This window comes from Opisthocomus hoazin, chromosome Z, assembly GCF_030867145.1.
Source record: "Opisthocomus hoazin isolate bOpiHoa1 chromosome Z, bOpiHoa1.hap1, whole genome shotgun sequence".
Lineage (NCBI taxonomy): Eukaryota > Metazoa > Chordata > Aves > Opisthocomiformes > Opisthocomidae > Opisthocomus > Opisthocomus hoazin.
The window spans coordinates 9547199-9835556 of NC_134454.1; the positions used below are offsets into that span (position 1 = coordinate 9547199).

Below are 288358 nucleotides of genomic sequence, written 5' to 3' on the forward strand. Positions count from 1 at the left end.
CATTGTGTAATAAATGTTAATTGTGTATCATATGGCTGAACTCAGGGAGACTTCATTAAATGTTTTGGAATTGATTCTTCTTTGATAAGCTGGATGTGAGGGCTACCAGTATTTTTTTTTAAGTGAAAGCTTAGGGCATGTCTCCAGGCAGAAGGCATTGCAAAGTAATATAGCAGTAACTATTCTGCATGAGCTTCTTTGCATTGACACATTTATTCTGTGTTATGAGAGCTTTTTTTCTGCTTAGCTTAATCCACATCACTCTTAGCCTGAAATAAGAGGGTTTAGACAGAAAGCTATTACGGAATATCAGTTGTTTCCTCTGTGCATACAAACCTTCTATGCACAGAGGTACAGAGAGACACTGTAAGCAGTCTGCATGGAAACTTGGAAGCCTGGATCTTGGCAATGGATTGAATGATTGATTCCCATTACTAAATACCAATTCTACAGGTAGCAGTGGCTGAATTCTCTGATAAGACAGTAGCTCCTTAGAATTCTCTCTGAAAAAAAAAAAAAAAAAATCCAATATTACCAGTGTGGTAAAACTAAAGACTGGGGAAATTTTTCTAAACAGTAAAGTAGCCGAAACTGTCTAATAGTTCTGAAATTAGGGCAAATTTGAAAATTAATTTTGAGAAGAGAATAATTACTTGAAACTAGTTTCAAAACCACTAGTAGCGAGAAGTTGTACTTCCCAAAGGTACAGCTTGGAGGCTATGGCATTTGAGGGGTGGGACAACTTTCTAGTAGTGCAGATCTCTTTTCTGGCTGCTTGTCGGCAGGGATTTACATCAGTCTCCTATTTCTCTTTTCAGTGCACTGAGCCTACTAGAGGGGCGGGAAGGATATTCTGTTATGAATCTCCTGTTTGTGCTGCCTACGTGTCTGTTAAGTATTAGCTGTCAATTATTTTACAGATTGCTGACTAGAAAACAGTTCCTAATCCAAGTTCCCATTAATATCTGTTTATAACATAAAGGAAAACAACAGGAGAGATTAAAAGACCTAGCGCCAAGTACACTCTAATGTCATGGTAAGGACATTTTCCAGAAAAAGGACAAGAGTTCATCACCACAGGAGGAAGCAAGAATTGGAGCTGGCCTTGTGCATTCAGAGCTGGTGACTGGATTTTGAATGACTTGGAACTGCTGCGGAGAGAGAAGTGAATTAAAGATACAGATTAGTGTTTGGTGGGGTTTTTTTTTTAATTTTTCTTTTCATTACACATAGTTGCGATACCAGTGGATTCTGGCTAGTGCATGACATCTGAAGCTTGGACGACAGAAATCAAAGAACAGGCTCAGCATTCGTGCAAGGCTCCTGTCTTCAGTGAACTTTTGTCTTCATAACTTATATAGGTGAAGTGTTTCAAATTTATTTCTGTTGCATTCTGCTGATTGAGTGGGATGAATCAGGACATCTTGAGTTTTGAATGGCAGCTTTCATGCCTCTGCCTGGTACTTTGTTTAACATTGATTCTGAATTCCTTTCTACATGAGAAAATTCTTGCTTGAGGGAATCAGGTAGAAGAAAACAAAGAAGCAAAGGACATGGAAAGAAACAATTCTCTCATTTTTTCTATAATGTTCTTTGCTTTCAGTCTGAATTTTTTTTTTTGACTCAGTTAAATTATTTTCTCCTTTACTGCTTCCTTACAGAATTTAGAGGGTTAGAGATAGGTAAGAAGCACTTAAAAGGTAATGGTCAAGAAGAGACGGTATTCAGCAAGATGAGATATCTGCTTTGGTTTCTATATATGCTGAGTAGTTCCCAGTGGCAAAGGATCCTGTATGGAGCCCAAGGAGGAACCTATCTTGGAGGATGATCGGCTAAAGCATTTAGATGTCCCCACTAATTGTAAAGGCTCCCTTTCATACTATGATTTGTAGGCCTTTCTCTCCTTTCCACTGCAGAAAGATCTTACCTGGATTTCATTTTGGTCACACTCATGGAAAGGAAACGTATGTTTTTCTTAGTTATAGGTCCATGGCCTGCTTCTCTTCCTGCTTTTCTCTGTTCTGTGTCTCAACCTTCCTTTCTGATCTCTTCCCTTGTTTCCTGTATTTAATCTTATTTTTGTCTAGTGCCCTTGGTTTCCTGATAAAATTAGACAATCTTAATCCTTGTGTCATAATTTCTGAATAGTAACTTCTGAAGCTCTAATCAGTTTTAAGGAAACTTGACAGTGGGCCAGAAGTCTCAAAGATAATGAAGTGTCTACAACCTTCCTGCTAAGGCAGCAGTTACAGGAATGAGGCCCAAATTAGCACTTTATTGATTTGTTGGACCTCAACATTCATCTGCTCCATCTGTGCAGCATCAGTATAGAGAGCTCACCAGCCCGTATGGTGGTGGTGTCTCCAAATTCAGGATGTTTTTTACCTGCTGTGCAAAATCCAATCCACCCACCAAGTCAGGATATTTAATTCATTTCTGCTCAGAGATGGGGGTTAGGTGGTAACTCTACAAATCTAGCACATCTGGTTACAATCACATCACATATTTATACAGTTAAAAAATTAGTTCCCCCTATCAACCATACCCTCCTAACTATGACTGGTTAGTTCTCTTCTTGCTTCGATTTAAAGATACAGTGCTTCTTAAATGTACTACACATGCTCAGTGTCTTCATTTCGGGAGGGGGGCTTTTCAGCGCTGGAGCTGTGATTTTCACATTAGAATTAGAGTTCCCTTTAGGGGCACCAATGTGAGGAATTTCACTGATGCCCAAGGATGTCTTCCCCCTCATCTTGGCTGCTGCTCCCTGGTTGTGGATTTGCCAGGATGCGCATCCTCTTATCTTCATGGCGGTTCCCCTGTTCAGGGTTGCTCTGATCTGCCTTATCTCAGTATCCTGTGACAAATTCTCAAACAGGTGGTCATCAGTGTGAGACATGAACATCGGTTTCAGTGGCCTGGGTCCACATCCTTGGTCTGTTTGAGGGGAAACGAGTGAAGATTCACCCTGCCTGCAAAGTCTTATATAAACCTTGTGCCCGTCCTGTCTGAGTAACTGGTGGCACACCTTTACACACCAACCTTACTGACTCCATCTTGCAGACATTTCAGTGCGATAAGCTCTCAAGAGGTGTGCAGCTTTAGTAGCCTGCCTTCCAAACAGCTCTGTGGTAGCTACGGCAATTGCTTCAATAGAAGAGCTGAAGAAACATGTCCCATTTCTTGCCTTTTTTAATGAACTGTTTTTGTTTGCTCTATTGGTTTTGGCGTCTTGTGTGCCATGCTGCATACTTCTCTGCTGTTTACCAGTTTCCAGTGTGCATGATGTGGTGGAAGAGAAAGGTCCATGGAATGTGCAAAGAGGGACAGGCCCCTTGGGAAGAGTACAGGAATGTTGTCAGAGCATGCAGCGATGCAACAAGGAAGGCCAAGGCCCACCTGGAATTGAATCTGTCAAGGGATGTCAAAAACAACAAGAAGGGCTTCTTCAACTACATCAGCAGCAAATGGAAGACTAGGGACAACGTGGGACCACTGCTGAATGAGGTGGGTGTCCTGGTGATGGAGGATGCGGAGAAGGCAGAGCTACTGAATGCCTTCTTTGCTTCAGTCTTCAGTGCCAAGGCAGGCCCTCAGGAATCCCTGGCCCTGGAGATAAGAGAAGAAGCCCACAGAGAGGATGACCTTCCTTTGGTTGAGGAAGACTGCGTGAGGGATTGATGCCGTGAAAAGCTGGAGTTGAAGACTCAGTAGTCAGAGGGCTATTAAGCAGTTATTCTTTATTGTGGTGCCAGGCACACGGAGGATCTCTCCTCCAAACGTGTACACCAAATACCCTGTCATTTCAGGTTAAATACAATCACAGTATACATATTCATTATATTTCCAAGAAATGCTTAGCATATTAATTATTTTTTCCAGTAACTAATTAGCATATGTTAATGTCTTTCATGCATGTCTGTTAGCGTCCTCGGGTGGTCTTTGGGGGTCTCAAGATGAAGGCTTATACTCCTCATCACAGTGTTCGCTGGTTGACCTTTGTTTCTGCTGAAACTCAGTTCTAAGATCAGTATACCGTGTCCTTCCAAGCTGTTTGGCTCTGGTCTTGTTTCCCTCTTGGTGCCTCTTTATCTCTGTAGCTTGGTGCATCTGCCTTCCCAAGGCTGAGCTGTCTGGGGTAGAATTATTTAGGAGCCTCTCTATCTTAGAGCTTTCTTGTCTTCTCAAAACAGCAAGTTAAGTTTGTCTAAGAAGCATTCTTTAGGAGCCTCTTTATCTTGGAGCTTTCCTGTCTTCTCAAAACAGCAAGGATCTACTTTAATTTAATTACAATCCCTCTAGTAAGTGGAAATTTTACATTTATCGGTATCAGGATCTTTTAAGCAATCTGGACTCCCGCAAATCCATGGGCCCCAATGGAGTGCACCCACAAGTGCTGAGGGAGCTGGCAGATGTCATTGCTGAGCCACTCTCCAGCATCTTCGAAAGGTCCTGGAGGACAGGAGAGGTGCCCGAGGACTGGAGATGAGTCAATGTCTCTCCAATCTTCAAAAAGGGCAAGAAGGAGGATCCAGGGAACTACACGCCCATCAGCCTCACCTCCATCCCAGGAAAGATAATGGAGCAGTGTCCTGGGTTCGGCCAGGACAGGGTTAATTTTCACCAGAATCCAGGAAGGGACACAGCCAGGAGGGCTGACCCCACCTGGCCAAACAGAGCCGGGTATTCCATACCATGTGCCGTCATGCTGGGTTCCGGCGGGGGGGAGCTGGGCGGCAGGAACTCATTTGCGGCTCGGGAGCGCGCGGTGGTGGCAGGCGGTGAGAGTTGCTCTCTGCATTCTGTTTTGTTTTATGTATTCTCCTTATCTTTATTGTTGTCGTTACTGTTCCCTTTGTTTGCTGTTCTGTTAAACTTCCCTTATCCCGACCCACCAGTTTCTGCCTGTTTCTTTCCATTCTCCTTCGCACCCCAGCAGGGGGAGGGGCGGCCACGTGGTGCTTTTGTTGCCGGCTGCAGCCAACCCGTAACAAGCAGCTCATTCTAGAGGTCATCATCAAGCAAGTGGAGGAAAAGAAGGTTATCAGGAGCAGTCAACATGGATTCACTAAGGGGAAATCATGCCTGACCAATCTGATAGCTTTCTACGATGGTGTGACTGGCTGGGCAGATGAGAGGAGAGCAGTGGATGTTGTGTACCTTGATTTCAGCAAGGCTTTCGACACTGTCTCCCATAACATCCTCCTAGGGAAGCTCAGGAAGTGTGAACTGGATGAGTGGTTGGTGAGGTGGATTGAGAACTGGCTGAATGGCAGAACTCAGGGTTGTCATCAGCGGCACTGAGTCTAGTTGGAAGGCCTGTAACTAGTGGTGTTCCCCAGGGGTCAGTACTGGGCCCAGTCTTGTTCAACTTTTTTATCAACGACCTGGATGAAGAGTTAGAGTGTACCCTCAGCAAGTTTGCTGATGACACAAAACTGGGAGGAGTGGTGGATACACCAGAAGGCTGTGCTGCCATTCAGTGAGACCTGGACAGGCTGGAGAGTTGGGCAGAGAGGAATCTGATGAAATTCAACAAGGGCAAGTGCAGGGTCCTGCACCTGGGGAGGAACAACCCCATGCATCAGTACAGGCTTGGGGCTGACCTGCTGGAGAGCAGCTGTGTGGAGAGGGACCTGGGTGTCCTGGTGGACGACAGGTTGACCATGAGGCAGCAGTGTGCCCTGGCTGCCAAGAAGGGCAGTGGGATCGTGGGGTGCATCAAGAGGATTGTGGCCAGCAGGTCAAGGGAGGTTCTCCTTCCCCTCTACACTGCCCTAGTGAGGCCTCATCTGGAGTACTGTGTCCAGTTCTGGGCTCCCCAGTTCAAGAGAGATGAGGAGTTACTGGAGAGAGTCCAGTGAAGGGCTACAAGGATGATTTGGGGACTGGAGCATCTCTCCTATGAGGAAAGGCTGAGGGAGCTGGGCTTGTTCAGCCTGAAGAAGAGAAGGCTGCGAGGGGACCTTATAAATGCTTATAAATATCTCAAGGTTGGGTGTCAGGAGGATGGGGCCAAGCTCTTTTCAGTGGTGCCCAGTGACAGGACAAGGGGCAATGGGCACAACCTGAAGCAGAGGAAGTTCTGTCTGAACATGAGGAAGAACTTCTTCCCTCTGAGGGTGATGGAGCACTGGAACGGGCTGCCCAGGGAGACTGTGGAGTCTCCTTCTCTGGAGATATTCAAGACCTGCCTGGACGCGGTACTGTGCAGCCTGCTGTAGGTGACCCTGCTTCGGAAGGGGTTTTGGACTGGGTGACCCACAGAGGTCCCTTCCAACCCCTACCATTCTGTGATTTATCAAGTACCCCCTTTCACTGTCCCTATTGTGCAGATATGTAGATATTGTAAGTTCACTGACTGTCTTGCTTGTTGCCCATGGTGGTGCTTTTTGCTGTTTTGCTGGAGACTGTGCAGTACTGATTTTGTCTCCTGCTTGAAGAGTAGTGGCTCATAGTAATCGAAAGAAAGTAAGCTCGGGACACTTCTTAGCAGCTGAGACTGGATAGCTGTCTGTTGGTGTTGGGGAGGTGAGACCAAGCACCGCGCAGCAAATTACCTGGGGCACACGGTTGGGAATCACTGCTGTTCCCTGACCTCAGTGCCTCTGAACAGGTGTTATGGCTGCGCTGTGCGGCACACGTAGTGAGTGCGGTACTGCAGCAGAAGCAGCAGAAAGTGAAGCTAGTTTTCATATAGTCAAGTGAGATGCTTACAAACACAGTGACTAAAAGTAAGACCGTGAAAAGACAAGGAATTAGAGGTTTTCATTTTCATATTTTAGACCAGTCTTAAGCAGCATGTGTTCTTATTTTGCCCATTAACATATGTATAATATATAAAAAGCAGCTATATCTAAAAATACGCATGTAATGCATACTTATTTTATATATACATATGTATATATGCATCTAAATTTCTAATTTTTACCCGATGTATTTTGAGGCTAAGATACACGAGGTATTCAAAGCGGCGTCTTTTCAGTCAGTCGTGTGTGTGTCTGTGTCCCTCCCCCCGCGTTGTTGGTCCTATGGCCTCCTTATACGTGCAATGGAGAGCTTGTGAGATCTGCTTAGCACCGGGCCAGACCCCGCAGCCGTACAGCAGACGGCAGCGCAGGTACCGCGCTCCCGGCTCTGCTCTCTCAGCCCGGCTTCCCCTCGGCGAGCGCGGCCTCCCCGCTCGCTGCCGGGCCCGGGGAGCCGCTTCGCCCCTCGCCTGTCGCGGCGGCCGGCGGTTCCTCTCGGCCCTCGGCGGGTGGCTGAGGCGGAGCGCCCCGCGTCCCGCCGCCCGGGACTGAGGGCCCCGCGTTTCTTCCTCCCCAGGCTCCTGGCGGTGTGGCACGCACCGGGGAAGAAAGGCTAACGGCGGCGCGGGCGGGCCCGAGGCGGCCCGGCGCTAGGACCCAGGAGGAGGCGAGGCGGCTCTTCGGGCCGGGTTACAGATTCGCCGTGACTCAGTCTGCTCGGCGCGGAGCACAGCGGGCAGCGGGAGCAGGTCGGTGTCGTCCGTCTGTCCGTCCGGCGGCTGGCGGGGTGCGCGCTGCGGGGGCGACAGCCGGAGCGGGCCGGCCGCCGCGGTTGCCCCCTCCCTCCTTCCCTCCGGCCTTCCTTCCTCTCCGCCCTCCCGCCTCCCCGGCCTGGGCCCCGCCGCGCCGCTAAACCGCGGCCGCCTGTTGTCTGGTGTTTTCCAGCAAGCCAAGATGGAGTACGAGTGGAAGCCCGACGAGCAGGGCCTCCAGCAGATCCTGCAGCTGCTCAAGGAGTCCCAGTCCCCGGACACCACCACGCAGAGAGCCGTGCAACAAGTATCCTTGGCCGCGGCCTGCGCCGCGCGGGCGGGCGGGCCTGCCGGGCGGGCGCCGGGGAGGCCGGGGGCGGCGGGCGGGGGGAGCGCGGCCTGCGCGGCGGCGGGCCGGCGCTGCGGCGGGCGGCGGCCGGGCCTGCTCGGGGAGCCGCCGCGGCGCGGTGGGCCGAGCCTCTGCCGGAGCCGGCGGCCGTGGCGCGGCGTTTGAACCGCCGGGGCGGCCTGTGGGCCGCGGGGCCGCGGTCCGTCGGGGGGGCTCGGGCACCTGTTGCGAGCCCGGAGCCGAGGGCCGGGTTTGGGTTTAGGGGGTTTTCTTTTTGGGTTTTTGTTTTTGTGGGGGTTTTTTTGTTTGTTTTTTGCGGGTTTTTTCTTCTTAAAGGCCAGGCTGTGGCGCGGCTCCGCCGGTATCTGCAGCTTTCCCGGGTTCCCCGCGACTGGGCCGCGGTGGGGCGGGAGCTCGGCCCTCGCCCTGGCGCATCCCGCCGAGGGGCCCGGGGCAGCCCCGCGGCCCGAGCTGGCGGGGTTCCCTTCGCCCTGCGGCCAAGCCGGGGCCCTTCCTGAGGTAATCTGGCCATGAGGTGGGAGGCGACAGCGGTAGCTGGTGCCGGGAGTGCCTCTGGCCAAGCCGCCGCCTGCACACCCTCGCCGGCCTGCTGGCTCTGACGCTGCGCTTTTTGCGACGTTGTCAGGGTGTTTCTGCTTGCCTGGAAGCCTGAGCTTGCAATACCGCTCGTTTACACGCCTTAAAACTCACGGGAAGGGGGAAATCGCATGTATGGGGCTTCTTGTGCTGCTTTGACGTGCACTGGGTGTTGGTGTTGTGGATTGTTGGGCTTTTCACCCCCCTAAATCTCTCTCAGTTGTAGAAGTGATGAAATAGCAAGGTTTTAAAGAACAAAGATTGACATCACAGTAAAATTCTAAGTTAAGACTAACAGAAGCATAGGTCTTGAAAAATAAAGTACTCGTCTACTGTGTCCTGCTCCTTGAGCTAGCCATGTAAGTGCTTTAAAGTGTCTAAAAGTCCTGAAATTCTATGAAGGGTAGGAGTTTATCATCTTGATCCCTTTTTATAGAAGGCATTTGATTGAAGGTCTTCACAGAAAGCAACAGAATTTATTTAAGTAGGTAGAACATACTTGTGTATGTGTGTGTATATATATATTTATGTTATTTTAAGAGTTTAGCCTGAAGCCACATTTGGTCCAGTTCTAGAGTTTCATAACAGATGCAGTCAAGCTTAGGGAGGCTTCTGCTCTTGTCTGCAAGGTGAAGATATTTTTCTTCTCTATGATCTTGTACTTGCAGCTATGTTGTTGGATTTTTAAAATGCTATTGCTTCCTTTGAAGAATCGTAAACAGAAGTGTCTGACTAAGTGAAATGTTCTGATAATGTCCCACACTTAAGTAGGCACTCTTTAGTAATCAAAAAATGAAAGTGTTTGTAGCGACAGTGTTTATAGTGTAGCTTTAATGTAAAATTACATTTTAAAGCTCTGCTTCAAATAATAGCATCTGGTTTGTTTATTGAAAAATAGCAGCAGGTGATGCTGTCTGTCTTGAAGATGAGTAGAAATTGACTGAACAAAAGTGCTGTTACCTGATGTTTGTAATACCTTTTAAATAGTAGTGGTAACTCCCCGCTGTGCTGAGATACCTGTGCTTTCAGGAGGTCCTCATATGTTAGCCTGTAAAGTTTAGAGAATTGGCAGATTTTTACCATTGCATTAGACATCAGTTTTGGAAAATGTTCTGGTATAACTTGATGGTCATAGAATCATAGAGTCATTAAGGTTGGAAAAGACCTCTGAGATCATCAAGTCCAACAGTCAAATGTCCATAATTTAAAAAATCTAAAATTTATAGTCCACATCCTATAATTAAAAAAAAAAAAAGTCTTTAGACTGTTTCCACAAAAATCTGTGGTGGCTGTTGTATTGTAGGATGCTACTTAGTAGCATGTCCAAGCAGGGTGGTGATGAATCGTTTCAAAATTGAAGTACTCTGTCCATGGTTTGTTGTAAGATTATCAGTGTGTTGATTCTGTTATTCTCTTCCTTTTTGACACTGTATTGGCACATTTGGGTGCTTAGAACTCAAATATAAAGTGGGGAGTATAGGTTAACCAAAACCCTTTGTTAACAAAGTTATGACTTGGTAAGGCTTGAGATATTTTTCAAATGAAGATATTGGATGTTTACTGGAGTAAAAAAGAAGTAAAGTGGGTGAGGAAGTTAAGAAAATATGGCCTATAAGCTATTCTTTGTTTCCTAGACCAATTAAGTGTTCATTATTAGGTTGCTATTAAATACTGCTCTTTCAGTTCTTGCTGCTCACTTCTGCTTCCTGCTTGATCCATTGGAATTCACAGTTGTTAGTAATGTTCAACTGGCTGTGTTGGTGATTATGTTTCTGAAGCTTGGAGAATAAGAAAAAGATTTTGAAACATGCTGCTGTACTACTTGTCTGTTCATGAAAGCTCTTTGGCTTACCACCTTTGACAACAGTCTTTGGATGTGTGGTTTTTCATTTCTAGGGGCCATGTAGAGTGTTCTATATTTTTTTCACTTGCCCTGACTATCCTCCTGTTTACATTTCATCTCCTCTGTGTTTCACAGTAAAGAAGCTTGTGGCTGTGATAAGTACACTCTACTGTCTTAAGTGGAAAGAGGGCAGGCTTCTCTAGCAAAGTCACTACGTGATGCAAACAGCCCAAATATCTAGAAATTAAGTTTCTTAAATTTGTGATTGAGACACTGGCTGTTGGTCATTGGAAGGAAACGAATCTTTTAGAACTGGAAGAGATTTAGTGGGCCATCAAGCCTTAACATAACATGTGTTTGGCTAAGGTTTAGCTGCCTTGAATGCTTAGAGATTTAGCTGAGCAGCAAGTAATGTGAAGGCCTATGGAGCAAATAATCTTACTTCTTCTAAAAATATTTTTTTTGTTACATGTCTTGATTGTTTGCCATACTGATGATATGTAGTAGGCTTAGTAACTTGGAGGTGACACTGCACTGACTTAAAAATCATATTGTTGAGTGGCATACCAGTTAATACCAGGACTGAGAACAGGATACAGGGAGAATGCCAGATCACAGCTCTAACCAAGACGTGGCAGAATGCTAGGAAATTTGAGGCAGAAGTAATGACAAATTTTAGGCAAGATGAGTACATACCTTCATGGCCGTTCATAAACATGATCATTATTCCTGCGGTTTTGTCATTTGGGGTTTTTTGTTTTGTTTTTTTTCAATGTGACTGTGGATAAGCATGAACTTTGTGGTACAACTATCTGTGCATTTACAATTAAACCGGTTCTCACTGATAAAAGCTCAGGCTGTGGCTAGTTAGCATCACAAAGAAATATATGTCAATTATTAAAATAAGTAGCTTATCAAAATCATAGGTGTTGTATTTTGCTGAAATGCTTTTGTTTATTGGGGAGGAGGAAAAAAAGCTTTATTATGGGATTGTGTCTCAGAGGATTCCTTAGGTTTGGCGGGCTTCGAAGTTTAAATATTGAAATCTGAAACTGTACAGAGGAAGGGTTTTTTAAGTGGCTTTATAAATATTTTTAAGGATCTAATAATTTCTGTGTCTGTCCCTGAATTTTTTTCCAGATGTCCCCATAACTGAAAGCTATTGCTTCAGCAAGAACATGGCAGAAACTGTGTTTAGATTGCTCGTACTCTGTGTTGTGAGTTTATGGTCACAGCTGATTGAAGTGACGCAGCAGTACATAACTCATTTAATTATCTTTGTATCCAGAAGGCTATAAATGCTCTGTGTGACGATTCAGCGTTCCTTAACGGTTTCTCTCTTCAGAAACTAGAACAACTCAACCAGTATCCAGATTTCAACAACTACCTGATTTTTGTTCTTACGAAGTTGAAGTCTGAAGGTAAGTTCTTGAGATACTGACTGTTTTATTATACTTTTTTGCCTTTTTAAAAAATTTATTTTACATAGCTTGAAAGAAGTAGGGAGCTGATACCTATACTCAGGTTGCTGGTTGGTTGATCTCCATAGTCATTTAGAACTCATTTATGCTGGAAAAAATCTAATAATGTATTGGTGCTTGTAGTTTCAACCTTGGTATAGATTCTATTCTGAATGTCCTGCAAAATTTTCCCAGAAACATTGGAGTATCATACCTTTGTCAGATTACAGTGAAATTGTGGAATAATTCTGATGAATCATGACCATACACATTATTAAACATGCTGCTAAATTCAGTTGTGATAATGATCTACCTAGTAATGAGACTGCTAAATATTTTGAAGATCACATACCAGAGTTGTCCAAAAATGGTATCTGTCACAATCTTAATTCTGAAGTCTTATTTCTAGTAAAATGCAGTTAGAAATCAACAGGCTGCTTACTGTTGTCTTATTCTTATAGATGTTAGTCCAAACTGGATATGGCATACTGACTAGCATCCACAGTTGGTAAATTCAGGCAGTTCCTTAGTAATGGTCAGGGTGTGTGAAAGATTGTCATTCCAGTGTACTACAGCTACTGATTTGTGAGGTCTTTGGCAGTGAAAGAAATTTGTTTAAAGGTGTGTTTTAGCACATCTAGCTTTTTTACGTTTGTTTGTAATTAATGTCTGTGTTTGGGTTGTTTTCTTTTTGGTGGTTTTTTTGTTTGTTTGTTTGGTTTTTTTTTCCCCCTTGGTATCCTGCTACCAGTGTTTTTTCTGCCTTCTCTTGTTTCAGAGAGGAGGAAAAAAGTATATTTTCAAATCTGAAGGCTGGAGTATATCCCAGTATTCTTGTGTGTTCTGTGTAGGAAGTCTCCTGATCACTTGTAAGGCCTTGGGTGAATACCTCAACTTCGAGAGAGAGAGAGAACTTTCAAGACCTGCATCATAGAATCATAGAATCATAGAAAGTTTTGGGTTGGAAGGGACCCCTAGAGGTCATCTAGTCCAACCCCTCCGGCAGCGAGCAGGGACACCACTAACTAGATCAGGTTGCTCAGAGCCCTGTCCAACCTGATCTTGAATGTTTCCAGGGATGGGGCCTCCACTACCTCTCTGGGCAACCCGTTCCAGTGTTTCACCACCCTCATTGTAAAGAATTTCTTCCTTATATCTAGCCTAAACCTACCCTGTTTCAGTTTAAGACCATTACCCCTCATCCTGTCACTGTTGTCTCTACTAAAAAGATTGTCCCCACCTTTCCTATAGGCTCCCTTTAAGTACTGGAAGGCTGCAATCAGGTCTCCCCGCAGCCTTCTCTTCTCCAGGCTGAACAAGCCCAACTCTCTCAGCCTGTCCTCATAGGAGAGGTGCTCCAGCCCTCGGATCATTTTTGTAGCCCTCCTTTGGACCCGCTCCAACAGTTCCATGTCCTTCTTGTGCTGAGGGCTCCAGAGCTGAACGCAGGACTCCAGGTGAGGTCTCACCAGAGCAGAGTAGAGGGGCAGAATCACCTCTCTCGACCTGCTGGCCACGCTTCTCCTGATGCAGCCCAGGACACAGTTGGCCCTCTGGGCTGCCAGCACACATTGCCGGCTCATGTCCAGCCTTTCGTCTATCAGTACCCCCAAGTCCCTCTCAGCAGGGCTGCTCTCGATCCTTTCATCCCCCAACCTGTATTGGTACCGGGGATTACCCCGACCCAGGTGTAGGACCTTGCACTTGGCCTTGTTGAACCTCATGAGGTTCACACAGGCCCACCTCTCCAGCTTGTCCAGGTCCCTCTGGATGGCATCCCGTCCTTCTGCTGTCTTGACCATACCACTCAGCTTGGTGTCATCTGCAAACTTGCTGAGGGTACACTCGATGTCGCTGTCTGTGTCATTGATAAATATATTGAACAGCACCGGACCCAGTACGGACCCCTGAGGGACTCCACTCGTCACTGGTCTCCATCTGGACATTGAGCCGTTGACCACTACCCTTTGGCTGCGACCATCCAACCAATTCCTTATCCACCGAACGGTCCACCCATCAAATCCATGGCTCTCCAATTTAGAGAGAAGGATGTTGTGGGGGACCGTGTCAAAGGCTTTACCAAAATCCAGATAGATGACGTCCATAGGTTTTCCCTTGTCCACCCTTGTTGTTACACCATCACAGAAAGCCACTAGGTTGGTGAGGCAGGACTTGCCCTTGGTGAAACCATGCTGGCTGTCTCGAATCACCTCCCTGGCCTCCATGTGCCTTAGCATATCTTCTAGGAGGAGAATCAGCCAGGGTATTAAATTTTTGAGCAAGGGACCAGTGTAGATACACCATGTGCTTTATACCATTCACAGAAAAATGAAAAGCAGAGCAAGTCCAGTAGTGGGATCTGGAGTCTGTACAAAGGATGTGACAAGAAGGGTGTTCCACTTCCCTACCCCCCCCACCCCCAAAAATTGTTTTCTAACATTGTCTTACTTGCTCATTTCTCCTTCATTCTGTGCACCACTTGTGCTTGAGGTTCTAGATACTGATGTGTGTTTAGCGACATGTCAGAATCTCTCCTCCCAACAGATCTTTTTATTATCCAGTAGTCTTCTTTTGCCCTGCTTCATGCTTAGACACATCAATCTGTCTGGAATTTGATGAAGTGTAGGAGATACTAACTATTGCAAAATGGTTGTATAAAGCTGTTTTATCTGAGGGAAAACAAAGTAGGATCTGGCAGGTTGTGGGGGCAAGCAGTCTGGGGAGAAGTGGCGTGAGTCTTAAACCTCTGCAGGCAAATAACTTTGCAAGCGAACTTTTATTTACAAGCAAATAACTTTGCTTGCAAAGCTGGCTGTTTCACTGAGGCCTGCCTCTGAGATACTTACATAAACCTTATGTGTAGGGAATTTGTATTGAAGGTATTACTTTTCAGTAGCAAAAACTGTAGCTTCTTTTTCCCTCCACTGTTAGCTTCATCAGGCTTCTGTGAATGCTTGTGACTTGCTGGGGTTAGGTCTATTGTGGTACTCCTACATGTATGTGGTGGCTTTTTTGGTTTTGTTTTTAAATTGTGGGCCTTGTTAAGCTGTCAAAGCTTGTTAAGCTTGGGTCATCGTGGAAAGAGGTGTTGCCCTGCTACAATTTCATTAGTGAAAATGCATGGCCTAGCTTGCAGCTATGGCGGCATATACATGCTGTAGCTTTAAGTACTTCCTTTCTTTTTCTTTTTTTTCTTTTAACTAGTGTGCATTTCTAAAGATAGCATTGTGAATCTGGGTGAACTCCAATATTACATATATAATAGAATATAAAAAATGTCAAGGAAACAACATTGAGTCCTGGAATTCAGATGGTAGGCAGGCTGATGAAGGAATACAATATGATCCCAAGCTGTTAAATTTTGAGGTACAGGTCTCTAGAATGTGCTTCCTAGGAGGCATGGTGCTCAGAGATCTGCTTTGGTTGGGTGAGACGGAGTCCAGATTATCTGAAAAATACCTGGATGGAAGAAGCTTGGTTCTACTAATTTATCTGTAAGTGAAAATATTACTCAGATGCTCTGTTAGCTGTTTCTTCTAGGTTTGGCAGGTATAAAACCTCGCAGATAATGCAGTGGTACTGCCCTGCCTTAGTGTTGGTTTTGTGTTTTGGCTTTTTTCTGGTCTCCCCTGAGCTGAGCTTAGAATTCTATTGGCTTCTGTATTCTGTTAAGGAGTTGTTTTCTGGAGTGTGTGCATGTTACTGCTGCTTCTCAGATGACTTTCAGTATTTTGTGTGGTTGACTGAAATAGTTCAGTGTTGCAAGGAAGTATCAGCTTTGCCTGTTGTTGTTGCTTTTTTTGCTTCCCTGCAGCTTCGCTTCTTTGTTCCAAGTAGTGCATCTAAATCCCGCTTTGTCTGCATTTTTGCTTCGATAGTCCAAGTCTGTTTTCTTGAAGGAAAAAATGAAAAAAGTATTGTCCTAATTTCAGCCTCCTTACTTTCTTGCTGAGGCCAGTTCTGGGCTCTAGTTAAGGTACATTGAGGCAGTTGTCCAAGACATCTGAAGCATGAGGCAGGTCAGAGGAAGGACATCGAGGTATTGTAATATGGACAATTCATACTGTAAGCAGAACTTCTGAGTTTGTTTTGGACCTTGTTGACCATAGTGATTAAATTCCCAAAGTTGTCTGTATTTGTTCATACTTGCTGTAAATGAATGTTTCTAAGATCCCCTTTTTTGTCCCCATCTAAAACAGACTGACAAAAATAGCATCCTTCTCAATTCATTTGTCTTGTCCTTTTGTAGGACAGCTTTGTCAATTCCCTGGTGTTTTCTTGTTACTGTTTTTAACTTGAGGTTACACCATGCTTTATCTAAAACAGGATCATGATTTTTTGAATGAGAGGTGGATCTGGCTTTTGCTAAATTATTGAAAGATGATGTCTGTTGTCATTCACCAAGAATACTCTCTAATCTTCATAAATTCAATTTGTCAGTTAGGGAGAACTGCATATGATGACTCTCATAATCCTGCCATACTATTTTGTGGATGCAAGGTTGTATCAGCATGCAGTGAGATGACACTGCCTACTTGCATCAGTAAAAGACTACTGTGCTGCTTTGTGGTAATGTTTCTCCGTTCAGCTCCAAGGGGAAACTAAATTGAGACTTTGTAATCTCTGCAGGCTATTCCTGCCATGTTTCTGCATGTGTGAAGGTCATGGTCAATAAATGGATACCTCTGAGGGGAAAAAAGGGAGGCTGTCTTTATATGGAGTCAGAATTAACGTGGCGTTCTACTTGGCTAATGTGGCTTTCTTGTTGGTGGATGTTTTATAAAAAAATTGCCAGAGCAGAATTGGTGTCAAAACTTACTGTTTAAGTAAGATTTGACATACCTAATGCCTCTTTTATGTAGTGAAAAAAGAACAACTACTAATACCTGTTCTGGTTAAGATCCAGGCTGTCCATCCTTACTCCCAAAACATACATGTTCTTTTTCAGATCTGCCTTTTATCCCTCTTAGACAAGAGACAGAGGCCATGGTTAGTTTGTGCACAGTTTGTGTGAAGTTTTGTGTTTGTCTCCCTCTCCGCTGTGTGCTGGGCTCTTGGCAGGGCCTAAGCTAATGGGAAAATATTGAGACAAATGGCTGATGGTCCTGATAGCTTTCTGCTGGCCCGTGTAGACATTGTTATCTATCCCGTTGCAGCTATACAAAGCCGCTGTGATTCTGATCTTGGATGGTGTTTTGATGAATGACTCTTCATCCCCATCCTAACATGGGAACTCTAGTCCTTGGTCTCAACAGAGTGTTATCTCAGTGGACTGATCATGGCCTGGTGTAATGCTATCACAGTCAGGGATAAGAATCCTTGAGGTGAACTTTTAGTGTGAAGGGGAATGAGCTGGGACTGAAAACACTGCTTTATAGTACTGCCTTTGTCATAGGCATTAGGGGTGGTCTTTTATTTCCAAAATGTTTTGGGTTTTTGTAACCAGTTGAAGATAGAGCAGTGTCTCTGCAACTCTTGATCTTGTTCATGGAATGACTTAGTCACTCAGAATACCTTGCTTTGACGTGGAACATCACCTTGGAGGAAGGTCCTGTCCCCATTCTGCCTCCACCAAGTTTTTGTTTCAATGGAAGTCCACATAGATGGTAATTTATTTTCTGGTAATCATGACACTAATAACTCACTGCAAGTGGAATTTGAAATGGCTTTTTATAAATTATTACTGGGATCCAAAGTGGTCTTGTGGGCTTGATATGAGTGTCTTCTGATGACTGTTGGAATTTAAACTTAATCTGTACAGAAGTTTTCATGAGTCCATTATGACTTTTCTTGACATGGTGAATGAAGAGTACAAGAATGTTGTCAGAGCACGCAGGGATGCAACAAGGAAGGCCAAGGCCCACCTGGAATTGAAGCTGGCAAGGGATGTCAAAAACAAGAAGGGCTTCTTCAAGTGTGTCAGCAGCAAATGGAAGACTAGGGACAATGTGGGGCCGCTGCTGAATGAGGTGGGTGTCCTGGTGATGGAGGATGCAGAGAAGGCAGAGCTACTGAATGCCTTCTTTGCTTCAGTCTTCAGTGCCAAGGCAGGCCCTCAGGAATCCCTGGACCTGGAGGTAAGAGAGGAAGCCTACAAAGAGGATGACTTTCCCTTGGCTGAGGAGGACTGTGTGAGGGATCACTCAAGCAATCTGCACGCCCACAAATCCATGGGCCCAGATGGAATGCACCCACGAGTGCTGAGGGAGCTGGCGGATGTCATTGCTGAGCCACTCTCCGTCATCTTTGAGAGGTCCTGGAGGACAGGAGAGGTGCCCGAGGACTGGAGAAAGGCCAGTGTCACTCCACTCTTCAAAAAGGGCAAGAAGGAGGACCCAGGGAACTACACGCCCATCAGCCTCACCTCCATCCCTGGAAAGATGATGGAGCAGCTTATCCTGGAGGCCATCATCAAGCAAGTGGAGGAAATAGAAGGTTATCAGGAGTAGTCAGCATGGATTCACTAAGGGGAAATCATGCCTGACCAATCTGATAGCTTTCTACGATGGCATGACCGGCTGGGTAGATGAGGGGAGAGCCGTGGATGTTGTCTACCTCGACTTCAGCAAGGCTTTCCACACTGTCTCCCATAACATCCTCCTAGGGAAGCTCAGGAAGTGTGGACTGGATGAGTGGTCGGTGGGGTGGATTGAGAAGTGGCTGAATGGCAGAACTCAGAGGGTTGTCGTCAGCGGTGCTGAGTCTAATTGGAGGCTGGTAACTAGTGGTGTCCCCCAGGGGTCAGTACTGGGCCCAGTCTTGTTCAATTTGTTCATCAGTGACCTGGATGAAGAGTTAGAGTGTACCCTCAGCAAGTTTGCTGATGACACAAAACTGGGAGGAGTGGTGGATACACCAGAAGGCTGTGCTGCCATTCAGTGAGACCTGGACAGGCTGGAGAGTTGGGCAGAGAGGAATCTGATGAAATTCAACAAGGGCAAGTGCAGGGTCCTGCACCTGGGGAGGAACAACCCCATGTACCAGTACAGGCTTGGGGCTGACCTGCTGTAGAGCAGCTGTGTGGAGAGGGACCTGGGTGTCCTGGTGGACGACAGGTTGACCATGAGGCAGCAGTGTGCCCTGGCTGCCAAGAAGGGCAGTGGGATCGTGGGGTGCATCAAGAGGATTGTGGCCAGCAGGTCAAGGGAGGTTCTCCTTCCCCTCTACACTGCCCTAGTGAGGCCCCATCTGGAGTACTGTGTCCAGTTCTGGGCTCCCCAGTTCAAGAGAGATGAGGAGTTACTGGAGAGAGTCCAGTGAAGGGCTACAAAGATGGTGAGGGGACTGGAGCATCTCTCCTATGAGGAAAGGCTGACGGAGCTGGGTTTGTTCAGTCTGAAGAAGAGAAGGCTGCGAGGGGACCTTATAAATGCTTATAAATATTTTAAGGAGGGGTGTCAGGAGGATGGGGCCAAACTCTTTTCAGTGGTGCCCAGCGACAGGACAAGGGGCAATGGGCACAACCTGAAGCAGAGGAAGTTCCATCTGAACATGAGGAAGAACTTCTTCCCTCTGAGGGTGACAGAGCACTGGACCAGGCTGCCCAGGGAGGTTGTGGATTCTCCTTCTGTGGTGATATTCAAGACCTGCCTGGACCCACGTGGTCCTGTGCAGCCTGCTGTAGGTGACCCTGCTTTGGAAGGGGTTTTGGACTGGGTGACCCACAGAGGTCCCTTCCAACCCCAACGATTCTGTGATATATTGATGTTTGAAAGTTCTGTGATGCTGAGTAAGAAAAAGACTTCTGTATGATGTCAGGTGTTAATTTGCCTTCTACAAGTTTCAAGAAGGCATCTTTGAGCAGGTTTAATCTAGAAGACTGGTTCAGCAGCTGTAACTGTTTAAATAAAACAAGTGTCCTCCTACCACTCCCCCTCCAATACCATTGCCTCGCATGATTAGATATACTAAAATAACTGTCAAGGAGGGAATATGATTGCATTACAATTCAGAAGTCAGGTCAGATTAATGTACCCTTATAGTTTAAAATGCTACGTAACATATGTAGTGTCCTGCTTGCACAACAGCAAAACATTTTTTCCCCTCAGATACATGAAGAATTACAAAAAGAAATTAAACCTGACCAAGTTTTAATAATCAATGCATAAAGTAATTGAGGTGCATAAATATCTTAAGGGAAACCAAGTTATGAAATAATGAATTTTGTCAGATCACTAAGAATTCTTTCTTTTTCCCCCCATACGCTGGCTAATTCTTCATTTCTATGTCTCTGTAGTGATATAATAGTGCAGATTTAAGGAAAAGGCTTCTCCTAAGTGGTTGTATGGCATACATATCGCATGTGAGAAGTGACAGATTATCTATCTATCTATCTATCTATCTATTTAAAGTCTTGGAAGAAACATTGAAGTTATTGAGAGTATGGCATCTCCATTATTATCTCTTTCCCTATCCCTGGAGTCCGTACAAGGAAATAATTGAAAAAGAACAAGTAAAGTAGCAAGTTTCTTGGTCACAGAGAAAATTCCCAAAGAGCTACCAGGCATGAATCTTCCCCAAACGCACACAGTGCTTTTGGAGTAGTTACCTTAGAAGACTCTGGGGCTGCTGCCTCGGAATTCACTTTTCTCCAGGGGAGGCTAGCACACTGAAGGTGCCTGGGAGAATTCCCAGGACCTACGGGGCATGGACCTACAACCAACATTGACAAAACTCTTTGGGTAGTTACCTTGGAGCAGTCTAGGGCTGCTATCTGAGAATTCACCTGTCTCCAGAGGAGACCAGAATGCTCCTGAAAATACTTGTTTCCAGGTTCATGCAAGGAAGCCACCTGAGGAGTCTTGTGTGTGTTGGAGGCAGGTCCGTGCTCTGTAACTTGCTGGGAGTTTTCCCAGGCAGCTTTGGAGTGTTTTGGCCTGTTGACTAGCCTAGTGCCTTCATATACTTAATTGCATTGGTGTAGGTTCTTCAAAAGTGCTGTTCGCTGTAAGCATTTTGGCGATGAGTCTTGGAATACGTTTTCTGTCAAGCAGCTTGTGGAGAGAAAGGATATACATTTTCGGGCTTTTCCTTGATTCTTAAGGTTACCAAATTTCCGGTTTTGTTTGCTATGCCTTTTTCTGAAGTTCGGGTAGTCTTGTTTAAGGTCTATTCTGGCCTCACAATAAAAGTGACTTTTTGAGAGGTTAGCTGGAGTTATATAGCAAGCTGTTTGAAGCCTTTCTTTCATGTGTCTTGTGAGCTGAGTCTGCTGCAAGGGATATTTCTTTGTATGCTTTTTTTAAATCAGACCCTCCTACTCAGTGATGTTTGGTTGTTTCTCGTGTCAAATCTAAGTGTGCTTAGAACGCCAGTGTCAAGCATCCCCATGTGATGTTTTCCTGGAGAAAAGGAAAGTGTTGCTGCCATGATTGCTTAGTGGACAAAAGTACCTTCAGCAGTACTTGATTCAGTGCGGTTCTGCAGTGCCTCCTGTCTCAAGAAATGCTGCCTTCTACTCATGATTCTGTGTGCCGGTGTCCCATTTAGGCTGTGATGGCTTGTAGGAAGCAACATCACCACCTCTTTTCTAGACTTTTAGAAAGCAGGCTTGCTGTAAGCTGGTAGGATGATATAACAGTTTCAGTGTGTGTGTTGTCTTGCAGTGCTGAGGCAAGTGCAGTTGGTTAGCTGACCACTTTCATGAAGCCAGATCTAGCCTTACAAAGGAATGCCCATTACCACTTCTTACGTGCAAGTGAAAATGCCTTTCCTTTAATGCCAAAAGGGAGTGGAACCAAGAAAAAATCCAAATAGTTTTCAATACCACCAGTAATAGTACCCACAGTATTTTTGGCCAGCTCTAGAATTGAGTATCTTTATTGAAAGCAATCTGAGGAGCCATATAAAATCACATCTTGATCCCACAGTTTGTTGCTGATATAAATAACTGGCTAAACATTACTACTACTTTTGCAAAGCATTTTAAACTCCTTTCTTCTCCTTCTATAAGTACATAATTCTCACTTTGTAGAACCATGAGAAGATTTTACTCATCTGTGCCTTCTGCTTTCAAAAGGTGTTCAGGAGCAAGAGTGCCATGACAGATTCCTAAGTATTGGTAATGACTGCCGTCTGCATTCAGCTCGGTTTAGTCAGCTTATAACAGCTTAGCCTTGCAGCACTGGACTGGGCAACACCATTCCTTCCTAGTGAGGTCATCTGCTTCATCTGAAGTGGCACACAGTGGCTGTTCAAGCAGGTATAGATTCAATAGTACAAATTTTTATTTTGCTGTCTCCAAGCAAAAAGTGTTTACATAACTTCAAGTGATGGATGTTCTTCTCCAAACCAGGAGATATACTGCTGATCAAAGGTAATTCTGACTGGCAAGCTTTAAGTTTCAGGAACTTTAAGCATTCCAGAATGGCAAGCACTCACAGTTTCCTCTCATTTTCCTCCCTCCCCAAAGAAAGGAGGCTGGTGAAGTCATAGGTAGAGGCTGAAGATTTCAAATGACTTAGAGGAAGAACAGAATGGTCACACATTGAAGCTTCTCAGATACAGTTTCATTTTCACTGGTAATCTAGGTAGCAGAGGATCAGTCACTTTATTCCTGGTAAGAACTCTTGCGTAGCCAAATACTAGAAAAAATTTTAAGTTTCTAAAATAAGAATAAGAAAAGATGCCGTTGTATAAAGGCCTATTGAATTAAAAGCAGGTCCATGTGCTCTATTCTACTGTTGTAGCTAGACGCACAGCTGCTTGGGAAGAACACCACCACTAGTGCCAAAACTCTATTCTGGCATTCGCCAGGGTGCAACCTAATACTGCTAATTGAAAATCTGACTATAGTGTCCAGAAAAGTCAGCCAAAACGAAAAAAAAATAAAAGGAAACACACTGAGTACAGGTGTAGGAAATAAAAATGAGAAGGTTTTGTCTTGAATTAATTGGGTGTTATAGGGGAAGAAACCTTACTGCCAAGGAAGCGTATATGTTAGAAAGACAAAGTAGTTCAGCTTTAAAATGAGACCTGTACATACATGCCACCACAGAACTTTCTGTTAAGCTATACCTATAGGATATAGACAGAAGGAGAAGTAGCAAAAGCTTCCAGTGCACAGCACCCTATACAGCACCAGTGCTGGTGAGTGACCCATGTTTTGTGTTTCCCAGTACTCAGTTTTAACAATATTCTGAATTACTCAATTTGATAACACAGCCTCATTTTACCTGTCCAATTAATCCTTGTGTCCCAACAGCTATTCATATGACAGATTGTCACATTTTAATATCTAACCTTCACCTTTGATATATTCAAAGAGTGACAAAACTTCTGTTCATCTGACCAAGTCATTTCTTCAGATAGGTTAGTGACTCTAAATCCTAACTAATTCGCTGCCAAATGCCATCTATGCAACTTCCATTGGGAAGCTCATAATTTCCTTTCCCTGTGCACTTGACTTAGTGCGAAGGTAGTTGTCATTTTCACCTCCACCCCCAGCAAATAAACACCAAAGAGAGATGACATTACTTTTTAGATGTTCTCAAACTGGAACAATAGCCTCCATTCGTTACATAGTTTGGGATCCTGTGGTGAATCATACTCTCATCACACTGAATCTCTGTTTCTGATTAAGGATTCTTCAGCTCTTCATAGAATTCTAGCACTAATCTAACTGCAGGATCAGGAGGTGATACATAAACTGTCAGTAGAGAGGAAAAACGCTGAGTCGACCAGCTTGTGGAGATATAAAAGACAAGCTGGAAGTAGGAGGGAAATCAAAGGATTAGTTCTGTAAACTTTTTGTGGATTTTCAAGCCTGCAGAAATATATGAATTCTGGCATTCTGATGGACCTATAGTAATTATGAGTTAGAATGCAGAAACTTCCATAACTAACCAACAAGCTGATTATTGGTCAGCAGTTCAACACGCTTCCCATATTGTCCACACCTCAGTTTTGTTTACAACACTGTCTTCAGAAGCAAAGTTGTTGCTACTTATTACTCAATGAATATGCAACGCTCAGCATCAGCAGAAGATGTACCCCTCTACTCTGCCCTAGTGAGGCCCCATCTGGAGTACTCTGTCCAGTTCTGGGCTCCCCAGTTCAAGAAAGATGAAGAGCTGCTGGAGAGTGTCCAGCGGAGGGCTACAAGGATGGTGAGGGGACTGGAGCATCTCTCCTATGAGGAAAGGCTGAGGGAGCTGGGCTTGTTCAGCCTGGAGAAGAGAAGGCTGCGAGGGGACCTTATAAATGCCTACAAATATCTGAAGGGTGGGTGTCAGGAGGATGGGGCCAAACTCTTTTCAGTGGTGCCCAGCGACAGGACAAGGGGCAATGGGCACAAACTGAAGCACAGGAAGTTCCGTCTGAACATGAGGAAGAACCTCTTCCCTCTGAGGGTGACGGAGCACTGGCACAGGCTGCCCAGGGAGGTAGTGGAGTCTCCTTCTCTGGAGCTATTCAAGACCCGCCTGGACAAGGTCCTGTGCAGCCTGCTGTAGGTGACCCTGCTTTGGCAGGGGGGTTGGATTAGATGACCCACAGAGGTGCCTTCCAACCCCGAACATTCTGGGATTCTGTGTGATTCTGTGAAGATCTCCAGCTTTGTTTTGGTGTCTTACAGATGTTCCTAAACTCAGGTAGTTGTGTTAAATTATTTTCCATGACTCACATGAGTCAACTGAGCACTGATGAATTTCAGACTAGCCATTTCAAGATCATTTATGTATTCAGATACACAGTGTTTTCAAATATTGTCAGTCCTGCTTCTGACATGATAGTAGAACATACTAGTTTAAGCCGAAAGTGTTAAGGTTACTTATGAGTCCAGGATAAAAAAAAAAAAAAAGTAGGATCTGATTCTGCTAGGAAGCTAATAAAGGTGTCTCTGTACAGTATTCTTATACATTATGACAGAAGAAATTATTTGTCTTCTGCTTCACATATGATACTGCTTTGGTAGGATCCTTACTTTTGGTTTTAGCTCTTAAAAGAGACAGCAAATCTCTCATTAATGGATTAGAAGTGTACATGTGGAACAGTGACACTAGTCATGATTTTTATCACATTTTGTATTTGTACATATTAAATCAGTATAAAAACACACATAATGACAGCTTATTTTGAAAAATGCTGGACAGCTTGAAGACTGCAGTTGACAGAGCAGTTCTGCTTTGGAAGAAGTCTCATCCTAACATTTAAAGTTGCTGATACCACAAGAGTAATAGGGCAAAATGTAGCCATGCTCATAATGATTACATCGGTCTGTGAATGGATAAACACTACCCTCATCCCAGTCACTCAGCTTTTTTAGCAACCTAGGAAGTTATGTTCTAAGGAAGAGAGGATGAAAAGGCATGGTGGAACAAATGCTTACTTAGACTTGCAGGTGAGCTACAAAAACCTCGTTGCTTTCACATGCACCCTACATCATACAGACCCTCATTAGAGGAAATATGGCTGTTTGAGGACACACTCTAGTTTTTAAAAGCACTGCAGTAGCCTTAAAATAATTGATATCTGTGTAATGTTGGTATGCGTCTATTTGCTGTCTGTAAACTATTAAAGTCTGGATCTAGTTTTAGAGTCTTGCAACAGAATTGAAAATTTACTGAGAACCAAATAATGATTATGTGATAGGATTTTATTACAAAGTGAGGCAATGTGAGTGAGGAGTCTTCTGCTGATGAACTGATTTGGCACCAAATATAGTACCAAGTGCCAGAGGTCTGCTTCGCTTGCCTTCTTTTTCTTGTACTATATGTTCTTGTCAATTCTCTATACTTCCAAGTTTACTGAGATAGGAGGAGGCAAGACTGTGATCTTTTTTGATGGCTGAAGCATATGGCTGACAGAACTTATCACAGAATCTATGAAGACTAAGGAGTGTCTTACTCAGCTCTTAGGCCATCTGCCTGTAATCTTGGTGTTAGTGTTACAGCAAGAACTCCATCCAGATCTACATTACTGTCTTCTGACAGTGTAGCTGTTAAGTTGTTCAACACCCTGGATTCCATAAATAACCCTATGCAGTCATATCAGAATTTATTTTTTTCCAATTAAGATTTTGACTATGGTTTGGTTTTGTTGTTTTTTTAAGTGCCTGAGTATCAGATTCTGTACTGCTTTAAGTGCCTGAGTATCAGATTCTGTACTGCTTCTCTAGCTCAAGTGGTTGGTGTTTGTTCAGCACTAAGTCCATCTTTGTGATATCTGCTTGTCACCTCTCAGTATGGTGATAATTGGGTTTGCTTTTTATTTTTAATCTTTCTTCTTTTTCTCACTTCATGAATTCTTTTTTGTTTGTCAGAGATGCACCTTTCACTATGAATCCCTTGGAATCTTTGTTGCAGGTCTCTGGGATAAACACTTATTATGAGGAATAGTCTTTCTGTTATCTTAGCTAAAGGAATGGATTTAAGATGTTTCATGCTGCTGCACACCGTGGGATAGTTCATGAAGAAAAAAATGGTGCTGAAGTTTCAGATTAATGTGACCTTGATTTTTATCTAAGCCAGCTGACTGATCTGCCTATTTCTAACACAAGGAACTTAATAGTATGTGTATCTCTGCTTGGTTAAATTGCATTGTCGCTTTTGTAGTTGTAGCCAGGCATTCGAAAGGATTAAAGTTTTTCCTTAATGCAGTGTTTAATATTTTCATGCTAGAGTTTATACTAATAGTGGCTAATGTACTATATTCTAATCAGACTTTGGATTGTACTCTGACTTCTTTCACCCCAAGAAGATACTGCTGGCTGATACAGAATGAGTAACTATCGTATTGTGTCTAACTTTGGCTGCTGACGATGATGGTTTATTGTGGCTTGCAAGGGTTTTAGATCCTGTGGAAGTTAAAGGAAGACTCCTTTGGCTTCCTTCCTCACCAGGCACAACTGTAAATCTTAATAATCATATATGGAGGACTGGATTTCTTGAAAATGTGTGTACCTATCAATGGACTACCGTTAGGTAAAGCAATCTGAGTTTGATATGTTGTATTGGTATAAGAGTTGATGCGGAGATTTTACTTTTAATTCAGATAATATTTCAGGCTGATCAAGAGTACAAATGAGAACTTCTTTCTTTAGGTCATTCTCCACCTGATCTTTATGAATGACGTCTTCAAAAATTAAAACAAAATTACATAATTACTTGATTTGCCAAGTAGTAATGGTAGTAACACTTGTCACATCTCACAACCAAGCTCTGTACTTGAGAAAAGTTTGTCCACTCATCCAGTCTTCAATATTTTTATTTAAAATAATAAACCCTTTATTCCTTCCTCCTCCATTCTTCCAGAAAAGTTGTTGGCTCTTGAAATGCAGTGCTGTGCAAGTGAAATTACTTTTATTTTCATATTGTTTAGGAATTGGTGGCTATTTAAAACCTATAGTGTAGTAAAGTTATAGAATTGTTTCAAATACGTATGCGTAGGGTGGCTTCCTTATTTATAAAGTTACTGAATTCTACATAAAGGCTGTGTTTGTTTGTAAATCAATACACTTATGGAGCCCAAGAAATAATGCTTCCTTAGGAAGAACTGAAATATGAACATAAAAACAAGATGAAAAAGTGTATGATGCCAGTCTGGTTTTAGCACTCAAAATCACTTGATTAACATAAATTTTAATTTCTGATCAGCCAAACAAAAATGCCTCTTAAAAAGAAACACTGTTTATGTCCTAACAGAATCACAATAGAAAGTAAATGTCTGTCAGTCAGACATCGTGGGTGTACTGAGAGTCTTGGTGTTGTGATGCAATAGCTTTAGTTTGAGAATACCTTATATTTGAAAGTTATATCTCTTATTTTGCTTATCCTTATTTTTTTATTGGGATGTTAATAGTTTTGAAAGCCTGGAGTAGATCAGTGTGTAAACTAGTTCTTGGTGCAAATGAATTTCGAACATAGCTCTTTCTTGCCCAAATCAGGGCTTCATACAAAAAAAATTCAAACAAGTGGCTAAAATTCTGATTATAATTAGCTGCCTGTGCTGACTAGGGTTGCTGTAAACTGTAAATTTAAATTTTCCTGTACTATAAACTAATCTTTTCTGTATAGAACATCCAGATCTCACCTTCAGCATATTTTAGAAGTAATACTAAGTGACTTATGCCCTTGTCTGAAGAACCAAACAGGAGTCTGCTCCAATACAAATGAAAAATCTAAGGTGTTCTTTTTCCATTCCTCCTCTTGTCTCAATAATTTAGAGAAATTTGCACGCAAAAAGAGCTCACTGGGTGTAGCTGGAAGGAGAGATAGGACAATGAAGATTAATGTCTCTCTCTGTAAGCTTTGCTCTTGCTGCATTGTTGTAGAATTCTGCCTTACTCCTATGAGCTGACTGAAGGTTGAATGTAACTGTTTTCTGTTGTAGATGAACCGACACGTTCCTTGAGTGGTCTCATCTTGAAGAATAATGTAAAAGCACATTTTCATAACTTTCCCAATGGGGTAACTGACTTCATTAAAAGTGAATGTCTGAACAACATTGGTGATTCCTCCCCCTTAATTAGAGCTACTGTAGGTAAGTGTGCTCTTACTGTCCTATGCATGCTGAAAATGTTACTGATACAGCTGAGAGCTGCACTAGGGACGTAAGGAGTTATTAAACTCCTAAAACTGTGTGCTTCTGATAATTGTCACAACTTTACCATGTTTTAACGCTGATATTTACCTTCGGTGTGCATATATGAAAGTCACACTTACTTTTGCATCCTATTCTCTTAGAAATTGTTTAGCAATTCAGTTCATATCTCTTGAAATGTAGCTAAACTGAAGTTTATTTGAATCTACTAAAACTTAGCTTGCTGCCAGTTTCTATACCTAAAACCAGGAACAAGGTAAAGGTCTGACTTCAGAACTATTTCAGTACTCCGCCTGCATCAATGAAACACTTCTGTTAGCTGATTTCCTGCACCCCGCCTCCCATATGCACACACATGCCCATCCCTTCAGGGAGCTGTCATACCATGCATAATACATTTACATAATGAGTTTCTGTTTTTTAAGACCTTCTGTCAGAAAACAGTAGATAAAGTGTGGTGCACAGAACATCTTAGAATGGTTGGCATTGTAAGGAACGTTAAAGATCATCTAGTTCCATTGAGCAGTTTTTTTTGTTACATGGATTTCCGATTTTGTAGATTGTTTTAGTACACCTCTTCCATAAAATATGCATATCTGCACTATTTTTACTTAATTCTAGGTAAAGTTGCTTTTCTCTATGGTCTTTGAGAATAGGATTTCCTCCAATTCATACAATTATTATAGTAATTTTCCTTGTCCGCTCAAAAAAAATAGAAAAAAGTAAAATGAATATATGTTTGAGTACAACGGAGAAAATGGGGGTGGGTGTCAGTTCAAAAAGAAATTCAGCATGTATCAGCTGACTGCTCTTAGAAAATGATCATAGAATCCCAGAATCCCAGAATGTTCGGGGTTGGAAGGGACCTCTGTGGGTCATCCAGTCCAACCCCCCTGCTGAAGCAGGGTCACGTACAGCAGGCTGCACAGGATATTGTCCAGGTGGGTCTTGAACATCTCCAGAGAAGGAGACTCCACGACCTCCCTGGGCAGCCTGTTCCAGGGCTCTGTCACCTCAGAGTGAAGAAGTTCTTCCTCACGTTCAGACGGAACTTCCTCTGCTTCAGGTTGTGCCCATTGCCCCTTGTCCTTTCGCTGGGCACCACTGAAAAGAGCTTGGCCCCATCCTCCTGACACCCACCCTTCAGATATTTATAAGCATTTATAAGGTCCCCTCGCAGCCTTCTCTTCTTCAGGCTGAGCAAGCCCAGCTCCCTCAGCCTTTCCTCATAGGAGAGATGCTCCAGTCCCCAAATCATCCTCGTAGCCCTTCACTGGACTCTCTCCAGTAGCTCCTCGTCTTTCTTGAAGTGGGGAGCCCAGAACTGGACAGAGTACTCCAGATGGGGCCTCACTAGGGCAGTGTAGAGGGGAAGGAGAACCTCCCTTGACCTGCTGGTCACACTCCTCTTGATGCACCCCAGGATCCCACTGCCCTTCTTGGCAGCCAGGGGACACTGCTGCCTCATGGTTAACCTGTCGTCCACCAGCACACCCAGGTCCCTCTCCGCACAGCTGCTCTCCAGCAGGTCAGCCCCAAGCCTGTACTGGTGCATGAGGTTGTTCCTCCCCAGGTGCAGGACCCTGCTCTTGCCCTTGTTGAATTTCATCAGGTTCCTCTCTGCCCAACTTTCCAGCCTATCCAGGTCACGCTGAATGGCAGCACAGCCTTCTGGTGTATCCACCACTCCTCCCAGTTTTGTGTCATCAGCAAACTTGCTGAGGGTGCACTCTAACTCTTCATCTGGGTCGTTGATGAAGAAGTTAAAAAAGATTGGGCCCAGTACTGATCCCTGGGGTTACAGGCCTCCAACTAGACTCAGCACTGCTGACGACAGCCCTCTGAGTTCTGCCATTCAGCCACTTCTCAATCCACCTCACTGACCACTCATCCATCCGACGCCTCCTGAGCTTCTCTAGGAGGATGTTATGAGAGACTGTGTCGAAAGCCTTGCTGAAGTCGAGGTAGACAACATCCACGGCTCTCCCCTCATCTACCCAGCCGGTCATGCCATCGTAGAAAGCTATCAGATTGGTCAGGCATGGTCTCTCATTGGTGAATCCATGTTGACTACTCCTGATAACCTTTTCCTCCACTTGCTTGATGATGACCTCTAGAATGAGCTGCTCCATCATCTTTCCCGGGATGGAGGTGAGGCTGACGGGCTTGTAGTTCCCTGGGTCCTCCTTCTTGCCCTTTTTGAAGATTGGAGTAATCTACCCGTTACTGCTCCTTTAGGATCCTTTGTTTTTTCTGTAGAACTCCTTCTCCAGGCATCTGGATTATGGACTATTGGCTAGAGAGAAGTGGTCATCTCTTAGCTTTTTCCTGGTGTCTCATCACTTGTGAAGCTGCTTTACTATGAATTTTATTAATGTCCCATTTTCTTAATGACAGTAGAAACAAGTCTTTGAGTGCAGGTGATTTGAGGTTGTGGAAGAGTCACGCGTGCTTGTTTGTTCGTAGGAGTTGTCAGTGGAGTACAATGGAGCTGACTAAAGAATTTATACCAGCTCCATTTGGGTTGCTGTCTGACTGTTGTTTGGTGGGGGTGATTGGAGGGATGGGTTTTTTGGGACATGGAGGATTTGTTCGTTTTCAAGCAGTTATTCTTTGATTTTTCCTAGTACAAAAGTTTGTGGATTAGTAGCTCAATTACAGTTCAGCTTTAACTGATACTTGCAGATATTATTCAAGCACGTGTGAACTCTGAAGATGAGTATCAACCCATGAACTGTGTGCTTATGTAAGAGTTCCTATTTAGCACATGCTTTGCACCCTCCCATTTGAAGTAATTAAATGTTTGCTCTTTTTAGCTTTCTGTCTTAATAGTGAGGTTGGTCCAGTACGCACTGGTCTCTAGTTACTAGCTAGGTGTAAATATATTGCTACCTACCTAGGCTGCCTTGTTAGCATATGAGTTGGCAGGTGCTAGTTACAGCTGCTTTTTAAGATGCATAGGGGTTTTGGCAGTTGAAGTGCTACGAATTTAATGAGCCAACTGCAAATAACAGCTCTGTGATTCTGAAAGGAAGGTGAGCAAGTACTTCAAGATAGATAGCATCAGAGAAGATCTAATGCAGCATTCACTCTCATTTGTGGTCTCTTGCACCTAGTGCTAATCAGACAATAGCTGATACGTTTTGGCTGGGATGGAGGCAAGCTGATTAATCCCATCCTTCAGAAGTCACCTCGCTGAGGAGAATGAGCATGGCAATAGAGTCGATTTTAGAACTGTGACTTGAGACCAAATGGTATCTACACAGTGCTGTGTCCTTATTTAGCTTTTCCCCATTTTAATCCCCAGATGAGGAACAGTGTGGAACTTCTCTGTGCTGTGTGGTACAGGTTTTAAAAACCCGTGTGGCAATGTTGAAATACAGGTTCAAGTTCAAAAAAGGTTGCTGCATGTGTTCAGGACCCACAAACTTACCGGGAAATAAATTCTATTTAGAAAGTTTCTGTGACTGTTTTTAAAACTTTCTGGGGATTCTAGTCTGGGCAGGACCTTAGTGTAACTGCTGCTTAAAAGCACGCAGGAGAAATATTTTGAGTGTTAGAGAGCAGTGGCAGGACTGGACAGCTTCACTGCTGAAGGAAAGTGAAAGCTAAGAATTGCTCTGTGAGGCGGAATTTTGCTATGAAGTTCAGCTTTTTAGAATTAGGGAGTTCAGAAATCAACTTTAAGAGCTACAAAGGCAAAATGCCACCCGAAAAACCCCAGCCTTCCCGCTGTCCTGTTATTGGCATGAAAGTACTGAAGCATAGCTGCTTTCTCATTGTTCCAATTTTTTTTAAGTGGAATTGGTGCTGTAAACTGGGGTTACGTGTAATTGAAACAGTAACATAAAAGATGGTGTCATTGCAATTATGCTTATGTTTTTAACAATTTCTGACCTCCCTCTGGACTTCGTTCTCTTGTATATTTACTGCTCAATTAGCCCCACTGCTATATTGGTTAGATTTCACATTTGTCAAGTGAAATATCAATAGATTATGTAAAACTGTTGTGAAGTTCATTACAAATTGACAACCATCTTTATGAAGACGTTCAGTTTCAGATTTCTAACCTTGCAGCTTAGTGTGTTGGTCAGGAGGAGAGGCCTGTTTTAACTGTCAGCTCTAGCCCAAACCTGTCAAAAAGCTGCAAACTACTAAACTGGTTATTTCTTTACCTCAGTTATTCTTCTCATGTCCATGTTTTTGTGTCTCAAGTGTTGCAGAGAAAGCCACAAAGGCTAATCTCTAGTGTCTTCTGTTCCCTGATGGCCAAATAAAGCAGCAGGTGTGTGGGAAAAATTTCACGTTTGAAAGGAGATGAAGCTCATTAGAAGTCCAGGAAGATTCCTTTTAACGTGAACATCAGTGCCTAAAACTTAATTTTATGTGGCTGCTTCCTCATTGTTCTTAAAACCTTTTACAAAGCTTCAAATGCTGTAGCTGTTGCCTTTCTAAGGTCTTGATAGTCTGACAGTATTCTTTTTTTTTCTCCCCATCAAACTGTATTTTTATCATTTCAAAAACACTAGCACAGCATTAAATGGGTTTTCCATAGATCTGTACAAGAAGTTCGTAATGCATGTAAGGTCTGATCTTTGCAAGGGGCAGTGGCCTGAAGTCACTTCTTGCCTGTGCAGCTGGAAGTATTTCCTCCTAGGTTATCCTGTCGCTATCTGCAATAAGCCTTTCCATGGAACACTTGAAGTAGTTTTCATATAGTCTTTCCTTCTGCTGTGAAAGCTTGCACATATTACAAGTATAGCCAGACCATTTGTCATCCTCTGAAACCACTTCTAGGACCTTGAAAAGATCTTCAACCAACTCTTTTCTGAAACCACCTACCCCTTTTAGAATTATGATAGAACTTCTGTCACATGATAGTCCAGAGGAGTTCCAGGAATTTCATTCTTATGTTTGTGTCTGAGCCTGTGTTAAGTCTACAAACCTGTGCCAGATCTAAGTTAGGAAGGCAAATTTACAGCTTAAGTCCTTTGTCTAGGAGACAAGAAATTGAATTTATTTTGTTCTTTTTGTGAGGCTAAATTTAATCTAAAAAAAAGAAAGGATCATTGAGATACAGCAACAGTAAAATAAGTATTTTCTATTAATGCATCTGATATTCTTTGCAGGACCATAATATTCAGGAGAAATGCGGTCTTTAAGACTCCATAGATCTCCATAGGCTTTTGGGAATCTTTTCTATTCAGTTGCAGTTATGAAGAGAACTGGATACAAACTACTTCTGGAGCTGTAAAATTGTGGTTTAGCTCTGTCTTCATTTTTACCCTTTGTCTCCGTGGGTTCTCCAGCTTTATTGCATCAAAGGAAATATGATGCAAAATATCTTTAGTTACTGTGTGTCTTGTCCAGAATGTCCTTTGCTCTGTATTGTGGTCCTGTGTTCTTGTGTATTTAATAAGAATTATTCCAAAGAAAAATGATATATTGTGATTAGCTCAATGAAAAAGCTTAGGAAAGCTTTTTTCATCACTTGTCGCTTGGGAGATTACTAGTTGTAGCAGTATCAAGTTCTTCTGTGTTCATATTCATTAGAAGTAACTGTCAGTATCACAGTGGATTCTGGTACCTGTTTCATTTTGTCTTGAGGCAAAATAGATTCATAAAGTCAGTCCTAGTTCATAAGCAGCCTTCCCTGTTCCTGTCACCTAATTAGTTTTTCTTGGGATTTCTGTATGTGTGGAAACAGAATTAGTGACCCTTTGGGCTGACGTATCTGTTTGCTGGATCTCAATCAGCCAACCCCTACAGCTGATCACTGGATGACCTGCCATAGTGTGCAAGCTCTTAGTAGGTATCTCGGTCTTAGAATGTGTCCTTTACATTTTGTGTAAACACAGTAAAGTTGTGAACACATAACTTACCAGTTGTAAGTTTATTCAATGACAGCTTCCCACATTTATGCTTTAGTGTCATAATAAAGAAGAGTTGACTTGAGCTGGATACTGTATATTTACTGAGGTCAAGATTTGTGCAGTGTTTAGTAAATTTAGAGCCAAAGCTGCCCTGTAGTGTTTGGGCATGATTATTTCCTTAACTGAAATTACTTTGTGCTTGATTTCTCATGTCTGAGCCCTTCACGGTAGCAGGAAGGAAGAACTCACCTTTGCATTTCAAAGCCCTTGAAATACCGTTCCTCTTTTTATGCTCGCCAGTTCTTCACAAAACAAGACATTTCTTAACTCCTTAGATCTTTGAAAGGAGAAAATGAGAAAAGTTAGTATGAAACATGATGATCTCATGTGAGAGACCAATTTCAATGTGAGAATTTTCTCAAATGAGATCAATCTGAATGTGAGATCTCATTTCCTTCATCCCTCTGATTTCTTTAGGCATTCTGATAACAACCATTGCCTCAAAAGGAGAATTACAGAATTGGCCTGAACTCTTACCCAAGCTTTGCAGCCTGTTGGATTCTGAAGATTACAATACCTGTGAGGTAAGGAAACTTACAGAAAATAGAAGATTATGGTCTGAATTTGATTATTTTTGTCTCTCTTCACAGACAGTAGGTATATGTACAGTAGTGTATGTGTGTGTATACATGCACATATATTCTCCTCAAAGAACAGCAGCTCAAATTTAATACTTTTTCTGCATTCCATGTCCTTACTATTCATTCAAACAATTTTGTTTTCATTGCATAAAAGCAGAAGAAGACTGTAGGTGGGTAGTCATAGCATTTCAGCTGAGAAGTCTCCTGAAGTTACCACTGTGTGATGCCTAATCTTTCAGCCATCATCAGCATCATCAAGCTGACCCTGAATTTTCTCTTACGTAAAAGTGGTGTTCATTCTTCTTGTGATTTAAAAACAATCCATCATTGTTATATCAGGGTGAAATGAACTGGTTTTTTCGGTATGTATGAATTAAAATAAATAAATACCTACTTAACTGCTTTAAACTATGAAGAGGAAACAAGCCTTTTCTGACTTTTTTTTTTTATCACGCAATTTCATTGACTTGATACTGTGTCCATGAAAGTGTGTGAAGCATATTGTATAAATAATCCTCAGACATAGAATAATGGTTCAAGATGCTATGCTGTTTAGGTAGTGTTTTAGTGCTGCTTTCTGAAGAAAAACAAAAAAACATTTGAAAATGAAACTCAAATTGACTGTCATATCCAGAGTTCTGTTTTGCTGCATAACAAACCATGAAAGGTAATATCATTACGTATAAATTTAATGGGGTACTTCTGCACCTGGGCATTTATTTCTCAAATAAGAACCAGCTTTTAAGCGCTTTTTAAAATATGATTGAATACATGAGCATTGAATGCTATAATTAAAATTACCACTTGTCCAGTGACTCACCCAGCTTGAGAACTTACAGGTGCTGGTATAAACTGCTTAAATAAAAAGACTTCAAGTATGTTTCAGTTTAACTCCACATTCAGTTAGCCATGTTTATTGTATTAACTGTCTGCGTTTACTGTGTTGTTCTGAAATTACCTGTTCTGTACAAAACCTGAAATTTTGCTGTATTCGGAATGTGAATGAAGAGTTTTTTGTTGTTTTTTTTAAACAGGGTGCATTTGGCGCACTTCAGAAGATATGTGAAGATTCTGCTGAAATTTTAGATAGTGATGTATTGGACCGACCACTCAATATCATGATACCTAAATTCTTGCAGTTCTTCAAGCACAGCAGTCCAAAAATAAGGTAGGTTAAGGTGTTGTAGTACAATTACCTGTTAAATTTTTATTTACGTGAGCAGCAGGGTTGCTACTTTGTAGATCTATTTAAAACATGTTTAGTCTTTTTAAATGATCCTGCAGAGATCTGGAAGATGTTTCGACAATGTAATTTGCTTCCTAATGTTTTTGATGCCTATGTACAGTTTAGAAAATTATTTTAACTCATTAAAAATGTGTATTTTAACTGTTCCATTTGCAGGTCTCATGCTGTTGCATGTGTCAATCAATTTATCATCAGCAGAACTCAAGCTCTTATGTTGCACATAGATTCTTTTATTGAGGTGGGTGTGCTTTCTTGGTTGGGAGGTTAAGCCGAGTTATATATCTGATTTATCAAGAGTTTTGAATTATGTTTTACAACTACTTCTACCCCCAAAGTCCCCAGTTCCTGTTGCCTGTTCTTTGGTTCTGTCCCCATGGATTGCAGTTCATTCTGTATGCTTGTGTTCAGAGTCAATTAGTCTAAGCACTCTCCAAGCCTAAAAAAAGGTATTTTGAAAGATGTTTCTTCTTCGTAACCAGAGGAGATTCTTGTTGCATAAAGCTGTAAAAGTAATGACAGCAGTCTGTCACTTACCTATGACAGAAAGTGGAGTACAGGGATCATCATGTCACTAAGTCCACCTAGGTATCTCTGAATACTGCTACTGAACATGGATTAGAAAGGTGGTATTTTGGGTTGTCTAGAGTATTTGATTTGCTGCTGTTATGTACTGATGGATTTTTCTGTCTTCAGAACTTCATTTAGGTTTAGGAGAAAAAAAACCAAACAAACAGGGTATACTGTTCTTGTGCCAGTGCTAATATTATGCTGTGTTTTAGTTCTGTATACAATACACACTGAGAGTCTGAAGAGTTAATTTGCTGAACCATATGTCTTTAAGAAATAAAATGGTATTCTGAGATGTGAGGTGAGACAGTACAGCAGTACATATTTGCATACTTTAGTTTGCCAATACTGTCAATTTAAATACAAGTTGAACTAGATGAACTGAGTTTTTTCAACTGGCATTACTTTCCAACAGAATCTTTTTGCACTGGCTGGTGATGAGGAGCCTGAAGTACGCAAAAATGTTTGCCGTGCTCTGGTAATGTTGCTGGAAGTTCGAATGGATCGCCTGCTTCCTCATATGATTAGTATAGTTGAGGTGAGTCTCATTTCCTAAATTGTGTGCTGAAACCTGTTTGGGGTTGCAGAAAATGGTTGTTGGTACTTGGTGGTGGGGTTTTGTTGGTTGGCTGGTTTAGAGATTTTTTGGTATTTGAGAGAGAATAAAAATTCTCTGGCTCTTCAGCCTCCTAAGATTAGTAATTCGTATTCTCATTGTATCTGGTATTTTGCTCTTGGGTAAACTGTTGCTAGGCTTCCTCTCTACAAAAGACAGTAGTAGTGATGTTCTCTTCTGTAACACAAAGTTAGACTTTTTTTTTTTTCAGTTTTGGGACTACTGTGTACTGTTACTAGATTCCCCAGTTCTGTATACATCCTGGTATGTGCAAATGTAATATCCCAGAACTGACTATTGTACAGCATTCAGATTAGTCAAATTTTGCACCTTTGAGACTTTAATGTCTCCAAGCTGAATGCTGCTGCTGATGGCTGCTCTAAGTGAAGAAAGTCCTAAAAAAGAGAAACTTGTATCTACATGATATTCTTTATGTTTATGGAGAATCACTTTTAAAATAAAGAATATTAATGATCCAGTAGTGATTCTAAGAAGGTCTTGGCAGGCATCATGCTTTTGAAGCAGACAGGTTTAGTATTAACTTTCTTGCCAAATATTTGGAGCATATGGGAATGGCTGAGTTTGGATTTCACTGAAGTTTTTGAGCATGCACTTCCAGGTGAGCAAAAGCACATATTTTTCCTTTTTTTGTCTGAAAAGTTGATAACAGGATATGTCAGAAGCAGACCAACCTGACATTTCCATTATTAGATTGCACTACTTTGCTCACAGAGCGTATTTATCCAAACTCACAGCTCCTAAGGTCTATGTCAGTAGAAATCCAGACTTCTGCATCATGTTACTTTCTTCAGATAAAGACATGCCGGTTATGCTCAAAGGATCTGTTCTTAATGGTTTGTGTATCCCACTATTATTTTCTTCTTGGTGTGACTTAACAAGACTAACACAACACTATTTACGTTAAAGAGTACATAAAACTCTACTGAGTAATCTTCCTATGCTATTTTGTAATTTATTGTGATGAAGCAACTACTTGCATTGCCTAAAGTCAGTAGAACTTTGTATCATTGAAAGTACTGATTAAAATTTGGCATGATAATATTAAAAAAGCTTTCGAGTACCCTTCCCACGTTTTGCTTTGTTGCTAGGATCACTGTTCTTGCTATGATTTCCAAGCTGTGTATATGGCTATCTTACACCACTGAGTGTAAGCAGCCATTTCAATCTACTGCTATCTAACTTCATAGACCATATAGTACAATACTTTACAATAGATACTTAAAGCCGAAAAAACAGTGTGAGGGGCATCTTCAAACAGATTACTTTTTGTCATTCTGGTTTTGTCTTCCTGACAAGTAACAAGTCCGCAAGAAAATAGTGGATTTTCAAGCTCTTTGGGGAAAAATGCCAAATCCTCTAATTTAAGGTGCATTAAGGAAGCCTTGCTTGCAATGAGTAGGAGGTTTTTCAGCTTTTCCAAGCTGCAATCTATTGATAACTCAGAATAGTGCAATATTTCTGTTATGTGAGTTCTTAATCATGAATGAATTGGTTTGGCTTGGAAGGGACCTTTATAGATCGTCTAGTTCCAACCCTCCTTCCATGGGCAGGGACACCTTCCACTAGACCAGGCTGCGCAAAGCCCCATCCAACCTGGCCTTGAACACTTCCAGGGAGGGGGCAGCCACAGCTTCTCTGGGCAACCTGTTCCAGTGCCTCACCACCCTCAGAGTAAAGAATTTCATCCTTATATCTGATCTAAATCTACCCTCTTTCATCTTGAAGTCATTACCCCATGTCCTATCACCACATGCCCTTGTAAAAAGCCCCTCTCCAGCTTTCTTGCAGGCCCCTTTGGGTACTGAAAGGCTGCAATAAGGTCTCCCCAGAGCCTTCACTTCTCCAAGCTGAACAGCCTCAAATCCCTCAGCCTTTCCTCTGACCGTATTTGTGGCCCTCCTCTGGACCCATTCCAACAGGTCCATGTCTTTCTTATGCTGGGGACTCCAGGTGAGGTCTTACTGGAGTGGAATAGAAGGGCAGAATCACCTCCCTTGACCTGCTGGCCACACTGCTTTTTAAGCAGCCCAGAATATGGGTGGCCTTCTGGGCTGTGAGCGCACATTGCCAGGTCATGTTGTGCTTCTCATCAACCAGCACCCCGAAGTCCTGCTCCTCAGGGCTGCTCTCAAGCCATTCTCTGCCCAGTTTGTATTTGTGCCTGGGATTGCCCCAGCCCACATGCAGGACCTTGCTCTTGGCCTTGTTGAACTTCATGAGGTTCACACAGGCCCACCTTTCAAGCCTGTCCACGTCCCTCTGGATGACATTCCTTTCCTCTAGCGTGTCGACCACGCCACAGAGCTTGGTGTCACTGGCAAACTTGCCGAGGGTGCACTCAGTCCCACTGTCCATATCACTGACAAAGATGTTAAACAGCACCAATTTGACTGTACTGACCCCTGAGGATTGCCGCTTGTCACTGGTCTCCGCTTGGACATCTAGGTGTTGACTGCAACTCTTTGAGTGCTACTATCTGGCCAATTCCTTATCCGCTGAGTGGTCCATCCATCAAATCCATGTCTCTCCATTTTAGAGAAAAGGGTATGGTGTGGGACAGTGTGAAATGCTTTGCACAAGTCCAGATGGATGACCTCAGTTGCTCTTCCCTTATCCACCAACGCTGTAGCCCCATCGTAGAAGGCCACTAGATTTGTCAGGCACGATTTGCCCGTAGTGAAGCCATGTTGGCTGTCACCAATTGCCTCCTGGTTTTCCATGTGCCTTAGCACAGTTTCCTGGAGGATCTGCTTCATGATCTTGCCAGGCGCCAAGGGGAGACTGTCTGGCTTATAGTTCCCTGCGTCTTCTTTTTTACCCATTTTAAAAATGGGGGTTATGTTTCCCCTTTTCTGATCAGTGGGAACTTCACTAGTGTGAAACAACTTCTCAAATGTGATGCATAGTGGCTTAGCAACTTCATCCACCAATTTCCTCAGGGCACGCTCAGCCTCAGGGCTTCTGTAGGAAGGAGTGTGTTCATGGCAAGTCTTGCATCCCTGAAACGCATAGGGATAATAAAGGTCCCCCCCATTCTCTTTAATGGTAAAGCAATTGAAGAGGTATTTCTTTTGCTCTAAATCCATGTGTGAGGAAAGGTAGCTGCATGGACTGCCATGAGGTTTTCTAAAATGAATGGAAGAACCAACTATTCCTGAAATAAGGGCTAACGTGGAAGAATGCAGAAATAACTATTTTGGAAGTTGCAAGAGTCTTCCCTAAATTGTTTTGGCAGTTGTGTGTAAGAAGCTGATGTAGCAGTAGTCTACTTAGGCTTTTTGTTTATGCAGGTATTTGATTATTTTCAGATGAAGGAGGATTAAATGTTAGTAGCAAGCTTAAAGATTTGGTACTTAATCTCTGAATTACCATTCATGCTAGAAAAATGTAAGCCTTTTTTTTTTCTCTCTGCTATGGGTTCTACTTACATCTTGTTAGGTAATCTAGATTTGGAAAGGAAGCTTTTTTGTGGTATTGGAAATAAGTATTTCCATCTTATTAAGGGTTGTACCTTTTTATTGAAAAGTGTGAAGGAGGAGTAAAAAAATAATGTAAAAAATCTATTCGGAGGCAACTGCTGCTGTCTTGGATCTCTGCAGTTTCTTGGTCATAATGTTCTCACTTAAACAATGACGAAATTTAGAGTCTGAATCATCCAGCATTAAGAAGGAATTCTCTTAGCTTATTCTCACTGTAGCCTTAAGTAGCCTCTTATGTCTGTTTCATCCCCTTGCACCAAAGAAACAAAATTGCTATGGTAGCATAGTCTGCTTCTGCAAACACGTTTTACGTTGGTAGCTTCTTCTGGACGCTTAAAACCTCTATCTTATAAAAGTGATTTATTTTTACATTGTGTAGTACATGCTTCAGAGGACCCAGGACCAAGATGAAAATGTGGCTTTGGAGGCTTGTGAGTTTTGGCTGACCTTGGCTGAACAGCCAATTTGTAAAGATGTATTATGTCGGCATCTTACTAAGTAAGTATTAAGAATTAAAACTGCTATTTATTTTTAAATAGTCATCTTTAAACTTCAGTTGACTTGTTCCTGGTTACTCCTATAAAAACTGTATCTGGCTTGCAGTATGCTTAGAAGAATTTTCCTGTAGCTAGTTCTTGTGCATGGTAAAAATGGCTGTAGCACAGAGTTCATTGAGAAGGCTTCTGAGGATATCAGACCCAAGGAGTTCTAGCAGCAACCTAAACTGTATTATTGTGGTCCTTTACCTCAAGCTTAACATGCACTTAAGCTTCAGATGTGTGCAAAGATGTACTAACGTGCACTTTAGCTCAAACAAACATCTCCAGATGACATTACCTGTAATATCTTGTGTTTGCTACCACAAACATGTTGTCTTGACTACTGCTAGTGTAGGCATCTTTGTGCAATGCTTCTGTGTGCATAGTCATGCAAAGTGTTCACCATCTTATAAAGAACATAATAAAATGGCATGACATCACTTGGATTTAGGAATCAATTTTATATCAATTGTTATTGCAGTTTTAACATGAAGAAAGCAGGTAAAATGTGTTCCCTCATACTTCTGCAGCCTGATAGTTTAAGTTTCAAAAACTATTTTTTGTAAATTTCAAGAAGCTATCCCATGCCTCAGAATGTGGATCTTTGATTGAATGGGAATGAATATCCATGTTTGAGACTTAAACATCTGCATGTCTGCAACAGCACTTGTAACTTTTTTCCAGACTAATCTGAAGCCTTCTGCAATAGGAAATGAATTCTTCAGTGTTCCCAGTAAACGGACACTTTGTTTTTATATATGCATGGAACGTTTTTGAAATTACTAGGGCAGTTCTTTCAAGACCTTGGCTGGAAAAACAGAATCATAGCCAGAAGAGGTGCATTCTTCTCAGCAAAAATAAGCATTATAGATTTGAAGCCACTGAAGAAAAATCAGCAAAATTTCAGTTTTCATAAGCAATTAGAAAAGTAGAGAATTGAGATTAAAACACCTACTGTAGCAGTGGAGGAGGAGGAGTTGAAAACAGAAGAACCAATGTTATGAGAAATAATTTTTAAGTTTTAAAATGGTTTTACTTAATTCCTACTCTTCTAGCTCAACAAAAAAAAAAAGAGAAATTCTTGAGTCTACTCACCCAATTCCCAACACACATCATGTTTGTACTGAGAATAACAGTAGTTATTAACTACTAGTTAAGAACAACTACTATTAGACCTGTTTTTGGCCTACATGAACATGGACACTGCAACAGCAGCATGCTCAATTTTTAATATTTTTTTTTAAAGTTTATAAATTTTTAGAAAAGCAAAGATGACTAAGTACATTTCTCTCATGATCCTTCAGTTTTATGTTTGTTGAAAGCAACTTACTTGATGAGTCCTGTTAGACTAGGGAGCTGTAGAAGTTTGTAAATACTTGATAATAATCTTAAATTTTTTTATATTAAATTAAAAGTAGAACAAGAAAACGTTTTCATACAATACCTAGCATCTTGTTCTATTTTGCTCCTGTGGGCTTTCTTATATAATACATAGCTCCTGCATACTTCATGAAGTGTGCTGCAGAAATGGCAGTGAATTAGTGTTAATGTGAATACTTACTACTCCTCCATTCAAAGTGTAGAAGGTAATGTGCCATTGCAGTGTGTAAATATTATTGTTGGCCTGGTACCATCAAAAACAATACTACTCAGCTGCAGAGTATAGAGAGGTTGAGTCTGTCACTGTTGCAGGGTCAGTCAATGGTGATTTCGTTATTATCTTGATTTGACATGTAATACATATTTTTATGGATTTTTTTTTTGAGAATGTGTTTTTATGCTATACATCTGTACAGTCAGAGTCCCATAGCCATAACCAGTTTGAATAATTAAGTGAAATCCTAATATAGATTAGTCAAGATCTCTAGGCTGTTGGGGACTTCTCTTTTTGAAGTAATTGCAAAAGGACAGGGGGGCTTAATGTAGTTAGTCTTCCATCTTCAAGAGTAGTGATGGGAGTAGTGATGGAGTAGTGTTAAGCCAGTAGTAAATAAAGTGACAAGTACTGTTGGTGATAGCCAATTTAGTATTGTTTATCATGCGTATTATGGGAGTTTGAATTCTTACTGAAAACCTTTAGACTTAATTTCTGAAAGGTGCTTCAGAATAAATTTGTCATATGGAAGAATATCTGCTTTCTAAAGTTTAAAACTGAGTTGTGCCATCTTGCTTCCTCCAGTCAAAAGTTTGTAATTTGAAATTAACACTTTTTCAGATTACAAAGTATTGATGAATCTTATAAAATGGATCTTGATTAGCTACTAGCTTTTGTTATCAGACTAAGGTGTTTTGTTTTGCTTTATTTTTAATTTTGGGCTGAGAGGGTGAGGGTTACAACCAAAATTATGGCCTGTGTAGCTGAAAGCTTGCTTGCTTTTTTAAGTGTTATTTTGACACGTATTAATATTTCTTTGTAGGCTGATACCTGTGCTGGTAAATGGTATGAAATATTCAGAGATTGATATTATTCTGTTGAAGGTGAGCATCAATTTCTTCTACTCTGTAAGAATACCTGGTTAGCTTTTGACCTGTAAATCGGAATTATTCAGATCAGCATAGGCATATCTGGTCTACCACTTGTTCGATGAAGAATTAGCTCTCTGGAGAAGGTGTGCTGTTCCAATTACTAAATGCGACTGCTGCCATGCTTGTTAGAAAATAATCTGCAGGCTTTCCTTCTTTGCTCCTGTCCCTACCCACCCAACTTAGGCAGAGCTGGGATACTATTACACATGAACTACTGTAACAGTGCAGTGTAAAAAAAATGTTCAGAATTATCTCTAATGCCTTCTAAATTGAATACACGGCTTTTTCCATTGCCACATTTTAGAATGTGTCTGTGTACCAGAATTTCTGTATCACTTCTTCTTTCTATTTCATTCCCACCAACAGTGATTTGTTAACAAGAAAGATAATTTGTGCAGGAGCTTACCTCTCTTTGTTTCTGTCTTCCTGTCATTTTTCTGGTAAATGTGGCAGCAGAATGCAGGAACAATGGCATTTTTCGTTAGCTGGGCAGCACAAGTGGGGTGTGAATCCTTTATGTGCTTATAAAATATTGAACTAAAACTACAGTCTTAATTTCCTTGAGCAATATAGTTGGACTAGTTTATCTGATAAAACATTTTGATGACAGGGGGATGTTGAAGAAGATGAAGCTATTCCAGATAGTGAACAGGACATAAGACCTCGTTTTCATCGTTCACGGACGGTGGCTCAGCAACATGAAGAAGATGGTATTGAGGATGATGATGATGATGACGATGAACTTGATGATGATGATACTATTTCTGACTGGAATTTAAGTATGTCAAAGTAACATGTAAAACATTTTAAAACAGAGCTACTTACATAGTACAAGAACCACAGTAAAAAGAGGACTTTGTGTATAGGGATACTGAGGCTTTGCTTTTGAATACAGAAAGAACTATCTGCTGACAGAGTGAGTGCATGGGGTGGAGGGGATGTCTTTCAGATGACACTGTGTTTCAGATGACTGTGTAATTATATTGGCGAAAGCTAGCCATGTCTAAGCTTACTTCTTTTCTTGAATATGGCAGATTAAGCTACAAACATTTACTGGATGCTATTCAACCAAACTTTTGGACTTGGAATTTTAATTCTACAAAATAATGAAAATCATGTATCCTGTGCTTAACTTCACTTGAAAAAAAAAAAAAAGCTCTTACATATTGATAGCAGGAGGAAGCTTAATAATGCTTTCTTTTACTTCAGTCTTCACTCTAAAATTGGTTTGTGTGTTTCATTTTGGTTTTTCTTTTCCTGTGTGAACATACTACTGCGGACAGCCATTCCTGGTAGTTCTTATCTATGTGGGGAATTTGCTTCTGACCAGAATATAGTACCTTAGTTACGAAGAGAGGAGATAGCTGTGAGGAAACCACAGTTCTGATGGTCATAGGATCTTTAGGCTAATGGGCCATGTGGTAAAGAAACAAAATGCCACAAACTTATTTTTAAGCTTAGTGATAGAAAACAGTTAGTGAAATTGTGGCACATCTGATTTAAATATACTTTGCAAGCAGCCTCATTGTGGAATAGTGTTTTGAGATTCAAATATATCCGCATAAATTTTTTTTTTCTTCCAAGGCCCCAAGTTTTCACGACAGGTGAATGTACCTTGCAGCTTATGGTCAAACAATTTTTAGACATATCTGAATTTTTTAAATCATTATTTTAGAAGAAAATACTAGTGCAAATATGCTTGTTTCCATAAAGCCTCTTTTTTTTTAAAAAAAAAAAAAGGTAATTTTAGATTTGTACTGCTGTTCTTGTCATTGCTGTGTGTAGAGATTGCAGAATTATATACATATTTTCTGAAAAAGATAGCTGAAATGACAGATGATGCTGTGTGGTCCACAGTTTAGACTAAGATGGTGAGGAAGCTAAAGTTGTCCAGGAATGGTGGCCTGAAAGAGAAAGAGCAGAACAACTAAGAAATCTGTGTTGATGTATGTCATCTGGACTTGAGAGAATTTGGATTATCTGAAAATCAGAATTATGTGCCCTATGTCTTACCCAGTGTGCTGTATTTGACTTCCAGTTTGAACAGAGAGGAAGCATCAGTGCAGCCTGACAATTAGCAACATTGCTTACTAATGAGACCAGCTGGATCCTTTATAACAGATTAAGAAGAAACTGAGATCATAATAAGCAAAAAGTGCAGTATAAATTCTGTAATACGAGCATTCTTTATAAAACCACCTTAGCATTATTTTTCTAGACATGACAACACCACAGCAGAAAAACAGAGTAAGGATTTCTGAATCGTTCTGCAGTTGTTCCCGATTTTTCTTTCATGAGCTTTTGTTTGCTAAAAATATGAGATTAAAACTTCCAAACAAATTTTGAGGTGTTCCTCTTTATATTGGTGCATGACAGAATAGGAGTTATGTGTAAAACAGAGGCTAGCAAATTCCTTTCAGTTTCTAGAGTTGGATGATTTAGCCTTTTTTTGCTTTGAGATGTGGGTAATGTTTGAGCATTTTCTTTGAATCAAATCCCAGTATTTTTAGGCCATTTCCCTTTCTCCTTGGTTTCTCCAATATGTTACATTTGTGTCACAGACCTTCCCTCTTCATTAGTGTTACACCATCCTGAGATCATGTAGTGTATATAATGTTGCGATATAATGGTGTGGTTCCTGTCAGTGAGTGTTTTAATATCCCAGATATAGAAGTCCTTTTAGTGGCTGTTTAAGTGCTGCAAAACTGGCTTTCTAAGAGCTGTGGCTTTACACCAGAGCACAGCGGATCACTGTGTTTTAATGAAACGGAAGTATCTTTCCTCCTAATGCCCTGAGACTCCACTGGCAGCTCAAACTTAAAGTGAGGATTATATTGCCTAACTACAGCTACTTGTATAATAATCAGAGATTAACACTGTTAATTCCCTTCAGGGAAATGTTCTGCTGCTGCTCTGGATGTCCTAGCCAATGTATTTCGTGATGAACTTTTGCCACACATCTTGCCCCTTTTGAAGGAATTGCTCTTCCATCCAGAATGGGTAGTTAAAGAATCTGGTATCCTTGTTCTTGGAGCAATTGCTGAAGGTAAGGCAACAGTTCAGATAAGAATTTTATATTGGTTCTAAAGCAGCTCTGTGATTCCTTCCAGGTGAATTTAATTATGCAAACAACTACATGTCCTTAGCTGATTTGGCTTTGGTCATTAAGCTCTACATCTGCTAATTGGTGACTGCAGTTACTTAATTTTTCGTTTTCAAATCTATGCATGTTTGGGAGGCTAAATTTCTTTTATTTCTCCCTTTCTTAACTGCAGTGTATATTTGTTTGTCTTTCATGACATACTACAATCATTTCATAGAAGAGGGATGTTTAATAAATTTGAGCCTTACATTTCGTTTTCAGAAACGGAGAAGACCACTTGTGTGACTTCAGTGCCCTGAGCTGCTTTTTGTGGATAGTTGTCCAACTTAAATATGATAACTTCCATTCCTTTGTACTTACTCACAGGCTTGCGTTTTTGCCTTCATTTCTGGCATCTCTGTCACTTTTGCAAGCTGAAGGAACACATTTTGGTCCATGCCTGGATTATCCTTTTTCTCCAACAGTGCATAGTGAACATACTTTTTTCTTTGTTACTAGAAAATTTTTTTGTTGGTTTTGATTTCAAGTCAAGCAAGGGAATAGTTAGTGCTTCTGGCAAATCTCAGTGTATTACTGCCCTTAGTGGCTTGAAACGTGTAGCTTTTATTGCTGGTCAGTATTTCTATGATATTAGGAGAAAACAAGAAGAAATCTAAATTTCTGAAGGAATCCTTTTTAATGATGTGATGATGTGTTGTCAAGACTGAGTCTACACTTGTTGTCTTGATTACTCTGAGTAGACTGACGTAGGACCTCTAAACTTTGTAAACTCATTTCATTTGCATGTACTTGCCATACTCCATTTAATAAAGCAGAGTTTCTGGAGATTGGGGAAGCACTGAAATAGAAATGTAGTTCAAACGAATGTAAGTGTAATCACGGTTTTTAATTATTAATGTAAAGTTTCTTTCTAGGACTTAATATAAATTAGGTAGGCTTGCTTTGTGTATTGTTAAGATTTATTCCTATGTGATAGAGAATGAAAATATGTCCCTTCTAGGAAACAGGAAACAAAAGAACTTTTTGTTAATTCTGGTACTGCAATAGCTATACTTTTCCTCCTAGGCTGCATGCAGGGTATGATTCCATATCTTCCTGAGCTGATCCCTCACCTTATTCAGTGCCTCTCTGACAAAAAGGCTCTTGTGCGCTCCATTACATGCTGGACTCTTAGTCGCTATGCACACTGGGTAGTTAGTCAACCCCCAGACACATACTTGAAGCCATTAATGACTGAGTTGCTAAAGCGTATCCTGGATAGCAACAAGAGAGTACAAGAAGCTGCCTGCAGGTAAGCCAAAGCTTAAGCAAAAACCACTATCCGCGACACTGCTTTTTCATGGGAAACTGTTTTAGTGCCTTTATCAATGAACGTGTCACTCACGTTTCTAGCTCTTAATGTGTTTCTTTCTCTTTTGGAGTAGATGCAGCTTCTTCCAGTCACAAATTACTCCAAATTCTAATTGTATGAAAGAAGTTAATTTGTATTTCTCTTCTCCGGTTTGTTTTCAGGGTATATGAAGCACCAAACTAAGTAACTTATCGTAGTAAAAGAAACTGTGACACTTGTTTATTTTTAATACATATGTTGTTTCATTGACCAGAAATCTTGCGCTTTTTAATGTGCCTGATTGCAGTGGAAAATTATCCTATAGTTGGATTACTGATGGTGTTTATATTTAGCTCAGGATTGCCAAAACATTTGGGTTATGATTATTTCAAGGGAGATTCTCTCTCTTGAAGGGAGATCCTGGGAGATAAGATTACCTTCTCCCCCTTGTCTGCTGATACTAAACAAAAAAAAAAAATTTAATGGTTGCATTAATGGACACAGCATTAATGGAATAGGAATGGGTGCACCTCTTTTACAGAAAGTTCATCAAATAAAGCTTTTATGTGTCAGTTTGTGTGGGGCAGGATTGCACACAGTGGACTGCCAAGAAGGTTTGTTCAGAAAGTAGACTTAGAGCTGCATCTGATTGTATGCTTGATACTGGAAACACAAAAATGTAATATTATTATTATTACACCGCATCCTTGAATACCAGTAGTGCCAAAAGACAAGGCTGGAGTCAAAGTTCTTGTGCTAAGCTTTTCACGAAAGGGGTACATATATCCTTGCCTGAGAACAGATACAATGAATTTAATGAAACTTAGTAAGATTTGAGTATTAAGCACTGTTTCCTTTTTGTGCCTAAACCTTTTGAAACGTTCAGCCAGCAAGTTTGTTGGGCTTTGACATCTGCTCCATTCTGTCTTTTCATAGTGGCAGTCTTCTGGTGATAGGAGACTGCTTGCTTCATGTATTTTCAGAGCCAAGGAATCAGATTATGTACAGATTCTATTTAAAAACAAAATACAATTTTAAAAAAGAATGACAGACAAAACCCCCACAATTCTGTTCATACTTTCCTTGTCCAAAACATGGCTGAAGTGTTCATGTAGTTGAACACAACTGTGTTGCAGTTGTTAAATACCCTCATTTAGTGCTTATGAAGGAAGTACAATGGGCAGTGGAAACTCTTAAATATGAAAGAGATAAAATGGGAATATTAAAAATAGCAATATACCTGGGATTTTTTGTTTCATTTGAAGTTCAATATCAGATTTGTAGCATGTTTGGAAATGCTTTCTGTAGAGCAGAGATTCATTAAAATTACTGTTGCGGCTAAAAAATAAACTGTCTGGTAAACTCCACTTTAAGGAAAATGTGGAGCTATTACAAGTCAAAAACACTTACTGGCTTTCTAAATTGCAAGGACATACAATGATCCTTCTTAGAGAGGAGCAAAAAGCTGCATCCTTACAGTGCGTTAATGTCTACCAAATTGAAAATTGTTCATAGGATACTGTATGTTTTCATCACTGACTTCTCTGTCATCGCGGATGTGTAACTTTTCTGTACTATTGAGAAGCTACTTCTTTAGTTGGTGACACCCAAAAAGGTATTTTACTGAAATGTCTTTTTCTGCTCACATCTTAGGTCTTTCTGAAAGAATACTTGATAACAATAATAAAATAAAATAATAAACAAAAGACTGCTATCCACTTGGTGTTCACAGTTGCATTGTGTTAAGAAAAAGGCATTTCTGTATTTGGTAGCATGCTAGTAGGGTATTGTTCACCTCATGCAGCGACAAATCATTTTTAGTGCAGGGACAGGCTAATAGTAATCTTGTTGACACAAGCTAGGCCAGTAAATATTCAATAGCTCGTAATTCTTTCCTTTCCTTCCTTTACTTAATGTTTCTTTGAAGTAGCATGTCCAGGGAGGGGGGGAGAGGAGTGGCGGCTTTTTGGATGGGTTTTTTCAGTGCTGCTGTTCAAACACTTGACAGACAACACGAAGAGCTTCCATGATGCCATGATATGTGCTTTTACCAAGGCTGGCTAAAATTGTTCATCCCCTGTCTTTGCTTTTAATTTTCCATGCCTTTCTGTACCTGTTCTTCTGTGTGGTGAACTGCTGAGAGTACAGGCTCATGCTGGCATTGTACTGGCATAACAGCACTAGGGCTTCTAAATGCAGCTACAGCATACATTAAAGATAGTGAGCTGGTTTTAACTTAAGTAAACAGCTTTTGTTATGGTTCCTACTATCTCAGTTAGTGTGTTGTAACTTGTGTAAAATAATGCTTTTCTCAGTGGGGGCTTCCTGCACATATGTAATGGGTTTTACGGCAATATTTTTTTAATTTTGTTCATCACAATGTAAGAATGAATCCTTATGTGTTCAATCAAAATAGACTGAGGTTAACTCAGTAATACCATTTTGAAAACATATCTTGGATGAATTCGAGGACTATATACAGTTTTATGTTTAAACAGACATGTTTAGTGTGAGGCATTTCTTTTGGGGTTGTCTTGTGGTGTTTTTCCCAAGATACTAACTGACCTGTTTTTTTGTCCCTCAGTGCCTTTGCTACTCTGGAAGAGGAGGCTTGTACAGAGCTTGTTCCTTATCTTGCATATATACTTGACACTTTGGTCTTTGCATTTAGTAAATACCAGCATAAAAACCTGCTCATTCTTTATGATGCTATAGGAACTCTGGCAGATTCTGTGGGACATCATCTAAATAAACCAGTGAGTATATCTTATGTTCTATAGAAGCACTCATCATAATTGAAAAACTGGTTCAGTGTTTTTTGTAGTGTGCTTTACCAGGAATGCTGATATTTCTGTGTAGGTTTTGATAATACTAATTATTTACAGGTAAAATACATAGACAGCGTGTAATTTGCCCACTGCACAAATATTTGCCATTTTGAATAAATGTTTGTGTATGTGTTGGCTTCTGAAATGTGCTTCTCATCTCGTGTTCAGAATTTTTCAGCTTAGAGGAGATACATATATCAATAGAGATATGAAATGGGACTTCAGAGACATTGGTGGAAGGTGTGTTTTAATTTCTAATGACCACACTTTTTTCGTAACCACTTTCAGTATAGCTAAGGTGCTCTCTGTGTCTCTTTCCAATGTATTGGAGCATTTCACTAGAAATTGTTTTATCAGGGAGTGAAACATCCATTCTTTTTGTATATAAAACTACAGAATCCTTTGGACAAAGCAGAGATAACACACAGGCAAATGTAGTTGGGGTTTTTTTGGTGTATGTATATTAATTAATAGAATATGCATCCATGTCATGTACATCTTATGATGGTTATTGAAATTTGTCTTATTTCTCTATAGTGCTTCCCGTGACATAGACACACTAGAATAAAACAATTTGAGTTGTGTCCATGGCATTTTGCTTGCCATCGGAGACCCCATACCATCAAAGGACATCTTTCTCAGTTTCTCTCTGGCCCTGGCTGCCTCAACATTTGACAGCACTGGGAGGAAACTAAATAGGAGCTCCTGGTGATAGTGGGGCTTTCTTCAGTCACTTAAAATTTTGTGTCTTTGGACGTAGCATTAGCTGGCAGCATGTGTTGGCTCTTTAGATACCTTTTGGGAGAAACAGCACTGTAGGGGTTTCTTGCTCAGTGTCCTTATGACGTGGTTGTGCAGTGGCAGGGAAAATGCAACAGCTTTATACAGAATGGGTAAATGTGTCCCTCTGGAGGGACAGAAAATTACTTTCTTAGTGGATGATTAGTTGCTTGAGAAAGAAGTTTCAGGAACTTGTGGGGAATGGGGTTGCAGCATTAGGGCAATGGAAAATGGTTGAGAAGAGCACGTGGCAGGTGCACAGCCAGATTGTATTGCTAGTAAAAACATTTTCCATAGGCCCTGAGGCAGTCATATAGATCTCTAACAACCCAGGCAGCTATTGAAAGTTGCTAGACTGAAACCAAACCTGGAGCAAAAGATTCACTCTGCAAAGGTACTTACATGCTTCAGCAAAAAATCTTAAGACACAAATTGTAAATTCTAAAATTAAACTACTTCTAAATATTGCAACAATGATTGAATTATGGTACGTCAGGGGACATTTTGCTGAAAAATTAGAATATATATCAATACGTCCACTTTCTAGCTTTGAAATAAAATAGCATGTGGTGAAGTGTTTCAGCAGCTGATGCATTTTCATCCTAAACAGGAATATATTCAGATGCTAATGCCTCCATTAATCCAGAAGTGGAATATGTTGAAGGATGAAGATAAAGATCTCTTCCCTTTATTAGAGGTAAATGTTAAAATTAGAAAATTTTTAATCAACTTATTTTAGCAATTGTACTTTCTACTAAAGATGCTCCTGCTAGGAAATGCGGCTATAAAAACTGACAGTGTTAGGTATTTCCCATTGTGGAGAAAAAGTTATGACGGTAGTAAGAAAACTTTGAGAAAATGTCAGTATGTTTTGCAGAGGGTCGTGGTTTGTTTTTTTTTGGCCATTCTGGAGTGTTTTCTTTGATGGGATTCTTGTAGAAAAAAAAAAGAAATGTTCCATCCCCCTTTTATTCTTGTGTTCTCTCTCTTTGCTGTCCCTTTATCCCTCCATTAAAACTATTGTCACACAAGCTGAAGGTATGAACCAGACCATGTAGTCTATTCTCTTTACTTTCCGAGTATGAAGCAGGAAAACCACCTACAGAAAAATTAGTTTCATAACTCTTAGGTAATGTTAGGGCTTGTACATGGTCAAGATACTGAAGCTTAGTGTAAGTTCTGGCTGAATTATTATAACTGGGTTTGTATGCATTTTTTTGGCTACCTCTAAGAAGATGCTGCTGCTGAGAAATTTTCTCAACTGGCATACGTAGGAGAGAGTAAAAACTTGCTCATAGTTGCCTTGGCTCAGCTAATCAGTACTGCCTTTCTAGGTTATGTTTACTTAATAAGTTTCATGCAGGTGTACTTAAAATGCTAATATCTTTTAATTTACCTCTCCAAAGTAAAAGGCACTTCAGAATGTGAAGAAAGGTAGTGACTGTTTTCTCTTTTTTTTTTTTTTAATTCCAGTGCCTGTCGTCAGTTGCTACTGCTTTGCAATCTGGCTTTCTTCCATACTGTGAACCTGTGTACCAGCGCTGTGTAAATCTGGTGCAGAAGACCCTTGCACAAGCCATGGTATTTTTCTATTGCTATTCCAATGTTTTCAGAATGTCTTCTTAAAGCAAGATATTAACTATGTAAAGCTATGGGTTTGCAGGATTTGTAATATAATCATTGAATATCTAAATAAAGCTGCAGTTCTGAAACTTTTTTTAACGCATACCCCTGAGAAAATACTTGTTTTGAAAATGTGTACTTGTTTGTTGCAGTTGCATAATGCTCAGCCAGACCAATATGAGGCTCCAGATAAAGATTTCATGATTGTGGCGCTTGATTTACTCAGTGGTTTAGCTGAAGGACTTGGAGGCAACATTGAACAGCTAGTGGCTCGCAGCAATATCCTGACACTAATGTACCAATGCATGCAGGTGAGATGAGTAACCTGTTTGATCCAAGTATTTTCTTTCTTAAGAGAATCAGAAGCACTTCTAGAATTGTCTTTTTTTTCTTCCTTTCTTTAGGATAAAATGCCTGAGGTACGGCAGAGTTCTTTTGCATTGTTAGGTGATCTGACAAAGGCGTGTTTTCAGCATGTTAAGCCTTGCATCGGTATGTTTCTTTTACATATTAAACAATTGTTTTACAAACTGATAAGAGGCTGGTTTAACCACTGTTAAGCTCCCTATTCTGTGGGTTGCCATTTCGTGGCATTGTAAATTTTCATTTTGCTTTATCAGCAAGGGTCTGTAGTCTTTTTTCCTTGGAATTGTGTCTTTAAAAGACGTGTTCTTATTTTTGTAGACAGTGAAAAAGTTCATTTTTGTCCTTGATTTTTATAATGTAACAAGCTACCTGTTGTGCTGGAATACAGCAAAACAGGTGTACTTAGATATTGATTAGAATAGATGCTTGTTTTGATAAATTCTTGAATTGATAGCTTATGTTCTACTAGAATCTATTGTTATGTAGAATTATAAATATACACAAACATATATATATATATATATATAAAAATCAGAAAACTTGGCTAGAGGGTAGGTTTTAGTTTGTTTTTTTGCTTTGTTTTCACTTTTGGTAGGGAAGTAGCATCAGTTATACACTTCCATGATATTTGCTGTCTTTTCATTCATATACCCTTGAGATACATTTAACTTGCCAAATGAATGCTTGGATAGGATTGGAATTTAAAATTTATTTGGCAGATGTTAAAGTCTATCTTTGACTAATTTTTTCTTAAAATTTAATCAAGGGCATGATTGCCTTCTAGGCTTCATTGTTTTTTCAAGCATAGCTGAACACATAGCTATCTAGGTGATTTAAGGGTTGTTCGTCTGTGTTATAAAAGTGAAAGTACTTGTAGCTGGGTTTTTTATTTCTTCCTGCTTCCCCTCTCTCCCTCAGCCCCAGCAAGGGGAGGGGAGAAAAAAGGTTTCTAGAGTTACATAAAGATAAAGGCTATTAGAAACGTTTTAAAATCATAATTTTTGAAAGATTTGCGTTGATCTGCTTAGGTTCTAAAATCCAGGTTAAGCTGATATGTAGCAGAAATATAGCTCTTGTTAATTCACGTGTAACACTTTCCAAGCATTTAGATAGGTTTACATGATTTCTTTTTAAAACTTCCCCCTCCTCCTTCCCCCTGATCCCATTACCGTAATGGGACAAGATGTATGTATTGTGTGATGAGATTTTAAAATGTTGTTCTTTCTAGCGGATTTCATGCCCATTTTGGGAACCAACCTAAACCCTGAATTCATTTCTGTCTGTAACAATGCCACATGGGCAATTGGAGAAATCTCCATCCAGATGGGTAAGATTTTTTTTTTCTTTGAATTTCTGCACATTTAGCATGGTTTGGATGTTTTTGGGGGGGGTTTCTAGTGATACTTTCATCTTAAAATTTAAATTAAATTTGAGTTGCTTGTCCTTATCAGTAAGTTCAATGTACCAGATCTATTTAGATTATGTATTTAATGGTCATTTTCTTCTGAATCTTTATTTTTTGGCCATTTCAGGTATAGAGATGCAGCCTTATATTCCAATGGTGTTGCACCAGCTTGTAGAAATAATTAACAGACCCAACACACCAAAGACGTTGTTAGAGAACACAGGTACCCAAAAACTGAACCATACATGGTGAAGGGAATTAAGATTTTATTATCATGATTTAAAAATTTGCATAGGGGAACGACACCAGAACTGATTTTATTGCTGTGTATTTGGCTTTTATAAGCAAAAGCAACTCTGTTTTGCAGAAGCTCTTACAAGTCTCAGTCTTTTAGCAAACCATCTATCATATATCTAGATTCTTGAAGTTATTGCTTTCTCACTTTTATAACGTATTATATTTATTTATCACCTGTTTAATTAAGTATTCTTCCAGTTTTGTGTTGAATATGACAAATGTATGCAGTAACACTTGAAGACTTAGTTCACACTGATTTTAATGTATGCATGTCCTTACATTACACGTGTGTACTGTATATATATGTCTAGTGTTTGAAACAAATGTAATTGGCATATATAAAACAAATAATGACCTCTGAATTTACAAAAAATGCACTTTTTCTTTTTTTTTTTTTAAGATAAACTTGTAATATCATGCACAAAAATCTAGATCTGTGATGACAGTTTTACCACAACATAACTGAAATAATGTATAACTTCTGTTACTTGGTCAGTCAATAACAAATTTCTGAAAATAATTCTAATAATGGCATGCGTGTTTTATGTTCTGGCTCACAGCTTTGCCTTCCAAATTGGGAGCACCCTCAAATGCCTTACTGAATCAGAATTTCTGAGGCTTGTTTCTTTTGCATTTATAGAGGGCACGTTCTGGTATGAAGAGCACCTTCCATACTTCAGCAAAACTTTATGAATGTTTTGACACATTTCTGGTTTACTGTTTTACAAATTAAGAATTTTTTTTTTCTCTTTCAAAACCGTCTTGTAAGAAAATTATGGTTTAGTCATTATACCTGACATGATTGAAAAATATGCAAATTCAGTGCTACAGTTACATTTTTTGAGCTAAGCAAGAAATAAATTGGAGAGAGATTTTTCAATGCATGTTTTTCCTCCAGTGTTCTCTAAACTTAAAATCAGCACTTTCTCTGCCCCCATCCCTCTGTTTAGTATGGAAGGTGAACTTGAAGGAGGAATTACTTAGTTGTCTGGCATACATAGGTGCTACTTCTTTAAAAGATAATTTTGGAGCAAATACCTACTTGTTGTGAAATATACCATGGAATAGTATAGCAATATAAATTTTCTTTCCCCTCGCCCCTGCCCTGACCCCTTGCTCTGCGCTGATGAATGTGTAATACCTGTAACTGAGAGGCATCCAGTACATAAATGTTTGCTTCCATCATTGTTAGAGAATTTTTGGAAGCATCCAAACACTGACTGGTTTTTTTTAAATTCTCCTGATAGTTACTTAAATGTGGATGCTTAACTGCAAATAAATGTTGAGTGTGGTGTACTTATAAGTTTGTTGTGGGATATTGTGCTGCATGCCACTAGTATGTGCAAGAATATTACTGTTTTCTGCTTTAACTTGCTATGTAATGAGTTATGAAACCAATTCTCCTATGGAAACATGAGACCACCTTAAGTAAATGTAATTGCACAGAAAATAACTAGTACGTGCCAAAAAGTTGAGCTTTGGCAGAGATTACTATTCCTTGTACAGACTGTAGCTGTGAGAATTTACAGATAAAAGTGTACTTTCATTTGAAAGTAGGACTTCAAATGCAGTTTTATAAGTTAGATCTGCCGAAAATTATAGACACTGTGTATTGAAATGGAGTTACATCAGGGCAAAACAGTACATTACCAGTGAGCTGCAGCTTTTATGGAATGAGTACATTTCAAACTCTTAGTATATCCTACACCAAACTTCTATTGGAGAAAGCATCATCTGCTTTATTGCATGTTTCATGAAACTGTTCACAAATGCCTGTTAATTAGAGTGTTGCATAGTATGTCCCTTGAACATAGGTTTCCTTTCTCTGCTTCATATGAATCTGCTGGATTTTAGTATTATTCATGTATTTTGCTTCAAGTAATCCTGATACATTTTTCCCCACCCTCTCCTTTTTCTAAAGATTAATCTTTTGTGAGTTGAGCAAACACCATTAAAACACATTTGTGTGATGATATTTTCTTCAGTCTGTCCCTTGGAACAAAGGAGCAAACTACCTAATCATCTAATTCAGCTATTTTGCTTTTCATGTGTCCTTATGCCTTGCTATCAGAAGTCACATTCTTATATGACTTCTATGAGGAAGCCTTTTGTGAACAGGAGAAATATTGGGATTAAAGAATTAATCTGCAGTCACTTTAAATTAAAATCTCTATGGGATTATGAAGAAAACAAATATGTGGTGCTCTTTGAGAAGTTTCATCTATTTAGCATTTTTAAAGAGACCACAATATTTTCTATGTAAAAGTATTTATAAATATTTTTTTGCTGATAGAGTAGGTCTATAAAAATCTTTAATTCTAAATATTGAAAAAAATAAAATGTTTATAATACTTTGTACTAAAACTGAAAATGATTAATTCCTTTTTATCAAGACTATCCATAACAATACATTGGAATAAAAACTTCAAAATGTATGGTAGGTAAATTTGCTGTAAGACATTACTCTGAAGAAGGCAGAAAGACTGCTTACATCAGAAAGCCTTTGGATTTTAAATTGTGTTTTTGGTGTTCTCTCATTTACTTCTTTAATTTTTCTTTTACCCTGGATAGTATGCCATGTACGTTGCTGCCTCTTATTTAGGGGGTGGTAATAAACAGCACTGGTGAAATCTTATGTTTATTATCATACACAGATTCTGTTGGTTTCTGTTTCTGAGTTATTTGTTGTTTTTTCTTTATTTTTTCTCCTCCCCCTTCATTTGCTCATGTCTTGGTTGGCGTTTGGTGGTGTATAACCGTGATTGCGTTACCTTAGCAATAACAATTGGTCGTCTTGGTTACGTTTGTCCTCAAGAGGTGGCCCCCATGCTACAGCAGTTTATAAGACCCTGGTGTGTATTATTCAATCTTTTTTTTTTAATTCATTTTTCTTCACTCTCTTTCTTTCTTTCTTCTCTCTATCTCACTTTTAGATATATTTTCAGTTGGTTACAAAATCTCAATCCTTAATCATTGCCAACCATGTGACTAATCTTGTCCTATCAGGTTTGTGAGTTTTTAGTAGCACCGTCATGTATTCTTTATGTTGTGGCTAACGACTAATTTATGCATGGGATAAGATTGTCACATGCTTGCTGTGTTAAAGCTTGACTATGAAAGAGCATTTTAAAATCCACCAGAATGATAATACAATGCATGCAAATACTGTATAATTTAAACCGTGCATTACTTTACTTAAAATTCAGTCTAAGGCTTGAATTGCTGTAAGGAATATGTTTATAGATTTGTTATGTATAAAATAGCTTGCTTGCTGCTGTAAAAGTTAAATAACTGTTCTGTAAGTGGTATCTGACATAATTCATACTGTGATAGTATTACATGTTCCGCTTCTAATAATGATAGTTTCTATAAATATTTCAGATACATGTTTCTTTTTGTATTTAATGGAATACAAGTCACACTTTCTAACTGTATATAGTGCAGCAAGAAAACAAGATTCTGGAGATGATGCCTAATGGGAATATGCTAGTAAAGACTGTGTGCAAAAAGTGTTTTTCAAAGTGTTGAAAATAGTGTTTTGGATCATCTTAGCAGTGTGACTTATTCCATCAAATACTGCCATCTAGTTCTGATTTGATTGAGGAAAAAGTAATAGAGTTAGCTAAGTTCTGCTCTCCAACTTGCTAGGTGCACCTCTCTGCGAAACATAAGAGACAATGAGGAGAAGGATTCAGCATTCCGTGGGATATGTACCATGATCTCAGTCAACCCCAGTGGAGTAGTCCAAGTAAGATGCGTGAACAGATCTTAACTTCTTTTCTTTAACTTCTTTTCTTTTCTTTCTCATGTGAAATTACAAAAACATTAACCATCCCTTCGTTCTTAAACTTGGATGGGGAAGATTCTGTTTCAACTTTGCATATATTGCTTAAATAGTCAATGTGACATGGAACATGCATCTCTTTAAAATAAAAGAAACATCTGAAGAATAGAATGACTTGCTCTTTAGTCTCCACACCTTCAAAGTAAAGCGGTACCAACATAATATTTCCTAAGAGGAAAATGAAGGTGATTTTCTTTCTCTTCTGGCTGGAACTCTTCTTACTGAAACACAAGAATTGAGCCTCTACCTTGTTTTGAGATTTTCCGTTCATTTCACTTATGCCTTATTCTGTACTTAGCATTTCCCTCTTCTGCTTTCTATTTGCTCTTTCACATAGCTTAAGCAGAGGGAATAATCACTGATTTCATTATCCCATCTCCCCTTCTCTGTAGTTGTTATCCTCAGTTCCTACCCTAAAACATGTGCATTATCAACTTAATGACTAAATACTGGTGTTTTAATGGTGTAGTAGGAGGTAATGCATGACAGCAGATGAACGAAGTGTAGGGGTTTTGGGGTGGCTTCAGTTCTGAACCTGTATGATAAACATTCTGTGTGTCCCAGAAAAAACTTCTAACTCTGCTTAAAGAAATACAACAGCTTGTTTCCCATGCATGAGGGGAAAATGGAAATGCATGAGAGAGAGTGTGTTGTGACTGTGGTCTCGAGTTTATTGCTTGTTATTTAAGCGATTGGTTCTTGAACTTAGTATGTGTACTGAAAGATTTAACGTTAGATAAGTGTGGTGTGGGAGGGGAGAGGGTGCTTTTTTAAAATTTTAATTTTATTTAATTAAAAAACTAGTTAAAGTTATTCCTGCACTCAGCTATTTCTATTTCTGAACACTTAGGCATACAATAACTTACTGTTATTGTATGAATTAACTGGAAAATAAATACATAAAAACAAAAGCAGTTGTGAATTAGGATCAAAGACCCTGCATAGTTCATAGAATGAACATCAATCGTTGTTTTCAGACCTATGAATTGAGGTTTCTAACTTATGTGATGTTTAATCTTGTAGGACTTTATTTTTTTTTGTGATGCTGTTGCGTCGTGGATTAGCCCAAAAGATGATCTCCGAGACATGTTCTGTAAGGTAATGTTTCTAATATATTCTAACAGTGCTTGTTTTGGATCCTCTGTTCTTTTCTTACTTTCTATTTCCACTGTTGGCACTTACTGTGTTTGTGGTCATGTAGGCTTCTTTGCAAGGTCATAAATTTTCATACAAAACAACATAAAATTCCCGACTTTTTTTTTTTAACCTGTGTTTTCTTGTATGCATTTTCGTTATTCCAAACCTTTTTCAATGGTATTGAAAAGTCCACTTGAGATATTATTCAAAAGGATAATCATCCTCAAAGAGCTTTTCATAATGTACAACCTACTATGTTTTGCCTGCATTTGGAAGAACAGGGGTTTTATACCACATTTAAGACTTTTTTTCTAGAAAATGAGATTTGTATGGTTCAAGACTTTTTTGCCGTGAAGATGCCTACTTTATTTTGGAGAAATAGCTAGAAAATTGCAAATGAAAAATATTGCATGGTATACTGATCTGTTTCACTTGCTCCTGCCATAAATAAATTTTCGGGATTGCTTATTTGTCCTCAGAATCCCTCTTGGATGAGAAAGTTTCAAGAAACTAACGTACGGTTATACCCAAGAACACATCCCTAGACAAAGCATCAATGGAATTTAAGTGAAAGGACTGTTTGCCTTGTGTAAAATCAGAAAAAAAACCTCACCCAGAATGTGATATAATGTGTTTTGGCACTAGTGTCTTAAGTTTAAAAAAAAAAAAACAAAAAATAAAACAAAACAAAAAAAAAAAACGAAACTTACTTCAGTTTCCTGAACAGATGCTGTTACCTTTCAGTACTGTGGTTCCCTTCATAAGCTGTAAAGTGAAATCTTTGGTTTTAGGAAGAACGTACGTCCGAAGTTCATGATAATCCCCTTAAAGCAAAAATGGAGCATATTCCTAAGTACTTACTAGGATCATGGGTCAGTATTAGTAGTTCTTTGAGTAATGCCATGTGTGAGCAGCAGAACAGAAGCTAGAACTGTTGTGTCCCGTCTTCAAGAGCAAAGCCAGAAACCTCACTGCCCTAGTTAGCCTCTCAGATAACTGGTCCGCTTCGAAGGAACATAGGTCCAGGAAGTGCGCAGCTGTGAGTATTCTAGCACGAGCAGAAGAGAACAGCAAATACTTACAAGCTTAAAAGGAGGTGCAGGATGCTGTCTTTGATGACTGTCCAAACTGCTCTCAGCGTTTTTCTGCACTGCTCCTTCAGCAACGAATAGTTCCCTCAGTAAGTTAGGCTCCTCTTTTTCGGATTCTTTCCAAGTTATCCATGTGGGATCTAATGCATTCAAACTAGATACAATGGTTCTTGGTCACTTGGCATAAGGATATCCTTGCTTTTTAAAGTGTCTTCTTTTGTGCTTTTTGCCACGCTAGAAAGGAGACCAAGCTTTCTTCAAGTGACAGTGTGCATATTTTTTCAATTACTTCCTCATGAATACATGATTGCTGTAGTCCAGTTAGATATTTTTTCCAACAATAATTATGCCTTTCAGGAACAATGGAAAAAACTGGATTTTCTCCAATGTTTCTTTTTTTCTTTTGGTTTGGTTTTTAGCATTAGAGCTCAGAGGTTAGATGAGCTGCCAGTGTTGAAATCTGACACATGTCCTCAGAATTTTATCACTTTTTATAAAAGCAAGGTATCTGAAAACTGTAGCTGAAGCTCACTTGCTAAAACTCTACTGGAAGATGATTTGAAAAGTGTTCTTTTTGTCATACCTGAACAGTCTTAGATTTTCAGTAGCTTCTTGGCAGCAGGCTAATCTGACTCTTCGGGTTAGGAAGGAGAGGTGGCCCTTCTTGTGGAAGGTCTGTTTCAGGGAGAAAAGCAGTTAGTGAACTGGTGACACTGTAATGTCATTACTGCTACATTCTGTTTAAGAACAGGTCTGCTTGAGAATGTTGTGTTGAGGGTAAACTCGGTACCATGAGCTTTAACTTTAACGTTGCCTTTTCTGTGAGGGTGTGTTCATGACAGGCTATTCCACAATTCAGTACCCTTGAGTTTAAAAAAGAAAACTAAAACTTTAGGCTCTGTTAGCATTATGTTCTATGATGAGGAGCCATTTTGTCTGCTTTTGTTCTTTCTAATATTTCTGTTTTAACGTGCTGGTTTCAGAACTAACATACTAAGACCTTTTTGATAGTGTCGTTTAATTTTCATAGTTTTCAGTTATTACATTGGAAGGTCCAGACTGAAACCTGTACGGTTTTTTTTCCCCTCTTTTGCTGACTTTTGACTGCGGCTGGCTCTGGATCTCTGTTCTTTCAAAATACAAAAGATTTTAACAGCTTCCTTTATAGTGACAGATGTCTTACAGGTTCCATGGAAAAAACAGAGCTCTCACAGGATGCTTTTGCATTTGTGCTAGAAATTGGCAGGCATTCATTCTGTCAAATGCTGGCTGCAGTTTTGGCTCAGCCATCTTCCCACAACATCCTAGACATCTAGAAAGGGAATACGAATACATTAATCTTAACACTATATAAACTGTGTCAATTGATCAAATGTTTAGCATTCTGAAATGGCCTAACTCAAGGTTGTAAGTCACCTTACTCATTAAAAACACATATAGATACGTATGCACACACTAATTTGTATGAGTAGCTGTATTCTTTATGTCACTCTTCAAAGAAAAAGCATTTTAGTAAAGAAAGACGTTACTAGACTTCCTTTCTTTCTTAGTAGTATTTCAGTGTTGGAGAATTTAAATGGACAGAGGTACAATTAAGCAGTTTGTGGCTTACTGCATATCTTGCTAGTAATAATGGTCATGTATGTAGTGATTATCTTGACTTCCCCCTCTTGTTTGTAGATTCTTCATGGATTTAAAAATCAAGTTGGGGATGAGAATTGGAGGCGTTTCTCTGACCAGTTTCCTCTTCCCTTAAAAGAGCGCCTTGCAGCTTACTATGGAGTCTAACCTCATGCACTGTAGCTGCAGTCCCATAATTAGAGGTAAGCACACAAATCTTCCTTGCTAAACAGAGCTGTATGACAGACTTCCTCCCTGTTTGCATTATATGAAACAACTAATTCATCAGACTAGAATTTTTCAGATACACTGGATTGAGATATCTTTCCTTCCTATAAGAAGGAAAAAAAAAAAAGGGATGATTGTGGACCTGAATGATGGTAGCTGTAGCAAAAGGAGTTGCATGACTCTGCTGTTCTTATTTTTACAGAGAGAGACAGAAAGACAGAAAAAGTGAGTGTATGATATGCATGGTAATGTATCAAGATAAGGCTGGAAGTTTAGGTGGTGTAAAAAAGTGCCAGTTCAGGTTTAATAAGCACAGTGATGGATGTTATCCTCATCATACTAAAGACACAAGCTCTCTTATGTCTTAGGAATTAGTAGATGGCACGTGTGGTCTAAGCAGGAGTATCCTCCAGGATCGGAAAGCAAGTTTGTTAACATATTTTAGCTGTGAGAATTCCAATATACTCCTAACTACATACTAGATGATCTGCACTCAGTAAAGGATGCTATGCTAATCTGTAACTCTGCTGTCACTGCAGAGCTTGATGTTTTGGGGAGGCTGATGTGTTTGTTATTGCCATGTTCCATTTTGTGCACCAGTTACAGTTCTGTGTGGAGAATGATTCAACTTCAGCAAAGAACAGTGATAGTGCATTCTAGAATATTTATATTGTTATACCATCTTACTTTGTATGCTGTCTGTTCACACTGTATAAAACAAATTTCCCATTCACTGAAATTATGGCAGTAAATCGTGCAATTCTGTTTTATTGTTGGACAACTATTTAAAAGTCAGCCTAACTTTTTTTCTAAGTCAGTGAAATAAGAAATCCTGTTTGAATTACATGCTTGATCTGAACAACGGATTAAAAATAAACCAATTTCAAAGATTTACATATTTATCAATGAGGTCACATTAGTTCTGACCTAAGGGTGTGATTTCCTCCTAATCAAGAGGAATCCAAACGATAAAATTCACCGTTATCCTTAGTTTGAACTGAGGAGACACTATGGCTATATTATTTAATCCACCTAAAAGTGAAGTTGTTAGGTCAGTAGCAGATATGCTTAATATTCTTCTACCTTGTAATTTTCTAAAAATGGAAAAGCTTGTTAGAATATATAGGTCTGCTTTTTATCTTATATCAGAGTTTAGCCACGATAGTGGAACTGTCAGTGTAGTTTTGAAGTGTACATTGTTGTGTCATGAATAATAGTTTACCTGAAATGAATTGGCTTGTCTCTTAAACCGACTTAAAAAGGAAAATCTAAGCATAAATTCATTTTTAAGTTAAAGGTTGGCACCTACTGCTTAAAAAAGGCAAAAAAGCTATTTGTTTATGCACAGATCTGTCAGTTAAGGTTCAAGGTGAGATTTAACTATACCTTTACCTTTTCCTTTTACAGGTCCTTCAGTCTGGGAGACTATGAGGGAGCCTCTGCACCCAGGGAAAATGTTACCCTTTACTGGGGGGAAGGGTAAACCAGTAGGGAATACAGTACAATCCCAACCCTACTGGGAGGGGCGGGAGGGAGGTGTTGCCGTCACTGTATTAAGTCGATGTTGGGAAATGTTTTAACATCTGGAGCCTTTGTGGGTGGAAATCTGTCTCCTATTACAACTCTGCACTGGATGTGAAGAAGAAAAAAAAAGAAGAATCTAGTCACAAAACAGCACATTTTGGAATATTGTGGGGAATTGTACCAAAATAAGAACCATATAATTGAACTATAGGGATACGTAAAGAGGAAAACTATTTTGCGCACAATAAAGGAAACCTAAGAATGGGGGTCACAAACAGTAAAAGGCTTTCTTTTTTCTTTGATTTTTTTTTTTTAAGTAAGGGTTTTCTATGTTGTTTCATCCTGCTTGATGGGATTCCTAGGTATTTGCATGTTAATGAAGAACTACACAAATGAATTTAGTACAGTTAAAATGCAGCTTGTGTCTGTATTATGAGCAGGCACTTGCAGTGTACTATATAGAAACCCCATCATAAATTAGTAAAGGTTAACTTGGATGAAATGAAGCAACCTGCAAGCTGCCAAATGAGTCACTCCTTTCATTTTTGGGGTAAGGGGAGGGATAGTTCAAAGGAAAGACTGACAATTTTTACATTAAAAAAGGAATTAAAGTAGGGGATATGATTTGATTATTGTACTTCATTAGATTTAATTTCTAGAGTAAGGCATTATTCTTAATGTGCAGTTTAAGGTTCAGGCATGCGTTCTGGCTCATAGTGATCAGAAGTAATTTAAATTAGTGGGAAAGTAGCATGCTTGCATCACATAGAGTGAAATTGGTATACATTTACCTATGTTGCGCCAGTTTTGTGTTGCAGTTTACCAATTCAATATAGCCCTGCATTTAAAATTCCTTTTTTTAAGATTCTGTGGATTTTATTTTTATTAAGAATATAGCTATAAAGTACTGTAGTTAACAATTAGGCCTTGAAATACCTTTTTAGGATCTTTTAAGAATAAGATTGATATTGTATTGTGTGTAACCTGCACAATGTGGAAAGCTGATATAGCTGTGCAAAATATTTGCCTCTGTGCTGTCAGTGTGATGTGCTTTCTGCATGGTTATATACTAGTGATTTTATCAGAATCTCTAAAAATGAGTTACATGGTAAGACCTGTTAAAGGCTGCATAAATGTTAGTTGGCACGTAAAGACAATTGTAGAAGTTGATGACATGATTGCTATATTTGTGTTTATTCCCACTCAACATATTACCTTCTATGCTTTCTTTTTGTTCAAAGCATGATCTTAAGGAGATGTTTAAGTTAATGGATGTAATGCAGGGTATCTACACTGTATCGGCGCATGTTGGTGGCCCTTTGTGATGTAGTTAAATGCACAAGGGTGCAAGTTTAAAGCTACAGAGTGAAAGTTGGTTTGGATCCTCTTCATTTCATTTGTTTAGCTTTTCTGTTGTGTTTTTTTTCTCTACTTATGTGTATTCCTGTGAATAAATCCTTGTTAAGTTAACCCTTTACTTTTCCTTCCATGTGTATTTTCTTATGTACTGTGAATGTGAAATCCTAACTGGTACACTTGATCTTGTGTCCATCTGAAAGTGGCAAGTCTTTAATAATTTAGATTGCCTAAAGAGTATCCCATGATGATAAAGGAAAATGGAGAGATTATTAACTCTGCTGGTCAGAGGTGAAGCCACACCTTTCCATTTTTCAAGTGCTGCATACTTAATCTGCAAAACAAAATTAAGCCATAACAGCCTTTTTATAGATTTAGTTTCTCACCTTTGCATTGCAGAATGGATACTGGATAACAGTTCTGAGGGTTTTTTTTGTTTGTTTGGGGTTTTTTTTAAGAAATTGCTCTTCTTTGCATGGTTCTATTCTTTGACTGTTGAATGATTTAGCCATTGCACTGAAGTGAGTGTGTGAGTGTGAACTTATAAATGCTGTTTAAAGGGTTTTGATTTTTATGCATGACAGCGTGCATGTTTTACATGCCCCACCCTGCCCTCTCCCTCCACCCCCCCCTTTTTTTTTGGCTTTGCAAATTTTAATGGAATATGCCTGAAGAATAGTTTGGATGTGTACTGTATGAAGTACATTCAGTAATGCTAGTACATAGTATTTATTAAATATGGTCAAAATTGCATGTGATAACTTGCTTTCAAACTACATGGCTTTGGTAGCAAATGCAAAATTCCTTCTCAACTAACAACTCTGAAGTAAATTAGTAGTCACTAAAACACTTTAAAACTAAATTCTGGAAGGAAAAAAAACCCTTTAAAATTTAGCAAGGTGGGACATTATTTTAGACTCAAACTTGCTTTAATTTTGAGTGTGTTTGAACATTAGGGAAGAGTTGCAGAGAAATGACATCAAAATGTAGGATATAAAACCTACCCAAATAATATTGTAGCATAGAGCTGGAATCTGAGTATAACTAAACTTCTTAAATTTCACAAAGTCCCTTTAACCAAATAAAACCACTCCACCTGACCTCAGATTAGTTTAGGGTGCCACTTGAGTACATACATATTTTAATAGATATTTGTACAGATGTGAACTGATCTGGTATAACAGCAAGGAAAATAATGAAAGGCAGAAATAAACAGTACTGACAAAATAGTCTTTTGTATCAGTAAGTTCTCTCACGGTATATTTTAAAGCAAATAAACCATATTCCTAACACATAATGTAACGCAGAGATTTGCAGAAGCCATTTAGGGTAAAATGTGAGGTAAGAAATGTTCTGAATCAGCATTAACAGTTATAATTCAATTATTGCATCATGGGATATATAAAAATCATCTTAATTCTTGTGGTGTAGTCTTGACAGTTCTTGAATGTTGACTGAATGTTTGTACTGGTAGAATTGTGAGTTTGTCTTTGTTACATTCCAGTGTTTCTGCCTCTTGGCATGCTAAAAGCACGGCTTACTTCATCTGCTCCTTACACACTGAATAAAGTGCTGTTAGTGTGCTAAACTACAGAAATAGCCGCTGCTAAGTAATGGTGTAGATTTTCTACTTGAATATTTTTGTTGTAGGAACCTCAGGAGGTCAGTGTTTACTGTTTTTATATATGCCTTTTTCCTGTTTTGAGTTTCCCTTTTTGAAGGATTCTGACAGTGAACAAAAGCTGCTGATCAACCTAAGTTGGTAACAGAAAGTGTATTTAAGATCCTTGTAAATGCATCTTTTTGGCAGTTCTAAATTGCTGTTAAATTAGTCTTAAGAGAAGTTCAATACTAAATTTTTTTCGTTACACGTTCAGGAAACAGCTCTCTTCATTTATTGAAAAAGATTAGCATAGTTCATTATTTTAGCCAGTGCAAGCAAAAATAATCAATTTTGTAAAGTTTTTCCAAAGCTTGGTTATTTTCTAAATCAGTGAATATGTATATATTTAAATTGTAATAAGCGAATTCTTACGCTTTAGTTTATTGCTCCGTAAAGCTTGTACTCAAAAGGTCACTTTTAGATGAATGGGTTTAAAATTTATAACCATTATAATTTTTAAAAGTTATGAAGTAGCATAAATTTTGTAACTAACAATATTGATACACACTGTGATTTATTTTTTTGTTAGGAATTTTATGTTAGCATCAATCTTAATTACTTAAACTGCATATATTGTATAATAGTAAAATGTATATTTTAAAACTTCAGGTGGCTTTCCTCAAGTGAAACTCATTGCTACTTAGAAATATTCAAATACTAGCTTTATCTCAGGTGAATACTCTTGTACCCTTTTTGTTCAGAACACATGCTAATAAAAATGTGTCTTAATTATATCAGTTTATGTATTTCATTTAGGCAGCTCCTCTGTCTTAAACTTACTCTAAATTAACCTTCTACTGTGGGACAATAATGACTTTTGCTTCACCTATTTTATTCATATTGAATGTATTAACACAAGGTGCAAAAACATTCTTCCCTTGAGGAGAATGCATCCATATTCAAATAACTGAAATATTTCTTGAAGAATGCTTTAAATGCAATATCATATTGGAAATTGCTGGTTTCAGATTTTGTCAAGAAGTTGCAACTTAACACTAATTGTTTCAATACTATCTCTTTTATGAGGATGATAGATGCATGAAGCTCTTCTATATAGGGTCTAAAGAGTAAGTTTTTATCTTAGATAAAGGTTGAGCTCTACAGTGAAATGACTGCTGTAAATGGCAAAACATCCTGCAGTTATGTCAGATAGACGCTGATGTGGTTTGCATACACAGTTGTTATATATTACGTAAGTATTTCCAGTAACCTCATCTTGCATAAATAAAGCTTGATCAGTAGCTGTGTATTTCACTCACCTATGCATTCTCCAGAATGACTTACATCCATCAGTCTTCTAGGTTTTCTTCTCCAGTAGAAACTGGTTTTTGTCTACCACTGATGCTTGCTGTTTGCACTTAATGGTTGGAGCAAGCCAGTTTTAGGTTATTATTTTACATGGGGAACTGAGGCGAGTACTCTTGTTGCTTGCCTTGTGTAGAGTATGTTCTGCTAAAATAAGGATACCTATTCACTTGAATGTACTTTTATGAGGGAAGTTTAAAATGGCTCTATAAGATGAATACCTGTGTGGTGTTACAGTATACTTTAAGTAAGCCAAATTCACATCTTGAAGATTTCAGTGCTTATAGTATAGTGTCATTTTTCTACAAGCTGGTTCTGTTGTGCTACTTTCGCCTTAGGTATATATTTCCTTACTTCGGGTGAGCAATAAAATTGAGAAGGCCTGGGTGGTTTTTGTGAGGACAGCAATTAGAAAAAAAGATTGGTATAAGCAGGTTCATTTGGCTGTTGAAATCTCAAGTGTAATATTGGTTTTTCTCATGGGAAGAGATAGGTAGTTATGCTGTACATTGTCTGACTTACTAATACTAGACACTTGTAAAACTTTAAATTGGATGCAGTACACAAAATATATTTTAGAAAAATAAAAATATTTAAAATGAAAGATTACTGGATCTTTCTGCTGACAACTTAGGTTGTATGAGTTTTGCTTGAAAGCTTTAAATCTGATGTTTCTGTATCTGCCACAATGTTGGAATGTTTCCTTCAAACATATCCTCCTGCAACCTCTCAAACTGTACTAAATTGAGTGATATTTCTTGAAGTCTGCCTATGTGCTAACAGAACTTCATTTTAAATAGAATATGGTTTTAATTTTTGATAAGCTGCTGAATTTTAAAGAGTTTTTGGGGCCACCAAATATTTTGGATCATGCAGAGAATATATATTGTACTGTAGTAATTTTGTATTTACATTTGTATGATGTGACATAATAGATGTGAATGTTAATCACTGCTTGACTATGTTAATAAAGTTGTTTAAATATAGATGTTGTATTCCAATTTTTAATGAAAGATGAAAATTTAATGTTAAATTTATGTTTTGCCTGACTCAGTAGTGCACTCTTCTGGTTCACACGTGTAAGTTCTGTACTGTCTTGAATAAGGATTTTCGTTTTATCTGAAAGAAAATGATCTTTGGATAAGTTAAGGTCAATTTAGTTTAGATGCTTCACGCTGCTTGAGGGCAGATCGGTATAGAAATAAGAGGTTTATGTGAACTAAAATTAATGCCTGTTGGGTGATACGGGTAACTGCTTTACTACTGCCAGCTGGTACACTGACTGTATTTTTGTTTGAAACAGCTGATGCTTGCTAAGTCTGACCAAATGGGAAAGAGGAAGAAAAAAAGTCATTCTCATTGCTTGTGCTATGAATAATGTGAATAATAAAGTAGTAAACTAAAAATAAATGAAAACTATTCAAGACCTCTAACCAAAACTTGCAGTGGTCTTAGTCTAATTTTATCAAGTTTTTATGGGACCGTGATAATACAAACTAACTGACGATCTGTCCTTCTGTTTATGTAATTTCCTGATATGAAGTGAAAAATATGAAAAGTACTCATACTAAAGTGAAGGTATGAAACTAACAGTAGTAGTTCTCAGGACAAAATCCACCCTTGTTTGAAGGTCTTATGTTCACTTTCAAAATTTAACAGTTGGTCAATAGCATGTAGACAATTTAGACAATTACTTACGTCTAGCACAGATATCTCCTATAGTGTAGTAATTAAATTCAATAAAGTGCATTGTCATGATGTAACTACTTACTGCAATAAAATTGATAGTAGAAATTAATTGCTGCTTACTCAGCTGGAAGTCTGCTTAATGAAGGACTTAGATTTCTGCCTCCAGAAAGCAATGGCGGCCATGGAATCGCTGTAAACAGCAGTGCAGGTGCATAGAGACCAAGCTGATTAGCAGAGAGATCAGTTCCTGTTGGCTGAGCAGACCAGTGGCTGCGTTGGAGGGGACAGGGAAAAGGTTTCTTTTTGTTTTCTTTCAAACAGCCCTCCCCGCTCCCCTTATGTTGTGGGGTACCTATGATAGAACATCGTGCTGTCAGTCAGATGTTTTGTTCAAGTCACCTGCTGTCAACTTAGAGCCTGATCTTAAGCTATGGCCTCTGATTTTAAGCCTGAGGTTAATTACTACCTATATATAGAAACAAGAGAGCAGTAGACTAAGTATTGGCATCTTGAAAAGTGAAATGAATGTTATGATTAAGTTTGCGGTCAGATTTGCAACAGCATGAAAGATTTACTTTCAACACAGGCCTTGCTATTTCTTTAAAAAAAAAATTACTTTTACATCTAATTTAAAGATGTACTTGAGTGACAAAGCATTTCAGTAGGAATATTGTGTGCATAAAATAATTTGTGTATGTTAAGTGCTCACGGAGCAGATTTTGGTAGCTTTTGTTATCCCAGAATGACTTGCAATGAAACATGCTGCTGATATAAAGTATTAATATGTAAAGCACATTTCTTTGAGGCATTTACTCGTTTTGCATAAAATGAGCAGTATATACCATCAAAACCCCCCAAAAGACAGCCAAATGTTAATCTGAATAATGGCAGACTTAAAATGAGGTTGTTTTCAACAATCGGTCCACTTTTTAAGAAAAACATGCAATTATGCTGCACATGTATTAATGCATGTATGTGTAAGTGATGGCATATAAGGAATTTTTTTTGAATTGTATGGTTTCTCAGGGGTTTTTTTGTGACACCAGTTCTTTTTTGTCAGACTTCAATTTGGATCATAGAAGTGAAAATTGAGGTATTTATTTTGTAGCTTCAGGTATAAATAATTTTTGTCAATTCTTAATTTGTATTTAAAATATGGAAGTAAAACATGTTGAACTGTTACACTGACAGTTCTACCCATTTTTCCGTATTGCCCCTTAGCAAAAGGGATAGTCATAAATTTCCCCTATTAAACATACAGGGGAACTTAAAGTCTTCCCCTGTGTTTACAGCTTACATCTGTAATCTGGATCCATAACTACTGCAGTATTACTATAACTGATACCAATATTTTTTAGTTTTCCATCACTTCTCTCAGTACCCCCAGTGCTTAATACAAATGCCAAGCAGAATTTTGTTTCTCTGATAAAGTACTGTATCACAGTAAGAAGCTGTGTTAATTTGCCAGTTCATTTACAATCAAATGATAGTCAAGGAATGCTCTTACATGTAGGATGTATTTAATTTGCAGTTTTCTCAAGCTATCTTTCAGCTTTACATTCATGGTGACTTGTTGAGGGGATTCTGTGGCTTGCACGTACAGAAACTGAAGGGTTCCGTAGTTTGAAAGCTCAAATATAGTGAATAAGACTATGATAAAAAGGAGGGATTTGCTTTCAAACTAACAACAATTTAAAAAAAAAAAAAAAGGCAAACTGTTTTACAACTAAATTCTGAGGTGATGTTTTTCTTGTCAGAACCGTGTCTTGACACAAAACATCTTTCGGTGTCTTCCTTTAACTTAATCATTACCTCAAAATTTTGAGTCTTCTTACATGGTGGGATTTTTTCTGCTTAGCACATTGATGGCCATTGTCTTGCATATACATTTTTCATTATGAAATGTATATGCCCAAATAAACGTTTTGGAACCGTGTCCAAAATAACCCTAGGTGTATCAATACACGCACCTTTTCCTTCTAGCTTTGGGAAATACTTTGGAAGAACAGATGAATCACATGACAAAGTGAGAATTCAAGTATTCATTTTCTTTAATTCTTTACGGACCTTAGCATAAGGGAGTAAGATATTTGCATCACTTTCTCCAGTGTTCTGCCACAGGAAGATGTAGCTAATTTTAGTTTTTCTTACCCCCATCCTCCTTATTGAAGGCCTTATACACCAGAACTGTTGTCTTCTTTGGCCCAAAACCAGATGGAAGCTAGCAGGCACCTTGGACCACTGCTCTCGTTTGTTGCAAGCATTCACTCATCTGTGTAACTGTTTCTCAGTTCGTAAAATGGCAGTGTTTAACAGGGTGGTTGGGCCAATAATTTCCCAATGTAACAACTCAGAGTTTAGTTTATCTAATTAAGAACCATAGGCATCCTGGTTACTTCCATTTCTTAAAAAAACTTAAAAAAAACCAAAAAAACGCAAACCCACTGACCATTTGCTGCCCATACTGCCGTTCTGATTTTTAACATTCAGTGCTAACTGAGTACCTGTATAATCAAATCATTTTATCCCTTTCATGATATTTCAAATAGCTGCTTCTCACCTAGACACCTAAAAAAATCTCTCCAGACTAATATCTTTCATTATTTCATTTACTGTCTTTCACAAACTCATTCCCAAGCCTTTGCACTTTGTTAGCACAATAATAATTACAAGCTGCATTTGGTTTAATGAAAAACACAAGCACCATTTATTCCCCTATGCTGTGCTAAGAATACTTTCCTGAGATACCTTTTCTGTTTCTGTTGTACGTTATAACCAGAGCGGAGAAGATCTTTGTGATCTGGACACCCCATCTTGCTTGTGTGGTATGTACTATGGAGCACTTTGGTACTAACTGAATTTATACAATCAGAGCTTGCTCTTCTAAACACTTCAGGTTTGTCTGCTTTTCATGGCATTCAAAGGCTTTGAATACTTCAGTCTTTTTTCATTTAGGTTGTTTTTACTAGTTGACTGCAAACAAGCTGCTTCAAGTTCATTGATTGACATATTTGCAGGTAAGTACCTAAAACATGTATGCAATGCCAAATACATTGATACATCAGCAGTATAAATTCAGCTAACCCTTGAATGTGTTTGTGACAGTATTACAATGTAATAATTTATCATGTTAATTCCCCATTTTAAATAGAACTTAGATGAAAAAACTTAGTATGGTGTTTCTGTATTAATGCCCCTCCTGAACATATTAGAATCTCCCAGAATTTTTCATGCAGGGCTGAAGTGTAACTAGAAAAAGTCAAAAGGGAATCTGCAACCATTAGACTATTGCAGTTTGTCATTACTAAGATTCACTAACGCTTTCTAATCCCTCCATTTGACTGAAGGTTGATTTGATGAAACATACTTTTGGCAGCAACAGAGCCGAAGAGTAATAAAGGTGGAGTATTGGCACAAAGTGACTCACTGTGAAACAATGCTGTTGGGTTCATAATTTATATAATTGAAGTAATGAATGGGATGTGATCAGGCTTGGTGACTAGATCAATAGAGGTATGCATTTAAGTATACAGTGAGTCAGATGATACAGCCTAATGGAATAAATCATTCCAGGGAAGTTGAAAACAGTGCCATGAAAACATACTGTAAATCTTCAACAGAACACAGAAATCATCGCTAGGTTTGACAGAACTTCGATGAGGTACTGCACCAAGTTGGAAAATATTCAGCTGATCTCTTACTGTAATAAATGTGGCTATCTATAACATTGTTGTGCACAAGCATTTTTGTTTATCTTAAGCTCAGGAAAGATGTTAGAAACATCCATCCTACCCAGAAGTGTAACGTAGGCCATAATCTCACCAGCGATCTCTCATCAGACCACAGTCTGAGTTTGTGCATGTATTTCAGGAAAGGGCCCAGCCCATCTTAATATTGCGTTGGAGAATTCCCATGCCCTTTGAATAAATTATTTCAAGTTAACTGTATTTGCTATTAACTTTATAAACCTCTTTCTACTGGCCAGATTTTTTTCCTAAGCTTTTCCACCTTGAACGTCTGTCTATGGGGTTTCATTACACTTTTTGTACAAAAAGGCTGCAATAATAAAAAATACTTTGTCATGAAGGTAATGTGTAGGTCATAAGCAAGTGAATTATTAAACTTCTAGGTGACGTCTGCAGGTATTCATGTACAGTTAGAACATACTCCTGGTGTTTTTTAAATCCTACAAGGTAACCTGACGGTACTTTATCAAAGTTAAATGACTGTTGAAAAGGCCTTAGCTAACAATTCACTCTGTCTTCCTTTTCCCTGTCTTTTGTTCTCCACCACAGTGGTAAACAACTCTGGCTTCTTATATCTCCTCCTGGTGCTCATAATCTTCAGAACATACCTCAATTGTCTGTATAAACTCCTGTTTTTACCTATCAAGATTCTTCATGTAGTCATTTTAACAAGAACAGTAAAGAAAAAAAATGCACTTTTCAAGGCATATCCTCAGTCTGGTGTATGAAATGTATATCTGGTATATAAAATGGCTCCACCTCCAACTGCTTCTTCAGGTTCTGTTTAAAAATGAAGTGCAATGTTAGATTATGTATTTTACCTGAATCAGTTTCTTACTAATTTTTAATTTATACAGGTCTTTAAATATCAGCTGGCTCTTTGGCAGTTCATGATGACATTAAGTAATGTAATAATCTGAATTATTTTGAGCAATTTAGATTCTTTATTCCTTTTTTATCTTAAAATATTAACACATTCAGTTGTAGGTTCATGTATTAAGGGCTTTACCAATAAGTGAATGCAGTTATTTTACCTAGACTTCGTAATCCATTTTCAAATGGCTTAGACATAAGGCAAATTAACTTATTTACTAAAGGTAAAAATACAACATACAGTCTTTATTTTTCAATCATATTATTGTCTGTAGTCTAGATGCACTGCATCTTTAGTATCATACTTGACAAGTTCTTCCAAGTAACAATTTAGTGTATATAATGCCACATCTCAGACGAATTACACCTTTTACAAGAACTGATTACTGAAAACAAGTTAATACTAACACAAAACCAGAAGCTAGAAATATGGGAAGATGTGTAAAATGAGATGCAGAGAGCAAACTGCAGACTCAGGAATGCTTTTCTGAGAGGGGAACTCTGAGCTGAATACCTCCTTTCACATGTATGCAACCCACATTAATGTCTAATGGCATAATTTTTCAAAAAAATAGGATTACATTCATGAAACAGAACTGTTAAAAAGTATAACCAAGAATTCTCTGTAGTTCTTCATACCCTTCCTGTGAGGTTTGTTGTTGTGGTTCTTTAACCTTCCACTCATGTAGAGGGCAAAAATGGGAGAGGAAGTGTTTTTTTTTAACTCTCTACTAAAAAATCAGTAACCCAGAAAACTACTTGGATCTTCCATGAAAGCTGCTGAAAATATGCAATGGGAATGTTTGTTTTATAATGCAGGACTCACTGTGTAGTTATGGCTATCAAAATAGCGTTCCCTTCTGTCCCACTCCCATTACACCGGGAGAACAAAAGAACAATTGTACTGGGACAAAGGGTCTACCTAACCCGGCGTCCTGTCCTTGGCAAACAATACCTAGGGAAGAGGATGAGATTAAAGTGTTCTCACAGATAGTGCAAAGTATTCTCACAGGCTTCACTAACTTGCAGATCAGGGACTTAATGGAATAAGTGATATGGTCTTTCTATCTAGTAATCCGTTATCTTATCTAGAGAAATCCAGAAACTTTTTTCAGTTTCCCACTCCTGCTAGCTTGACTGAATTCTCTGTGCTTTCCTTAAGAGGCATTTTTAATTTTTAACTCGTTTCCGCTATTCTTACTCATGAGTTCTCTGTGTCTTTCTCAGTCATCTCTTCCAGTCTGAAGAATACTAGTTTACCTGGTAGATGTTAGTTCCCGTATCTTGGATTCTGTTTTGTCACTTTTATCTCAGTCTTCTGGGGGATTTTTGGTTTGTAGTGTTGGGGTTTTCATTGGGGGTGGGGTGGGTGGGTTTTTTTAGGATAAGGGGTACCAGTACTGGGCACAGCATTCATGGTGCAGATGCCCACACACATGTTAACAAACCAGATGAGGTTCTCTGTTCCTTTCCTAGTATGTCTAACAATTGTTTTTGAATACAACTGAGCATCAATCTCTGCCTTTTAGTACTGTGTTTAGTTGGTCTCATAACCTCAAGATCTCGTGTGCCTGTCAGCTCAGAGTCTGTCACCTTCTAGAATGACTTTAATAACTGGCTGGATATTGACCCAGCACATAAAGTCACCTCCCCATCCCACCTCCATACGCTTCTTTACACTCAATTTTAAATTCACATGCAAGATACTGAGCACTGATATCTGCTAATACCTCCTGCTGGCTATTATGCAAGAAGTGTGACTAAAAAACTGTAGAAACACCAGCTGGATATCACCATGGTGCTAGCATAGCACATGGACTGATTCTTCAGCCGTGCTCACTATATACCATCCAGCAGCACACAAAGCAAAGTAAAAAGTAATCTATGATTTTTCTTATCCAGGCCAGTCTCCAAAGAAGAAGCATGCATAACAGGACTGTCCTTAGTAAGATTTTGCAGTATGTGCTGCTTTAAAGAGGGGATAAGCGAAAAGATTGACATGCAGCATGTAGGATGGTAAAGTTTAAGAACCTCCCTCTGTGGAGGGTAGAGCTCATTTTATGACAGTATATGGAGTTCAAGAGAAAGCTGACTCCTAAGAACTTAATAGTATTGTGGAGAATTCCAGTGTGCCTTAAGAACATAACTATTGATCCTGATCATCATCCCCATCAAAGCAGTTCTCTATACAGTGGGTTTTTTTCTATACAGGTGGTTTTCTATGCTGCAGGATACCTGAAAGTTCAGGTCTAAGATTTTGCCTTTCACTTGAATTTTGTGGAAGGCTGTTGGAAAAACCTGAGAAGGGGTTTGATACTTGTGTGACGGTAGACTACTGCAGCAGTTGCTTCACATCTTGATGTAGCAGTAGGTAAGGGATTACTATATAGCTTTGAAAATGTGGAAAATGGGAATTTTTCTATGAAAATTAGAAGTGAACCTGACTCTCCTTCCATCATAGCATCGTATCCGTTCCTGTGAAAGGTACTTTTCTGTCTTCCATGCAATATGATGATGCAGCTTCTGTCCCGCTGTTTTCCCTGGTGTACATCCTGGCTGCCTGGCTGCAGCTCGTAGTGCAGACCGTCTACTTACATCAAGTAAAGGGATGCACAAAGTAGTTTTTCTGAAGCGCAGTCCTATACTATGCCAGGGTCTGGACACTGAACTGTCCTTGCAGACGACGGAGGTTTGAAGTAAAGAGTTTCTCCGGACGCTCTGGCTTCACACGAAGCGCGTCGCTTTTCGGAGCGTGGCAGCGGAACGGCACGGCCCTGTGAGAGGCGGCAGGCGGCGGGGGTAAGCCCAGCTTCACCAGCACAGGGCCGGCAGGACCGGCCACCGCCCGCCCTGAAGGATCCCACCCCGCCCGCCTGGAACGGAGTCCCTGGGGCGCCGCCCCGCGCTCTAGGTGTTCCCCAGCGGTTCCCCAATGGCGTTTTCACCGGGTTTTACTCAAGACGTCCAGGCCTGCCCCCTGCCACCGAGCCGGCGCTTCCCGCTGCAGGCCCCGCACCGCGATCCCGCCCCGCCAGCCCGGAGAGCCGGCCCTGCCCTCCGCGCATGCGTGCGCCGGCCGAGCGGGGGTGGGGACGGACACGCGCCTGCGCGGGAGGCTCGGCGGGCGGGCGGCCAGGCACATGCGCGGGGCGGGGAAGGGGGCGGGGCGGTGTGGCAGGAGGCGGTCGCGCCGTCACGGGAAGGGCGGTGCGCGGCGGCGGCGCCCGTTTCCTCCGTCGCGTCTCGGCGGCTGAGGCGGCCGGGGCCGGGTTCGGCGGCGGCCGGCGCGGCGGCGGGGTGATGATGGCGTACTTCGTGGAGAGCTTCTGGGTAGGGAGGAAGAGCCGCGGGCCGGTTCCGCCACGCCGCGGGTGGGACGGGCGGGGCGCGGCGCGGCGCGGTGCAGCCGGGCTCTCCTCCGCGGGAGCAGCTTCGCCTCTTACGCCACCCCCGGGACTGGGCCGGGGCCTTGCCGGGCTGGGCCGCGGCCGGGGGAGCGGGAGAGCCGGGGGCCCGGCCGCGGCCGGCGCGGGGAGGCGGGCCGGGTTGGGCTGGGGGGCGGCTCCGGCCGTGGCCGGTCAGCGGTTGTGTCGGGCGAGCGCGGCGCTTGGGCGCCGGTGGCCGGTGCCCGCCCGGAGGAGCGGCCGGCCGGGGCACAGCGGGCTTCCCGGCGCCTGGTGGAAAGGCGGTTTGCCGGGAAATACAAACGGTTATCCGCTGGGGCTGCAGCGGGAGGGAGGGGAGGTGCCTTTCAGACGTCTGCCTGTTTTCTGCGTGAGCAACAGTTGTGCCTGGTGTTCAGGGAAAGCTGGTTTCACAAATGGACTGCGCTGATCTTGAACGTGAAGCGTAGCTCAGGCCAGGTTTTGTGTTTGCTTTGCAGCACTGTGTTTAATTTTGATCCTCTAAGTTTTGCTTTCAGCAGAATATTACAATTTAATGAAACAAGATACTAGATTTGCTCTCTTGGCATATAAATCTGCTTAATTTGAAGCCTTAGTATGGGAGATCAGTATGAGCCTAGTATGTGGACATTTTTTATCTTCCATACAAACAACATTTAAATTAATATAGAAAGTGACATTTCCATTGGAAAAGTTGCTGTCTCCTCCGCAGATTAAAGTAAAATATTCAGCTGTCCTAGCTGAAATCAAACACTTTTCTATTCAGCTGTGTTAGGTACTATGGTATGCTCCTGTAGCTGTTTGTCTGACCAGTTGCATTTCGTTTTGTTAGTACGTCAGTAGTTTTGCTAAATCAGTGAAGGCAGCGGGCCATTCCCGTACGTTCTGTTTCCCTGTCTGTGTCTTCACAAATGCTACCAGCAAGTAGGAGGTGGTAGACATCTACCCCACCTTCCCATTCTTCTCTTTCTGCTCTACGAAGTCTCTGCCTTATAGCTCTGTTAGCAAAACTCCCTGGTGTGGGTCATCAGTGAGTGCCAGGACAAGGAGGTTTTCTCCTGTTAAGAATACACTTCTTGTCCTCTTGTTTGCCTTGTGGAGACAACAGAGACGTTAGAGTCTTAAACTTGCAAAACTTGACTAAGAAACCTTTGTAATACCATGGACAGGGTTTTATTTTGTGTAGAAGTAAAATAACAAGGAACGGGAACTGCTCCTTCTTTGCTGTTGTGGGTAAATATCTTTCATGATTAATTGTAGTGTTTAAATGTGATGGATTTTTAAAGTCAGAATGTATTGAGTTTCTGCGTATCCTCAGAACCAAGCTTAAACTGTCGGTTTGTGCGTTTTGAATCATTAGGCTTCTCCATTTCTACTAACTTTTCAGAATAGGTTATTGTTCAGAATTGTTTCTGCAATGCTTAGGAAGACTTGGGTTACAACCTATATGTGCTTTGAAATGTGGTGAGAAAGTTAAGATGGAAATTAGAAGGTTGCTGTTAAAGTGCACTGGATGCATACTGACTAAAATTAATGAAGAGAAATTCATAAGTAGAAGGAAAGGTGGTATTATGTAGAGCTTAGAGGAATTGTTTCTGTTTCTTGCTTTTGCCTTGCCCTGCTGGATAACACCAGGCGACATGTTTTTGTCACCTATGGAATGGCGTAACTATACTTTCTAAAACACAGATGTGAAAATGAATCCAAAACATATTTAATATTTAGTTATGCGATGTACATACTGTCATAAATTTGAAGCTGAATTTTTGCATTGGAAATGGAAGTCTGGGTCTTGAGCTGTAGGATGCTATCTCCTGAATTGGTCATTTGCTGTAACTGGTAGGAAGAGACATCAGAAACTTGAGGAACTTAACTGATTTCTTTAGAAAAGGGGGGTGACCATATATGTGAACGTGTATCAATTTCTTACACACTATTTAGACTGCTGTCTTTTAAGTATTTCCTTAAAGTGCTTATGTAAACAAAAGAATTCTTCGCTTCTTTGTCTTAATAGTCTTGAAGCTTAGTGTGAGAATTTCAACTTGTAGTGCTCTATAAAGTGTTTGAATAGTTGCCGGTTTTTTTGTTTGTTTGGTTGGTTGGTTTTTTTGGGTTTTTTTTAGAGAATGTAGGAAAAGTAGATGTTTTATGGGCCTGGGAGACAAATAAGACTATTTTCAGAATGTGTAAAGCTGAAGCACAGAGACCTGTACTGTCACTTGAAAAATTTTACTGTCTCTTGAAAAATGCAGGGGTTCACTAATAAAGCACACCACTCCAGAGCAGCAGTTTTCAGAGTCAGTAGGATGCAGTTACTTTTTTGTAGTATCAAAGCTTATGAACTAGTAGTACAGGCTATAAATAGCTTTGATTCTTATGACCAAGTTTCAGGCATTTGAGTCACGTGTCCAAACATTCCCAACTCCCAATTAGGATGTTGTCATAAAACATTGGGTGCTTGCTGCTGTGTGTGTGCTACATCAAAACAGTGATGCAATTTAAAGAGAACACTTTCGTAAGTTATTTCCATGATACATAGCCACGTTTTGTCACTTAGAGCGCACTCGTGCTGGTGCAGTAGGAAGGCGGCATTCGTTACCAGTGGCTGACTGTTTTCTTAGCACTGCTTAGGAAGTGTTGCATAAGCTTTGGCATTGTCTGTAAACTGACTGGTGCAGGTGATACTTTCATTAGTTGTAAGTCTATTGAACTCTGTCAAGTCAACAAAAATAAGCCGCTTCCAAGCCAGTCAGTGTTTGTTTATTAATTGTTTTAAATTAATTTGATTAAACTGTTGGACATTCTGTTTACAACTGAAACTGGTCTCTGTATGATGCTGTGCTTGGTAACTCTGGGAGTTCTGGGATGTAAAAATGTGTGTTTAAATTGGCTTTGACTAATTCCTTTTCTGTTACCTTTTTAATCACTTGTATTACGTGTAGCTTTAGAGAATGGCTGTGAGGAGTATTCCTTTCTTTTCAAGAGCTTTTGTAACATGTAAGGGCTGGTGGTACTCTGGGTTAATAATCTTAGCTTTGCGGAGAGGCGCGCTCTGGTAAGCGTAAGACCTGCTGTCCTACACACCTGCACGACTGGAGTGGCACGGAGACTTGCCATGCTTCCGTTGGGAGTTCCATTCATGTGTTTGTGCAGTGCTGCTCTGCTGCTTGGCATACAGTTCGATGCTCGGTTTCAGGAGAGCTGTTGTGCAATGTTTGCTTAGTCTCCTCCCTCTGCGTGTGTACATCTGGCATGAGTTGGCAACTTTCCACCTTTTTGTTCGAAAAACGTATTTAATCCTCTAGATACAGGGGAATATCTCTGTTCTTTCTCATACGTGTAGAGCTTCTCTGGAGCTGATCTTTATTTAATTTATTGAATCTGGAAGAAGGAAATTGAAATTGCCAGGTTGCTTTTGTGTTCAGACTTCTCAAAACTGAAGAAGATACATTGCCTGTGTAAACATCAGGTGTCTGCTTTTTTCCATGTTTCAATGCTCTCAATTTTCTGTAGCTCTTTCAGACGCTCAGAAATTGAAATTTACTGATAGCTAGCTTTCAAAAATGCAGTACCATAATATCAGTCACGGGGGTTTTTTCATGTATACAGGGCCCCTTAAATAATTGCCTAGGTGGAAAGGATGAAATACATGTTACTTATTTGAAACTTCAATGAGGAGTAAAAGTTTAAAGAAAATGACAACAATGTTTGTCTAGAATGAGTTTACATACCCTGGAGTTAGGAGAGTTTCTATTGCTTTGTTTCTTTAAAGTGTTTCTCCTTTATGAGTGAATGAAAAGAAGTCAACAGTACAAATGGACAAACCATAATAAATAGTGTATATCTTTCTAAGTTTGTGGGTAAAGATTGGTTTTGGTTAATATTTGGAACTTGCACTTTAGAATTGCAGGAATGAACACCCAGTCTCTGTTGTTCTGTGGGACTACAATTTGTACATGAATTGTTAAAATATGGTATCTTTTAAGCTGCATAAATCAAATCTTGTAGTTGCTAAACAGTTGTACCTAGTTTCAGCAAATACTCAATTTCACCTATATGAGGGAGTTGTGCTCCTCCACCCCCCATTAATGTATCGTCCACAGTTACTACTTGGCATATCGGTGCAACTTTGGCATTTGCCTGATACAGATTTTTTTTACCAAAAAGACTTTGATGCCATTATGACTTTTCTGTGTTGGGATTCTGTTGACCAGGGGTGTGGTTTTTCCGTACTTGTACCTGACAGAGGAGCATGAGAGGCAATTTAAGTGTAAAACTAGCTGTATAACAGCTTCTCTGGACCTGACCAAAACAAGAGGCAAAGGATGCAAATTTTCCTATCCTCACCCCAAAAACTGAAGCAATTCTATTTCCCATGTTCATTCTTTTCTAGCCTTTTCCTATTTGGCATTTGTCTAACAAGATGGGGGGAAGTTGGTAGTATTTCATTGGTGTGTCGTATTTGCCAAAGGCAGTTGTAAGGTTTAACTAGGATTTGGAAACTTAATTTGGAGATTAGCCAGTTTTTGTTTATGGCAATTTGAAGTAAATTAGGGACCTGAACTTTTTTATGGTTAAAAAGAAATGCTGTAATTAAGATGGAGTACTGCTTCCAAATGTTGCAGTTTGAAGATTTGTCTGCCTGTTTCCTGGAGAATAGGTTGTGTGTTTGGTAGCCTATTTTAAAAAGAGGCTTAGGCAGGTTATGACTTAAATAATTTCTAATCAAAAGTACAATTTTCTCAGTCTGTTCCCTTTCGTCTTTGTAATGTGGTGATGTGGTTGTGTTTAAATGGCTGAACGAATGATCGCGCATGCTTAACCACTGCTTAATGCACGTTCTAAAAGCACAGTTTGAAGTAACAGTAATTTGCTTATTGTCAAATGTTTCTTTACTTGCTGGATGTAGTTAGGAAACGTGAAACTTTGCCTGAACTTCTCTAACCAAGCTTCTAAAGTCTGACCAATATCAAGATGTGCTTAAGAACTGCATGTGCCTTTTGTTGTCTCGTGTGCTTAGTTTTGGTGTGAAAACAGTATTTGTAGCCATCATTTTCCTGCTTCTCACACTAGCTGAACAAATAGTGCGTATCTGACCAGTCATGGAAACTTTACAATCACTTTAATAACTGAGAAACAGTTGTTTATATTCAGTAAAAAGATAGTGCTGTAATCATAGAACACCCGATCGGAAGGGACCTCAAGGATAATCTGGTCCGACCTTTCTTGGCAAAAGCACAGTCGAGACAAAATAGCCCTGCACCCTTGTCCATCTGACTCTTAAGTGTCCAATGTTGGGCAATCCACCACTTCTCTGGGGACATTATTCCAATGGCTGATTGTTCTGATAGTGAAAAATTTTTCTCATGTGTCCAATTGGAATCTCCCCAGGAGTAACTTGTATCCATTATCCCCATCTTTCCCATGTGACTTCTTGTAAAAAGGGAGTCTCCATCTTCTTTGTAGCCACCCTTTAAATACTGGAACATGGCGATAAGGTCTTCCCTAAGCCTTCTTTCTCAAGTCTGAACAAACCCAGTTCTCTCAGCCTTTCCTCATACGGCAGGCTTCCCAGTCCTTTGATCAACTTTGTGGCTCTTCTCTGGATCCTCTCCAGCCTGTCCGCACTTTTTTTGTATAGCAGGGACCAAAACTGAACACGTTATTCCAGGTGTGACCTGACAAGCGCTGAGTAGAGTGGGATAATGACGTGTTTATCTCTGCTGGTGATGCCCTTGTTGATGTGGCCCAGCATCCTGTTGGTTTACTTTGCCGCAGCAGCACGCTGTTCACTCGTATTAAGCTTGTTGTCCACGAGGACCCCCAGATACCTTTCCACAGAGCTTTTCCCCAGCCAGGTAGAACCCAGCCTGTGGTGCACTCCTGGATTATGTTTTCCCAAGTGCAAGACCTTACGTTTGTCTGTATTTGACTTCATATGGTTTTTATTAGCCTACTCTTCCAGACTATCCAGGTCTTCCTGAAGGGTGGCTCTCCCTTCCAAAGTGCTCACTTTCCCACTCAGTTTGGTATCATTGGCAAACTTCATCAGGGTACACCTGATCGCATCATCCAGATCACATATTAAATTGTATTAAACAGTGTTGGGCCCAGTATTGGTCCCTGGGGGATCCTACTTATGATAGGTTGCCAAATGGAGAAGGAGCTATTTACCACCACCCTCTGGGTGTGGCCTGTCAGCCAGTTCCCCACCCACTGCAATGACCACTTGTCTAGACCGTAATGCATCAGTTTCTCTAGGAGAAGGCTGTGGGAAACTGTATCAAAAGCCTTGGAGAAATCCAGGTAGATGATGTCTACCACATCATCTGAGCAGGTTGCTTTGTCGTAGAAGGTTATCAGTTTGTCAAGCATGATTTGCCCTTGGTGAATCTGTGTTGGCTTTTCCCAGTCACATGCTGCGTTTGACATGTGACAGCCCCCAGGAGAGTTTGTTCCAATGCTTTCCCAGGGACTGAAGTAAGACTGATGGGCCTGTAAATTCCTGGATCCTCCTCTAAGCCCTTCTTGCAGATGAGGGTGACACTAGCCTTCTTCGAGTCTTCTGGGATGTCCCCTGATCTCCACAACTTCTCAAAGATTATGGAGAGTGGCCTTGCAATGATGTCAGCCAGCTCTCTTAACACCCTTGGGTGGATATTGTCAGGGCCCATGGATTTGTAGGGGTCAAGCTCCTGTAATAGTTCACATACCAACACTTCCTGCACGGGTGGTGGGTCTGTGTTTGCATCGACCTGAATTTTCATTTCAAAGGCCTGGAACCCAACAGTGCAGGTGAAGACAGAGGTGAAGGAAGTGTTGAGAACCTCTGCCTTTTCAGTGTTGTTGGTGACTAATTCACCTCTCCTGTTTAACAGCAGGCCAATATTTTCATTCTGTTTCTGATTGTTGTTTATGTACCTGAAGAACCCTTTCTTGCAGTTTTTGTAACTATCTCTGACCAATTTCAATTTGAGTAGAGTGATAGAGAGTATTAATGTTTTACACTAATAGACGTTAACATTGGACAGTTTGAGTCCAAAGCAGACAGAGCTTGAGCTCATACAATTTGATCAGAAATGTAGGAATTAAATACTGCTGCAGATAGCCCATAAATTTCTGTCTACTTTACTATATATAGGGTTTAAATTCAGAATCATCTTCATATGCAACAAACTAACTTATTCTTAAAAATTTTAGAAGTCTGTTAAGTAGCTCAGTAAAACAGAGTTCCTGTAATCTGTTTCCTGTTATGCACAAGTCATGGAAATGCTGAATTCTGACTTTGCTGACTGGGTTAATTTCGTTTCCATGAGAAAATGATTGCAGTTAGTTCTTGATGAAGGGAAATGGAAGGACCATCTGCCCTTGCTTTCCATGACTTAGTGTATTCTGTATGCAAAGTTGGTCAGTAATGCCTCATTGTGGGCTTATTTAAGTGAACTGCTTACTTGTATTGTTTCCTCTTATGGCTTGCTGTCAGGACATACCTGTACTATCTACACAGTAGAGCTCTCTTGTGGCAGTGTAAAATGGGAAACCTCAACAAGAACACAAGCTTCTGAAGACAGAGTTTTGCTAGCTCTAGGGAAGGAGGAGAACACTGTTAATGAACTTTAAAGTAATTAGATGGAGCCTATATGGAGAGGGGACCACTGACATTTTTTATTCTCATACACAGTTTTACAGCTGTTTTCTGTTGAGTAATGACAGGATCATCCTCAACAGATGGTGTTTTACCTGCAAAATGACATTCAGAATTGTGTTTCAAACTGATCTGGAAGTCTGTTGCATAGAACCTGATGTTAAACGTGACAACAGAGGTTCCTCTTTCTCCAAGATGCAATTTCTAGAAGAATCTGCATTGGTCTTCACTGTCTTTCTGTCACAGCAGTGGATGGTAGTTGCTTCTGAAAGGAAGTGGAAGGCCCTATCAGTTTCCTGTGCAATGTGCTGCATTTATTCATTTTGAAGTTGGCCAGTACTGGGCTTTTAGTGATCCCAGCTATTAATGTTGCCATGAGAAAGGAACAGGTAAAAACACTTAAATGAAGAAAAAATTGTTAGACATACAATTTCCATGTGCAGGATTCTATACAATGTGTGTGAGAAGGAGCAGTGTTGAGGAAAAACAAGCAAACCAAAAATAAACAGTGTTGATGGCTTATGTGCAGGTATGAGGATATACACCTTGGAAATCGAATTGCTTTTTTCTGAGCCACAGCATACATTTCTGTCTTTGTCCTAAATACAGAGCCTTAACACTGATGCTTGTTCTATGAATTATTTGAGCTACTCTTCACAAAAATAACTATGAATGAAGGAGTTGTGGATAGGCTGTGTAGCTTTTCCTAAGCAGAAGATATCTGCTCTCTGCGCTGAGATACCATACTTAATTTGACGTGGGTATACATGCGTCTCCAAACGTGCGTAGAATATAACATAATTTATAGAATTGTCATCAGGTTAATCCTCAGAACTCTAGATCATGTAAATTATTGAACATTTCTAAAGTCTAGATGTTTGTGCTTATAGGTAGAGCCTGGTATTGATAAGATAGGCTACACTCGGCATTTTATTCACAAGTGAAAATAAGTCTTTTAGTTGTGCCAGGCTTCAGTCACACAGGCCCTCAAACCTGGGATTCTGCTTTGGACTTGCTGCTTTCTTTAAACCGTAATGTATTTTTCACATAGCCTCTTAGCCTCTGGTAACTATTGATAATGTATAAAAGATGTGGCATTCAGGAGACCTTTTTTATTTGAGGTAAGTATCTGTTCTGTTTCTCTGATGTGCTTTCTGCTATTCAACGTGAAGTCAGAAACAAGAGTAGGAGTGATTAGAAAACTCCATTTAAGTAGCAAAATGAGTTCTTTTGCAGTAACCTTCAGCTACAGTTAGGGAACAAGATGATAATGGGAATATATTGCTCTGACTCATTCCATTCTCTAAAGGTTTGCAAAGTTACATTTCTGATAGATTATCAGTCATCAGGAAGGCTGCAGCCAGAGGCCGGGTCATGGCTATGCTACCCGTCCTGTAAAGTGGCAGGAAATTTATGGAGCTCCAGTATGGATAAGTCCCAATTAAAGCTCCCGTTATGAAAAGTTGCTTTTCAGAAGCAGTCTGTGTTCAGCACATCAGATCAATGTGTTAGTTTAACTAGAAGAAACACCTTAAGGCAAAGGGAAAGAACATTCCGTAAAGGAGAATTTTATTAGTTTTTCTGGAAGAAGTGCCTAACACACATTTGTTAAAGGCTTATCTCCAAATTTGGGTACAGTAAGGACTTTGGAGTAGTTAAATAAGAATTTTATTTTGTATTCTAATTGAAAATATCAGTGAGGTCTGAATTATAGAGTTATTCTGGCGTTTATGTAGTGCAGTGGCATTCAGGGTTTATATTAAGTAAATACACAAAGTTAATAAGCTACCTATTAGTGTGCTGATAGTCAAAATTATTGTGGGCTTCAAACTACGGGGAAGAATGGTTACATACGTGTGAAAGGGGAGTGAAACTGTTTAGACTGGTACTTGAAAGAGTAAGGAAAAAATTTAAATAAAGTACATTTCCTACTAATTGGTGTTCTTATCCTTCTTTAATTTTTCAGCTTATAAAAGCATTACTCTGTAGATAGTCCTTTTAGAGTTTGGTGCATTTTCATGTGTCCAATTTAGTTCTGCTTGTACTTTTTACCGAGCTTTCTGTAATTGCACTTATGCTAAACTGATCTGCATTTTTATGAACTTTTTCAGGTGACAATTTAGTGCAACTTTAGGAACTGTGATTTTATAGTTCTGTTTTTTTTTGTTTTCATTTGTTTGATTTTGTTTTCCCCAGTGCTTGGAGTAAGTAAAGCAAATGATCCTGACTAGTGATCTGAATCAAATAGCTTTCAATCATCTGTTGTTTGGAAATCTATGTGTCTGCACTTGGTGTCCTTTAAAGCAACTTGCTATATTAATGACAAGACTGATATATTACCTAGTGCAGTTAACACTTCACAGAAGTGCGCTTACTACCGTGGCTGCTGCAAAGTTCTTGCATCCACCTGTGTCCGCTTCTGCTTACTTAAGCTGGCAGATCCCTGCCTGCCTTCTCCTTGCTCCCACCTCTTCTGCTGAGCAATGCAGCTATTTGTGTCCTCATAGTGATCTGGATCACTGATCTTTGTTTCTATTTGCCAGCCTTTTGTTTTAGCTGTATGATTTCTCCGATCAGGTACGCCTTACGGCTCTACAAACAGACTTTTCCAGATCAAAAAGGACTGAAATGTTTGGGGGGTGTATGACCATCTTCTCTCACTGGAGATGCAGAGGTGCCGTTGTGAAAAGCCCAGTATTCTGCTTCCCATCCCTTTTTCCCTTCCACTCTGAACATGCATGCAGTTTTCCTGATGGCGAGCTTCCGTGTCTTTTGTAGCAGCAGCGTTATGGATCTGAAGCTTTTGGAAGGGAGGAGGGGAATGGATAGTTTGACAGGAAAACTTTTGTAGTAGCAGTGCTGTTATGCTGTGCCTTGCCTCGCCTTCCTTTCATTTCTATTGTTGCTTTCTCCTGTCCGGGGGAAGTTCACCATAGTGCCAGAGGTGATAAGCTGGCTGAGTTTATTAATCACTGTTTAGGGCAGTGTCTCAGTTTTACTAGTGTACGCCTTACTCGCTGGAAAATGTTTTAAGTTTGAAAACTAAACTGTAAAGTATTTGAAGTTTTAAAACTAAACTTAAGAACAGACAAAGGGAAGTTACTTGGGAGAAGGAAAAGATTAGCTTTTTTTTTTTTACCAATTTATTTTATTTTTTTTACCAGTTTTACAAAAAACAGAGGAACATAAATGAAGTGCAAGGAAGTGAGGAGGCAGGATATCCAGTGATCCCTAAGTGAGAATTTTAGTTCATGGAAAATAATGACAGATATGAGAGAATGAAGAGTACAATATTAATTATATGTTTAGTAAGATGGTAGGTGAAAGAATACAAGACCTGTAGAGATCTAGAGAAGAAATGGCTTTGAATATAGCCTAGGAATATGTAGTAGAAGAGTTGTCATTAGAAGGGTAGTAGTAGCTGCTGAGGTGATTCTAGTTTGTTTTACGTATACGGGATTGAAGGGAAGTAACAGCAATTGGTCAGTGCAGAAGGATTAGAGATCATTTACTTTATGGAACTTCATCAATTATTAAAATGCATAGGTTCTATACTTTGCTTTGCAATTGCTTTAGCGTGTTGTGTTTCATGGTTCTGCTTTCTTTTTATTAATCTTTAGGGAGAAAGGAACAATGGCTTTGATGTTCTTTATCACAACATGAAACATGGACATTTGTCAACAAAAGACTTAGCAGACTTTATAAGAGAAAGGTAAGTATTCATCCTTGATAATCCTGACTCTTTAATATATTGTTTATGTTTTTTATTTAAGTTTATTATTATGTTTAACAGTAACATACAAAATATGTGAATATCAATGAACATTTTAAAGTATGTCTTATATCCTACAAGAATATCTAGGTTTATTCCATTCACTTAGGACTGAATAGTGACTCTTAAGCATCAGTTAATAACAGGTTTCTAGTTTTTCAGGTATGAGTAAAAAACAAGAGTAAAAAGCTAGAATTGTCACATTAGGTGTCCAGCAGTTTATTTAAATTAATCCTAGTTTTTCATCATGTTTGGAAGAAAAGCGATAATTTAAAGGAGCAGAAATTATCAGTCTTACAAAGGTTTTGACTGTAGATGTACAATTAAGTTATTAGCAACTGCTGATATGATATTAAAAAATTATGCTTTCAGATTAATATGTTGAGAAGCTGTTTGTTAAAGAAAAGGAAGTGATATGTAGGGACAAGAAAATAATATGCAGAAAATAATACAGGTTCTTCTTGTGGAATGAAAGAGACAGAACTTAAAATCTGCAGATGTGACCGTTTCCAAAACAGATGACCTAGTGCTATTTTTAGTTCTTCTTTGCAAAAGAAGACTGCTGCTGCTACATTGAACATAAGAATTTCCATTTTGGACAAAATTAATTATATGCCTGCTTCAGAATTGTGTCTTAATTCAGTTACTGACACTAGGTGATAGATGGAAAAAACTTGCAAGAGACTGATTGAGGACATGTTTCAGTGAAGGTTTCTTGCAGTAAAAGCTGTCCAAATAATCAGCCTTTTTGCCTGGAATTTTTCATCAAAATTTCAGTTTTGTCTTGAAATAGATCTCAACAAAGATTTTTTTTTTTTTTTTTTTTTTTTTTTTAAATTTCCACAAAATGTTACCACCACAAATCCAGCAGGTACTTAGTTGCACTAACTTTTGTGTAGTTTCAAAGTGAATTGGAGAAGATGACAAAAATCTTCCCACTGAGTAGAAATGGGTAAGTTCTGGAATACATGTATGATGGTCAGACTCCTGTTGGAAGGACTACACAAACCAAGGAATCTTGCGTTTCGAGAATCCTTGATTCCAGAGAACACATTGTGAAACCAGACAGCGTTTCAGTGAAATCTTCCTTTGGACTGAGCGGAGGGATATCACACTGCTCATGTTTAGTATGAAATGCTTAGGGCTTCACAAGCTTGCGCTTTTAATATTGACCATTAGAAGTGTTTGCCTTGTATTATCTTTGTGAGTGCATGGATCTTTCCTTTGAAGCCTGCTTTAATTCTTGGAATCAGTCAATTTTTATAGCAGTAAATCATAGACCTAAGCTGTACAGCACCTGGACACATTTAATTTTATTACTTTTACATCCGTTGCATTTTGATTTACTTCCATATTTAGATCAGAAGCTCTTGAACTCACTCTGCTTCTTATCTGCTTTATGTTGTATTCTTTGGTCATGGTCCATTTTATTTATACTGATCCTAAGGTGAAAGGTCTTATACAAATGGGTAAAGTAATGTGATGCTTGTATCTGGCTTGGATTCTTTGCTTTATTACAGTGACACAAATAAAACTTGACAGTTCATTCTGCACAAAATTCCTAGTAAAAAGAATGTGATGTTCTAGGTTTTTTCACTCTATCAGCTCCTTCAAATTAAATTTTAAAGGAGATGTGCCTTTGCAATCAATGAATAAATAAAATATCTGGACCTTTCTCCACATATTAAAAATGTTTGAGTTGAAGTTTCTGCTGATTAATTCTAGTGATTTGTCAAGAAGGAGACAATTATTTTTGTCCTAGTGAAACAAGTTTAAACAACATTTAAGACTCAGGACTGATGACTGTGCGGTAATACATGCGAATCTACATGGGCACTTCATCCTTGATGAGAAATCAAGCAATGTATTTTCTGTTCTTATAGAATCATAGAATGGTTTGGATTGGAAGGGACCTTTAAAGGTCATCTAGTCCAGCCCCCCTGCAATGAGCAGGGACATCTTCAAGTAGATCAGGTTGCTGAGAGCCCTGTCCAGCCTGACCTTGAATGTTGCCAGGGATGGGGCATCTGCCACCTCTCTGGGCAACCTGCTCCAGTGTTTCACCACTCTCATTGTAAAAAAATTCTTCCTTGTATCTACTGTGAATCTACCCTCTTTTAGTTTAAAACCATTACCTCTTGTCCTATCGCTGAAGGCCCTGCTAAAATGTTTGTCCCCATCTCTCTTATAAGCCCCCTTCAGATACTGGAAGGCTGCTATAAGGTCTCCCCAGAGCCTTCTTTTCTTCAGGCTAAACAACCTCAACTCTCTCAGCCTTTTTTGTAGGAGAAGTGTTCCAGCCCTCAGATCTTTTTTTGCAGCCGGTTTTTGCATAGGTCAGAATATGCCAGAGACATGCAGCCATCTGGCAGCATTTTTGGTAAAATATTTGAAAAATTTCCATTCCCATTAACACACCAAGATTCACTAGAGTCTTAGTGCTACATTTTAATTTATTTAACAAGGCTTCAGCATAGTTCCTCAGGAGCAACTTGCCCTGGGACTGGAAAACATCTTTCAGTGATACTGACTAGCAGCACTAAGTTCACTCCTTTCCAGTGAACTTCTTCCATCAGGATATGAAGCCTGGTATCCTATCTGTTCCATTGTGTTTTCTTCAGCTCTGCTTTACTGATGCGTCTCAGTGTGCCAGGCTACCATTTAAAAAAGCAGCTGAATGCCAAATAAGTACTACTTTTCAACTGAGGGGTGAATTGCTGATCAATCTCAGTCTAGGCTGACAGTAGTTTGTGGCATACAGTTTGTAGTGTCAAAGAAATAGATGGACCTTAAATATTTTGTGTACTCTAGTGAAAACGTTTACAAGCGTCCATATCTAGGTAGGGCAGTCCTTCACTACCGCTGTGAAGTTACCTGTGAGATGTTAGTTGACTTCCCAGAAAATAAATATGGTTCAGTAGCACACTTTTATTCATATAGGTCAAATTCTTGATCTCAGAAGCAATTAGATTGGGCAGTACTTCAGCACTATTTTACAACAGTCCAGTTGTCTTGACCAGATTCTGTTTTGTGTCTTTGTTTATTGCAAAGATTAAGAGAGATTGCACACAATTATCTGTTCCCTTCCTTCCTTCGCAGAGTATAGCCTGAATATTGTTTTGCAGTACTTTTTTCTGCTACAAATGTGTAAGCAGATGAACAGTATTTATTAGAATCCTCCTAGATCTAGTGTTTTTATGCCCTCACATTTATGTAACTGGTTTTCTGAACTGTTCCCTGTGAAAACTAAATTCACATCCGTTTTAACTTTCTTCACATCTGTCCTTCCATTCCTTTTGAATGTATTGGCCACTTTTTTCAGAAGTGAAGCCGTAGGAAAGTGAAAACTGAAAACTGCTGGATGGGTAGAGGAGACAGATATGAGCTAGTGATAGTACTTTTCAGGAGTTAGAGGACTTAACCTTTGTATGTGCTGTTTAACAGTAGTAACCTGGTCAGTCAGGATTGCTGGAGTCTCTAGACTAGCCAGAGAATTCGCTTTTTGTGGAGTGACCTAGAAGAGAAAGCAAAGATGGCTGCGTGTATTTGGATGTACATACTCCTTAGGGCTCAAAGGACACATGTCTGTATGAAGCCACTGTCTGCTATTTGCACTGCTCAGAATAGTGTTCTGGTTGTGTGCAGCCTAAATGGGGAAGAGTCTATTGTTCTCCAGCCTTAGAAATAGTAATGAAAAAAGAAAAGTTTTATAGGGTGGGGGATTATTTTATTGTTATTGTCAGTTTAAGGATTTTTTTTTTAAAGACTTATCTTTCAATAGTTCTCTAAGAACCTTCTGAAATTGCGAAGTTGTTTCCTCTCAAAAAAACCCAAAATGTTTGATATACATTCATTTGTAATAACTTAATATTTCTGTACTGTATCTGCTGTTCCAGCTGAATATCCATAGAAGGAGCAGAAGGTTTCCTCCTTGGTTGTGTTTAGCTAGTCAATACCAGTTTAATATTCAACAGTGTTGTTTCACTTTTTTGTTTTTGAGTGTTTGTCAAGTACTAGAAGAACTGAGACAGGTTGGATCTGTGGTTAAGAAAGAAGTCAGGTTATCTAGTTGTCTGTTGAAAGATATCTTTGTTCAGTTCTTGATAAAGCATGTAGAAATTTTGTTTTTTAAGAAATGAAAATAGAGGAAGGTTGGGCTGCCCCCGCGGGTTTTTTTTCTTTAAATACTGGGAAGATTTTGTGGGTGAACTGTCTTATGTTTGTGTAGATTTAACACCTAAAGTGTTTACGTGTAAGAAGGCACTGTGCTCAGCTAGGAACTAAATAAGTATTGTGCTGGCTCTTCTCCAGAAGTCTTTCAAATGTTTTTCTGCGCCACTTGCCTGTAAGTATCATAAAAATAATCTCCTTCATCACAAGAAACTGTCAATGCATATATTCCCATTTAACTTGTAGATGTTCAACAGATCCCAAGCAAAGACGGATTTTTAAACGGGTGAAAATTAATTTACTGAGGCATTCAGAGTGTATTACTAGTACATCAGACTGCTCTGGGAAGTCAGTTGATAGGACAAGTGTAGGTACGCATGCCCAACTGGTCATTAACAGCATCTGTCAGTTATTAGCACTTGTAACTGTTGTATGTTGATAATGTGTGGTAGATTGCAGAACTCCAGTTTTGTAGAGATTGCTCAGCTCAGTATGCTGTAAATTGTTGCAAAGAAGAGAAGTATGGAATTTGGTCAGAAATCTTGTGTTTAAAGAAAATAAAAAAGGCACAACTATCAAATCTAGAAAACTTTGATAGAAACTATTGATAATTAATCAAAAAATATTGTTTATCGTGGTAATTCATGAAACGTCAATGTCTTTTCTGGGTGTCTCTGTGTATCTGCTTGTTGCTGTGCAGTGAGCAAGAATTCCAAACCTTGGAAACATAAACTTTTTCATATCATCAAAAATACTGACATATGTGAAAGGAGGATAAAGTTATTTGACTTCTTTTGTGGTGAATAACTTCACAGTTGTTTGTAGGTGAAATTTAAAATGTAATTGAGTTACTGCATTTTACAGTTTAATCTCCTTCTTCCAATCAATTTTCCAGCTGACTGGATAGTTACTTCAGTACATTTAAATACATGCCCCTCTGTTTCAGGTGACTATTGCAACTTTGTACTGGATTTTCGTAAGAAAATTCTTTTTGCTTGGAAAGTGTTACTGTAAAGGAGAAATAAAATCCTCTGCCTCAGCAAGAAGTGGTTGTAGTCATGACTTGAGTGGTTACAGTCATAACTTGAGAGAGGGCTAAATTCTTCATCTCCCTTTTTTTATCTCTTTTTGCCCCTGAATAAAGCTGTTACACAGCAGGAAAGAAACTGCTTCAAGCTTTTGCATTTTTCAAGAAAAGGCAATTATAATATTTACTCAAATCCAGGAAGCTTCTAAATCTAAGTTGACACTACACATTGAACATTGATTTAGGGTGGAATATTAAAACAGCATGTATCTTTACCTTAGTAGTATGAGGGTGAGGAAGATTGATGGGGGAGGGACTTGTAGGGAGTCACTGCTGTGGTACCTTGTGTGTGACTGCTATTCCATGACAATTGCCCCAGCAGAGGCTCTAAGGAGGAAATCTGTGCTGACCCGTGGGTTTTGAATCTCCAGAGGACAAGTAAAATTGTGGGTTTGAGTGCAGGAAAATATAATTAAACTTTATGTGGGAAAGAGGTTATTCAAAATAAATCAGAATGTATTGAGACAACCCTCTTAAAAAAATGAGTATAAACAGTAGAACACAATACTTTTCTTTGCATGTTATTTTACTTTTTTCCAAACTCAAATATCACTATGCAAAGAACTTAAGCAAACAAACAAAAAACTAATCCCCCCTACAAAAAGACTAGAAAAGACCCCATTTTATTTAAAGTGATTGCTCAGAAAGCATTCCGTTTGTTTACTGTAATGTTTTCAGTACAAATATATTTGACTTCATTGCTCTGTAAATCTCTGGTGTTTAGACAGTGCTAGGCAGGTAATTGTTATGTGACTTTGTTCTGACTATTACTAAAGAATGTTAAAGGTAGAGGGGAACAGCAGAGTGCAGGAAGGAAGGAATCATCTTTTTTCAAGTCTTGAGTCCCTAGGTTTTACTGGTTTCTGTCACAGGGTATTTTTTTTTAAATATACTTTGTGATTTTCGTATGGTTTTTGAGGAGTCATTAAAATGGAGTTGCTTTCAGCTAAAGTAAAAAACCTCTCTTTTGCAGCTTTAGAATGCATATTCATCTGTCTTCAGATATCTTCAAATTTTGATTATGGCTTTGATGGCTTTCTTTGACAGGGCTACAATAGAGGAGACATATTCGAGGTCAATGACAAAACTAGCCAAATCAGCGAGCAATTACACACAACTTGGGTAAGTAAGTGTACGTAAGTGAGATCAATAACTGCATACATGTTAAGAATCGTTTGGTTCTGCATATTTTATTGATGATGTTGAAAGTAGCATAACTTTGGCACCTTTAAAAATGATTGTGAGTTCTTCAGTAACTATGCAAAATGTCATGTAGCACAAAACCAAAGACACTACAGTTCTTTATTCACAATCTGAAAAAAAAAATCAAAGCCCAAACACGGAGGAACTGTCTGTTCCTCTATATTTAAGGTTGATATCTTTTCAGACATAATAAAGAATGTGACGTTCTATTTTGTGCTTCTAAGCTTGTGGTAATTATGCTGAACAGAGAAGATATGGTCCACAAATGTGGCAGTAAATTTATTTAGTTCTGTTATTTCTGCTTTCTGGAGTGTTATCTCTGTCCTCAGATGTGTTAAGAATGATAGTTTTCAGTAGATTTATTCCACAATTTAACAACAGTTTTGTACACGAGGTATGTTTTTAAAAACTGGAATGACTAATGGATCTTTTTTCATTGGAAGGATTACGCCAATGAGAACTCGGACATCTTCGATGAGTCTAGATTTTTTTATTTGTAGTAACCACAGCTAGAAATATGGGGAGCTTTTGTCAGTGGGTGATTTGATACCAGTTGTTACTGCTCTTCAAAGATTCTGTATCTGCATGTTAGTTTGAACATCAGTGCTGTAAAGGCTATGCATAGTATTGGTTTTTCGGTAGCATTAACCAGTAAACTGACATAGGAGTGTTTCTTTAGAATAGCTGAAGTCCATTCAGTATAGAAGTCTGAACCAGACCTGTTCCCCACCTGTCTTTGCCATACAGTTAATCTCTGTTAATCAGTAAATCCCTTTTAGTGGCAGACCACCTTTGCCAGTATTTTTTTGCTGCGTCTTGTGGCTGCAATGATGTAAGACAACCAGAAACTTAACTAACAAGTAATTTCTGATTTGTTTTCACTGTTCAAGTATGCGCATAAAAATGTCTACATGTTAAATTATTTTGAACTGCTGTTGCATCGTCTGTAGGAATACTAGGTAAAACATGAATTGTGGAAATATTAGTAGGTGGGATTCCAAGTATATCTGAAGCATATATACTTCATATATATATGTTTCAGATATACTTGAAACATATAATATTTTAATAAGATTTTATAGCAGTTGTTGGGGTTTTTTTAGGAACAGAAGTGAACTTCTGTAAACTTACCGATCATGCTTTAGCACTATTAAAAAAAACCATAGCCAACTAAAATGAAAAAATCCAGATGAATGTTAAATATTATTTAGTTAAATATTATTTAGTTATTATTTATTATAATAGTGCTTTAGGACTATTAAAAAAAAACATAGCCAACTAAAATGAAAAAATCCAGATGAATGTTAAATATTATTTAGTTAAATATTATTTAGTTATTATTTATTATAATAGTGCTTTAGTACTATTAAAAAAAAACATAGCCAACTAAAAGGAAAAAATCCAGATGAATGTTAAATATTATTTTCCTCAATCTAGGACATTTGCACCAGTCTGGGATGTTTTCAAAACCTCAACAGAAAAACTAGCAAGCTGTCACTTGGATCTTGTGAGGAGATTACAAGAGCTAATAAAAGAAGTTCACAAGTATGGAGATGAACAAATCAAATCTTATAAAAAGGTTATTATTTTTTTAAACGCATATCCAATGACTTATTAATGTTAAAATTAAAATGGTTTGGTTTTGACAACTGTCTGACATTTGGCAGACTAAAGAAGACGTTTCAGGAACATTGGAAGCAGTACAAAATATTCAAAGTATCACTCAGGCCTTACAGAAATCAAAGGAAAACTATAACGCAAAATGTGTCGAACAAGAACGTTTGAAAAAGGAAGGAGCAACACAGAGAGACATTGATAAGGTAGTTCTGTGACACCTTACTTTTAATTCATTGTGTTGTCAATCAGTAACACATTCACTTTGTATTAGTAAGTGATATGCTTAGAAAGGGCTAAAAGTAATTAGGAGTATAGTTGTGGCTACTTCATAATGTACATGATAATTTGAATACCTAGTTATCTTTTGTTTACACTTACTTCCTTATCTGTTCTAACTGCACAGCAGTTCTAATTCTTTATTTTGTAAATATCTGCATTTTATGATAATTTTGTTTAGTGACTTTTATAGAAATTGGTGTAATTGTTTCAGCATCTATTGTGTTTTGGATAGATTTCCTTGGGTAAATACGCGAACGCTCAATGCCCTTGTTATTGAATTAAGAAGTAGGAGGTTTTGTGTTGTCCCTTCAGTGAGACAACGTAGCTAATTACATGAGTGTTTAAAATCTGTGCTGCTGAGGAAAAAAAAAGTTAACATTACTTTTAGTGCTAATTTAAAAGTTTCCAATTTCATGGTCAGAAACCCAAGGGATGAGTATCTTGATGTTTGATTTAGTACTGTCCTTGGGTTATGGGGGAGTTTGATCCATTCACAGAATCACAAAATGGCTGAGGTTGGAAGGGACCTCTGGAGATCACTCTGTCCAATCCCCCAGCTCAAGCAGGGCCACCTAGAGCCAGTTGCACAGGACCGCGTCCAAATGGCCTTCGAATATCTCTGAGGATGGAGACTCCACAACCTCCCTGGGCAACCTGTGCCAGTGCTTAATCACCCTCACAGGAAAAAAGTGTTTCCTGATGTTCAGAGGGAACCTCCTGTGTTTCTGTTTGTGCCCTTTGCTGCTGGTCATGTCACTGGGTACCACTGGGAGGAGCCTGGCTCTGTCTGCTATGTACCCTCCCTTCAGGTATATCTGTTGAGATCCTCCCTGAGCCTTCTCTTCTCCATGCTGAACAATCCCAGCTCTCTCGACCTTTCCTCATGGTAGAGATGCTCCAGATCCTGCATCATCTTAGTGGCCTTTTACTGGACTCTCTCCAGTATGTCCATGTCTCTCTTGCAATGCACAACCCAGAACTAGACCCAGTCTTCCAAGTGTGGCCTCACCAGTGCTGAGTAGAGGGGAAGGATCACCTCCTTCAACCTGCTGGCATCACTGTAACTTTTTCCTGTTTTTGGAAAACTAACTAGTAAAGGAAAGAGGTCATGTTTCCCTGTCTCTATCTATGCCTTCTCTTTTAAAATCTTTATACCTCTGCCTATTTCCATTTCAGTTACCTGATCTGTGTAGGACTCTGTTCTTCTTAGAATGATCTTAGAGCTTTTTATACTGCTATCTTGATGGAGCAGATGGTTATTGTCTTTTCACTGATGACAAAGGTGATCCTGTTGACTGTGTTCTGATTGTTTTATCTTTGATACAAATCTTTTTTTTTCCCCTAGCTTCCATCTCAATTGATAGTTAGTCAGTGTTAGATTCTAGACATGAATCAGAAATATGGGGATTGATAGATGTTTTCCTGCCAGCCTATTCCAAGGATTATTTTTCTAAATTCTTGTAAATAGTGAAACTTCAGTGGGAAAAGTTGACTTGATGGAAGGCCTGTATTTAAGATGTAATATTATTCTTGTTCAGTTGGAAAAAAGAAATGTTCAGTTTGACTGATGTCTACATGAGAAGGGAGAAAGAAGAAGCACTATAAGATGAAGGCCATTTTTTACTGTTTTGTGTGTCTTCCATATATACTTCCATTTGAACAATTAGGCCATAGTTAAACGCTCTGCAAGTACTTAAAAAAATGTTTCCAGGGGGAGCAGGTAACCATGACCGTCACATCTCTTCAGTTATGTCTCTATTCAAATTTACACTTGTAATTTCAGAAACATGGTGACAAAGATTTTATTCATTTATTTTTCCTTTGGCAGAAAATAGGCTTATTACTTTTAGCACAACATGAAAAATGTTTTCTGTCAAAATTGCAGAATAATCTGCTTTATCAGAAAGCAGCAGATCTGCACCAATATGCTAAGAGGTTATCACAAAGCCAAACACTTAAATACTTTATTGAAATATCTGAGGAGGTGTCCAAGACGTTGCAATTTTTATTGCACGTGACATTTGGTGTTAACTTGTGTCATAATTTCCTGTTGTTGTCTGAATGTGAACTTCTGTATTTATAGTGATTTGACAAAAAATTCTTGACTGATCCTTATTCTTTCACTTACTGTAAGTCTGCTAAATAGAGTTCTAGCAATTGCTGCACCTGATAAGACACATCCTGTTGTCAGAAGAGATAACTAGTTAATCATACAATGTTCAAGTGTTTTATCATTTTGTCTGTCCTGCTGAGTAGTTGGTTTTTGTAGATACCCTTCAGCGCATAACACTCAGATTCTGCTCATCATTAAACATGATTACAAGAGACAGAGCATGTTTTGGTTTTGACAAAATCCCATGCTGTGTGGTTTTGCCTGAATTTGCAACAAAGAACCAGGCAGTTACTCTCTCATGCCTTCCCCCTCCCCGGTGGGATGGGGAGGAGAATCAGAAGGAAAAAGGCAAAAAACTCATGGCTTGGGATGAGAACAGTTTAACAGCATGGCAAAGGGAGAAGAAAACAGCAATCAATAATACTGACCCAAAGCACCTGCAACGTGCAGTGTTCTCACCACCCCACGCTCAGCTTGCTCCTGAGCAGCAAAAGCCCCTCCTTCAGCCAGCTCCCCACTGAAATACTGAGCATGACCTCACCTGGCATAGAATATCCCATTTGATTGGCGGTTTGGGTCAGCCCAGCCAGCTCCTGAGAATCAACTCTGTCCCAGCTGAATCCAGGACACGTGCATGTTGGGTTCAATTACATAATGCTTTATGAAAAAACTTATTTTTGATGTCTTTTAACTTCCTTTTCAATGGTTAATTTGGAATCATCTTACTGCAAAGCAGTCATAATTATTTTTAAAAGCAAGTGTTCGTAGAGCACCTTGTACTTTCAGTGTAGTAAATAGCATTTGGGAAATAAGGTAGGACTGTTTTCTTGGTAATTTCCCTGTGTGAATGTGCCAGAGTAAGAATTGTGAAGTAAAATTCAGGACAAGTGTCTGGTGGGTTTCATAAAACCTGTCATGCTCTCCTTTTAATGCCTGAAGTATCCAGATTCTTCATACAGTGTAATATTTTCAGGCTCTGTTATGCTGGGTTTAGAAGTCTACGTGACTATCTAGAAAAATGGAACTGTAGCTTTGGTTCCTCTTCCTTTGAAGTCCTGGTTGGTGTTTCCCAAGGTGAACAAGTGCTAATTCTATACTGTTACCATGATTTTCAGTTATTGTTGTCTCGGAAAACGCAGAATGTAACTTGCTCTTTCCAGAGAGCATTTTTGTATTAATTCATTTGAAAGTTATGGACAGTGGTCAGCTTTGCAAGTCATTGCAAGTGAGAAATAGTTTCTGTTTATACTGTGGGACAGGTGAAATTAGTTTGAAAGAGGGGTTTTTCAGAACTAGAACAAATAGTAAATACACAGCTTTCTCTACTGATGTCATTAACAATTCAGGAATACTTTTGAATTGCAAGTGATGGGAAATTTCAATGAGATGTATTAGGCATGTTGAACAAAGGTGTTCAAGACAGGTTTTATTTTCATTCATTTTTGACTTGGAAATAGCAAGAATGTCAAAGGTTTGAAAAACTCCATCTCATGTGTCTCATGCTGTAAACTTTGAAAATAACTTTACCACAAACATTCGCTTCTTTCAGTTTTGTTCTCCATGTAATATTGGGATTCTCCTGTATTTTGTTTTGGTTTTTAACAGTATTAAACTGCCAGAAAGATGATTTTGATTTATTAGCAACAAATAATGAAAAAAAAAGTATACAGCCAAAAAGCACTATTATAAACAACACTGAGCTGCATAAATCTGGCCATCAGTATGTTCTGCATTAACTTCACCTTCAGATGTCTCTTAATCTGAAAATTTCCATTGATGTAATACCTGTACTTTTTAATTTCTTCCTTCATTTCTAACAGAGAACTGCACCTTCTTGGTTGTTTTTTTTACCATTGAGTCAGAATTGTACAGATAACTGTTTGCTGTGTATTCTAACCCTGCTTTCTTCATGTTCGTCTGCTGCAGATCTAAATATTTGACAAGAGCTAGTTAGTTAATGTAAGCAATACGAATTTGATTTCAAAATAAGTATGTTATAAATTTGTTATTGCTGATAAGGGGAAGGGATTTAAATGAGGTATTTGCTTTGTTACCTTACTGTTTGATTTATGTATAGCTTTAAACAGAAATCTCTAATGGCTTGAATCTGAATATTTGGCGGTGAAATTTTGCTATGACACTTCACCGTTTTGATATACCCCTGAAAATTTTGTCATAGATCATCCTAGGCTTTCTTTTAATGTGACTTTAAAAACATTGGATCAGACTGTGTGACATTTGACACTTCTTTGTACTGATTTACAGGCAGCACTTAAATCAAAGAAAGCTACAGATACCTATAAACTATACGTGGAGAAATATGCTGCATTTAAATCTGATTTTGAACAGAAGATGACAGAAACTGCGCAGGTAAGTGTTAAACAGGTTGCATTTAGAATAGATTAGTATATGCTGTTTCACCTCTGAATACATCTGAAATTAAAGCTTTTGAAAAATTGGTTCAAGACAGAATGATCTCCTCTGGAAATTGCTATGAACAATAATGTCAGAAGTAGTGTGTTTGAAGGGCAGATACTGGCCATGTATGTTGTGATGGCACTGTCCTTGAATGACACAGTTGAGCACTGGCACTCTAGAAAGACTTTTTGAAGAAATTTTTAGGAAGAAAACAAAATTAACTTCTGAAAGTATTGGAGATGCGGTATGATCATGTGGGAAATCCTGTGGACTGCTGGACACGCGGAACTCATTCACAGAGTTTTAATATTGGGATCCATCATGGTTTTCTCATCATCATTCCAGCAAAACACTTTAGTTCAGCTTGTTGAACTGTCTTCCCAGGGTTTACCTGAGGTTGTGAAAAGGCCTTAAATCTGTTCAAGTTTCTGAGTTTTCTTTGAAGACTTTTAATCTGTATTCCAGAGGATATCACGTTCTCATCACTGCATATGCTGCTTCTTGTTATGGTTTAAAGTTTCGTTTTCAAATCTATTGACAGCATACTTTTTTCACTGCCTCAGATTTCAAAAAGCAAACTTCATCACTTCTGCTTTTAGTAGTAATAGTTATTTGAGGACTAGTTAGCATAGTTATTTGTGTATGTTTCTTGGTTTAGTAAAGCTTTTACAAGATGGGAATTTTCTTTTTGGTTGAGAATTCTTTGCTCTTTTCATTAGTTTCAGAAATTAATTTTTAGGCATAGGTGGAATTATTAGGGAGATTCAGTCATATTTGTATTTTTAACATGTAAATGGGAAGGTGTTAGGGTTTTCCTTAACTCCTTGGAAATTAAGATTTGACAGCATGGAGGTTGTGTAGGCTGACATGTAAAGAGCTGCATGTCCTAAACTGTAAATTACTTTCCTACTTGGAGAACTTCATTAGAATTTGATCTAGTTCATCTCTGAATAGATACTCAACACAGCTGTTGGAGAAAGCATGCAATACGTATCTTCCCTCCCACCGGCCAGTCCAGGCATTTGCAACAAAGAAGTGCTCAGACATGCTACTGCACAATTCTGCTTTAACTGTTACATTAGGAGTCTTGACAACTTTTCCTTAAAGAGTTTGCAGAAGACATTGTTTTGTGCAGTATCCTGACTCAGTTCTGATTGAAGGAGGTGTACTCCCTATGCTCTTCTTTTCAGTTTAATTTGGTTATGTAATTATTTTCTCTCCTTTTAAACAAATCTCTGATTTTAAATGCTTTTTTGGTTGTTGTTGTTGTTGTGGAGTGTAAAACAGTGATGACTGGAGTTACTTGGTGGTGTAAAAAGTCTTTATTAAAAATAAAAGTTCGACAAGAAAATTCATGGGTACCATGGTGGTCTAGGCCGTGAGGCCTTTTGTATTTCTCTCTCATCTCTGATGTGTGAAGCTGTTTCGATACATGTTTCAAGTTAGTGTTGCTGTCAGAAGTAGCACTTGTCCTATTTCCTTGCTTCTTTCTTTGTCAAGTATTTGTGCAAGGAACTACCTCGTAGAAATAACCCAGCTAAAACTCATGTATGAAGGAGGGGTGGCTTTAACCCAGCAGAGACCTGTGGTCTGGTTTATTAAGAGATCACACAAGCATTTGTGCTGGCACAAAGGCAGAGGCAATGTGGTACCAAGGGCAGAGAATTGCACCTTTAAGCTGGTTTAACGTGTGACACTGGCCTGGACACACTTGCATATGTGTCTGCCTTAGATGTTGACATCTGTTGCCTTAGCATTGTGTATCTCTCACTGTAACTTCAAATATTTGCATATCAGTTATCCCTAGGCAATTTAACTGGGATTAGGATTAGAACTGGCATGTGTGATTACAATCATTTGAGAGTTTTGGGACTAGGCAACCTTTTTAAATTTAACTAGTATGTATCTTAAAACAGTTCTTGGAAACAAGTAGAACAGAACAGTAACAAAGGAATCACGAAGTGTAACTTTCCTCCTGGAGAGTTTCCAGAGGCAAGAGTAGGTGGAATCAAACTGACATATGAACACATAATGCTGCTACCCAAAATTGTAACTTTTTTGTAGTGTTCACGTTACTGAGCAAATACAATAGTTAATTAAGCATTCCAGTAACTCCATTTTTGTGCAGTTTGTATAAATTGTAGTGTGGTCTGACTTCTTCTGTAGTCCCCACCTTTTGCTACAAAGAAATCGAGTAATACCAGAAAAAAATACTGAACTGTTCCATTTATTTGTCTCAAGTCATATACACTTGGCTCTTCTGGATCAAGAAGTCGCTGCCTTGTTTGTCATTTAGCTTGCTCTGGAAGTTACTGGACTCCCACTGAAACAGATACTGTGAATACTTCTGGTCCACTGCAGAGCAAGTTCAGTCAGATTGCTTTAACTCTTTATTTAGTCTCACCAAAGCTGTGTGCTATCTATTCCTTACCTTACAAGAAACAATATTGCTTTATGGAACAATAACAAAAAGTTAACACATATGGCTTCAGTAAGATGGCCTTGGTAAATTGTGCTGTAGACTTGTCTGCAGTGAGCAAGAAAGCTGTGAGTAATGAAAAGGAGTTCTTGTTTAGAACTGACAGAAGATAAGCATGAACAGTGCTTGAAATGGATTTTATTGTCAGTGAATTAGTGAAGGAAAAGGTAGAGACTTTCAGCAGCAAACTAGCTGGGCTTTTCATTATGTACTAAAAGAAAAATCATGCATTTGAACACTTCATTACAACAAATATATCCCCCGTAACACCCTCCTAGGGAAGCTGAGGAAGTGTGGGCTGGATGAGTGGTCAGTGAGGTGGATCGAGAACTGGCTGAATGGCAGAACTCGGAGGGTTGTCATCAGCGGCGCTGAGTCTAGTTGGAGGCTGGTAACTAGTGGTGTCCCCCAGGGGTCAGTACTGGGCCCAGTCTTGTTTAACTTCTTCATCAACGACCTGGATGAAGAGTTAGAATGTACCCTCAGCAAGTTTGCTGATGACACCAAACTGGGAGGAGTGGTGGATACACCAGAAGGCTGTGCTGCCATTCAGCGTGACCTGGACAGGCTGGAGAGTTGGGCAGAGAGGAACCTGATGAGGTTCAACAAGGGCAAATGCAGAGTCCTGCACCTGGGGAGGAACAACCCCATGCACCAGTACAGGCTTGGGGCAGATCTGCTGGAGAGCAGCTGTGCGGAGAGGGACCTGGGAGTGCTGGTGGATGACAGGTTGACCATGAGCCAGCAGTGTGCCCTGGCTGCCAGGAAGGGCAGTGGGATCCTGGAGTGCATCAAGAGGAGTGTGGCCAGCAGGTCAAGGGAGGTTCTCCTTGCCCTCTACACTGCCCTAGTGAGGCCCCACCTGGAGTACTGTGTCAAGTTCTGGGCTCCCCAGTTCAAGAATGATGAGGAGCTACTGGAGAAAGCCCAGCAGAGGGCTACGAGGATGATGAGGGGACTGGAGTATCTCTCCTATGAGGAGACACTGAGGGACCTGGGCTTGTTTAGCCTAAAGAAGAGAAGGCTGAGAGGGGACCTAATAAATGCTTATAAATATCTGAAGGGTGGGTGTCAGGAGGATGGGGCCAAGCTCTTTTCAGTGGTGCCCAGCGACAGGACAAGGGGCAATGGGCACAAACTGAAGCACAGGAAGTTCTGTCTGAACATGAGGAAGAACTTCTTCCCTCTGAGGGTGACGGAGCAGTGGAACAGGCTGCCCAGGGAGGTTGTGGAGTCTCCTTCTCTGGAGATATTCAAGACCCGCCTGGACAAGGTCCTGTGCAGCCTGCTGTAGGTGACCCTGCTTCGGCAGGAGGGTTGGATTAGATGACCCACAGAGGTCCCTTCCAACCCCTGCCATTCTGTGATTCTGTGAAAAGAATGAGAAAAGTAACAGTTTATTTTGTATCTAGAGACAGAATATGAAGGTTCTCTTTATTCAGCTTTATTTGCCTTATTAGATAGGTATTACATATTTAAACAAGGCTAAGATACAGAGAGAATACATCAGATGTTACAGCTGGGAAAATCTAACCATGCTTTTGGGCTGCTTTGGTGTTTGTTTGGGGTTTTTTGTGGTGGGGAGAGGGAGAGAAGCAGTTATGATCTTTTTGGTTTGGGGTGGGTTTTTTCCCCTGATACAAAAATATTACAAAGTTACCTCTCACTACAAACCACACTTGTCTAAATGTCCTTAGTGCCTTACTTGCAACAACCCTTTCACTTAAAGTTTAAATTTTCATTTAATGTGATAATGGACACCTGGAAAGTTTCCACACCTGTCCACATTGGAAATGAAAATTGCTGTTCTGCCAGTACAATTCATATCTGTGGAATCTGTTTTAGGTATAGTGGTGTAGCTGCATCTACATGCAGGAGGGTTATTCGAAAGCTGATGCAGTAGGAGAACATCCATGAAGAAGTGGAACCCCTCTTCTATATGAGGCACTCCCTGGATTATCTTAATTTAGAGTACGTTTCACTTGAAATATACTAGTTCTGAAAACAAAATGAGGAGTGTGAGCATTCTCAGCTGTGTCAGTGCAAAATCAGTTGGCTTAACTTAAATGTCTTACACTGTTCACATACTATTTTGCTGAGGACGAATGTCTTGAATTACTGTGGCATTATTCTACGTAATCATGTAGTAATATCCTTGCTTAACTGTCATCTTTTCTTAGTGAAACTACACCACTCTTGCATAAGTTTTGCATATTTTTTCTGTTTTGTCTGTTACTGTCTTACCTGCAGTTATTGAAGTCAAATGACTCATGATATGTGATTTTGAGAGGCTGAATTTTTAAACATATGAGCTGTCTAATATTGAATTGCAAATTATGGTTTTTGCTGCGATGAAGATGGAAGGTTTTACTGTGATTAAAGAAGTAGGGAAATATAGTTCACTGTTGTTTAGAAATTGGATTTGACAGTAATTCCTCATGTTGAAAGATTTTTCTGAGTAAAGCTCTAGTTGTATTGTGCAATTGCTATGCGGTTGCTAGGAAAACATGGTGTTTTGTTTGCCAAATTTTCCACCTTGCTAGAAGCCTTTTTTAAAATCACATAGCACACACAATTATTGGAAAGGTTCGTATAGCTGAAAGTTCTAAATTATTCTTTAAATTTCTTCTTTCATATTTAGAAGTGAATAGAATTGAGTTTGGATGATTTTGCTGTTGATCAGTCTGCATATACAGTTCAAGAATGTGTAATAATTTGTTTTTAAAAAACATTGTAAAACTTACAGGAAAACATACATGTTTATACAAAGGAGTGATGCTTACTAAAGCTGTGTATACTGAGTTGGACAGCTAAAGATCCTGTCAATGATTTTTCATTCATACTGTAGCTTAAAACATTAAAAAGGGGCTTGCATTTTTTGTCTGATTAACATTACAGATTCATTTAAGTACATGTTTTAAAAATGGACTGATCTTTCAAACGTGACAGTGAACAATTTCGTTAATGATTATATCGTTGATGTGAATGACATGGTTGTATTATAGTACTTAGCTTCATTCTTTGATCAGAACCTCTTTGTGTTATGTACCGTATAAGGCTAAGATGGCTTTAATCTAAAGACTCTAAATCTTAAGTATATAACAATAAACAAGAAATAATGAAACAATTGAGGGAGGCGGATGCTTTCCACTGACATAAGAGATAAAAAAATCTCTTAATGGCTGACTGTTTTGATATGCATTATAGAGAATAGTTTAAAGGAGACTGGTACCTCTGTTTTGCAGAATTTTGTGGGGATCTCAAACCGAACGTGAAGGAAGCGTCATTGGCGTAATCTCAAAAGCTGACTCTCTGTTTAGGTTAAAATCAGGTAGTGGAATAAGGCACACATAATGAAGCACACATTGTTTATGTGTGTTGGCACCCCAGTAGTGAATGAGAGCAGGTATTTTAGAGATGGACCATGGATAGTTTTGAAAGCATAATAATATAATTTATAAAAGGCAATCAGTAAAAGAAGTAACATCATAGAGTAGGCTGCTGAGAGTGACTATGTCCTCTGTAACTAAGAGGAAAGCTGCTGGAGAAAAAAAATAATTTCAGTCTGCTTGATTGATGGCTACAGAGATATCTAAGTATGGCAAAAGAAAGTCTGAGACTTTAGAAGTTAGATATTTGCCTTGTCTGTATGGAGTTATGTTTGTGAATCAGAGTAGCAGGAGATGTGAAATGTGGACAGATGATCTGCAGAGAACCCTGTTCAAATTGGAGAAAGGATTAACTGGTGCTCCAAAGTTTGGACACACTTGAAAGGGCAGTTACACAAATAGGAAGAGAACTAGGAAAGAGCAGGAGTAAACAAAGATTTCAAGACAATCATGGTTGACTGTTGGGGAGGATGAGGACATTTTTAATTCTGATCTTTGGCTAGGAAGGGATCGTTGAAAACACTGGAAGTGATTTTAAAATGGCTGTCAGCTAGAAGTCTGGGTAAAATGGAACAAGCTGCAAAGATTATGTACGATGAGTTTAAAGATCGAACAAATGAATCATATTTGAAGCAGCAAAGGATATAGATTTAAACAGAAAAAGAGAAAGCATGTATATATTGTGAACAGGAGGAAAGGGTGCTAAGCATAAAGTGCAAAACATACCGGCAAATAAGATTTCTGGGTTTAGATGAAAAAATGAGACTCTACAGCAGTGGAGAACATAGACTTTTTTTAAACAGCCTCTAACTCTATTTTATTTTGGTAGAAATAGGTCAGATTTTTTGAAAAATCAAGATAGGTGGAAGTTTAAAGACTAAGAAAAAAGTGGATAATGGTTCTGAAAGGATGTATTATATTTTAAAGTACCTTATTTCATAACTTCCTGAATTCTGCACCTTCCCTTCACTGCCATGATCAAGATCTGAAAAAAAAGGGACTTTGTGGGGTTTTTTTTTCGTTTTGTGTATTTCGTGATTACAGTTTAAGGTTTAGTATTTCAAGAAATATTTTCATTACGATTAATTGCTTGTATTGGTTTACAGAAATTTCAAGACATTGAAGAAACGCACCTTCTTCGTATGAAAGAGATTATAGAATCGTTGTCAAATACCATAAAAGAAATTCATTTACAAATAGGAGAGGTAATTTTTTATATTATCGTTTGTTTGGATTATGCTACATATTTTTCTTTACTATTAAAGAGAACATGTCTTACTGTGTTTGCGATAATTACAAGATCACATCTTTCAAATGCTGGTAAATTTAACATGAGCTCAAATTTTTATGGCTTCCTGTTGCAGTTATAAGTTCAGTATCACAAAATTTACAGAATAAGTCTGAATAAATTTTGTCTTAACATGAAACAAAATATTTTGACAATTTTAAGAATTTTCAGTGTTTCAAAGTTCTGTTCTCTAGATATTAAATTGACACTCATGTCATACATAATCAGGATACTTGTGCTTTTCTTTGACTAAAACTTGAAACTGTATCACTCTGAAAAGTTTCCAAATTTTTTATGCACTTTGGTTTTATGAGCAAAGGTTCTTCAGTAATGGAAGTTTTATAGTATCTTTTGTTTAGATTTAAATTAGTTTAATTAACGATCCTCCTAAGTAGTCCTTAATTTTTACATGTTTTGAGGTGTAGTTTTGTTTGCATATACTTAGTCACCATTTTCCTCAGTTTTGAGGTTTTCTGATAAGAATGATGGTCACAAGGGTCATGCTATTTATTTCTCAAGCATATACGTATGATCTTGTTGGAAAAACTTCTTATTAACATCTGGTGGTTCCTTTGTCAGACCAAAAACATTACAACAGTAATGCTTTTACTCAAGCAGGTGGGAGCTGTGATAATACAGTAGTAACAGTTCACACCCTTAACTGGTGCTGGCTGAAGAGGCTGCTTGTCTTCCTGACGTTGTAGTGGGACATGTTGCTGACCAAATTCAGAAAATAGGTCATTTAGATGGAAGAAATGGAAATAAATCCTAGGTGCATCATCAAACCCTGTGTTTTGATTCCTAATTTGTATCTGTATTGTACACACTTGCTAATATTAAAGCAAAGAAGGGATTTCCTTGGTAAACTGCCTGTTGATTTCTGGAAGTCTTGTAATGTATTTTAGAGGGAGGTATTTTGAACCGTAACTTTAGAGAAAATCACTTTTTAAAGATAGATTCTTTCAGTTACTGTTTTTTAAATTCTTTTGTATCTGATGTGGGTCTTTTTGAAGGTGCACGAAGAGTTTATTAATAACATGACAAATACGACAGTTGAGAGTTTAATACAGAAATTTGCTGAGTCAAAAGGAACTGGCAAGGAAAGACCTGGTAAGAGATTATAAATAACAAAGTAGGAAATGTTGAATTTAAAACTGTAGCTTTCCACTCCTAATAAAAGGCCAAACACTTATTTATTAATGTGTTACATTTTTATTGTACTTACAATTTCAAATTCTCAGAATTCGTTAGCTTTGATACTAAATGATTAGTAGAAATTGATAACACACAACTTATTATGCACCTGTAGTACGTGTTCATAAAGCATGGCAGTTTGTAGCTCAGATTCCCTCTATGTAGACCTTCAAGGAAGCTTCTAAACTATACTGTTCTTGATACATCAGTGAAATTTGTCAAGAAGCTGAAGTTCTGTGCACAAACTATGTGTCGTCTGCTATGTGTTTCTGCATAAATTATTTTTCAAAACTTTAATATAAATTTATGTACATATTCAAAACAGATGTCTAAAGCTGCTTATTGAACTGTTGGAACAGTTGCATCAATTTATTTGGTTAGCTTACAAAATTATGCATTTTAATAGATTGTGTGTAGATTGTTTCTTTACTAAGCAGCAAACTGAGTAGTGCTTCCTGCAAGTACTGCTGGCTGGGTGTGGTGTGTCAGACGTTCCTGGACTGGATTAACAATACAATTTCACAGTATTGTGTGTCTGGCATTATAGGGAAAATAGAGTTCACTTCAGTATTTTGGCGTGAATATGCAGTCACAAGGTGTGTGTATACAGGAATTCAGTAGTACTGTTTTCTATTTTCTTCAGCACTGGGAGTCCTGACTAGCATCTCTGTCGTCTAATACAGAAGCACAAAGATATTTTTCAGAGCAGGGATGTACATAATAGAGTAGATCTTGAGAATTTATATTAAATTGTTAAATATGATTGCTAGGTATCTTACAGTGCCTCTGTGAGGTACTTTTAACATGATATTTTTTCATATTCTTTCTGTGATCCACTAATGCTGAGGTACGAGTGAGCTGAGGTAAGATTATATATGGAACAATTCTTGAATGTTTCCTGTGTATTTTGCAATTTTTCAGTAAAGATTAAGAAACAAAAAGTATGAACTTCGGGAGTTCAAGTTCAGTTGGTCTGAAAAGACACGTGACAAGTCAGTGTTCAGATCTCTTTGACTTGCTGTTGCTGAAATGTTGTGGTTAGAGATATCCACCTTGTATTTAGGATTCTGACTCCCTGGGTTACCAAGACTCTTGCTACTGTATCTTAGAGTGCTGTGCACTTCAAGTCTTCAATGTTATTAGTGTGGGTTTTTTGCTAGACAACAGAGTAACCATAAGAAAAGTAACACTTCAATTTTTAATTTAGTGGGTGAAGTTATACACACTCTGTACTTACTTGCTACTTTACAGAGTTCTACCAATCCCATTTGTATCTCTGGGGCTAAATAAACGCTTTTGCTACAGCAAATTTCACTTCTTCAGCTCTTTTAGTAGCAAAGTATTCTAAGAAAAGATAGTGTGTTTAGTGTGGAAATGTATGCAACTTGAATTTTCTTTTACAGTGTTAAGTTGTTGTATTGAGATCCACTTTGTAAAGCAGTCATGGTGCAGAAGGAGAGCACAGGCAAATTCAGCAGTAACAGAATATAAATTCACAAAAGGTCGTGAAGTGTCAAAAACTAGAGACACAGACCACTAGTGATGTTAATTAAGGTTACTGCTTCTATCATACTCATTCTGTTAACTTAGAATCGTACAGTTTTGACAATTACAAAGATTTTGAAGGCGAAGTGAGGTATCAGCCTTCCAAGAATTAAACTGAAACATCCAGTGTGGTAAGGACTGCTTTTTCTTGATTAAAAAAGTACTTTTCTACATTTGAGCACAGTTCTTAACAAAAGGTGTTTCAACTCATGGCGCAAATGTTGGAAGTCTTTCTGTATGTGATGTGTTTATTAACTAGGCTGGAGAAAGAGATGATTGCTCAGATAAATCTAAATATTAAATGTAAAAATGATACTGGCTTGGCGTACACAACAAAAAAATATTATGGTTGTCACTGTAGCTTAAGATTCCAGTCCTAAATATGTTTGAAGAAGGTACTTTAAAATTCCCCAGGACTATGTAGGCCTTCTCCCTTCCATATAATTTGTGGACTAGTACACTAAGTAAGATTGTGGGCTGCTTTCTGAAATACTGAATTTTGAGAACAAAAGAAACTAAACAAGTAATGCATAACAAGGTATTTCAGTTTATTTCAGTGTAATCTAGCTATAGTTCTTCATAGGAGAGCTCACTTGCTTTTATTTGTATCTGTAAAAATAAGAATTAATCTGAAATTAAGTAATGAGGAGATGTTTTAGTGCATGGACTAAAAACAATTTACAGTAAAGTTTTCTAGATATAGGCAATTATTTTCTTAAACTCTCATCTGTATAGCTGAAATATCTCTTTCTACAGTGATGTTCTTTGTAACAGATTATGTGGGCTCCCTCTGGTGGCGAGCTTCAGTCACCTGAAGTTATAATATACAAGGGCTGCTGGAGTTTAACTGTTTTTCTACTATAGGTAACATTTCTTTAAGCAGTAATGCCTTATGGTTTTTAAACTTCATTTATGGACTTCTTCACAATGGCCCCTTTTAAACTGCTACCTAAATAACTCATATAGTCAGCTTTATCACCTGCTTCTTATTGAATTTACTTCAAATATTTTTTAAAATTTTAAGTTTACACTTTTTAGTAATACAGTATTTAAAGAAGTTGTATTCACTATTTGATTTCTCATTTTCATTCAGTGAAAAAAAGATAGCCATATATATCCAGTTGCAAATCTTTTAATTTGAACTTAAAAAAATATCACTGTAAAACACTGAAAAACAGAAAGACCTGGCAGGACCTGCAGTAATCAGTAAGGCCAGTTCAGAACTTCATGTGTTCCCTGAAAGATTTCTGACATTCAGAGGGACCTGGACGTGCTCGAGCAGTGGGCCGGTGTGAACCTCCTGAGGTTCAACAAGGCCAAGTGCAGGGTCCTGCACATGGGTTGGGGCAACCTCTAGTATCAATACCGGCTAGGGGATCAAGGGATTGGGAGCAGCCAGGAGGAGGAGGACTTGGGGATACTGGCAGCTGAAAAACTGGGCATAATCCAGCAATGTGCATTCACAGCCCAGAAAGCCAACCATATCCTGGGATGCACTCGTCACTGTTTTCTACTTGGACATCAAGCCGTTGACTGCAACTCTGAGTGCAACCATCTGGCCAATTCCCTGTTCACTAAGTAGTCTGTCCGTCAAATCCATGTCTCTCCAGTTTGGAGACAAGAATGTTGTGCGGGACAGTGTCAAATGCTTTGCGCAAGTCCAGGTGTATGATGTCAGTTGCTGTTCCCTTATCCGCCAACGCTGTAACCCCATCACAGAAGGCTACCACATTTGTCAGACACGATGTGCCCTTAGTGAAGCCGTGTTGGCTGTCACCAGTCATCTCCTTATTTTCCATGTGCCTTAGCATAGTTTCCTGGAAGATCTGGTCCATGATCTTGCCGGGCGCCAAGGTGGGACTGACTGACTTGTAGTTCCCCAGGTCTTCCTTTCTTCCCATTTTAAAAATGGGGTTATGTTTCCCCTTTTCCAATCAGTGGGAACTTCACGAGCCTGCCACGACCTCTCAAATATGATGGACAGTGGCTTAGCAACTTCATCTGCCAGTTCCCTCAGGACCTTTGGATGTACCTCATCAGGTCCCATGGACTTGTGCATCTTCATGTTCCTTAAATGGTCTCAAACCTGATCTTCTCCTACAGTGGACGGTTCTTCATTCTCCACTCCCTGCCTTTGCCTTTTGCGACTTACGCAGTGTGGCTGGAGCACTTGCTGGTGAAGATTGAGGCAAAGAAGTCATTGAGTACCTCAGCTTTCTCCATATGCTGGGTAACCAGGTGTCCCGTTAACTTCCAGAGAGGGCCCACATTTTCCCTAGTCTTCCTTTTATCAGTGATGACATACCTATAGAAGCTTTCTTCTTGTCTTTGACATCCCTGGCCAGATTTAATTCTATCAGGGCTTTAGCTTTCCTAACCTGAACCGTGGCTGTTTGGGCAATTTCTCTGTATTCTTCCCAAGCTACCTGTCTGTCCTTGCTACCACCCTCTGTAGGTGTCCTTTTTGTGCTTGACTTTGTTCAAGAGGTCCTTGTCCATCCATGCAGGCCTCCTGGTGTTTTTGCCTGACTTCCTGTTTGTTGGGATGCATCGATCCTGAGCTTGGAAAAGGTGATCCTCAAATATTAACCAGTTTCCTTGGGTCCCTCTTCCCTCCAGGGTCTTATCCCATGGTACTCTACCAAGCAGCACTCTCAAGAGGCCAAAGTCTGCTCTCCTGAAGTCCAGGATAGTGATCTTGCTGCGTGCCCTCCTCGCCGCCCTAAGGATCTTGAACTCCTCCATTTCATGGTCACTGAAGCCAAGGCTGCCCTTGAGCTTCACATTCCCCACCAGCCCCTCCTTGTTGGTGAGAAAAAGGTCCAGTATCGCGCCTCTCCTCGTTGGCTCCTCTGTCACTTGGAGGAGGAAGTTATCATCAACGCATTCAAGAACCTCCTGGATTGCTTATACCCTGCTGTGTTGTCCCGCCAACAGGTGTCTGGGTGGTTGAAAATTCCCAGGAGGTCCAGGGCTTGTGAACATGAGGCTCCTCCTATCTGCTTATAGAGGGCCTCATCCTCGTCGGGTGGCCTGTAGCAGACCCCCACTATAATGTCACCTGTTCCTGCCCTGCCTTTAGTCCTGACACATAAGCTCTCGGTGGGCTCCTCATCCATCCCCAGGTGGAGCTCCATGCGCTCCAGCTGGTCACTGGCATAGAGGGCAGCACCCCTTCTTTGTCTCCCTTGCCTGTCCTTCCTAAAGAGCCTGTATCCTTCCATTCCAACACTCCAGTCATAGGAGCCAACCCACCACATCTTCATGATGCCAATAAGATCATAGCTCTGCAAGCGTGTGCGCATCTCTGACTCCTCTTGTTTGTTCCCCATGCTGTGTATATTTGCATAGAGGCATTTAAGTTGGGCCCAGATCCACTGATAGAGCTGACTTAATGGCTGGAGTGACTGGAATTGCTTTGTGCTGCTCTTCATGTGCTCTCCTGCTGACCTGCGATCTTTCTCCATACTCTGGGCATCTACTGCTGGCACTGGTATCATACTGGTAGGAGTGGGATGGATTGAGGTTTCTCTCCCCCAGCAACTTTAGTTTAACGCCTGCTTCACCAGCTTGACAAGCCTGTGGTGAACGGAGTTAAATCCAGTTGGCAGCCGGTCACAAGTGGTGTTCCCCAGGGCTCAGTGCTGGGTCCAGTCTTGTTTAACATCTTTATCAATGATCTGGATGAGGGGATTGAGTGCCCCCTCAGTAAGTTTGCAGATGACACCAAGCTGGGCAGCAGTGTCGATCTGCTCGAGGGTAGGAAGGCTCTGCAGAGGGATCTGGACAGGCTGGATCAATGGGCCGAGGCCAACTGTATGTGGTTCAACCAGGCCAAGTGCTGGGTCCTGCACTTTGGTCGTAACAACACCACACAACGCTACAGGCTTGGGGGGGAGTGACTGGAAAGCTGCCCAGCAGAAAAAGATCTTGGTGTGCTGGCTGACAGCTGGCTGAACATGAGCCAGCAGTGTGCCCAGGTGGCCAAGAAGGCCAACAGCATCCTGGCTTGGATCAGGAATGGTGTGGCCAGCAGGAGCAGGGAGGTGATCGTGCCCCTGTACTTGGCACTGGTGAGGCTGCACCTGGAGTACTGTGTTCAGTTTTGGGCCCCTCACTACAAGAAGGACATTGAGGGGCTGGAGCGTGTCCAGAGAAGGGCAACGAGGCTGGTGAGGGGTCTAGAGAACAAGTCTCACAAGGAACAGCTGAGGGAGCTGGGGCTGTTTAGTCTGGAGAAGAGGAGGCTGAGGGGAGACCTTATTGCTCTCTACAACCACCTGAAAGGAGGTTGTAGTGAGACAGGTGTTGGTCTCTTCTCCCAAGTAACTAGTGATAGGACGAGAGGCAAGGGCCTCAAGTTGTGTCAGGGGAGGTTTAGATTAGGTATTAGGAAAAATGTCTTTAGTGAAAGAGTGTTCAAGCATTGGAACAGGCTGCCTAGAGAGGTGGTGGAGTCACCGTCTCTGGAGGTGTTCAAAAAATGTGTAGATGTGGCACTTCAGGACATGGTTTAATAGGCATGGTGGTGTTGGGTTGATGGTGTTGATGATCTTAGAGGTCTTTTCCAACGTTCATGATTCTATGATTCTAAGCATATGACCGAAGATGCTCTCCCGTTTCTCTGTCAGATGGACCCCATCAGCCCCTAGCAGACCACATTTCTCAAAGCGAGTCCCATGGTTTAAGTAACCAAACCCCTGGCTGTGGCACCAGTCCTGTAACCATTTGTTGATTTGAGAGATTTGAGTGGCCCTTTCAAACCCCTTCCCTTTGTCCAGGATTGATGAAAAAACTAGCTGCACTCCAGAGTCCCTCACTGCCGCTCCCAGGGCCCTGTAATCCTACTTGATGCTCCTGAGACTGCTCCTGGCCGTATCACTGGTGCCCACATGAAACAACAGCAGCAGATAATAGTCAGTGGTCTGTACGAGGCTTGGTAGTCTCTCTGTGACATCCCTGATATGAGCCCCCAGTGAGCAGCACACCTCTTTAGAGAGCGCATCAGGTTGGCAAATGGGTGTCTCTGTACCTCTCAGGAGAGAGTCCCCTACTACTGTCACCCGCCAGCTTTTCTTAGCCACAGTGGTTTTTATACAGAGAGCAGATCAGGCTGCCTTACTCGGCTCCAATATCTCTCCTCATGTGATGCATCTTTCCTCTTCAGTCTGCAGAGCAGTGAAGCGGGTCTGAAAGGGCACCTCAGGCTTTGGAGAAAGTCCCCTCCTCCTGTTGGTCGTCACTGTTGCGATCTTCCATCCTTCTCTGTTATTGGCCCCCCTCCTTTCTGTGTGTGCTGGTGTGGGAGTTGTGTTTGGAGTTTACCAGCAAAAACATCTAGAATTTGGGCTGTGGAAAGCACAAGCCCATAAAAATACTTTTTGTCTCCATTCATTATCCATCCAACAATTTTAACTTTATGGAGCAGCTAGAAGTTGTTTGCATTTTGAAAATATTGTAAAATTAGTGCCTGCAATCCATCACCTCTTTGGATTAAATGATAAGAAATGTACTTTACCATGTTTGTTATCCATGATTGCTGTTGATCAGCCATCACAGCCATTGCAAATATAGCAAAGTGTTTGACTTTCATCCCCATTGTCCTTTTAGTTATTAGGAATAATAGTGTAAGTACTTTTAATCAAATGGTGCTTCCACAAATAGCAAAATTCAGAAAAGGACAGAAGTAAAATGCCTACCTTATTTCCTCCCTCCACCAAATGCAGAAGTTGGCAATTTGGTCAGTAATTGATCAGTAATGCTTAAAGGTTAAAAAAAAAGTTTGGTCTGTTGCTTTTTGGAGCTGCTGAAACCTATTTTGCTTTATTTGCCCATGCAGAAAAAAGTTGTCTCAAGGCTCCTGGTAACTGCAGTCATGGGAGAGTTTAAGGTCATGGATGTTGAATGGAGACATTAATTCAGGATTCTTTTTTTTTAATATAGTTTTGAATTTCTTTCTGGTAAGGCTATCAAGTAGTCTAGAGTTGAGAAATTTTTCAGTGACTTAGGACAGGTATAAAGTCGAGATCTTCACTGCATCGCAAGGTAGCACCTATCAGAAAAAAGTATCCTGGCATCCTTGTCAATGTGCTGGTGATCCTTGTCTGTTCTGAGGGAACACATTTGGGAGCTCTGTTTCTGGAAAGCTAACACATTTTGTATTTTGAAGTATTAAAAAATAATGGTGTGTTTAGGTATGGCATTCCTGCTGAAAGCAATGTGGACTTTTCACAGGCTGCAAAACTGTTGATTAACCATAATGTTTACTATTTGGATGGCAAGCAAGGTAATTCAATCTGAATTCCTTACAAGTTCATTCATACCGCCTGCAGTGCTGGTTACCAGAATCATAAAGCATTAAAGCTTCAGTTTAGTAAATGTCTAAAAAACAAATTTTACCTAGGCTTTAATTCAGCTGATTTTTGATTCAGTGAACTCAGCCGCATTGTTTATATTTGTTTAGAATACTGTTTTATGTGGCTGTCTGTTGGCGGTGGTGGTGAGTTAGTGCAAAGTTTGGTGTGAATTTACGATCTGATATCAGGTCTTTTCTATTTGCTTATGTGTTTTTTCCAAAGTGAATGCAAGAGCATTAAAGTGAGCTGCACCACAACTGGGAAGCTAGTGCAAGTACTGTAAATGCACAGTTGTGCTCGCTTCATGTTAATACTCCTATTCAGTTAGCGTGTTGTGTTAAACTACATATTTTCTGTCTAATGAAGAAATGTACAAGATTAACAGGGTAGCACAGCAAAAAAGGATTAAGAAAGACTGTATTACTCCTAAGAAATTTTAGAAACAAGTTAGTCCTTTTCCAGACATTGAGAGGCAAAACAAGGGCCATGGACTATTGAAGCTTGCTTTGATTAAAGCTGCTAGATTTTTATGTGTTTGAATGGTGGACTCTGCTTTGAGAGAAAGACTTGAAACCGTGCTGGGTGTGGCACTTATTTTTTCCATGGGTTTGTTTTGATAACGTAATAGTGTATAGCATTTATAAAAATGCTTTTATAGGACACTGAACAACAACAAAGTACATGGATAAAAACACTGAAAATGGTTAACACGGATTTTTGAACAGTTTTAAAAGACCTTTTTGAGCTTCTTTTCCGCCAGGAAGTGTAACAAAGCAAGTATTTATTTTATGTTCTGGTCGATTATATTTTCTGTAAATATTATGAACATTTTAATGCTGCCAACACTTGTGATTAGGTGCATAAATAGCCTGAAGTGTCACAGTTTCTCGAAGCCTGTGTCCACTCATAAATTCTGCATCGAAGGCTGAGTTTCATTTATAAATACTTATTTATAAATTCAGTAATATGCAGGATAGGTACTACTATAATAACAAAAAAATTATTGTAGAGCTTTTAAACACCAGAGAATAGAAATAACATACTGATATGTGTTTTATGCTAATAAAGTAGAGCAGACCTGTACTTTAGTTAAACAAAGTAGCATAAACTTATACAGAATTAATACTGAGTGAAAGGTTTGGGGGTTTTCATTTATTTATTGGAGGCTTATTTTTCTTATAAGGGAGGAAATGTTCTCTGGACAGAATTAACTAGGCCAGTAACTAAATGGCCTTTTCAAACATGGTATTTTCACAGGAAGCATACTTAGCAGGACTAGAAGGAAGAAGTGCATTCTCTTCTCTGTTTTTTTCTGTCAGAAGATAAAGCTTACAAAAAATGAAACTTTCTGAAATCTTGGAAGAATTTGAAACCTATTTATAAACTTCTGTACATGTAGTTCATTCTTAGTAGACTGCAATGTTAAAAACAAACTCAAAATAACCTATCTTGTCTAATAGTCTTCTAATAAATTTTAAATAAATCCTAAACTGTGCATATAATAGTCTATCTATTATTAGTGGTCACTAAGTTGTGTTGCACAGGGTCCCACTTCTAATTAACTCAGAATTTCATTGACAATAATACTGCAATGTGGTAGTACATTATACCAGGACAAACTACCGTTGGACAACTGCTGCATTGAATTGACTGTCTGGTCAACTAGGTCTGTATGTCATACTCTTTCCTGAACACAAATATTTATTCTGGCATTTAAAAATTAATTCTCACTTGATTTGTGTTTGACCTTGTCTGTCCATGGTGGTTCTCAGGAAAGTGCAGGATCTTTTCTGCTTGGTCTTCATTATTTTTTCATCGTTGTCTTAATTGTTGTAGATCACCTGGGTAGCCTTCTGTGTCAGTAATTCCATTTTAAATGATGAATATTGATTTGTCAGCATTTTGGCAATGTGAGGTACAGTGGGGTACCCCTTGACCTGTTGGCTGCGTAGTATGAGGTTAGGAAAAAGGAAAATGTCTGAGCAGTAGCTAATCGAGCTAGCTGCAGACCTAAGCTCAGGCTGAACCACAACAATAAAATCTCAAATTCCTGTCTTCTATTAATAGTGTTTATAGTTTAAATTCCTTATTTAATGTTGAAATTAATTTGTTTTGAAGACTCTTCTCTATTGGTTGCTCCTTTCAGGGGAAAGGGAATATCTAGAAAAACGGTATAAGAAATGCTGTTGATATCATTAAACTTTTTCCTAGGCCTTGGGAATTTGGATTCAGAGAGTGCCTCTCTGTTCTACTGTCATAGCTGATACAATCCTTCAAAGGATTTTGTAGTTCTGTATGATTTTTGATAGCCTGGTTCAAGAAGAACAGACAAGATTGGAGAATCAAGGTCTTGCCACATGCATTTGTCCTCTTTGCAACCACTGACTTGGATACTATTATGGGTAATATTGGATAATAGTATGCATATTTTGCTTAAATGCTGAGACATGTTTCAAGGTCAAACCTATACTGTCTTGGGCTCCAAGTAGGTCTTTGGGCATAAATGTGGGGAAGGGAGATATTTTGGTAATCCATAATAACATGTCTTTCAATGTTATTCCTGTGGTTTCAACTTTCTCCTCCCACAAAGAAGTGTCTTGTACTCGCCATAAGCTGCAGAAAAAGCACACCAGGAAGAATTTCACATTGACTTTATTTGCGTATTGTTGGCGCATGTGTGGAAACTGTCATACAATACTTCTCATTTTACAGTGGGGATGGAGAGGTGGTTAAGCATGTATACTTTTCTTCCTTTCCCCACCAAATGAATCTTCTGTACAAGTGAATAGGAAAACACTTTGAAAGCACTACAAAGCAGGAAAATGTACCCATGGAGAGGATTTTGTCTAACTGAGAAAACATTTTTCTGTCTGGAGATTCTGGAAACTGTAAAATGTATTATCGTCTTTTTTTCTCTTTAGGAAATGGGTTCCATTAGGCGTCTTGAACTCTGACAATTTCATGAGTTTAAGTTCAGAACTTCAGTAAGAAACCATACCCCTCTTGCTTTATAGGGACTGTGTGTGACTGTTACAAAGATGTGATTCTTTGACACAGGCTTTAAAGAGGAGGGCTATAATTTAACATATTTACAAGGTCTAGTGTTCCAAAATCTTAGCTGACTCTTCTTTAAGAAGAAAACTACTTGAATGTGTCTGCATTTCTTAAATCACTGCCTACGTGCGTGGTCTGCCTTCAGCAGGTGAGTCATGCACCATGCAGTCAGGCAGAGCCATTTGTCACACTTGTATTTGTAGACTAGGCTTATGCAGTTCTGCTGCTGCTTAGTATTTTTCCCCATACGCCCACATAGCTTTCACAAGACTTTGCTACTTCCAACGCAATTTGAGGAAAAAGTAGACATTTCAAAGACTATAAAAATGAGGAGTTGGGTAGAGAAGAAGGACACACAGTAGTCATGCCGTGAAAGGGACAGGCAGTTGTAATGATGAGAGTTACTCATTGGGAGAGTCAGCAGACAGCTGAGAGTGTGTTTGTATGTATGTATGTATGCTGGCCATCCACTTAGCCTATGGATAGTTCAAAACCAGCCGCATCTCACATCCTTTTGTTTATGCAGACAGGAAAGAAATATGGGGTGACGTTGACGTATAAAGCAGAATAGTAGAAAAGGGGCTGGGAGTGGTGTGGAGGACATTACTTGGGGAGCGTAGCATTCTGCAGATTGGTGTCATAGCAGGCATCAATTTTACCGCTCACAAACCTCATGTATTCATAAATTGTGGCTGAATCTTCTAGCATTTGTTGTCATATTTAGATGTTGCAGGCTAGTTGGATCTCTAACCTGAAATGCTGACTTGGTATGTTTTTAACATCTCTTGCTGAAAATTTTTGTGTTACCTGAGCAACAAAAATTATTTTCTCTGTAACTGAAGATGTCTGTCACCATTTTAGTTTAGAGAAAAAAAATCTTCTCACTCCTTGCTGCTAAACATCGTAATTGATAATAATTAATTTAAAGCTACTCAGATTATGATTCTTTTCTACGTTGTTTTTGCTCTGTAAGCCACATGGAAATACTGGCTTGAGAGTGCTTGCTGTATTTATGGAGCTTGTACCCTTGGTACCAGAAGAGCCTGCGATGAATAATGTTTCTTTTGATCTGGTGAACTGAGTGCAGGACTAGAAGCCTAGTAGCAGAATCGGGGTTAGAATTGCATGCTTGTTTAGTAAATGCTCTTTTTGTATGTTAATTTCTTCATCTAAAAAATACTTTCGTTGGAAGTGCCAGATGTGTTCTTACTGCTAACTGTAGTTATTTATGTTGCCGTTATCACCTCTGTCTTTTCTTTTTCAAAAGGTGTACTATCACTGTGCTATAGTTCTCTTTTGTCAACATGAATTTATAAAAAGGGAGGATTTGGCCAAGTCATAAGCATCTCTATATGCTGATGTATCAGCTAGGCTGATATAATCCTGAGAATGTAACAAAGAGTAGTCAAAAATTCAGTTACTATTGTGGTAGAACTGTGCATTTATAGAATTGGATTAAAGAATGCAGTTTCACCAGTTTTATTTCAATATTTTCCCTCAGATTGACCTGTTAACAGACCAGTTGTATTTTCTGTCATTTATGCTCTTTTTGGCAAAGTAGAGCTGATGGAATCCACAAACTAACGTTTGGCTGCGGCAGTCTGATGTTAGCATGATAAATGTATCATGAATATGTTATTTACCTCAAAGATGGTATCAGCCATTCATCTTTAGTCTGTATTCCTACGAATAAGCTATGCTTGAATTTGGTTTTCTTTCTTTCTTTTTTTAAATCTAGAATACGAAGTCCTTTTCCAGGGAAAAATAAAATTCTCCTTATCTTTCTATACAATCACTTCTCTTTTTTTGGACAGACAATAAAAATGGGAAGTTAGTCTTAGGAACTGTAACGTTGAGAAAATAAGTTTTGGTTTCCTAGCTTTTAAATTTGAAAGCTTGACATTTTTTGATAAGCATGTCAAAGGATCAGATGATAGCAAGAAAAAGATTGCTTATATGTTTGTGTACATACAAAATTGACCTTTGTGATGCAGCTTAACATCTAAACACTAAAAGCAGTCATTTGTTTTGACAGCAGAATTAATTGAGGCTAAAACAGTCGAAATTCCACTTGTATCAAGCTGTTCATTAGGAATTGCTGTCTGGCTTTAGTGCTGTCAGAAAAATAACCTGTTCTGCTATGATTAAATAGCAGAATGATGGTCGGTCCACTGAATTTGAGAGAGAGGTTGAATAAACTTTCTACTGCGGAAACAATTCAGAAGTGACACGCTGCAAGGGGGGTCAGAATGTGCATTGATATCCAGCTGAGCTGTCAACTGGCACCGAGCCAGGCACGCAAAGCTTTGCCATTTGAAACAGCATGTGAAGCATATGCAGTTTAGAAAAAAATTGTCCTCCTTTCATGCATGATTTACACTCAAAGAGACAAACTTTTGTTTTTATCAAAAACAAGAATATAGTTTGTTATGGTATTTGTAACTACAAGTACAGATTTACGGAGGTTTTTTTTAAAGCTTTTGCTTGAAAGAGATATGTTAATATGTGTGCATGCGTGTCTGTAAACTGATTCCTCAGGATGGGGGAAGGGCAGATTTTTTTTTCCAGTGTCTGAGTGTTTCCTGTTACTGAAAATTAAATGTAGTTAATAAAAATACATGCTTGGGTGGGATAACATTGCTTACTGTCATGCCTACCCCACTTGAACTAGAAGGGAGACGGTTTCCAAAAGCAGATGCAAATGCAAAGCAGTTTTTCGTTGATTTGTTGACTTCTTGATTTGTTTACCTTTTTAGCTCCACAGGATTTTCCAGTTCATTGCTATACTTACTGGGGGCTCTTTTTCAGGATATGACATAATGTTTTCCTTCCTAATAATTGTAGTTGGCTTTTGTATTTGGCTTGTTTGTTTAAGAATCCAAACAGTAAAACTTTTTTTCCTCCCCTCTATTGAAGAAAGTGCAAATTATTTTATTGTTTTGACGTTAGCAAGATACTCTCCCAGTGTCTGTCTCACAGACATTTTGTGTAAGAGGTATACGGTTAGGTTAGAAAACCTGTCTCTAGGGGTGTGTGGGGATAGGTTTTGTAACTTTTCAAGGCAGTTGACAACAAACTTGACTGTCTTCAAGGTAGTGTCACTTTGTGGATGAATGAAGTAGCAGGTGTATGGTTGCTATTTCTAAACTCTCTTCTGTTGTTGCCACGTGTATACTCTGAAAATACTGTTCCCATAGATGTGGGCTAAATAGTAGATACTGTAGTATAATTTACAGTGCAATTACTTTTTTTTATTCATCTTTGAATAAGGTAAATATCACCTTATTGCTAGCCATCCACTTTGCCTCTTAGCGTCATGAGACGTACTCACACTCACTCCTGTAACAAGGAAAATGGCACAAGTGTTTTCTGAACAGTCTAGGCGATGCATCCTGAGCTGCAGACTCACTGGTGCTTAATTTATGCTAGTGTCACTTATTGTAAGTTGTTAGATTTATTAAAATTAAAATTTCCATTTATTTGAATTACCTTTTACCTTTTCTGTTCTAGTAAACCAAAGCTTCCTCATTTTCAAAAGCCAAAGAACTGACCCACTCCTGATTTATTTGCTTCAGTCTCTTGTCAAATAGCAGCTGTCTGCTTCCATGTGTCTGTAAAACCATCATCCATTTGCTTTTTCTTCGTGTCCACATCTGTCTCAGCTGGTAGAATGCTGTGAGCTGTAGCAGCTTGCCTTGAAAAATGCTTTAGGATGATGCTTGGTGGGAATGTTTACATACAGTTAGAGCAGCTTACTGATTTTTGACACCTGCTCCCTTTGTAGAATACTAAATTCTCATTAGTGTCATGATAGCTAGGTATATATCCTTAAGTGACTGAAAGCCCACTAGATACTCATATTTCTTTCTGTTATAAAGGCTAGCCATCATTTATGCACTGTATTGTTTTTTTCTGTTCTGTGTGTGTACAGTAACAAATACTTTCAAGTCTATGCACAGGTATTTGAGATGCTTAAGCCATAGTTACCATTCTATGAATCAATGTAACAACAGGCAGACCAGACTGTGAAAAAGTTATCTTGAGCCCAAAACTATTTGTGCTTTACCCAAAGGAACATTAATTCAGAGGCTTTTTCAAGGGTTGGACTAGATCTCAGCTATAACTTTTTACTTACTCCAACAAGTGTCTTAGAATGTATTTTTGATATTTACAGTGCTGCTTAATTTCTAGTATTTGCTTTTATTTTATGTTGGTATGAATGCTTGAGAATAGGCTTCCTTCTCAGTTCACGTTGTTGTCTCGTCTTGTTACAAGAAAAAGGACAAAGGAGATCTCAGTGCTTTCTGTAGTACTGCAGAATATCATTACTGTCATTATTGCAGTATTGCAGCATCTAGATGGTTCATTTTGGTGCTTTGGGCAGGGACTCTAGAGACTGCGTCAGGGAATAACTTCAGTCCCCAACATCAGCAATACTTCTTAAACATGAAGCAACGGCTTTTCTTCCTTTGACAACAGACAGTGAATCTGCATACTTGCTTCAGAAGTTTTTGCCATTATAATCTTCCAAATTTTGAGCTGAAATCCTTGTTGGTGTTATGCCTTTGTCTGGACTTCCATCACTGGGCACAAGTCTGTTAAGAAAACTCTTCTGCCTCATAGAGAAGAGGTAGTACCTCCACCTTAAAATCTTTGTGTAGCTGTTACGAAAGTTATTGTGATACCAGCACATGAGTTTGCATGCTTTGGCTTGCATCTATATGTTACACCTGTCTGGCAATCTCCATTAACACCAACCCAATGGGAGTTTTAGACTATACCAGCTAATGATGAAGGAATCGGAAAGATAGGTGTTGTGGTGGTTCAGAGAAGAAAACTTTCTGAGCTTTTTTGCAATAGTAGTGCAGATGCTTTTGTTTCCATATACACAAGTACAGCAGACAATGCAGGGGAGCTTTTCAAGAAAGTATCCGAATGCCTTGTTGGTGCTGTGTTCCCATAGCAATATGTGTGCCTAAGGCCTTTTGGCTAGCTAGGAGGCTGCAGCTGGTCTTAGCAGGAGATGTTGCGGTCACAGTACACACTTCTGGTAGGGCTACAGTATTATTACCTCTTTGGGCACAAAGACATCTGCCCACAGGGACTCCAGCTGTCATGTGGGCTACCAAAAGGTCATCACAGCTATCTGTTTTCTAAACTGGCTTACCATAGAGCACCACAGAAGATGTCTATTTCTGTATTTTGGTGTAAAAATACTGCTCCCCAGGCAAAACATAATACTTTTTACAGCAGGCATATAGGAAGCAGAACTGTTGGGAGGTCTGAAGTTACAGAACAAAACTCTAAGACAATTTAAAACTGCTACAGATTTCACTCTGCTTAAAAGGACGAAATGTATACAAACTTTACAAAACCAGCAAACATCTTTGGGCATTGGAGGAAAATGCTGAACTTAATTTTTTTTAATCTTTGTAAATTCATTAGGGACAGCCACTGGCATCTGGAACTGGATGAAGGGCCCTACAAAAATTTTGAGTTAAGTAGGGAAAGTAAGTTAGGATCAAAGGATGCTTTCAAATTCTAACCGATTCACACAATTTGTTGTAAGAAAATGCTGTTTTCATGATTGTTATTTATCTTTCCTGCAGTAAAGCAGATGGTAGATGCAGGGGAAGGAAAGAGAGCACGTATGGGGAGAAGGGACTCCTGCGATTAATCATGCCCATTTTAGTGAAGTATTAAATAAACTAATAGCTATCATTAAGAAGACTGTGTTTAAAATTTCCAAGTTAGCTTCATAGACGTTAGTGAAAAATGGGATCGGCTTACTGAAATTTTTTGCACAGCTTCCATCTCATTACTATCTCAGGCAATTTTTCAGTAACTGAGATTTTCTCAGATTGCAACTTATAGTCTTCCCTATGAGAAAAGAATGCATTGTTGTAAGAATGAAGTGAATTTGGGGGGGGGGGAGTAAAGCAGCTTTTGTTATTTTGAATTGAAAGTACCAATTTAATCTTCATGTCTGTGCATTTCTGTACTAATTGTGAATGTTTGCCTTTTCAATAAAAAGTTTGTCAAGCTGTAAAAAAAAGCCACCTTCAAAGACCAGTGTTAGGCAAGTGTAACAATCAAAATAGAGGAACTTGGATGTGTTGTTAAAGAAAGTATTTGCTTTCTGCTTGTGTTAGAAGTGAAAGTTACAGATACTGATCTGAAATAAGGATGAATTTTACTTGAGCCTTAAATGTTAATTTTAATCATTAGGGTAAAAGTCTTAAAAGTCTGGGTATCAGTCTTTGTAGCTGGAAAGAGTAAAGAAAAAATGGTGTTCTGAAAAAGCTTGACTATTGTTTTTCTCTAAAAATAAGTTTAAGTCTCTGTTGTTTACAATTTTTTTCTTCTGTTTTTGTTTTGGGGAGGAGTGTTTGTGGTTGGTTTGGCTTTTGGGCTTTTTTTCCTGGCCAAATGGGAATATGTGTAGAAGCAAGAAAAAAGTAGTTGAACCCTTAGGAAAGTGATGAAAAATGTATTGTCTGAAGTGTAGTGCTGAAGATGTAATGGATTTGTTCTTCAGCTTCTATGTTTTATGGTATTTTTTTTGAAATTTTTGATCAATATGTTTTGGACAACAGAGTTTTCATTCCAAAAATAAAATTTTGATTAAATCAGTGTGGGGATGTAGACATCTACAGTTCTCTAAATCTGTTTTTCTGCATTTTTTTTGTGGGTTTTTGTTTTGTGAGATACCCAGATTTGCTGATTTGTGGAGCATGCTGACCTTGGCTTCTGTGAATTTAGTGGAGAGTGAAGGAGAAGGGATTGGAAGACCAGCTTAAAATGCCCATGTATTTACAATGTTTCGTAGAATGAGAGAATGTTAAGAATTTGTATTTTGTCTTGTTATATTAAATAAGTAGACTTACATTTGAAATTATTTAATAATTGAAATTTAAAGTGCGGTTAAGACTGCCGTTTGAGACTGATCTTTTGATATTCTGCTCTCAAGAGCTTCATTTGGAGGCCAAACAATTACATTATGATAGATCGGATACTGATGGGTTCTAGTCCCAGATTCTCATCCTGCTGCTAGTTTTACAAGCACTCAGGTCTTTTTTTTACTGGCAGGGAAAATTTTGTAGACTCAGTCTTCATTACAATAAATATAAGTCATTACTTTGAGCATACCTGTGTTTTTTTAATGAAAAAACCACATTAGAAGTTTGAAAAATTTCAAAGAAAACATCTGGTAGATTTTATCTAATATGTTTAAAATAATTTGATTTGCTTAACATTAGTGAGTACTGAGTTAGATCTTCAGCTTCTCAATTGTCTTTCTATTTGTTTGACATAAGCATAAATATTTTCTTTTGCAGTTTTGAGACATACTGTCAAAATGTAGCCTTTATACTGAGTTGAACACAGTTTTGCACTGCAAGAGTTAAATATACATACTGGGGTTACATTACAAATAGAACCATTTGAGGTACTTATGCATGAACCAAATACAAATTAATCCCAGTTGTGTAATTTACAATGCTAATTCACAGCTGAATTATTTTTTACTTTCATTGTGGCATCTCTATTTGCAGCACAATAATTTGCTATGGTGTACTATTTAACATCAAACCGAAGCTTGTAGTCTCCATGTTTCTTTTATTTGAGATCTGTTTATACAGCTATTTATTTTGAGACTAGTGACATACTCATTTTGAAAAGAGTACAAGTGAAAATCCTGGAAAATGGTTTCAAGTACACCTTTTATTTTATGTGAAAACACCCTGAAAATTGCACAGCTCTTGGTTTTACAGTGGATGCTCATGAATAATCATAACTTAATAAAAAACATAAATACCTCTATTTATTAGAGCACTTACTAGCACTTACTAGTAGGTGTGTTTTGGGGCGGGAATGAAAGTAGTGTCTGTGTTTATTTCTGCTTTACTTCCAGTTACTTTTAAGTCAAATTTTCAAGATTTTAAAGTCTCACTTGGAAGTAGTTGGCTATGGAGAGGTAACAGAAAAACTAACACCACAGAGTTTTCAAAAATGTGAATCTCAAAATTAAGGCAATAGCTGTGCTTTTTTCTTTTTTGATTTTTCCCTTATATACCTCTTGTTCATTAAAAGAAGATAAAGTGAAAATTTTACACCGATACTATATTATAGATGCAATTTTGAATGAGGACACAAATTAGAGGTTTCATGTGGTTGTAATGACACAGGCAGTTGAATTGTATTTAGACAGTGTGCACTACTATTTTAATTCTTCAGTATGGAAGAGTGAAAATAATGATTTGCTGTACGTGTATGATTTTGCATTCTTTTGGACCATTGGCAGGGTAATTGTGCTTTTCAGTTACCACCTAAATTTATAGTTAGATTATCTAGTATTTTGGGGAAATATTACTAGTTGTATTAAATTTGACCTTATCTTAAATGATCTTTGTTGTCGTTTCTTTAAGGCCCTATTGAATTTGAAGAATGCAACACATCCAGTGCAGTTGAAGGTGAGTTGTTGTCACTTAGTTATTTATGTAAGAATGCTGTGTGTAAGAACCTGAAACTTCGGAGTGAAGAGTATTCGATGTGTGAATCTGTATAACTTTAAAGTAGTCCGGTAAACTAAAAAGCCATTTTCCTTTTGAGAAACAAACTTCAACAAAAATAAGAGCTATGATACTTTCGAAGTCTAATGCATAAAGATCAGAGTATTTTAATGTTTCTTATAAATATACTTTGGCAAAGACCCTGTGTTTGCAGAGGTTTGGATTTGATTCACTTATGACTGTGTTGTAACTTAATTTACAAGTGTCAAAACATGGCCCAGGCTCTTTCCATTGTTACCATGTTCCTCATACCAAGTCTAATGCAGTGTTATGGTCATAAAGCCTTTCTTTGCTGGCATAGTCTATTTTGCTTAGGGAATTGTTTTAAGTGGTTAAGAACTGCTTTATTTGCATAAGCTATGTATTTACTTCTGGGACAGAGGAGTTGAGAGCATAGCTATAGCAGCCGACAACTTTTAAGTTGCCAAGATTGCAGCTGAGACTTAAAATCTTCTTTGACTGAAGCAAAGAGGATCCATGTTCAGAAACTACTCTCATACTCCATTTGTCGTTGTTTTGGGCTGCATAAGGCACAGAAAGAAAATCAAGCCCAGACTAGCATTTAAAAACAATTTTGGAGCAAATTCTGTCTCTATTAAGATATAAAATATGGTTGAGTTTACAGCTACCTGATTTGAGAAGTTTTGAGTTATCTAGCCCTAAATTTTCTAAGAGCGGAGAGATTTCCTGTCTGCTGTGTAATGTATTTCTGCAAAGGGGATTATAATTCAAGAACATCATTTAAAAAAAATCATTATTAGGTTTTAAATTTTGGAAACCAAATTATTTCCACCAATGTATTGGCATTAGTATGCACCCATTTGACGTTGCTAAATAAATACTTATCTCCTTGATCTCTGATCATTAAATGAAAAGTGTTTGTTCCATAGGGGTAAAACCACGGAAGAGGAAGCCTTTTGGTTTATCAGGAATAATGAAAAAAGAAAAAGACACTGAATCTGTGTAAGTATATTTCCATCTTGAAGCCTTGTCTTGTATGAAAAATAGTATAAGTGTGAGGATAAACATTAGCTGATGTTTAACAAAAAAAATGGTTTATGACACAAGTTTAGATGAATGCTATGAATATGAAAACATCACAGCTATTTAATATTTTTGTAACTAAGGATTTTAAGGAAATAATGTAAATGTATTTGTAGTACTCTACTCATGTTTCATTCTTTCCTGTGCATAGGTAAGTAGTTCTCCCTTGTTCTACATTTGAACATAGTAGACAAAGTGACTCTCACATGTACTTCTAAAGAAATGATAGCTGTATACATGGAAAAAGTGCCAGATGCCTATGCTTGCAGAGCTGAAACTTGAATTATTCCACTTTTTATTAGAAAATTTTTTGTGTACAGTATCAAAAGACAGAAAATCTTTGAATGCTTTTTCAGTACATCACATGCACACTCATTTCTGAAAGACCATCGTTCTAACTCATGACTGATGTCCCAGCTGTACCCTTTGCCATGATAATTGCATGTGCTCTGTCTCCCAGGAGTTAAAACTCTCCAGAAAGTCAGTTTGAAGAAAAGTTCTTAGATGGGTTGGTTGCAGTCTACATATTAGTAGCTATAGACATTATATTCCAATGTATTTTTTTCATAATTTCTAGATGTGTTTTCTCAATAGAAGTATTTAATTTAACAGAGAAAAGCTTACAATAGAAGCAATATAAAAATATTCTCAGAGGCAACAACTGCATAGATACTTTCTAAAATTACTTCTAAAAAATACTTTACCAGCCTTAGTTTATAATATAATGCTGAAAAATTAATGACCTAAGAACTGCAGGTGCTAATTATTTGCACATACAAACTGCCTTATAGCTGCTTTTCTTTTGGTGTTTAATTATAATAATGATGTACTTCTAAACCGTGCTTTTTCATGATGCCTTTAGAGCTCCAAAGTGTTGTTTTTTTAAGTCATTTCTATATTTCTGTTCTGTCTGTGGCTTAGTCTTTCCCCCACCCTCTCTTCTGTACTTTATTAAGCTGGAGTAAATGAGAGAAGTGTTACATGTAGTGTGATTTTGATCAGCAGTAACCCCAGAATACTGTTTTGTTACAAAGAATTATTTTTTCTGATGGTTTGGTTTAAAGTAATTAAATTTAAATGCTTATAAATATTTGATAATACTCATGTTTTAAACAGATTTAGTGTCCTTTTTAAAAAATAATCCATTCTCTCTGGAAAGTTATTTGCTACTTTTTTTTTCCTGTCATGCAAAACTGTTGCAGTATCAAATAGCAGCGAAAAACTATGTTCCATCATTTGCCTTTTGTGTCTTGCATTTACTTAATTGCAAAATAGTGATTGTGATAATATTGAGTAGTGTTGTACAATTGAATTATGTAGCTATCAGCTTTTCTTGTACAACAAAATAATTTTTTTGCCACCATGTGGGTTATTACTCAGGCTAATCTCATGTCATATATGTTATAAGACTCCTTGCAAACCAGGAATCTCCTTCCATCTGTTCTTTGGCAGATGATGAAATGTAATCTGGCCCCAGCAAAGATTTAGGGCTCTTAATTGTAGTTTTCTGGAGCCAGCAAAAGTCTGGAAGTTCCAGATCAACTCTTCCCACGTGTATGACTCAATGTATCTTTAGTCAGAGGTCATGTTTTTCTTTGACCTGTAACAGCAAGAAAATTTTCTTAGGCATTGAAGGCTGAAAACTGGCTTCTACGCTATGTGAAACATGTTCTACTTTTGTATGCTTATCCATTGTAGTATCTGAATACTTTTCTGAAAGCTGCTTTTTTCCTGAAGACATTTTGTTTAATGCTGAAAGATAATAGCAGCTGATCTTTCTAGAAAAAAATGTTGGTTTTGGCACAATGATGTCATCAGAAAACATAAATCATCTTATCTGCTCTGAAATTGGAAAAGAATTTGCCTTGTTTTCAACAAGTTGGACTGACATTTGATTTGTATTATTTTATTTGTTTCTGTATTTACACACAATACAAAAATGAATATATTCTGAGGTCAGAAAGGAAGAAGTATGACGGCATGATATTGACCTCCTATTAACACATTGTAGGCTTTTGCAGAGATTCTTGCATTAATCCATAACTTCTATATCAACTAGAACATAGCAAATAAATAACAGAGGATTCATTATGTGCTTAAGTAAAATATTCTAATAGTTATTTATCATCTCTTTAAAAAAATTTAATTGCTAGTCTAAATTTTGTCCAATTTCATCTTCAGCTGATGATCCTGCTATAGGCTGTACAGGATAAAACTCTATCATCGGAAACTTCTCTGCACATAGAGTTCAAGTCCTTTCTTAATCTCATGTTGAATTAGGCTGTAGGCTTGTTCGGTTTCTGTCAGGCAGGCTTTCCACATCTAGAAAAACCCCTGGTTTGTAGGCTTTTCAGTTTCTCAATACAGTTTTTAAAGCGTTGATGCCTAAACTGGATGTTGTGCCTGGTAATGGTTTTACACACTTAAATACCATACACAGTGTGTTCTGTTACATGTTTCTATACAGGTTAGTCAGGGATTTCACTGTTTTTTTTAACCACTGCTTTGCATGGTTTGGTTGTTTTAGTTTTTATCTATAATCCTTAAATTCCCTTACAGAATCCCTGTTTGCTGAAATGTTACCTTATACTAGAAGTATGACGTAGTTCTTTAATCTTAAAAGAAAGATCATGCATCTAGTGATGCGAAAGCACATCTGTCTAAAACCTGATGTCCTCATTTTCAACTTTGCCATCATTTGCAAACGATTGGATTTTCCTCTGTATCTTGACAACAGATCCTGGGAGCTGCTGTTGGTGCTCCTCAGAATGATGCTAGATCTGCTGTTAACTTTTTGAGATCTATTAGCATGCTAATTTTGAAAATCTTAATCATGTGCTGAATTACTTTCATTGTCATTTGCCTCACATCTTTCTTATTTCTTAATTTTTATGGACTTTAGGCTGTCTTGTTTGAGTACAGACACTTTTTAAACCCATGTGTCAGAAAACCTGTTTATTATATGTTTTCACAGAAGTCTCTCTGAGCTGTAAAAGAGCTTTTAAAATAGCTCTTCCTATTGCTATGAATTCAGTTTAGCCAGCAGAGGGAGATAAGATGCAAGTCGATTAGAAGCTTGGTCACATCTGTTTTCTTTTGTGTGAGGCTCTTCAGAGGAGACAAGATCCTTCATCTCACTGTCAATTCCTTAACGGGCTGTACTGAATTTCATATTAATGCTTCCATGTTAGCAAGTTTTCACACCTGTTTTTAAAGCCACTGTAGTTTTTACATTTAACCGTTTAGCCTTTCAGAGAAGATGTAGATTGCAATAAATATTTTTTCCTCTTTTTTTTAGAAGTACGTGTCTAGGATGTTCAGTTTGATATGAAAACAGTGTTGTTCAGTTACACTGGCAATTACGGCTTTATTTGTCAGGATGCAAATCAGAGAGGACTTATATGCTGCTGAGGTTTCCCACATTCTATAAATGTAATTGCTTCTGCTTTTTGCAGACATCAGAGAGAATCAGTGTCATTCATTTTTTTAAATACTACTCCTTAAATAGAAGTTGTAGTAGAAGAATATAACACTTGTGAATAATGCACCTAAAATCACTGCCTTTCTGCTGATGACTTTTTTTTTTAAGCGCTTGTTAGGAGGATCCTCAATATTTTTTTTTTTTAAAGCAACTTCTAGTGCTTGACTGCAACTAGGCTTGACAAAGACGAACTAAAAATGAAATTGCAAAAGAGGGAAGCTCTGAATTCCTCTAAGAATAGCCTTAATTTCTTTGGGAACTGGTCCAAAATGTTTTGAAATTTGGTGACTTCTACTTACTGTGTACATCAACTACAGAGACCTGACTCTTGAAGTATATTCATCTAGAAGACAGCATGGTACTCCTGGCTTCTCTTGATTTTTTTATTTTATTTTATTTTATTTTATTTTTATTATTATTAGGTGAGTTTGCTTTTTCAGCATTTCCTTTGAATTTTTCTTCTGCGGTGTTTTGAGCATAAACTTTCATCTTTTATTTAAATCTCATTCAGTTGAATATGGAATATTTATAGTGAAAATTGTAAGAGAGTTTGCGAGGCAAAAGGGTCAAATGTGATGTTTCAAATTAATTGAAAATATTAAAGGATGTACCAGAACTTTATGAATAAAATAATTTGTGCATTTTCTAATTGTATATTTTCTTTTTTTTTTTTAACAGGGAGTGTCCAGATGCAGACTCAGTTGTAAGTAGGCTTATTTCCAAAACAAATGTGTATGTTAAGATTGTCAAGCACTACAATCTGATGAAACTTAACTTATATACAGTCCCTGCAATGCATTTAATACAGGATTTAGTATTTTGATAACATAGCTGAAGAGTTAATTTTGCTTGGTATATGATCTTTCGCAGTATATACAAATATGTGTCAGTAGTACATTTATATTTCTGAACAATTTTAGGTTTTAAACAAGATGGTTGTACTACAAGTATTTGCTACTTTATTTTTCAAATTATTAGCTTAAATTGCTTGGATAATAGGTTGTAAGTAAGAAAAAGATTCCGTTTATTGTGGACCAAACTTTGCATCATCATATTCCTCTGCTTACTACTGTTTCCTTTCAGAAACCCTTCTAATAGCAATGGAATTCTGCTTTACATTGGCAATAGAGTGTAGGAATAAATGTTTTAAAATATGGCTTTAAATGCAGTATCTCTAGATGCGCTTTATTAATGGCCTTTTTCTTCACTGCTGTCAGTTTCATCTGTGATACATCTTACAATTTTAGGTATTAAATTCAAATAAGTGATATTGCAAATTAAATCGGTATGTTAATGCTTTTTTATTTCCTTAACTGAGCCTTTTCATTTAAACATGTATGTTGTCTTGAATTACACGTAATAGGGGTTGCAGCTCCCTATAGCTATAGTAGGGAATAATTTATGGAATAATTTACAGAATATTTTAAGCAATTTTCTGTACAATTATTTGTTTTTCAGTTAATTTATTTAGATGCCAGTTACATTAAACAATTTAAGTTTCCAAGTTCACTTATTTTGTGGATTTTCTTCTTTGCATTTAATAACAGGGAGTTTTAGTACCTAATATTAAATTTTCTTTTGAGAAGCTTAGTTTAAAAAATCTGGTGGAACCATCCTTCTAAATAAGGAAGAGTAAGTTTTGTCTCATAATAGAACTAGATGTGTAAGAAAAGCCTTGTAAGCATCATCGAGACAGATATCCTGTGCATCTTGATTTAGAGCAAAGTTATTTTCTTGGGTACATTTAAAGTAAAGCAACTTCAGAATTATCCCTATAATTATCAGGCTTTTAATGGAAATAATATCTTTTGACAGTTCAGATTGAGTCACTGGAGTGAACCACAACTAGGTTTGACTTGCAATGTTTATTTTTTTCTTTGCTTATTTTGGTCTCTACATTTTTAAAAAATAATTAGTTCAAAAAATTCAACTGTAAATAGGTCTGATGTTCTTTCTGCCTGCACGAGGCACACCATAGGATCATCTAAGTTAATTGTTCTGTATAGATGTAATTTATATTTGGTTTAAAAAAACCCTAACTTTCACAGAGTCTGACAACAAACTGATACTTTCATTGCATTCTGGTTTTTTTTTCCGTGCCCAACATTTTATGACTGCATTTGGAATTTAAAATTTGCTTTTTTACAAGGAACAGTATTATTCTGAATGGCAGAATGCTTTAATAGCAGAAATCATTATTGTCATTCTTGTGAAAAATAATGCAGCATACCATAGATTAGATTCATTTCACCCCTTACAAACAACCAGCCCATAGTGCTTTTACATTTTAAGGTTTGTGTCCGCTTCTGGAACATCCCATTTCACATGTGTTTAATTTTTCTTGTCTTTTACTTTAAGATTTCCTTTCTGTTTAATTTTTCAAACTTGATCTAAATAGTTATAGCCGTCTATGAGAATTTGTTTTGTGTGGATCTTTGCAATAAATTACACGTTTGAAGAAATTGAACTTAGATAAGTATTATTGAAAAAAAATTGCAAGCAACTATCAGTTGTGTTTGCTAGAAAATACTGAGGACCAGCCCTCAGAAAATTCAACTTATATAATGTATCCCAGTTATGATTTTGGTCAGCTTTGGTCACTCACAGAAAATCTCTGTCGGGTTTTTATGTTATTAACATGATCTTTTTTAAAAGGTGGCTTTTTTTTTTGTCAAGAATTCTAATTGTGTGAGAGGAATGTAAGAGATAACCACTCTATTATTATTTATAACTAGAGGCACTGAGGTAAATATATTGAAATTTTAGAAGCGAAGGATCCCGTAAGAACTGACTTCAATACTCGATCTACTGGTTCTATGTGATATTGTGGATCTTTCAACATACAGTGTGTAGTGAATACCATTAGGGCCTTGTCACTAGTCCAAAACATATAATGCAGTGTGTTTGAGCTTGTATTCTCTGTTTCCAGAAAACAAAATAGTGAGATGGTCCTAAAAAATGTATTTTTTACCAAAATGGGAGTTCTCAAATTTATCTGTGGCAAGGTCTCCACTTATGCTCATCCTTTGTGTAGCTGCCAGATTTATATACATTGGAAAATGTGATGCATTTGAATAAGTTGTTAATTCCTACCAATATTTTTTTTGTAACTGCTATAAGAGGTTTTTATGTGCTCATGAATAGGAGGGCAGCTGTGAACTGAGAACTGGTATTTGCTAAAAAGGTTGACCACTTCAATAAGCAGTCTCTGCTTAAATATAGATCACAGTATATAATGAGATATAAAATTCCTATGTTATTATATATCAATCTACACATGTAATTTCCATTAAGCTAAGCCTTGATAATTAAGAAAAGTAGAAAGTTAAGTGTGTGTACAATAGAAAGAGATAGCAACTGAAGTCTGGCTCTGCATGTGCAGTGTTACCTAGTTTTTCTAAAGGCAGAACTGTCTTGTTTCCCATGGGTTTGCCATGTCTCTAGGGACAGTCTATAGGAAGATATGATCTCTGGTAGAAACTTTTCTTTTGGGGAAGCATTTACAAGGTTCCACTTGTGTCCAGTAAAGTCTGGATTTGGGTTGCAGCCCTTCCCTTGGCTGGGATACTTGCAGATCTCCTTCTTCTACTTGACTGCCTATTTTCATGAAGACTGTAGTAACATAATTATCTTTGAGTCCTCTGTTCTGTCTGTCAAATCCATTTGAAATTGTCCAGTAAGTTCAAAAAGTAATTAAGAAGGGAGCCATGGATGCACAGAACATAATGCTGAAACTTTTTTTCATGGGAAACAGGAATGCAACCAAATATACAGAGGCATCCAAAACTTTTCATTACCCTCTTCACATAAGACTGTACCATAATTACGGTTGTATAGAATTATGCACCATTTTTATTGCTGGGGACTGATTGAATTTGGAACCATCAAACTCTAATTAATGGAACACAAGTATAACCTTATATTTAGTGAAATTCAAATGTTTTTCTTTATTTGCATTTTGTAATGTTTAGTTCTAGCATATTTTGAATAGCTGCCATTGATACATGGTACGAGGCTTTGTAGTCACAGTGCAAGTCAGTGGCACTTTGAATACCTGTTTTTCTTTCTTTCTGCTTCTCTGGCAATGGAAGAAACTGACTGACTACTCTCTTCTTCCATGTCTTTTGGGTTAATAGGCACCTTAAGAAGAGCAGGCTGATAATATGCAGTACCTCTGTCTTAACCTAAGGATATATCTGAGTCATATTTACATCTCAAATATGTCAAAAGTGGAGCACTTTTTTTCTCTTGTTCCAGGCTATGAGCTCCAACTGCTTACTTTAAGTTCGCTTCAGTCCGCATCTGGATTACAGGAAGTCAGTCCAGTTCAGTAAAATGGTAGAAAATTGATCTGGCAGGAAAAAAAAACAGTGAGCTGTTCAGCTGTGCTGTATCTTGAAGCATACCCTGAGGAAAACTTGATGAGAAGCTCTCATAACCACTGTAGATATCCCAGGAGAAGAGAAAACAGACAGAAATCAAGCTGAAGCATAGTGATGGTTCTTTGCTTCTTGACCGATGACCAACCTTTAAGCAGTGCTAACGTTGCTGAGGAAGGGCCAAATGAAGTAACTAGACTTCAGTAGGCTCCACGTGTTCCTCCCTTGCCCTTTGTTAGGTAACCCAGTGGAACTAATGACATGGTCATGGTGCGGCTTCTTCCGTTGCATTTGGATGACAGATGGGACAGAGCAAGGAAACTGAGACAAAGTGTTCACCAAAACTCAGAAAATAAGTTTTGGCAATGGAATGCGTAGTCCTTATGGTTTTTGTAGAGCCAGTTTTACTTTTCTATTTATTTGTTATGTCCTTATGTTTTATTTCTTGAAAAAATTATTCACCCCAGAAAGTTCGTAAAACATACTAATGCAAAGACACAAGTTATAAGCCCTGAATTTCTCACGTATTTTTAAAACTGTAGAAGACCTTAATTAGTAATGTGCTGTATTACATCTGCAAACACAGGGAAGACTCTGTAGCTTTTATAGCTACATGTATAATTGCTTAATGGAACCTCTGAGAATGTGAAACCTTCTTCCAAGGAAGTCCACCTTTCCAGTTACTTCCACAGAGCTCAGTTCACATCCCCATATTGAGCTGCTTTTTCACTGCAGAGACAACAAATAACATGTTTGGGTAGGGGTCTAGACCAGACCTTCGTATCAATAACTATATGTTGATAACTATTGTATTAATAACTCCTTCTTACAGAAACCCAAAGTTTGCAAAGATCTTCTTCCTCTGTGTTGAAGTTCAAAAATTACAGATATATGCACGATGGTTATGGGTTTTCATCTCTGATCAGCATGGTAGGCAGATCAGGTCTTGTCTGTTGTGCGCCTGTACTTAAAAGACACATTGTTATCCACAACATTACATATAGTTCTGTAACGGTAGGAGTGTGGAGAAGGGAGTAAGAATTAGTCAAGTAAATGTAAATGCCTTCATTACCATCAGACTCATGAATATATATCTGTCTCAAAATGCTGTGTCCTCCACTGCTGTTACAAAATGTGGATTAGTAAATAAAAACCTGCTGTTTCAGAAAACAGAACCATTCACCTGTTCAACTATTCAAAATATTTGAAACAGTATTTTGAAATTACTACTTAACTTGTAAGTAAGATTATGAGGTGTCCTTTTTTTGTATGTGACACAATTTGTCTTTGTCGATACAAAGGTACACTAAGTATCACTTCCACCGTTTTCTTGTATTGGTTTACACACAAATATAAATTCAGTATCTCATTTATGAAAGCAGAAGGGGTTTTAAAAATGATCATAAATTGGTACAAGATCTGAATCATTGACAAAGCTGGAGGTACAAAACAGATGATTTCTGAGTCTGTATATGCTGTGTGGAGTCAGGAGTTTTATATTACATATATTGAAGTTTTAGAAACAGGAAAAAAAGACTGCAAATTAAGCTTTCTGCACAGTGTTAGAAAAAAGTGGTAATGTAGGTCTGCTGGAAAAAAAAAAGAATTTTTCAGTTCCTGTGTTCAGAACTTAAGTTGGAATGTGTCCAACTCTGTTACGTAAGTGTTGACTTAGTCAAAACTTTTTGTCTGAAGTTGCAAATACAGGCTACATGGTAAAGTACCGTTGCGGAGGAATAGATGATTCAAGCATCTTTGCAAGAACAGAAATAATTAACATTAAAATATTAAGAAAGAGGTTTAATACTTTTAAGAACTTTAGGATTTTAGTGCTTTCTAAGGATTTTATTTATCCTAGAGATTATTCTGTAAATTAAAAATTACACTATGAAAATAACTTCTGCAAACTAAGTTCTTTTACAATTTTATATCAAAACACTCAGATTTGCTGGCTATATTGTGTATGCTGTGTGTGCCCAGTAATAATATCCTTTACATACGTGGCCCAGCTGGAAGAAAAACTAAATGTTGTATATTTAAAGATTTTTGTTGGTTTTCAGTTCATCTTAACCATGAGTTATCCTGATCTATTGAAAATTGCCTAGTATGACAACTAAATTAATTTCAGAATTCAGAAGTTGTAGTATTGTAGGAAAATGTACCTACCCTCTAGCTACATGTTTTTGTTCTGTTTACGTTGATGTCAAGTTTCATTAGTGTTTTTTGGTATATAAACAAGGTCGGCCTGAGGTCAAGCGTAGCTAAGAACCCTGATTTGAGCAAGTAGAGCTAAGGTACTGGACCGTGTGATCCTACTCTTATTACTTTTTTTTTTGTTCCATTCTTTTTCTTCTATTTTTTTTTAAACAAATAGCAGTGAAGTCCAGATCTTACAAGTATTTCAAGAAATTGCATCTATATGTTCCATATTTTAAAGTTTGAGCTTAAAGAGTATTTTTTGGCTTTAGTTTAATGCACTATTTAATTGGGTACAGTATTACATCTCCTGTACAGGATTGTATTTCTTACTCTTTTTAGCGGAAAGTTTGAGCTTTGCTTAAATTTGTTCCATTTAATTTAGAAGTGCTGGATTTAGAGAGCTGTACAGAGGAGAATCTCTTAGTAAAATATCAGACATCCAATTTGTGATGTCTGTAATAGAAATAGAGGGAGAACTACATTTTTGTTTATCTTCCTCTGTAACTGAAAAGCTATTCAAAGTGAATATCTCTTTAAATTTGGCTTCAAATTTTAGGTGAAGTCGAGTGGTTCCTTGCTAGTCCGCTTGAAGTCTCCAGTGTAAGTCATTTTGATATATCTCATGACTTACAACAGCAAGGTATATTTTGGCCATGCTGTATGTATCTCTGTTAGTCAAACTGCCTTCCAGTACCAACTTTCTGGTAAAAATAAACTGATTGCTACACTAGAATAAATCACTTTTTATATCAATCTTGTTGTTTTTGTAAGAAATTTATAACTGGTGGTGTAATTACTACATTTTGGAGGTACTTGAGTTGTGGTTTTTTGTAATAGATTTACTGAGGCATCTGAGCAGTTCGCATAGACTAAACATACAAAATCATGAGTGGGCTTTTCTGTTGTGAATGGGGAATTACCTGTGTATCAAAGTTTATCCCTTTATATCTAATATACGTGAGTGTGGGGTTTTGCACATTTTAAAAACATAGTTTATTATATTAGAGACTTGTTTCTCTCTGCCCCAAAACTTTTTTGTGAAACTGAGAACTTAGCTAAGTGTTCTAAATGATTTTAACATATTTCTCGTCAATTTATATACAATTACCTGCAAGAACTGAAAAACAGAACTAATCTGAAGTTCCTAGATCTTTATCAGCTTTGAAAATCCACAGTGATGCTGGAGTTGTGTAAAGGAAAACTTCGGAAGCCGATTTTCAGCACTTAAATACGTATTTAAGTTTCATCCATGCCTTGTAATTAATGTGGATATTGTTTGCTAAAGCAACAGTACAGGCTTGCTGCCTTTTCAAGAGGGGAGAGGAAGCTGCAACCTGTGTAACCTGGAATGCTGTTACTCACACATTAAGCTGTTGGCTAGTACTTAGGAAAGGTTTTGCTCCTGCACCATCAGAGCCTTCAGTGACTTAGCTGAGAGAACTAGAAGTAGAAATTGGGAAAATGTTTGGGGCCGAGAACTGTGGACTTATTTAACACTGAATAGTAAAGCTAAAATGCTTCTGTTGCTTTCTGACATTTTTGATACAGTGCCAGTAAAAGCAGATGCATTCGAACTTCCCAGTTTTCATAAGAAACTTGGAGGTTGTTTTGTTGTATTCTGTTCCTGAGGTATCTTGTCACGCTGCTTCTGAACTGAAGATTGTAAGTTGAGAGAACTATATTAATTAATGATGAACAACAGTTACTTTCATGAGCTGTCATAATCAAATTTTAATTTGACAATGATATAAAATTCAGTCTGATCTAAGAACAACATGGTTTTTTAGTTGTCAATATCATAATTTTTGTTGTTTTTAGAACATTCCTGATGTAGATGATGAAGGATACAGCATTAAACCAGAAGCAACACACGATATCCTTTTTACTACTATTGTGCCAAGTTAGTTGTTGTTATTACAATTCTTTAGAGAGATGAAGTACTGATTAAAGTGTTAAGGAAGATGAATGACATTCATGCTTATGTTGCAACCTTGTATTCTTATGTTCATAGCTTTTGCAAAATGTGCAAAATTTTGTCTATTAGATTTTGTGTATGTGCAAATGGTAAAGATTAGATCAGATGTCCTGGGAACTTTAAGAAGAAAAGAATTAAAAAAAAAAAAAAAAAAGCCAAACAAAAGCTTTAAGGTGACCATGGAGATCTTTCTCCTTGAAAAGCTCTCAGAGAGCTTGTAAAGTAAATTTTGTAAACTTTTTAAGCATACAGAGTTGTTATTTGTTCTATATCTGCACCCTCCTGCTTTTTTATAACACTGTTAAAAAGATTGGGAGCTCCAGCAGTCTAGAAATAGAATTTCTGTTACTTAATGAAGTCATTACACCACATGCTGTTTCTAATTGGTGCTACTAGCTTTTATTGTCTTTTTAATATTAGCTTTGATATGCATAATAGATTTGTAAGATGTATTTTATGGAGGCTTGTGATCTTTCTCTGTTCTTCCTTTCAAGGAAAACACTCATGTCCTCTTTTTTCCTCCCATCAGAAAGAGAGGGAAGCTCTGCTTAAGAGCTGGAACTAATTGCAGTAGATCTAAGCAAGCCTAATATGTTAGCAAGATAGCTCATATTTGGAAGTGTATTCACTGAATTCTCTGCGTACTGCAAGTAAAAGGTGAACTTCCACTTTGCAATTACCTTAATTTGTGAAAACTTTTAAGCAGTTAACAGCACATTAATGTGGGCCAGTCCATCATCATAGCTGCTCTGTTTTCACCAGCTTTGCAGAATATACCTCGGTTGCCCCCAGTGAAGATTTCTGTACCAATAAAAGCAGTTTGTGTTATCCCCTATTTACAAGTGAAAGACTTTTATCCAGTTCTGAGAGGGGCATTATTTCATGCTTTGCATATATTTATGGAAGGGAGAGAGGAGTGAGCAACATTCATGCGTTGTAAATTACTCATCTGGGCATTCTTTCTACGTTATCCTTTTTGTTGTGAAACAACAGAAAAGGTGATACGTTCAGTGAAAAAGCTCAAGGATTTGCAGTCCCAGTCAGCCAGGTAGCACTTCAGCTTCTGAAAATCTTGAGAAAGTTCAGGAAGACATTGGTTCCCTTCCTCTTTTCCTCACTTAGCCTACAAAATTGGATACCTACTCTGTTGATGGGAACTCTTGAGATGATTTGTAGGAGGACATTATTTACCATAACGGCAGTCAGTAAGTCCAGCCGCAAGTGTTGGAAAAGCACTTTACAAGAGCTGCCTGATTTGTAGGAAATCAAGCTTGAAGCTCACTGATAACTTTCAAGATGAGATCTTCTGATGAAATGAAAAATGGCTTGTCTTGGAAACTTTCTTTTCTAGATATGATCCATTTTAAGGGACAGATAGACTGTAAGATGAAGATGTTTGACTTTTTCCTCACCATGGCTCAGGGATTCTTTTAGTTGAAAAGGATTTGGAATGTCGTTAGGGTTCAGGTTTTAATCTTTGTCAGGGAATAGTTTGAAGAGATTTAATTCAAATGGCTGGCATATTTCCAGAGATTTAATTCAAATGGCTGGCATATTTCCAAGTGACAATAACAGAAGTGAGGTATAGAATACATGTGCTCATCATAGGTGGTATGAAACTCTTATGTTCAAATAGAGAAAAATCTTCAAATACTTTCTTGTCAAAACAAATGTGTATTTGAAGACTTAGCATAGGCCTTTCGGAGTTTTTGTCCAGTGTGGCTCCTGTGCGTGTAAAGAACCAAGGCTAAATTCATCTGTATATTTTGCTAATTTTGAGGGCTGAGTTGTCATTGTGATTCCTTTTTTGCCAAGGATGACGGTGCTTTAAGCAGCTGACGTTGTTTACTGTGCAGCCTTCTGTGTAACTGCTGTCATTTCTTGCAAAATTTTCAGTGCCACTCTGCGAAAGGGGCAAGTAATGGTGGCTGCTACTGCTGTTGCTTTCTCTGCTGTTAATGCTTGATACAGGTACCATGGCCATTTCACTGCGAATTAGAAAGTCTGGGACTTTCCTTCATTTGGTTTAAAAGCATTTCTTCATTTTTCATACATTTGTGGAGTGCCTGCTTTGGTCTTACAAATCATAAATTTAACATGTGGAAGTGTTGCTACTGTAGAATCTTTAATTTACCCTGATATCTTCAAATAAGCAGTTGTTCAGTTATATGACATAGTGCCTTTCAGGACAGAATACCATTATGAAGACAAATGGAATACAAAAACTAATTTTAACTCTGAGTTGTGAATTTTGGACAGTGGATAAATTAGAAGTGTCTATAAGCACGCAAAAAGGTTAGGCAGCATTGTTTATCTGTGGTGTTCACTTAATATGAGCATTTTGTAAAACAGAATTGTGAAATGGATCAAGCTGATGGATTTGAAGTATTTCCACCTTAACTGAGAAAAACATACCAAAGAGAATGATTTCTATTCAACCAGTGATTCTGACTCTGAAGATGATGAACCCAGGAGGTTCCATGTAGAAATAAAACCTGTCCAGCCAAATAATAGCTCTCAATATACCATGCCTTCCTTGGATGAATTAAAAGTATCTATAGGGAACATCACTCTTTCTCCAGCAATATCTGTAAGTTGGTTTTTTCTTTGTATTTTTAACGCATAGATGAGAAAAGTGGTAAAAAATCTGTGGTGCAAACGTACATTTTACTGTTTAGAATTTATTCTAGGTTGAAGTTCTATGATTCTTTTTTTCTTGTGCACTAGGTCATCTTTGGTACACTTCATTACAGTGTAACATTAAGTACTTCTCCCTTTTCATATTTTACTTTTTCTTAGAGTCTTGTGAGTGCTTAGTCCTTATCTTTCTGCTGTTGCCAACATAAGATGTTTGAACACATTGTAGAGTTAGCTGAGCATGGCTTTTAACATAGTTTAATTAGTATTTGATAATGTACAAACTGTTAAAACAGTGGATACAGACTATAGTGTGGATACCTGTAACATTTACAGTGCAGCTTTACTGATGTATTCTGCCAATCCACAGAATGATCCTTTATACCATGAGATGATATTACAAATAAGTAGTATTAAAGTTTGCTAGTACAATGTTCAGATGAGAATAAGAACGGCTATGATTTTAAGGAAAACATTGTGCATAGCATATTAAAATAATAATGATGATTTTTCTCTTTTTTTCCCCACATTTTGAAAGCAGAGGCATAGTCCTGTAAGTACAAATGGCTTTTTATTCACATTTTTAGATTAAAAAGGAGTAAGTGTATTGTGTGAGGGGAGTTATTGAGAAAACCTTAGAAATGTTTCTTTTCATATATATTATGTGATATATAAGCTGTTTTAATTTTACTGCCCCAGCCTGTAAAGGGATTTAGTAATAGTGCTCCCTTTGTCAGCTTTACAGTGTTCATTCCTGTCCTTTCTTACTGGTAGGCGAGTGTGCACTAGTTGCTCTGTCCTGCCTCGTGTTCTGGTCTTCTGCAAGCTCAGAATGTTTTGCCTGGCATTGAAAGCAAAGTATCTCATAGCACGTTGAGTGGAAATAAGAACCCTGAGACTATTAAGTGTTTTATTTGACAGTGGGTAAAAGAATTTATTCCTCTTTTTTTTCTTTTCTGTTTCAGGCACAAATAAATCGAAATTTATCCAGTAAGTGTGAATTTTTAACTTTTAGTCTATTTATGTTAGCTTTTTAACACAGCATCAAAACAGATCTTTTTTTAAAAATTGTTGAATAAATAAACTTCTTAAGTATCTGTTTTAAGTACAGAAAAAATATTTCTCTTGTCAGTTCTAGATACCTCTTCTTTTTCTATATACTCACTTGTTCCCTATTCTGGGAAACAGGTGAGACTGTGACAGTGATGAGGAACACATCCAAGAGCTAAAGGGGGGATCCTATGGAAAAGGCTCCTGTGCAAGTTCTTAAAAACTATTCCACCTACTCAAGTTTAGTATGATACACAAACGAGCAAAGCACACTTTCTCTGGTTTGTAGTCAAACACTTAAAACATGGCCACGGAGAAAGAGGACAGAGCATAAGTCTCTATCCTGTAGGGTTTTTTTCAGTGGGAAACCAAGCCAGATTTGCTGAAGAATAATGTTGATGTAAACAGTATAATTCAAGGAAGAAATTTCAAGTGAACAACACTTCCTCTCGAAATGCATTGCTCTGTGTAGTCCTCTCCTATTAGAAGGTATTTCAGGGGTATCTCACTTTATATTATCAGAAATAATGCGTTTTCTCTTTTGCATTTTAAGAACTCATAATTAGTTTTGACATGTAACCGTTAATGTTTACTATCTTTTTATAAAGAAGCTGAAATTTTTATTTTAAGAGTGTCACAGTTTTGGTGATAATACTGTGTCTTTTGCTTAGATGAAGAGTTAGCAAAATCAAAGCTTTCTGCTCCAGCTAATGAGTAAGTTCAAATTTTAAACTATCAAATGCAGTTCTGTGGGAAATAGGTCTTATTTTGATCTACTACTCAGAAAATAATTGGAAATATCAGCTGACTGCTGGTTTAATTTGGGCATCTATTGCACCGTAAGAGTTAAGGAGTAATTACATAACAAATATTTCTATTCATTTGTTTTCCCCTTCTAATGCATTTGCTTCATTGTGATCTGTCTCTATTGGTATTTATAATTACATGATTACAAAATGTTAGTTTTTATCAGTTTTAAATAGGACAAGTTTAGTTTCTATACTGTTCCGTGGTAAAGTGTTTACAAGCCCCAAATTTGGACAGGCCTGTATACATTGCTTATGTATGTATATACTGAAATAAATGGATTTGAAGATGTATGTGTCCCTGAAAATGACAGTCATTTAACTGACATTATAAAGTATGTCCACACACAAACTTTCACCAAGTTGTCAGTTCAGATAGTCTTCTTACGTGTAAATCAGTTCCTTGACCTGCAATTTGTAGGTACTTTTTGTTTTTAGAAGCAAAGACTGACTAGTAAAGAAGAATTTCTCAAATTTATTCATTATATTAGCAAACTACTACTAAAGTTGTAGTTTGATTTTTATGAGTGTATTAATCTTTCATTTATATTCCAATTGTAACTCTTAATGTAGAAAAGGGAACAGTGATCTCCTGGCATGGGATCCACTCTTCAGTAGTTCTCTTGAATCTTCCTCTTCAGCTTCCCTGGCATCCTCATCCTCCTCAGGTAAAGTACTTGATAGTATAAAATGTTTTCTCTATGTATTTTGGGATGTTCTGCTGTTGCTGTTTTAGTTATTGCAAGGGGATGTGTTTTCACTATTGAAAGAATTTTGTAAAACAGTATAAGTAATACACAACTGAGGGTGCAGTATTATCAGGCTTTCAAGCTAGGGATCCAGAGTGAAGAGGGAACACTAGAAATCTTAGAAAAATTCTCTCTGGCTTCTGCCTTTTTGTGTCCTCTTCTCTTACTTTCCAAAAAATGATCACCATCTAGAATATAATCCTGTTTTTTCAGATGGTAGGACTGGGAGATTAAATGGAGGTTGTCGCAGCAACTGTGACGCAAGCTGAGCTTGCACTGTGAATAGGGGTGGACTTCTTTACAGGGAAGTCTGTTGAGCTATGTAGTACAAAGGCACCACAGAGCTTTGCTGTGAGGAACCTATTTCCTGTAGGAAGCCATGATTTTGTTAAGAGATGTGTGGGCTTAATCCAAGGGGAGCCAGGTAAAAATGGCAGGACTAAGACTAGAATTAATAAGGAGTTCCTGGCACCACCTGAGAGCAGGGGCCTTGGGAGGGAAAAGGGTGGGCTGAGGAGTGTGAGAAAGGGGAGAGGGAGGGCAGGTGTTGTGTGGGAACACTGGGGTGCAGTGTGGGCAGGACACTGGCAGGCTTCCCAGAAACCCGGTCTATGCGAAAAAAAGTAAAAAAAGAATCACAATAGTCGTCAATTATTACATTTGAAAGGCAGTGAAGGAGAGGGAGGGAAAATAGTTTATGAGCGGCTGTGTGTGGTGACGGGGCTGAGAGCAGAAGATGTTGAGAAACTAATTCAGAAAAAGGAAGGAGAGACTGAAAGAAAAACAGATATTATGGCTGTGTTAGGACCTGCTTACTAAAATTATTTGTTGAAGTTATTTATTGTTTATGTTGACTATCTTGGGGGATTTAAAGCAGAATCTACTATTTACTAACAGCAGCAGATACGCTGTTTCCATAGTTATTTTTGGTCTACCTACTGCGTATCTATTTTCCAACCCGTGCTGTCTTAATGTAGAGACTCTTCTCCTCCCCCATGCCTGAGAAAGGAAGTGTTCACTGTTTCTTTTAGCTAGGTATTCATATTCCAAAAACTCACTTTAATAGACCTCACTTTTTGGTTCACAATTACGGCTTTCTAGCTGTTTTCCTCTGTGCTAGATCATATAGGTTGAAGAACAGTAAGGAGGAGTACATGCATCAGTAGGGGTATTCTGCACAACTAGTGTTAATTCCTCTTGGCCTTAGACACGTCCTTTTAGCAGCAACCAGCATTGCTATGTAACCCTTTGGGTTTTCGATGGTACTTAATCTTTCACTACAAATTCATGTTCCTTGGAAGTTAGGGTTTTTACAAATCTAGCTTATGGAAATCATTAGATTGTCTCTTCCTCACTTTGGTAACCAGTCAAGATTATTGGCTAGTGGATGCAAATTTGTGACATATGTAAGGATAAATTATATACAGATATGTACTACTGGAATATGCTGAAAAGAAGTGGTGCTTTCTCAAAATAATGTTTTGCTAGCTTTGGTCTGGTGCTGGGAGTCTGCAGGGGGGAAGCAGAGGATACTTAATTTGTTGTGCTGGTGTTTATTACTGTATCCAGCTGTTTATTGCTGCACCTGGATGAGAAGTCAAAGCAGGTTAGGAAGTGTTCACACAGTCCCTCCTGGCAGCAGAGCTGTGGAGAGAGTAGTCTAGGGCTGATGAGTACTGACAGTTAATTGGGATCCGTAACATCCTCTGTAGCCGTATCTGGGGGAAGCCATCTACCCAAGCCCTCATACGCAAACGAAGCTTATGCACAGAGACCTACATTTCACTGAAATTGCTGGAATATAGTGTCCTGTGGGCATAAATCAATTTTAAATAAAAGACCTGTGTGCCTTGGCAAACTTTATCTGCTAAATAATTTTTTAAAGGATTGTTGTTCTTAGAGTTAACTGAGATATTTACACTTATGAAATCATCCATGGAATTAAGTAGAAAGTGAGTGTTCTAAAGAACAACAAATTACTAATGCATTTGGGGGGAAAAAAGTTCTGGATCAATGTAGGTCATATTGTTGTTTAAATCAAGTTCTGATGCTCATTAACCTGCGGTTTAGTTCTAAACACTTTTAAAAATACAAAACTTTGGTCTGATTATATTTTCCTTGAAATCAGTGGTTTATCTTCAACTTAAAGGTTAATATAGGTAAGCTGATGCTTAAAGCTTTTGAAAATCTCAAACCAAAACTTAAATTACATAAATTAGTTGTTTTGTATACAGCATATCTTCATATCATGGTGTAGCATGTCCCACAGATTGCTTTTTTCTTTTTCCTGTTAAAACCTTTCTTTAGATATTGTTTCGTAACTCTGTGTTAATCATCGAACACTTGAACTACCATGGTATGTGAGCAGACAGTGGTTTATGCAGCACAGAAGTAGACTTTGGTCATCCAGGAATAATCTTGGTTTATTAGAAGTTTAAGCTAACTTTGTTATCTTAAACAAACACAACAGATGTTTTTTAGCCAGCTATTGATATTGTAAAAATCCTTCTTTTTATTTATTTTCTTCATTTTCATCCATATATATTTTGAACATTTCCACTTTGCTTTTTGGATAGGATTTATAGTCGTATTTTAAACCCTTTGAATAATATCTTAAATATCTCTTAGAACAGGAAAGCTGTGTGAAAACTCTGTTTATGTGGGCTTAGGGAATGTATTTGTTCATGGCAAAAGGACCACTTTAGAGAGGACACCTATATGGACACATATACTTTTGATCTGAACTTTTAAACACGTTGCTCTCTTTTTTGATTCTGTATGTCACTCTGCTGTTGCTCCTAACTTTGCCAATCTGCAGTATGCTGAGTATTGACTAACCTTGCATTTTGTACTTCTGTTGTCGTCTACTGCAACAGACAACAGCCAAGTGCAGGGAATACTTGTGGAAAACTCCTGTTTTCCAGCAGCCTGAATACTATAGGATGAGAAAGGAAATACAGCTACTCACTAGATACAGGTTGATAGAGACAGAATAATATCAAAAACGATCTCATGCCTGCATAGTCATCATTCATTCACCGGGCAGCCATTTATATTGGGCTTTCCCATTACAACTGTTGCAGGTAAGAGGATAAAAATTTTTGTAAGGAACAGGATAGGCTAGGTTTGATTAAATAACTTTGAAAGAAATGAAAAGCAGAAAGCTGTGGAGAGGAAACAAAAATGGAATAGGACACAAGAAGGAAGAGACAAAGATGAGCGGAAGTTAAACCACAACAGGGAGAAAGTTAGAGAAACAAGAGAAGTCATGACAAGCAGGGCCGTAAGTGGAGAGAAACACAATAAATTACTTTTTGGCTTACTTAAAAAATGGAAAGTGACATGATTGGCAGTATGAATTAAGTACATGTGATATGTGGCTGGGTTTTTTCTCTTTTATTTCTAAGTGGTGGGATTTTTAGCCTAGAGAGCAGTTATTTTTCATGCTGGTTAGTAATCCTCATGCAGTGGGTATTGAATACTTTTTTGAATATTGAATTGTTTATCTTCTCAGTGTTGGTCCTAGTTTCAATTCTTCCCTTTTCCTTCAGCTACACTAAAAGAGCACAATAGGAGCTCCTCCTCATCTACCACTGATTTGCCTGGGTGTAGAGTATCTGAGTCTTTGCTTGGACACCAGACAGATTCTGGGTCTACAAGCCCATCCTCACCAGCCTTTACCATTAGCACTCTGTGCAAATCTGGTGTTACAGCAGCGCCGTCAGGGAGTACCAGTACTTTATCCTGTGTTTCACGGTCTCAGAGTCAGTGGATTTCCTTTGCTGATGAACTTCTTGCAATTAAACACACAAACGCAGACAAGAAGGAGCCCCAAAGATTGCATTTTAAAACTGAAAATGCCTGCCTTGCCTCTTCTGCTTTGCTTGGGAATTCTTCCAACAGCTGTACTTCTGAGGATCAAAGTGACCTTTTCAATAATACTGTATTCCATGAACAATTATTCATTGAAGAAACTGGCACTGCTGCCGAAATTTCTTCCACGTCATCTTCAGCACTACTGGACTATAGTTTAGTGTCTTCTTGTGCTCGTACAAATAAGGGTATGGCAAGCATGCATTGTGCACTGTTCTTTGCTAATAACTGACTCCAGAAAGCAAGCTTTGGACTCATTTTTCTTTTTGTTATTATCACTCACCTGATGTTAAAATTAACTGATCTTCTTACTTAGTATGTACTAAACTTCTTGTTAGCACCAAATTCCTTGAAAGTTAGAACAATGAAGTAAATATTCAGCTTGAAATAGGAAGAAAAATTCAAATTATTCCATTAAAGGCATTGCTTTCTCTTAACTGTGCAGAGCTTTGCTTTTCTCTAAATAGGAATATATTTTTGTGGGATATCAGACAGCAGGGAGATCTCAAAGATTAAGTGATTGAATTTGCAAAAACAATTTGATTCCTAAGTGGCTTTGTATAGATTTTTTTTCAGATTAAATAACGTTAAATAAATTGGATTTAAAACTGTTCCTTTTAAACACCCAGTATTTTGAAGTGTGGATGATATCACAGTGATGCTACGTACTAAGAGGACAAAGCAAAAGTGCATTTGGACAAGTGTGCCATGACTCACTGAATACCTGTGGTACTGCAGCAGACTACTCGGTGTTTAGCATGCACTATCATCTTGGGCATATAATAAGAGTTTTAAAGGAATAACTGATATTTTAGAAGTTAATTTATCTGGGGACATTTGAGTTTGCAACTCTTAAGGTGGATGTGGTGAGTGTTAGCCTAATTTCTTTCTTCCCAAGGTAGTGATGAAAGTCACGTACTTAAACAACAGCAGAGTTATGCTGAATGCCCAAGAAAACTGCATACTTCAAAGCTGCATTTTAAATAACAGTAAATAATTTAATTAAAGAAGAACCATACAGAATAATATGAGGGAGATATTAGGATGTGCTGCAACAACATGGTCATATATTGGGATTTCAGTCTATTTTGAAGTAAATTTTAGATCTGGCATACTCATGGATGGCATCTAACATTTATTTTGAAACCTGACTCTGTTCTATTCAGAAAAGTGACTTTGTAAAAGTGGCATCTTTATACTGCTGCCACCATCTGTTAGTTGTTTCTGTTAGATTTAGACGGACTTGGGGCAGTATTTTTTTTAACTGTTTTTTGCTTCTGAGAGCTCAGTTAAGAGATAATAAAGAGTTAGTGTGTTCTTACAATCAACAGAGTGATTGATGTGTTACACTGGTGTGTACTTAGTGAAGTAAATGGGATTTCAGTGGACAAAATTTGATGTAAGCAGAGTTATACCATTGTCATCCAGGACCAAATATGAATTTCCACTGAATTTTCCATTTGTGGTGAGACAGGAAAGACTGCTATATTCTGAATCCATATAGATTATACGCACAAGGAAGCTTTGGTAAAACCATTTTTTTACATACAAACCTCCAAGAATAGTTGGTATAAAATCATCTGAGAGCAATGAGAAAGTCTATGATGCCATTTTTAGAGTCACTTTTCAGGGTGTCACATGGCGCTATTTTAAAAGCATTTATGGTTAGTGGTAAATCTTACAAAATGGAGCTTGTACAATAGGAAATTTTGGTAGGAACATAACTTCCAGTTATTCTATTCAAGTGAGTATGTATTTATGTTCAGTGTGACCTTTTTAATATTTATTTCCTTAAATTTGCTTTCTTTCAGCAAGGCCCACAACTCCTCTTTCTGTAGGCACCATTGTACCCCCTCCAAGGCCTGCTTCAAGACCAAAGCTGTCTACTGGGAAGCTTAGTGGGATTAATGAAATAGTATGTATTGAATGTTTTTTTTAATTCTCCATTGTAACTTGACTTCAGATGCATCGTCCTGTTACGGTGGAGTTACTTTCCACCCAATGGTCAAGGAATCACATAAGCAGATATTCACCATTGCCAGATAGGCATGGAAGTTGTTCATGATAACTATATTACTATAACAATATATTTCTTAATAGAACTACAGAGGTTCAAAACATAATTTTTGCATTGGCTGAATGTTTTTAATTGAACAAATCAATAATTTGATAATGAAAGGATAGCATGTGTACGAGATTAAAGTTTTCAAAATGTGAAATACTATCAAAGTTATTAACAAAGCTTCATTGGTTTAGGGATATCACCAAAGCTTTGGGGAATAAGTGATATTAAGTAGATCTTTATGTCATGTGTTGACACAAGTAGCCCTGCTGTGACTTCTCCCTGCCCTTGGTGCTGGTTGGTGGAGAAGGGAGGTGGCCATTTGCAGCAGCTGCCCATCAGGATCGTGAGAGGTTGTACGCTGCCTGCATCACTGCTCGCTGCCTGCAGTGCAGGTCCACCTGCCGATAAGGAATGTGGCAAAGAATGCAAATACCCAGACAGCGTATCAGACCAAGCCAAGCTTAATCTCCACTGTGAGTATTAGGATTCTTTGGGGTTCATTTGACTTACTGACTTGGAAGAATTTTACCATGGTAAGATTCTTTCACTGTCTTTCAAAGTAGCAAGATATTTTCACCATATTCTTGTTATGGACAAAATTCTAGTCTTACGCTTTAACAAAACTGAAACATTTTTAAACTGTTTCGCATTTCTATAAGGTCAGAATAGGGTTGATTTTGAGATTCTTTTCTCATTCCGATATAAAGTTGTAGTAATTGCTCTAGACCAAGAAATCCGTTCTTCAGGTCGTTGTAATTAAAGAGAAGAATTTAGCTGTTACTGTTCTGCTACAAAGTATGATTTTGCACAAAGCGATATTCATTTTATACTGTTGTTTTAGAAATTCACTATTATCTGTATACAAGTGGAAGATTGTCAGTTGTCTTCATTATATACCAACTCCTTTTACAATTCCCATAGTCTATATAAAAGCCACATACCAAGCAACAAGCGTAGTGGTATAGAAATATAAAAAAAAAAAAAGTTACCCAGCCAAAATAGATGCTTCAGGAGTTCCAGTACCTTTCAGATAGGATAATCCCAAAACAATCATTGGTTAGTTTAATACCTTAACAGTTAAGTGAATCATAAAACCATACAGAGATTTAGGATGGAAGGGACTTTTGAAGACCTCTAGGCCCACCTCCTGCTCAATGAAGGGCCAACTTCAAAACTGCATCAGGTTGCGCAGGGTCATGCTGAGTTTTGAAAATCTCCAGAGAGGGTGATCTTACAGTCTCTTTGGGCGGCTTGTCCCAGGGTTTAACCACAAGGTTACAAGAAGGAATTTTTTCTCTAAGTTCAGCTGAAATTTCCTTTGTTGTAGCTCATGTGTCTCTGAAAAGAACCTGACTCCGCCTTCTTCGTACCCACTTTTAGATAGAAAAAGACTGCTAGTAGATCCCTCCCTAGGCTTCTGTTCTCCAGGCTTTACAAACCCAGGTCCTTCACCCTGTCCCCCTCTCTCATGTACTGCAGTCTCAACTATTTTAGTTGTCCTCTGCTTGGACTCCCATCCAGTTCGTTAGTAGCTTTCCTTTAGCTCTGTAAATCCACAGTTGCTGGAATTTATTCCAAAGGAAAAATGTGGGTTCTCTGTGTTATGCTAAAAACTAGGGTAGATAAAGCATTAAAAGAACTATGGTGATAAACACTATGAAATTGATTGGGGCATGAAATTAAGAATTCTTCTATTTGCAGTCTTTTTTTCATCTCTTTAAAGCCACTTTGTTTAATACTCTTGTAATGTCTCTTGTTCAGCCTAGGCCATTCAGCCCTCCATTGACCTCTAACTCAAGTCCACCTCCTGCAGCTCCCTTGGCACGTGCAGAGAGCATTTCCTCAATATCCTCTTCTGCTTCCCTCAGTGCAGCAAACACACCTACCGTTGGTAAGTTAAATTAACCATTTTAACTTATTTTAGAAGTAGCATAATTTTGACACTAGGTTCCACCTGTTAGGAAAACCATTCGTTGGAGTTAGTTGTTCTATACGTGAGTCCAGTCTAGGTACTTCAAGCATCCTTTGCAATACCTGCTTCTAAATGACACTGAGAGACAGGATGATGGATTTAATTGGATTAGACCATAGATCTGATTATGACATCTTCTTCAGGGAAATATTTTTTTCAAAATTAATATTTCATGAATTCTTGTTTGGTATGGTTGTACATCCATTCATCAGGCACAATGTGTTATGTATTTGTTCAGAAGGTGTTATTGTATAGGTGCAGAAATATTTTGGGGTACTGATAAATGTGAAAAAATCTAAATGTTCACAAAATTGAGTTCTTTGACATTCTTTTTATTTTTTTTTAATCCCTTAATTGCAGTTTCCAAAAAAATGAACCTAATGCATTTTTTTCTTCAAGTTAGTGAAGTATATAAGCTAAACAGAGGTGTTTAGTAAAAGCAAAACAAACAACCAAATAAAAAAGATGAAGATGAAAAGCAAATTGATCTTCCTGTGTTGCCACTAATTGCAGAAAGTTTTATCATGTTTTTAAGGGGAAGTCCTTCAGTTTTGGTACTTGGTTATACTAAATGAAAAGGAGACTTACTAGGTTTGTTGGGGTTTTTTTTAAACGACATTTTAACTTGTTTCTTTAGCAGAACTGGAGTACTTCATTCCTAACACTATTATCACTTTAGTCCCAAGTTAGATCAGATTCTTGAGCCAACACTGAGTTATCTGTGAATGTTACTGATACCAAGGATTCCTTGCCCAGGCTCAGCAGCCCAGGAGAGCATCTGCACAGCTTCTAGTGGGAGTTCTGCACTGAAAGCAGTGCAGCTGTTTCCACCCTGTGCTGGACCGAAGCTCGTAAGGTCTGCCCAGCATTAGCTGCTACAGTTCAGTGTCCACTAGTTTCCCGAATGCTGAGAAGCATCACAGAAAGATAACTGATATTTGGTTGCGAAAGTCTATCCAGGCTCACATCCTCAGGCCTCAGCACTGATACCAAGGAACCAAAATTTGGTGGCAGCAGCATCAATAGCCCCAGCTCTGAGTGTGTGTATTGTTGGAGACATTGACAGAGTGAAATCATGAGGTGAGGGAGGAGGTAAGGAGGTGTGTGCTGACACTGAGGTTTGACATGGTTATTAACCTGGTCTAGCAAAAATACAAGGCCATTTCCATCTGCACTGACTGTATGAATTCAGTAGTCCTGGAGAGCTGGGAAGGGCAGTGCATTCAGCTGAGTGACTTTGGGGCATGAGAATATACCCTGCACTGCTGTCTATTCTTTTGACTTTCACGCAATCCAGTGTTTCCTTTACCCTATTGGTTCTGAATAACGGGAAGTTGACACTAATTATCTTTTTCCAAGTAAACTTTAAGGCATGCATAATTGAATGTTTCTTTTATGCTTTAGCCTTATTTTTATTTGCAAAGTATTTTTATATATTAATTTTTTAACATCTATTTTTGCTTGAAGTATTTTGTTTTCTTGCAATCTTTTGTTTCATTTAAATGTAATAGAGGATGATCTTTTGATTGGAAATCTTCCTACAATTGAAAAGCTTTGTGAGACACCACCAGGTATTGTACTCAAAACAGATTTACATGTTAACTAATCTACTACATCTAATAAAACTGTATTTCTTTTAAAACAAGTTTCTCCAGCTATTTCTGGTATCTGGCAGACACAAGGAGCTCCAAAGCTCAACTACTGAACAAGTTATATACGTTGCTGAAATCACCAAAACTTGATATAACCACTTTTATATAATTTGATCTATCTGCTTACCTCCCCAACCCCGCCCCCCCCCCCCCATACTGAAACTTGGTCTTATTTCTTCGGTTTGTCATTACTACTTTCTTTCAAGTGAAGCGAATACATTTGTACTTTGACAATCCTTGTTCTCATAAGACATGTAGGTTAAAATGTTTCTATGTTTACATATAATGTAAATCTTTGAAGATACACATAATAAAAGTAGTCTTTTTTTAAAATAAAACTCAGCTGTTGAGAATCACAGCTTTTATTTGTAGTTTTCGGGGAGAGAAGGAAAACTTTGGAAATATGACCCATGTATTGTCTGAAAGAATAAATAAAACCAACTTAATGTTCATATTGAAAAAATATATAAATCATTGTTTTGTAGCCAGTATCATAGTATTTTGTTCATCTAAGAATTTCTGGTTTTGAACACTTGTGACTAGAGCATTATAGAGTATAGTATTATAGAGCAATATTATATGAAAGTATTTTATTTCTACTTTATGGTATGAAAGAAAAATCTCTCACTGAGCTCATTAAACAGAAAGACTACCTCCCTTGTAATAGATAATATTATTTGATACAGGCCATTACAGCAGTGGTACAAAAAAATTAGTAAGATGCTCTTCACTGTGCTGCTGCACTAATAAAAAGACAGAACTTCCAGTATTGTCTTTTATATTCAGTACACATATAGAAAATTCCTGAAAAGTAAAATCCCATGACAACTGGTTTCATCAATTGTACACACGCGTTTCTAAAAGCCTTAGCATGAGGTCTGAGTTGATTTTTATAGCTATGCATTGGAACTGTGTTGTGTTGGCACAGGCATCTGTGAAGGCTGCTCCAACAACTCCTGCTGGGGAATTGTAATCTTTGTTGGCTGAAATAGTTACAGGAATGTTCAGCAGTTCACTTATGTGGGGTAATATTAATGTATTTGCATTTAAGTTCATGCATACTGAATGGATTTGTTGCATTTCCGTGACCATTTTATCATGCATTTTTCCATACAATAAGCATACAGTAGGGATTTTTTTTAAGTATTCTAGTCAATGTCTAATTTCCTTTGGATCTGTTGACTTCACTGTCATCAGTAGCCATTTTAGTGCAGTGTTGCTGTGTCTCATATGTATATCCTTTGTCTGTCCATTTACATAATGTCATACTGATAGTCCTGTTTTCTTGGGCTGCTAAGCAGTGTTTTGATGGTACCATTGTCCTGTGCTATGTTTATATTTTTCTACACACTTTTCAAGTAAAACTTCAGATGCTACTGTGACCTTGATGGTAGTAACCTCTTGTGACAATTACAGATGTAGTCAACCATTCTGAAATCTATTGCTAAGCTTTTTAAAAATTAAACCTATACACTGTATGTATTCTAGGTGTTTCACGTGGTCCCAGCCCTGTCAGCCTTGGAAACCAGGACACCTTGCCTGTGGCAGTAGCCCTTACTGAATCTGTTAACGCCTACTTTAAAGGAGCAGATCCCACGAAGTTAGTTAAATAGTGAATTGTTTTGAATGTAAAAAGTTACAATAAGAAAACACACTGGTTGTACTTTTAATATTTGGGGGGAAAATGTATAGCCATTAGAAGGGGGATTCAAATGGGGCTTTTTTCCCTAGTATAAGTGACAACAGTGGCTTATTGCTGTGTGTTGGCCTGCATCCCACTAGAAGTTCATATATCCCTGCTTTACAAAAATGTGTTCAGTAAGAACAATGACAATGAGAAGGATTTTTATCATAGTCAGGTAGGTGCTACATGAATTTGGGCAGCTAAAAGCACCTCATTCCCTCTGTCACATCCCTTGCTGTGCTACTTAGGCCTTGCCTAAGCATAGTTGTGCCATTTTTTCAAAGCCTGAAAAATATCCACCAAGTCTACTGTATGCTTGATCAGCTAAATTTTTTTCTGTACTTATTTCATCTGACTTCCAAGTTGAAAGTGACAGTACATTGTCACATTACCCTCATTTGAAATTAATTTTCTGCTTTTAATTCAGTTCATCAGATTGTGAAAGTACAGTGATTACTTTAAAATTAGTATTAAAACTGGGCAGTTAATGAGTTGCAATGAAACTGATGTTTTCATTCTCTTCTAGATGTATTGTGAAGATTACTGGTGATATGACAGTATCATTCCCAAGTGGGATTATTAAAGTCTTCACCAGCAACCCATCTCCAGCTGTGCTCTGCTTCAGGGTAAAAAACACAAGCAAACTAGAGCAGATTCTTCCAAATGCACAACTTGTATACAGGTTTTGTATTTTTTTTTAATATAATAGTAAACTACATGATTTGTAGAATGTGAGTTGTTGTATATGTAAATTAGAATTCTCTGCAGTCTATAGTTTGTAAACATAGGTGTGTTTTTACATGCATTTCATAAATTATTTCTTTATACAGTAGTAACAGTGGTAAAAAATGATGAAACAGTAGCCTTAAATGGAAAACAAGTAGTAGGAGCTAGACCTAATCTAATTTGTCACTTACTAGTGAATTTCTTAAGCTGTGTCATTTCTACAGTAGATCCAATCCGTTACGTAACTGTGTCTCTCTGGTGTGTAGCAGCATGCTTGGGAGAATTCTTAAGAAAAAAGGCTGCTGATTGAGTAGGATAGTTGTTGAAATCACAACACTTGGAGATCTTTTATTTAAAAAAAAAAGCTGTAATTATTTGGCAGAGATCTGTTTCAGCTGAACCATTTCTGTTTCATTTATTGGACAAATTATTAAAAAAATCAGTCAAATGCTTTTAGATGCCACATTTTTTTAAATTATGGAAATAAACAAAGAATCAAGCCATATTCATCCATTCTTTTGTATTTAATTTCATTTTGATCATTCAGACTTAACGTAATGAATGATTCATACAAAATTAAATGTAATTGCTTTTTGACATGACAGTTTATAACTGAAATGTTAGCAGAGCTGTATCTGACAGTGAATTATACTCAAAAAGTGTATTTTCAAAAAAAAGTGAAAACGTCTAATATTCTTGTCCGAGTGTTGTAACACTTCACCTTTAGTTGGAAAGGATGCATATAATGGATGTATGTACAAAGCTAAACCCCTATAGTATAATCTGACTTTTCATCATATACTGCAAAGCGTATAATTTGTTTGTCATTTATAAAGATTGAACTTTTTAACAAGAGTGGTATTTCTGGTGATGTCAGAATTTCTGATTTTAATTGCACTTGGTTGTGGAGAAGCAGAAAGATTTTAACACTGGTTTCATTTGTTTAAATTATGGAAGGCCTCTGTGTTAAGTAAGCGTTTATCTATATTTTTTACTGAAAATGGAAATTTCATGAATCACAACAGTGTATTGAGAACCAAATTCTAAGTAAATTGGACAGGCTACTGATACGTAGGTCACTGTTCTGGGACATTCAACCCATTGTGGTCATATTTACTGTTCCAGGTGCTCATTGTCAGCTTTCACTCTGCAGGCACATTCTGCACACCTCCTTAGGGATGGATGCAGTTCTTCACTGTATGCACAGGCATTCAGAGGAGGTCTTTGTTTCTGAAGTGATTTGAATTTTATTTTTGAATCACTTTTCTTAGAACCTGCATTCTTGATAAACCTGGTGCAACCAGGCTGAAAATGTTCTTGATCTGCAGAACACCATGCTTCAGTAACTCCCAAACAGGATTTTGCTTCTATAGTCACGGCAGTTCCCAGTTCTTACCTATGAGTGATATAATAAATTGTTACTAAGATTGAATGCAACTCTAAGTATCTGAGAAAAAAATTGTTTGTAATAATTTGAAAATCACTTTTAACTGAAAAAATTTGAACGCTTACACTCTCTACAAATATATGAAAGTACTGTAACACATACAGCGCAAATATTAACTCAGCGCATACGTGAAGCGATGTCATTTCCCAAGCTAGTTACGATTTTAGGACTTATTCCAAATTGGAACCTGTTCCTTTTCAAATACCGCTTCCATCCCCACCTCCCACTCGTCCTCACAGCACCTAATTGTATTAAAATTGTGTTTTATTAAATGTAAAACACAAGTTGAGTATTAACTCCATTTTGTGATGCAGATCATCAGTGGAGGAAACGCACTGCTCCACAAACTGGAAGGAGACATTTTACCATATACAACAAGCAGTTAATTTGTCTCAGTATTTAGGAAGGTACAGTTGTGTTATAAATCATGAGAACACATTCTTGCTTGAAATAGTGAAGAAGGGGAAAGATCTAGTCTTAGTTTTTAGACATCCAAAATAATAAAACTCAGTGTTGCCTTCTGGCTCCTACCTTTCTTTTTCTTTGTAGTGATCAGTCACAAAGTGACTCCAGTACTAAGGATTTTTGGATGAACATGCAAGCTATAACTGTCTACCTCAAGAAATTATCGGAGCAGAATCCATCTGCATCCTATTACAATGTGGATGTTTTAAAGTATCAGGTAAACACTTATTTCCCTTTGGAATTTTTTAAGGAACTCTGGGAGATTTGATATCTACAAGGAAACTAAAAGAATGGTTCTTTGCCTGTGAGCATGCAGATGAACTGTCATCCCTCGCCTAGACCAGTTCTGAGTTTGTCACTGTTTACAGTGTGTAGGCTCTGCCCAGCCTGAGTGCATTCCTGCTGTGCTTCATGTCATTCTCTTGGATTCATGACCTGTTTCAGCTTACTCACATGTCAATCCAATTCATGTGTACAGGCTTCGGACGCTACTTATTTAGGTATTTGTTAGCACAGTCAAATTTTCCTTGAATTTAGGAGGCTTGGTGGGCGTTTGTTTGTGTTTGTAGTTGTAATGTCTTTGATTTTGTATTGTAGCTGATGAATTGTAATATATGAGAACGTATGACATTCTGACCTCTCACAATATAATGGAACATCTCATGCTGGAAACCATTTACAGGCACATGAAGGACAAGAAGGTCATCAGGAGTAGTGAGCATGGATTTGCCAAAGGAAAGTCGTGCTTGACCAACTTGATAAACTTCTGTGAGGCAATGACTGTCCCTGGATGAGGGGAGAGCAGTGAATATTGTCTACTTAGACTTCAGGAAGGCTTTCAGCACTGTCTCCCATAGCATCCTCATAGAGAAGCTGGTGAAGTAGAGGCTGGATGAGCAGACACTGAGGTGGATTGAAAACTGGCTGAACGGCAAGGCCCAGAGGCTGATTTGAGGCCAGTAACTAGCAGTATACCCCAGGGGTCAATACTAAGTTTACAGTCCTGTTTAACAGCTTCATTAATGATTTGAATGGTGGGGCAGAATGTACCATCAGCAAGTTTGCTGATCACACCGAACTGGCACAACCCTCTGGATACACCACAGGGTCATTGTGCCATCCAGAGGGACTTTGACCGGCTGGAGAAATGGGCTGACAGGAACCTCATGGAGTTCAACAAGAAGTGCACCTGGGGAGGGGAACAACCCCATGCACCCATATATGCTGGCAGCCACCCACCTGGAAATCAGCTTGGCAGAAAAGGACCTGAGGGTCCTGGCGGACACCATGTTGAATATGAGCCAACAATGTGCCCTTGCTGCGAAGGCAGCAAATGGTCTCCTGGGCTGCATTAGGCAGCATCACTAGTAAGTCAACAGAGGTGATCTTTCCCCTCTATTCAGCACTGGTGAGGCCACACTTGGTGTACTGTGTCCAGTTCTGGGTTGTCCATTGAAATAAAGACATGGACATACTGGAGAGAGTCCAGTAAAGGGCCACGAAAGCAATGAGGGGTCTGGAGCATCCGTCCCATGATGAAAGCCTGAGAGAGCTGGGACTGTTCAGCAGGGAGGAGGGAAGGCTCAGGAGGGATCTTCTCAATGTATGCAAATACCTGAACAGAGGATGTAAAGAGGACGGAGCCAGGCTCTTTCCAGTGGTGCCCAGTGACAGGACCAGAGGCAGTGGGCACAAACATAAACACAGGAGGTTCCCACTGAACATCAGGAAACACTTTCTTCCTGTGAGCGCTGGCACAGGTTTCCCGGAGGGGTGGTGGAGTCTCAATCCTTGGAGATACTCAAAAGCCATCTGGACTTGGTCCGGAGCAGCTGGCTAGAGGTGGCCCTGCTTGAGCAGAGGGGTTGAACCAGATGGCCTCCAGAGGCATCTTCCAACCTCAGCTATTCTGTGACTGAGAAGGTGCTCCGGCGTCAATAAAAAGTCTTCATGAAAAGTCAAGACAGACAGACTCACCTCAGAGGGAGAATAGGGAGTTCCTAGGCCTGCACTGAAATGTTTGAACATCTGAGACAACAGTCTACATCAAAAACCAAAATAACCTGTCAGTACAGCTATTAATACCATTGTATTTTCCACATCACCCCAATATAGTTTAAAATTTTGGCATACTGAATCTATGAAAAGCATGTTAGGCGCATAAAATTTCTCAGAAAGACGGAAGGAACAAAACATTTCTTTGGATTGCAGAAATGGGTACTGTGGAAGAACGATATCTATTTAAGGTCTTTACTGTCAGGGAGAAATGAGGCATTGGCATGCAGAAGCCCGGGCAGATAGAAAAGGTTCTGGGCCACCAGTCAAAGATGAAAGAGGGCACCAGGACGTAGAAGTGGACTAGGAAGGTGGTAGACGTGTAGCAGGGCAGTAGCACAAGCTCAGCTACAGCAGCAGTATACAGCCCTCCTGCAGCAGGAAAATAATGCTTGGGCTAGGAAGGAACTGGTGACAGTATTGCTCTCTGCTGCTGGCTGCTTGGGCAGCTGAATTGGTATGGCACACGGCTGCTGAGGATGAAGTCATTTTGCCACAAGCATGTTTCTTGTGTCAGGCAGAACACAAGACTAAAACAAAACTATTTTGACTTACAAAAGCAAGAACAGGAAGGAACCTCATGGGCCAGAGGGAGTTTAAACCTCTTCTTTAATTATTTTAATTTAAAATCAAAAGAACAGGAATTACTTTAGGCTGCAACAGTCTTCAGAATTCTGCGATTAAGGACTCAGAAGTCAATTGTTCTCTTGATCTTTTGTCAGGATTTGGAGTTATATTCATTACCATCATTCCCTAATTCTGCCCAAAAGGGGAATATTTTAATTAAGCTGCTTTCAATGGTTTATTCTTTTACAGGTATCTTCCAATGGCATCCAGTCCACTCCCTTGAATCTTGCAACTTACTGGAAATGTAATGCTAGCACTACTGATGTGAGAGTGGATTATAAATACAATCCAGAGTCTATGAATATGCCTAGTATGCTGTCTAATGTCCAGGTTGTGGTACCAGTTGATGGAGGAGTAACAAACATGCAATCACTTCCACCTGCAAAATGGTAATATTAATACTTTTCTTTTTATTATTTCAGATTCATTTCAGTGTATTCATTAGTGTCATAGACAGCCTGAAAAATTTCAGTGGAAGAAGTAGCTGATTTTTTTTTTTTTTGTCTTGATATAATGCATAGTATCAGATGTTTAGGACATGTTCTCGTCCAAAACAGATCACGTGCAGCCAATTCATATAAACTAAAATGAGAATTATCTCATTATGCACCCATTCCACCTGTGTAATATTACAAGCCTTTATGAAATTTCCAATGTTTGCTTTCTTTTGGCCAACAGACAGGATAGACATCTTTAATACAGTATTTTGAAATCAAAATCTCTTAATGGTTAAAAAACACTTTTTTTGTGTGTGTGTATATACATCCATATATATGGATTATATAGAGACAGTAGAAGAAACGCAGTTCTTAAAAAGATTTCTTGATTGTTCTAGCTTAAAAATTAGCTTCTAATTTAAATGATTTTAAAACAAACCTCAGTAACCGAGGAGCTCTTCATAAGCCAGGTAGCATTGTCTTTCAATTCAAGCATCATGCAGATTATTTCTGACTAGCAGCTACCTGCCACAGCCTTCTAAGCCTGTATTTACAGTAGCACTTGAAAGCGAAACACAGATCTCAGGTAATTATGTTTCTACAAGTCTGTGAAGACAAGCAGAAGGTAATGGGACTAGGCAGAGCAGTATATCCTTGGAGCAAAAGCTGAGCAGAATTCAACCACCGAGCCTGAGGCTTGGCAGCACGTAGGTACTTGCCCAGCTGTGATGTAATTCCTTGACTGTTTATTTCCAAGAGGGTCTTTTTAACGTGGAGATGGCAAAGAATACCCAGTTGAAGGAAGTCAGGTTTTGTTAACATTGTTACTTCTAGAGGAGTTTACCTTATAGAGTGAGGTTCAGAAGGAAAATAAACCTGATGCATTTATCAGATAGGTTCTGATGTTTCTGGAGGCAACACATTTAAATGTGTTAATTGGATAAAGTAGTAATACGATATCATTTTAAGTGGAAAAAATCTTAGCGAGACTGAATCTTTCTTGACTTGGTATTTCAAGAGAGCAATACTTTTAACCAAATCACCTTAAGCTTATTCTGAGCAAGGGCAGGTTCAGCATCCTGCCTGAACAACATCACTAGGATGTCTGGTGAAGCCAGTCTCCTTGCCCAGGCTTCTTCCACAAAACCCTCTGTAATGAAGACTGAGCGAGAGCAGGAATGCCCGTCCAGAACACCTAGTGTTAGCTGGGAAGACTCAAATCTCAGTGACAGTTTCATTACAGGTTCATCAGATTAAGGGACTTGAGTCCAGATTGTCTCTTTTTCATCTAGGCAACCACCAAAGGCCAGAATATTGAGTCTGGAAAGCTGACAAAAAAAAAAAAATCATTACAGTCATGTCCCAGGCAGCTGTAGTATTGGTGTGGTGCTGCCTGTTTGGTCTAGTGGATTGGGTGGTGGGGTTTTGTTTTTTAAAAAATAAATGTTTTATAACTTGACCTCCTGCAAGTAACCACTACCATCTCTGCTACTTGTGTGAGCATTTCACTCCTGCTATACTAGTGCCAAAAGCAATTTCAAACATATCAGCACTTCATGCTGCTGGCAGCTTTAAGTTGTTGACTTTCCTTTGATAGAACTGCTGCAAAGTGCTCCAGGAGCTAAAATGCCCTGTCCGCTTAGAGACTCTGGTGCTTGGTGCCCTTTTCTGCCCCTTGACGGCATCAGAAGTTGGCTGAAACCCTGTGTTACGCCAACTAGTTTTACTAGAATGGAAATGGAATAGAATTCATGCTGCCAGGAGTCTCACGCAGGGGAGAGCAATCAACATTGCTCCCCCTCATACCGTCGTTTGGCCTGTCCTTGCTCTTTGAGACTACAGAGGGTTCTGAGTTGTGGAGCCATAGCCGGGGCATAGGACAGTGTTAACTGTGTAAAAAGGTGGTGTGTAATTCTGAGCTCTGCTGCTCTGGGGCAATGCAGACACACCTTTCTCTTTGCCTGTTTTCTTTGTACGGTTTTCCACATACTTACCTTAAAATGATCAAGTATTTTTGTAAACCTCCGTTTAGAGATGTCTGTAAGATACGAGTGTAAATCTAGGGAAACAATATGCTAAAACTGGTGCTTATACCTAACCTACCATTCTCTTACAGGAATGCAGACCAGATGAAAGCATATTGGAAAATATCTAGCATTTCAGAAAAGTCTGAGAATGGAGGCAAGTTGAACTCTTTTGTTTTGTTTTCTTGTACAGAAAAATTAAAACAGTAAAAAGGTAATCATTTTAGCCTCTACACTCTCATGCTTGTTTACACAGCTTCTCCTGGTGTATCCTGTTTACCAGTTCACCTTCTCAGTTAATTTCCTCCTGAGAGATTCCATTAAGATGTTAAAATATGCATTTATTAACTAGTTATAAAAGGAAAAATAGTGAAGCCCCCTAAAAGCTGTTAGTAGCTCTAAAATAGTTTAAACTGGGTAGGAAATTATTACATCAATGCTATTTGGAAATGAGCATTGACTCAAAGGAAAGTATGTTCAATATCTGTGTCTTTCCACACACTGACAACTGAAATAAAGTAGAAGGAGGTAAGTGGAAGAACTGGGGGGAAGAAAAGAAAAAAATCCAGAAGTCCGGTGCTGAGGTAGACTCAATAATAGATGACGCTTGACCAACACTTTAAGGGTCTTTGTTTTGACCATACGTGACTCCAGGAACAAAATGAATCTATGCACATCTGCTCAGACTGGTGATTTATATAGCATTTTGTAAGGTACCAATAGTTGTCCTCTGCCCAGCCGCCTTTCCCTGAGGTCCAGCTGATGCACAGTCCTTGCAGCCTCTGCAGGTGCAGTGTTTTTCATCCTCAAAGCCTCTGCGGAGAAATGAACTTGTGGTATAAAGGCAAGGCCTTTAGCCCTGTTAAGAATTTGGTGAAGTGCGTCACGAAAGCACAAAGTTGCTTGTAACTATGACTGGTTTCATACAGAAACTGCAAGCCTGGAAAGGGAAGACCTCTTTATTCCTGCAAAGGTCATCGTTCACACAAAATCAGAGAGAATTTTATCTGACAGAGGTTGTTGCTGTGGTCTGGTGTACTTTGTCCTTCACTGACCTGATGGTTCTTTGCCATCTGGCTTGCATCATGATTACACAGGGATAGCCCTCTCTTTTTTTTTTTTTTCCCCTCCCCTTTCCAGACTGTGGAGTTTCCTTTAAAAGAACAAACCATACTAAAACACAAATGTGGCCAGTTGAAGAGCCACTGTACACCTGCAAAGCAGCATGAAATGGGCTGCCAGTGATGCAGATTGCATGCTGTGTGTGTTCAGTAGACTTGTACATATTCCACTGCTTCTGCTATATTCCCTTCTCTTCCCACCATCTCTCCTCCCCCTTTACCTTGCGTATAAACACATAGTACTCACAATCCAGTGTTTAAGAGGAAGTAATACTGTGCTGGTCTTACAGAAACAATGGGAGAAGTTGCACAAACACTGTTAATATTAGGACAAATGTCTTGAAGTCATCTTTATTCTGGTCTACAGGGTGATAAAATGTTTTGAGTTTTTTTTATGGTCCAACACATTACATGAGCTGTCAATTGCAGACAGAGATAAAACACAGACAAACTTTCAAAGCGCTTGAATATAGAAGTTTCCATGCTTACAGTAGAAAGAAGTTCCAATTTGCCCAAACTATGACAGACTTACTGAAGAAATGAAATGGACCTTTAGCCAGTTTATGAAGAAGAAGCCATTGCATAAAACAATTTAATTCATTAACTCCTGCTTTTACCCCAGTAATATTTCAGTTACTAGCTTTCCTCATCATTTAGCAGTTCCTATTGACTAGGAATATCAAGGTGTTTTAAAGAAGTAAAAACACTTGACTTTCATTTTTCAATTATTAATTCTTTAAATCTCATTTTTCCCAGCATATTTTGCAAGAACGAGAAAAGACTTGTTTAAGAACTAGAAAAAGAGAGTAGTAACAATGTGGGGGGGGGAGGGTTAAACACCTTGCATTGGCTGCAGAAATGTACTTAAAGTGATTGTGAACTATTACTCCTTTATAGTAGCATTGAACTGAGGACACTTCACCACTGTCTCTGTAGATTCAACTGAAATTTGTGGGGAAAAGTATTTAATCAGACCTGTCTTTATTAGAAAACTAAGAATTTCTTTCCTCTGAATACATTACTGTATAGCTGCATTTCTTCCAATTTGTTCATGTACATTCATCTGGACAGACTGTGACAACATTTAAATACTCTGATGTATTTTCAAATCTGCTAATGAAAAGTGCTACATATGAGATAGGTGGTATTAAATACCTACAGACCACCAAGCATGGTCTGTATAATAAATGATGATTATAGGGACCAGTCAGATATTTCAAGTAGTAAGAGATCACTAGGCTGTCTGATATACACATTCTGTATAATCTTGCAGAACCTTGCAGAAATGTGTATCATTTCTTTTTAAATCATCACTAGTCATTCTCTTAAATAGAGTGTTGGAAGAAACAGACTTGTGTTCTCATCTCTTGGGCAGATGAGGATCAGATCAGATATGATGCTGAGGGATCTGGACAGACTGGATCACTGGGCCAAGGCCAAGTGGATGAGTTTCAACAAGGCCAAGGGCTGGGTCCTGCACTTGGGTCACAACCACCCCACGCAATGCTGCAGGCTTGGGGAGGAGTGGCTGGAAAGCTGCCTGAGGAAAAGGACCTGGGGGTGCTGGTTGACAGCCGACTGAACACGAGCCAGCAGTGTGCCCAAGTGGCCAAGAAGGCCAACGGCATCCTGGCTTGGATCAGGAATGGTGTGGCCAGCAGCAGTAGGGAGGGGATCGTGCCACTGTGCTTGGCACTGGTGAGGCTGCACCTTGAGTGCTGTGTTCAGTTTTGGGCCCCTCACTACAAGAAGGACATTGAGGTGCTGGAGCGTGTCCAGAGAAGGGCAACGAGGCTGGTGAGGGGTCTGGAGAACAAGTCTCACAAGGAGCGGCTGAGGGAGCTGGGGCTGTTTAGTCTGGAGAAGAGGAGGCTGAGGGGAGATCTTATTGCTCTCTATAGCCACCTGAAAGGAGGTCGTAGTAAGGTGGGTGTTGGTCTCTTCTCCCAGGTAACTAGTGATAGGACAAGAGGCAATGGCCTCAAGTTGCATATGGGGAGATTCAGATTGGATATTAGGAAAAATTTCTTTACTGAAAGAGTGGTCAGACATTGGAATAAGCTGCCCAGGTAAGTGGTGGAGTCCCCATCCCTGGAGGTGTCAAAAAATGTGTAAATGTGGCACTTCGGGATATGGTTTAGCAGGAATGGTGGTGTTGGGTGGATGGTTGGTCTTGATGATCTTGAAGGTGTTCAACTATAATGATTCTATGATTCTCTTTTGAACATTTATGTAGGACTGATGCTAGAAATAGACCTCAAAGGTCACCATGTTAGTTTAACTTGTTACTACTAAAAATTTTGGGAGATCGTCTTGTTCTTACAAAACAACCAGCTTTTCAGTTTTGTTCTTATAGGTTCTGGATCCCTCAGGGCAAAATTTGAACTTTCAGAAGGACCCAGTAAACCAGCAACACTTGCAGTGCAATTCGTTAGTGAAGGAAGCACCCTTTCAGGAGTAGATGTAGAGCTTGTAGGCACTGGCTATCGACTTTCCCTCCTTAAGAAGAGATTTGCCACTGGTAAGACACTGACATGCTTATATATTCAAATTAATATTATATATTCTGTAGTGTTAAATTATAAAATATTAAACTGTTAAATAAGTGATGCATAAATAGTTACTTTTCATTAAAACATGGCTGAAAACTGTTTCAGGGGTTTTTTGCTTTCCCATAGTTACTCACACTGCTCCCAGGAAAATACTGACAAAATCTGGTTTATCTGGTGACTGCAAAAAACCTACCTTTATTTTTCAGGACGGTATATGGCAGACTGCTGATGTACCTGTGAAAGTCATTGGATCAAAGGAGTGCAAGGGGCTCACTCTGCCATCTCTACTTTTCAAACACTATTTTAACACGCATTAATTTTTTCACAATGTCAACCTACTTTGAAGCTGAACTACAGAACAGAAAATGCACTTTTAAAAGTCATTTTGCAAACTTTTTGTTACTTTATAATAGCACTGAAGTTAACTTCAACACTGTCTGTAAATGATCAACTGCAATATTTGGGATAATTTGTTGAAATTTTAGTAAATTTATATAGATGAAGTCAAAATAGTAATCCATAGTTGTAATGAAAGTATGAAATTGTATGTTATACTGTAAACATTAAACCTAAAAATGTAGGAGAGCAAGTAAGAAATATTTGAGCTTTCCATAAGTAATATTCATTTTTCAGATTCTTTAATTGGCGTTTTTAGAGAAAGCAGAGGCAAAGTCTCACATAGTTCTTCTATCCACTCATACCACAAAACCAGCTGAGTTAGAGATGTATAAAAGAAATGCAACTTGATGGACATGTATCATATACTATTAACATGTAACTTGGTTTATATAGGGTTTTTTTCCTAAGTGCAATGTGTTACAAAATTGCAAAAGACAGCAGAGGTTTACTTCTGCAGTTAGCAAACTTTATGGGCGTTGTGATTGTTTGAGTTAATGCTGTAGATTTAATTTATTTTTATATGAATTGCATAACATTTGTGCCTTTAAAAAAACATTTGTGCCTGTGCCTATCGAATTTGTTACTCATGTGCCTCACTTCCTTTTTCAAAGTTTGGCTCTTCATCAAGAAAGCATGGTGTTTGTATAATACACACAACTTTATAAAAATTCCTTTGACTGGGATTTATTTAGAAGGCAGATTTGTAAAAACTGGAGATTGTTTTAAAAGAGGCTTGAAATACTGGATTACTTCCTCACGGGGTAATTGCAATAAATGCAGCTGTGGTAGAGGGAGATGCATCATGCAGGACTTTGAAACTTTGAGATAGTAAATTTAATGTCACCAAAGACGAGAATCCTGAAAAATCACCGAAGATGGTAAAAGCAAACATTTTTAAAAGCAAACAGCATTTCCCTTTGACTGCAAGTCTTCAGACTGAGTGCTTTTGAGGTTGTATGATGTATATGTAAACATAGTATTTTGGGAGGAATAGCATTTTAGAAGGGTATTTTATGGTAGCAGGATGACAAGTATTACCATTTCTATTAAATTTTTTCTGTAACCACCAATTTTAATATTTGTATTGTCATCTAATCTGCTTGCCACACCCTAAGCACAGGAAAGTGACACATTAGTAAGATTTTTTTAAAGCAAGTCACTGATTTAGAAAATCTTCTATGAATTTGTATGTTCAAGTATTTTTTCAATGCAGAAATCAAAAGTATTGGGGAAAAATAATTCAGTAATCTGCACATGGGAATTGCATATGACCATTTTGAATACCAGTATCTATTTCAAATTCTCTATTAAAAAAATAAAACATGCTTGAATTAATTCATGCAAAACCAGTAATGAATTGGACTGCTGAAGCTTTACAAGAAATTAAACTTTGCAGAGGCTACATAAACTCTAATGTATACTACACACTTTTGCAGATGAGAGTTCCGTTGTTAGCATTCAGCACATACTGTACTGTAGATTTGATTAGAAGAGTACATTTGGCTCTTAATTTGCTAATCTTATTGAATGGTAAACTTCTAACTCATAAAATGGTACAGTCTTTTTACTGGAATCTTAATTGTAATCTGCTTCGCAATCAAACTGAGTTTAACGTGACAATATTTTATTAGCGAAAACCCAAAACTGTATTGCTATTTTTAATCAAGTATTACTTTCATTTGTACGTTAAATGAAGTAGCTAAGTTTCAGCACTTTTAAACTAGCCTTCATTCAGGTGATTATACATACATTTGCATTGGGTGCAGGTTACAATTTTGAAGCCATACCAGTTTATATAGACTTTTTGTAAAGAAATTCAAAAACAGTGTAAAAAGTACATGTATGTATCTGATAAAAAAAAGAAAACATATGTAGCAAGCTGGTTCTTGCTTGTGTATACAGCAATATCTGTCGTAGGTGCCTCTTAAGAAAATGAATTTGTAAACACAACTCTAAAGGATCTGAATTTTTATGAATTGTTACTACGTCAGACTGTAAATTAGAGCATACAAGTTTATCTTTACAAAAATTGTAAATACTTCTGATTTTTCATAAAATGTAAATTTTTAAAAAATTTGCACCCATAATAAACATGTAATATATAACTTAAATGCTGATCTATATTGCCTGTACTTTTGCAGTTAGTCCCACAGAGCTTCTAAGCAATAAGACAATAGAACTATGCCTGTATTGATCATTTTTAAAGTGTTAATTGATTTTTAAGTGGTAAGGCGTAAAGATAATATATGAACTCTTTTTATGTATTTAAAAAACAACACAGAGAAGGCAGGTGGAACGATAACTTCTGCACAGAGCTGCATCTCTACTAAACTGGAATGCCTGAGATGTCTGCAATGGCTTATGCCTTTACTAAATTGATATGCTTAACTAATAACTTAGATTAGGCAAAACTGCGGATATGTTTATCAGAAAAAACTCAACTTCGTAGACATAAGCTGCTCTGTAAATAGTGGTGTCAAATGCTGTCCATTCCCTAACTTCCTTAATGAGCCTATATTCTGTTGAGTGCACAGGACAAAAATCAGTGGCAAGATTAAAGTAATTCTTTCTGATTTCTTATGTTCCACCAATCCAAAAGCATGGACGATTTAAGTACTACTTCAGCAGTCTGAGAATGGTCCTTCTAAGCTGCAAGCACAGAAACAAAAGCTGAAACAGAACAAACGTGTTTGAATCTGTTTCTTTCCAACTAATCCCACAGCCTGCATAAGTTTAGCAAGCAATGACTTACTAAATTTACTTTCTCAGCTGGCTGGGTATCATTGCAATAAGTACCATTCTTGTCATGCTGGAAAGCAGTAGTCCAAGGGTTTGATTCTTATCTTCTGCGGGAAGGCGGGAATGAAGAACGTGAGTGCCAGATGGTCAGACCGCAGGGTCCCTCTGGCCCAGCTGTCTGCCTTCAGCCGTGCCCGAAGGACAGGCTGTGGCACGGAGAGCTCACAAGCCATTTCCCTTCTGCTCCCCCAGCATCCTCAGTTGTTGGTTAGAGATGTAAAAGGGTACAAGGCTGCTCAGTTCTTCTAGTACTCATTGAACAGAAAGTGTCAGAGACCACTGGTCTGGCACTTCTGTTAACATTTGACTTCTGTTATTCTAAGCCAATGCCCACGTACCACTCACAGCTGCTATAAACTGGATTTATACCGCTCAAGCAGGTTTCAGATTATCTAAGTACATGATCAGGCAGTTTTTCAGGGATAGCTGACTACCTCTACCACTGCCAAATCATATTTATGCAGGGTATTTGAAGGAGCTAAGGTAATTGATTATCGACTGGAACAGTGTGGGAGGTACAAGTGTGGTGGGTTTTGCTGTCTTAACTGGAAAGAAAGGTCTTGCATCATGCCAGAAAGGATTACATTTCAAGTCTTGTGTGTTTGAGAAGCTTAAGATAGGCATCTTAATATCTGTGTACCTTTTGTTTTCTTGGAATTGCTAGATAATTGGTTTCCATTTCAGTTGTCATGAAAGGGCAATTTTACTTCAGAGCATGCAAGAAAAAAATCAGGAATTCCTCCAAGGATAGAGTAAGCTAAAAACAGGTCAAGGTACTAAAGCAGCAAATAACATATTTACTGTGTGGTGCCCTTGATTGGACTGATTACCAGGCCTCTTAATTGAAAGCTTAATGTTTATCTTCAACTCTGCATATTATTAAACTACTGAGTATTCCTTCTCAACTCACTTTGGCCTCCATGTTCACTGACATGTTGATTTTTAAGTTCTCTCCTAGTTCATTCAATAACCAATAGAAAGCATACAGTCTTTAAAGAATAAAATAATCTTAAAAACGTAAGAGGCCTCTTCTGGATTACATATTAAACATTTAATACTCAAGTTCTGCATTTTCTGTAGCTGCTTTCATTTCCTTTGGAATCCATACTTTCTTTTTTCGAAATCTGGGATGGCTATGTTGATTATTGTAATCTAAAGTATGATGCTTTTTTTTTGCCATTGTCCCAGCTGTATTTCTTTTAAAAAGCCTTGTTCTGTAACTTAGCTTTTTTTGTTGTTGTTAAAACTGAGCTGTTTATTTTTTTTAAAAATCATGCCAGCTTTTTCTCTTAGCATCACCCAGTCTGCCTTCTTGACGTTCTCATCTCCTAAGTCATGTTTTCTGCCCCAGAAACTTAGCAGTGGTAACGTGCTCAGCAGTGACTCAGTTCTTTCTTCACTGTGGTTAAAAGAAGCAGACCATTTTTACCATTGCTGTTTCTCCACTCCTGATGACCCCTCCTGCTTGTAATTAGATAAACTCCTTATATAACACCCACAGCCTTCCCTTCCTCTTCCCACTATTGTCATTGGTGGGTTATATGAATAGTCATCACTGATACAGAAATATTAAAGCTCTCCCAGTGCTGGTACTGAAAGGACATTGCATCCATGCAAGATGCACCAATACAGCTTGGGGAAGGAACAAATAAAAAACAAGACAAACCACAACAACTCAAGTTCAAAAACTGTTATTTACCTTCTCCTTGTGTTGCATTCTGTTTCTCTGGAGCCTGACAGGACTGTGGATTTTGACACAGAACTAAAGTCTGAACAGAGACAACTTTCAGCACCTGACCTCATTCTTGAACGCAGGTTTCTCCTCCACGTGTCAGAATCCCTCAGCCTCCGTGTATGAGTCCCTTCTTGCTCCTGAGCAGCTCCTAGATATTGACAACACACACTAAGTACTTGAGTACATGAGCACAGGAGAGCTGTTGCAGTCTGGGATCTGCCTTCTCTGCAGCTGACATCTCTCCAGGCCAAATGCTGCTACAGCCCTTCTCCATGTTCTGAGTCACTTGATAACGAACAGTCAGCCGGATGTCCGCTTCTAGTGAGAAGACAGAATAAATTTAGTTTTATTTAAGGTCTAAAATGCAGAAGACTGCTCAATTTAAGAAGTGCAACTTGTACATCTAGGACAAGAAATAGCCTCAGACAAACACACTGTTACTCTGCTATAACTTCTCTAGGTAATATAAAGCAAACATTACACTCACAGGAGACAGAATAAGGAAGTAACACGCAAAAACAAATGTAGGCTCCAGTGTTTCCTCTCGATTAAACAGAAGAATATGCATCTGACACAACTTTCCCATGAAGGAGTTGAAAATTTAAAAAAAAAAAAAAGTCAAGGTGATGGGCCATTACAGTTATTCTCTTGGTGTTTCACAAGGTATTTGAGGAGACCCTCCAGCGTCTCAAAACTGAAGTTGTACCTTTAGTACCATGGGAAAGCATACAGGATGTCTTCCCTTGCAAGAAGTCCTGCCCTGTCAACGTAGCTGTGAGCTAGAACTTGGTGTTCCTACACTCAGTGCTGACTGAGCGTGGGCAGCACAGTTCACCTAAGCATCCGCCTTTGCTTCCAGGCAACAACAGGTTTCCTAGAGGGAGAAGTGGGGAACCTGTGCCCCCATTTCCCTGGGCTGTGACCTTTCCAAGTGTCTCAAGTTGGTAGCACTTTTCCCAGCTGATCCCCAAGAGGCACTACAAAAACACGCTGGAATTCAGAGGGTCTGGGCAAATAGCATCTTCTAGCCTTTCTTCCAAGCAATCATCCAGTTTAAAAGAGTCCTACAATAACCTGGTTTTGGTCAAAAAGAGTAAAACCATAGGCTGGGTTTCAGGAAGCCTTTCATCCCCTGTGTAGGCAGCAGCAGTGCAGCCTCCTGCTTTTCATGCTACTGATGGTTAGGAAAAACCCAAGTTTTCACAAGTTGAAAAGAAGCTTTCAAAAAATGTTGCATCTTTCTTTGAGTGGAAACTGTTACCTTGACCCCAGTTTATAGGCAAAAATCGTGTTGAGTTTTACCCTTAAAGAGTAATTCCCAGCCCAGGGGAACATAGACTCAGCTATACTTCCTATTCAGGTCATCAGTGAGGATAAGTGTGTGTTTGTGCCAACACATGGCAGGAGGAGTAGTGTCCAGAAGATACGTTCACTATTGCAACTACTCACAACAGTCTACAGGACATTTTCTTTTAGCATCTGGAGCAAATCTTAAGACCTTGCTCCTATGCCCAGCAGCACCAGTAGCCTGCTATGTCCTCTTCACAGAAGCTGTAAAGTATTCACAGCATACTGTGCCGTACACAACACAGTCTGAACACAAGACAGATTTCTAGGTTAACTGGTAACATTCGGAATCTCCTGCTACTATTTTTGAACCCCCCATGATCTCGTCTATGTTGTTTTTTCCAGAATTAAGAAAACAGTAGAATATTTTTAAGAGCTTGTTTAGTGTTTGTAGTGAGCAACGATATCTGCCATCACCCATCCATCCAGTCCAAAGACGGGTTATCCAACTGCATTAAAATTCTTGTTAAGTCTCTTCTGGGCACTTTCCTTTAGTTAAAGGGTCTTCTTCTAGACTTTTTAAAAACGTTCTGTACTTGCCTCTGTATCTCCACCATGAATGTTCAGCAAAGCCTTCTTCACCTCTCTCCCAGCAAAAGTGTTTTTTATTGTTATTGCGGTCATTTAAAGGCACACATGAATTGTATGTTTACAATAGGTACATAACCAGATCTAACCAGCTGTTTGCAAGTCATGATTCAAATCAATGTTAGATCACGCCAGGTCCATCTTTCAGTGTTTTCCCAGAATTCACTGGCTCTACAGAGAATATTCTCAGCATCTTGTACGCATTCCACTGTCACCTCTGTAATCCAACTATGGTAATTGTAGCAGTTGGGTCAAGGCAAGGAATATGTTAAAAATAGTATGGGAGTATTTCTGTAGTGAACTAACTGGTGCCGTCCTTCCAGAACAAAGCACATTGCACCGAGACTCAAGACACCTCCCTGCTGTGATGTACTTTTTAATCGGAAACACACAGGGCTGCTGGTAAGGACCATACTGGAACTACTTAACAGTCTGCTCGTGCCTTGACTTAGAGAGATACTGCAACATTGCAGCAGCCTGCAGTTGGCCATATCTAACCTTGGAGATTCCCTTTGGCCTGTCGCTTTCGTGAGTTAAGAAACTCTGTGCTCTGATAATTTCATACAGCAGCTGCTTTCCTCTAGGAGGGTCCTAAACTCTGCAGAAGTCCCCACGCTTGCTGGCTGTGAGCAGGTTGTGGGCAACTCAGAGAGCCCTAAACTGAGCTGAAAACAGGAGGTTGGAGCATAGAGGCTGTGGAAAGAAATACTCACAAATGAAATGCTCTCTAATGCAGGTGCCAGACAAAGAATCATAAACTATACATCACCTTAAGCTGCCTGGCTGGATTGCAGAACCAAACATTAGTGACAACCAAGTCACCATTACTTGATTGCATTTGTTGTTTATAATCAGGTTCAAATAGTACGGGCAGGTGGTACTTCTAAAGGTCAACTTATAGATTTTCTAGATGCTCATAAAGCAATAATCCCATGATTGAGACGCCTACGCTAATTAAAACCAGCCAAACTGGCTTAGGCTACAGCTTCATGATGAGCCAGTTGAACAATTCAATACTGTCAGAAGACATAGGCCATGCTCTCTGTCTTCACCCACCACACCTTGTATCAGCTCTGGCATGCATCATGCCTTGCTGTGAGTCAACTCACCAACCAGTCATAGACCAAATCCAGAAAAAAAAAAGATGACATTATTTATGCTAAGTTAAGATAACTGAACCAGCTTGCGGCAGGTCCTGGCAAACGCTGGGCACGGGAATTCCCAGCCTACGAGCCGGGAAGGGGTAGGGAATGACATCTCCCCCTTTTGGCAGCAACACATCAGCAGCCCGACTCCGCTGTTCACTAAACCACTGCCAGAGAGGGGAACCAGAAGTAGCTGGCTCCAAGGACATAATGGAAGACTTCTCTTAATAGTTGTTATAAACCCTGAAGTCATAAACTGTAAGAGATTGACAAGAAAAGCAAATAAACACAGGGGGTAGGAAAGTCCATGTAGATAGTTTAACTGAGGGTGATGATAGAAATTAGTTTGTTCTGAAAAACAACAACAAAAATCTTTAACTTCCACTGTGTTACTGGACCCTTACGTGCTAGAAATGTCAGAATTAGTAAGAACACAAAACGGAGAAATAAAATTGTTTGATAAATGTTTTGCAACATTTCGTAAAGGATATCTAGATTTTGTAGTCACGTGGTGAAAATACTTTGCAACCCAACAATATCTAAAGAAGGATGTTAATACATCATCTACTAAATCAAAATATTTTTAAACTAGCAGATCAGATAAACAACATCCAAGAATTTAGGAAGTTGAATAAGCCATACTACGGACCATTAATTTTTATTTCAGTGAGTCTTAAAATGCTGGTAAGTACTGGAAGATCAGAAGAAAGCTAGCACTGCATCATTACAAAAAAAAAAAAAAAAAGCAAAGGTGACAATCCAATAACTGTAATGTAGAACTTGTTAAGAAAATTAAAATACAATTAAGATAATTAGTATCAGTCATGGATGTACTGAATAGAGGTCTTAAACTAATTTAGCATGAGGCTGAAGATCTGGATCATAACAGTAATAAGGTCAAAGGAAAAAGAGATTTATGTAAGATAACTGAGTTAGCAGTACACAACATTTTGGTTTATAACTAGAGTAATGCAAGAACATGACAGATTAAAAGATGAGTCTTAAGACATTACTAAATGGGGAATCATCTTTAAGTACATTTCCGGTGGACTCCTGCAGAATTCATAACATTTAATATTTTTCCAGTTACCTAATGTTAAAAAACCTGAAGTTTTGTAATGACAAAAGACTGGAGGAGAAAAAAAAGAAGCTAGATCTCATGTATAAACAGTTTTCTCCACTTCATCATCACACAAAATGGCAGGAAGAGACTTTTGGATCAAATAATTAGGGACAAAATAACCTATCACACTGGGATGACTAAGGACTTTTCTGAACTATTCTTAAAAGACATGCAGGGCTACATCCAGGACAACAAATCCGCAAATCTTCATGAGGTCACAGAAGAGCTAAGGCTAGAAGGGAACTCTGGGGATCATCTAGCCATTCACCCTGCTCAAAGCAGGAGCAAAACCCTGAAGCCTTACCAAACTGATGAACTCTTCAGAGGTTAAAATGTGGGGTTTAACAGCAAAAAGGTCCAGAAAAGCGTGCTTGCTTTGGAACCCATCATTCCCCCTTTTACCAATACAACCTCCTCCAGGCTACATTGGCTTTCTGGACCTTCCATTAGTTCAGTGAACACCTGTTTAACTATCACTCTTAGCTTATTCTTTTCCTTTATTTATTCTCACCTACTTGACTGAAGTTCCATTCCCAGAATCTTCCTCTGTTTTTTCTAATGAAGAAACAAGTTCCCTGGAGAAAGGTTGATTTTAGTCTCTTGACCTCAACGGAATAGTGAGATAAAGTCTTTGTTTTCATTGACTCTTTTCCACCTCAGTAAAACTTGGCATCTGGCATCTTATACTTCAGCCAGAATGACTGGAAAAGATGTAGGCCAGTGTGACAGATCTACCTGTACAAAAGAGTTCCGGAGGTAAGGTTCACTTCAGACTGACCTGAAGTTCCTATTGAAAGGTAAATTCTGAGCTTCACCTAGTGCAAACTACCCTTCCCTACACCCTGTCCTAAATCTTCTTCATCCACAACAGAAACAACACTCTCTACCCTACATACTAATACGCTTGTATTTCTTTATTTGGACAGAATACATTTCTGTTGTTGCTTTCTCCATTGATCGTCCTGCAATCTCCACCCATCTTTTCTCAGTGTCTGTGTCAGATGCTACCAGGCCCTTCAAGACAATTAAGTTGTTTGATATGATTCAAGCACATATTATGGGACCGAGTCAAACATTCTTATCCCTTAAACAAGAGCTCTATCCACAAAGCTGTTCTAGATACTATACACCATAGTATAGTGAGATACCATGCAGAGAAGACACAGACCTTGGTGGAGCAGTTTCCTAGTCATTTTTTTCTTACATTTCTGGAATCTTTATCTAGATACTCCAAGGCCTACCAGTGACTCCCTGCTTGGAGTCACTCATGGTATAAAAAAGCCTATAGACCATATGTCAGAAAAAAGATACGACCAATATTCAGAAATTCTTCGGGGCACATAACCCAATCTTCTCCCTTTCCCTCCATCTCAAGGCTTTCAGAAATTCCCTCTGGCTACAAGTTTCCTGAATAAGTAAGAGAAATACGAGTTTGAGAGAATCCAACAGCCTGTGGTGCCACACAGCCATTTCACATTAGGGGACAAGCGACTAAGGTGTGTGGCAGTAGCATCCCATAGGTACCGTTAGTTAGAGAAAGGCTTTCAGCTCCAGTGCCTGGACACATCCACACACAAGCATGCACTTATGGCACTCAGAAGAATCAGTAACCTGCTCTTCTTCTGTGATGATGAATTCCACAATATAGGAGAGCAAACCTAGGGATCACACAGAAATAATTCTCATCATCTAGAACGGCAAAATAATTAAATAAAGCAAGCAAAACATTACCAAAAAAATAAGCTTAGGCAAGGTCCCTCTACAAAAAAAAACACCACCTACTGCATTTATAATCATATGTGAAAGTACCAGCCATGATTAAGCTAACACTCCTTGTTTCTGGGTTTTTTTGATTTTTAAATAAGATGCACTAAAATGTAAAAGGCAGAGGTAGAGACATTAACAATAGTCTTAATATTATTTCATTTAACTTAAAGCAAAGATGGAAAGTATTAAAAAAAAAGCCATGGGACTTGCAAAATGAGTGGAGCAGGACACCAGTGATTTGAGTCTACTTTATACTATCAAAGTCTAAGGACAGACTTCATCACAGCTGGTACAAACACGGGCAGAAAAACAGCACTCCCTGTATGGCAACAGCACTGTAAAGGAAAGGTGAACGGAACTTCGGTATGACTAACAGGGCTTATGCTAGATTCTTTAGCTACTTGATTCTAAAACAAAGACACTGTAACCTTCTAGCACATGCTCTAATTTAGGGAGAAGGTGATACAGAAATGTTGCATGGCCTGCACTTTACAGGCTGTACTAGAAAATTGCGGTGCTTTGTAAGCTGTAAGTTTGAACAACAATTCCACAGAACCATCTTAAACACAATTCTAATAAACTGTCCTTCCAGGTCTATAGCTTCTTTGTTGGAGGTCCAGAAAAATAATACCTGTAGGTTTTTTTTTCAACTTGCGGATCCATCAGAATGCAGTTAACCCTTATTTTGAAACTGAAGATGTGTATCCTTTAAATGTTACCCCAAAAAGAGAACTTGCAAGCTGACATAAGCAGTAGTAGAAAGCATCGTCCTAAGTTTGGATCAGTCACCTACACAACAGAAACTATGTGCGTGTTTCCTTTAGACAAAATGAACCAAGAAATAAGGTTGAAGAGAAGGACATAGTATGTCAAAACTGCATTGCTAAAGGACAGAAGACAGTACTTTACTTACAGAATTCTTACTTTTCCTTCAGCTCTCTACATCTCTGACTAAAGGCATCATTAATGATGCCTTCTCAGGGATATGCTCTACATGAAAGTGTGCCCAGAAAAATGAAGCCTCCATTTGACGGGTGGCCTGGTGGTACCAGCAGGCAAACTGAACTTTGTATAGCTCATTTATCCACAAAAATCAGTTAATCTTGCTCAATGGAACATAGTGAAATACGAATTTCAGTACAAAAGTCCTCCCCTCTAAATACAAAGCAGGCTTGGAAAAAAAGAAATTTCTGTTGTCTGAGAGCAACCCACCTACATTCATCGCTTACTTAACTGTTTGGTTAGTTCATGATGCAGTCAATTCCACCCAAAGGACTGTGTTCTCAGGAACTTCATAAGTACAAAGAGCTGGAAGCAAGACCTCTGTAATGATAACCTGCACTGACATGCCTCCAACATATTCTGTATGTTCTACTTAAAAGAGTCTCTCTGAATACCCAGGATTAGATTAAAAAAGGAGTAGCCTCTTACAGAACTGGAGAAAAAAAAAGTTCATGTGTCAAAAGACAGCATCTCCTTCAAGTCCCACTCACGTGCTAGACGTCTGGAGCACCTAAATCTGTTCTTTGAATTACCTGGCCGTTATGATCACTACGTACCCTAACAGTGCCCACTCCAGCCACGGGGAGGGGGCAGGGGGACACAGCTGCAACAGCAACAACAGCCCCGTTGCCTCGCCCAACCACAGTTCACCACGAGCCAGATTTACCTTTTCAAACACTCCCAAGCCCCAGTCTTTGAAAGAAGTGGAATCAAATTCAAAGAGGATTTTCTCCTGTATGGGGGAAACTATCAAAACGGAGCTAAATATCACCCAGGATGCTCAGAACATAAAAGTTGCTTAGAAAGTGAAAGAACTGATTGGATGCTGAAATAGTGAGCATCTAGATGGAAAATGTGCACGCAACTATGGTAAAAGTAGAAAAAGCTGATGATCTAATAGCCTGGTAATTTCCATCTTGAAAGAAATGAGATTTCATTACAAGTATTAAGGAAAAAAAAAAAAAAAAGACTACTGAACTAATTACAATTCATTAAGACTTGTTATTCCCCTCTCCCAGGAAAAAATTTTCACACTCTGGGAAGTCTGTCCTTCCTCAAGTTGCAGTATCACAACATCAAATTAAATGTTCTAACTTTCTGGGTCTGACAGATGATTTAGTCTTAGCTAGGAAACACGTCACATGCACAGAAAGCCTCCAATACACTACAAACAGTAAGTCCTGCACTTTTAATACTACGATGCAAAATTTTACCTTTGCAAATGGTTTTCCAGCCAAAAAGCTGTACAGGTGTATGTTACAGAGATAAATTTATCTAGTCAAAAGGATAGTGATAATTTCAATGCTCTACTGTCAGAAGAAACAAAGTACAATATGACCAGCTACGCATCACCAGTTGAACACATGAACACAAGAAGTATTTTCCAAAACTGTACTCAGAAGGTCATTTCGGTTAATACTAACCAAGGAAGATAATTAAAGGCCTGCTCAAAATACTTATCAAGCCAATAACATTTGGCACACAACCCGGTAAGGTTTTGCTCTATAACCTTCGAAGAGATCCTATCTCCCACTCAACACGTGCCAATCCAAAAGGGCTAAGTATAGCCCTGATCTCACACACTGCTCTTGTATCACACACCGATGACACAGTGTCACCATCTCCTCTCATAGAAACGTCGATCCTTTCACGAAGAGAGATGTGATTTTGAGTGCTCCACTCAAGCACTTTTGGCAGCACGAACCTCAAAATGGCAGATCTCATTGTATAACTTCCAAACGGATCATCACCTGCAAATCACCTCCTAGACGGGACTTGCCCTCAGTCTGAGAAGTTCAAGGTTTCTCTTCTACTCAGACTCTGATGTAATTTGGGCAAGCACAAACCCAGCACCTACAGCTCTGGAAAATATAATAGGATGGGAGGACAAAAACACATGGATGCAGAACTCTTGCAAGCCAAAATACAAGGCTCCCAGGCCACAGAAAGTAAGCAATCTGACCTCGCAGCCTAGAAATGAACACTCAACCCTTGGAGTCCTTTCTCCTGAACTGGGGCCACTAACTGATTTACATTTAAAAGTTAATTGAACCCAGTCGATGACACACGACCACTGTGCATTTTCTCCTGATTCAGTGTACACCCAGCCTACTGGCCTTGGGTTCCTTTTAAACAAGGGCACTGATGACTAACTCTTGAAGAGAACGTTACGGATCTTTTAAGGCTGCTTTAGAAACCTGCACCTTACACAGGGAACGGTTTCCTCAAGCCCACACTGGGTCTCTGCGTGCACTGGAAGAGAAGAAATGGAAGAGCTTCACATCCCTTTTTGCTTCGCTCCCCAGCACAACCAAGCTGCCCTTCTCCAGGCTTCAGCTCCTGGCCGTAAGAGGGTGCAACACGCAGGAGCACGCGCAGGGCTGACCTTCGTTTCCTGATCCCGGTGCCGTCACAGTGCGGTGCAGCTGCTTAGGGGTTACCCGCGCCACCAGCTGAAGGTATCTGTCACACCCTTCTCTTAAGTATCAAATGCAACGTGATAAGCGAACCCAACAAATTAAGATGCAGATGTGAGATACAAGTCTGCCTCTCCTGGCCAAAACAAAGCTATTTGATTTTTACTAGGGTTAATGCATAACTTCTTTGAATTTTGTTAATTTTTAATCACTTCTCTCTAAATACCTCAATTTCCTTTCAACACTTTCCTTTCAATACTTAAAGGGGGGTTATAAGAAAGATGGGACAGACTTTTTGGTAAGTCCTGTTGCGACAAGACAAAGGGTAACAGTCTTAAACTAAAAAAAAGTAGATTCAGACTAGATGTAAGAAAGAAATCTTCTACAATGAGGGTGGTGGAACACAGGACCAGGTTGCCCAGAGAGGTGGTAGATGCCCCATCCCTGGGAACATTCCAGGTCAGGTTGGACAAGGCTCTGAGCAGCCTCCTCAAGTTGAAGATGTCCCTGCTCACCCAAAGCATTCCATGGTTCTATGATTTATTAACAGAAATACTGAACAAGACTGTTGCATTCACACGCTTCAGAGGGACGGGAGGGAAGGGTGGGAAAGAAGATTTATGGATAAGAGGCAGCGACCGCCAGCCAAGTCATGAACACCCGTGGCATGCCCAGGCCCTGAAGAGAGCCGTCATCTTGGTTTTGTTGCCGGGCGTTTCTCCGCTCATCCCAAGAAGGGATCTCCATGGGTCACTCGGGTACGCCGCACAAGCGCGGTGCCGCAGACCCGGTCAGCTGCTGTGCCGGGGGGAGGGTGTCAATGCCTAGCTCACCCTCCCTCCCAGTACAGCCAGCATGATACCCTTTTCTGTGGTTCTTTTGTAGCTACCCGCCAAACTTCAAAAAAAAAGAACTATTTCAGGGTTAATTAAGTTTGGTTCAAAAGCTTACTGAATGTTGGCAGCAATGCTTTTGTCATTTCTGAGGCTATGAATTGACAATTCTAATAAAACAAACATTTTTATATTCTCATATTTCTAAGTATAGCTCTTTTGAGTCTACCAGAACATAAATAAACCAAAACACACAGTTCTTGCTATTCAACTGAGCTTTGCAGTTTCTATGCACACCGAGTGCTTGCTTTGAACTGGCTGTACAGAACTCAATGGGAGCTGGAGAACTGGGTCACTGCTGACTTCTGCACCATCATCTCATTTGCTCGACACCATCACAGCAACCAAGCTGCAATTTATGAAGTAAAATTTACCGTGCATTACCTCTATGCATTCTTCAGCAGCTCTTGCTTCGAAGCATACCAATAAAAGGTCATCTCTCACTGGAACAAAGCAAGCAGCACCAGCCTTGACTCGAGGATCTCGTACTGTTTCAGAAAAACAGAAAAAGAAAGCTCCCAAGTGTGCTGTGCATTATAAATACCAGGTATTTCTCCAGTTGTTACGTTCTCGTCAGGACAGGCTAGGACAGTCTGGATTCTCTCACCGTGTTTTCAAACATCTGAGCAGGTTCTGCAGATGATTTTTAGTGTTTTGAACTGAAGCAGAGTCTCAGCATATCCAGTATTTCTCATGTCTAATCTCAAAAGAGAAATATTACTCTAATAGATGTGCTTTTATTGACCAGTCTCGTGTTGCTTATAACAGAGTAACATCTCTTCTGTGCAGTGGAATTTTATTCTAGAAGTGACCAGCATTTATTCTTACTTACTGCACTTGTAATTTCTAGAGACCATCATCACTAGGCAAACAACCCAAACCACATAAATTGCTTTGCCACTTACATGTTTGCTAATGAAAAAATAAAAAAAAAAAAAAGAGGGAAGGCAAAGACAGTAATTTTCATTTATACTTCATCAAATTATTGCTATAAGTCATGGCTTCCATCAAAACAGCCTTGACTAATACCCAACCAGTAAATTATCAACAACGATATTTATCTGCTCATCATCCCAAATAGTAGTCTTGTCAGTGGCTTCACAAGCCAGAAATAATTTCAAAAGCGGTGACTTTTTGGTAGTTCTGGGTTCCCTGCCATACTCCAGGTGCGAATGCACGGTAGCTTTCCGTAGCTCTAGGACTGCTTTCTATGCCAGTCCAAAATACTTTATTTTCTTCATTTGCATCAACATCCAAAAAAACCACTGTCACACAAGAATGTCCATGCTTAACACAAACAACTCTCTCAGTACTTTCCTGTATGGCAAAAACCACTTTAGCTCCATATTTGCCACATATTACTGCTTAGGGTCTGGAAGTAAAATATGCATTACTCATAGTTAAACAGTTACTACGCTAAAAGCTAAAAAAAAAAAAAACAGTTACAAAAATATTCTTATCTTAAATCACAAGATATGTCTCTAGATTACAATTTAATGACTACAGTCATATGACAGGAATCAACGTCCACTTAATCCACTGAAAATTCACATCAGGCCGAGTGAGAAACTCATGAACTGAAAAATGATATTCCTGAAATCCCTTCTTTCATCATTGGTGTCAAATCCTGAAGCCAAACAGTACGAGAAACCCAAGTGGTGGATGGAGGGAGAAAGATGATGACAAGCTTTGCAGAGTGAAATCATTTGCATGTAGATGCTAGCCAACAAGCTTGTTAACTTCTGTCAAGACTGACCCTTTTTTCTTATTTTTAAAAAGTGGAATTCTTAAGACATGTTAGGTTTGGTACAAGAGGTATTTACATAAAAGGAAAAACGTATTTACTTAACAGGGAAAGAGACAGAAGATAAACCCACAGCAGTGGTCCACTGATTTAATGGTGTCACACAACGGAAGAAAGTGTAGCCTGACAAAATACTTCACACAGAAATGAGCACCACAGAAATGGGGTCCTTTTAATTGTTAAAGCTCTATGCTGGAAGAACAGCAGAACCAGAACCAGATACTAGAAAACTTCCATATAAGCATAATTAAATCTCCTTCTGTCACCGTTGTCACACATCATAAAACTCCAATTATACATTTTGATGCTCTTTCACTCTTTGCTGGACTTCAGCTTCAGCATGTGTTCATAACAAACACTGCTCATCTTCTGTTGTTCTCTTCAGGCTTTTTTTAACTCCTTGCTTTTTATTTTCACTGCAATACTTCACAGAATACAGGAATCATTACTCCCCAGTCTCTCCTTACCATGAGACTCTTCACAGCAGTATCCAAGTGTTTCACAACTGAAGCCCACCTTCCAGCCCGTGGTAGCTGAGTTGGGACATAAAACAGTCGAGACAGCAAAAGGTCACTAACACTCAGGAATCGACAACTCCGGAAAGCCTGAAACGTTCTAACCCATCACAAGCTCCTTCCTACACCCCACATGCATTTCATACTCTCTGGTTCTTCACTCAGGTCCAAGTTTTCCCTAGTTCTCTATGCACATCCAGATCCCCTCCAAAAAACCTACATATCCCATTTTCCCCCAGTCTCATCGTCCAGGCAAACTATCTCCCTGCCAGGCAAGACTTGACACCACTCCCTTTTCGTCCTGCCATCTGTATTTCCTGCGCATCACTCCACACAGAGTCACACAACGTTCGGGGTCAGAAGGGACCTCTGTGGGTCATCCAGTCCAACCCTCCTGCCGAAGCAGGGTCACCTACAGCAGGCTGCACAGGACCTTGTCCAGGCGGGTCTTGAATATCTCCAGAGAAGGAGACTCCACAACCTCCCTGGGCAGCCTGTGCCAGTGCTCCGTCACCCCAGGTTGTTTCCCTGACTCCTCACCAGCTACCAGGCCGTGCCCACCCAGCGGGGCAGCTTCAGCCCCGCCGTCATTCAGGTCCCGCCGTCGCTACACCCGCTCACCACCGGCACACCCTCGCCTTCCTCCCCTGGCTCCTTGCCCTCTCGCACCGCTGCTCCTGGCCCTTCACGGCTCTCTCATCTCGCCCACCACGGCCAGCTTTCTCCTCCACACCGCCCGCACCTAGCAAGCGAGACAGAAAGCATCTTGGCCTGTCTTTAACGCCCAGCAGCTGCCCACGAGTGCCTAAGGCTGAAGGCTGAAGCGACCGCAAGGAGGGCTCCTGAAGCGGGAGGTGCAGCACAGCGTCCCTCAGAGGGCCGCTCACCCGCTTCTCCTCCAAGCCACCGGCGCTCCTGCAACGGCCCTGCCCAGCCAGCTGCCACCGCGCTCCGGCCCGGCGGCGAACACGCCCGCACCGCCGCGGAGCCGGCCGTCGGCCAGCAGGGAGCATCCCCTCGGCCTGTCCCCCAGCGCCGGGCAGCCCCAGCCATCCCGGGGGTGGCCAACATGGCGTCGCCCCGCACCACCTCCTCCTCCTGGCCCGGCAGGAGGCGGGGAGCGGCTGAGGGGCGAGGCCGGGCGGGGCGCTGGGCGCCGGGGGAGGCGGTGCGGGTGCGGCTGCGGCCCCCCCTCGGGGCGGGACGGCTCGGCCGGGCTCAGCCCTGCCCGCCCAGGTGCTCGCTGCCGGGCGCAGGTGTTTAAATAGGGGCGGCCGGCGGGCCGCGGCAGTCCATCGCACCGCGGCCAGGTAAGGGCGGGCGCTCGGGAGCCCTTTCGCCGCCGACCTTCTTCCCGCGCCGGCTCCGCTCTGCCCGCCCCCGCTGCGTGCCGCCGCGGCCGGGCGCTTCCCTCGGCCGCCGGCAGCTCCCGCCGCGGGTGGAAGAAAGCGACCGGGCGGGCAAGGGAAATGGCGGGCGGAGCCGTGGAGCGCCGGTGCGAGGGGAGACCGGGGGCAGCGGGAGGCGGGGGGGGGCCGCGCCGTGCCGCTCGGCAGCCGCCGCGTTTCTTCTCTCGCCTCAGAGGCGGGCGAGGGGTGGAGGTGAGGGCTGTGCCCCCGGCGTGTCGCTCGCCCAGGGAGCTGGGGCTAAGAAAACCCTCTCTGTCCTCTCCCTGGAGAGCCCGCAGCGAGCCGTGAGAGGACGGGGTGCCTCGGGAAGGCCCTCCGCGGGGCTCCGGGTGCCGCCGCTGGCAGGCAGCGGGGAAGGCGCTGGCGAGGCGGCTCTCGCCGGGGTGACCGGCCGGGTGCCGCTCCCTCACCCCCTGCCCCGCTCCTTGGGCCAGCGATGCACGGGGGCCGTGCTTTTGGGCATGGTCCGTCCTCTTGGAGACCGGGACGTGACCTAGAAGACTTGGAGAGCAGCGTGCCTGATGGGCTGGTGCGTGAGGAGGGGTGTGCCGTGGGGATGCTGCGTTTCCCAGGCTGGGGTAGAGCTGAGTGGCTTGTCCGTGGGCTGGCTGTGGCTTAATGCCCCACGCCAGCCTCCGGACACCGGGACTGGAAGGCTTTGGGCAGCTTTCGGAGTCCTGCATCTTCCTGATGGTCGCAGTTGTACCCTCTCAGAGATCTGTAAGACTGTTTGGCTGTGCCTTTTGCTGCTTTGGGGCACGTCAGCCCCATGGGACAGACCTTACCAGAGTTTGCCAGAAATTTCTCAGTCTTGTGTTACCTGTTTGAAGAAAGTTACCCCATGCACCAGTACAGGCTTGGGGCGGACCTGCTGCAGAGCAGCTCTATGGAGGGACCTGGGTGTCCTGGTGGACGACAGGCTGACCATGAGCCAGCAGTGTGCCCTGGCTGCCCAGAAAGCTAACGGGATCCTGGGGTGCATTAGGAGGAGTGTGGCCAGCAGGACGAGGGAGGTTCTCCTTCCCCTCTACTCTGCCCTAGTGAGGCCCCATCTGGAGTACTGTGTCCAGTGCTGGGCTCCCCAGTTCAAGAAAGATGACAAGCTACTGGAGAGAGCCCAGTGAAGGGCTACAAGGATGGTGAGGGGACTGGAGCATCTTTCCTGTGAGGAAAGGCTGAGGGAGCTGGGTTTGTTCAGCTTGGAGAAGAGAAGGCTAAGAGGGGACTTTATAAATACTTGTAAATATCTCAAGGGTGGGTGTCAGGAGGATGGGGCCAGACTCTTTTCAGTGGTGCCCGGTGACAGGACAAGGGGCAATGGGCACAAACTGAAGCATAGGAAGTTCTGTCTGAACATGAGGAAGAACTTCTTCCCTCTGAGGGTGATGGAGCACTGGAACAGGCTGCCCAGGGAGGTTGTGGAGTCTCCTTCTCTGGAGATATTCAAGACCCGCCTGGACAAGGTCCTGTGCAGCCTGCTGTAGGTGACCCTGCTTCGGCAGGGGTGTTGGACTAGATGACCCACAGAGGTCCCTTCCAATCCCTACCGTTCTGGGATTCTGTGAAAGTCAGCTCTGGCTTAAAGTGTGTCCGTCTGCCTTCTGCCCAGTCTCCCTGCAGGCACTCCAGAAAACAGGAGCTGCTTTGTCCCAGCTCTTACATGCCATGAGTGTGTCCTGTATAAAGCACCCCACACACATGCATGGGACCCTTCAGAGCCAGTGTTGAATCTAGGTGCTGTCCTAGTTGTCTGCATGGTGTCCAACCAATGGGTTACCAAACCATGCTTTGCAAGCTCTGCTCTGTGCCCAGATAACCTTTTGGGGTCCTCGTATCCAGCCATGGCTTTGGGACTCTTACCTGCCAATGGGGAAGGTTTGTAGACCAGCTTTTACTCTAGCTGTTTTTCTACTGTAGCACGTGGAGACAGACAGTATACTGTTAGTAGCTCCTTCACAGAGCACAGTTCTGTCTGGTGCAGGACAGAATCCCTGATTCTGCTGGTTTGTGGTGAGAAGGATCCCCGACACATGCGTGCCTGGGGACTGGCAGGATTCTCCCCATTTTCTGGAAATCCCTACTGCAGCTGCTTTCCAGTGCTGCTCCAGGCACTGACTCCTACCCCACCTCCAATGGTTGCAAATAACAGCATAGCATTACCCTTCTTATACTGTGAGCTGACACAATTGTTTTGTCAACCTGTGTGGGCAGATTTTCTTTCTGTGGCATCTGTTCCCTGCTTAGACATCTGTTTGTACAGCATCCAGACCTTGGAAATCCTCCTGCTGGGATATCAGAGTTTTATGTTCCATGAGATAAATTAGAGACTGCATACACAAGAGAGCAAAATGGATATATTTGGCATCTTAAAACTTGTTAGTGCTTGTAGTTTTAATGTTGCTTGGAAGTAGAAAACTGAAAGTATGCCCTGTTGGGCATTTCCCTGTAGCACTTTTATATAAGTGATTAAAAACATCATGGGGAGGGGACAGTGTGGGGATGAAGGTGGCAAACTCCAATTTAGTTTAACGAGCTGTGCTCATGGATGGGTGCTTCTGCTGAATGTCAACTTAAGAGTACAGTGGGGGGGGGAACTGTGATATGATAAAGAACAGAAAATGACATGAGTACAGAGGCGTATGAGAATGGAGGACAAAATTTGATATAGGGAGTGAGAAGTGGAGAGCCATTCATGTTTTGACACGGCAGTTAAACTGAATGAAGTTTAGAGGACTTTTCCTTCTCTTTCCAGGTAGCTTGTCCTATCAGGAGTAATGGTTTAATTTGAAACCTCGAAGGAAAAAAAACACCCCCAAAAAATCCAAAAAACAAAAATTGTGCAATGGAAGTGGCACCTTCCTAGTAGCAGTTCCAAAATTGGAAGTATGGGTGAAAACACTTAAGTGGAAAACTCTTGAAAAGGATGGCTTGTGAATTCTAATGGGGTTTCCATTGTGGGCTGCAACTGGCAGGGTACTGTAGTTCTTGAAATAACAACACGGGCCGGACCAGTCCTTCTGCATGAAATGATTTGGGCGCTTTTGCGAGTGAAAAAGCAGGAATGGGGCTTACTCTGGGAATCATAAAACAGAGGGACAGCAGTGTTTTAATTCTTCCAGTGCTTTTTTCTCTTAATCCTCAGTTCCTGAATTCGTATGACTGCATAAGACTATCAAATTTCATATGAGAGGGAGTAGATTTATAGCCTTGGTGTTTGCAATGGAAACCTTGCACAATATGAACTCTGAAGGTTCAAACAGAAAGCAAAAAGTCCCAGCTCTGTCATTAAAACTTGTAGTTTAAAATCCTTGGAGTTCTTCATAATATGAGAGTTGCAATACAAGTGTTACACAGAAAAAAAGTGAAGAAATTGTAATGTTTCTTCCTGTTCCATATGCCTGGCATGGGCCAGACTTACAAAAGGGTAAAACACTACATCATTTAAGTGAGGCTCATAACCAGACTTCCTTGACAAGCTATGTTTCTAATTCCCTTTTCCCTCATACTTAGCTGCCTTCACACTACTGGATTTTGTTCTAGCAGCTTCTGACTGGTATTTCCATGTCTGCTCTGACTTGGGGTCACTATCAAGGGAGCGTTCCTGTATGTCAATACACCTGTGGAGATACTGGCTTTAATGGAAGTATTTCAAGCACATAGTCAATATCAGGCTTGCTTCTTTCTTAAAATACTTTTTATTTAAACACGAGAAATAAAGCTTAATCTTTCATTGGGTTCTATTAAAATTTGGTGGTAGTGTAAATGAAAATTAGTCCTCCCTTGGATTTTACAGAAAAAAATCTGTGGCTTTCATCTTCAAAGCCACAACAGACTGTTCTGAATGTTCCTTCTTTTGTGGCCTGAAAGAATTAAGAAAATATGCACATGCTTCATTTCTAATGTGTGTTTTAACTTAATCTCATAACAAGAAGATTGGTGGAAGAGAAGCAGGCGCTGTGGTGGAGTAATGAGAACAAATCTCTAGATTTTTCTTCTTAATGGCTAAACACTTGGGATTCACATTATTTCCTTTTGTCCTAATTTCCTTGTGCTTATGTCCATGTTTTCTTCCCTGGAGGGAACTGCAAATAAAGGATTCAGAGTTCTCTCTAATTATAGTGTGTTGCTGGTACAATGGCTAATATGCCTAAGCAGAAAAGTATCTCAAGACAGTTGTGTCTGAAACTGGGCTTTGCTGCTTTGTGTTCTGTTGTATTTCAGAGGCCCCTTACTCAGTTTTGTTCCTGTGTTGGTAGGTCAGTAGATCTGAGCCACCCCAGATCAGGTATGAAAATGGGGGAAATTTCAAGGCCTGAAGGAGTGTATGTAGTTATGAAAAACAATTTTACTAACTTAGGAAAGACCAGTGAAATCGAGGAAGGATGAGTGACCAACCTAATCCATTTTCTCTGCTCAGAAGTAAAGCCTTCAAACTTACTCCAGCTCATGCAGTATTGGAAGTGTGCTTGACTAAAGGTCTTCAGTTTGAAATCTATTAGAATTTCTTTAATTTCTTCTTTGTGTGATACTGTCCTGTCTTCAGTGCTCTTTGTGACCATTTTTGTTTCCAGAGTGAAGGTGTGACTCTTCCACCAAGGGAGCCTCGGTTAGCAGTCTTTCAAATCAGTCTTAGTAGTGGGGTAGACTGAATTCAGAACAGTGAAGAAACACTTAGTTTACTGTCCTGGGTTTGGCCAGGACAGGGTTAATTTTCACCGGACTCCAGGAAGGGGCACAGCCGGGGGGTGGGGCTGACCCCACCTGGCCGAACAGAGCCCGGTGTTCCATACCATGTGACGTCACGCGGGGTTCCGACGGGGGGCGGTGCGGCGGGAACGCACTCGCGGCTTGGGCGGGCGCAGCGCCGGTCCGGTTTCGGGAGAGCGGCTGTTGTACGGTTCGTGGTTGTGTTTTCTCCTTATTTGTATCGTTGTTGTTCCTGTTTTCCCTCTGTTTGCTGTTCTGTTAAACTGCCCTTATCCCGACCCACCGGTTTCTGCCTCTTTCTTTGCATTCTCCTCCGCACGCCGGCGGGGGGAGGGGCGGCCGCGTGGCGCTTTTGTTGCCGGCGGCAGCCGAAACCGAAACATTTACAAATTAACTGGCCACAGTAATGCGATGCATTGAGGGAGGTCTCTCAGCTTTACTGTTCGAGATAGAAATGAAGTCTTCCAGTTGGCTTCCTTCAGTGGCCGCCTTGCTGTGTATTGCAGCCTGTTTCCTTGCCTGTAGAGTCTCATGCTTATTGTGTGTTTTACCTGCATGCTGCTCTCTGCCTTCTCCCGTACTGCTGGCGATCTGGTTTGATGTTCAGCAGTAAAACGTCTAGTAACCTCGCCATTTGTGTATCCGCCTAACTGATTCTTTAATTTGAGCCTACTCTTACAAGTGGCTAAGTAAAGTTACTTGATAGATTGCCTTGCACTGCAGACAGACAGTTATGTATTTGAGTGACTAGTGGGTTTTATGGCTGTGTTTTGTCTTCATCCCAGTGGGGCAATGTGCAGTTGCTGGGGACTGACGCAAAGCTTGTTGTGGCTGACACATGTCAATGGTTTGCTTCCAGAAATCACGTAATACTTGGTTTTTTTGCAGAATAACTATTGTTGAGGCGTGTGTAAGGAGGAGTCAAGCTTACTTGCCTTTGACTTCCAGTCATCTGAATTGGTAGCAGGGCAGTGAAAGCCGGTGAAGGAAAGGCTGAAGGTTAGCTAACAAGTATCAGTAACTAAGCCAATTCCCTGCTTCCATCTGTGACAAACTGCTCCAGTCCCTATATATCCTTCCTGATGTATCCAAGTCGTAGACGAAGTTGTCTGTCACAGGAGGCTTCTGGTGAGGGAAAGAGGGCAGTGTTAAAACACTGCGATCTAAGCATGCTTGAGTACCTCCTACACTTGGTAGGTGGCAGCTTTTTCGTGGTCCATCCAGATTTGTTATTTTCCATGGTCTGAAATTCCCCTGGATTTCAGATTGGCCTTTGATGGGTCGTAGCCATTTGGACCAAGATCTTAGTGGTTGCTAGTCACTGTGGTGTGGAGTACAGGTGTAGGCCAAAGTGCAAGAGCAGCACAAGCTTCCTTGTGGGTAATGGCAGATTTTTTTGTTGTTGTTTTTTTCCTAGAGCTCGCTGAATGGCACTCTGTCCTAACTTTTTTTAGGCTTGCCCTGTCCTGGTTTCTCCACATCCAGCAGACTTGTCATCCATACTACCATATGGACTGTTATTGGCATCAGCCGTAGTTTCTGTTTTCTTCTGGTTTACTTCTGAATCTAGACTCCTGTGGGCTCAGAAGCCTTCTGGAAGGCACCTTGGTTATATTTCTTTTTAAAGCTTTCATGGAACATAGACAAAGTATTCAGGAGCAGGGGAAGTTGAAATGAAGTGTGAGCAGTATGCTCACCAACTCTATGGAACTAGTGAGACTTGAAGTACACAGTCTTTACTATGGCTTCTTTCTTTTCCCTTTTTTTTCTTTCCAGAGCGGAACCAAAAATCTTCTGTACACTTGCTCTTGCATCTGTGTAGAACAGGAAGCTGATCTAAGGAAAGAAACAGAAAAGTTTTTGCCTGTGGAAGGAGAAGCAAGATTTATATGCTTTGAAAAGGTATGTATTGGAAGATTGACTTGGTAAAAAGTCCAATAGTCATCAATGCTCATTTGCATGAAGGTTCTTTCAAGAATTGTCCCTTCCTGCCATTCACTACAGAAATTTCCCCTAGCTTTCTGTTTTCAAGGGGAAAGCTATCCTGTCCTTGTTTCCAAGATTCAGCCTTTGAAAATAATGTCCCCTTAGTGATAAGACTGTGAATCTAAAGAAACAATTAATTCAGCTGTGCAACAGCAATTACAGGTGTTTTCAGTCTTAACTGTAAAGCAAGTTGTCTTTTCATTGGCATTCGATGGCAGCAGACCTGATTAGGCCCTCTAGTCCAAAATAGAGGTACTACAAAACAGAAAATATGCCAAGGGTATACAATGTAGGCTGAGTAGCAAATGCAGAAGTAAATATTGTAATGTAGCTAGTTCCACTGCTCTGTTTTTTTTTTCTTCTTTTGATTCATGTGTTTTCTTGTTCACAGATCTACTGTAGTTTTCTGCCACTTAATGCTAACAGGAAAAAAATCCCGACTCATCTGCTTGAGGAGATTCTGTTGTGGTGTATCCAATGGCTGTTCCTGCACCAGGAGGTGAAGGAAATAATGCACAACATGGGAGACTTATTTTTTTCCTTTTTGTTTTTGGAGCTGTGTTGCTTTGCGCTGGATTCCTGCTTTCAGTCTTTATTCTACAGTCGTACCCATCTGGAACCTTCAGTGACTGTAACAAGGTCCTGAAGGCTGCTGGGCCTGTGCTGGCTGTAGCTGGACTTGTTTGTGTTTTACTGGCACAATCAAAAGCCAGGCTGTATATAAGACAAAGACAATTGCAAAATGAGCAGGTGTACAGCCTTGTTTTTTGTCATGGAAGCTGTCAGTTTGCCCAGTTTCTCATATTTGGATTCCTGTTTTTAACTAGTGGAATGCTAATTAGCATCCTGGGCATTTGGGTTCCTGGCTGCAGCACCAGCTGGCAGAGCGTGCAGCTCAACCACACTGGCAGTTCTGATGTGGACCTCCAGGGCTGTGGATTCCTGTCACTTCAAATCATGGGACCTTTGATTGTGCTCACTGGGTTGTGTTTCTTCGTGATAGCTCATGTTAAAAAGAAACAAAACTTAAATCTCAACCAAGAATCTTGTGAAAATGAAGAACACCCGCAGAGCCCTGAATCTTTTCAGGTTACAGTAGGTGGGTAAATAATGTGTGAACTCTACATTTGAGAATAAGTATGGGGGTTTTTTCCACCAATGATTTACCTCTTAATATTACTGATTTGAGGTCTAAGCATGTCCATTCTGGCATGTCAGACCAGCCAAAACAGAAGAATGGTGTTTTGTCTTGTATGCTTTCTGTATGGTCACTTCAGTTACCTTTCTCTTGGAGACGAAACCTCTCCTTTGGCATAAAACGAAAGGTGTGACTCCGTGCAAAAGAAGCCACATAATCTGACACAAAGGAGTCCAAGCCCACTTCCTTTCCCAAAGGGTGTAACTGATACTACAACTCACTACTGTAACTGATACTACAAATGACTTCTGTCACTGTATTTAAGATTTATTGTAGCCATGAGCTCTGACTGCTTATGAATCAGATTTTCCTGTTTAAGCAGTGTACTGTATTTTTTTAATAATGGCCGCATCTTCCATCAGTCAGAGATGTATAATCACAAGATGATTGTTAATTGAACTGTATTTGGGTAAATGTGATATGTCCCCTGTGTATAGCACTGCTTTTAATACCCCATGAATACATTCTATGCATAGATTATTCTGATAACTTTCTAGCTCTCAGAAAGGATTAATGAGTCAATCGTAGCATTGCTTGACTGTCATCTAACTGACTGGACTTGAAATTAGTTATGCAGAACTTTTTTCCTTCTGCCTGTCAAGCCAGTGTACAGACCTGTAACCTAGTGATCCTGAAAATGTGAGGGTTTAAAGTCAGTTCAAAGGATCGTAGAAAGAAATTCAGGTGGTGTTTAAAGGTGAGAAAGTAAAATTAGCAGGTTCCTGTTATACTTCCATCAGAAAAAGTAAAACTGAAAGGCTGAAGGCTGAGGTCTTGTTAGCATAGTGATGTTCTGGAACAGTGGTGACTCAGCTAGATAACACCCTCCACCTGACTCAGCGTTTCTGATGCTCCCTGAGCTGTCCTAGCACACAAATTACAAAGGAACAAAGGTGCCAAGCAGCTGTGAATGTTTTTATAAACTATGCAAGCTCAGTGACCGATACAAACTTTCTGTTTAAAAAAAAAATTTCAAATGCCTCAATTACAAAGTTGAAATTGGCAAATATGCTGTACAGTACACTTAATAGTGACTTATATTTCAGTAGCATTGTGGTACTAATGTTAGTAGTGTGCCTTCAGCTCTGAGTGATTTAGTACGGAAACTGTAAAGGTGCACAAAATCAGTCATCAGACCCATTAATGACTTGAATACTTTTGTTTTAACACTGCAGTAGATGTGGAGAAACTTAAACTGCCCTATTTTAGATATATGAGGAAAACTAAGCACTTGCCTACCCTCAAAGTGAGCCAACAGTAACTGTGTGCTTTGCACTTCCAGTTTCCAAAGACAGCCAACAGTGAAGAGGTTTGTGTCTCTTAGCTAGATGGAACTCTTGCCCTCCCCAGCTGTATTTTCTAATTGAAATCTTTGTTTTATGAATATGCTGCATCTTTATTTTGGGATAATTTTGGTTTTGAATATACCTCCAATGTACTTTAACAGCCCAGAATATAACAGTTCTGTATGTGGGATCTTTGCACTTTATCTTAAAAGGTAGACAAGTATAAATACTGTGATTCCAAAGACAGGAAATATTCTAGGATACAATTAGAATAAACAGTGGTGCTCAATTTTTCAGAGGTAGTAATTAGTGGGTTTTTTCCCAGGTGATGCTGTAATGGTATTCCCACCTCCACCACCTCCTTATTTTGCTGAGCCTGTGTCACCAACAGTGACACGTTGTCTTATGTCAAGTGGTTTGCCAGCAAGTGAAAATCCTCCACCATACCACTCCATCTTCAGCAATGGGTAAGACTGCTTTCTTCTCTGTTTTGGGAAGTCCAAGATGTTTCTCAAGGTATCCAATACCATGTTCTTCAGTAATCACTGTGAATTAACTCTCTACTAGGCACTACAAAGTTTCCTAGTCCATCACTCAACTGACTTCAGATATCTTACTTGAAATGACATTGAAATACCCTGTTATAAAAGGGGAATCACAAACCACAGGGTGTGTTTCATGAGGTCTAAATTCTTGCCAGTTTATTATGACTGAAAAGAACTTCTGAAGTGAAAATAAAGCCTTACATCAGTGGCCTTTATTTAAATATGCTTAGATTAGATTTGTTCCACAGATTGTCCGAGAGAAGGTGCCCCTGACAGCAGTGCCACAGTGGCATATCCACACTGCCGGATTTTAGGTAATCGCTGTAGAACCAATGCAGCGAGCCCTTTGTGGCACCTATCCACAGGTCGTGTGACCCTGGGAATGCCATTTCAGTGTGTTCTGTTCTCCCTGTGACCCTTATGTCACTGCCCTGAGGAAGTGAGACCTACCATGCTGATCTGCCTTGTTCCTGCCGTGGTGATATGTTGAGGTGAAAGGATACCTTGATATTGCAGGAGAAGAGCAGGAGGCTCTAGGGAGCTTAAAAGGGGGGTTGCAATGCCAACTTCATCTCAAAATGTGGCACCCTACCCATGCAGCCGCTCTTCCATACATTGAGTACAGCTGATCTGATAGATGCTGCCACCACCAAGCTCAGGGAGCAAGAGCTGCCAACTGGCTGAAGAGTTGCCTGCACCACAAAAACTTGCAACATTATTTGTCCCCTGGGGGTTACCACCAGTGGGCTGTGAACTTGAGGGTGAAAGAGGTCACTGCAAGGGCCACATACTAGGAGCCAGAACTAGGTCTGACCAGGAGAGCTACGTGCCCAGAGCCCTGAACTTATTTTCAGACTCTTAATGATGCAGAATTGACTTGGCTTTACCTTTTGGAAGGTCCTGTGTCAGCATGTTTCTGGTCTGTGAGTCAGTAGGTGGTGTGGGACATTTTCATTGGGTGACTTCAGTTTACAAGACTGTACCTGCAGCATCCTAAGCACCAGCACTGCAGCAAGAGCCCAGCCTTCCTGGCTGTGTCCAGTTGGGCCATAGCTTTAATAGCTTTCCACTGTGTGACAGACTTCTCCACTCATATGAGGCAGTGTGTTCCATGACCAGCTGTACCAGCTGTGTGCCTGATGTCGGTATTTCTTCTAAACTCTAGTGCTAATCTCCCTTTTGAAGCAAGCAAGTACAAACCCTCTTCCTGCCCAAAGACCTAAATGCCACAGGAGGAGGATACTTCTGTTAGCAGTGGTGCTTATTCCTGTTACCACGCTGCGTGCAGCCATGTCTGTGGTTTTTTAGTCATCCTTTGAAGTATACCTGGTGGGTTCTTGAGGCTGAGCCCTACTGTGCGAGGCACTCTGTTCTCTAATCAATCACCATCAACAGCTCCTCATACTGTCTTTCATTTCCTAGTGCCCTCCTCCAAACATTTTCTCCCTGTCTTTGTTGGAAATGGCAGATGTCTATTTCTGTTGCTATTACCACAAGCCAGACTGTTCTTCTGCCTTTTCTCAAAATCACCTTTTTTTTTTTTAACATCGAATAAACAACTCTGTCAAAAACCCAACTCGCTCTTTGTTGCTACTAGTGCAACGCCTTCTAGTGCACAGTGTGACTGGTCACCCAGACAAAAAAAATGGTCAGGTACATGCCTCCTAGGGAAGGGTGACACTCAGTGTTTGGTTCCCAGTGACTGAGGTTCAAATTTGAGTTGATGACTTGTGCTGAGGGATGTAACACCTAATAAACCCTAGCTACATATGTAATTCATTCAGTCTGCTGTTTTTCCACTTGAATTGTTCCACAGAGTTGATGAGAATCTGTTGGTTACTCAGTGCCCTAAACACCTGTGGATTCAGAGTGACAAGGATAGATGCAGGGATGAGAAGATGTTGGGGTTGATCAAGCAAAAGTGCTTTACAGAGAACAGTGGATCTCATGACCAGGCACCAATTGTTGTGTGAAGAAACATTTTTAAGTAGGAAAGTCTTTGCCTGTTCTCATTTGGCAAGTGAAATACATCAGCTCTCAGAGCTATGCTACTGCCATCAAAGGACACCCACAGCAAACAGGAGAGAAAACAAGCTCCTGCTGCTGCAAGTGGGAATTTACATGAAGTTTTAGTGTTCTTATTGGGCTGGGTGAAGGCATCCACAGCTGGAAGGTATTTCATACCAGCTGCTTCTAGTCCTGGAGTTAGGCACCACACTGAGCCTGTCTGTGCTAAGCTCCAGCATCCGCTGTAATTCCCTTCTGGCATGTACATCCCACATGTACACACAAAGCAAATGGCTGTGTGTGGAGAAATGATTTGCCCTGAGTGTGAACTCAGACCTCTGGTAGACCCGAGAGTCAGTTCAAATACGGTCCAAGGGCACCCTCAAAAAACATTTCAGTTTAAATACATTTAGAAGACCGGTATGGAGTGGATAACTTGGGAAAATATGGGAACATACATGTTCTGCTGTAGCCTTACAAGCAGCTGAGAGAGAGAGTGACTCTTGTACCACCTATCTGTAAAGGTACAATGCACAAAACTGAAGGCGACAAGTCTTCTCTGCCCTGTATTTTCAGGCCCTGAGTTCAGATGTGGGCTCCCTGACCATGTGCTTGGTAAAAGGTGTGGATTATCAAAGGGTATGAAAGGATGCAAGCAGCACATCTTCCACTTAAAAAAAAAAAACAACAAAAAAAAAGAAGAAAAACCACAAAACCAAAGGGCAGTGAGGAATAGCAAAAAAGGCTAGTTCCTCAGACTTCTTGTGGACTCTGCCTGCTGGTGCGCATACCAGGTGATCACTCTTCCCTTCACCCATTCTTTTACAAAATCCCCTGCAGCTGGATCAGCTGCCTCAAGCTGCAAATGTCCAGTTCTGGTGCTCTGAACTTTGTGTGTGATCCTATCAACTCAGTCATCGTTGGTTGCCTGTCTGGATGACTATGTCTGGCGAACATATGTACACAAAGAGGCAGTTTGTAGCGCAACTTGTTGGGGCAGTTTCTAGTGGAATGGACGAAACACCCCAACCTTGGATGCAGAAACCCTGACTGCTTGCTTTGGTGTTCTGTGGCTGGGGGTGCTCTAGCTGTCACCCTTCCATGCTCCCCAGGGTGCTCACAGAGACCCCATGAGTTAATACCACCTCTGGGTGTTTCACACGATCCTGCTCTCCCATGGCTCAGCACTTGGTAGCAGCCATGGCCTCTTGACTAGTGCAGATTGCTTCCCAAGCCCTTTCATGGAGAAGCAGTGGCTTCGTTCCTCCTAACGTAGTGACATGGTTGAAGGTCCCGAAGCTGGAAGGGAAATAGCCATTTCATACAGGGATGGTTACTAGGCAAATGTGATTTGCCTCTTCAGTCCATTGCTCTATGTTCTGTCAGCAAGTGCTGTGGTGGAGGCTGTGCCGGACCAGAGAGCTTGTAGGAAGCCAAGTCATGGTCTGATCCCAGAAGATGAGGTCACTGCACTCTGTATTCCTGCTCCTCACACAGTAATGATGAGGGTACAGATGTATGCACAAAGGCAAAAGTCAGCTCTGGGAGCAAGTCATGAGGAACGAGTTCTTCCCTTTCCTCGCGAAGCAGCTGAAATAATACGCTGAAGGCCGGCTCCAGGGCAAGATGAGCAGGGTACCAGAACCACGCAGGTACAACAAACTGGGATCAGTTAGGACAGTCGGAGGAGGGCAGCGAACACTTGTCTGCCCTCCTTACTGTCCCTGGCAACTTAGCAGTCTGGTCGTGTCCAGTTGCTTCTGTTTCTCCAGCTCTGAGCAGGAAGGCTACTTCTTGTGTCTGTCGTGGGTTGCTGGAAAGCTTAATAAAAGTTTCAAGTTGCCTTTCATGTAAGATCTCAAATGCCTAAGGACTGTGATTTTTAGAAGGCAATTCTAAGTCTAGTAACTGTCTTTCAGAAGGGAAGGGGATAGTGTGTGTGTGTGATATAATTCAAAAGAGAAGATATATTAGGAGCTCTAAGGATCAGAAGAAGATTTAATAAGATTGTGAGATGGTCCTGCTAGCAGCAGCTAATACCCGTAAGCCAGGCTGTGACTGGTGGTGTGAAAGGTTAGAAGGGAGCTGGTTTGCCCTTCCCCTCTGAAGTAACAGAATTTTTGTGTGAGTCATAATGTAGCCCACAGAGTGAAATGCTAATGCTTGTGCAAGGCCTTTGCTTCAGGGATTTTTAGGGAGTGTGTGCATACATGTGTGTTTATGTAAGCCAAGTGGAATTTCACTCGCTGTAGAGAAATGAATTATGCTAATATGCAGTTTTGTCTTTTATAGAGCACAGCTTGCAGATGATGAAAGAACAGTTGCTGTTAGAGACTATGAAACCATATGTACAACTTCTGGAAGCAGCTCACCTTCAGATATTTTACCGATGCTATACCTCTCCTCTGAATCACCTCCAAAATATGAAGAAAAAGCATCAACAGCAAATAATGAATATTCATCATCATCTTCTTCGTGTTCTTCATCTATTTCCTTAGCGACATCTGACACCAGCTCATAGAGGACTGTCAGGGAGACTTCATTTTTAAATTAAATTGTACACTCAGATTTACAATTTTTGAATTTATTTACGTTTTGTAATAAAAGCAGTGATGTTGGCTTTGTCTAATTTTTCATCAAAAAGCATGAATGATGAATTTGGGTTTCAGGAAATATTAGATAATGCTTGGCTTCTAAGCAAGTAGTCTGAAGGGATTCAGTTCACTGCAAGAATGTTAAATGCTCATCGTGTTCTATTACAGCTTCGGTTTCTACTTTCAGTTGTTCTTTATATAATGGAGGCACTAAGTGGACACCAACTTTTTTTTTGTTTATTTTAATTAAATCTGTTTGCAGCTTCAAAAATGAAGGAATTAGGAAGTAGTGGGGGTTTTTTTATTACTTTTGTGGAAAATACTTATGTGCAAATTTAGTGACTTCATATGTCTCTGAGGGCATCACAAATAGAGTTATTTAAGATTGGGACCAAATATGTTACAGAGAACTTAAATGGTTACTTTTTGGTCTGCCTGCTAACAAACACCACAGCTTAATTTCGACCTTCTCTGGTTCTATGTAAGTATAATCCCTGTGAAAACCAGTTCTAGCCAGCAGTTAAGAGCTCTAAGGCAACATTGAGGATAGTTAATAGGCTGACAGTTTAACGTTGGCAATGACTGATTTCAGGGGGATTATACTCCTGTTATATATCATCATTCAGGGTGTGTACAAGAAGTGCTTATTTTGTGAGAGTGACTGCCACTCAGCAGTGTTATCTCCCAGGTGCAGATGTTACTTATCAGCAAACGCAACAGAGGCAGTTTCATGAAAGCCCACGGAACAGATGTTTTTAACTGACATAGCACTTGGCAGACACTTCAGAAACACAGCCCTCTTCGCTCCTTTGTCTCTGTGCAGCCCCTGAGTTAGCGGCAGCTGCCTGCCTGCAGGACGGTGTGACAACAGCTTCTATTTTGCAAATGTTTGCGCCCATTGCTGAACTGAAGGATTTGCTTGTAGTAAGTATCAGGAACTGAATTGCTGCTGACCTTTGATGCTTTACAACTTGCTCTGAACCCTGTTTGAGAAAAACAGATCTGATTCTGTGCCCAGAAATGCAAGGTGACAGCGCTGCTGTTGGGGCTTGGTTCAGTGTGGTGAACTTACCAGCATTAAAACATCTTGAAAGAGTGATCTCTGTCTTGTTCAGCTGAGTGTCTGAGAACCTAGCTACACCTCAGCTTGCCTGCTGCCATGCTGAATTTCAGGGAACCTGCCTGTGACAGAATGCCAAGCTTTGAATTAAGCATTTGAGTTCTGTGCCTACAAAAGGGTGATTGCCTCGTGTCATCTTGATGTGATTAAGCCTCTCACCTGCAGAGTTCCTCACAGAGGTGTTCAGGAGCTCCTGCGTCTGGCCGTTCATTTCCACCTCTGCGTTGTTCTCCCAGTTGTGCTGGGCCAGCTCGCTGTGCCGCCACACAAAAACAAACCAGGCAGTGGGGGAGGTATGTTTAGCCAGCAATAGAGCCGAGGGGCTTACGCATGCAGAGTAGTGAGCAAACGCAGCGCAGAGAGGGATTTAGTGTGGGGGAGCTGATTAAACTGGCATGACTCAGCCATGGGAAATGTCTATATGAAGAAGGGATCCACAAAAGCCACCAGGCATTTTGTCCTCTTTTCTCCCAAGTGTTTTTTACCTCATGAGTTTTTCAAGGATGCTGTTCCTTGAATGCCTTCTGTAATACAAGCTATCATTTACCATCTTTTTGATTTTTTTTTTTAAAGCTTTCGTTTCTAACCTGGTTTTTAACAGTGGTGCATACAAAGCCTCACATATGTCAAAGGAGCTTGTCTTTCTCCCTGGGTTTGTCATACTATTATATAGCAAATACAGAAGCTGTGGTATTTTACCTAAAAGATCCCATGCAAACAAAGACTCGTGTTGGCTTTGTTCTGTTGTTTCAATTACAAATTATCACTCGCTTGCTGAAAAGGTTAAACATCAAAAAGCATTTAAACAAATATTGAAATGTGTCTTTCAAAAAAAAAAAAATACAGTTGCGCCTGATTGCTCACTGTGAAATTGTTAACCCTTTGTGCTGCCCAGAATTTGCTTAGCTGTTCCCAAGATGTGCCCAAGAGACCGGACATATCCAGTAGAATATGTTGACTCTGAGCTGAGTCCTCTGGAACTGAAATATGATCTTACATTTCTTCGAGGTTATTGTGCTTTGGTCCTCTGCTGCAGAGTCTCCAGTGTGGATCACTTTATTTCTGAAAAAGCACTCTTCGTGGAAAGCATGCTTTAGACAGCTGCTGACCTGACTCTTTGGATGTCAGCAGCCGAATTTTCTGGGAAGGGTAGGTGCATCATACCTCTGAAAATGAGGACTGAAAAGAGAATTTCTCTCTGTACCATTTTGAGAAGATACTTAGGAAATAGTTCAATGTACAGCTGTATTAGCGTCCTCTATTTTTGACTTGGAGAATCATTCCTTGAAAACTCGGTGGGTGTGCTGGGTGCACCTCCATAACCTGCTCAGCACTGAGAGCTAACATAGCCTGGGCAACAGTATTTGTTCAACTGTGGTGTCGAAATCTGTTTCAGCAAGGTCAGAAAGCGTGAGTGAGAGGCTAGCAGATCTGCCTCCACCACTGAAGGCTTACCACTGGGTGAACAGCATTAGTGGGAGGAATTTTTGATGTGGGGATAGTAGGGGCAAAGTGTCTGTACTAGAAAGGAAGCAACACCTTGTAAAACTATAAAAGTAGCTTAAAATAATACGGAATAGCATTTTTACTGAGGAAGTGAGATACTTTACTGTCACACTAATGGTGCTATAACCCCCTTTCTGCCCTAAGGTTAGCTGAAGTGTTTGACATACAAATGCTAGGGAGCAAATCAAGCTGGTTACTGATTCACACTTACTTAAACAGGCAGAGTGGGGGTTAGGGATTGCTTATCCTCTGTAAGTGAAGTTAAGGTGTCTCTTCCTTGCTGGCTGTACTGACATTGCTGTTTGTAACTGCAACGCTACAGTCCTTTGGATATGAGAAGGACTGACGAAAATATAAATGGATGCCTCTTCTCTTGGAGAAGTCTTTCTTCCTGCACGACCAGCAGCATAAAAAAGACCGGAAAGCTGACTCATCTGAAAAGCTGAGGTTGCACAGATCTCTGCAACGATGCTATGTTTTTAGGATAGCAGCACCCACTGGGTTGTACCCACCCCACCCTTGTCCTTTGTGGTTGGTAACGCTGTATCTATCTACCCTTTCCCATCCCACCTCTTCAGAGCCAGGGCTGGTGGGGCATTTCTATGTCCAGGCAGATGACTTTGCCAATACCACCACCTTTCCGCAGTGAACGTGTCAGCCTTTATCTAGATCTGTGCTCCTCCCTCTATCACACATGCATGTATCTGGTATGGAAATACTTTCACTTTGGTGTGCCTGCTGACAAGACAGCATTCCCTGTGAGCATATCAAACCACTTTGCGGTAGATGCAGTGGTGGGCAGCTGGCTGAACCTGCTCCTTGCAGCCTATTTACGCTTTGAGAGTGGCAGCGCAGTAGTACAGGGCCCCGGGGTGCAAGGCCCACTCATGGTGGTTCTTTAGGTACTGCTCTTACACACGTAATTGGTGTTTTCTACTAAAGATACCATGTACAGTCACCTTTCTCTAGGGAAAATGTCTCTCTTAGTCAAATCATTGGCTCCTTAATCTCCCTGCAGTTTGACGTTTCATTATGGAGCGGCACTTTGTACCTACTCTTTTTAAAGCGAATCAGCATGCAGGACCATGGTATAATATTCTTTTATACGACATAATTTCTGTGACTAAGTCCCTGACTGTATTATTGCAAGTTTTCAGATGACAACAAGCTGAGTGGTATGGTCGAGACACCAGAAGGACGGGATGCCATCCAGAGGGACCTGGACAAGCTGGAGAGGTGGGCCTGTGTGAACCTCATGAGGTTCAACAAGGCCAAGTGCAAGGTCCTACACCTGGGTCGGGGTAATCCCCGGTATCAATACAGGCTGGGGAATGACAGGATCGAGAGCAGCCCTGCTGAGAGGGACTTGGGGGTACTGACAGACGAAAGGCTGGACATGAGCCGGCAATGTGCGCTGGCAGCCCAGAGGGCCAACCGTGTCCTGGGCTGCATCAAGAGAAGCGTGGCCAGCAGGTCGAGAGAGGTGATTCTGCCCCTCTGCTCTGGTGAGACCTCATCTGGAGTACTGCGTTCAGCTCTGGAGCCCTCAGCACAAGAAGGACATGGAACTGTTGGAGCGGGTCCAAAGGAGGGCTACAAAAATGATCCGGGGGCTGGAGCACCTCTCCTATGAGGACAGGCTGAGAAAGTTGGGCTTGTTCAGCCTGGAGAAGAGAAGGCTGCGGGGAGACCTGATTGCAGCCTTTCAGTACTTAAAGGGAGCCTATAGGAAAGATGGGGACAATCTATTTAGCAGAGACAGCAGTGACAGGACGAGGGGTAATGGTTTTAAACTAAAACAAGGTAGGTTTAGGCTAGATATAAAGAAGAAATTCTTTACAATGAGGGTGGTGAAACACTGGAACGGGTTGCCCAGAGAGGTAGTGGAGGCCCCATGCCTGGAAACATTCAAGACCAGGTTGGACAGGGCTCTGAGCAACCTGATCTAGTTAGCAATGTCCCTGCTCGCTGCGGGGGGGTTAGACTAGATGACCTCTAGGGGTCCCTTCCAACCCAAAACTTTCTATGATTCTATGATTCTACAGGCATTTAAGAAAATAAAACCTCACTATAATGGGCTGATAATGTGAAGAACTGTGTAAAAATTAATAGCAGAAGGAGAAATTATTACGATGATCAAGTGAAGGTCTGTCAGTGTTTACTACGATGACTCTGGAAACAGGTTAGAGAAGTAAGGAGGTACAGAGCATTACAGAAAACCTGCCTTCAGCAGCAAGCATGGCAGTAGAAGTCTGCATTGTCGATAGAAAATTATATAGAGGAACAGAAGGCAAAGCAGTGCTTGTGTTCAGGGGTTCCCTGAAGCACATGGGAACAAAACCGTAGTGAGATCTGAAAACAGCACCCATTCTGAAAAACCTCACTCTGACCAATTCCTTAGCTTTCCCAAAACTGTTTTCATTTGTTTAGGAGTTATTCCAGGTAAAGGGGGATGCATTTAGTAAATTAGCATCTTTAAGTAAGTTCCTAAAACATACACTTACTTGGCAATGGAAAGTACTGGTCTTAAAAAATCAGTGTCATCCAGTAATCTCTAAGACCTTGACAGCTGCCTGAATGCAGCATTGCCATTGTCTGGGGAAATAATGGAAAAAATGTGGGGAGGCTTAGAGGAAATCGTAGATTACAAAGAGGGGGCAGTTTACAGGGAAAGGTGTCATTTCAATCCTGCTGCACCAAATAGAAAGTGCTTTCCATCTCATTTTTGAAGTTGCAAGGGACAAACGACCTGTGTTCTCCAGCTCTGCTGTGCACTTGCTCAACAACCGTGAAGTGATGTCCTAGGCCAGAGGCAAAGAGCGTCAGCCATGGGATGATGCAACAGCCAACTTGCAAAACGCTGACTCCAGCCAGCACCTACGGACCATTGCGTAGGACGGAGGAAGTGCTCCACAGCACAATCCTGTTGCAAATAGTTGCTGCAGAGTTCTTGAACGAATGAGAGGAGGAAGGTGACACTACATCTGTATATACCATTAGTTACACAGCTAGTATGATATGATGCTGCTTTTAAAGGGATGTTGGAAAGCCTGGAAGATTCAGCAAACAGCAACAAGAATGATTCATGGTATGGAAAAACCGGACTTGCAGAGAGCAGTAACAGAAGATCATTCCATTAAGCTTACCAAATACAAGTTTAAAGGTGACTTAGGTTTTGGCTGTAATTACCAATACAAGGACAGCTTATCTAGTATTTCAGCACTTTCTAATGTAGTTGTCATCATACAAAAACCACTCCATTGCAAGACCTAACACTTTGCTGAAGTGGTGCAGAGAGTCCTGACTAGACTTCGTGCTGAGAGAAGGGCCCATCTTAAGTGTGCTTGTCATAAAATTTGTTGACACCCTCAGTAATAGAAGAGACATAATAATGACTTAGGAAACTTCCCAGACATTTCTTAAAGGAGTCCAGCACTAATATTCCTCAAGGTCTATCTGCTAAGAGATGAGAAAGACATCTGCAACTGCATTCATCGGCTCTGAAAGCACCAAATTCAGGGAGCAGTTCCTTTCAGAAGCGAGCTGCTGTCACACTGTGTGATACGAGCGCACAGCTAACTAAAGGCACCTTTACTGATTTTGAAGAATCAGTCTGAAAGGTGAGTTTTCTAGTTCTAGAGCTATTTTTATCTTCTAAATCTCAGGATATGCTTGATTCCGCAGAGCTGCTGGTAGCAGGAGACAGCATTACACGTTTTGCCACTTGAGGAGTAATCTCTGTCCTGTGTGTACTCCCCTACCATGCTAGTCAAAACAGATCGAGTGGTTGGGGTTTTTCCCTCTTTAAGTAATTATACAAAGACACTCTACCAGAACCCTCTGACAGCAATTACTTTAGTCTGAAACTGTTAGGAAACAGAAAATCTCGACATTCAGTTAATTTCTGTGTTTAATATATGTGACGTATGTCCAACAGAATAATTCATTGTGATGTAAAAAATATATTCTAGGTACTTCTGAGTACAGCGTAAGCTCCCTTGTTTTACCAGGTTTAACATTACATTAGATGCTTTCTCATTCCTGCATGGGTGCACTGTTCAGGGTATGTGGGCTTTAATCAGTATAAACTTCGAGGAAGGGGTGGAGATCCCACAACAAAAAATGTCCACAATTAAGGGGTAATTACAGAACAATTATGCTACCTTCAAACAGCTGGAAAGCTTTGGCTGGCTTGAAATAACTTTTCTCCCACAACCAGCAGTTCTCCCAGGCTGTTCAGCACTCACCACTCTGTTGCTGCTTAGCCTCCCACCCACCCACTGCTCCCCCTTGGCAAAATATCAGAAAGCCTACTTTGGTATTTCTTAAACCACAGAAGCTCTGGACTGCAGAACGAGCTGCAACAGAGGTCCAGGCATGGCTACAAATGACACGCTTCAGAGCGCTGCAAAGCACTCCCCGCAATGGCCACGCATTTTCCTGCAGATCAGGGTTGCCGGAGTGGTTTGAGGGTTGGACTAGATGACCCACAGAGGTCCCTTCCAACCCCTACCATTCTGTGATTCTCTGATTCTGTGGTGGCCCAAAGAGAGCAAGAGCTGCCACACGGCGGTTGACTAAACGTATGCTGTCCATATGTTGGATGCATCAGCTGGCGGGGGGCCTAGGAAAAGCTGCGGTGGCTGCAGCTTCCTTCTCTCCCGTCTGGCGTGGGCACAATGAGGAAGTATCTGTGGGTGCCAAATTAAAGAAGAGGACATACAAAGAGATAAGCAGCCGTGCAAGGGTGAAGCCATTTCGGAAGCGATGGTGGTAATTCAAGAAGTCTTTAGTATTGGCTTCAGGCTTCACTTCCCAGACCTTTATTCTTCTAAGCAAAGTTTATTCTTTCACATGATGGACTCTGTTAACCATACACGCACAAACTTCTTGTATAACTAACCTGAACCTTCGACTTTAAATGCTCTGCCGGGTCCCTTGCAAGCCCCCTTTCTCTTGAGGCAGAAGGTACATTACACTCAGTAATGGAGCAGAACAACAACAGTGTAGAAGATTTCTCCTTGAATGTCTTTTCTGTCACTCCTTATCAGCCAAACAGATCCGATGTCCTGGTGTCAGATGGGGATAAAGCCGGCACCACTTTGCTCTTCTCAGGTGTGTTTTTGGGACTGGTGGGGATCACTTTCACTGTGATGGGGTGGATAAAGTATGATGGCGTTACTCACTTGGAGTGGACTCAGTTACTAGGGCCTATTCTGCTGTCTGTCGGGGTGACTTTTATTCTGATTGCTGTTTGTAAATTTAACATGCTTACGTGCAAGCCCTGTAAAGAAAGAGAGGAAAATACCTCAGACCTCGACCAGACTGCGAGTGGACAGTCCTTTGTCTTCACCGGCATTAACCAGCCTATAACTTTCCACGGTGCCACAGTGGTACAGTACATCCCTCCGCCGTACCCAGCCCAGGAAGGTGTTGCTGTGAGTCCTGGCTACCTTCACCCAGTGCTCGGCTGCTGCGGTGCTGCTTCCTCCAGCGCCCCACCGATTCCCACCCCAGGCTTGGCTCACTTCTGCCCTGTCTACCCCCTGGATAACCCAGCTTTTACCGGAGACGAGATCTACACTATCTACCCTGCAGAGAATACCAGGAATCAGAGGTACATCTTCTGAAATGTGTTTGGGCGCAGGCTTCTGAGTATTTTAAGTGCTGTGTATGGTTTCAAAGGAAACAAGAGCTAGTGCAGGGTGTTATCCTTCTTCAGACATTTTTTTTTTCTTTATTAGGAGTTTTTCTTGAGTAAAGACTATGGAGGCATACTTTTCCTGAAAGCATTTTTATCCAAATTAAATTCACTTATGAATCCCTTTCAATTTTCACTCTACTAAATCTCTTGTTATTTTTGAAGATATGAGTATACATACTTCTGCCCATGGGGTTTTTTTAATGCTTATCTTACTGCCTTTAGACTGTTGAGCAGAATGTTATTGTATGTACAGCCAGAGGCTTCCACTCAAACACAATCACAACACCCGAGTCAGCACACAAACAGCATTTTTACAACAATGCAAGAATCAGTTTGGTACCAGATACTCTGCCTCCTGATTATGCCTGGTCACAACATACTCCTCTCCCGCTGTAGCATCCTTCCAGCCCTTACTCGTTTCCTAGTTTGAGGGAATAAGCAAGATCACTGATATTACAGAGCAGTATGAAATTGCTTTAATCGGACACAAAATAATTTTATATGGTTCTTTCCTATAAGGAAAAATATTGTAATGATAGGAATTACTCAGAATTACATCCTTCCTAGAACACAAGTCACTTTTGGTTCATTTATCAAAGTGTTTGAAAACCTGCTGACTGACCCATTGTCCTCAGCAGCATGTGTGACAGGCATAGGCAGCATGAAAACAAGGGTCACCTCCTGACACTTTTATACTGCACAAAAAGAATACAGCAAACAGTTGTATCGCAGTAAAACTTCATCTCATAGCATCTTCTCAAGCAGACAGGAAGCACTGTGCCCAGATAGGGCTTACAGGATGGAGCACTGAGGTTACCTGCGTGATTTGTGTTTGCTAAATTCTTTTTCCTCCTGCTCCTCTTCCTATTTTCAGGTCAGAGGACAGTCCTGATGAGCCAGAAGAACTGCTGGAAGACTACGCCTATGATGACTTGTCACCTCCACGTTATGAGGAAATATACCCACTGTCTTCATAAAATAACCGTGGACAACAGATGACAATTCTAAGAGACATCAGCTTTCTAATCTCCAAGAATATTTTCTTTAAACACTTGCATGATAAGCAAGTGTGAGCAAGACCTTGGTACTGATACACAGTTCAGTATCACTGAAGATATTTAACCAATCCCTTCTTTTTCTCCCTCAAAATTCATTAGCCTTTGCTATGCAGTTTAATAGCAGAGCTATTAATTACTTAGTAGCAAAGCTACCAGTAGTAAAGCTATTAAACTCAAGGATCTAAATCCATATTAGGGTTCCCCAGCAAGAAGCTGGATTTTCAGACTTGCTGAAACTAGTGTGAACTGTGAATGCGTAAGGTGTTTGTGGAAGGTCGTGATTGCTCCTAGACATTCAGCATCATTAGAAAATGCTTGATTTATTCTTTATATATTTTACCTCTTGATTGCTTGGGAAACTTCAAAAGTGCTCTGGTGTCTGATCCAAGAAAGTGCCTATAATGTCTTAGTTCTGTCTGATTCCTTAGATTAGCGCATTCGTTAATAAGTCCAGTCTACAGATTACACTTCCGCTGCTTGGTTCACCTGTACAACCCAGCCACGTAGCCGTTTTTGGAGCACCCTGCTTGAACAAGGTCATCCCAGAACAGAGCACATACAAGTAGCGAAGTCTGACCTTTTTTTACAAAGAATTCTAGGAGATCTTGCATGCATCAAATTCAGTTCCCCACCTGTCGGGATGCACTGTTTCCCACCAGGAGTCCTAAGAACTACTATGGTAATGTCTCTGGAGAAAATGGCACCTTTCTGAAGCCTTAACAGAGGTGTGTGGTCCTATCAGTTTTGAAAGCTTTAACAATCATAGCTTCTTGCTGCACCCTCACTCTATGGAAGAGCTGTGGTGGAACCCCTTCTGAGGGCCCTTCTCGTCTGAATGTGCATCCTAGACACAAAGCTCAGGCTGTAGGTTCCCCCAGAGCATCCAGGCAACTATGGGCTGCAGTGAATTTTCTTGTTCAAGTTCAGCTTTCAAGATCAACATGGTTCCAGGCATTGTATCCACAAATGGATTTACAGACTTGTCTAACAAAGGATGAGGTGCCTAAGCTCCGAAATCTTGCAATCCAGAATGGAGGTCCCCAAAAGCTTGCTCAGGAGCTGCCTAAACCCCAGAGCAATGAGAATGCCACGAGTCCTTTTATTTTTATTTTGTATTTCCACATATGCTTCAAGTTCTGCTTTTGACTGTGCCCTAGAAGTGCCCTGACACAGCTGGACAAGCCAGTATCTCCCCATGCAGGATCCCATCAGTTCTTCCTATCTCACTCAAAGTGCTCAAACCAAAAGCTGTTTTCAGCCCCCGTGTGCTGGAGCAGGCACCGTGCAGAACGATCTAGAGGGCAATGGTCACCATCCAAAGTAACTGCGTGGTGTGGTACTGGTGTTGCTGGCGGCTTGGCTCCTGGCTTGGAATAGCATGGCTAAAAGCAGATGTCTATTGCAGAATGCATGAACTTTCTCCCACTTGCCAACACAGCTGTCTCAGCTCCTGCCAGTTGACATCGATCTGTGATTGATCTTGTTCCTGAGGGCTGCAGAAGCCTGGTGAGTGTGGGCAACCAGTACATACCCGGCAGCTGGAAGTCACTGAGTGTCCATGCAGCCTTGCTAGCACTCAGGAGAAGTAGCTCTGAATGGAGAGGTCCATTCAGAACATTGTCCACTTGCATGGAGCTGCAGGTGCACACCGACCTGCCTGTCCTGTATACTTAGAGGGTGCCAAGAAATAAACCATTTTTGGAGGGGCACAAGATATCCACTGTGCTCCACAGTGATGGACATGGCACTGACAGAGGTCGTGTTTGGGACACAACATTTAAACCAGCTCAAAGCTGGATTAGCAAATGCAGCAGCAGCTACTGGACAGTGACTACAAACTATTGTGCGAGGCTTTTCTCGCTAGAGAAATATGGGGCATGCTGATTTTCAGCAGCAACGGCGTGGTGTTCTCCTGTATAGCTGGAGAAGGGCAGGCACTCTGTATTCAGCGTGATCTCTACGGGATTGAGTGAGAGAACAGAAGGTCTAAAAATAAATGCGAGTTTCTCTTATGGAAAGCTCTTGCTCCTCTTCCAGAATTTACACGAAGGTGAACTCATCCTCCCTCCACAGCAGGAAACTGGAAGGTGCCGAATTCCCTGTTAGTTCCACATGGACAGATCCCTGCACTTAGCACGTAGATCTGCTGACGCCAGCAAGCACTGCAGGAGCGCAGAGGTCAGGCTTGATGGATCCAATTGCAGGACCAGGGTCAAAATTTCTACCCGATCACCCTCCCCCACAACAAGAAAATTCCTTCAGTCAGCAACCACAGACTTTGCTGCTGTTCTTTTTTTTCTTTTTTTCCAAATACATGTCGTAAGCATGTTTCATGGGGATATCATAGATTTATTTGTATGACATCATTAAATCCTACTGTCAGACTAAATATAAGAAATCCAGAAGGTTGCACTGTGGACTCCATATTGGTTTTAAAGTTTACTTCTGTAGTTCATTGGGAGATCCCTGCGTTTCTTTTTAGAGAGAAGGCTGAATAAATGCATTTTTAAAACTATGTATTAAAATGATCTTGACCAATCAGATGAGTTCTGCCTGAATTCTGTAGGAGTCTTTTCATGCTGCACAGATATTTGCGAAACTCCAGTCTGACGACATGTTCTTGCTGTACTGATTGCTAATCATTGTTTTTAAGAATAGAGCAATATTCTGTGAAGGCTTTTCTTCCTCCTCTTCCTTCCACCTCCTACTTTCATCCTTTTTTCTGTTTTAACATTTTTTTCATCTTTAGGGGTTTTTGCTTTTGTTACAGCATCCACAGTGACATGAATTCACCTCTCAGCGTTATGATCCTTTCTGCCCTACGATGAGTGAAAGAACAAACCTACTCGGCCAGGCCTTCAACCAAGGTGAACTGACACAGCCCTGTGAGATTTGCTCAGTCCGCTTTTCATTTAAACCAGTGCTCTTTAAGCAAAATTAGCTTCTCCCACACTGCCTGCAGTGCTACTGCAGACTTGCAGAACGATGCTTTATTGCAGTTAGATGTGTCTCAAATTCTAGCCATAGCGACAGATTGTTGCAAGTGTTCAACTGCGTAACACTGAGCGGCTTACTGGGATTTTTCCTAATACGACTCCGTTCGTAAGATTTTGACCATAGGCTGGTTAACTTATGAAACCGGTGGAGACGTCTGGCGGTATGAAGCTGAGCACGATCTGTTCATTGCAGTAAAAATCCTGCACAGAGCTGCTCCAAGATCGAGGGCCTGTTTCGAAACACTGAATGCCACACGCCAAACGCAGCTCCAGGGTGCGAGTTTCTTCTCAGGCAAGATCTGAATCTGAAGCCTGCTTTTTAACGCCGGTGCTGCGTCCCTGCGAGGAAGCGCAGGAATACAGGAGCCAAGGGTTTGCTCTGCTTCAGTCTTGGAGCACTCTCTCACGAAACCCCGATTTCACCAGGGGTGCTTGCTTCTGTCACTGATGCTCCCGTGCGAGTGCCCACGTACGTGCACCCAAGCAGAAAGCCCGTGCAAGCCGGTGTTCAAAAGTACCAGTGCCGAAATCCTTTAGCTGGAGGCTGGTGACAAGTGGTGTCCTCCAGGGGTCAGTACTGGGCCCAGTCTTGTTTAACTTCTTCATCAACGACCTGGATGAAGAGTTAGAAAGTACCCTCAGCAAGTTTGCTGACGACACCAAACTGGGAGGTGTGGTAGATACACCAGAAGGCTGTGCTGCCATTCAGCGTGACCTGGATAGGCTGGAAAGCTGGGCAGAGAGGAACCTGATGAGGTTCAACAAGGGCAAGTGCAGGGTCCTGCACCTGGGGAGGAACAACCTCATGCACCCAACCTCAGGCTTGGGGTGGACCTGCTGGAGAGCAGCTGTGTGGAGAGGGACCTGGGTGTCCTGGTGGACGACAGGTTAACCATGAGCCAGCAGTGTGCCCTGGCTGTCAAGAAAGCCAATGGGATCCTGGGGTGCATCAAGAAGAGTGTGGCCAGCAGGACGAGGGAGGTTCTCCTTCCCCTCTACACTGCCCTGGTGAGGCCTCATCTGGAGTACTGTGTCCAGTTCTGGGCTCCCCAGTTCAAGAAAGATGAAGAGCTACTGGAGAGAGTCCAGTGGAGGGCTACAAGGATGGTGAGGGGACTGGAGCATCTCCCCTACGAGGAGAGGCTGAGGGAGCTGGGCTTGTTCAGCCTGAAGAAGAGAAGGCTGCGAGGGGACCTAATAAATGCCTACAAATATCTGAAGGGTGGGTGTCAGGAGGATGGGGCCAAGCTCTTTTCAGTGGTGCCCAGTGACAGGACAAGGGGCAATGGGCACAAACTGAGGCACAGGAAGTTCCGTCTGAACATGAGGAAGAACTTCTTCCCTCTGAGGGTGACGGAGCCCTGGAACAGGCTGCCCAGGGAGGTTGTGGAGTCTGCTTCTCTGGAGATATTCAAGACCCGCCTGGACAAGGTCCTGTGCAGCCTGCTGTAGGTGACCCTGCTTCGGCAGGGGGGTTGGACTAGATGACCCACAGAGGTCCCTTCCAACCCCTACCATTCGGTGATTCTGTGATTCTGTGATTCTGTGATTCTGTGAAGAGTTATTTTTGAAACGAATCGGGATTTGGGAAATCGGGGTCTCGGGGAAAAAAATAAACCTGTAAGTAGGGCTCGTTCCTTTCCCCAGAGCCCCGGTGACGCACACGGCAGGCCCTCCGGCCCCAGCGGGTTCCCTCCCCCCAACCCCGCCCGGCCCACCGCCTCCCGCCGCCGCCAGGGGGCGCCGCAGTGCTCCGCCGCAGCTGGCGGGGGCGGTGCGCCGGGCCCGGGCCGGGCGGGGGCCGTGGGGCCGGGCCGGGGGCCGGGGCCGGGGCCGCCCGGGGCTTGGAGCTGCCGTGCCGGCGGGTGCCTGGGCTGTGCGCAGCCGCCGAGGCTGTCGTTGTGCGGCGTTACGGCGGTCGTGCGTCCCCGCCGAGTCCGCGGGCGGCACGGTGCGGGGCCGGCGCGTTTGAACCTGCTGCCTGGTTGCGTGCCGCCCGGCTGCTGAGCCAGGAGACGTGAAGCTTTTCTCCCTTCTTGCTGCGAGTGGTAAAGGTGCCGTTAAAAAATATACCCTGAGCTCCCACACAACTGAGCATTGCCCTGTTTCAGGGGGAAAAAACCCATCTGTGGTGAAAGACCCAGTGAAATCACCGAAGAACCGAGTATGCGTATTGTGGCTGCCCCGTCCCTGGCAGTGTTCAAGGCCAGGTTTGATGGAGCTCTGAGCAGTCTGGGCTGGTGGAAGGTGTCCCTGCTCATGGCAGGGGGGCTGGAACCAGATGATCTTCAAGGTCCCTTCCAACTCAAACCGTTCGATGGTTCTATGATTCTGTGATCCCCGCTGCCACGGGAGGAGTGGGCACCTGGAAGGACTTCAGCTGGGGGAGAGACGCTGCACAGCACGCTCACACACACCCTCCTCCTCCTCCTCACCCCTGTGACCTCGTATGACAGACTTCTCTCTGCATGAAGGAGCAGGGGGGAGTCCAAGGGTCATTTGTGAAGGACTAGGGCATGCTGTTTGTACACAGCGCGTAAGAGAGTCTTTGCCTGCTGTAAGTATTGTTATTGGCTCCAGTTTGGCTGTCAGAGTGAACAGGCATCAGTGGGACGTGCTGAACATCGCTGTGGCCGCTCCGTCCCCGCGTGTGCCCTGGTGTGTCTGGCGGAGGAGCGTGCAGCACAGCCGGGTGGGATCTCACAGGCTGTGCCCCCTGAGCTGCACAGCAGGAGTGGGTCTGCAGAGCAAAACAGCCGATGCGGAGAGCCCAGTGCCCGCGTTCACTGAGTGTTGGAGGGGTTTTTGTCACTCGGTCCTGTGGACCAAATGCCAATTAGCCGCTGACATAAATACACAAGTTGTCCTCCTAAGGGTGCGTTTTCTGGTTCATCTTTGTGCAATCGGCACGATTCAGCTCACACCTGCGATGTGATGCGGAGACTCGCAGGGTGAGTGAGGACTGTAGGGAGAGTCTCTTCAGAAGCACGTGATTTAGAAACACTCGTCGCCCTACAGGCATGGGGTGACATGCAGCAGCTGCAGGAGCTGCATGTGGTGGAGCAGACCCATGAGGACCTACATGAGGGGCTTGCCTCAGGTTCCTGACACCAGCGAGCTCGTGGGAGAGCCTCTCCCAGTACCGATGGAAGTTGCTTTGAGAAGTCTCAGGGCACAGTGTCAGCACCTCCAAAGTTACGTGGAGCCTAATTCTGAGGTGTAGCAGGCTTGTGTCTTCCTGAACAATGTTTGCAAAGTGATGGAGAAGTTTTTCTATAGGGAACAGGCAAAAATGGCTCCCTAGCTCATGTGATCAGTCAGAAAATGTCCTCCTGAACCTCATCCTATATGTGATAACAGCACAGGGTCAAGGGGAAGTCGGTAATGCCATGTTTGCTTGTATCTGTGCCATGTATGGCAACTCTAATGAGCAATTGATTGCAGCTACACATGCTATTTACCCAACACCATGGGACATGCTGTAGCAGAGTAGCTGCTGTGCATCTCTTACAAAACCCTAGGATGAGACTATTGCCTTCCTGTTTGGGTTATATTGTGTCAGATTTTTTTTTTAAAGATCGTGGATGCTTTTTGTTTATTTTTGCAGATGTATCATTAGTCTATATGTAAGATGCTGTGCTTGCTACTTAGGGAACAGGGCATGCTTTCAAAACAGCCCTGGGTAGATATAGCCTGGTATTTTCATGTTTTGCATAACTGAAACTTCCTCTTTACTTCCGGTTCAGTGGGTACTATCAAGAGCCTAGCTTGAAGGTAAAGCTTCAGACAACATACCTAAGGAAATATTGAACCATAATGGAGTCCGAGTAGGTGACTGCCAATAAAGAAATAATAGGTTTGCATTTTAAACTTCTAACCACAAAACTGGTGGTAGCTTCAATGCTAATGGACATGGCTTGGGGTACCCTTCTTGTTTTTCTTCTGCTCTGCAACCCAAACCCAGCCAGCAACAGGCCACTCTGGCACTGAAGGGGGCCTTGGCTTGTGACAGCCTCGTGTCCCCAGGCCCCTGCCACACACCACTGTGGTCAGCTCACACAGCGTTGCTTCACACAGAGGCCTGGCAAAAGCTGGCAGCTTGAGCAGGCTGCGGTTTGCACCTCTTTTCTGTTTTTGTTTGTCATCAGTTGTTTTGTGCCAATTAGCTTGCCGCTTTCCTCATTTATGTAGACCAGGACAGCAGTTACCACAGCACATGCATCATGATAACTGTTTTATTATATTTTTCAAAAAACACATTCTTTAGACAACCAGTTGGCCTCACCCTGTTTAAGCCATCTTCAGGGAGGGAGAAAAATAAACTAATAAGACTTCAGCAGAAATTGATCTCTAGAACTGTGGAGATGCAGTAGGATCTTTGCCACAAAATAACAGCTCCCTGCAAAAACTTTCACGGAAAGGGACATAAAAAGACAAACAATTTATTGTAAATACTGAAGTCACATATCTCCATATTTGTAAATAAGTAGTTCATCAACACTGTGGTTTTACTAACCCTGATAAAAAATTAAGGGAAAATAAACACTATTTTTATCATATTTGCTCAGGTAAGGTTTATGTATTCCAGTTCCCTGGATCTGGCCCTCAAAATCAGAGGTACTGGAGTGTTTTGTGACGTGCCAAAACTCTGCATTATTATAGAGACTTCGATGTCTTTTTGGTCTTTTGCAGACATGCAGGTGCTTGCGCCTCCTGCCCTCCGAGCTAGCTGTACAGGGACTGACCAGGACACCCACAGACAGCACTGTGCTGCCACAGGGGCACAGAGCACCTTTGCATCAGAGTTGTTTTTGACCAGATGCCTTTATCACAGACAGAACGAGCACATTCCTGTCTGTAAAAGGTATGCAAATATGCACATGCTTCACCTTTACAGATCAATATCACACCAGGTATGGACTTTATTCTTGTATTTTAACATCCTTGAAGGTGACCTTTATTTTTATCTAGCAAATCTTGAGAGGCAGAGAATACTTGATAGGATGAATAAAGGCAGTATTATGAAATATCTAACGCTTCTTGTGTGTTTGTGGGTTTTTTCAGCCTGTTAAAATCTGTATATGCTGAGAAAGAACTGGAAGAAACATCAAGAAGCTGCAGCAAAAATCACATCTGCAAATCCTTCCCCTAAATGTAGTGACATCAACTTCCACACAGTTTCAAGAAAGCCACAGGGAAAAGGCATAAAAGTCCAGAAAAGTGGGAAGATAGAAAAACAGGGTGTTGTGGAAATGCCAATGGAGGGTGGCTTTTATTCTTATGCTTCTATAATGAGAAGGCAAGGCAGGAAAAAAAGACCAAGCATAACAAATCAGCGATGGGGAGGGAAAAAAGTGGGAAGCGCTTCACCCCACCAAGTGACACAAGTGAACACTTTCCTAAACAGTGTTTCAGTTAAAAATAATTTCTTAAGTCTTCCAAATAAACACAGAAATTTCCTCTTAGAAGCGCATTTCTGAATAAATTCCACTATATTCAAAAAAGGTGCTAGACAGGTGTGTGAAGCACAAGGATATGCAAATATAGATGCACGTGAACCCCAGCACACACTCTCACAGAGTACAATATCTTACTTAAAATCACCTACTGTAGGGCTGTATCAGTGGGAACTGGACTAATGCGGCAATTGATGAGAGACTGCAGTGCTGGGAGCATCAAAGTGGAAAAGATTTGCATGGCTCCTGCTGTGGTAGGCAACTGCACAAGCCCTTTCATAAATTGTTCAAGCTCCATGATAAAATTAGTTAGGATTTGGCCTTGCTTTTAATGGAAGGTAGGAAAAAGTCGAGAGATTAAGACACAACATGGCAGAAGAGAGAAAACCAGGTAATGGCTAGAGGAAAGAAATTAATTCCTTTTACATATTGTGCTACCTGTTCTAAATGCCTCTACCTTCTCAGCTCACACTCTCTATGTTGCACTTACTATTGATGGTTAATCAAAATCAAGCAACAAATGTGTTAATCTTTCATGTTTACTTAGCCATACAGACCAGGAGGTGGTGACCCACAGGGCAGCATTACTAAGATGTTTTCATTTTACATTACACGTTCAAGTATTTTATGTTACCTTTCTGTTATTTTCACAGAAAACAAGGTCTCCTCCATCTGTTTCATTAAAAAAAAATCTAAATGAGCTGCAAAACTATGCCCCTTCTTCCACACAAATAACAAAACCTTAATGTGAATAAACATGCCTTCATAATCAAAGCTGGGCTTGTGATCTAACTGGATAATAATTCTCTTGTAATATCACCAGCTCACAAGGAGTATCAGCCTGAGTATTGTTGGTGCAGGTGTAACTTAATGAATTCAGGCACATTTTATCTGGCACTTAGTTGCTTATATTGGTGTTGGGAGCGTTAGGTCCTTCTATTTTTCATAACAAGCAACACCATTAAACTGCCACAGAGCAATATAAATCAGATTTTTCTTAGACCCCATAAAACAACTAACAAAAATGTTATGATTGCCAGACTCATCGTGTGCTTTTATACATCCACCAAACAGAACTGACTATAACTGGTTTTGTTTGGGTATTATTTTTTGCTGTTGTCTGAACAGTGTATGAAAATTAATGTGGAAATGTAAGACAAATAGTCTAGTCTGAAGGACTCACTCTCAAAGACGTACAGATGATAATAGGATCCTGAACATAGAACAGGATTTCTGTTTGTATGCTTCTCTGCTGCACTGGGACACATATTTTAGTCCAGTTACATGCATGGTATGAGCAATGAGGACAGAAAACAGTGCGTGATTGCAGAGTTGAGTCACATGCCAATTGAGGGCATTTTGGAGTGCATGAGTGTATGGAGTTGATATGCACATGTGTGCGTGCCTAAAATACATACATTATGGTTCAACCTAGTAACATATGTTTCTATTAAGTTGCTGAAGACTGAAAAACAAGAATGGAAATATTGGGAAAAAAGTATCCATTGGTATTTTTCAGAAGTTGGTGTTACTATTGATTATTTATCAGAGCATGAATTTAGTTGTTCAGTTTAATAGGAGTTACAATGTATCGTACAACAATATTTCAGAATTTGCATACTGCAGATAATTTTCCATCTTCCATTTACTAAAGAGCCATCTAACCCTAACTTGATGCTGCTCAATTGCAGAATTTTATATTACCCAGCTCTCTTGCCTCTCACCAGTGTGACTAACTTTATCTGACCTGCCACAGAGAAATGAGCAAAATTCACCTGTTTTAAAAGTAGAAAATTTCACACTGCCTTTCATGCTTCATACATGAGTAAGTTTTTCAGCCCTCTGTGAAAACTTCTAAAATGCTCTATTGGAATAAATTCAGCCACAGTTCCCTAGGCACAACTGTTTAAAATAATGTCACTTGCCCTTAGTTATGCCACATTGGCCCAATACATCTGAAAAATAATTATCTTCATATCAGATATTTGCTACCATTTACCAACAAGCTGTAGGAGCTGAAAAATATGATGAACTCTTCAAACCAGTTTAAATCAAACAGCTGCCAGAAAATGCCCAAAATGGAAATCTGCTGCTTTTATAAATGATTTGTAATTAATGTATGAATAAACTGCATATTTGTATTTTCATCAACACAACTGTTTTCCCCAGGAAATCACAGTTAAAAGCTGAAGTGAACATTCCTTTAGAAAGTGTACTTTGTTTACAGAAATAACGTTAGCAGTTAATGTCTGGCAAAGCTTCAAACTTGGAATTACGTTACATTGGTAATTTTAGCTTTATCATCTTAAATAGATCCAGTTTGGATGTAGGAGTACAAGCAAAGTAGGACAGGCCTCAAAGAACTGCCTTTAACCAGGCTTTATTCTATCCCATGAAGCTTTGTAATTCCTTCTGTTATTATTAATAGCTGTTAAGTGCTGACAGCATACTTGGCACTGAATGAAACGCAGGAGCAGACATGGTTCTTGTTAAGGGTGGCCCTCGGGAGGCCATTTACTGTGTGTAACAACAACAACTTTATTGGCGTAGTTACCCACTAACACAGCTGCAGCCTGGGTGTCAGGAGATGTCGCTGTTTAGACGAAATAGTGATGTGCACGTGCATGCAGATATGACTCTTTCACGCGTTAATTTTGTCACAGCTAACAAGGCTATCAGCTGAGCAGACAAGGATTTCTGAGGTAGCCAAAGAAAAACTGTGGCCCAGAGTGCCATTTTTGCGGGGTTTTGTCTCTCAGCAGCAGCAGTACAGACCACTGGGACAGGCCAAGCACTTAGGAGCATCATAGTTGCTGGACACACGGAAGTGGAAGGAGGACCGCAAAGGGCAAGTCTCTGCTGCTAGAGGTTATGGCAGATTCAGCCGCAGGATTATAGCAAGTGGCAGAAAAGGACGGGTAAGAATTTCGAGCAGAGGAGGCTTGAAGCTATCTTACATGGATGAATTCCTTTTGAGCCAGCAGATATGGAATTGCTGAAAAAAAATTGTTTTAAAAAAGTATTTTAAATGAAAAAGACTGAGGGGGTGGTGTGGGAGGCAGCTGCAGACACTGAGCCTGAGACACCTGGAGGGAGCTGAGGTGGCTCTCCAGAGTGGAAGGCAGGGTCTCTGCTCTTCTGCTTGCAGGCAAAGCTAGCATGCCCACTGGACATCATCTGTCTACAGTCATGGGCGGAGATGATGCCCAATTCCTCACCGTCAAGGTCCTATGAGATGTCATTGGCCAGTTTTAGCCTAGCCAAGGTCAGAGCTCTGCTGCATCGTCACCTGTGGAGGGTAGAAGAGAGAGAGGAGGGGCGGTGACAGAAAAACTCTGCCGAGTTCACACTTAAAGAAGACTCAGGAGCTTTGCTGCAGAGGTTTACTCCCCAGCTCCCGATCAGGTCGCTGTGCAGTGCCCAAAGCAGAGGAAAAGATGACTGGTGGCTTGCCAACTCAATGAGACTGGTGCTCACGTCCACTGGTGGGTCTGACCTGATGCATAAAAGGAACAAATGCAGGGGTGGCCATCCTCTGCTGTTTTCTCCTTTGGAACTGCCCTGAAACTTTGTCCCTGTGTCCAAGTGCAGCTCTTGATGTTGCAGGTGGTCATGTTTGCTTCTGCTTCTTCAGGGCTCTGCTCTGCTGCTCCAGCCGTGGCCACAACCAACCTTGCATGAAGCGAGTCTTACTGGGGGCTTCTAACTTGCAAGCATGAGGGCTAAAGCTCCACGGAACTAAACAGCGCACTGTGTGGGAGGTAAGTTGCCCCTGGGCAACTTACAGATGCTGGTTGGTGATAATGGCAGGAGAAAGTACGTCCAAACAGGTCAAACAGTTCTCTTGAAACTGTTTATCTTAGTTTCACTGTAATTGCCTGGCTGGCTTGTTTCCTGCTGCACAAAACCTTCCCTCCCCCTTAAACGTCACCTGCTCTCCAACATACTCTAACAATCCTGCTCCCCCTTTGCTGTCTGCCTTCTAACACTAATTTCAGATGCATCTGCTTTTTGCATACCTTTGCCTGAAAGCAACCAGATTGCCAGAGAATCCTTAATAACGCTCTGAAAACCATGCAGCTTTAAGGTGTTACAGCTGGGTACTCAAAAAATCATTAATTCAGAAGTCATTAGTTACCCATGGCCATTTAGGCTATAAAATATATGAATGAAACAGATTTTTTAACTTTCTATGGAACAGCCTTGCTTTCCTTACTCCTATACACAATGTTCCCAATGTTGTTAATCTCTGCTTTTGTGTAAAACCATTGATTCTCTCTGCTGTATAACACTTGGGTTTGCAAAGGCTGTTCTCTGCACAGTGCCTAAAGGAGTTATACCCATTTGATCATGATATATTTATAAAAGGAGCATTGGAGGGGGTGGCATGGGGGTAAGGTCTGCAGGAACAGGGTAGTGACTGTGCAGAATGAGCTAATTTCCCCATCGTTCCTCTGCAAGGAAAGTGCTTTCGTACCTCACACAAGAGCAAAGCTGTGATGGTGTTATCTGCAGACAGGCACCGTGGGGTAGATGTTTTCCAATGCACTGAAAGGATCTGAGATCGTGGGCACCCTGCCCAGATTGCTGGGATCTACTGTGCAGCTGTGGCTGCCATACAAGAGGCGAAAGCGCCGGCGGGGCTAGAGCTAGCTGCCTCAGGTATGGGCAATCATGAGGCAGGGGCAGCAAAGAGGGCTGAACAAACTGTTTGAAAACCTGAGTAAATACTCAAACAGTTCACCCATGATGCTACAGCTGGGCTATGAAGAGTGTCAACGTTGATTTTCAGCTGTGCTGCATCACATTGCAGTGGCTGTGGAGCAGACCTCCTCCCGCCACCTTGCACCACTGTGGCACTGACAGAATCTTAGTCTAAGGAAAGATGAAAGATATAACATGCCAGCCAGTCCAGAAGTGGTTCATTTTCTAAAACATTTTGATTGTGACAGCAGAAGGAATATATCTGTTACAAGAGAGTGAACAGGAAGCACTTCACTACAATGACTGTTGTCTATGTTAAAATAAGGATTTGTATATCCTTGGTTTCTCCTTTCTTTCAAAGAAAAGTCTGAATTAAAAAACTTTGAGATAGAGAAGGTGTCTCCTTCACACTCGCTGTTTACTACTGACTGCTGAATTTGGCATCATCTTTGTTCTTTAATCCCAAGGCCATTCCCAGTCTCCCTCTTCAACAGTGCATCCACTTGACGTGTCTCCTGGTACTGCTGCTTGTTTCCTTCTGCACTTCAGCACAGAATACGCTTGATTTAATTGCTTTCTAACCACTAACTCCTCCCTTATCACACTAAGAAGAGTAACCTTGTGCCTCTACCATAAAAGTAGCTCTTTATTTTGCTGTTGTGTTAGTAAATTGACCAGCATTTCACTTATCCAGTATCATTACAGATACAATGGTCATAAAGGCATTTCAAAGCAGGGTTTGAGAAGAATTAAATTTAGAGTCACAAAGCATCCTAATTAAGGCACAAAATAGGCCTGGCAATCCTCATGGTACTTAATATGTCATCTTCTTCCTATCTCTTAAATGCAATAATCTGCAAACCACCACTATATTGGAGCATTATATCTGCTATAACTTATGTCAACTTGGATCACACACACCCCTTTTTCTTAAACAATGTTTGGCAGCCAACTGAATGTGGAAACTAGACTGTTTTACATTAGTCAGCAATACATTTAAATCATTCTTACCAAATGATTTACTGTGGATTACAAATTCTTATATGGCATTTTAAGTTAATGGTTAGACAAAGTAATATATCACTAAAATGATTGCGTGCATATGTATTTTGCTTCAACAATTCTAAATTTCTTCTCAGTTTGGAAGACTTCTCTACTCTTATTTTCCCCCCTTTTTTCTTATTTTGAAAAAAATAATATTTGTAGAAGGGCAGAAGACCCAAACATTTCTGCCTGTCTTCTCCAACTGCTGCTTAAGTCAAGAGGATTTTCCTCCCTGCAAGAGAGTCACATTGTGAGGAGACACTGGTAAGTTGGTTAGTGCTCTTCAGACACATATTGGCAGGTGTCAGTATTGCATAGTATTTCCACACCTTACTGTGTCCCAGCGGTGGGAGGAAAAGCTGGAGGGAAAAGGATTAAGAGTTTATGTCAAATGAAATAATGAATGAACCATCTGGAAAGACAAAATGTTATGGCAGAATATGTAAAGTGGAGTGTCTCACAGGAAAAAAACCCCACAACTGTTCTCATTCTCCACGTGCAGACATTTCTGCAGACTTCTGAAAACTGTAGGTGTTCTATGACAGTGGAAAAAAGGGATATGCTGACTCTGTCTAGCAAGTGGACTTTGAAACCAAAGTGAAGGAAAGGTAGAGCACACTAATAAAACATGGGCTGTTGCATCAGATGCTCACAGGTGACTGGAATCCTTAAAAAGAAACAGTGACATAAAATAAATTATTTGTTTATTTTATTGCTGTGGGCCAGGTTCCTGCAAGTGCTGAAAGATAACAAGCAACTTCTCATTTACAACATAAATGAAATAAGGAAGACAATTATCTCTGCTTCAGAGGCAATAAAAATAAAGGAAAACATCTATCAGTGCAAAGTTACTTGTGAGTAACTGCACGCACATCAGGACTTGCAGTCCTAACCCTGTAGCCTGTTGCATGCAAACAGCTGCACAGTTGGTTTCACTGGGTATGTGTGTGGCTGCAACAACCCATTCCTGTGAGTCTCACGCTTGGCATAGTAAAAATAGGCAAGATACACGTTGCATACTCGTTTTGGCACCGACCACATCTTTCATCTTCAATTTCAGATGGTTGAAAAATAACGGACAGGATTACTGCAATGTTTATTTCATTAATAGATGCCCTTAGGTCTTACTCAAAGCATACAATGAATAAAACAAAATAAGTGCCAGAAAAGAAGGAGTGACCTGATACTTATTAACTTCTACTTGGACTTCCCTGTCCCCTCCTCAGGTTTCCAACAAGTTCTGTAACAGATCAGACTCTGTACGCTCCTCAAAGAAGTCTGTCCCAGATCATACCACAGGTGGTACACAATTTCCACCATCCTGACTCTTCACTAAAAGTTTTCTGAAGATCAGCACCTCTCTCCACCTGCAGCAAAGCCAGAAATGCTGGGTCTTCTGCCTCAGCCAATGCCAACACTCAAGAGATGACATGAGGAGAGAGTTGTTTACTGGGACAAGATATCAGATCATCAGACAAGGCCAATGCTTTGTGTTGGCCCTAGGACAAAACTGAGAATCACTGCAAATCATAAATCATAGGCACAATGTTGTCTGATGGAAAAGTATATTGAAATGGATGATATTGGTGAGGAGTGTCCGCTAAGAGTGTTCAAGACAAATCTAATCCCGATGCAAACAAGGTAGCGATGTGAGCCTACTGGGAAAAGAAATCACAGATTCCATAGAATCACCAGACTGCACTACAATTAGGAATGAAAAGTGTCACAAACTAGGGGCGACACCAGTCATTCTGGACTGAAATCCAGAATTCAGCGTGAAGTGCCCAGGTTGCCTGTAGAGTGCACACACAGCAAAGAAGAGGGCCCAAGCAGTTACCAGGTGGAGCATGGAGCTGTACAGAATGGGCTAACAAAGAACGCTAGGGATGGGGGAGAATGTGAAATCTTGTCAGACCTTCTGCAGTTTAAGCACCTGATGGAGATTTCTGTAGGAAGCAGACTTCACCTACATGAGTAATACGGCCTGGTACCCTCTTTGGATCATACAGTCCACACAGAGCACGGGGTTTATCTCAGATGAAGGAAACGTTACCTTTGGCTATGTAGGTTGTTTTTTTTTTGTTTTTTTTTTTTTAAAAGGTGGATTACAGTATTTTCTCTGGAAGTGGGAAGGATGGCTTCATTTCTTGTCTCAGCCCAGCGGCCGGTGGCTCACACTTGCATCAGTCCAATCCAGAAAAGCATAGATGTTCCTCATTCCTCTTGCAGCTGCATGGACTGAAGAGTTTAGGCTAACACAGTGCAGGAGCATGGCTCTAATCTCATAGTCAGCATCACTTGGGAGGCATGGGAGTTCTGGGTCTTTGAGTCTTCTTCTGAGGAATTAAACGTAAAAGCATTAGGTTAAAAGAAATAGCAGACCAGGAAGCAGGTACCTAAATGCCTGAAAATCAGGGATCCATTGCACTGAGTTTTGGATTAATTTCTGCAGTGCAGCCTATCTTAAGAAGGGCAGTGGCTGCAATACTCTCATGACAAATGGGAAACACAGATTTTGTCTAAGATTTTTCAGCCTCTGAGGCTGATGAGGACATTGAACCTTGGTGTCTCACTTCTTGCTCAATGTTATATACACAACAGTCTCCATCATTTAGTCCTGTCTTTCAAGCTAGCACCTGGCAGCAGATTTCATCCCATATAAAATATATCCAAAGTCAAATCTTCCTGGTGTCTCCTAGATAAGCTTAAAAGTCACATTCTCAGACAGACCACATGGGGAAGGGTTGGTTAAGGAGAAAACTGGCAAAAATTTAGATTAATACTTCAGGCTGAAACTGAAGTCTCGGGATCCACATTGCACTCATCAGGCCTTGTGGAGGGAAGGGCAAAAGAGCAAGGATGGGTAGCAACTTTCAGGAAAATTGTATAACAGTGGCCAGAAAGACTGCAAGTCCCCCTACACAGCCAGAGAAGCCCAGTGTTGACTGGAACATCCATATTTCTGGATTTTGAACAGACTTAAATGATGGTCTTACAGTTCAAAGTAAAATGATTCAGGGTAGGGACTGTAAATGTAAACATCTGGAGAGTTACATAGCAGCTTAGTTGGGATGCTTGTGAGACCCAGTGGGCACCCAGTTCTTTCTCAGCCCTCTCTAAATACCTGTGTATTTCATTGTGTCCTACCCCAAGACACTACAGAAATTGCCCAGTGTTACACAACAGGATAGTGACAACAAGACAGCTCTAAGCATTAGGCTGTGTTGCTTCTGCTTTCAGAAAGGTAAAATCTTGTACATATGAGTTTTGTATGTACTACTCTGTGGGCTAGAAGAAAGATAATCTTTGCTAAACAGTCTCCTTATAAAGGCCCAAGGCACAATTCTCATGGAATTTATTTTTTCTTCCAGCTAAGGCAGCAGGATTGAGCCTTAAAGTATCTTTGTTAAACTAGTTAATAGACTATTGTCCAAAGTAAACATATTTCAGTAAGTGCAAGTCTGTTTTTTCCCTCCCTCTTTCCTTCTTTTGTTCAACTTCAACTCAGCTATTTATGATTCATTTCATGAGACACTAGGTTTTCTCTGAAGGCACTAAAAAGGGCCAGAGCTATCAAACAGTTTTAGTGACTAGTGCCAACAAGGAACTGTTTTCCTCCATGCTATAAAACAGGCACTGTCAATAGACTACAACCGGCAATAAACTATTAAAAAAGGAATTTATGATGGCTACTTATTATCCTCCTGAAATAATGTTGTTACAAGGCTGCCTTTTCCAGTCCTCCAAACGGATCACATGGCAGATGTCTAACAAAGGGAAAGGCCCAGGTCTGCAGGGACCAGCTGCGAACGGCCCAGGAGTTGCCCCGCACGACGTCGGCACACACTGCACTGGGGTTTCAAAGCAGCAGAGCAGTTGTCCCACATTGGACTTAGGCTTGTTACACACAAGCGCTTGATTTAAGGTGGGATCTTAATTAAATTATGTGTAGAACATGTTGAATCATTTTAATAGCTAAATATCAAATTATGGAGGAATGTCTATTATTGTTTAGCAAGGAACTGGTGAACCACAAGGATAAAATAAGAAATGGCACAAACCTCAAATGGAATCAGATCTGCCTCCTGTTTCGGATTTTGAATAAAGCCCCGGTTCTAGTCCTGGTCCCTTCCTCTGCAACCCCATAACAGGCTTTCTTCCTTGCTGAAGTGTCTGCCTCTGTTAGGTTGACTTTTTTTGTGATACAGATCTGTAATTGCTATAAACTATGGTACACCACTGGCATCAATAGAGCTATCCTATCTTACTCCAGTTAATGAACTGTTGCCTTCAGTAATATTTTAGAGAGAAGGGGGAAAATATACAGCTCAAACTTCGGCGTCGTTTGGATTGTCTCCTTTTGATCTGACCTTCATCCCAGTGTGCCTTTTGAATTCCCAGTATGTCAGACTGGAGACACACAGGCTGCGGTCAAGGCTGAATGCACCGCCCTGGGGGGATGTCTCCGAATAACGAGCGTCTTTCAGGAATGACGGAGAAGGTCCTCAAGGTGTGTAGGGAAAAGAGGGGGGTGGATTGAAGAGTTTAAGGGAAAAGGAACTTCTGGGACTAGGGCTAGGCTGGGCTGAGAAAAAGAGCGAAAAATGAGGTGTGGAGAAACAGGATGGAAGGGGGTAGTCACCGAGGTTCGGATAAAAAGCAAAAGACAATTGCAACGTCGAGATTTCTGAAAGTCCTGATCACTCGCGGCGGTGTTATCAGCGGGGATTTTCCTCTCCCCCACGTCGCTGCAAACAAAGAGTTGTTGCCTGATATCCTGTTCCCCAGAAAGTTCATCTGGGGGAAAGAAGAACGTTATTTTCTGGTATCAGGTATTAGCCCGAGAACACAACACTTACTCTGGGCAAGGGACTATTCCGAAGTTTTTAAATCCAGTTTTGTTAAATTTATTAACTTAAACAAAAATGTACGCCACAGAAAAGCAGGAAATGGCATGCATAGAGACCTCAAACGAAAATGAAACATTTTACTGCGGGGAAATTTTTACGAAAGCATCTCTCTACTAAGAGAACTGGTGAGCGTGAGTTAAACTGCTGCTGAGATTATAACGTTGTGTTTAAAATGTGTTCGGTTATTACCTCTCAGAGAAGGAGACAGCCCTGCCTGCGATTTTCTCATGCTGGCTTCTTGACTTAACGACTCAGCTGTGTCAAGACCGCATCTCCACAGCGAGAGAAGCAACAGTTAAAATGCCAAGACCATATGATGAAGCCATATAGCCCGCAAAACCACTGAAACTAGAAGTTGCTCACTTCTGTCTCCGAATCGCTTTTTACATTATTGATTCTCAGTAAGTTTAATAATCAATAATAATAATAATAACAACAACAACAACAATAATAATAGTAGTCATGCCACCTTTAATTTCCACAGCACCTTCCGCCCCCCGCGACACTCCCACGGCCCGCGAGGGACGGGGGGGGGGGAACCCAGCCTGCGGCCGGCCGCTCACCAAAACGTCCCCTTCCCTGGGACCCCCCTGAAGTAAAATACGCTCGTTAATCATTATTTCACTCTTCTTGCCAGCGTATGAATGGTCTGAAGTGAAACCATGACCTTTCGTTTAGCCCAGTAAAAAAAAAAAAAAAAAAAAATTAATCCGTAAAACCTATGGTACGGCAGTATTTTTGAGCAAGGGGCTTTGGAGGCAAGTAAAAAAAGATAAGTGTTTCAGTGTGCACGAACAGAGAGAACCATTTAATTAAAAGCATGAAAGAGGACGAAAGACCACATTCGTTCCTGCTTTTGAGTAACGTATGCTTACCCTGTAATTGCCTGTAAATAGCCACTGCAAAAGCAGCTCAGATTAGTGGCTTTCTGGATGAGGGACGGAAACTCTGACGATTTTAGCTGTCGAAAACTTACATGAACTTATGCTGTGCCGGGATGGGGGGGGGGGGGGAGAGAAAAAAATTGAAAAGAAAACCAAACCTATAGAAACGCTGGCTTGCAGGGATATTTTTCCAATTATCACCTTGGCAAGATACAGTTCTGTACTTCAAAGCCAAGCCCTCCTTCTCCAGCCTGGGTTTTGCGCTCTCCCGAATGCCCTCCGCTTCCCTCACCCCCTCTCCTTCCCGAGCGCTCCATGGGTTTGTAACATTACCCACAAAAATGCCCCCCCGGGTGTCCCTCCGCCGTGCCCGGGCCCGGCGGGCGAGGGGGGCTGCGCTTCCACGGCACTGCCGCAGCCCCCCCCCCCCCCCCCCCCCCCCCCGGGCTGCAGCCAGCGAAAGCCGCTCTCCCGGGCCACCCCATGTCCTCCACACAGGCTCGAAAAACCTTTGCCCCCCACCCCGGGTGAGAGGCAGTCCTCTGCCAAGCGCCTCGGTAAGACGCCGCACGTTTTAGGGCAGCGCTGCAGAGCGGTCGGTGGGGAGAAAGGAGGGGGTCGGAGGGGGGAGAAGCGCGGGGGGTTGCCCTCTGGGGAGCCCTGCGGGCCCCCCCGCAAACCCGCTGCCTCCAGAGCGGGCATTGCCGAAGCCCCGCCGTGGCGAGGAGACCCCCTGCAGCACCCAGAGCGCGGGGGAGGGCGGGGGGGGGGACGGGACCCTACGGGGCGGTGTTTTAGTTTCTCGGCCGTTTTGCTAAGGGCGCTTCGATCACAGCGCGCTCGTCCTTCCCGGTACCGGTGCGGTTTTGTGCGGCGACCGCGCCGGGAGATGGGGTTTTTACGCAGAATCGCGCGTATCGTCCAGCCGTATGGTGGGTGCGGGGTCCCCCCGCTACCGGGGTCGGGGGGAGCGCGCAGCACCCCCCCCGCGCCGTGTGACCGCGGGGGTCTGGTTTGGCACACGGGTGCGTTTTTGCAAGGCGGGGTTTTCCTTTACCTGCCGGACCGGGATGGCGCACCCGGGGGGAGCTTTCGATATAAGGCTGGTTTTCGCTCCCTGTAAATCCCACGCGTTGCAGCCAAATTCTAACCAGCTGGGAGGGCCAGAGCGGCAAAACCCAGCCATTCCGTTTCGTCATAAATCAAGTTTATGAACTGTAGTACAAGGTATAAAACCCTTTGGCGCTAAACGGCTGTGGAAACGCTCGGCTGCGGCTTTGTCAGATTCCCCCTTTTCCACCTGGGGCTCGGCGCAAGCTGATTCCCACGGCGATCGGCGTCCCTTGCTCTGCTCGGAAGAAAACCACCCGGAGTAAGTGGCGTCAGGCACACAGGAAAGCGAAACCTGGACGCGTGGTGTTGGGGGACAAACCCCCCAACAGCGGGGGCCGCTCGCAGCCCGCCGTCCCCGTTCGCGCTTTCGCCATCGGCCGTCTCCAGGCGCCTGGCCGCGGAGACCTCATTTGAAAAGGAAACGTAAAAATACGAGTTCGGATTTCGTTTTAGAAGGCACTTTCCCCCCTCTCCTCCTCCATACTTCAAATGTGTGCAACAAGATCGTAAGAGAATTACGCCCGCACAAGTCAAACACCATCCCAGCGTACGTGATCTCTCCTCCTCACTGTTAATTTCTTACTGATTTATTCAGGGGCTTTTTAGGAAAAGAGGGGCAAACCAGTGGTGTCCTCTCGTTCGTGCTCGGAGGCTGCTTTGCAGTAGACTGAGACGACTCTTGTGTCTCCCGTTCAAACTTTGGTTTATCACCTACACCGAAGTTCAGCGTTTCTTGTTCGGGGTTTGATCCCGCAGTGGGTAGGAAGGTTCTCCAGGAGTATCTGGAGAAAGGTAGTTTAGTTCATTATTCGCTTTTAGTTCCCTTCCCCCCCCCCCCCCCCCAATTTATGATTTCTAAGGGATTTTCAGCACAAACTACGGCGTTTAGCAAGTCACTGCCGATTATCACCGTTGTAATCACAACCGCGAATATCTCGACGACTACCGTTAAAATACGTCGATCCAGCAAACACGGCAGCACCGTGATGCCATGAAAAGCCGTACATAACACAAGATTTCGGTAGACTCATCCGAGTCCCGGGAGGCAGGGTGGGGTCTCTATCAGGGCTCTGCAGCTGGTCAAAACTTGTCTAATCAAAGGGAGTGAAAGTGGGCAGGAAGAGGGTTGGGGTTTCGCTGTGTGACTTCGGAGCTGGGAGACGGCGCTGGGAGACGGCTGAGATACGGAGTGGAACTGGGTTTGCTCACGCCAGCCTGTTAGCGGGGCTGCAGCGGGCGGTTGGGCTAGGAAATACCCTCCCTACGTAGTCAATTTTTCTCCTAAAAATCACCCGAAAGATTCTCGTGAGAAACAGCTGTCCAGGTTTTACGCTTGGGGGGAAAGAAAAAACAAACCACAAGCCACACACCCCCACACCGCGTTTAAATGACAACCTGTTACACGCTGGGGACCCCCGAGATTCTCAAAGAGGCGTCTTTTGCTTTTGAACCGATTTAGAGATACTTTAATTAATGCTCGGTTAAGTATTTGTTCCATTTTCTCGCCCGGTAGCAGGAGGTTTAGTCACAGAAAAAGCTCCACAGACAGCCGCAACCACCTCGAGAAAGCACAGGGACGTGCTCCTCTCTCCCCGTGGGCTTGCATTTTGCGTTGTAATGCACTCATTTTAACGCTTCTCCATCCAAAATTCCCCTCGTTGCTTTCGTGCAGTTGAGGAAAAAGAGCAGCAACGATAAAAATCACCCCGAGGACGCTGTCGCTGCCGTCGCCCGCGTTTCCTTGCAGGATTCGCTACCCGCCACCTCGGTTTTTGCATGGAGTCGCCGGCGTGGGCGGCTACCGCGCTCTGCTTTTTGGGGCTGTGGAAACAGACCGTAGGGGCTTTTGGTTGTATTTTAATATCCTTAACACTTTTATGTGTGTTTATATTTTTTTTCTATGTAAAGTGTAGACGGATGCAATTAGCTGCTAAAGCACGGCTGAAGTCCAGGATGAGTGGGAAGAAAGCTTCAACAGTTTGTAAGGTCGTCGTAACACTGTAAAATAAGATTGGGAGATGCAAACCCTCCCATCCGTTTTATCCCTCGCCGTGTTCTGAAGACAACCAGCTTCCGGGCGCCTGGTATTTGAAGTAGATGTAAAATAAATTACTTTTGATTTTATTCTTTTGTTTTAAGGAAGTGAGGTCTCGCAGTGGAGCGGTTCCGGGCGGTAACCCGCGCAGCAGCTCAGCGCGCGTTCGTACCCCACCGCCTAACCCCACGGCAGCTCCGACAACCTCTCCATCTCCTGCACCGCGGGCTCTCTCCGTGCCTCACCCTCTCGGAGAAGCACAGCTCCGTCCCCACCACCGCTGCCGGAGACCCCCCTTCACGTCCCAATTGGCAAAGCTAAGCGCCCGCGTGTCCCCGGGCTGTTACCGCCCAGCGCCTTGGCGCGGCCGTATCGACCGACAACGCACGAATGGGATTTCTTGCGGGAAGCAGTCCGGCGATCGGGGGTTAGGCGGCGGGGGTGGGGGGGGTGGGGTGTCAGAGCCGGCCCTGACCCGATGAGCCGGGGGGAGCAGGAGACGGGAGAGACGGGAGGCGGCCGTTAAGAGCTTTATTGGCTCTGCGCGTTAATCTGGGTGGCAGCTGCGCCCGCAGCGCCGGCCGGGATCCCTTTCAAACCCCTTCCCCGTCGGATGTGGGTTTCCCTAATTAATCACGCATGCCGCTGTATACATTGCAGCTCAGGGGTGTCACCGCCGCCGGCCGTTCTGAAGCGCGTTGCCACTCCCGGCCTGATCCCCGTTTATCGGAGGAGGAACGTGACGCCCGCAGATGGGAGCGAGCGCCGGCTCCCCGGCACCTCCGGCCCCCCCCCTCCCCGCTCCCCTCGGCGCCCCAGTCCGGAGCGGAGCCCAACCGCCCCCGCCCCGTCGGGCCGGCAGCGCGGCGGGGCTGCGGCGGGCAACCCCGCAACCCGCGCCTCCTCCTCTGCGGGTGTCCGCCCGCCCGTCCTTCCGCCCCTATCCCCCCCCCGGTCTCCGGGGACCGCCCGGGTGCCGCCGCTGCCGGGCTCCGCGCCCGTTGCGGGAGGTGCCGGACCGAGGGGCGGGGCGGGGCGGAGGCCACGCCCACGGAGGGGCGGCTCCTCGCCTCAGGCCCGCCCCCGGCAGTACCGGCCCCGCCCCTCCGCGCCGCGCCGGCGGTGCCCGGGGACGCCTGGCTTCGGCTGCCGCCGGGTCCGCTCGCCTGCCCAGCTGTCAGGACGGGGGGTGTCTTTTCATTCCGGCTCACGAAGTACCGAAGGGGAAAGGGGCTTTAATGCCGGTGTTTGGACACAAGCAATTATCCCTAATTATTGTTTTTCTTTTGAGGCTGCCCGTCCCGCGGGAGAGCCGGCGGATGAGCGTGCCCTAATCCCCCCCGGCCGGCTGATCTCGGCGGGTTCTGCGGGACAAACCGGGCGAGAGGGCTTCGCGGCTTTCATCTCGATGTGAGTTTCGGGCTGACTGAAACTCGTTGCGATGGGAGAATTAACCCCGGAGCCCGGGCTTTCAATGGCCCCTGATAAGAGATTATACGTGTTGATGGCGGGCTTTTCTTGGCAAAACGTTTTCAAAGGGCTCGGAGCTGTTAAATCAAAGCCCCATTGAATTGGTGGTAGGCCCCTTCAGAACTCTCCCTCCTGCTTCGTTCCCTGGTGCTGCGTGTTGGTAATTATTGGCAGGGGCGGGAGAAGGGGAACAGAACATCTCGCCTCGGACGTGCACACCCGTGCGCACAAGGGCGACGAGCAACCCCAGCCGGAGAACGACGAAGAAGCCGGGGGGAAAATTCTCCTCATGCCGCAGAGGACAACGCCGTAAGCGCTCAGGCCAGCGCGGGATAAATCCCGTCGCGCTGCAGTCTCCTGCCCTGTGTCTGCTTCCTGCTCTTGTGCTGTTGCGATAGCAATCCAAGGACTCGTTCTTCAATGGTGCTTCCTCAATAATTCACCCTCTTACATATATAAAAAAAAAAATTAAGGGAGAGGAAATCAGCAGAAAAGCTGGAGGCTGTGTGGACCTTTCAGTCACAAGTAAGTGTACATGTAAGAAAAGCTAGGCTGACGTTTCAGAACAGCAGAAATCTCGATGAGATCTCTTTAAACAGGAGCCACCTGCTCTTGAGTTTACTTCTTCTCCATCTGCCCAAAATGTGTGTCCTGGACTCCGGAATTACACGTCTCGGTAAAGAGTCACCGTAATTACGAGACTTAGGTCACATTTAGTTTAACACTTTCTCTTCCACTGTCTCAGAATGGGGACTTTGAAAAAGCCTGAGTGCAAAATTGAAAGGTGTCTGCTCAGACTGCGCTTACGACTTCGGGACTCTCTGTGCGCCGATCCACCCTGGATTTTAGAAACAAATGTGCATTTGCTCAGAGACTGTTCTGGGACAATGGATGCAGTTCTCATTTCATTTGTGGAAGGCTAAGGGCTAACAGAAGAAAATCTGCCAGGAACTAGAGGCAGAGATAAGCGTTTTCCATCAGACAGACAATCCACTTCAAGAAAAATGCTGACAAGGGTGTGGCACCCACCACACAAAGCAGTTGAGCTGGAAAAAGAAAACCACATCTCTACATCGGTATCTGCAGGCAGGTGAGGAGAGGTGTTTGGATGGGCCAGACATTATTTATATGGGTATTACATAGGACTTTGGGATGTGTTATTAGGATGACATGCCAGTTGGATGTTGAGAGAAATAAAACACTGTTATCCAAGTCCGGAAACATATGAGTAAAAGAAATTTATGAGAGCTGCTGACGGTACAAGATTACCCTCTTGAAGATGGTAGCCTACAGTTGTAACGAAGAGGCAGTGGAAGCAGCGTCAGTATGGTGACAGGCAAACAGCTTGGTTGTAAAACAGCTGGAAACTGGCTTACAGGGAAGAGATCAGTGTAGCCAGGAGCCGAATTGCTGTAAACCCAGACAACGACCCGCAGAGGCATTACAGCTGGCTGCCTCGGCCGATGCTCTGGCTGTAGGAGGAGGCCTGGGTTCAGAGCAACTGGGAGCGCGCGTTGCGTGATGGTGGTCACACTACCCAGACTGTTGGTTTTTTAAATCAATATTTTATTTAATTTGCCTTTCCTCTTCAATAGTGTTCCTTGTATTTGAAGTCCTTTGTTTAAAATCTTTGTGTGTGAGGGAATATTTTTGATTTTAGAGTGCTCTGCTGGTTACCGGTATGCCTTGGGTTCCCAGCTCCTGATCCAAGCTTGAGCCAATGTAATTTACTGAAACCTCCACGACCTTGAACTCAGCACTTAGTAATGCTTATGAGTGTTTCCCAGAACACAACACAAACACACAATTTTTTTTTTCATTTAGAAGCTTGAACTATAATAATTAAAGTATTGTTATTAAACTGCAATTGCACAGGCAGTACAAGTGCCAGAACAGTAACCTTTACTCTTCAAGTGACATTGAATTGCCACAAAAATCCAAGTTGTTTGGGATCCATTCAGGTTGTATTTTATCATGGAAGATTCTTGCCAGCAGATGGTTTAGTAGAAGGCTTAATAGTAATTGGAAAATGTATTTTTGAGTCGAAAATTAGTAGGGTTTTTTTGTTTGCTTTTGAGTCTCAATAAGAACTGGAATTACAGAATGCACATTTGGGCTTATGCAGTTCTTACTGCTGACTGAGCCTGTGAGTGTTGTGGAGGTTCTGGGAAGAGTAATAGTAACAACTTCACTTGTTTTGACTGTTTTGATTGTTGAAGTGTTCTGCAAGGGATCCGAGGGAGTTCACAGGCTGTGCAGGGTCTCAGTAGAATTTATACATTGCACAGGATCTCTTCTTCTTTGGTGAAGTGCCTGAACCATCACTAAACTGTTGCAAATCTTGTCAGGAAGAATGTACTTGCAGAGTTTATACTCTCTGTAGAAGCAAACAGCTGCAATGTGGATTTTATAGCTTACATGAGATGAAAGAAACATGTAATAGTTAGAGTAGATTGAACAGGATGGCTTTACATATATTTGGCTACTCTGAAGAGACATCTGGGGCCGAGGCTGTTTCATTGCTACTTCAGAAATGCCTGCAAGTCCCGAACAGTTAGAAAGTTTGCCACATAAAATAGTGTGTGTCCAATTTGTAAAATTAAAGGGTTGGTCTCAGCCCCAAAGACCTTAAAGTTTATATACTCAGTGAGAAGCAGCACCTGGATCCAACAAGAAAGGGCGGAAATGCAGTATAACAGCAATGCCTTTATCAGTCCCAGCAGCAGCTGCAGCACACCAGGTCTCAGCCATGGCCACAGACTAACGCCCCAGGCAGATGTAGTCTCTTTCACCAAAAGAGAGAGACCCACAGCATCTAATACATTGATACCACTTCTGGGGTTCTCAGGATCATGAAGGTATTTTGGCTCAGTAGCTTCCGTGGTCTCGACATGTGGAAGAGTTTTGGCTTCAGCACCCTCTGGCCAAAATTGGTGACATAAAAATAGAGAACTTTCCCATTTATGTATCTCCATCGCATCCATACCAGGACTTCCAGTGTCTTAGCTCTTGCTCTCCAGACTGAGCAAAAGAGTCCTTGCTCCCTAGAGCAAGGAGGCTGTATTAATATTCCCTATTTGGATATTTGCCAGTTAAACTCCACACATCACAGAATCACTGTTGGTCACATACACTGACTAACTAACCCAGCAAGAGCTCCAGCATGATTCTGTCCAGCCTGCAAGCAGCAGAAACCAACATTGCTACAACTGTTTTCTCTCCTCATACAGATTTGCCATCTAATCACATACAAATAGCTAGATAGCCCAATCCCCTGCACCGCATTATTCTTTGCCGTAGGTCAGCAAATGCTTCATTCTTCAAAGCCATAACTAGACCATGTAGAATTAGACTTCAGTTGTTGCTCAGCCCGAGCAAAGGGGAGCTCTTAAGCGAAGGTACAGTGTGGGTCAAATCCCACAGTCCTTATTTTTATACACGCTACTTACTTGTGAATATTTCTACTGGTCCCTGTAATTGTTTTCAACATTTATTACCATCAAAGGATGAAAAATAGTAGGGATAGTTACCACACATACTGTGTCAAGTACTTAATATATGGTGTTGCAGAGAGCGAGCAATGTTTGTATCCAGAACCTAGCTGCCAAGCATTAAATCTTTTTTAGCTATAAGTGAATTCCGCTTTTTTTGACTCACATTTATTTTTTAATAATAAAGTTATTTTTTTAAGTAAAAGATAAATATTTGGATTGTTATTAGCTGTTTAATGAAAGTTTTCCTAGGTAAGATAATTACCTTTCTGTGTATCTTGATGTAATGTAGCAGGACTTGAAAAAAAGTCAGCTCAAGGAAATCTATAAACACTTAAGAGAGGACTTTCATAGCAGACCATTTTTTATGGCTTATGAAAGCCAAAAGCAAAAATGTTCCAGCCTGTAGCAGGTGCCACTATCTACAGAGAAGAAATCACAAAGGGTAATTATGTGCAAACACAGCAAGGGAAAGAAATACTAGCCAGTAGAGTTCAATAGTGTTAGAAAAGTACAGGGAAAGGCAAGTTAAGGTGCAGAACAATGGGCTCAGACATCACTTAGTGTCTAAAAGACCCTTTGATGAGATGACATAGGATATTTAATTCATTCTTGCACACTGTCCATAGGTTATCTTTTTAAGAAGTGGAGCAACATGTAAAAAATAGCTATTCTTCACAGAGACAGGAACTTGAATTAGCTCACTTTTACTATTCTGCTTCCTCTAGCCATACCAGAAGGGAATCTTAGTACAAAATGTTTTGCTTAATGTCCCTTACATATAGCTCAATTAAGTCCATTATGTTATTTATACTATTATTTTTACCAATAGTTTCACTCATTATTCCACTATTGCTCTGTGTGAAATCGTACTGTTTTTTAAATACCTCTAAATACATAGTTCCTAAAAATCAATTCTCTTCCACTTGCACACTGTAAAGAATATATTCATTTCCCAACACAAAGTTATGGATTTCCCCAAAGCCTGCCTTTTACCCCAAAGGCTTGCCTATGCAGATCCTGCAGACACTCCCGTACGTTCAACTCAGATCAACTCACCACCTCCCTTGCAGCTCCAAACGTACTGTCTCTACTGACCATACACAAACGGACATAGACATAAACAGGTACACGTGTTTAAAGGGTTTATTCAAAGGAATCTTACTCATTGGCTGATGTTTTGAATAGTTTGTCACCGTAAGGGCCTCAGACTTCTTAGAGATTCGTTTTAACCTGTTCAGTGATTAAAAGGGATAAGCAGCCTTTTGCTTTTTAGAAGATGGGAGGATGACAGACACTTTCAGTTTAAAATCACCAGAACTGTAGGACACATTTTTCCTTTGCTTTTTGGGTTTCTTGTTTGTTTTTGTTTTTGTTTGTGTAATATCCACTGAACTGCTTGTCTGAGGTCTGATATTTCATTTCTGTCCTTTTTGTTTCAGTAGTACGCCTTGCTCTCCTCTCACCCCACATCCTCAAAACACACCTGTGCAAATTTTCCTGGGAATGCACGAGAGCAGAATGGGATGCAAGGGTCATCTAAGCATCAGGGACTGGAGAAAGGACCTGCAGCAAGTGCAGAGCAGTTGACTGAATGACAGCAAGTAGAATTGGACTTTGCAAGCTTATGCAGCTATCTGGCTTAGGCAAAGAAATACACTTTCTTTTGTGTATAATAATGCAATTATCCAGGTGCAGCTTTGACATCAATATGATGTCTGCATTAGCACTCCCATACCCACAGAAATGAGAACTTAGAAACACGGGAGGGGGTCATAGACATCAATTATGAGGTCTAACATTATGATGTCGTAGACGTCTCAATTACAGCGTCACCTGAAAAACTACAGAGAGAGACCTTGGAAATCTATGACTTTCTAGCAGTGTGACCAATCTGTAACTCAAAATCTGTGCAGTTTGTAAAGCAGCTACTGCAGCTCCTGTGCCTCGTGATCTGTGGCTGGCTGTGGCCAAATCCCCCATGAATTACAAGAAAATAGGCACTGAAGACCCTAAGAACGCCAGATCATCTTGTGATGTAGCTTCATATGCAGCCTAGCCATGTCTCCCAGTGAAGCAGTGGGACTTCAGCTAGCCTCTGCCATATCTGAGGCACTCTCTGTTTCCCTCTTTTCAGAAGCATGTGATATATGTCTTTCATCTCTCAGTCCCTGAAGGTCCTGGCATACAGCTTGTTGTATGAGATGGTGTTCACCCCTGGCATAAAGCTTGGAGCCCAGGCTTGGGAGGCTTTGACTTTCTTACATAGACATGGCAGTCTGTATTCCCTGCAGAAAAGCAAGGGAGAGAGTCTTAATATGCCTGACAAATCAACTTGATAGTTTCCTCTGGATCTGAAATGGTGGCATCTAATCAAAATCTGACAGCAAGCAGCAAAAAAGAAAAGCATTCTCTGCAATACTTGAGAGCACCAGCCCAGACTTTACCCCAGCCTCCACCTGTGAGCAGTCTCAGAGAAGAGTGGACAAGACAGCGCTCCCAGATAGAATACACATGCTGTAAAATGTGCTAGGGGGAAAAAATACCTTGTTTTAAAAAAACTCCCAACCATTCCAGGCTCCTAGCTGAAGCCACAAGCCATAAACCAAGACGCGCCTTTCTCCAGTTGAGTTTGGGCAAATCTTTTCAACGAATTGTACATTTGGGATACTGTCAGTTGAAACACTGAAGATATAACTCAAGAATAAGGCCATAGTTAAAAAGAAAAAGAAATAGTTGTATGCTTGAATTTCAACTGCATATTTGCCATTTACGTATGTCATGTTTCATTTACCTGAGGGTGAGACAACACTTTCCCTCTTTCTAACAGTCTCTAGTCCAGAAAGAAATGTCCAAGAGCATGGATAACAACAGTTTCAAGACTGCAAAACCAGTGCCAATTGACTCACAGGACCGGGAAGGCAAAATTTCTGCTGGTATACAGTAGGAAGTGATTCACCCAATTGCATGATTGCTATTAAAATTTTTCATATTTTTACTTCAGTTGCCAACAAACGCTTTTGTACAAGCATGACAAAGGAACCCTGATATATAGCTAACTGCACGAGTAAGCTCAAAAAATTATTCTTATGATGACTTTTGTCCTTTTATCTCAATTTTGTTGGATTTACTTTAGCAGACATCAGCATTGTAAATGCAGTTGGAGCATGTCTTCTGAAATAATTGTTGAACTTGAAATCATTTATTATTGGCTGCAGTGACGATGTGCTGTAGATTAGAACCTAGAAAGCAGAATATTATGACATGCTCCATTTACAGATGTTGCTGTGTTAGTTTTTGGTGTCCTAGAGAAAAGTGTTCAAAGATATTGAAACCAGCTGTTCCTCCTGTTAGTGCACCGAATGCTTATCTTCTTGCTCTACACATATCAAAATATCAGTGTCTAAATTTACTATTACTGCATGAACCGGAGACACTTTGATCTAAAGACAGGGTAAAATGGTTCAGTCAGTATTATGTAGCATCTGCCCTTAGTATATTTAAAAACAAATTTTAAAAGAATATATTTATTAATATTCTGTAAAAACATGGTGAGCGTGAAGTGAAGGAAAATAAACAAGTGATAGGACAGTCACAAGATAATTCTGAATCAGCAAATAATTTTGAAATGAAATAGCAAATGCATTTTTTGAAACAATTTTATTTTAAGTATTTTTACATTTCTGATTCTCAGGGAACTCAAAATACCTGTTTTTTGTAATTCTGTGGAAAAAAATTCAAAGTCTCACTAGAATCAGTAAAGTGAAATTTCTGAGTGCCAGCTGGCTTTAAATGTTGTTTGGAGCCTGTGAAGCCCTCAAGATGAGTACTAAAAAATAAGACACAAGCTACAGAAATGTAAGGAACTTTTAAAATGCATCTCTGAAACAACAAGGGATCCTCTAGAAAATAGTGGTGTAACTCGAATAAAGGGAGGCAGAGAAAGAACACAGAGAATAGAGAGGGAGAAGGTGACAGCTAAATGTCTGTACACAGGAGATGGTGTACAGCATTTATCAGAGAATTCAAGGAAGATTTCATACACCTGTATGTCTTTGGCAGAACAGGAGAGGTGGGGGGCTCACAATAGGTGGTGATCTTTATGATTCTTTTCTGGGAATGATCGGAAAAGCGCTTCCCACAAGAGTGCATGTTTGACAAACCACATGAACCCATTCATCAGAGACTCATCTCCCAGATGCCCTCAATACTGCATCCAGTCAGCAAAAGCAATTGTCAACCTCCCTTGGGTCAAAAAAAGGCCCATTAGAAGCATTGCTCTCCTATCCATCTGCTGAAACTGTTATCTGAGGCAGCTAATTACATGTTTCACTCTTTCATTCTCCAAATCAAATATATCTTCCAGTCTCTGTATCATTGATTACATTAACTGGAAACATTTGCAGGAATCATGGACAGTGAACTTTGCTTCACCCTGAAGATGGGGATAATAGTCTATCTACCCTTAGTTTTTTACTTTGTAAAACTGTTTAGAACAAGGAGAACAAGCAAGGGTAGCAAATCTGCTACAGATATAAGTTGCTCCAAGCGTACCTTACCATAAAAATCACCTTCTTGGTAAAATTGTACTTTGATTTTTACGCCTTGCCTGATGGTATGGTGTCTCAATATATCAAGTGCAGTGTAAGCTGGTTTTGGACTTCTACTACTTATTGCCGTGTTTCTTGAAACAGCACAGAAAGATGCTGAACGCTCTGTGTATTGGAACAGACAAGTATTTCTCCGGATTGTGGTTGTTAGTCTCATCTTTAAATGGAGCAATGCCTGGGTGGGAAGAAATTGAAGTGAAGAGTTTTTGGGTTGCACTAAGCTGAAAATGAGAGATTCAGCAAGCAGCACTCCTCGCTAGGCACGGAAAGCAAACCAATACTCCAGAACTGTACCGGAAGGCCATCTGGTACGAATGTGCATGGATATCCATATCCTGCCAAAACTGAGTTGCCCAGAAATCTTGCAGAAGATGGGTTTATGCTGTTGAAAGGTGCTATGTCTGGCTAAAGCACAGCAAGAAGTCTGTGAACCCTCATGCACGTAACTGATTCTGCCTCTCTGGTCTCCTTCTCTTGTTTCAGAAGGCTACAGTGCATATAGCCTTTCTGTCCAAAACTATTCTAAACTGCTACGACTCACTTTGTTTCACCCAATAGCATACTGGATGTTGATCTACACAATTTCATATAGTCAATGTCCTATTGTTTGTTCTCTAAAGACAGTTCAAAAAAAAGCAAGCTACTTTTGCATATATTGCTTCGATTAACATGGTCAGAATGTCTGACTTCGGCCTAAATTCAGGATTGCCTAGGGCTTCTCAGGAATCTGTTCTGACCCTTCCCATGTTCTGCATAATCATAAGACCAGTTATCTGTCATACTTCTTGCATGACAGACAGTTAGGAATGTTGCTCTTGGGCTGGTTATCAAATCACATTCTATCCGATCATCAGTATAGACCTGTTTCCTATTTTTAGTTCTTGTTTAGCACTGTATTGCTGAAGCAGACAGCAGCAACAGGGACCTCACTGGTCTACATGAGGAAAACGTTCCAAAAATACAGTAATTTCCCTAGAGTTGGCCACTGGTAGTAACATGGTGATAGGAAGTGTGTGCTGGGCAAACATTGTTGAGGAATTAGAGTGGCCACAAGTGAGCAACAGAGAAGGGTGGTGGTAAAGCCAGACCACTGACAATGAGCTGTTGGGTGCAACTTAAGCCACTAACAGGCACTTGTTACTGTACATATTAACCTTCATGACCAAAACAGGCTTTATCAGCAAGAAGGTAGCTGGCTGGCATAACTGCATCAGGAATAATTAGTCTTAGTTAGCAAAACAGTCCTTGCATATTTTTCAAAATACAGTGTTGAAAAAGACAAAAAATTCTAAACATAGTTTCATCCAGCAAAAATTAGTACTAAGATAGTATGTTTTCCTCAGTGGAAGCTGCCCATATAGAGTCCAGTTTGTATATGCAGAGAATGACATTATTTGTAAGAAATACAGTTGTCAGCTCTTTTCGTATGATTTACCACTATCCTTGTCCAACAGAATCTAAGTGGTGGGAAGTAGCGTGAATTGTCTGATCTTTTGTTCTTTGGGCCCCTTTCTCCTCATGAATGGAAAATGGCCGCTTGGAAATTGTATGCAACCAGGAATTCTCTGAAGTCTTTGTAGTTGGAAAAGGGCTTAAACAAGAGTAGTATGTTCAGATAAACCACCTCCCTTTCTCCGCAAGATGTTCTTAGATTGGATTCATAAAGCACTTTACTTTCTTTTTATTGGCACTTCCATAGTTTTGCTAATAGTTTCATTTTGCATTATCTGATGGAGGTTTATACAAATTAACAGAACAGAAAAAGAGATTGAAGACAATTTTATTCAGGAAGAAAATTGTATATACTTTATGTGAAATCTACTATTTGAATTTACATTAACAGTTAAAATTAAAATTAAATTTTATGTGTGATATTCTTGAATTCTTTAAGAGAAAACTTGAGAAGATCCTGATGTTCTTAAATGTTACTTCTGCACTGTGTCAGAAGTGACTGATGCAATTTAGTTGTCATGTATAAGCACCAAGACCTTTATGGTGTTGGAAAGTTGCTTATTGTTAGCCGGGTGGCCAAAACTTTGCTTATGATGGCCCCGCTTCACCTAGGGGTGACTAGAGATTAAGAACATAGGAGAACTATGTTTTGTTTGAAACGCTTGTGTAGTCTCCCACTGGATTTTCAGCCATCACTTCTGACATCCAGCGATCTAAAATGCTTAGTTGCAAACAAGACATGTTCACAGTAAGCTAATAGAAATTTGTTGAATCCAATGGGAACGGCATTGCTAAGCATCTCCAAAGCTAGGAGAAAGGAAAAGTGCCACTCATGCACCGTGCAGTGCATCAGAGATGTAGTTAACCACACAAGCATATTTTCTTTGCTGATCTGCTGGTAGATGTGTGTGTTATCAGCCGTGAAATTGGTTACAGTGCTGGAAACAATCTCTTTCAGAACAGGCTTTGTATTTTTGTTCTTTCCATGTGAATTTTGAAAATACCGCTTACTAGACTTCTGACAGGATATTTGTTACACTTTGTTGACACATCAGTACAAATACATATAAAAACTGTTCCTGAGTTTTAGGTCAAATTTTGCTCTTCATTATGCTCACGTTAGTATGGAGAAAAGCTACTGCATTTCCACTTGTGTAACCAAAAGCAGAGTTTTGCCTTAAGGAACATGAGTGCAAATGGCAAGGTATTAAAAACACAGATGTAGGGAGAGTTCCATGTGTGGAAATGGTTTGTATTAAAAGGCAGTTGCTGAAGCAAATGAAAGTTTTGACCACGCAAGGCCCATTTGACCAGATAATTTTTTCTGTGAGTGGTAGTTTCAGAGAAATCTTTGATGAGGGCAATTTGTTCTGCCTAGCCATGAGTGCTTCATATCGCTTCCCCTCCTCTTGCACCCTTTTGGTATTTTTCTGAACTGATGCTGAACCAAGCCTCAAATCCTGGTTGTCCATACGCTCAACCAGGGTTGGCAGTGCAGCCCCGAATTTTTTATTCCATCAGAGGATTATTTTCACTCAGTCAGAAATGTTGTCAGTTGTGATAACTGGCTGCATAGAATACATAAACCTTTCACTTTCGCTGTCCATTAAAGGCCTACTAAATTCTCTGAGCAAAATGTCAGTGTGTCATTCTAACACCTGAAGAAATTCCTGGGGAGAAATATGCAGTGAAAAGCCAATCTCACGTCTGCTTGTGTTGAACAGAGATGATTGATAGAAAATATTAAGCAAACTGATGTCAGTGTTCCATTGCCTCCTGAGCAGCCTTGGCACTAGGCTTCAGCATCTCTAGTAATAGCCTAATAAAAGGTGAGTAATACTGCAGTGATAGAGTAACAGTCTAATAATGGATTATCATTCTTGTTTTTTGGTTACCTTTCTGAGACGTAGATCTTGGACACTGTGGTCAGAGCTTCTGCTCTCTTCATCAAGTTGTTCCTCGGGATCAAAGTTGAGAGATAAAAGTTGTCAGTCATGGAGTTAATGACTGGATTTTAACGAGCAATCATAATAATTCTAAATTTGGCAATTTTTGGACGTTTTATTTTTCAGGCTGAAGGTCTTCTCACACAGTTCAAACAATAAGAAAATAATACAATTACTTTTTAGAAGTCTTGTGCTGTTTTGCTGGTCATAGCACTCAGTGCTGTCTCTAATGACTCAATTACACTTAAATTTCTGAATAAGTAGAAGTCACTGCATTATTTGTGTGTATGGAGATTGAATCACTGCTAATGTGCTTTGCATTGAAAGTTGCAATGGTGCTTATGGAATAGGTAAATGTCCTGTTATTGTTTGCCACCAGACTGAGTTTTGGGTGGCCTCTGGGACATGTGTGTGTGTGTGCGAGAGAGCAAGAGAAACCAGCAGAGCTCTGGGCATGTGCCATGGACCTCCATCTTGGCTTGCTGCTAGTACCTTCTACCCTAGGAAACAATGATAAGTTTATTTGAAAATCATGCATAAAGTATGAAATATTATTTTATTCATAGTAATACAACAGAAATCCAGAGAATTTTTATTGGTGAAGATGGAGAGGAGGAAGGTCCAGAAAATAAAGGTAATGTTTGTGTTCTTGTTTAGCTTTGAGTCTCGTTGCCTATGCCTGATTTTATCTGAACCTGGAAAAGGCACAAAGCATTCCCAAACCCTGGTCTGTGTCCTCACAATGTCCTGGTGGACATCATAAGCACAGCTGAAGTGTAGGTGCCTATCAAACATTGTGGCTTATGTGGTGAGTGGCTTTCTGTTCCCCCAGGTCACGACAATGTCACAATGGCAGGTGGGATATATGGAGGTAACCGGCCAGGCAGACACTTCTGAAGTTCATCCACAGTGCACAAGAATGTGTCCCAGAGTGAGTTTAAATACTTAGTGCACACCTGAGGTTTTCCCTGAACAAACTAGATGAATGGCCCCAAACTGGACCAAAAGCTGCAGTGGGTAAATGTAGATGGATGGTGAACTTAGATTTAAAGTCTTTTGGCATTGGAAGGTAGATGTTATTACCTCAAGATTAATACTTGCTTTACAATAGCATTGGTTTGAGCAAAGGAAAACTCCTGTAGTAATCTACCACCTTCAGAGGAAGTGCAGTTATTTTTCTTGTCAGATTTCACTTTTTTTCTGTTTAACCTCTATCTTTTTTAATAATCTGAACAAGCAGCCAGAAACTTCTCACTCACAAGCAAGGAAGACACAGTAGTCTTGTGAGTTCCAGATATCTGCATTGATGTAGGCTCTGTGTGTGCATCATTATTTATTATCATAAATGGCAATGTCTACTAGCATATGCAGAATTGCTCATAACCTAGTAGATTCAATAAAGCTGCTGTTATTTTTTGCAAATGTATTTCTGAGCGTGTCTCTTAGCGTGGCGCCAGAAGTGAAATAAATTTCACTGCTTAACTTCTTTGCTGTGGCTGACTGAATTACTTCAGGCATGGCTGTGAGCAATACTTCATTCTCTGGTGCAATCTGTACACATGGGTTATTTGTGAAAAATGGATTTTTTCTAGGGAAGCATGGAAAACTATGAAAAACACATATAGGAAGGACAGTTATCAGGGTGCCACACTGAATATAGAACATATGGCAAAGGATGCTTTTTGACATCTGTCTTTAGAGCTAGGCTAAAGAAAGATTCAATAACATCTTAAAGAGTTTGGAAAAATAATAGGCACATAAGAGAAATGTAATGTTTTTCATTGTCTCTGCTGGCAATGAAACTGAAATGGGAACAAAAAATGAAGTTTCTGTGAAAGTTTGGCAGATGTACAGATGAACTCAGATACTGGGAAGTGCTAAGAATCAGTAACAATGCAGTTACGAAGCTTATATAGTCACAGCATTGGAACTGGACTCAGCCAGATCACTGGTATTGATCCGCGAACAGGCAAAAATCCTAGGACAAAACCAGCTGAAATAACAGATGATTCACACAAGGTCAAGTAAAGATATAAACAAAGACTGAAATAAACCAAAGTAGGTTTTGTGCACAGAAGGATTAGCAATGTAGATGTTATGGGAAAGCATTTGACAGTCACTTTTTTCATGATCTTGCCTTCAGAAAAGAAATCATTGTACAAAAATATACGCATAGTGCTAAAACCATTTCCCTCTCATTGGAGGGTGAGAGTAACATCTCCTTTGGTGGATTTGCCTTCGCTAATACCTGCTAGGAGAATCCCTGCAAGGGGAAGATTAAAGATTATATACTACTAAAATTCCAGACAAGATGAAGGAGTAGTTCAAACTACAGTGCAGCAAGCTTTAAGAGTAACAGCAGGATGAATTTGCAAGAGAAATCTTCCTTGTGAGCTGGCAAGATGCTCTGGGCAAAAATTGTTCAGTGGTACTTGAGGGCAGGTGTTTTGGGGTGATCTCCACTGACAAATCTGTCTAAAAGTATGTCCCACAGAGAACACCTTCAGAGCACAGGTGGGAAGCACAGAGCGTCCCTTTCCTGCTTTTTGAAGGCAGGGAATGGAGTGAACGGAATAAAAAGCTATGAGCAACGTAACATAATGATAAAGTCACGCTATGCACAACTCCAGCTTAGTGCGCCCCGTGTAAGAAGAGATACTTTATTTATGTAGGGATGCTTTTAGAGGCAATTCATACTTGCTTGAAGAACAGCACTTGGAAATCAGCTCTGAATTGAAACCAGTTCAACTGAGTGGCAATTCCCTTCAAGAGGAAACTTAAAAAAACAAATTGAGAACCATGTGGAGATGGGGAATGTTAAATAAAGTTATACAACCAGCAGAATGGATGAGCAATATGGTAGCTATTAAAAACCAGACAAACCATACATGTGTATTGTTCAAATCTAAAATAAAATCCCATGATGTGGAAGAGACAGTATTGCCCTGTAATTACACTGATAATTGAATGTGTACAGCTTCATATAGGAAAAGAGGTGTATACTAGTTCTATAAATCAAGTACACATACTCCTGCATCTGTGTAGCTCATTTTCATGTTAACTATTCATTGGCACATAAATTGTGTAGCAGTGTTCATAAATTTGCAGATCAAGCAAAGTGGCAAACTGTTTCCTGAACACATCTGCTGTGCAGCTTATGTTACACAGCTCCAAAGCCAATAAGTATGTATTATGCCTTTCTTCAGCTTGTACAAATTTTGAAGGAAGAGATGTGGACAAAAGAAGGAAACAAAGTTGCCATGAAATCCTTTTTTATGGTAGTGACTGAGGGAGTGTGCATTGCCAAGTGGGATCCCAAGCACAAGCATCAGGATCAGAGACACAGATCTGCTCCGTGCTTTTTCACACGGCAGGGATGAAGAGAAATCACCAAACGCAAGGCAAGGCAGTTCTTTCATGGTTCCTGGTAGTGAAGCCTGTTGCCCCAGCAGGGTGAATCAGAGACCTGTAATGCAAGCCTAGGCTCAGCAGCTGGAAAGTGTGAGGCAACGCAGGAAGCTGAGCAGCAATGACACACACACCGAGGAGGTCCTTACAGAGAGGTCACCAACATCAAGTGTAGAGAAAAGCTGAGTCTAAACTAGTGTTGCTTGCTGGAGCACGACACTTTCATTACTCGTGATTCAGAGTCTTTGGCTGCCAATGTGAGCCAGGATCCTTCTCTTTAAAACACAGCCACCGAAGGTATTGCCTGCTGTCTTTTGGTAACCTTCAGATTTGTTCACTGGAGCACAGAATGAGATACTCTTGCAGCCTGTGAAGTGAAAGGCTCATCTCTTAAACTCTGGTGCAGAGAAGCATCAGAAAGGAGCTTTAACCTCTACTGCAGAAGTATACAGCCTGCATAGCCACTGCATAGCCAGAACTATGAGATCCCGTGCACACTGGCAACAGGACATGGACATCTTAGGATGAAAAATCTGGTGTTCAGTTACTCGAAGTTCAGACAAGATTTGCGGCTACTGGAGTGTGGATTTTCTGGATTATTTTCTTGAACTTGAGTACGTCCGAAGTGTCATTTTGCATGTCAAAGTTGCCATTCTACTCCTTCCTGTTAGCCCCTCCTGTGCACTGTCTGTTGGAGGTCAGACAAGACAACAGCCCAAAGCCCAGTGTGTTTTCTGACTCAGGTCCTAGCACCCATATTACCGCTGATAAGACCCCAGCATTTCCCCTGCTGCTTACCCTGCAACAACTCTGTATTTGGGTGACATTATTGTATAGGGACTTTCCTGCCAGAGTGTTCTCCCTAGCACACTTCCGCAGGAAACTTTACTGTCAGGAGGAACTCTTGCCCCGTCTGCTGTGAGATGACAATGACATTCCAATACCCCATTAAAGGACATGATGCAGGCTACAGAGTCATGCAACTTTATTACTTGTTTAATTTGAAAACAACCTAGAAAAAAATTTAATTCTACTCACTTGTGGCTTCCCCATCTGGAGAGCATTGAGCTAGTCTCACTGAGAGAGCTGCCACAAGCATATTGGTTGGGTCAGATCCCTGTTAATGTCAGTGCGGTGTGCACACTATCACTCACTGATTTTACGGGTGTTTCTAGTACAAGCATCAAGGAGGGACTATGCCCTTCCATTAACTGGCTTTGCCATACAAAATAGGATCTCCCAGTGTTAGGGATTTATAAACTGATTAAAACCAAAACCAAATCACACACTGCTCAGTTATTCCATCTCTTTGCAGGCTAACAATGTTTTATGGTTCCAGCTGTAAACCCTAGAAAAAGCAGCAGCTATTGTGATGTGTATTTCAAGCATGGTCAAAAAATCGAAAGACTGAAGTAAGGGAGTCAAAAGGAAACAGCAATTTTAGATGGCTGATGGAGAGGGCACTGCAAGGAGAGCATGTGCCACTTAATGAGGCCTGGGGCTCTCACGGCCCCAGAGGAGGCTCTGCCGCTGCTTAGTGCTGAGCATCAGGGCACTCCCATTGCTGCATGAATGGCTGCATCATGATGCAAGGTGCAGCATGGAAACCTGCGCGGGGCTCCGCTCAGCTGACTTTGGATACCTCTCAGACATAGATCTGCAGCCATACTGAGCATCTAGGCTCCTTTACAGGAGACTAAAATGCCTGGAGAAGAAAATATCTCACTGATTTTTTTTATTAGTGAGATGAATTGTGTTCAGAAAATGTCCTTGATTTTTTTTTTCCCTCTACTGTAAAGGAAATTGAGGTTGTTTGCTTGATGTACAACCTATTTTCATACAAAAAAGAAGTCTCACTCTTGACACATGAGTTTTCATGTCAGGAGACAGTTGTACCAAGGAGAGCAGAATCCGGAGTTTGCCAGAATTATCCACATGCATGCACTCCACCCAACAGCCACATTGGTAGCACTAACTTGCAAAGTCACAGACCATTCTCAAAACTTCCCTCACACTGATTTGGAGTGGGGATTGAACTCAGCTCTCCCACACTCCAGGAGAATAGATTGACTGCCAATCTGTTGGATAATTGCACTCCCTCTCTCCCACAGAAGCTGTTCTCTTTTGTATGAATAATTAACTAGTCATTGCAGCAGTGATTTGGACATGACTTGCCCACATCCCAGGTGAGCATGCTAACTAGCAGGCTGGAGAATCACTCCTTTACATTTCCCTTTCCCCTGTCTAGCCCAGTGAACACTTAATTATTTATACAAACGGATTTATACAGCTTAAAGATAAGAAAGGCTCATTACGGATAGCCTGGGGAATGGGAGACCTGGATCCAAGTCCCTTCTCTAAATCAAGCCAAAAGCGAATTTGAAAGCTGCTCTCTCTATCTTCAAGTAAGCTCTTGCTCTCACTGCCATCGAGCGAAGTCTGGTTGTGCGTGCAACAGGGCACAGGGAAAGACCTTCCTCCTTGAAATACCACAGCAATGAAGTCTCACTGCCTGCTTCCAGAAGAAGCACCATAGCTGAGAACCCCAGCTGGGGTAGCTGGGAGTCATCTACCTGCAGACCTTAGACACTGCTGACCCTAGCATGGAAAGAGGAACCCCAAAGGGAGCATAGGCCTCAGTGATATGTCTTTGTCATCTCTCCCTTGTACCTCTGATTCCACAAATTGACCATAGCAGCTCCGGGAAATTATAACCAAGTCTTTAGACACTGCCATTAGGTTTAATACATGATGGGAACTTGATTTCTTTAGCTGAATCAGTGCACCTTGACTGCATCTGTGTTTTTCAGGTGTGGCAGTAAGATATGCCCTGCGTGTAGGGTGGGATGCCAGTGTACACTGGGTTCTTCTACCATTCAGGTACCTTTTTCCAAAGGACTCAGGGAGCACAGGCAAAAGAAGTGTCCCTCTGCACAATGACATGTGGGTACATATGAGCAGTTAGGATACTGTGCTCTAGTGCAAAATCAGGCTTTACAGCCATGCAGCAGGCAGGGACGCCGGTCTGACACATGGTCACGCTGTTCGCAGGTCCACTGGTGTGTAAGAAACAAATGTCCTCCAGAGTCTTCACTCTGCTTTTTGAGTATTCAAGGAAAAAACATATTCCTGATGATACTCTGATATATTCTAAAGAAAGCTTCAGTCCAGAAAGAGGCGAAATTCCACCTGAAATCACATTATGATCTGAATGAGGACTAATTAGTGATTTTAAAAAAATTGTTATATATACTTACAAATATCTGAAGGTGGGTGTCAGGAGGATGGGGCCAAACTCTTTTCAGTGGTGCCCAGTGACAGGACAAGGGGCAATGGGCACAAACTGAAGCAGAGGAAGTTCCATCTGAACATGAGGAAGAACTTCTTCCCTCTGAGGGTGACGGAGCACTGGCACAGGCTGCCCAGGGAGGTTGTGGAGTCTCCTTCTCTGGAGATATTCAAGACCCGCCTGGACAAGGTCCTGTGCAGCCTGCTGTAGGTGACCCTGCTTCGGCTGGGGGGTTGGACTGGATGACCCACAGAGGTCCCTTCCGACCCCTACTATTCTGTGATTCTGTGATTCTGCGTTGTAACTCCATCCCGTTAGAAGTGTCTGTGCCAGCAAAGGTACAAGGGCAGATCAGTATCTGCTTCTACCGGAGAAGTGTGTGGCCCTCAAGATACTGCACAACACAGTGCCTCTACCTGGCTGAACCAGACACATTTCTTCACTGTGTGATTGTGCAGCAGAGTGAGGCAGGCAGTGGTCTGCCTGGGCATGCAGATTCACCTGGTGCAGAAAATACAGCTTTCTGTGTTAATGGGTCCTGCAAGAGGTAAGATCCACTGCAGCCGGCTTCAACTCGCAGCAATTTGCTGAAGTGAACAAATTCTTTCACCAAGGTTAGAGAAAACCAGGGAGGGGAGCCGTATTTGTTTATGGTGGTTTTTTTCTAAAAAGGAGGATTAACACACTTGAAGTACAGGAGTTATAGAAGGTACTGAAATAAAGCAGGTGGCTTGGAAACATGGTCTGAATCTTCGTCTGTCAATTATTTTGTATAGCATTGTCTTCACTTGCCATTGTTCTTCAAAGAAACACTTCTTTTTCAGAGAAGTGTCCCTACAGTTATCTGGTTTGAGGTGTTTCGGCTGCAACTTCTGTCTTCCACTAGGAGAAGTTGTTCAGATTAGCCCAGAAAAGGTCTGGAAATGAACACAGGAGTATCTGTTAAATTGAGTGAGTGAAGAGTGAGTGTATACATGCTGTCCACTTCAGCATGAAGGCTGAGCCTGCTGTTTAGGTGCTACAAAATTTGAAATACCACCTAGCTGACTGGGAGAGTGCCACTCTTTGTTCTTTTCTGAGACAGAGGATCTCCCATGTGGTAATTTTTGTTAATCGGAGGGGTTTTTCTCTCTTTCCCTGTCTGCCTGCACCTCTGAAAGCTACTCCCTCTTGTGGCCTAGTGAGATTTATGGCATAGGATATGAGTTATGGAGTGCTTGACCTTTTATATAACAGGGCAAGTGAGCCAGAGACTTATGAACTGTAAAGGAGGCAAGTTGATAAATTTGTTTTGTGTCTGACTGTCTTCGTTGCTGTAAGGTGCCCACATTCACCTTCCTTCGAGACAAGTGATAAATTAAAATGGCTAACTAAACATTTGCAATTTCTTTAAAAAAAATTATCTTCCTCTTGAGTAATGATTCTTCTATCTAGGAAACAAAAGGCTGTGAGGCAGTGCTCCATTACGCATCAATATTATAATAATACACGACACTTACATACCTGCTTCGGTCTGTAGGGAATAACCACACAGTAGTTTACAAAGGAAGTCATTATAATAATGCCTGAGACATACAGAAGTGACGGAGCTGCTCAGCAACACAGTGGTTTCTTCCTGTTGCTAATAGTATGTGCTGGTTCGGTGTGTATATTCGTAGCACTCAAAAATTATGTCAATAAGCTGAGGGTGAATTTCTGTTCTGGCTGTTATCACCATTGTTGTTCTCAGGTGATGGTGTTTTTTGACAGACTATGGTAGAATACCTTTCTGAATTTCTAATTTTTAGCATATCTCTTTGCCCAAGAGCAGGTTAACTCAAAACCAAAGAACACCTGCAGCTAGTGCAGCTATCATCTCAAACACTCACAGGTGTATCCTTGTGGATGCTAGTAGGAAAACGTTTCCACCTTCACCCACAGTGACATGTTTTGGCTCTGCTGATAACTTTCGTCAACACATCTCACAGACCAATATAGGAATTTATATGCAACCCTCTCTTTCTAACTCCCTCATCCTTCTTCCTGAAGGTCCTTGGCTGCTGGGCTGTGGGTACAACCAAAAAAAGGACCATTTCTCTCTTCCCTTTCATGTGCCAGCCCCTAAAGGGCTGATCGTATCTAGTGTCTCTGCCCCAAAATCAAGCAAGAGTGGTGAGAAGTGTCCAATGCTGAATTATGTCCTTCCCCTCCCACAGACCTGCTTAGAGGATCTCTTGTTAGGTTCCTTCTTTTCTGTGAATCTCATGTCTATTTGATCACCTTCATCCCTTGAGCAGCCTGCATGTCCACGTGGGGCTGTGGCTTGCTTCACGTGGCAGCTACCCACTATCCTCTTGCTGACCGCAACCTTGACTTCAGATCACACTGCCAACAGACATGAGGGTCACTTTGGTTTCTTTCATCTCTTTCCTTTTTAATTCTGTGACCTGTTGCTGGCCCTTCTCTCCCTTGATACTTTGGTTTTGGCCCAGTGCCTATTGGTGTCAGTGTGAGAACTGGGTGCACGTGAGGTTGGACCTCTCCTCCCTCGTGTAGCTATGAGTGGCTGGGCTGGCCTTGCAGTCTTCTCTTTCCATGTGCCCTTTGCGACCTGCAGATCCCTGTCCGTACTCATTATTATTTTTATTCCTCCAGCCCCAAAGCCTCATTGCCTCATTCTTAAACTTTGACAGCCTACAGTTACCAGGCCTCTTGCTTTATCGCTCTCCAGTCTTTCCATCTGAATCACTTGGAACCATGTGCTTGACCTCTGTCTAGCTCTTTTCATCTCCTGTCAATACCTTTCTTTAGCTTTTCACATCAGATACTAGATTCAAGTCTCCTCTGTGGCCTGTGCTGCATCACCTGTTTTTCTTCTTCTCATGTTTCATCTCCCGATGCCAGCTGGTCTCTCCACTGTGCCCACCCCACCATCCTCTTTCCTGTCTCTCTCCTGGTCAGGCTCCATGTCAGTCCATATTTTTCATCTGCTCTTTCCCTCCAGAGCTTCCTCTAAGCCTCCCTGTAAACATGTAATTCTATCCATTATCTCTGAAAGGTCCTGAAGGACAAGAGAGGTGCCCGAGGATGGGAGAAAAGCCAATATCACTCCAATCTTCAAAAAGGACAAGAAGGAGGATCCAGGGAACTACAGGCCGGTCAGCCTCACCTCCATCCCAGGAAAGATGATGGAGCAGCTCATTCTAGAGGTCATCATCAAGCAAGCTGAGGAAAAGAAGGTTATCAGGAGCAGTCAACATGGATTCATCAAGGGGAAATCATGCTCGACCAATCTGATTACTTTCTACGATGGTGTGACTGGCTGGGTAGACGAGGGGAGAGCCATGGATATTGTCTACCTCGACTTCAGCAAGGCCTTCAACACTGTCTCCCGTGACATCTGCCTAGGGAAGCTCAGGAAGTGTGGGCTGGATGAGTGGTCGGTGAGTGGATTGAGAACTGGCTGAATGGCTGAACTCAGAGGGTTGTCATCAGCGACACTGAGTCTTGTTGGAGGCTGGTAACTATTGGTGTTCCCCGGGGGTCAGTACTGGGCCCAGTCTTGTTCAACTTCTTCATCAATGACCTGGATGAAGAGTTAGAATGTACCCTCAGCAAGTTTGCTGATGACACCAAACTGGGAGGAGTGGTGGATACACCGGCAGGCTGTGCTGCCATTCAGCGAGACCTGGACAGGCTGGAGAGTTGGGCAGAGAGGAACCCGATGAGGTTCAACAAGGGCAAGTGCAGAGTCCTGCACCTGGGGAGGAACAACCCCATGCACCAGTACAGGCTCGGGGTGGACCTGCTGGAGAGCAGCTCTGTAGGCCTGGGTGTTCTGGTGGATGACAAGTTGACCATGAGCCAGCAGTGTGCCAATGTTGCCAAGAAGGCCAGTGGTCTCCTGGGATGCATTAAGAAGAGTGTGGCCAGCAGGTGGAGGGAGGTTCTCCTTCTCCTCTACTCTGCCCTAGTGAGGCCCCATCTGAAGTCCTGTGTCCAGTTCTGGGCTCCCCAGTTCAGGAAAGATGAGGAGGTACTGGAGAGAGTCCAACAGAGGGCTACAAGGATGATTTGGGGACCGGAGCATCTCTCCTGTGAGGAGAGGCTGAGGGAGCTGGGCTTTCTCAGCCTGAAGAAGAGAAGGCTGAGAGGGGACTTTGTAAATGCCTATAAATATCTTAAGGATGGGTGTCAAGAGGACGGGGCCAAACTCTTTTCAGTGGTGCCCAGTGACAGGACAAGAGGCAATGGGTACAAATGGAAGCAGAGAAAGTTCTGTCTGAACATGAGGAAGAACTTCTTCACTTTGAGGGTGACGGAGAACTGGAACAGGTTGCCAAGAGAGGCTGTGGATTCTCCTTCTCTGGAGATATTCCACCTGGATGCGGTCCTGTGCAGCCTGCTGTAGGTGACCCTGCTTCGGCAGGGGGGTTGGACTAGATGATCCACAGAGGTTGCTTCCAACCCCTAACATTCTGTGATTCTGTAATTCATCAACCAAACTGATAAACAATTCTCTACTCTCCTCTTCAGCCACAGAAACATTAAAAAACCCAGAAAGGTCTCAAAAATTGTGAGGACCTAACAAAACTAACAACGGATTTTTTTATTTAGTATCATTTCATATCCAAGTATCTCCTAGGATCTACGTAGAGCACCTGATACATGACTCTGTAAGCACTTCATGTGGAAATAATTGTTTGCAGGACCTTCTCCACCCTCCCCAGGATTTTAAGCTCTCCACGATAGGGACATTGTCTTTGATTCACCTATAAAGTAGAATGCACAGTTGTGAGGCACAGCAAATGCGGTGCATTATAATGTCTTAGTAATAGTGACATCGGTGTGATGATAATTAATCACATTATCTCAAGCAATTGGTACCTGTTTTAATAAAGGAATGCCTTCCCATGAATTGGGATTAACAGCTAATCTTTTGCCTTTCATATTTTAGCTTTCAGTTGTGAAAATCCATTCTAATCTTCTCTCTATCAGATACTTATGCATCCTGAAACAGGCTACCGGTTTCTGTTCATTGTGATGGAGAAACAGTTATGAGCTGGAGGATAAGGAAGAGGGAAGGAAGCGTTCATATGAGGATAGGAGATGTTCTGAGTCATCTTTTGAACCCGTCTTTTTTCCATTAACTTTAAAAACAGACAAACAAACAAACAAACAAGCAACAAAACCTAGTTTATTTGTACTTTTTGTGCAGTGTGGTGAGGGTGTCTTGTGTCACTTTCTGTAGCATCACTTGCTGAGATGTTTGCTGTCCTCACATAACTTTCAGAAGCACGATGCTCTTAGAAACAGAATTGCAGAAGGTATTTCATATCTAACGTGTCAGCAGTCCTCTGATTGATAGCCACAAAAAAGCTTGAAACAAATTCAACAGAAGCATGATGTGCTCTTTTAAAATGCTTTTTACTTATCTTTCATGTCCACTGTGACTTTGCCATGAAAATTTACACCTGTGAAAGTCTGTTGCCCTTGCATGTTGACAAAGCGAGATGAAGAGTGTATAGAGGCATTTTGGAGGTAGTCTTTTTTACAGTAATGCGTATGCATGTAAGAATAATATCACTCCGCCTTCACCGCCACCACCACATATAACACACACGCATCTTTCTTTATTGACACAGATACATTTCACACATCCATGCTGTCACAGCTATTCCAAGGGTAAGGCTGTCCTGCTCAGGGTGCTACCAGTCTGTTTCAGTGCACTCTCAGTGACCTCTGATGTTGCCTGTGTCACTAGATTAGATCCACTGATGCATCTAGCCTATAGTTTTCCATCACTCCCCTGCTAAATCAAAGCATCCTTGATTACAGCAGCAACTTGCTGCTGGTATAGTGGTATGGCTCCCGATTACAGTGATGTTCATGTTTGCGTGCAGAAAGCAGCAAGTGAAGGACCCATAAACTTCTCTTCAAAAGAAACTGAAGTACTGAGAAGAGCCTTTTTTGGATGACAGAGACAGGAAAATTGCACTTGATGAGCCCTGATCTTGCCAGTGGGTTTTGCTGCAGTCATTTGGGATTACTACAGATAATGAATTCAGCTAGCTAAGCGTGTCAGAACATATATTTGAATTAATTAAAACTAAAGTTTTTTTAGGTGATTGTGCCTTGGCACCATGTTAGAAATAAGCAATAGCAACAATTGGAAAGATGAGTTTCAGAAGTGTTCAGAATATATACACTATGCTATTTGGAGTAATAGATGTTGTTTGTCAGTTTTCAAAAATACAGAAAATAACATCAAACATGCAGGTAATTTTTGCTTTGAAGCCATAATAATCAATATAGAAATTCACATGCTTTACCGATATCCCCGAAGTATACTTCTATGTGATAATGCGTTAAGAAACTATTATAATTTAATGGGGTTTAGAAATACTTGAAACAATAGTTATCCACATAGAAATGTTTCAGATCCCAAGTAGTGCTCATTAGCAGCACAATTATTGCAGAAATATTATTTTTAAAGCTATTTTGTGTGCCATGTGTCTTCATACATGCACAAGTAAGTAAACGTTAACTTTTCCTGTTCTTTGTTATGCACATTTCAGGATGTGCCCAGACCTCCCCTTTCACACAGCAGTGGAGCAGCCTGCAGCTGCATCCATACAACAAAATACAGTATTTTCAACTGTTTTTTGTCTAACCTTGTTACACCTCCCTAGCTGGAAACCTCCCTGGTTAGTCAGTGCAGCACCTTCCACTTGCGAAAGACCACACTGAAGGGCCCACCCCTAATTTGTTGTCTCATTTAGCCTGAAGGGAAAGTCCTCCCAACTGGAGAGCAGAAGCAGTGCTGTTTCTCTTCAGAGAAACAGCTCAACGGTGCTGTGGCATATACTGTAGACTTAATCTAAGACATATTTTGCTAGAAACCTCAAGTTATATCCAACATATGGCAAAGGATCATTATTTTAAGTCTTTAAGTAAAACCAGATATCCAGTTGGAGGTGGATCTATGATGATCTGACAACATTTTCTTTGAGTGCTCAATTTTAACAAGTGTAAAAAGGAATTAAAACATAGACTAAAGCTACAGTGATGTGCTGCAATGGTCTCATGAGGGCTTCTTGATTGTCTTTTGTTAAAGTCCTGCTACTAAAATGGCTGGAGACTGGGATTGTTTCTAAGGGCATTTGCCTCCTCTCGTGACTCTGCTAAACCAACCCAGCCAGAAATGACATATGGATCCATAAAAATACTTCAGTAAAGAACTTTTTTCCCCAAAAAACCCAAACCCAATGCTTTTTGGTACAAGCTGGTTTTTCCCAAATGGCAGGTATTAAAAACATTTGGAAGAAAAGATCTGCAAGGTCTTTACAGTAATTTGTATGTTATACAAGCTGAACAACATTATGTTTTGGGCTTCCTTCTCACTTCAAAATTGTGTAACCATCCGTCATCTCTGCTTAAGATGAGCTTCTTTGTCCTGTGCTTCTGTCTGTCTCCCACCCCTGTATCTGACTGTTGTTATAGCAGTTGGTTGGGTGAGAGTGATAAAACAGATAACTCAGATCCTCGCTCATCCCTTCTCCAGCACTCCCACCAGGCTCATGAGCACCCATCACAATAAAAGATGAAAACATTTGCGAGACAGCCAGCTGACATTTCGAAACCACAAAACCAACTGTGATAGCTAAACTTTCATAAAGGGTCTTGCGTAAAAACAGATACAAACAAAAAGGACAATTGTTAAAAAGAAATGGCAAATAAACAAGCAGGTAAGGACAGGTGTATTTACCTGAGATCTTAACTGTGCTGTTACTAAGCAACAACCTAAACAGCCCTGATTTTGCCACCATCTGATACCAGTCAGACCCAAAAAACATTTTATGAGATACACAATACCGATGTGGAAAAACAGCTTGAGAATAAGATATGAGTGTGGGATCACTGTACCTTAAAATTAGAGGTCTCTATCAGGTGCAAAATATGACAATAGATGTTACTGGAAAGCCTGAGGTATGCTAATCTGTGTTTGAGTTTAGGCAGGACTGGATTACATGAATTAAATCTGCACCTGTTGTGGGTTTTAACTTGCTGAAAATCCAGGTGATCTTGACTTGATTAATCTAATTCAACTTTCTTATGCAAAATTTATTTACTTGCAGTGAATCATAAGTAACATAAACAACAAAACAGACTGACTTAGTGAATAACTATGAACTGTATCTTGCAATGTCCTCTTCTCAAGAAGAGCCAACTGTTCTTTCTCCTTCCATTTCTAACAGTTACACTTTAAACGAAGTTTTGAAAAAAAGCAAGCTGCAAGTGTTTCCAATGCTTGTATTACAGTATTTATTTTTTTATTAGCAGTGGTGATTTTACACTCCCAAATATTTCTTTGTAAATGCTGGCTTAGTATTTGAGGTTAGCGTACTTAAGTAAATATTTAAAGAAATAAAGGAAAAATATCAAATGTTCATAGTCGTTGCCTGATATCAGGCAGACAGATTGAAAGCTGCAGTGAACTCAGTGTTATTTGTTTCCCCCAAGATTCACAAAGCCCATTCAGCACCTTGAGGACCAATGCATACAAAGAGAGGTTTTTTTTACTTTTGGGGTAGAAATTCTGTTGTTTGAACTAAGGGCTTTTGCTATTCAGTTTGCTTCCAATTTCGAAAAAATGGCATAGAAAAAGATGAATGACAACTCTTTTGGGGAGTAATGTACCCATCCCGTTATATGCTCTGTTTCCTGCATATGCTCATGATTATTATTCCATCTTTCCTCTTAGGACACGTGTAAAATCTCAGTCATGTAACTTGCTGAGAGGTTATTAGCAGTATGTATAGACTGCGTGTTGTGTTGCAGGTGTCTATGTTTATTATGAAAAACTGAAATTTAAAAATCGCAATCAGTACTGATTCGAAGATCCGGTAGGAAAAACCCAACAGTACCATGTACACTGCTCAGCAGGTATTCTTTATTGTGGCGCTGGGCACACGGATTTCTCCTCCAAACGTGTGCACCAGACACCCTGTTGCTTCGGGTTAAATACAATCACACATGTAAATATTCATTATATTTCTAGGAACTAATTAGCATATGTAATTATCTTTCACGCATGTCTGTTAACATCTTTGGGTGGTCTTTGGGGGTCCCAAGATGAAGGCCCTCCTCTTCATCACGCTGTTCACTGATTGACATTTGTTTCTGCGCAAACTCAGTTCTAGGATCACGTACATCATGTCCTTCAGGGTGTTTGGCTCTGGTCTTGTTGCTCTCTTGGTGCATCCTTATCTCTGTAGCTTGGTGTATCTGCGCTCCCAAGGCTGAGCTGTCTGGAGCAGAATTACTTAGGAGTCTCTTTTATCCCACAATTATCCCAATTATTTGCTGAGAACCAAGACCACTTTTGTTTCACTTAATTATTTTGTGTAACGACTAAGTGATAGCTTGTGCCCATGTCCTTCCACTACACTCCTTAATGAGAAAACAGGGATTAGTGTAACAGTTTCATAGTTCGATTACTATGCATGCAGGAATACAAGTTACAGTACTAAAGACTACTAAAAACTAGAAAATATTAAGGCTTTTTTGTTATAGTTTCATGATTCTTACAATCCCCTCTATCAGTACTTTGTCTGTCTCAGCTTTCAGCTTGGCCTCTAAGTAACCTGATGATCCAAACCTCACAGCTGTTGTCTACCCCTATATGAGATCTCAGCCAGGGGCCAGGCTCTGCTCTCATTTTCTACAGTGCTATTTTGCTGTGCCAGTGGAGTTACTGGAAGTCTAGGATACGTAAGAGTGTATTTTGACACCAAGAGTCTGTGCAGCAAAAGGAGGATGGTGTGGTCTTACCTTTTAGCAGAGCTGTAGTGTGCTGCTGAGCAGAGGAGCTGTAACTGGGAGAGGGCACTGAGCTACCTGATGGGATCCAATTGTGCCACAGATCATCTTTTGATTAACACCAGGGTGACTGTGAGCACAAGAGGATTTTTTCCAGTTTTCCTGTAGGTACGCAAAAAGCAACCTGTAGGGCATGACAAAGCATTTTGGGGATATGTCTTACAGACAGAAATTCTTCACAGCTGATTTTTATTTCAAGCCTTGGAAGAAAGAGTAAGAGGATCAGAGACGCAGAGAGGCAGCTCAGTCAGGACAGAAGACTCAGTGAAGTAACGACTTCTGTTGTATATGAGCACCAGCCGGCGGAAAACTTCACAGAATCACAGAATCACCGAATGGTAGGGGTTGGAAGGGACCTCTGTGGGTCATCTAGTCCAACCCCCCTGTCGAGGCAGGGTCACCTACAGCAGGCTGCACAGGACTGCGTCCAGGGGGGGTCTTGGAATATCTCCAGAGAAGGAGACTCCACAGCCTCCCTGGGCAGCCTGTGCCAGTTCTCCATCACCCTCAGAGTGAAGAAGTTCTTCCTCATGTTCAGATGGAACTTCCTCTGCTTCAGTTTGTGCCCATTGCCCCTTGTCCTGTCGCTGGGCACTACTGAAAAGAGTCTGGCCCCATCCTCCTGGCACCCACCCTTCAGATATTTATAAGCATTTATTAGGTCCCCTCTCAGCCTTCTCTTCTTCAGGCTGAACAAGCCCAGCTCCCTCAGCCTCTCCTTGTAGGAGACATGTTCCAGTCCCCTCATCATCCTCGTAGCCCTCCGCTGGACTCTCTCCAGTAGCTCCTCGTCTTTCTTGAACTGGGGAGCCCAGAACTGGACAGAGTACTCCTGATGGGGCCTCACTAGGGCAGAGTAGAGGAGAAGGAGAACCTCCCTCAACCTGCTGGCCGCACTCCTCCTAATGCATCCCAGAAATACATGATTCTCTGAGGCAGAGTGGGAGCAGTGACACGTAAAAAAACAAACAAACAAACAAACAAAAAACTTCCTTAAAGTCATGTTTTTCTTAGCAGAAACACTAGCTTAATTGTATACTGCATATATTTGATGTTAGCTGACCCTTTTCCTTCTGAGTATTAGTGATAGTAACAGGATTCCCGCTTGTAAGAGAGACTTGAAATAAATCTGGATTTAGAAAATATTTGCTTGTTATTTTCCTCTGTCTTTGCAAACGTAGAAATTCTACTGCCCTCCATTTCATTATGCATTATAGAGGGAGAATAAACCAGTTGCAGGCATGTCACAGCGAGACAGAACCAGGACCAGGAACTCTCATCACTCTGGATTCAGATTAATTTGGAGTAGATGGGATATGTCCAAACTATGAAAGTTTTTCTTTGAAGGCAGTATAAAAATATGTATTTAGAAAATGGGCCAATCCTGTTTTGTTTCTTTCTGATGCATCAAAACAACTGAGAAGATTCTTTGAAATATTATTTCTGAGCATTCGTTACCTTTTCAATATCAGTAATATCAAGTTTGATCCTGCCTGTGTTCATTATGTAACTTCTTGGTGGGCTGTTCTGCAACGATCTTTAACAAGATACCGTTTCTTCAAAATGGGGGCTAATAATCATGCTTGCATTAGGTGCATTTTTTCCAATTCTCTTGCAGATTACAGAAATATAGAATACTTCAATTTGCCTATTTTTGAAGGAGTCTGTCTTGTTAAAAATGTTTGTAGTCCCTAAATAAGACTGGACAGGTGGAAATACCTAGATCATGACTTAGTAGGATGATGTTCTTAATCATCATGAAACCAAGTATTTTATTTATTTTCACTTCTTTCTTTCTTTTTTTTTGTATAGTTATGTTGACTGAAGTCCCACTATATACTTGTGTACAACAGGAAAAACTCCAATAAGGTACTTAAAATTCATGAAAATGAAGTACAGGATCCTTCTCTTAACCTCCCTGGGAGTGCTTAGGAGATACGGTGATCTGCCACTGGCCTGTCTGTGTCAAGCAGGTACTTTCCACAATTTGCAGCAGCAAATCCAACTCTGAGAAGTGTTAAGCAGGGATGCAAAAACATCGGGTTCAAGCACATAAGTGTAACAGACTTATGGAGCTCTAGCACAGGCAGCAGAAGTTTGCCAGCATTCCCTGTTACCGATGTGCTCATCCATCAGCACCACGTTGTGCTCAGTGTTGTACAGTGCCAGAAGAGCGCTTGACTGAAGAGCTTGTAATGGAACCTGGAGGCTAGACAAAGTAAGCAGAAAGTAAGATATATTTAAACAAAATGAAGGAAGAGTGGCTAATTACATCTGAGCTGCATCTCTATTTGCCAGAATTCTAGGGAGGACACAGGGGGATTCTTGTAGTTTCCTGCAGTTTTATGATTTTTGGTCTAACTTTGTGTCTATGGCAGTGACTCTCACACTGAGATTTATGGATCACCAGGGAACAGTGAGGACATGGTAGATTGTCTATGGAAATGCAGTATTCCACAATGTTTTGGAGCAAAAAATATTCAAGCATAAGTTTGATGACAGGCAAGCAGAGTGGTCCCTTATCAATGACATGTTGTAGTGGTCTGTTGGCCTAAAAAGTTTGGAAATCTGTATGGGTTTTGATTGTTTGGTGGTTTTTCAGCCCACTAGTACAGAATATTACTAGAGCCACCTTTTAGAACATTTGTTTTTCATTTTTGAAAAGTTTTCGTAAAAAATGATTTCTTACTGTACTACGGACTCCGCCTAATTTTGGCAATTCACTCCATAGTTCTTAAGCAATGTACATCATATGTAGGCTGAAATCCTAATAATGAAATTGGAGCTTAATAACACATGGCAGATCTCTGAAGAAAAAAAAGGGGTCTCAACTTGATAATCTTGGCTGCACAGTAACCACAGCACTAACATGCTGGCTACAGAGAAAATTACATGCAGAGTCTTCTGTGTACCTCTAGGCAGTCCTAGCGGAAAGCTGAAGCTAAGGACTGTTCTATACAGACACACAATAACTGAGATTTGGAACTTCTTTAAACAGAGAATATTTTCCTCCTGCACCACTGTGTGTGTGTACTTAGGCCTGTGTATTTTAAATGTTTCAACATTCTTCAGCCCTGTAAACAATACAAGCCAAGTCTGAGATCCCAGGGCTAAGACAAGAAAACATTTTAAGAGCTTTGTGACTGCACTGAAAGCCAGCTAAACCAAGGGGAAAAGACCTGTAAAGAAGATTTGGTGCTGTTGCCTGTGGAATACGTTTTTCAGGCAAGGTCACAAGAAGAAATGCAATCAGTGTTTCCTTGGCCTCAGACAAGGAGCAAGACCACTGATGTGGCAGCTGGCATAGGAATGGAAAATGTCCATTGATTTGCAAAGCCTCCACTGAAATATGCCAGCAAAGGAAAGGCATGGGTTACAGTCAGAGTTCCATCTCAGATGATGGAGGGAAGTTGTTTGTAAAAGCACAAAAAAAGGAGAAAGCTACAAATGCAAAATGAAGACAGTTAAAAAAATGTTTAGGAATGACACTCAGGGATGCAAGGGAAGTTAACAACTGAACTCTTGTGATGGAAAGATGCCAATGAGGCACTGTATTTAAAGTTTCAAGGTGAGAGCATCCATACCTGGTGAGGAACAAGTGCCAGCCCTATGGAAACATGGACCGGGGACAATTGTCAGCTAAAACAGTTTGCGGGAACATGCCAGCTCCCTCTGCGGTCAGACAGGGCAACCATGCAGTTGGCCACCAGGCCACCAGTCATCTGGCACGCCTGTGGGAGTGGGCTTGCTTTGGGATACAGACTCACCGGTGAGGCAGCAGGAGGACACAACATCTCTCAGACAACACACAGTCTTGTCTCATCTTTTGAGGGGAAAAGAGCCCAGTGGAAGAATATGAAACGTGACAGCAGATGACATTATTTGTAGAATCAAAGAGCCAGCAGTCTGAGCCAAGGCCCTGAAAACTGTGGGGAAAAAAGGGGGCAGACTCAGACTCTGCCTTGACCCCAAGGAGCTGAGCAAGAACATTAAAAGGAAACGTCTCCACTTGCTTGCAAGTAACAACATGTGTGCTAGGAGAGCAGGAGCCAAATTCCTAGGCAAATTTGTTGCCTTGGCAGGCCTTTGGCAGATTCTCCTGGACGCAGAAAGCCAAAAGTATTGCCTTCTCTGTAAACTGCTTGGCAGACATTGCTGTGTAAGGTCACCTTCGGGCACGTGTCTAGGACCAGAAATGGTTCTGCTGGCACTGCTACAACTAAACTACTCCTAAACGACTATAAGTTTGTGTTTGCCATATTGAAACAATTGTTTCACCTGGACTCCTGATATCACTGGAAAAGGCCTTTTCTGAAGAATTGAGGGACAAGAAGGGACTCAGAAGACTCATCCTACCCCATATTTCCTATGTGGTCTTGCATGTTGTGTCTGCTAAAGGAGTCTTTTGCAAGTGAGTTGTGGGGACTGAAATGTGCTGGAGAGTGAGGAACTGAAGTACTGTGCTGAGGGAAGCTGGAGAAAGAACTGCTTTTCTCCTCCCTCTCTCAACTGTCATGCTGCAAATATGACAAATAGAAACATGGATGGCATTTTTCCTGACTACTGCAAGCAACCAATACTGAGAGGAAAAACGCCAGCTGGTGTAAACTGGCCTGAAGCAGCTCTGCTGACTCACACCCACTGAAGACTTGGCCATACCAATATTTTAAATGAGGCATTAATTAGATAACAGCAATTTGGTCAGAAAACTAAGAGACCTGAAAGTGGCATGGGTGACCACCCCTGGCTCTGTTCTCCATTCTCCCTCCGGGGGCTGTGGAGATCTAAAAAGCAATAGCTTGTACATCTTCGTGCCTGCTCTTCTCCAGTACTGGCTGCCCACACAAGCCCTTTCTCCCGCCGTTACAGATCCTTGTTCCCAAGCCCTCCCCAAAGTGAATGATGCATTGTGCTGGCTGGTTTGGATGCTGGCAGGTCCTGCTGGCTTGCAGCTGGCTTGTTTTTAACCACCATTCGTGTCACCTGGACTATCCTATCTTCTGCCTTGTGCTAACACAGCTGCCTTTTCTTTTGTGTAAGAAAGCAAGTGTACTGCCCAAACTGCTCGCCCTTAGTAAAAACTGAGGGGCAAATGCCAAACATTTCCCAGAATCTGCTTGTTTTAAACATCACTTTGGTTCAGCTCACACCCACTCTGCTGCTGGGCAGAGGTAACCCCCAGGCAGCCTGGGCAGCGGCACTGTCTCTGGCCACAGAGCGGGGCAAGAGCAAGGCAAGCAGCTTAATGGCAGCCCATGGGAGAGGACCACCAGGAAGAGAGCTGCTGCCACTTCTGTGCCTAGGCCCTCCCTGGCTGCTGCTGGGGCTGCCAGAAAGGGTGCCAATTAGTGCCAGTTGTGCAAGTGGTTCCTGTGGTGTGGACACCTGTCTGCAAAGGAGAGCATTGAAATCACCCACGCATCTCACAGAGGTCACCGAGCAGCCATTCCACGCTAATAACTTTTGGTCACTACCAACTTGGGTCGCAATCGAACCATTGACCTAGAGGTGAAAGGCTGTATATCCCATTACCAATCTGCTAAACCATCCAGTCTCCCTATTACTGCAATTTTAATTAACCGAGCCAATGGCATGAAAGCTGAAGGGAGGGGGAGCAGGCAAGGAAGCGAGAACACATTGGCTTTTACACAAGATTTGTTTCTTTTGAGTAGATTCTGCTTTTTGCTGAACAGCCTCGTCCTAACCTGAGCTGCCCGTGAGATGCTCCCTGACCTACTGCTCAGCACAGGACTGGACCATGCAGTGTCTGTTAATAGCCAAATGGCTAAAACACATCTGCTGCCCCCCGTCCCTTTACAATGCAGCCCCTGGCAGAGCAGTTGCTGACATCCAGAAGATCTGAATTTTACTCTCACCAGGAACATTTCTTGGAGCAAAACACAGAAAAAATGAAAATAAGTCCCAAAAGGATTAATTCTGATACAGTTGTTTTCTGGAACAAACAAACAAAAAACTGTGAGCTTTCAGGTTCCTGGATGCTAGGATCCGGAGAAAGCCTGCCTTAATGCTGTCCGTAACAGGGACGTGCTCAATAAGCAGATAAACGGATGTCTCTGATGAGTAAATGATTTGACTAGCCCTAAGCTCAGCAGATACAAGCCACTGGGAACAGCTCCATACTTGTTTGAAAGAGAAACAAAACACCACGCTCCTCTGGTAAGAAATCATGTCATTGCCAGATTGAGAAGAAAAATAGAAAATTGCAATTTGTTCAGACTTTGGCAGCTGCGCACATCATTTCCTCCCCTGCTCCTGTCCATGAATTTTAGTCATCATCTTTGCCACTGGTTGGGAACACTGGAGGAAGGGTGGTGAGCCCTACAGGAACTCTGAGGCTGCCATTCTCAGTTTCACCGGTGCTGTTATGACCAACAGCTTGTCGTGCAGCAAGAACCTCAGTAGCTTTCCTCTGGTATCTATTACCATTGCTTGAATGGTGTCTATGCAGCCTTTGCAGATTCGGAAACAGGGGAAGCAAATCACTGCCTGAACTTCTGAGCAACTCTGCTGCATTGTCCCCTGACCATGTGTGGATCTTATGCTGGAATTAGACAGCAGTTGGTATCGTTCCTTTGTGCTCGTGTGCTTGCTTACCCAAGCACCTACATTTCAAAGAGCATCCACAACACTGCCAAGCCTGGAGTGCTTCTTGCTTATTCTTGCATATGTGTTTGATAAGTCATGCCATGACTATTTTTTTGTGTGTGTGATGATTATCCACCATGTTCTAATCCCACAACATAAACGACAGACAGAGAGTCCCCAGAACACAGCAGCTCCTTGGGGTCTAGCATCCTGTGAAAACCCTGCTCCTTGTAGACTGTTCCTGTCTCCAGCAGCGCAAGCACAGGGGGAGGCTGATCACAGCTTGATTCCAGTCCCCAGCTGTCTGCAAAAGCCGCTCTTTGCTCGGGGCCTCACACACAGTACAGGCCAATACTTAAAGCAAGGCTTCCTGGTGGTGGGGCACGGCTCGGCTGAAAGCCTGTGCAACCCCTCTTATGCATGAGCCTCTTTGATGCTCTCTTGCCTTGTTATTTCAAATGCTTTGCATGTGTAACTCATGTAACAGGTCTAGAAAAAGAAAATGAGCAAAAGGAAGCCAGGACCAAACTGTGCTTTTAATTATACCTGTGGTTGGGATGGAAAGTAAAGCATTAAGCAAACCCAAGCTATGTGTACCCTTCGGGCTGTTCTTTTTTCCCTCCGCCACTCTCCTGTACCCTATGGACTCTCCTCAAGATGTACCAGCTCGTTCTTTTGTAGTCTCCATCTTCGTTTCGGCACCTCTCCAGAGTGCAGCCTCCCTCTGTGCCGCCCTGCTCTGCTATCCTTCGCTGACCTGACCCCTCTCTCCCGGAGGCATTAAAGCTTTGCCCCGCAGACTCACGAGTTTGTGGCTCTGTGAGGAGACAGACCAGAAACGCCACGGCAGCTTTGCAGCTCAGAACAGAGGGAGTGGGGAGGTTTGAGTTATGTTAGGGACATAAACAGCAGCATCCCTGCCAAAGAGCTAACATTTCATTTGTCTATCAATCTCCTTCTGAAGACCAAAGCACTGGAGGTCTGAATGTAGGAACTGCACTGCAGCGCCAAAAATGTTCTCAGGGGAGATACCACAGCTGCTTGGGAAAGAGTCAGTGCAGTATTTCTAGAGAAACCTCCGTGTTACAGGTTGGAGTCAGGTCCCTGTCCTGGACACGTCTGCTCTCCTCCTGTTGCTGTGCTCAGCCTGGTTAGCTGTGCACCTAGGCAGTGACCAAGAGGTAGTGAGGAAAATCATCTCTCCATTTGCATCTTTGCTGGACCTGAGGGTGTGAGCACTTGTCCTCTGTCCCAGCATAAAGCCGAAGCGGGCTACCTTAGCCCCGAGTGCTGCTTGCCACCCCTCAGAGACTGGCTGATGGGGTTTCTGTATAGCTAACAACCCAACCTGCCTAACAGAGGCAACACAACCTCTGGAAGGAAAGTGAGCTCTCTGCTGGTGGTCTGGTCTCAGAAGGCATCTGCCCGTGCTCAGCGGACACTGGAATGGAAAACAGTGCATTAATTGGTTGGATAGCCCACAAACTAAGGCAAAAGCTTAGATATGGAGGCAGGCCTAACTAACATCATGACTGCTCTCCGAGCAAAGAAGAGGATGGCTTCAGGCTGTGTTCACTACAACCTCCTGCTAACGTGAGCAGGGAGTAAGCCATTAATAGCACTGCCTTTTACACTTCTAGACTGAAAGCTTCGAAGTTAATAACCTGTTGAGATGAATGAGACAGCTCACCTTCCTCAGAGCTCTTTCCCAGGCTGCCTCAGCATGACAAAGGTTTACACTTGGTTCCTGCTTTTAATAATTTGTTTTCATACCCGTCATGGCTAAAAATGTGTGTTATACATAGAAGTGAAACTCTAGATTCTGGAGCACATTTCTTGCACAAGAGCTGGATGCCACAGCAAATTCCACAAGCACAGAAGCACGACCCTGAATCATGCTTATAACATGCCTGTATCCCAGACCAGCACAGTACGGATGTTTTGTATGCTCATCTACAAAAGCCTGCCACAGAGGATTTATCTCCTCTTTAGTGACAAAGCGCTCCATTTTACCTCTGCAGAGCTAGTTATTGGGAAACACTACAGCCCAGGCGCCCAGAGCAGACCTCTCCAATGCTACCCTCCCTCCGAGAGCGTGAGATGATGTTGTAGCCCAGAGCACTATCTGACACATCATGATAAATTGTAGACAAGAGGTCCTGGAACGCTCAGCAGCTGGTGGATGCTCTGCTTAGCAGTGCAACAATGAAGGTGGCGCCTGGCTCAGCAGCTTATCCGTGATGCTGGCACAGGGCTGCAGACTTGCCCTGCCCGAGGCTGCACTGCAAGGCACAGCTGGACGGGCACAGCTGGATGGCAGCCACAGTTGGTGTGGGAGACAGAGAGGGAGACAGCGGGACTGTGCCGCACTAACGTAAGAAATACGGTCTTGGCTGTGGGAGTGCATGAGGAGGATGGGAGTCTTAACACTAGAGATTTGATGGGACTCAGAGGTCTTGTGGAGGTCTTACTCCCACTTGCTTCAGTGAGTTTTGCCAATCAGTGTTGCTCAGAATATTCTGAGTGGGAAATACTTTGGCAGAATTCCTGGGTTTCCTGTGTCCTTCATGCTCCTCAACCTTCCCCCCGTGGTTTGTGTGTCTCTACATCAGACGCTTTCACTCCTGGCCTGCTGTAATACTTGGAAATCATGGCTCCTGGATGTTCCACAGCAGCCTCTGCTCCTTGCTATAAAGTGGCTTAAGCTCATGTACTTTTCCTTTACTTTGATGCTCGCCAGATCTGGACTTCTCTTTACCTGCTGTGAAGCTCTTCACTTGACCTCCAATCACATCAACATCCAGCCACTAAAGACAGCATCAGACTAATACCCCCGGGGACTAGGCTCACCCTGCACAAAAATGAGCCACAAGAGAGACCATGTCCTCGGCCATCGTGGTCCCAGGCACCACCACTGCGACGTCCATCAGAGATGCAGGAAAGTCCTTGGACCACCTCCTCGTGCTGGCATCTGTCCCTGGGGACTGCAGGCAAGGGCCACCTGTAGTGTCATCCCCCTGCAGATGCCTTGCCACAGACAGGGCAGAGCACAGGAACAGAACCAGATGAAAACTGAGCATCTGAAATGGAGCTGCAGAGACAGTCCCAAGGCACCAGACTGACAGAAACCTCCTGCCGGGAGCTTGACTGGGTTTCAAACAGGACGTGAATGTTAACCACACAACTTGGACCCTCTGGTGGATTTTGGCTTTCCAGGTGTTGGAGATCTGAAAATCACTGGCTATTTTTAAGCAAGAAGAGAAGGGCTCACGGCACTCTAGCAATGAAGGCCACTGGAAGATGCAATAGAGGAGATCCTGAAATCCTGACCCAGTCCCTACCCCAGGTGTTTCTTAGGCCACTTGCTGCTTCCAGTTTAGGTTTTGTTTGTTCTGTTCTAGACATGGCACTTGTTCATGGCCGCTTTACTACACTTCACAACCCAGCCCGGACCTGAGGTGGAGAAATGCACCATCACTACCACTGCCGTACCCCTGACATGACGTTCGCTTCCGTCCTCTCATGCCTGTCTCCCTGATCTTGCCACTCTCAGGTCACATAGCAGCAGTCCTGAAAAAGAAAATACGGGCACAGCCACTGACCCAGACATTTCATTTCCCAGGGGGAACGCCATCAGTACAGCAAGGGCTCGTGTCCCTGCCCTATGTGCAATCACCAGTCGTGCATTAAGCTTCAGCTAATGCACCAAGGATTACCACACTGGACTTTAGCTCAGAAGAGTGGGGCAGCATCCCAACCTCCCAGGACAGCAAATTAATTTCCCAGGATAGCAGATTCTCCACTGCCCCTGCACAGATCGTTTCTCCTGTCTTGGAGTTAAGGCTTACCTCACTGGGTTTCCCTGGGCCTGGATGAAGATGACACCTTTGTTGGTCCAGAGTGGCATGACTCATTGTCATGTCATCCAGTGCAACTGTTACCTGCTCACCATTGGAGGGTTCCCATCACGATGGACCATTCATCGCCCAGTTCCACCATCTACCTGGCTGTGACTCCTTTTCCCATTGACCTGAACTTAATGCCCCTCTCTCGTCAGTTGAATGACTGTTGTCCCCAGGAACACACAGACACAACATGTTGTCACAGACTTTTCTCCTGCTGCTTTACTCACTGCTCCTGACATATTTCTGGTCTGTACTTTTCAGGTATGGGTACGCAGACCAGATCAGCATCAGGGAGGAAGGCTCAGTTGCTGGAGCAGACAGACTAGATTACAAGGCCCAGACTGTTTAAAACAGGGAGAATATGCTGGTGCTGCTGTACTTTAAGTAAGGGGAAGGAAAGATGCTTTATCTGACTTTCTGCAGCTCCCATTTTCTTGTTACAGGAGTTTTGGTTTCCCTGGGGGAAGCTAGACCACCCAAGGCTGTAGCCACACTCTGGAGCACAGAGGAGGGTCAACATCTGCTGGTAAATACAGAAGGGTGGAAGGAGGGACAGCAACAACAGGGGAGAGACAGTAAATACTCAAAGTCATAGGCTGCAGAAAGCAAGTAAGCTCAACAAATGTCCATGATGCTGATGAAATCTTGCATCTATGGGGAGAGGAGACCCAGTGGTGAACTGTACCTGTAGTCATTTCTGCATGCCCACATCCTTGAAATTTATGCATATAGTCACACTAACAATTTTTAAAAACAAATTCACATGCTGTTTTGACTCATCTTACAAAAAAAAGCTCTCTGCACAACCCTTAGACCCTGGCAAATGTCCTCTGACGTGCCAGTGGTGGAGTGCATGAAGTGGTTTATGGCATGGTGTAGAGGTCCTGCTGGGATTCACAGTAATCTCAGCCTCTGACCCCAGGCTCCTTCATTTTAAACCTCTGCATGTTTGCACACATCTCTTTACAGCTTTATATATGGGTTCTCTGTAAACAAGAAGGATTTTGTCTTGGGTGGGTTTTTTCAGTTTTTTGTTTTTGGCAAATGCATTTTTCCTCCATTCAGCTGACTAGTTTTCATTAGCATTTCTAGGAGAGTGAAGGCCTGAGGGTGTTGGCTGCAGGGGAGAGTGGCCAGCGTTGCTAAGACTATGAGCTAAGGGTGTGGGCAAGCTGTAGAAGGCAACATTTGAAACTGAGAGATGTTTTATTGCTTGCAAAGCAAAACACACAATGGGGTAACACCACAAGCACTGAGGATTTATGCACAGTTTGCCAACGCGCCCTTTCTGGTTTTGCTCTCCCAGCAAAGTGAAAAAGCTACACGGGTGCTCAGCACCCCATGCTGGGTGGCTTCACCTCCCCAAGTATCCTGCCCTCCTTGGCCCAGACTCTCAGCAGCGCTGTGCCGAGGGCAGTTGGCATGCAGGAATCTGGTAGGGAACAGCCCTGGGTCTAACGGCAAGGGACTGCTGTCTCACTTTCGAGCAGCCAAAGGACAATCAACACTGTTTATTTTGGTTTCCTTATCAGGGTTCTCCCTAATCTGCTTCAGTTGCCCCACATCCATCTTCAAACATGAGTATCACCGCGTGTAGAACATTATTTTTTAACAGTATTTTGGGGTCTCAAAACACAGCAGTAAAACAAAATGTCTGTGACATCTGTCACAAGAGAGAAGGAAAATTTTTTTCTTCTTTCAAATCTAGCCCTAACAACACATTTCAGACTTTCAGATTGGAAGACCCCTCCAGAGCAGGTTTTTCCACCAAAGGAAGAAAGTTCTTCCACTGAAGCTGATAAAGGAGAAGGTTTTTTGTGGAGCACAGGGCCACCAGTAGCTTCTGACGACATCTTCATCTGCCCTTTCATCTCATGCCCAAACACTTGTGCTTGACTGTGGTGGGGATAAAATTCCCCCACCTAAGACTGTGTATATCTTCATGTGTCCACAGAGGCTGGCTAGCTACTTATGAGCTCAGCTATGTATCCAGGATTTCCACCAAATACAGACGCTGGAAGGGGGCAGTGGTTGTGGAAATTCTTGTCTGTTCTGTAGATCCCTCTTCCACATTGCTGTATGGGTGCCTTCCTAACTCCTAGGAAATGCTTCCTTACAGATTCCTCTTAGGAAAACGACTTCATCCTTAATGAAACAGATGACAACAGGAGGACCTTCTAGAATTGATCGCACTTCTAAAAATAAAGCCACTGCACTACTGAGCATTAACTTTTACTGTGGTCTCAATGAAAAGCATAAGAACGAAAGCTGAAACCTCTCTTTGCAGTGCCCTATGCTGCTTCTCTGACCACATCTAGTGTTATCATCTAATAGAAATAGCTTCAGAAATGGTGTGTTCAGTGGCAGAAAGAGAGTTGGCTTTCTTAGCTGAACTGATTTTCAGAACATTTGTACATTAGTTTTCAACAGAAAAGGTATATGTCATAACGAGAAATAAGGCTCAGTGATGTTATTTTGTAGCACATCTTTTACCCAAAGCAGCATTTTGAAGCTGAAGAAAAGTGAGAAAGGATGTTTAGATAGTGGAAAACTCTGAGTTAATTTTATAACCTAATTAAAGGGTTGTGTGATGCCATTTGTGAGTCTTCTCTGATAGGCAATTACTGCACGCTGCCTTACGCAGTTTTTCTAATCCTACAGCCACCATTCTGTTTTATCATTTACGTGTGTTCAGCCTGGAAAATAAACAACTAGAAAAATGTGAAAGGTCTCAAAAAGAAAGAATTGTCTCTGTGTGGAGACAGTGGTATAGCTGTGTATCCCCATGTGCTCAGTGCAGCTTGTATTGCTTTCTCTTAAACATTTGGATTAATTTCCTGCTCGGAGTAGAACGATCCCTCACTGAAGTAAAACCCATGTCAGCTTTAGCAGGAATGTTTTCAGAGTCTCCACCTGGGAAGACTACGACTCTGAGTGGGAAAATAAACACATCGGCCTTCAGTTGGTTCACTGAGTATTTTCTCTGCTGACAACACTAATTGTTCTGTCAGTCGGGATGATGATGGTTTTCAGCACCAGGTCCTGAAAGAAGGAGAGGATAATGTTGCCTTTTGTTAGTATCTGAGCTCAGAAAATGTGGTGGTACCTAATTTTGCCTGTGTTCAGAAAGTTAATTTAAACACCAGGGCAGGCTGGATAGCACCTCTCAAATGGTCATGAGCTGGCACATATAAGGACAACTTTCACTGCAACTTTCTTTATGTTTCAGATTTAACTTATTAAGAGTAATATTTTATATATGCTCTCAAGTTTTCAAACGGCACATTACTCGCAGTTATGTCATTACATGGGGAAGTGATTGCAGTTCACACAGGTATAACAGAGCAAAGCTGTACCTGTGATTCACGAGGCAACACTAACATGTAGGAAAGTTATTTTGAAAATACTAAGATTTTTTTTGCTCTTTAATGAAGACTTTTTCATAAAGGAGGACTTTTGCAGAACTCTATTAGTACCAATAGGAAAATACTGGTGAGTTGTATCACAAAATACTGGTTCAAATCAGCACCATTTTTGGAAAACTGATAGTATAAAGCAGATAAAAACCTGCAACCAGTAGTTGAAATTACTTTACCAAACTGCTTGAACAGCTAGATTCACATCTGTAGTGACAGTGCTTTTCTGAAACTTCAGTGATTGATTTTTAACATGATTGGAATACCAATGCTGTATTACAGGAGCACAGAGCCCTCTCTGATTATGCACAAGATAGTGAATGTATCCCTTTCACACACAAAAAAAGGAAATAAAAATGTGTCCAGAATATTTTTTATGCAATAGTTTCTTACACAGCAATTTCTTATACAGTATGTCTACAACACAGGAAAATGAAATATTCTCTTACAGGTAACACTAACTCCTCCAAACTTGATGCCATCATTTTCTTTCTCACAAGCCACTTCTTTCCTACCCAGGTAATGGAATATACCCAGAAACCACTGTTTATCCTTTAATTCCTCTTCCCCAAAACGTCTCTGTGAGCGTTACAACCCTGACAAGTTTGAGGTAACTACAGCAGCACACACTTTCCTTGTAGATGGTGATACATTGTGCATTTATGAATGTATATGTGTTTACTCAAATAGATAAACCTTCCATCTGACAAAATACCATACGAGACACCACTATCTCAATGTGCATATACATTTTGCGTAAAGTTGGTTACACTGGTGTCATATGTAAGAAACACAGTGTTCAAAACACTGACATACCCTCACAGTAGGCAGTGTTTCTAGCTGTCTAGTGAGCTACCTCTGCTGCTGCATCCATTAAGCCAGCTACAGAAATTACGTATTGCTTCATCTTGTGTTGCACCACTTAAACGACACATTACTGCTTTCGCACACAAAAAGCTAGGGTTTTACTGTAAGTACAAATACAGAAACACTGGTGGTGGAAGGCAGCACTGAGTTGCTGCCTGCTCTTGGCGAGGTCTGCTTACCTCTCTGTGTCCTGTTTTACTCACCATCTGGCTTCTCTTTCAACTGCAGAGACTGTCTCTCACTCCACATTCTCAGGTGCCCACAACAATGGAAACCTCTGAAGAAGATCAAGGCTACTAGTATATAAAGTATAGTAAGCAGCAATGATGATGTGGCACACGTGTGAAATGACTGCCTCGTACTGAAATAGCCATCATTTGTGTCACCATACATAGATCATCTGACAGTCAACCCCATCTACTTTTTACACTGCTCACACCACCATTGATACCATATATTGCATATTTCTCACTGTTTTCAGACCAAAAAGTTACATAGCAAATACCTAAGCATTAATATTACAGATAATCATCTCACTAGAAAAAAATGCACTGATGAAACTCTGTACAGATCCACGTATTTGATTAGTCAAGGTGTGAATTACAATCTCCAAACCCAGAATTTTCTGTGGGAAAAGACTAATGGCATTAAAGTGTGATAACTTTATTCTGCATTTGAGAATAAGTTCTCTGTCATGTTGGATGTACATAGTGCCTATCTATCGCCCCTCCACATGCACATCTAAACCATAAAGAAATAAGGCTGTGGGTGTGGGAACAGTTTTTATTTTGTGGGCTATATATTGCTGCTTCAAATTACTGGATGATTATGTAGTGTATTATTATTGTGTGTGGGGTTTCTTCTGCTGCAGGGTGGTTATCCTTGTTAGGATTTTTCTTATAAATACTGATTACAGTGCCAAGGGATGTGAATGGTCATCCTTGAAATCAAAACGAATAATTAATGCACAATATCATGAAGACATATCTTCAGCCCTACACGTAGTAAGGCCTATGCTCTTTTTTGTTTCATTCTTATTCTACGGCTGTTGAGGGTGGTTTCAAACACTGCTAACAAGGAGTTCAGTCAACAAATAACTGGTTCGGCCTTTCTTCCTTTGTTAATTAAAGTTAGCTGCAGTTGGAGGTAAAACACTGAATGAGGTCAGAACTGAAGTACACGTTTTGGTACTCTGCAAAGCAGGGAGATGGGGCTGGGAGCTGGGACCAGGAGTTTTTCAGTATTATATCCATAACAAGGAGGTCAAAATCTAAAGATGATGACATCAGAATCTGAGATGGGGATTCAGTAGTGTTTTTCCCAACTATGTGTCCAACAGAGAATGAAATAATGATGGAAGACTTTATCAAGCTGCACAGCTACTACAGAAAACTTCAGTCTTTAGTGTCTTTCTCGTCATGTCTTCTTCCCCGTTTCATCTCCTAACCTGTTCTTCTCATGATGCTTTCCCTTTTCCACAGTATGTCAATGTTTCTCTAGCTCATTTGCTCTTCCGACTTATTACTCCCACATTTCACCACATCTCAGACAGAGGTACGATCAGTCATTTATGTTATCCAGATTTTGCTTTTTTGTGTGAAGTAAAAAGTGGAACTTTTTTCACTGCAAAGTAACAGTTTGTGTCCTATTACTACTTAATGAAATAAAAGACTCATGCTGGAAATTCTGAATGAGCCCTAGAAAATCTGGTTTTAATACAGTAATCCTAATTTTCTGGCTTAACAGTACTGCAGGATCACTTATAGCAATAGAGAAATAATAGCAATACTTAACAGAGTAAACATTTATTAGCCTTTTATTGTAGAGTTATCTTATTTCTTCACTATTACCTAAGTTCCAAGCTTTCATTTCTGCTGAAAACTGAGCCCGACTCTAACACAGACTCTCTGCAGTGCGCTCTTATGTTCAAGAGACCACAAATTATTTTACAAGACGTAACAGCAAGTAAGCAGAACAAATCTACGAGATAATATTTGAAGGTATATCTTGCTCTTTTACCCTCTCATGTTGTTGTTAGAAAAAGTGTATCAATGTCATGTTGATGGGATGGGATGGGATGTGCTTTAGGTAGTTACGTATTTACTTTTTATCGTCAGGATAGCAGTGGACTGTCTCACTGTTGTGTTTTTTCAGTAAGCTGCTCTATCACAAATGGCTACTTCATTTTCACACTGAATTAATCCTGTTGACAGACATGACATACTTTTGCTGCTGGGTTATTGTTGGTCCTCGCTGATAGACTGGTTTATGATTGAGAGGGATTGCAAGAGTACTGCATTTTCGTTCCATGGTCATGTCGAGAACCACCTAAAGCAAGTGAAGGCACACGTCCCTGCTAGATGCACATATACATCAGTCTTGGGGTTCACACCCCTGTAATATCTAGGCCAGAGATCTGCAAAGTTATTTGAGTAGTTAGTGGGAATTAACACTACACTTTGGTGCTTTTTCTAAAATTTTGAACTGTGTCTCTGACATCCGTGCGCAGACCTGCTGGGTCTCTCTGAGGCCTGGCTGTGGCTCTGACTGGGCTTTTGTCTAAATGTTCACCCCCTGGTTACGCCTACCCAGGTTTTCTGTAGAGGTTTTCTCATTCACCTGCACAGGTACGTCTCTTTTTTGGTTTGTGGTGTTTCACATTTTGAATGCTGCAATGTCTTCTTCTGTGGTGGTTGCAAATGCAGATTTTGTCCCTATCTATCCCTTATGAGGGGCCCTATAGAGACCGTTCTCACTTTGACCCTCTTCTCTTCCCTTTTTATATCTCCCTGCTGGCTCCTGCTTCTCTAAGGCACCAGACTTCACCATCCTGTTCTTTATGTCTCATTGTCATAGCATCTCCACACCCTGCTACTCTTCTTCTCTCTTTCCTGGGCTTTGAGATGATCCACTGGAAACGGGAGCTGTCAGCAGTGAAGGACTTATCACTCCTTGTGAAGGGGAAGCCCAGAAGATGTTGCTAGTTAAATAATGAAAGTACACGGTTCAAGCACCGAGTTATCTCCAACCCTAGCACTGCACGATAGACCCGTCTGTAGAGCAGCCCATGAAGTGCCCAGCACAGCACTGGGACAATTCCTTGCCAAGAGAGACGTGAGCTGTAACGAAGACCCATGGCCACGGGAGGATTCCTGCAGGGAGTGATGACCGGTATCTACAGCAGCACCGCGGACGAGTCCCCTGGTTTCCTTCCGACAGTGCACTGCACGAAGCAGCCGACCAGCTCGCTGTCACCCTGCTTTTGCTCAAGGGAGGCAATGCCGCAGTGGTCCTGCAGCCCGGGCAGGTGGCACCACGCCAGGGGGATTCTGGGTTCTTTCTCCAGCTGAGCTTCTGCTTCTCGATACCCGTCACTGCCTACAGTTCACTCTCTCTGTAAGTGCTCCTGTCTCCCGGGCTAACATCTCATTTTCTGTCCCAGCCAGGCAGCGGGGCACTGACATTAAAACAAACCAAAAAATCAAAAAGCACCCCAGAAGAAACCTGCCAACCCCGACGGGAGGCTTCAGGAGCTTCTGCTGCCAGGACGCAGGTTGGGGAGGGGTCCCCGGGAGGCCGATACGGCCGGGCTCAGCTGCGGACCCGGCGCGGTGCCCCCGCGGGGTCCCCCTGGAGCCGGGCGAGCCCCTGCCCCTGCGGGGGCCCCGCGGCCAGGCCAACCCCCAGCCCCCGACCCAGCCCTGCGGCACCAAGCACGGGGTTGGGGGGCTTTGCTTGGCCTTGGGGGTTCCCCCCACCCGCTTTTTATTTTTTTTTTTTTTCCCCCGGGGAGAGTGAGTCTTAAAAATAGCTCCGCGGTCGTCGTCGTCGGGGACCGGGCGAGGAAGTGGCAGGCTTTGGCAAAGTGGAGGAGAGCTGCGTTTGCCGTTTGTACTAAAACGTCAGTAAAGTTAACGCAGCCTCGATGGCATCTGAAATGCTAAGAAAGGGACCAGTTTCAACCCCGTTCCTCACTGGAGGGGACACGCTAGTATGTTTCTTATTTTTATTTTCCTTACAGCCTGTTAAATTGACTAATAAAGTCAACACAGAGTTCTCTGTGTGGCTTCAAAAAACTCAGTAATTTTGTTAGAAAACGTTGAAATCCAACCCCAAAGTATTCAGCCCAAATATTTAGTTAAAGTAACCCTGTGGGTTAATAAACTAAACAAAGGCAAACCATGCAAAACTGCAGCAATGAAAACCAGGCTTAAATAAACGAAAGAAAGTTTATAAGAACCCTTTAGCTGGAAAAAAAAAAAAAAAAAAAAAACCGGCGAAGGAAAACTGCATGAACGTTTAATACGAAGCATGTGACACGCGGGGGCTCGTTTTCCAGGTACGCGGCTTCGCCTCGGAGGGTCGTTATCCCCAGCGAAACGCCGAAAATTATTTTTCTGCTAAGCCGCGTTTCCTCCTCAGCCTGGCGGCAGCGGTTGGTGGTGGGGGAAAGCCCGGGCGGCTTTTTGGCAGGGCGGGAGGGGGGCTGCTCCCCCCGCGCCGCGGCTCTCGCCCGCTGCCCGCCCTCCGCCGCCCCGCCAGTTTCGGTGCCCGCTTTGTTTAGTTGTTCCAGCTCCAGCAATGTCGTTGCAAAAATATTTACCTTTGGGGGTAAGAATCTGGATTATTTTGGTTAGAGGCCGATGCGCTCTTCAAAATGTTTGCTTATGTGCAACGGTTCTGCGAGGAGGGGCACAACAAAAGATCTCTTTCCAGTTGCCGCTTTTAAATTACTTACTAATAGCTAAAAACCGGATTGCTGTAAGGATCGAGTAAGCCATTCCTTAAAAAAAAAAATAAAACCAAAAACATAGCGAGATTTAAAACAAGCTGTTTAAAATATCTATGCTAAATTATCTCAGACTGCCTTGAGCACGTTGGCAGTTTGGTAATGATTATAACCATCGCTGTTCCGCAGTTTAGATCATCACGAAAGAAACCTTCACGACAATTGTTTTTTGATCAAATAAAGGGCATGGGATTGGTGACGTGTTTTGTCTCTACGGAATAACGCGTTTCCAATATTATTTTCCTTCGCATTATGTCCCCAAAGAAGCAGCCGGGGAGGAGAGCGCTGGAAAAACAAGCCCAAAAATAACAAGAGATTGTTTAAACTTCTTTTAGTTGCTTTTCATTTTCAAGAAAAGCTGAATAAACAGCGCCGGCCCCGCCTGACAGCGCAGAAATCAGATTTGCAATGAAAGAGGCGTGCAGAGGGAAAAGAGGAGAGATTTTTTTCTTCTCTTTTCGAGTACTTAACTTTCCCCTTTTCAAAAACGAGATGCGTGCAGCCCAGGGAGCACTTTATTTACCGCGTACGGAAGAAACAAGTCAAATTTAAAATTAACCTAAAGTCGTGCTGGGAATAGACCGGACCAAATGTTGGGGGAATTCCTTTATTCCGCCCCCCCCCCTTCTGATATCTTTGTCTAATTCCGCTGCTTAACCATCACCCCTTGCACTGCCGTGGAAGGGAATGGTCCCTTTCGGTGACAAGCCCCGATGAAATGATTTTCTTTAAAAAGAAAAAGAAGAAGAGAAAGATGGACTAAGGAACTTGGGGCAACAAAGCTTTACATGGAGAGAAGAAAGACTCGGGTAAAATACGACACGTTTATCTATCAATTGCTAGACAAGACAAGACAAAGAAGGCTTAACAACAATTTGAAAAGAGTGGCCTGTGAATGGTTACTATTCAATTTGTATTTTATTCCCCGCTGGTCATGGAATTGAGATCAGAAGAAAAAGTGAAAACACATGGCTGAGGTCAGTAGGATCAGAGAACCACCACATACAGCAAAGGGAAGGAAAAGCAATGGGAACTTGTGTGAAGAAATGGATTATATAAACAGAGCTTACCATCGCCTGCACCCCATTATCCTATAATTTACACTGCATGGGAGCATAGAAATATATTAAACTAGTGATAGGTTTCACCGTTGCTTTATGCCAATCAATTCCATTATATACTTTCAGACATGTTTAGAATTCTTGGACTAATGTGTTTATTTTAAATATCACAGGGAAATTATT

The 288358-nt window shown here is 41.0% G+C and overlaps 4 protein-coding genes and 1 long non-coding RNA gene across 8 annotated transcripts; 4 read left to right on the top strand and 1 right to left on the bottom strand.

Moving 5' to 3' along the window:
• The first annotated feature begins 7398 nt into the window (after positions 1 to 7398).
• Positions 7399 to 66443, top strand: TNPO1 (transportin 1). Its single transcript, XM_075447316.1, has 25 exons — positions 7399 to 7498; positions 7695 to 7808; positions 11636 to 11711; positions 28080 to 28229; positions 34640 to 34746; positions 35838 to 35971; positions 36206 to 36287; positions 37032 to 37154; positions 41112 to 41230; positions 43689 to 43749; positions 44408 to 44576; positions 46691 to 46843; positions 47966 to 48191; positions 50815 to 50986; positions 52449 to 52535; positions 53312 to 53419; positions 53614 to 53772; positions 53866 to 53953; positions 55056 to 55154; positions 55360 to 55455; positions 58306 to 58381; positions 59178 to 59277; positions 60397 to 60471; positions 63282 to 63424; positions 64857 to 66443. The coding sequence occupies exons 2-24, from the start codon at positions 7704 to 7706 to the stop codon at positions 63387 to 63389; spliced, it is 2673 nt and encodes an 890-aa protein (XP_075303431.1). The 5' UTR covers positions 7399 to 7498; positions 7695 to 7703; the 3' UTR covers positions 63390 to 63424; positions 64857 to 66443.
• A 12385-nt stretch (positions 66444 to 78828) lies between these two features.
• On the top strand, positions 78829 to 174697 carry FCHO2 (FCH and mu domain containing endocytic adaptor 2). The gene is made up of 26 exons (XM_075447040.1): positions 78829 to 78935; positions 90275 to 90366; positions 96731 to 96805; positions 98324 to 98465; positions 98554 to 98706; positions 103161 to 103265; positions 110288 to 110386; positions 111483 to 111579; positions 131045 to 131089; positions 132079 to 132151; positions 136392 to 136416; positions 144110 to 144164; positions 146678 to 146856; positions 147442 to 147456; positions 147869 to 147893; positions 148625 to 148667; positions 149333 to 149427; positions 155193 to 155296; positions 157208 to 157337; positions 160559 to 160670; positions 161281 to 161436; positions 163477 to 163609; positions 166264 to 166463; positions 168628 to 168692; positions 172013 to 172177; positions 172415 to 174697. The coding sequence occupies exons 1-26, from the start codon at positions 78906 to 78908 to the stop codon at positions 172435 to 172437; spliced, it is 2436 nt and encodes an 811-aa protein (XP_075303155.1). The 5' UTR covers positions 78829 to 78905; the 3' UTR covers positions 172438 to 174697.
• A 2317-nt stretch (positions 174698 to 177014) lies between these two features.
• On the bottom strand, positions 177015 to 190779 carry LOC142358892 (uncharacterized). The gene is made up of 4 exons (XR_012761931.1): positions 190630 to 190779; positions 189695 to 189760; positions 187808 to 187911; positions 177015 to 177459 (listed from the first exon to the last, which is right to left on the bottom strand). It is a non-coding gene; the product is annotated as an uncharacterized LOC142358892 (long non-coding RNA).
• Positions 190780 to 190935: 156 nt separating this feature from the next.
• Positions 190936 to 213580, top strand: TMEM171 (transmembrane protein 171). 4 transcript variants are annotated; one of them, XM_075410794.1, is made up of 7 exons: positions 190936 to 191052; positions 197635 to 197760; positions 198236 to 198943; positions 200654 to 200795; positions 205173 to 206398; positions 209251 to 211720; positions 213492 to 213562. In XM_075410794.1, exons 3-5 carry the CDS (start codon positions 198322 to 198324, stop codon positions 205399 to 205401), a joined length of 993 nt encoding a protein of 330 aa, XP_075266909.1. In that variant the 5' UTR covers positions 190936 to 191052; positions 197635 to 197760; positions 198236 to 198321; the 3' UTR covers positions 205402 to 206398; positions 209251 to 211720; positions 213492 to 213562. The 4 variants fall into 4 exon arrangements, with proteins under 4 accessions (XP_075266909.1, XP_075266910.1, XP_075266908.1 ...); XM_075410795.1 differs by lacking the exon at positions 213492 to 213562 and adding an exon at positions 213383 to 213468; XM_075410793.1 differs by lacking the exon at positions 213492 to 213562 and adding an exon at positions 213152 to 213215.
• On the top strand, positions 211728 to 217350 carry TMEM174 (transmembrane protein 174). Its single transcript, XM_009938183.2, has 2 exons — positions 211728 to 213717; positions 214679 to 217350. Exons 1-2 carry the CDS (start codon positions 213086 to 213088, stop codon positions 214779 to 214781), a joined length of 735 nt encoding a protein of 244 aa, XP_009936485.1. The 5' UTR covers positions 211728 to 213085; the 3' UTR covers positions 214782 to 217350.
• The last annotated feature ends 71008 nt before the right edge of the window (positions 217351 to 288358 follow it).

Excerpts from the sequence above, each read along its gene's own strand:
- TNPO1 (XM_075447316.1), top strand. The coding sequence starts at position 7,704 with ATGGAGTACGAGTGGAAGCCCGACGAGCAGGGCCTCCAGCAGATCCTG. Across the intron at positions 53,773-53,865 it reads TAATGTACCAATGCATGCAG|GATAAAATGCCTGAGGTACG; the intron begins GTGAGATGAGTA and ends TCCTTTCTTTAG. Across the intron at positions 55,456-58,305 it reads GACGTTGTTAGAGAACACAG|CAATAACAATTGGTCGTCTT; the intron begins GTACCCAAAAAC and ends GCGTTACCTTAG.
- FCHO2 (XM_075447040.1), top strand. The coding sequence starts at position 78,906 with ATGATGGCGTACTTCGTGGAGAGCTTCTGG. Across the intron at positions 96,806-98,323 it reads AGCAATTACACACAACTTGG|GACATTTGCACCAGTCTGGG; the intron begins GTAAGTAAGTGT and ends TCCTCAATCTAG. Across the intron at positions 132,152-136,391 it reads GAAAAAGACACTGAATCTGT|GGAGTGTCCAGATGCAGACT; the intron begins GTAAGTATATTT and ends TTTTTTTAACAG.
- TMEM171 (XM_075410796.1), top strand. The coding sequence starts at position 198,322 with ATGGCTGTTCCTGCACCAGGAGGTGAAGGAAATAATGCACAACATGGG. Across the intron at positions 198,944-200,653 it reads ATCTTTTCAGGTTACAGTAG|GTGATGCTGTAATGGTATTC; the intron begins GTGGGTAAATAA and ends GTTTTTTCCCAG. Across the intron at positions 200,796-205,172 it reads CACTCCATCTTCAGCAATGG|AGCACAGCTTGCAGATGATG; the intron begins GTAAGACTGCTT and ends TGTCTTTTATAG.
- TMEM174 (XM_009938183.2), top strand. The coding sequence starts at position 213,086 with ATGGAGCAGAACAACAACAGTGTAGAAGATTTCTCCTTGAATGTCTTT. Across the intron at positions 213,718-214,678 it reads GAGAATACCAGGAATCAGAG|GTCAGAGGACAGTCCTGATG; the intron begins GTACATCTTCTG and ends TCCTATTTTCAG.